At 36.1% G+C, this 243,890-nt stretch overlaps 2 protein-coding genes and 1 long non-coding RNA gene across 4 annotated transcripts; 1 reads left to right on the plus strand and 2 right to left on the minus strand.

Moving 5' to 3' along the window:
* Positions 1 to 49,471: 49,471 nt before the first annotated feature.
* Positions 49,472 to 53,741, minus strand: LOC121734318. 2 transcript variants are annotated; one of them, XM_042124849.1, is made up of 4 exons: positions 53,565 to 53,741; positions 52,315 to 52,395; positions 51,928 to 52,118; positions 49,472 to 49,657 (listed from the first exon to the last, which is right to left on the minus strand). In XM_042124849.1, exons 1-4 carry the CDS (start codon positions 53,662 to 53,664, stop codon positions 49,481 to 49,483), a joined length of 549 nt encoding a protein of 182 aa, XP_041980783.1. In that variant the 5' UTR covers positions 53,665 to 53,741; the 3' UTR covers positions 49,472 to 49,480. The 2 variants fall into 2 exon arrangements, with proteins under 2 accessions (XP_041980783.1, XP_041980784.1); XM_042124850.1 differs by having other exon boundaries at positions 51,928 to 52,070; positions 53,565 to 53,664.
* A 34-nt stretch (positions 53,742 to 53,775) lies between these two features.
* On the plus strand, positions 53,776 to 56,143 carry LOC121734319. Its single transcript, XR_006036700.1, has 3 exons — positions 53,776 to 53,835; positions 54,547 to 54,622; positions 55,823 to 56,143. It is a non-coding gene; the product is annotated as an uncharacterized LOC121734319 (long non-coding RNA).
* A 39,668-nt stretch (positions 56,144 to 95,811) lies between these two features.
* On the minus strand, positions 95,812 to 205,133 carry LOC121734279 (opioid-binding protein/cell adhesion molecule homolog). Its single transcript, XM_042124775.1, has 10 exons — positions 204,825 to 205,133; positions 174,330 to 174,499; positions 145,546 to 145,753; positions 128,277 to 128,447; positions 115,603 to 115,731; positions 112,408 to 112,546; positions 102,784 to 102,935; positions 99,175 to 99,285; positions 97,207 to 97,269; positions 95,812 to 96,152 (listed from the first exon to the last, which is right to left on the minus strand). The coding sequence occupies exons 1-10, from the start codon at positions 204,928 to 204,930 to the stop codon at positions 95,968 to 95,970; spliced, it is 1,434 nt and encodes a 477-aa protein (XP_041980709.1). The 5' UTR covers positions 204,931 to 205,133; the 3' UTR covers positions 95,812 to 95,967.
* Positions 205,134 to 243,890: the final 38,757 nt, after the last annotated feature.

The raw sequence follows: 243,890 nt of genomic DNA on the forward strand, positions 1-243,890 counted from the left end.
AAGGTCGTGAAACACCTTCGCTCGTAAACCGCGAGATTTGTAATGACAGCCCGTAAACCGCAATCCTTAAACGTCGGCCATATTTCAAATATTAAACAAACGTAAAAGCCAAATAGAATCACTGTTGTGAATTTTTATTTATGATCTAAATAAGATACATAAAACTTTTATTCCAATGATAATAATTATCAATATCATAATGTTGCTTTGCATTGTATTATAATATTATAATACTTTGACAAGCAACATTAAAAAATCAGTTTACAAGTTTGTATGGTTTACTATCTTTTCCCCGCATATTTGATGACAATATCCCACAAGACTCAAGTCAAACTTAATGTAAATAAGATACATAAAACTTTTATTCCAATGATAATAATTATCAATACCATAATGTTGCTTTGCATTGTATTATATTATAATACTTTGACAAGCAACATTAAAAAATCAGTTTACAAGTTTGTATGGTTTACTATCCTTTCCCCGCATATTTGATGACAATATCCCACAAGACTCAAGTCAAACTTAATGTATCGCTTTAAACTGCAGTAGTAAAATATAGCGGATTAAATTTACTTGCGTAAACTAATACCCTTACAAGATATTTAAGCCTAAAATACTACAGCGACTTAACCAATAAACAAAAAGTGAAAAAAAGCTGTAAAAAATGCTGGCAACTGCAATATTTTATGTCCGTAGACATAGATGTACAATCATAGATCCACAGATTTAACTGCAAATCTAATTAATATTCAATATTCATATTATAATGTAGATGTATATAAATAGCGAAAACAGAACGAAATAGAAACGTAATCTCATAAATTATTGGTAATAAATTTTCCTTACCTATTTCATAAAACAACTAAAAGCCCAGCTTAGTGAGGGCTCGCATCGTCACACCTTGACAGACTGATGATAATACATCCACATTAAATAAAAATTACTAAGTATGTTAAAGAACAAATCAAAAGGCGTGATAGTTTTTCCGTAAAATGTAAAAGTTGTGGGATACTAGGGCTCACCAAATTTTGTTAATTACAGAACCCTAAAACGGAACCCTAACGAGCTAATTTTTTGTAAATGTTTTATAATTTAACCCATCGATCGTGGGAAAATGAGACACAATAGCTATTCTATTGTGTCTCGTTCACCGGTGAGCGTATGGGGCTTAATGAATTAAGAGTGACATGATTGTCCTACAAATAGAACAATCCATATTTTTATTTTAGGACCATCAAATCAAAATATTAAATCCTTTCTATCTCTGTTAGCTACCACTTTCAAGATTTTTCGCAAATAAAATTGTTGTTCGTAATATTAAAATGAAGCTATTCACAAAAATTAGCTTGATAGTAATTTAAAAAAAAAATGTTCTACAGAACCCGGACTATACCTCATTTTACTTTCTTTCTAGCTTTCCACATCAATGTGAGCCTTTTAAATCGTAAACACAGGCGTGCTTGTAGGAAAAACCAACTTGCGGTTAGCGTAAGTAATGAAGTTTTAAGATTTATGTTTTTACAAAGTGCCTCGTCGAATTTTCCAGAAACTCCACACCTTACAATGACTTTAAGTTGCTGACGTAAGGACAGGCTCGTTTACCGGTAAAATGTGTTTAACGTGAGTGCCCCGCAAACTCGTCACCAACGCTTAGCGACAAGAAATAGGTCAGGCGAGTGGCGACATTGACAAGACAAAGTAAGCTGAGTAGAACGAAAATTAATTTTGTGTAATATGTTTGAACAGCCTCATCTTTACTTCTAAAACAATATAACTTACGTAATTTATCCATATCCCTTCTCAATAATTTTGAAGCTTCTGACGCGATTAATCTTTTCAAAATTATAAGTAATGGTGTATTTTACAGGATTACCCGAAGTGTGGGACCAGTTTCATCTTGGAGTGGTTTTTCTTAGAATTATTATGATCGCATTAATGTTTTAGAATATTGGATATTTGGTATTTCTTATAATGGGAATTCCGAGTATTCCATCATGAAATTGTTACGGATAATGATCTGCAGAATGTTATTACAATATTTTTGCTTCGATCGGCGAGAGCATTCTTATAATGGAACACGACGAGCTCTTGTAATGGTTTTACCACCAATTATTATTGAATGATGAGTTAAAATAATATGTATTGTTAGGAAATTATTAAAATATTTAAGTATGGTATAATCAACTACAGTTATATATTGCACATGGTCAACTGTTAACGTTATAAAGTTTAAGAAGACAATGTTTGTGGTAAAATTTTTTTCTTTATAAAAGTTAGTCAGAGAAAAGAGACACTCGTTTTTATATAATTTTTTACTAATTGAGTATGATCTTTTTTTAACAATTGCACTTTAAATGCAGCAGATCTATTAAATGTATTGCAAATACATAATGATACAAATATAACTTTGCAATTTATTTCACTAGATGTCCCGCGCGGCTTCGCCCGCGTAAATTAGGAATTTACGGAAACCGTACATTTTCCCATAAAAAATAGCTCTTATGTCCATACTCCCTACACTTGGTTTACTCTATATCTGTGCCAAATATTGCCATAAAAATTGCTCCAGTAGTTCGTAATTTCTAATATTTCCCCCGTTTTTCCCACATTTTCCTGAGCTAAAAAAAAGCTGCGTTGCCGGCCTTTTAAAGGGAATAGGGTAAAAGGGGAGGGTAGGTAAGTGAATAGGGTAGGGGATTGGGCCTCCGGTAAACTCACTCACTCGGCGAAACACAGCGCAAGCGCTGTTTCACGCCGGTTATCTGTGAGAACGTGGTATTTCTCCGGTCGAGCCGGCCCATTCGTGCCAAAGCATGGCTCTCCCACGTATAACATAATTGAAGAAATGAGTGGAAAAAGCAGGTAAGGAACGGTGAAATATTTGTTTTAGGTAATTGTCTATATGTCATTAAATGTTAGTTATCTGGTTCTTCCACTTACGTCTTTAATTACTTATGTTTAATTGCGGACGTCCTAATAGCACCTTAACTTCGCCACATCTTTGTGGAATTCAAATTATGTTTACCCTTGTTTTAAATACACCTAAAATAATTTTGTAAATGAGGCTTTTTGGGTTGAGCAATAACCTGCAGGCGGCTGCTCTACATCACAGGGTTGTCGAAAAATTTTACTGCCACCCCTTTTATGTCCGGGGGGGGGGGGGGGGGGGGGGGTCGTTTTTATCAGCGTGTTAGGCTCGATTTAAGTGCATCCGTCCAAGTGCGCGGTTTGGTGGGTATATCGTGAGGTATATGTTTACAAAACCCGCTAATATAAATAAGAGATACTTTGAGTCCCGAAGACGAACATAGGATACATTTTGTCCCGGAAAAATGTACGGTTACTGCACAATATACTTTTATGATTTACGCGTAAACTATTCAATTGATTTTGATGAATTTTGGTATGGAGATACTTTGAGTCTCGGGAAAGGACAAGGGATATTTTTTGTCCCGGAATTTGTGATGAAATGGGCGAAATAATTTATATAACAAAACCACGTTTGCCGGGACAGCTAGTACTAAATAAAAGGTAATGTGTGTAACGCAGCGATTGTTTATCATATCATCTATACTAATGTTGTGAATGTGAATTGTGCCTACAAATTTTAAACATCTCTGAGCCGATTTTCATGAAAGGCAAGTAGATCCTTTGAGATCCGGAAAAAGATGTTTTTTAGCCCGGGAAGAGTTTAGGCTCCAGCGCTTAACAAAAGTTAAGCACCTTAACAGAATGGGTGTTTTATTTATTTATTTATTTTAAATGGTTTGTCAACAATTGCTAACACTTATAATAAAATACAGGATACACTTAATTCATTACCATTCAGTGTTACAAATTCTTACAGACAAACACTACATGCACCAATAAAAATTAACAACAAAATTCTATAATAAAGTAATATGACTATAAAAATAACATAACATAGGAAGAATCAAACAATACAATACAACAAAATAGAATAGTTAAAATTTCAAGGTAAATAGACATAGCAGGAAAATAATTTAGATTTTAAATTTTAAATACACTATTTAATAGCATTACGACTTGCAGATTCTGCAAGGAGAAGAACGAGACATTTATTCACCTAGGCCTGCCTTCGGAGGGAAAAATCTAATAAAATATCTATGGCTCAGTCTGACTAGGTTCTAAGGTGTATTTGATGTCAAAACAGTATTTAAGGGTAAATTTTTTTAGCAGCCCTACTGACGAATGCGGTCAAACAATGGGTTGGTTTACAACGTAATAAAATGATACGCCACGCTCAGTGTAATCGCACAACTAGTTGGTGAAAATTTTATTTAACCCGCACGCCTGTGAGTTACGTTTGTTTTTCAATGACAATGTAACGCGAAATTAAAGTTTGCAGGGTTAAATTTTACTTTGTACGTAAGTGTTCGGTTATGAAATGTAAAAGTGATTTGGTTTATGAAACACATTATGGGGTACATTAGTAGCTGGTTGTTATATGAGAGAATACAATAACGTTACTTATTCTTAAATGAACTAAAAAGTATTAAATAATTCTTACTCTTTAGTAGTGCCTCGTGGTAGTGATGATAATAATGAATATGTAATTTGCATAGTAGCATATAATATGATTTCAGTTCTTAAAACAGCCCCCAAAATTGTGTCTAAAAGGATTCCGGAGTTCTTTTAGTATCTTCGGAACCATATCATAATTATGTTGGTGCTTTTTTGGTAGCATGTGCTTAGGATACTTCTCACAAAACGAAAATCACCACATTATGTTTCAATATAAATTTTGAGAAGTTCGGTTACTCATGGATCTCTTAATCAGGTCACCACTTTTGTGAACATGGTACCAAATTGGAGTGGAACCTAATACAACAAAACGAAAAAAAGGTAAATTAGTTCGCAAACGGCCGAGTGATAATTGAACATACAAAAAATATATTATATACAGCCGAACATACAGCCTCCCCCTTTTTGGAAGTCGGTTAGTTTAAAAGTCGTTTCAAGTGTTTGTCAAAAAGTCTAATTCAACTTACAAAAAATATAGCAAAGCCATGAGGCCTGGCACCTCGATTTGCGTTTAGGCAATGTTACAACTACAAATTATGTTCATTCCACTCTATTCACGACCTTTGACGACCTCTGTGGCTCAGTGGATGAGCACGTTTGTAGCTCAAGCCGGGGGTTGCGGGCTCGAATCCCGCCGACGGAGCATAAAAAGTTTTCAAAGTATAGATGTGTATTAAATATAATAAACATTTTAAATATACGTATGGTATAAAAGTATAAAATATATTTCCGTTATCTGGTACCCGTAACAAAAGTCCTGCAGGTACTTAGCACGGGGCTAGACTGACGTGGTGTGAAGGTTCCATAGATTTAAAAATATATATTCACGAGATAAAACCTAGCGTCCTGACAGAAAGAATATCCGATCCCATTTATGGGTACGAAACTGAAAAAGATAAAGAGATTTTCCAGCTCGTATTTGAAAGACAGATGATTACGGTTCATCCAACTTACACCGATCATTAGTCGCCGCGACCCATTGCCTCAGAATCTGGGGAAATAGTTTCACTTCATTCACTGTACAAGATAAATACAAGGCATTATTTACGGAAAGCCATTATCAGCATTTGAGGTAGATCTTTGACTATATCCGTCAAATGTAGTCGCGGATCTGACTATATCTATTAAAGGAGTCGGAGCTTTGACGATAGAAAAACGACAGAATTCTGATTATATCTTGATATTTTCTTGATAAAGTTATAGTATTTGTAATTTGCTTTTTTTTATGATATAAGGGGGCAAACGAGCAAACGGGTCCGGATGCCTACGTTATAATATCTATCTGCATGCCAAATTTCAGCCCGATCCGTCCAGTGGTTTGGGCTGTGAGTCGTAAACGGATGCAACTAAAAGTACGCCTCGCTGTAGACAGCATTACACCAACAAAACTACGCCTAATTTGAACTCTTAAGTTGGAACAGTGTAGTTTCCTTCTAACCTTCTCCCCCCCCTTTCACGTGAACTGCCTGTATTTTTGTATCTGCCTCTTTTCACGCGAAATCAAACGTCACATCTAATGGAATCTCAAGAGTGATGTATCAATACAAAAGAAACGTAAAGCGTCGTAAAGTTCGTCACCACGTAGCTCCGGCGTTTATGACGGGGGCCAAATGCATTTTCCGTGTCTGAAAAAAGATCCCGCCCTGAAACTTTTGAGACGTACGAAAAGTGTTTTACTGCGATTGCTATATTTTATGGAGCTTTGTGATGCTGATGTTAAGGTGATAAGAAATTTTGTAGTACTGACTTTTTTGTATGATAAATGAACGGGATGATTGTCTTATGAGAAGGAAACATACAATATAAATACTATGTAGAAATAACCGGATCGCACAATTTCCGATAACTTTATATGTGTAAGTAGATCACACCAGCAGCTCCATTGCACCAAAAATTTGCTTATTGCGCGGAAACCGATCATTTTTTCGGAATAGAAAGTATCCTATGTCCTTTCCCGGGACTCAAATTTTTTTTTTATGAAATAAGGGGCAAACGAGCAAACGGGTCACCTGATGGAAAGCAACTTCCGTCGCCCATGGACACTCGCAGCATCAAAAGAGCTGCAGGTGCGTTACCGGCCTTTTGAGAGCTAATAGGGTAATAGGGGAGGGTAGGGATGGGAAGGGAAGGGAAGGGAAGGGAAGGGAAGGGAAGGGAAGGGAAGGGAAGGGAAGGGAAGGGAAGGGAAGGGAAGGGAAGGGAAGGGAAGGGAAGGGAAGGGAAGGGAAGGGAAGGGAAGGGAAGGGAAGGGAAGGGAAGGGAAGGGAAGGGAAGGGAAGGGAAGGGAAGGGAAGGGAAGGGAAGGGAAGGGAAGGGAAGGGAAGGGAAGGGAAGGGAAGGGAAGGGAAGGGAAGGGAATAGGGGAGGGTAGGGAAGGGAATAGGGTAGGGGATTGGGCCTCCGGTAAACTCACTCACTCGGCGAAACACAGCGTAAGCGCTGTTTCACGCCGGTTTTCTGTGAGAACATGGTATTTCTCCGGTCGAGCCGGCTCATTCATGCCGAAGCATAGCTCTCCCACGTATAACGTTATGCCAAATTTCAGCAAAATCGGTTCAGTAGTTTGGGCAGGACAGACAGACAGACAGACAGACACACTTTCACATTTATAATATTAGTATGGATAACTGGATCGGACAAGAATTTCCGATAACTTATAATAATATTATGTAGCAAAATAATGTAGTATTGCAAGCTTATAAGATTTTCTTTTTTAGGGAGTTTAATTTCAAGGACACCTGAGCTGACTTATTTTACCGTACATTTTATGAAAACTGGCATGAACTTTATATTTACCTATGTGTTATGATGTTCTATAATAAGTATCATGTATTTAAAAACTAATTTGTGCGTATACAATAAACAAAACATTTACAACAAAATTTCTAGCCGTCTATGGGCTATTTCATTCGCCCATATCTTTTTGTTGCCAACCGGGACCGGGTCCTTCCTAATGTTTCAATATTATGTAAAATGCTTGGGAAGGGCGAGGGTCTGTCGATCACGCTGACCAGTCCAGGGTTGAACATCTTCGATTTGACCACAAGTCTCACAATTCGGTGAGTCAACCGTAATCATCAGAAATACAGAATATCTTGCGTTGTATGTTTACCACAAAAAGTATGTTTGTTTATTGCATAAATGTTTACCTACTGTTTAATGTAGAACGCAGTATTGTTTCATCCCCTCCCTGCACAAGACGTATGAACAATGCGTACGTTCTGAGCGCGGTTCCATTTTCATCTATGCCGAATGTTCTCATTAAAACTTGCTATATCGTGTGCTAAACATCGCTGGCATAATTAAAACTTCACGATTATTTATACTAAGTTCACAAAAGCAAAAACTTGAATATACATATTTGATTAGTCCGGTTCGACATGATATTATGTTTAGAGTTTTGAAGTAATCATGTTTATGCATCGTGGTCCAACAAGGAAAGGATTCTAATTGGGTAGAAAAATACTCTCATAAATCAATTTAGTGGTATCACGATTATACATATAATAGAGAAAATATCATTTTCCTAGAAAATGTATTATACTAATATTATATTTTCTGAAGTCACCGCTTCAATTTAATTTAAAAAATACCCGATATAGTTTAAGCCCGTATTGTAGTCGGTAATGCTCTATTATACCATTATACACAGAACTGCTGGCACAAAGGATCTATTTAGCTGGAATAGCTCAAAGAAATCCCGGCTTTATCTACACTGATAAACTCCTACATAATTGTAATATATGTTACGTCTTGGCAGCATACTACGAACTACGACTATAATATTATAAAGAATATAATGATCAAAATCGTCAAACTTTTATATTATGCATACGTGGGAGAGCCATGCTTCGGCACGAATGGGCAGGCTCGACCGGAAAAATACCACGTTCTCACAGAAAACCGGCGTGAAACAGCGCTTGCGCCGTGTGAGTGAGTTTAACGGAGGCTCAATCCCCTACCCTATTCCTATCCTCCGCTATTACCCTATTCCCTCTTAAAAGGCCGGCAACGCACCTGCAGCTCTTCTGATGCTGCGAGTGTCCATGGGCGACGGAAGTTGCTTTCCATCAAGTGACCCGTTTGCTCTTTTGCCCCTTTATTTCATAAAAAAAGAATATGCTTCGAAAGAAAGAACTTTTAGGGCTACTTAAAGGTACTCCTCATTTCCTTCTAAATTTAAACAAAATAAGTGGTTTCCTAGAAGCTATCTTCTATCCTTGCCCAAGTAAGTATTAAAGTATCATACAAACAAGAGCTAAGATTACTAGCCAACGTCCACTTCCCCAACAGTATCCATCTCGAAAATCACGAAGCCTTCTCTCATACGATTATTAAAACGAGACCATCAGTTGACGATTGGAGAAGAGCTTCCGTGATCTTTAAGCCTGACCGAATCACTTGGGCAATTGACAGTTTCAAGCCTTACAAGACCGGCGGTCTAAAAAGGTGGCTCTCAGGGCCAGGACTGCGGGTAGGACTAATTGGGTCTCCACCCCATTTCGACAGCTGGAACAGTCTCTCAGTGAATCACCTATCATGGCCATGCCATCAGATGCCATGATCAAGGTGTATAGCTTCTTGAGGCAGTACCAGGTTTTTATACCTTCCAGGGAGGACTGGGAAAGAAAAATCCCAATCGATGTCCGCCCTAGCGACATAGTTTGGTTTACGGATGGATCAAGGAAAGACAACCGTGCGGGAGCCGGATTCTATTGAGGCAGGCCACCAAAAGGCAAATACGCCTGTTTGGGGGAGTTTGCGACCATGTTTCAGGCTGAAGTCTTCGCTATCCTCGGTTGTTCACTAGAAAGCCTGAAGATGGCCCTAGTTAATAAAAACGTTTTTATCTTCTCCGATAGTCAAGCTGCACTTAAAGCACTGACTGCCGCAGAAGTCTCGTCCAAATTAGTTCTGGAATGCGTTGAGACGTTAAACATGCTAGGAAGGAACAACAACATCCGCCTAGTATGGGTCCCAGGCCACAGCAACGTTCCCGGCAATGAAACCGCTGACGAACTGGCTAGGCTTGGGGCCGAGAGTCTCATATATGGTCCAGAATCAGTCTGTGGTATAACTCCCAGTACCACAAAGCAAGTGCTCAAGGAATGGGGTCACAGACTATGCAGGTAGCAATGGGCTGAGACCCCTGGCCTTGAACACTCCAAGTTAGTGCCTTGGAGTGTTCAAGGCCAGGGGCCTCACTTCAACAAGAAACAATCAGAATTAGTGCTCACCTTGGGTAGGAACCAATTAAGAATCCTTACCAGAAGCCTAACTGGGCACTGCAAGCTCAAGAAACACCTAAACAGAATGGGTATATGTAGCATAACGACTTGCAGATTCTGTGAGGAGGAGGATGACACACCTATTCACCTCGACTGCCCTGCTCTACTACAGAGCAGAAACAGGCACCTTGGTCGCCACGAATACTCGTCCACAGAGGAAATTCGTGGCACCAACCCCAACCATAATCGTTCAATTTATGAGCAGTATTGGGTTGGGGATGATACTCTAGTGCGAAGGAGTAACAATAGATCCTCATGGGTCGCAGTGACGTCAGGGCTACAGCGACCTGCCTTTTTTTTTTTAAATCATACAAACATAGAAAATTTTATCAAGATCATTAATTCAGCGATTTAAGCCTGAATAGGTTACAGCTGATGCACAGACCGATAAACGTACACAATATATTCTCATTTGTTATGTTAGTATTATATAGATAGATACTTTGATATTATGCCATTTTTTTAACAAAACACCTACACCTAAAGTTTTTTGATCGCTTTTCACATAAAAGCAAATCTACGTTAAACGAGTGATTGACGTATCTCCAGTAATCGGGCTAAACGAGTAATCGGCTTATTAAGCCCAATTCAGTACACATATTCTGCTATTCTAATCCGACATCCAGGTTATAACAAAGACAGAAAATGTCGTCCCTAATTTCACTACTTTCGAAGAATTATTGTATTTTAAGTTGAGACTAATGTTGTCTGTGCAAAATATATTTTTGTTATGTTTTTAGTTTTATAAAGATCCGGTTATTATTTTTTATGTATGCACGATCCCTCTCATATTATTGTAATTATTACTATGTAAGCTTTTTATTTTGACATAGGTTTTGCTCAGCTATTTCTCTCTGTGAAAATTTAATGCTGGGACCGCGTCTTTAGGAGAGAACTAGGTCGAACAAGAAACGAAGCTGCAACGATGTTGCATTGAAATTTGAAGTAACGTAATTGGGGCTATAGATATCGGTCTATTTAGCTCCATTCTGGTGTAATTACAATCAACTTCGAATGACAACTTCAGTGATACTTGTATTTCCCGATTAGATATGATTGGCTCTCCTTTGACGTTCCTAATTCAAATGTGGTTCTCTATTGGCGGCCATTTTGATTTTGTTTCATTGAGATAAAGATATTTTATTTGTTTAACTTATTATAATAGGCAAACTCCTGTTATAATAAGTAAAACAAACAAAATATCTTATAAAATGATTTAACTTAATTTAATTTGATTTTAAAAATTTAATTCAATTTTATTTTTAGTTATCACTTTTCATATTGTTTCCAAATTGTAATATCAATCAGTAGGAAATCACATTGTACTTGTTTTTTATAAAAGTTGTTATATCCTATTGCTAGTACATCAGGCAGCTGTGACACAGTTATTACTAGTACGGCTGCCAATGTTCCTGTAAAATGTACCTAATGTGATGTTTTTGTTGCTAAATTGTAGTTACTTTAAATTGATTGTAAAGGTGAATAAAAAAAAAGGTAAGTAAACAACGCTCTCGAAAAGAGGTCCTATCGAAAACAATAATTCAAAACACATCCAGTCCACAAAAAAGTTTAATCTGAATAGAACCTCGATCTAATATTAATTAGATTATTGCCATTTTTTTACTGCGCGGTTCGAGAAATTGGAATAAGTGGTATTACATTATATAATAATAGAAATTACATGAAATTTTATACATCACAATATATTTCCGACGGTAAACCAAACAAAAATATACTTACACTGGCTGTTCCGGCAAATGTTGTTTTGCCAAAAAATGATTTTCCCTGTTTTCCTGCTTTTTTCTTGAATTTTTTTCTGAATTTTTTTCTATAGGCCTCACGGAGCCCGAGACCTTTCCAACGAATGCAAAACCGTGGAAATCGGTTCGTGCGTTCTGGAGTTATAGCGTCAGGAAGGAAAACCCGACTTATTTTTATATTATTATATTAGATAAATGTAAAATTATAAGTCAAATTTACCAAAAAAGCGCTATCAAAATCCTATTTGTACATTTCGTATCAGAGGGCTATGTTTAATGAGGAGCCATGTTGTGAGAATAAAGGGTGTTGGTTTTTTACAAGTTTTTTTTAATAATTCGTCGGAATTTCATTCGAAGTAACAAAAGTGAGTGCTCGTGAGCAGCGACCCCATCATTCATTACAGCTGCTAAAATATTTTGCTGTTTCATTTTTAGGATTCCGTACCCAAAGGGTAAAAACCGGACCCTGTTACGAACATAGAATTATAACCTTTAGAAAAGGCATTTCATACAATCGTCAGCGCGAAAATGTGTCATCCTCGAAATGAGTGAGCTCACTCATTTGAGAGCAGTGTGCCATAGGACGCGATGACAGTCGGACGTGTTTAATGCATTGATTACGTAAAATATGCATTGAAAGCGTAAAATGAGTGAAAGAGAAAGTAGTATATGCTATTACTGTAAGATAAAAAGGACGACAATATTTTCTCGATACACATTTTGCATGCAAAAACATTGCTACAGTTTTGATGGCGTATGCCATATTATCCAGTATTGACATCGTTGGTTACTAAGATTTTGTTGTCTATCTGTCTGTCTCCAGGCTGTATCTCAAGATCGTGGTGTAGGCTCTCGCAATCCTGCGGCCCACCCAAGGCGCATAGTGGAGTACTGATGAGTTTTTTGTGGGTAGGCGCCGAGTCCACCATCATCTTAGGTCGCAGCATATTAAAACCTACATACTTGCGGATGGTGCCCCCATCAAAAGATACTTAAAAGAATTTTGAAGCATCTTGCTGCTTTAACGGTACGGAATCCTTCGTGCTCGAGTCCAACTCGCACTTGACCGATTTTATTTTTATCTTTGTGTCGGATGCTGTAAAGAATTTAACTTTGATTAATTCTGTACAAGGGAATTATTTGACCTACATTATGAGTTTTATGGCCCCACTCAGAAATTTTATGATTAAATCATACAAGTGTACCTATGCGTGAATATATTTTTTAAATAAGTATTTATGTATATTATTATTTATTATGTTTGTGTTAACGATATATTATTTTCAAAAATGACATTTAATTTATAATAAGTTATTTTATATAATTATTATATAATAATTATTATGTTAGTTTTTCAATTAACTATAAAATTCATATTAAGTTACTAAAAAGTAACTTTTGCCACAATTATCTGCAATTGATTTTGCCAAATATTAAATCGTCAAGTCTATGAAATAATATTTCTCTGGGTCACTAGTTTTAGCAACCAGTGACCTAGAGAAATATTATTTTATAGAGTTGACGATATTATAATATTTGGCAAAATCAATTGTAGAATATAATATAATTGTGGCAAAAGCTAGTATTCAACATACTCATTATTATAAATGTGAAAGTCTGTATGTCTAGTAATAGTAAAAAATATTTGTATACAAAAATATAACCACACAAAGCCACAGGTAACAGCTTGATAAGTAATTCAGTTTTTACAAAATGGTGACATATTGCAAAAATACCTGTGAGAGAAATATTTTTGTATCGTGTTTTTTTAGAAATGGACTCCATTTTCAAACGAACGTCGAAAACTAAACGTTCAAGTTTGAATGCGCAGTTAGCTGGCCACTTTAGTCTATTTAGGCTGGCATACAAATTTAAACTGAAACGTTTAGGTTTTAGTGTTCCGTACAGAATGGTTTGGATTTAATTTGTTTAAACTTTTTACTATTAGGGTCAATTCAGACCGCAACGCGACGAGGCGAGGCGCGGCGCGGCAAAGTATGGATTTGACAGATTTGAATTGCGTGAGACGTCTAATTGCGGACCTGTCAAATCTGTATAAATTAAGAAATGCATCTACGCGGTTCTTTATACTAAGATCCCATCAAGATGAATTGAAGTAGGTACTAGATACCTATTACAGTTAGTCTGACTGTCCAAAGCAATTATATGAACTTTGTCAAATAGAACTCTATGATAGTTCACTTCAGGAAGGCGCTATTACTTGACTTGGAACATGAAGTCTCACACTTGGCTAATTGCTTTAAATTACTTTGAATAGTATGCATTTGCATTTTGTCGGGACAAAAACAGGTACAGTGAAATTGCTTCATAATTATATGAAGCTGAGATGGCAGACCTACTTTGGCCAGGCTATGTCAAGCTCAACGGACAATTCACTATACATTAACATAGCCCGACTATATAAGTAGGCCTAATTTTTTTTTATAAAATTAGAGGGCAAACGACCAAACGGGTCACCTGATGAAAAGCAAGTACCGTCACCCATGGACACTCGCAACATCAGAAGAGTTGCAGGTGCGTTGCCGGCCTTTACTGATTATGAATTAATTTATCTAATGTACTTGAAAACATGGAAAAGGCTTATAGAATATAGGGTGTAGTCTTTTTATTTTACTTTCACTGAACCTATATTTGCATGTTCATCTATATCTATCTGAAGTCTAACCAACATACAAAAAAATATATAAGACATATTCGAAATCACCGAAAGCGAAAAAGTACGCGTCATCATTTTATATGGACGCTGTTTTTGTATCATTCCAAATAAAATTCGGATTCAATAAGAATACAGTCATGTTCTTTAGATAATTTAGAACAGGATTACATTCACAACTTAACACCAAATTTTTTGTAAGTTAATAGTAATACACAAATGCTCAAGAGGGCGACTAACCCCAAAAATCAAACATCGTCCTTCTCTCCTCACACTCACGCCCGTCTTTCATATGCCAGGTGAAAAAGAACGACGCGGATTCATCGCCAAATTAGTTTTTTCTCAATAACTCGATAAATATACAACATTTTAAAACTCCGCTAGATCGATCTCTCAATGATAGAATTTTATACAATGTGTTAAAATATTAACTTATTTCAATGCACGGTTACGGCAATCAATGAAAAGTTCGTGAAAATTAGATGCATCTTTGTGATTTTTTTCTATCAAGAAAATTTTAAGATATCGTGTTTTTGCTCAGATCGAATTCTCGGAAATATAATGTAGTGTCTTATTTTAGAAAATGAAACAATTAGGGGCTTATTTTCAAGTAAAAAAAATGAATTATAAAACCGACACTTAAGGGTTAGTCGCTCCCTTAACGGCAACTATAATAATAATATAAAAAACGTAACGAAAGTAAGTACGAAAGGGTTTCTTCTATTACTATTTAATCTAATTTGTTTATGTATTGTAACAATGTTATAATTAATTTTAAGTTTTAATTTTAAGTCAAGATTGTAGTTAATTATTGTAATTGGGGTAACCCGTTGTATTTAACTTTAATAAATAAATAAATAAATATAATATTATGCTCATTAAACAGCTTATAAAACGCCACGCTGATACTCATGCCGTACAAAACGCAACACGGAGCGAGATCCAACATCCTCACACACATATTTCAAAGCTGAAAAGCATTTTGAATACACAATGACTTCTTTCAAAAGCCTTCTGTGAAATGCACTATTTGTAAGTCGAAAACACTTAAACCGCTAAATCGTTTTACCCGTTTTCATTACTTATGCCGTTCGGTTTTCTATCTGCATTAGAGCCGGGCCGACTTAGCCGGTATTAGCGCGAGCCCGCTATCTTCACAGAACACTGGTGCATCCTAGATTAGGCGCAGTTCGATGAAACGTCAGTATGGTGAGTAGGGAGGGGAAAATCTGTCGATAAATCCGAAACGAACGGAATATTTCGTTGAGCGGGGTCAAGGTTTTCTGGAAGACATTCCAGTTTTGGAATAAGATATATCTTTGTACAATTGTACAAAACACGTTTTTAGTTTTAAACTGGTTTCTTAACTTCATTTTGTGTGTACATAAATTGTAAAATAAAAATAAGGTTTCTGAATGTTATACTCGTAAGCCTACATGCCGAGAAAATGTTGTTTTGTTGTATACGTTATGGGAAAATGCTTAAGACCACTTATTATTTCAGACGTTATCACAATTTTATGTCACTACGATCTCAAAAAGAACAACGAAGACAGAAACTTTGATAGGTGCGTTCTAAAATAGTTGTTTGGTAATAATATATCGTTATATTGTCACACAAAATTTCAACAAAATCAGTTCGGCCGTTTCGGAAGTGTTAACAACACAATACAAGATTTTTGAAGTGAAAACTTCTTTAGCGGTGTTGAGCACTTTTGTGGGATGGGTAAAAACTGTGACACTCGCGTCAGATTCTCGTGCTGATCGAAAAACCGTAAGATGGTTGGAGAGTAGTGTTGTAACATCGAAATTGATTAATCGAACAATCGATTGTTTTTTTCGACTGTCGATATTTTGTAATCGATTGTAAGGGTTTCGATTAATTAAAAAAAACGATATTTTTAAATCAATTTTCTTAAAAAATGGGTTAACAAAATTGTAAATGTTTCGATTAATTAAAAAAATCGATTTTTTAAAAATAGATTTTCATAAAAATTGTGTTAAGAAAATAATGCACAAAGTTTTCACTTCTGCCGGCACTCCCGGAGTGTAACCCGTATTTTTTATATTTGAGATAAGAAGATAAGTTAATATTTGGAAATAAACTCAGGTAAGTACTAAAATTAATGATGTTTGTGTTCGCTATTAAACAAAATGTTAAACGACATCAAATTGCTGAATAAACAATATCATAACTTTTTATTAAAATGACAATATTGTAATTTACATTATTCAATATCGAGGGAAAATGTTATGAAAGCTTTGAGCTAATAAGTTCTGAATTATTCAAAGGAAAATATTGAAGTTTTTCTCATTTGTAGTTTACATAGTAATTGTCTTTATGAAATTGCTTACACATTTTTACATGACTACCTGAATTTCGTTGATAATTTTTCGAGCAAAATGAATAAAAATCAGGTCGAAAATTGTTTTCCTTTTTATTAAAAATTTTTTTTTGTTTGTCGTCTTTACTTATTTAGTTTTATTATGGACATAATTTATGTTTTTTCAATAATAAACAATATAAAAAAATAAAGATAAATGAGACTGAAACTAATTATCAGACTTTACTTTCGTAAGGCTTTTGAAACACGTTTTTCAACATCGACGAAATCCTTTCGCCTGCACTACTCACAACAGTAACTTTTAATTGAATAAAAGTTGTTACTTTTGGTTCGACTCCTTTTGTCTTGAAAATTCTATGCAATTTTTCAGTTTTGCGCCATCATTCGCCATTAATAATGACCTGAGACAGATGCCCTCTTCTATATTCTGTAAGTTAAGCGCACCTTCTATATTATTCTTTAAGTTGAAAAGAAAATACGAATGCCGTAATAATGCCAGTACAAAAGGGAAAATAACAGCTTCCTGAATATGTCTCTCTAATATCACTTGAAGTCTTATAAAATTGTACAGATGCTATATTGAAATGCGCACCAATCCATTATCTCAGGTGCATTGAAACTGAGCCATTTAATTGCCAAACCAATTCCATCGATAACGACTGAAGAAGTCATCAGTATAATATAATATCTTTCTCCTTAAAAATAATATTTAATGAGCAGATAAGAAATACAAACTACACTTAATTTATCTATTTAAGTCGCTTTAAATGGCATCTGCTTCAGATTCGAATTGTGTATGTATTTTCATTCCAAACATTCGGACACCGACCGCGGTATGAAAACAATATGTCCTGGTTTTCGTTCACGATTGAGCAAATATTTTCACAATCAGAGGGTGATAGCAGTGTTACTACATCGAAGGATTTGTTTCGCAAAAAAAAAGTTTAAAATGTCCGGCTGGTTTTTAAAATTAGAATTTGGTCAGGATATGTGTTGAGTCAATGTTAGTCCTACACTTCTTTTCTGTGTCCTTTACCGACTCGATTAATTATCTCCATGGCAAGTTTTATAAGGATGGACAGAAAAAAGCAAATAGTTTCGGGTGTCTGATAATAAAAAACCTATTACTTTAGCAGTTAGCAAAAGCACTCAGTTGGGGTAAATTAATTTTTCGTGGTTGAGAGTCTAGACAAAGTTAAAAAGGTCTTGTGTAAACAACAAGGACTAAAATAAAATTATAAGCATTTTGACAAGTTATTAATTGCGCTTTTAATTAGCCTAAGCCTGCAATATTGCAACTTATATACCCTTGGTAATTTTCCATAGTACTATTTCCTTGCCAATATGAGTTATAAAACCCAATGGCATTTCTAGGCCTTTCTCTACGTAATGTGTACTTACGCATTCCCTTCCCGAAGGGCGGGAAAGTTCCATATTATTTTATCGCTTATAACATACTATAGTGACTTACTTAATGATCATGGCCTTGAGTCCGTAATGAAATGATTTTGCTACCTTTTAGCAGGTAAATTGCTTTTAAATAAATTCCTTAAAATATGTATCTTATTGTATTTGAAATCTGGAAAACAATGCAGTTTGTTTACAGTTCTTTCTGCCAAGCATAGTAAAACTCTTAAAAGACCGGCAACGCGAGAATGCGTTGCCGGTCTTTTAAGAGTTGCGAGTGTCCATGTGCAACGGTAGTTTTATCAGCGTTTGCCCCCTAATTAAAAAAAAAAAACTTGAAAGGTGTCAAGGGACAAACGAATGGAACGAAGTTATTTCTTATGTTCAAAAAACCTGTATACATATTATACACTAAAATATATTAAAAAAACGCCATCTATTGACGCTCAGGAATACTATCAACGCCCTTTGCCTCTACCATATAGGTATTAATAAAAAAGTGTCGAGGTCAAATATCGTTCTGTCTAGCCTTTACGCTGAACGCGCGATAAGGAACTTCGTTCCAAAAATTACAGCCTTTCCGTTTTGGTAAATGATGAACCAAACAAGCGATGACGAACGTGGGAGACGTTTGTCAGTGATTGCCCGTTGTTGGTGTCGATTGTGCATGCTATAAACAGACATGGCTAATGGCTATCCATAGTGGCTCAACGTCAATTACAAGTAACCTAAAGGACTCTCCTGATGATGCTATATTGTTACTTAAAGAAAATGTAAATGAATGTGATATCGACTTTAGATTTAAAGAAGTAGGTCCTGAAGACATTTTAAAAACTTTCAATTTACTAAATATTAAGAACACTACTGATTTGTGGGGCCTATCAATGAAAGCTATTAAATCTATAATCGATGTTATCGCGCCCCACTTAGCGACTATATTTAATGATTGTATAAAAAGTGGCGTATTTCCTGATCTAATGAAACACAGTAAAGTTTTACCTCTTTTTAAATCTGGTAGTAAGTTGGACCCGTCTAATTTCCGACCTATATCTATTTTACCGACATTGAGTAAAATTTATGAAAAGATAATACTGAATCAATTACTAACGCACTTTAATATAAATAATATTTTACATAATAAACAATTTGGATTTACAAAGGGACGGTCTACTACAGACGCAGGCGTTGAATTGATCAGTAGTATTTTTAATGCCTGGGAGACGTCGCAGGATGCTCTAGGAGTTTTTTGCGATCTCTCAAAGGCCTTTGATTGCGTGCAACACAAAACATTGGTCAGGAAACTCTGTCACTATGGCATAAAAGGCACAGCACTCGCCCTCCTAAAATCGTACTTGTCAAATAGAACTCAGAGGGTTGAGATAAATGGTAAAAAATCTGCTGGTGCAAAAATTGAAATGGGGGTCCCACAGGGGTCTATATTAGGACCTTTCCTGTTTCTTATTTATATAAATGACCTGCCATTCTTAATTAAAGATAAACATGGGATAGTATTATTTGCTGATGATACATCTCTTACATTCAATGTCAAACGGCTTAATGCGTGTTATGACGAAGTAAATAATGCTCTCTCAAAGATTGTACATTGGTTTAGTGTTAATAATCTTTTACTTAATAGTAAAAAAACAAAATGTATTAAATTCAAATTGCCCAATGTAAGGCAAACGGAAACCAATGTGCTTTTAAATGGTGATGTTATGGAGCTAGTGGATACAGCTGTATTTTTAGGTATTACACTAGACTCCAAGCTTCAGTGGGGCCCTCATATTGCTGGGTTGGCCGACAGACTCAGTTCAGCAGCATATGCAGTAAGTAAGATTAGACAATTTTCAGATGAAACAACAGCACGTCTAGTGTATTTTAGTTACTTTCATAGTATTATGTCCTACGGCATTTTGCTGTGGGGCAATGCTGCAGATATAAATACAATTTTTGTGCTGCAGAAGCGAGCTGTGCGGGCAATCTACAAGTTGGCCCGTAATACTTCACTTAGAGAAAAATTTAAGGAAACTGGAATCTTAACTGTTGCTTCTCAATATGTCCTATCAAATGTATTATATGTTAAAAAGAATATATATCAATTCACGAAAAAATGTGATACCCATGGGAGAAATACTCGTAATAAACATAAGCTTGAAATTCCGGTGACTAGACTTACTAAAGTCAAAAATTCTTTTAAAGGTCAATGTATACGCCTTTATAATAGGATCCCAGAAAGCGTTCAAAATCTCTCAATTAATAGATTTAAAAAAGTTGTTAAAGAACGTTTGTGTACCAAAGCGTACTATAAAGTTACTGATTTCATGAATGATAGTACGCCATGGGAATAAGGTCGCCCCCTGCAGAGCTGTTTCATTATAATATGTATAATAATTGTACATTCGTTGTATTTTATTTAGTCATAATGACACTGTTATTTTATAATATATTTTTTGTAATTTTCCATCTTTTTAGAAAAAGATGGCCCCGTGCGAGTTTCTTACGCCGGTTCTTCTCGCCGGGTTAGTTCCCGAACCGGTGGTAGGCATCTGTGTAGCCCCGACGTTCAGAGAATATTTGAAAAAATTTTTTTCTGAATAAAAAATTTTGAGTTTGAGTGAGTTTGAGTTTAAAGAGGAGTTTTTAGCGAACTACTTAAGAGGGCGACTAACCCCAAAAATCAAACATCGTCCTTCTCTCTTCACACTAAAGAACGACGCGGATTCATCACCAAATTAGTTTTTCTCCATAACTCGATAAATATACAACATTTCAAAAATCCGCTAAGTCGATCTCTCAATGATAGAATTTTATACAATGTGTTCAAATATTAACTTAGTTCAATGAACGGTTATGGTAATAAATGAAAAATTCGTGAAAATCAGATGCATTTTTGTGATTTTTTTCTATCGAGAAAATTTTAAAATATCGTGTTTTTGCTCAGATCGAATTCTCGGAAATATAATGTAATATTTAATTTTAGAAAATGAAACAATTCGGGGGTTATATTCAAGTATAAAAATGAATTATAAAATCGACACTTTAGGGTTAGTCACCCCCTTAAGTAGTTTAGGTCACAAATCAGGACAGTATTATCTTTACTACTTTATTTTTGTGTTTTAATACTTTATTTTGATGCATTACTTTGTAATATTTTATTATTTCATATCGCAACATCGCTAAAAATAAACGACAAATTAGGTCGGACAGGTGAAAGAACACATATTTCATTCATAAAACAGGAAAAGCCATTCTGATACCAAAATTGCTTCAAACTTCCATTAAACATACCAAATCAGCTATTGTTTTTAGCTCTGATCGTTTATTTAGATAGACGATTGTTTTGTTACATCAATTTATTAGTAGCAATCAGATAAAATGGGGAATGAACATAAATAATATGGCTTAAATGGATTCGGTTTGACTGAATCGAGACTAAAAGGGGGTAATATATTGACTGCCTATCGTAAGGACAGGCTTGATGTAGTACTAAAGTGTCTTTAGCGTCTGTGCCCCAATGCGACCAAATGGGACTTGATGATTCGAGATCCAAGAATGCAGTACAATATTATTTGACAAAGTATTTAAAGTATTGTTATTAGCTCTTCCTATATTTATTTGACGACCTCGGTGGCTGTATTGGTGAGCGGGTCGGGGTTGAATCACGCTGAAGAGGCAAAACTTTAAGTAATATTCTTGGGTAGCAGATTTTTATTTTAGTTTATAATAATATATTAATATTATTAAAATAAATTATTTAAATAATATTTCCGTTGTCTGGTACTCTAAGTCGTGACACAAGTTAACCTTAAAAGTTTTATTACATTACTAGCTGTTGTCCGCGACTTCGCCCGCGTCAGCAAAATGTAATAACAAAGAGAATAAAAAAGAGAGAAAAAAATCCCTTTTTAAGATTCCTTCATAAAAAAAGTGAAATAATATATCCTCCTCCTTTTCGGAAGTCGTTTAAAAAGTAGCCTAAGTTATTCCTTACTACATCAGCTACGTGCCTAAAAAAGTCCCGTCAAAATCGCTCCAGCCATTTCGGAGATTAACCAGAACAAACAGACAGACATACAGACAAAAATTGTAAAAAATGTTGTTTTGCGGTCTGTACCTATATACATTCTGCATTTAGTAAAAAATGGTTCTTTCAATATTACAAACAGACACTCCAATTTTATTTATATGTATAGATGTATAGATGTATAGATGTATAGATTTTCATCTGATTAATTTCGTTGCGGGTTCCAAGACAGCTTTAGCATGTCCCTCGGGCTCCCTGATATCATAATTTCAAAGGGTTGTCGTGGTTGGATACCGCTGCGATCCTGGCAACACAGGAGTAAAGTGATGGAAATGTGTGGTGTGCCAAAGCCCATTAAAAAACGTTAACCTAACGTAAGGCAAGGCTGACGTGTTGTAAAGCGTCCATAGATAAATCCTTACTTTCCAAATGATTGCGATAATAAGTAATAGAGAATAAACATTTGAATATAATATGGTGAAGGAACTGGCTGGAACTCAGCTCAGTAATACGATTCAAAAAAGCGACCCTCTTAGCCTAAGCTCCTGAAAGTTGTTTACGCAACTTTTGATTGCCTTCTTTATTTAGTTTGTTTACTTTTTTAGGCAAATGGAATTATAATGAAACTTTTTCTGTTAAAAATTCTAAGGTAAAGTGTCGTCAAGCTTATTTCGCCTTCGAGTTTAGTTCGTGAATTACTTTTTAAGTTGGTATTACTTTTTTAAAGGTTTGTTAAACGCTAACACGTTTGTAGTTAACAGTTTATTACCCGTTTCTACAATACTAAGGGTCAATTTATACTAGCGCAGAGTGAAAGCGCGTCGAAGCGAATTATTAAAACTGAACATAACAAATTCAACCTTAACTCCTAAGCGTTAACGCACTTTACTACTTCTGAGAATTTAAAAAGGCGCGCGCATCCGCGTGAATTCGCGTGGATGCGCCCGCCCAACGCTGATTGGCCCCACAGAAGTAATGTGTGCGTTACGCTCTGGAGTTAAGGTTGAATTTTCTGTGTTCAGTTATTGGAAATTCGTTTCGACTCTGCGCTAGTATAAATTGATCCTTAGGGGCTGTTTTACCACTTCTTGATAAGTGCCGGCTATCCACCACTTAACTTGACAGATAGAGTATGAAGAATCTGTAAAATAAGTTGTGGATAGCCTATCCAGCACTTTATCAGGAAGTGGTGAAACAGGCCCTAAATAAAAAAAAATCCAATACTGTTTTGAATTCGTTTTTTTTTTTTTATGAAATAAGGGGGCAAACGAGCAAACGGGTCACCTGATGGAAAGCAACTTCCGTTGCCCATGGACACTCGCAGCATCAGAAGAGCTGCATGTGCGTTGCCGGCCTTTTAAGAGGGTAGGGAAGGGAAGTGAATAGGGGAGGGTAGGAAGGGGAATAAGGTAGAGGATTGGGCCTCCGGTAAACTCACTCACTCAGCGAAACACAACGCAAGCGCTGTTTCACACCGGTTTTCTGTGAGAACGTGGTATTTATCCGGTCGAGCCTGCCCATTCGTGCCGAAGCATGGCTCTCCCACGTATATTATAATTTAATCGCGTAACCGTAAATAACTATCTATTTTTGGTTCCACTTCAGGTACCTACTTTTTATTTAACGCGCACAGCAATGCCCAAATTCAATTGTATTTCTCTTACAAAGTTAATCTTACAGAACTGTAAGTAGATTGAAAATGGATGCGCAGAATTGGATTAAGATTGGTTATTAATCTCAGGCGTAAACGTACACGGATATCATACTGCCGCAATATGCAGTATTTTTCAACCTTTTTTATGATGCGACCCCTCCTGGTATGAAAAAATATTTCGTGACCCCCCATCCGTTTCATTTTTATCACGTATGTATGCGTATGAATATAATATAATATCCTTTTGTTAAAAATCTCGTATCTAATATAATCTATTTTTTTTAATCTTGTTTTTTTGCTAAAATAGTTCTCTAGACCTTTTGCGACCCCTAGGGGGTCGCGATCCACAGATTGAACAACACTGATATAATATAATATTGTGTCATAACGTCCCCCTAATTCGTGCTACAGGCTATGCACAGGGCTGCCACCCGCCACGTTTTCCTTAAACAAACTTCCTCGTTAAACTTTCACCTAGCTCGTAGAAGTCCCAACCCTGCAGCAATCTGGTAAAATGTACGATTCAATTTAGGGCTGATAGCTAATTTATTTCCCCTCGTAATACCGCGGTAATAACGCCACCGTTAAATACATAAGGAGTGTTTTCTTGTACTAGGGTTGACTAGCGACTTTGTCAAACTTTCGTATTGATTTTTTTATGTATTTTTTAAAATAAGATAGGACTTAAAGTTAGGGTTAATTCAGACAGCAACGAGACGCGTAGATGCATTTCTTTTGTACTGAATATACAGATTTTGAATTGCGTGAGACGTCGACTTGCAAATCAATCAAATCCATAGATATTGAAATGCATCTACGCGACACGTTGACGTCTGAATCGACCCTTAGATGTATAATCATTTTATAATAGTATAAAAATGTGTGCCTTGATTCGCCGTTTGTAATTTAGATCGAAAATAACAATTTATTTCTGTTATAACATAAATATTATATTAATTTACAAATTTTGACCTGTGACTAATGTCACAATTTTAATAATAATAATATGCTGTGGCCTGTGGCATATAATTTGCTTGAAGGCCGCAAAGGAAGACTACTGAGCGATATGTTCTACTAGATCAGGCCTTAGATCTGTACATAGTAGCAGACGTTTGTATATTTTTCCGTTAATAGCTAAAAGACGAACTTTGTGCGGGCTCGGGCCGCTTTTCTGAGTGGTATTAATCTTTAAGGCAGTTTTTTATATTTTAATAGTAACCAAACATTGACTGACTGATTATAACACATCAACATATTAACAAAAATATCGATGTTAAAGTACAAATCGATAGTCATGATAGTTTTTCCGTAAAGTGTACCACAAAATTGCTCAGGTTGTGGGATATACTAGGGCTCGCTTCGCCCGCCCTGATCATTCATTTGTGTACTTAATCCCGTGTATACCGTGAATGTTCATTTAATGTTTTCTATATCAATTTATTCTATGATTAAACCCATGTCTTCCACCCCTGCTGTTCCCTTACAAAATATTAACCCCCGGCTAATAATCAGCCGAATATAAGGGAGAATTTAGAAATACTAGATGACGCCCGCAACTCTGCTGCATCAAAATTCATTTATCGTCCAGGAACCGTACATTTTTCAGAGATAAAAAGTATCCTATGTACTTTCCCGGGACTCAAAGTATCTCCATACCTTTTGGCGAAATTAGTTCAGTGGTTTGGTAATTGATTGTACTGTTGGTTCTTGATGGAAATTCATGTTGAACACTAATAATACACAATTTTTCGTGCACTTTTTCCATTATATCAAGAAATTATCACTTATAAATTTTAACAAATTACACGACCAGTTTCGAAATAAACTGATCATACCTGAAGATGATTTATTTTGAAACCGGTCGCGTAATTTGTTAAAATTCATAATAATTTCTTAATATAGTGGAAAAAGTGCACGAAAAATTAATTAATTAATTGTGTTTTATTAGTGTTCAGTGGTTTGGGCATGAAGCGGTAACAGACAGACAGACACACTTTCACGTTTATTTGTAATAAGCATTCATAATATACACATAAATCACATAAAATGAGATTGGCTATAAATAAAATGAAATATTAAAAGAGGCGACTTGATGACTAATCTCTGTTTGGCGCGACTTGGGCTGAAATCGCGAAATGCCTACAAAGTTCGTTTCTGGACTTAGTTTGATATTTTAACTAATCTTATAATATAAATTGAGTCTTGTTAGTGTTCAGATTAAGTAGATTGTTTGTATCATTAAGGCCAACACTTGTATAACAATTTAATATATATTTTTTTTAATTTTGCTACAAAACTAGTTCGTAGTACAAAACTCAATAATTTGTTTTGCTTTTGACAATTTCATTATGGTGTAACTATAGGTCTACCAGAATCTGATGGCAATTGCAGATTTTCAAAAAATATCCTTCATCATTGGATAAATTTTTATATTATATTTTGCATGTTCCACACACATAAATAATAAGCCCCTATAAGGAACAAAAGCATTAAAATGTTTTATTCCAATTACCCCGGTATTGCAGCTGGAGTCAATTTATTTTCTCACTTTTGCCATCAGATTTTGGTAGACCTAGAATATGAATCAGGATCATAATATTCAAAGTATCTGTAATAACGATATTTCTAACCTTGAAAAGCGATTAAATTATTTTTAGTATTAAACGTCATGTTAACAATACTTGCCACTGTCAATTACCAGCAAATATTCCATTAAATAAACCGGTAATCTCTGTTATTTTCCTTTAGATTATGCAAAGGAACATCAAGCAACGAATAAGATAAAAACTTTTCTTGGTAACCGCAGAAATCCATTTCCAACTTAAACAGATATTACCCGCGTTTTTTGCTCATTGAATCCGTAAAAAGTTTTGTGTCATACCTATTTTCTCCGAGATCATCGCTGTTTTTTAAGGGAAGTGTAATTATTAAAGCTATTAGGAGCATTATACTAGTGTTATAAAGGCGAAAGTGTGTTCTGCGGGGCTAAAGTGGTCACATTTAGCAATTCCTCTCAATCAATTCACACAATGAATTGTCAAAACTGTCAAACTCACGAATGTCAAACTACTCGTAGTACGAATTTAAGATGACACTATCTTGTGTTTTTTTTTAATGAATTATATTATTATTATGATTCATAATATGATTCTCCAAAGCAACCATTTTAGCCCCGTTGTTCATCTGTTATCTTCATATTGTTTAAACCGATGGAACGATTTGGATGAAATTTTGTATGAAGATACTTTGAGTATTGGGAAAGGACACTGAAAAGCTTTTAGGAAAACTTCTAGTTCCTGTGCTATGTGAGATTTACATGTCACGTAGAAAATTTTATATTTAAACTTTATCTGTGGAATCAATGATGGCAGCAGTGGGACTGAGATACCCTGAAAATGGAACCAATAGGACACAAGAATGAGATTTAGGATCATATTCACCGAGACGAGGCAATGCCATACATATTTTTTAAATAAGCCATTTAATATACAGCCTAACACCGCAGGCGGCGAGACTGTCAATTCTATGCGTACTTTTTATAAAATTAGGGAAGCAAACGGTTCACCTGATGGAAAGCAACCGTCGCCCATGGACACTCGCAACATCAGAAGAGTTGCAGGTGTGTGCCAGCCTTTAAAGTCTTTTCTGGTGTTGTTGGCAAAATTCCAATTTAAATGACCATTTAAAATTTAATGGCATGCTTCCTCAATGCCACTAGCCATTATAAATTGAGGTAGCATGCGATGTTATTATATTTAACTGATCTTAAAATAAGAGAATTGGTTTCCATCGGAGCATACAAGTTTTACTATTGCTACGTATTAAATGCGAGCTATGTCGAACAAAGCATACTGAGGATCCTCTATTCAAACTTTGACATGCCAATCATTGATAGTTTGACTTGTTCATTGGGAGCGATGAGTTTCGTGTGTGCATATTAACTGCACTGGTATGTCCGGAGTTTGGCTAATCAAATTTCGTTACGGTTCGTATAAACTTGCCTTACTTGAGAGAACCTAATGATTTCGCAAGTAAAGATAGGTTGTTACGAACTAATCTTATAATTGTAGAAAATGTGTCTGCCGGCTGTGTGTTTCTTACCTTGATTTAATTGCTATACTGATTTGGGTTAGACGTATAAGTTAATACTCATACTAGTATATTACATAGTTTTAGAATAATTAAGTTTCACGAAAAAAAATGTGGCTCCCACGCGGTAACACGAATTTTGGCCTCATGAAACTGCTGACAACATTAGCTTTACACAAACCTAGTAAGCAGCTGTAGAATATAGTGTTAGACCCTAACCACTTCTTAGGGCAGTCTTCCCCAAGGGAATAACGCCTTCTTTCTCAAAGTAGGCGATAACGCTCCCTTGTGGGCGCTGGTGGTCTAATGGGGGGCGGTGTGGGAACTAGAAAAAAATGGGGGCGTTGTGTAGAGGCTTGGGGGGTGATTTATTTAATCTGGATGCATTTTAAATTGAAACAATGGGGGCACTAAAACATATTTTTTTCGTAAAGTGGGCAGTAGACAAAATAAGTTGGGAACCCCTGTCTTAGGGTCTTACATTATTCTAAAAGTCAGTTGACATTGAAACGTGATGAGGCGATACGATGCGATGCATTTCGAATGAAATGAATTTTAATTATTACACAATAATATGCTACGGGATACAAATTATTTTCCTTGCCTACGTCTAAAAATGCATCGCCTCGTTACGTGCAATGTGAACTTACCCTTAAGGGAAGTCGGCCATAGAGTTACATCCTTACAAAACAAGTTACGATTACATCAAAAAGTGCAGGTTTAGTAGCCGAGGGCCTCTGTTGGCTATATCGTAACTTTATAGAGTTACGGACAAGTTTTAAAGGCAATTTCTATACTTTAGTGTTATGTCACAATAAAAGGGTTTAGCAGTCAGCGAAGTTTATAGTTTTATATGACCGTTCGTCCTTTTCTTGAGCTTTTATTGCTTTCCTTAATAAAAAAATAACCAACGTTTATCGTCGAATAGTTAAGAGACTGCGTGGGTTGTAATATCAATAACTATTTAAAACAATGACATAGCCGCTTCGATGTACCAGAGTAGACAGAATGATAGAGTATGCCGACTTAGAACTGATGTTGAAATGTTTAAATTTGACGTATTATGACGAAAATCGTCGCTAGGGTTGTTAAATTGTTACCTACGAATTTAAAAATATGACATATTCGATGGACGTGTTCCTCTTTGGTCGTATTGTTGTTTGTGTTTTGGCACATGTGATTAAAATTGTCAGAATCCAATTTTGAAATCTTTATTTTAAATATTTAAAAATAAATTATATCAGCCAGCGCGAGGCACAATCCGTTCATAATCCTAGTGAAACCCGACGAATTTGACAGATATTGAAACCTGTCCGTTTCTTTGCAGTCGAACTACTGGTAGTTATGTCTATTGTGGATGTACCATGGAGGAAATTGATTCCTAGGCAGTTGACGGATCTCGTATATGTGGTCGGCTTATGTCAATTCAATGTTAGCTGTGATCGATCGGATGGTATTGATGTCGCAGCCGACTGGTTTAAATAGCCGTTCAATCAAACAGCTAACCCTATGACTGAACAACGCCATTCAATCACACGTCTAGCTTTTCTATTGAATATTTTAGTCGCTCAAAACGTTCAACACTACAGCTAATTCAAAAGCCGCCGTTTAGTTGAAGTAGTTCAGCGCGCACCGCTGCGGCGCTAGGTGCGTTTTATTTACAATATGGCGTCAACTAGCAGGTGTTTGTTGGTGTTTGTGGTTGTTTTTCGAAAAGAAAGTAGTTAATAAAAGTTACAAGTGTTATTAAAGAGAAAAAAATTGTCGAGGCACATACGAGTGAATTAAAATTTCAACAAATATTCGAGGAGAAATTACGGGATTATGAAATGGATGGACGCAGCCTCCCCCGAAAGGTGGTAACAAAACAAAAACAAACACAATCCAGAAAGTCCAAAAGTTGGTTAGGTTAGGTTAAAACTTAGACCACAACACAGAGGGAGCCGAGCGAGCGCAGCGAGCGTGCTGCGGCAGCAGCCGGCGACCGCCTTTAAATAAAAGGGGGGCTCGGGGGACATAGCCCCCCGCCAAAACAAAAACAGACCAATTGGCTAAGCGTCGTCTAGCTGTAGTGTTGAACGTTGTAGTCAACAAGTCGGCTAAACGACGTATAGCCGTGTGATTGAATGGCGTAGTTCAGTCAAAAGGCTAGCTGTTTGATTGAACGGCTATTTAAACCAGTCGGCTGCGACATTGACATAACGCGACCAAATTACTTAGGTCCGCCATCTGCCTAGGAGTCAACTTCTCTGATAGTACCTGTAGTAATTTGAATTATGAATCTAACGATACAACTAAACTATAAACAGACAATTAAACTATAAACAGACGACAAAACTATAAACAGACAACTAAGCTATAAACAGACAACTAAACTATAAACAGACAACTAAACTATAAACAGACAACTAAACTATAAACAGACAACTAAACTATAAACAGACAACTAAACTATAAACAGACAATTAAACTATAAACAGAAAACTAAGCTATAAACATCTAGATAATGCCCGCAACTCCGTTGGGCCAAAATTCATTTTTCATGCGAGAACCGTACATCTTTTCGGGATAAAATGTATCGTACTCGTATGTCCCTTTCCAGGACTTAAATTATTTACCACGTTTTATACTATACATAAATGCTTAAGATTTTTATTATATTATACACATATTTAATACACATCCAGAACCGGAAACATTGAAAACTTCTTGTTCCGTCGGCAGAATTCGAACCCGAGACCTCCGGCTTGCCACATACTCAACCAATTGAGCCACAGAGGTCGTCTATTGAAAGATTTTTTTAATCAGTGCAGATCCAGATGGAGTAAACGTCATAGGGTTACAAAGACTTCTATATAACATAAATAAAGATTATATAGCTTTGTATTAGAACATTTAAAAAGAAAATAAACTTTCTGGCAGTCGGTTAAAATCAATGATATACACGTGCCTTTATCGATCTATTAAGACACTTTTAACTCTGTTAATTCGGCGTCAATCATAACCAACGCCAACTTTATAAACTGTAGACAAAATGTCATAAATCTTCGAACTGAAATGAGAGGCACAATATAAATAATATATAGTAGACCATCATCAGAAACACTTTGTTGATGGGCGATCCTTTCGCTACGTTGTTATTTAAAATTTTGATTATACAATATATTATTATGTCATTGACAATCATTCCCACAGTATAATATACAATATACTACGGCATTAAACACCATATAACAATTATACGCACATCTTCATCCTAGACACGTATTAATAAAATGGTCGCACACATTGCCGTCACTTTAAATAATGTTTAAAGCTTAAATTCATAACAAATCAAACTTCAATAAAAACCTCAATATGGTTTTTCAAGACCTATCCATAGATACCCCAAACGCATAGCTTAGATGAAAAAAAAATTTTTGGTTTCAGTTGTACCTATGGGGACCGCTAAAATTTTTAATAATTTTTCTATTTTTGTATCAAAATCTTAATACGGTTTACAGATTACATCTACTTACCAAGTTTCAATAGTATAGCTCTTATAGTTTCGGAGAAAAGTGGCTGTGACATTTACGGACGGACAGACAGACATGACGAATCTGTAAGGGTTCCGTTTTTTGCCATTTAGCTATAGAACCCTAAAAAGGAGGTGTAAGGACACGACTGAGTTATCTTACTAGATGATATTTATACTGTGTGACATCTGACAGCCCTTTCGGAGCTAAAAGGAAATTATCCTGTCCTAAAATAATCTTAAACAGAAGTTGAACGACAGACGAAAATTGATGTAATCAGTCTGTTAGCGTAAAGGAACTTCAACGTTATTATGTTCTCAGTCTGGTTTCAGACTTGTTAACAATTTCTTGGTTACATAAGTAAACATCAGACCAATAAGGTAACCAAATTTTAATCCCTACGCGTAACTGTGAATATACCACCGAAGAAATCGATTTATAGGCAGTTGAGAAACCTACGTCGTTTGCTCGTATTATGTCAATTCAATGTTAGCTGATGGTTAGCTGTGATCTGTCGGACGGATTTGACATTACGTAACAAAATTACGTAGGTCCCCCATCTGCTATTAATATAATTTTCTCTGATAGTAAATTGGTTAGGGTATTGCTACAAATTAACATCAGTTAACGTAATGAATAATAGTTAAAAAGAAAAAACTAAAAACATGCTTTTTTAATTTTAACATAATATTATTACATTGTCATTGGCTCTTCATACTGTATATTACATGCAAACTTTCGAATTAATTGGACTACTGGAGATAGGTAAAAATTGTGTTCTAGTTACCGTCACATACATACAGTCCAAGCTAATAAAAGCGTGTTAAAAAAACTTCAGCCATTCGCCACGTTCAAACCTACAAAATATTTAAGCGTTAAGGCCCTTCCCCTACGGAGATTCCGTAATTTACCGAATTTAAAGCCTTATAAACTCATAATTTGAAAGCTACAAAGTTATAATAAAAATAGAGCAATAATCTCCAGAATATCAACATTCCTTTCCCCGTTTTAAATTTTAAATTTTTGTTTATTATCCTATATATATTATATAATTGGTATATATTATAATACCAATTTATTAAAATTGAAGCACACTTTCAGCATTTCCCTAGTATATACAAATTACGTTTATTTGAAACACACGTCAATAGATTAATAATTTCATTAACTACATATTCCCCGTTTTAATTTTTTTAGATCAATTTTCAACTAAGATAAGTAAGAAAAATAGGATTTTTGTGCGATCTCGGCAACGCGTCAAATGTACTATGGTCAAGGTCGTTTGCTCGGGGGATGGCCTTAAAGGTGTGCTTGGACACTAATAAGTCGGCTCGACCTCGGTATCCTAATTTTACATCTTAATGTAAAATTAGGATACCGGGGCTTACCCCGATCTTTTATCCTCACAACATTGTTCCCTAATTAAACCACAAAAATATTCAACCACAACAACGGTATTAATTGTGAGATAAATTATTCAATAATTCGATTTAGTCCACAAGCGATTCATTAAACGGGTACTCCGTTAATAAAATAGTATTTGTTCTATCACAATGGATATCATTAATAATTTTCACGCAAACATCATTAAAACATTGCTAGGAAAAGGGAATATTTTTTTCCCATCAAACGCATTTGATTAATAATCCTCGAGACAGCCGCCTTTTCTCACCATAAGTTGCGAATCATTCGTCTATCTTAACGTGGATATTTTTTGGGGATAATGATTTTTTAGGGATAGTATTCTTTTTTGTTAATTGCCTTTTTTATATTGCTACTGTTTTTGTTAAAAAAACCGTTAACTGAAATACGACATTTATTTTTTTCTATAAACTGTAACTTAAGTTTTTACATAAGTATACGATAATAATTGACATAATTGATAAGAGTTATAACAAGGCGTCATGCTTCCCTGTTCAAATTTTAGAAAATTTCCTTTTTTAGAAAACCTACTTTAGCTTGTTCTTTCTTAAGCCTTTCTTAAGTATATGATCACTTTTTAACGAAAGAAAATAATCAGAAGCACACAGTAGAAAGAGATTTACTCTTCCTCCGTCTTATAAACTTTCGACTAGGTCTCGTTTAGTATTTACTTTTCTGAAAAACTGCAAAACATCACTACATAAATTTTCACTTAAAAAATGTTTCCTTTGTTGTAGATAATACGCGCCCTCCTTTTTTTTAACGTTAGTTAAAATATATTGATGTCTATGTCATGTCAAACATCTAACGAGCAGATAATTTGACTTACGATCGCGAGCCTTTGTTTCGGTAAACAATGCAAAGTGAAATAGAAGTTACATTACCATGACAAACGAGTATGAGATTGGTGACGAGTGCTATTTACATAATTCATGGTAATGTATGAGCGTCCTAATTGACAGTTATAGCGTCGCTTTTCATTAGTTTCATGTCGATCCTCGTATCGTGTATTGGAGCCTAATAAGCTTGTGGTAGCTTAGCTCTTTGTGAGTAGGTGAGGTTTCATTGGTCTAGCGACCCCTGCCGCCGCTGCTTTGTAGTGGTTTAGATCAAAATTAAATTATGGCCTAGGACCTAGGTCATAAAGTGGCATTTTACTTGAATCTAGCCGCGAGGATCATGATTATGATTCTTTTTTTTAATTGCAAAATGGTCACTCTGCCTGCAATTTATGTCTAGTAATTCGTACTAATTTGACATTCGTCAGTTTGAGATTTTTGACAATTCATTTGCTGAATTGACCATTTTAGCCCCGCTGAAAGTCACGTTAAGGCAATTACATAAAAATGCATAATTTTCTTATGTAGTTTGCTCTAGATGTTTAGGAACATGCAAAATGCGTTCCCGCAAAAACTATAACTTTTTCCATACTAACATTTTATTATCTATATTCTAATCTATATCAGTGTTCATCAAAATAGATTGAGTATTTTTCGACCTTTTTCGATAGATAGGCGATGACTCCTGTGTTGCAAGTGTTACTGAACAGAATATAGGATCTGGGAGCTCTTCGTTTGGTCTCAAAATACGGTACGTTTAAGTCTCTAAACTATAATATTTTGAAAACTCCAAGATAGGTACATATTCTCCAGTTTTACTAAAGGAGATGAGAGAAGGAGCAGCGTAAATGCTCTGACTTACACAAGTAGACCTACGAATATGCATGACGACAATTTTTTTTCTGGTTGGTAAGTAAAGGACCATTCAAAAATAGAAACATTGGTGAAACAATGACTCTGATAGCTTAAAAACTCTCCGAAATATCACAATTAAAAGCTCACATGAAATGTTAGCTAATTATGATGTCACGCATAGTTAGATTGTATGCATCGCGGGAAGATTTTGTTCGATAGCTATGTTAAATATTATGTATTGCGTTAATGAAAGTGATAACATAAGAAAAATTGTTAATAATTGCATAACTTATTGAATGGTATACAAACATTAAGAAATGTTATTAAAAAAATAAAATTGACTATCCAACTTTGTAGGCTCATAACAAAAAAAATACATAAGTTATGAAGCTAAAATTTTGGGAATACTTATTTTAATCGTTGTTTTGGGAATACTTATATTTATTTTATATAAAAAACTTGTTAATCTTTTACCTCGTCGTTACCTATTCGATGATATTATGTAACATTTTTTTTAACGGAACGATGACAGATGAAGTGGGAGGTTGCATGAAGCGTTGCACTGTTGCGTCTTATGTTGTGTTGTCATGCAACGTTGCAACGCAAATGTGTTATACATCACCGTAACGTAACGGGGCAGTGTGGTTTCACTTTAAATGCACAATATAAGCTATTTCTAAGCCATTCCTCTTATAACCGGGGGCGCTGGCTGTCATGTTATGCAAATAGCGACACAAATAGATGCACTATAATGTACTGGTTGGTTAACTATGCTTGTAGATCTATGTTCTGTGACGTGCAATATCTAGCTTTAATGTTAAATTATATGTTAAAATGTATACTTTTTATATTAAAAGTGTAAAATTATTGAGGGCCGGATCTCAATGCTAAACGGATTAAAATAAAATTTGACGCATTACTACAGATATTTTATAGCTCGGAATATTTAAAATGTAAAGATTAAAAGCTGTACAGTACACAGTGTTACAGTACACTGAAGCATTTTGGAACGAAGTTCCTTATCGCGCGTTCGGCGTAAATCTGAAGGCTAGACAGAACGATATTTGACCTTGATTTGACCTCGACACTTTTTTATAAGTACCTGCATTTTAGGGGCAGAGGGCGTTGATAGTAAGTATTCCTGTACGTCAACTAGATGGCGTTTTTTTAAATATTTTTTGAGTGTATGCAGGTTTTTTGAACATGAGAAGTAACTTCGTTCCATTCGGTTGTCCCTTGACATCTCTCAAGTTTTTTATTAATATCATTGGCCGTATTTATTTATATTTATTTTTAATATTATAGTTATAGAATGGAACATGAGACCGTCGATAAGAACAAAATATTTTCCGCACTCTCGTGTCTCATATTCGTAACTATTTTAATCTCACGTCGTATCATGCTATCCAATCAAATGTGGCTTATAAACCGTTCGTTTCGCTTCATTTAAAAGGCAAATACTTTTACATGTCGGGCGGTTGTTATTCAAACATAATCGTATTTCCTTTGCAGTGGAAATATATTTCGCCTCCATTGAAATACGCGGACGAGCGTGCTCAAATAAATATTTGGTAAATTTATGGCCGCAGGCGCAAATATTATTTGCAGACCTAACTCTATTCTAGTTTTTATTGTTATTATGTTTTTGTGCCACTGACAGTCGAAACTATTATGTGCAGTGTACAATATGTTTTATTTCGATGGCGCAACGTTAGTACGGCAGTAAACTGGATTTTTGTTTGGTTTGGTGTTTCGAGTTAGATAGTGTTTCTTGTTTCTGTGATTTTTATCAGAGAAATACTATCTCTGATAGAAATCACAGAACGAAATACTATATCAGGTTCATAGGCAGATCGTGGTAAGTATTTGGTCGGGTTGTGCCAAGTGCTTGATCTATCGGCTGAACTTGAAATCATTCTCATCAAGAAACATAGTTTATTATTATTTTTTTTTTGCAAATAAGACATATTACAATTAATAAACTTAATTTAAACAGCATTTAAAACCAATGAGGTTTTTGCAATGCTGCGATACAGTCCTATTCACAGATGTGGTTATAAATTAAACAAACTACTAAATATATTAGCTAGTTGGTACTATAAAGTTATTTTATACGTTAATAATTACGAACAAGATAGATATAATATGGTCGCTGTTAAGTTATACTATATATGATTATACTACATTGAAGATATAGAGACATAGAAAAATTGATTCATAAGCAGATAAATTATTTGTTTCCATGATGTCATATGAATGATACTTGTGATATTTAGGTATCAATATCAGACCAAATACCACAGGAATCGAACCCCCGAGTCAGGAGATTTAAACTATTGGACCACGGAGGCGTTATTGCCATGTATAGACTAGCTGTAACTGTTACTATCGGTAGACCTAATCATTGCTCCTAATATTTATTTTTTTATCGCACACGAGTATAAAATTAAAGCATAATATAGAGGAAGAAAAAGATATGTTCATATTGGACTTACGAAAATAGCTGGCTGACCCTTTAAATCAATAATCATTTCAATTTTGTCATGTACATATTTTCATTTCAAGTAGAACACGTGAAATAAATATTATATACATAATGTAGTTATGCTTTTATACTTTCATTGTTTTTAGATAAAAAATAATGCTGTCATAGAACTCTGTCTATGGTATCTGCTCTGTCTATGACGTGGCGTAGACTAGGGTAACGACACGCCGTAGACATGGGCTACGAGGTGTTATAGACATAGGCTACGACGTGCCATTGACAAGGACTACGAGCTACGACATGCCGTAGACATTGGCTACGACGTGCTGTAGACATGGGCTACGACATGCCGTAGACAAGGGCTACGAGCTACGACATGCCGCAGACAAGGGCTACGAGCTACGACATTCCGTAGACAAGGGCTACGAGCTACGACATGCCGTAGACATGAGCTACGACGTGCTGTAGACATGGGCTACGACATGCCGTAGACAAGGGCTACGAGCTAGGACGTGCCGTAGACATGAGCTACGACGTGCCGTAGACATGGGCTACGACGTGCCGCAGACGTCATGGGCTACGACGTACCGCAGACGTCATGGGCTACGACGTACCGCAGACGTCATGGGCTACGACGTGCCGTAGACATGGGCTACGACGTGCCGTAGACATGGGCTACGACGTGCCGCAGACGTTATGGGCTACGACGTGCCGCAGACATCATGGGTTACGACGTGCCGTAGACATGGGCTACGACGTGCCGCAGACGTCATGGGCTACGACGTGCCGCAGACATCATGGGCTACGACGTGCCGTAGACATGGGATACGACGTGCCGCAGACGTCATGGGCTACGGCGTGCCGTATACATGGTCTACGACGTGCCGTTGACATTGTCTACGACGTGCCGTTGATAGGTGACGAGTCGTAGATTATTTGTAGATTTATTGAGCTTCTGTGGACTAAATATTATAATTTGAGTACAGAGCAAATGTGTTTTTCTCTTCTGTATTGTACTGATTTTGAAAATCATTATTTTAAAATATTTTTAATGACTTTTATAGTTTTTCATAAAATTTCAAATATATCCGAACCATGTAACGGTGCGGCGTTAACATTTAATGCATACCATACCGTTTAGATCCTTTTAATCTTGGCAGTAAAATGTCATTTTGTTTTTATTAATCGAGACAACGTCGTATGAACGTCGAATAATAATAAACTAAAACGATTCCGGAGCTCATATAGGGACTCGTTGCATTTTATGTTAGCAAGCTCTACTGTAATTATGTATGTGTAAGTATGTTATAATATTATGTATTATTGTCAATTTTGTACATAATATTATATATGAAATTCTCGTGTCACAATGTCAGGCCGCGTACTCCTCCGAAACGGCTTTACTGATTTTAACCAATTTTATATGCATATTCAGTGGGTCTGAGAATTGGCTACTGGGTACTTATTATATTGATAAGTGCATTTGTTGAATAAATAATAGTAAATTATTACAACTCGAGACTTACGGCGACCATTGTTTGTGCGACGGGATAGCGATGGACGTTGTCATGGTGGCATACTTATTTAGTCACTTCAATAAAATATTACGGTTGAAATACTTTATATATTATGGCAAAGAAACGTTTGCCGGGCTAGCTAGTTTTTATGTCAAATGTTAGATTTCTATAATGAATAACTGAATGTGTAACATTAATATACATAACATATTTTTCCTCATAACATATTTTTCCTCAGACTTTATAAGCCGTTGCTGGTAAAAGAACTATTCTATGTCCTTTCGTAAAAGTATTTCCATGCTAAGTTATCTTAAAGCTTGATTCGGTGTTTTTGTGTGAAGAAGTGACAGACATACACACTGACATTTATACACACTTTCCCATTTATAATATTAGTATTAATTCATACTAATATTATTATTGATGTGAAAGTGTGTCTGTCTGTTACCTCATCACACCCAAACCGCTAAACCGATTTTGCTGGGCGTGGAAACACTTTCAGTACCGGAAAAAGACATACTATGATACTTCTTTGACGACTTCTGTGGCTTAGTTGGTGGGCTGTTGGTAGCTCAAGCTGGGGGTCGCGGGTTCGAATCCCGCCGACGGAACAAAACGTTTTCCAAATTCCTGGGTCATGGATGTGTATTAATATGTGTATCATATAATAAAAATCTTAAATATATGTATAGTACAAAAGTATTAATTATATTTCCGTTGTCTGGTACCCGTAACACAAGTCCTTCAGGTACTTACCACGGGGCCAGACTGACGTGGTGTGAAGCGTCCATAAATATTATTTTATTAATATTATCCTTATCCCGAAAAAATGTACGGTTCCTTCACAATCAACAAATTTTGACAACAAAGTCATCTAGTAGGATAATATATCTGTCATAAGTAGGTCAAAAGGTTCAATCAAACTTATAATTAATCCGGATATTCTAACGGCCGTTCCCAATATTTGATCTATCTCTGGTTTTGCCCTACTAGAGATAGGAATAGCTCACAATTGACATAAAATATATGTTTCTAATGTCTAATGTGAGCTATTCCTATCTCTAGTAGGGCCAAACCAGAGATAGATCAAATATTGGGAACCGCCGTAAATAGTTATCACGCGCTAATCCTCGTGTTAGTTAATTGACTAGTGACCTTGAAGAAAACAATCTTGACTTCCGTGCCCTGAAATAGTGCGCCAAAATATTTTTCATATTCACACTAATATTATAAATGCGAAAGTGTGTCTGTCTGTCTGTTACCTCTCCACGGCCAAACCGCTTAACCGATTTTCCTGTTTGGTATGTAGATACTTTGAGTCCCGGGAAAGGACATAGGATACTTTTTATCCCGAAAAATGTACGGTTCCCGCGCGATAAACGAATTTTGGCGCAACGGAGTTACGGGCGTCAATTAGTGTTGAATATTACGATACTGAACAATCAAGAAGTTATTTTTGTATGATATTATAGATAAATAATACAATTATAGTTAGGGCCTGTTTCACCACATTCTGATAAAGTGCCGAATAGGCTATTCACAACTTTTTTGACAGATTCTCCATACTTGATCTGTCTAGTTAATTGGTGAATAACCTATTCGTCACTTAGATAAGTGACGAATAGGCTATTCCAGATGGAAGTGGTGAAAAGGCGCTTAGTATCTTTCATATTTAACAATTTTAGTTAATGCCGCTGGCTAGTTTGTAGTACGCATCGTGGGAAGCCTTTTTTCGATAGCCATGTTAAATGGCTATCGAAAAAAGTTTATGAAAGTGGTTTCATAAGAAAAAATTGTTATTACTTGCTTGACTTGTCGAATGGTATACAAATATTAAGAAATTAATAAAAAACTATCCAAAAATGAACGCTTAAAAAGTACACGTAAAAAAAAAAAACATAAGTTATGAAGTATAGGATAGTAAACTGTATGCTCCTTTTTTACCGTAATATCTTTATTTTATTAAAATATTCTAACCTCTGACCTTGAAAATATTCTTATTGCACACACAAAAACATTAGTTTAGATTAAAACGTTGATTATATTCTCTTTGGTTTAGATGAAAATATTATGTTTTTACCTTTTTATCCATTCTCAGAACCCAATAGTTGATTTGATAGAGAAGTTGAAAGCCATCAGACAAAATTTTTAAACTCATGACATAATATCGCACTCGGATTTGTATTCCAAGTACAAATCTGTATTCAGAATTTCCGAGAACATAAGCGCTGTGAATGAAAACTACAAAGATGGTGTGGCCGCAGGTTATGAAGATCTGTCTAAATTGTTCTGGCGAAAGTCCAAAACTGTCTTTCACTTGCCAGGCTTCATGCCGTACTTGTATCACAATATAAATAATGTACAGATTACTGTATATAATTTATATTGTACGGTATATCTCAAGGCCCTTTCACACGACGTTTTTTATGCTTATACGTGAAGAAAACCGACACGTTTTAAACGGAAGGAAGCCGACACGTTTTAAACTTTATATCTGCCAAAACGCCATGAAAACGCGCAGAAGACGACCGTATCAGAAACCACGTCATCAGGGCGCAAAAAAATGTCGTGTGGTAGGGCCCTTACGTCTGGTAAGACTTGACTTTTGTTACATTTTATGAAACTGTTTTAGGGCGCTGTTCTTGTTATGCGTGTCATCGCCCGCGCACGGATCTGGTCCGCATGAAAATTGTCCGCATCCTTTAATTTCATAGATGTTTTTCCTGACATGCGGGCAATACACGCGCGGACAGGTGCATGTTGTCACCCGCATGCGGACCAGATCCACACACGGGTAACAGCATGCATAACAGTAAAAGCGCCCTTGGCAACGGAGCGCTTTTTACGTTGTACTCTCAGACAAGTTAATCCATAGGCAGAGAAAACGGACCTAAGTTATTCGGTTGCGTTATGTCAAACCCAGCTGACAGACCGCGACTAAAAACAAACGCATACAGTATAGGGCGACGGAATTTTGGCTCGGTGTGTCATCGTTAATTTAAAATACATTGCAGACCATGCCGAACTTCCGCTGCGGAACTTCGGTTAATTTCTTTGATGGTACTTGATAATCAATTTGCTACATTTTTACTTTCTAAGCCTGCCCAGTAGACACAGTTTATTTATGGACAAAATCAGTGAATTTTGAAGGATCATACTAAATAATGATTCCCATTATAATTTACATCCAAAAACGTCGCTAGAGAATTAAACAGTTATTGTGGCGTAATTTAGTTTCCTATTATTGTATTCCCCCGATAGATTTCTCATTAAAGTTTGTGTTAGGTTCATGTAATCGGCTTGCTCTTGGTAAATTGTTGCTGAATTATTGTTGATTTAAATCTTTAATCGTCAAAATAAGCGAAATCAACATTAGGAATACAACTAGGATTTTACATCTGTTGTGGATGATTTATACAGTATTTTATACAGTATATTTTATACAGTATATTTTATACAGTATATTTTATACAGTAAGTATATTTTATACAGTATTTTATACAGTATTTGAGGAGTGGTTACTTCGCTCTGAAAAACAGAGCGAAGTAACCACTCCTCAAGTACTGTAGTGCCTGAGACAAGATTTTTAAATGTCTGTATGTTTGTCCAAGTGCATACGGCATTCTCGCAACATAGTCGGCCTAGTCCAGAGGAAAGAACTAGTCAATACGTCTGGGACCAACTATGTACGGGTTTCCTCACGATGTTTTCCTTCATCGTACGAGCGTCCGTATTATGTACTTGAGATCAGAAAATGTCTCATAGGTACACGCCTCCACCCGGGTATGAAACTGCACCCTCTAGGATATAATTATTACTAGTAGGATAATGTCTTTTTAAGGTTCCTTGACAGCAGTTTATGTCAACTGATTCTGCTTTTGGATAGATATTATCCAGATAATCGCAATCAGAATTTAATTAACATCGTCATTGAAAATAACATAAATCTACTAGCTGTCCCGGTGAACTTCGTGTCACTCCTTACTCTAGTACTACTACTCCTTATTATATCCGCTATCTATCAAAAAAAGTCCCGTTAAAATTTCAGAGATTAGCCGGAACAAACAAACAGACAAAAATTGTAAAAAGTGCTATTTTGGTATTTGTACCGTATGTACGTTCATATGCATGTAGTAAAAAACGGTTCTTTCAATATTACAAACAGACACTCCAATTTTATTTATGTGTATAGAATTATAGATGTATAGATAAAATAGTTTTTAAGACCTACACCATGGTCATAAAAATTAAGACTATATAAATACTTGTACGTCACATTTTAAAACAAAAACCAAAATGAAATAAAAACAGCAATTTGTAAATTACAAGGACAACAACATTAATAAATCTTAAAAAACATTACAAGTGGGGAAGTTTTGTAAGCGGTAAAAGTTATACGGACTTGTAAAACGCGACGGTATAAACAGATTGTAATTTGAGACACGTATTGCACTTGCAGCGAGTTCGTTAGCATTAGGGAATAAGTCGCAAACTTTCGCTAGGTTAATTATGTAGACTCGACAGACTCAACAGAATTAGCGTAAACAGCTTTCGCCTTCGACAAGTCAACGAAAATTTTCGTACCGTTTTGTACCATCGCGGAAGTTGATTCCTAGGCAGATGGCGGACCTACGTAATTTGGTCGCGTTATGGGGGCAACGAATCTTAAAAAAGAATATATACTTGAAAATAAGAGCCGAATTGTTTCATTTTCTAAACATAGATACAACATTATATTTTCGAGGATCCGACCTAGCGAAAACAGGATGTCTTAAAATTTTCTCGATAGAATAAAATCACAAAGATGCATCTAATTTCCACGAATATTACATAATATAATATTGCAATAACTTAATATTTAAACATATTGTATAAATTTCTATCATTGAGAGTCTGACTTAGCGGATTTTTAAAATGTTGTATGTTTTTCCGGCAAAAAAAAATCATGTGTCTTTTCTCAGAACTCAAAGTATCTCTTCATAATCATGGAAATCAGTTGAGTGGTGAAACTGTAAAAATATAACAGATGAGAACCTAGAGAGTAAGACACATTTTTGTATTCAAAATCGTGTTCTATTCCTTTTTTTTTTTTTTTTTTCGCCATGTTGTGTTCTATTCCTAGAGACTATTCACATGCGCCTATTGCCCTCGCCAGTTTACATCCCAACTAGCAAATTACTCTCAACACACGTACGTTATAAGAATACTGCACTTATAAAATACTTATAATAGTTTAGACATGTGCTGTTTGCACTATTAACTGTATTGAAAAATGTATTTTATACTCAAGTAAAGTTATTCTTATAAATACACTTACAAGCCTTTATAAGTAAAAAATTCTAACCTTTATTAGAAAACATACTGAAGTAAAGTTACTCCGATATAGCTCTTGTAGTAGCTTATAAGATAACAGCTGTTATGAGACTAATTAGTCTTAAGAGTGTGTACTCTGGTTATCTGTGCTTGTAAGCTCTTATAAGGCAAAATGATTTGGCCTTTATAAGTTCAATCAGCTGTATTGGTAAGAGCATTATACGATTGTGAGCATTATGGATTCCGTACATTTACAGAGAAAACTAGTTAAAATTCTGTTTATTTGTATCGGAGCCCCCCTTAATTATTTAGTTAATTTTAATTTTATTATTCGTTATAATAATATAATTATAAACAGAATTGAGTATTTTGTGAACAATTTTAATGGCTGCTCACAATTTTAAGATTTAATATTAAATCTTAAAATTGTGAGCAGCTCTTTTTAACGAAAGCGAAGATAAAATTAATCGTAACATCTAAATAGGATGTTGAGGTAATGAAATTTGGGATTATGTCTGCAGTTGTTTATTAGCTGTTATCGTGAACTTACAGGCGTGACTTTAAATGCTGATAGCGTCTTATTTATTTCACCAGTCGGCGAGAAACGCCCTGATCATGGTAGATATCATTTTATGGTAATTTTTGGCTGGTGGTTTCTTTGTACTTTGGCTTGACTTAGATAAGCTCAAGCTAATCACTATAAACATCCATTTTATGTAATTTATTTACATCTTTTAGCCTATTAAAAGATCCACTCTGTGAAGACTGTAGACGTTCTACTTATAACTTTTACTTGTTATAAAACTAAGTGATAATACTTTAGGGTGTGTATGTGTCCCTTGTATAGAGTTGACTGTGAAAGTAGCAGAGCTGAAATAACTTTTTTTTTGTGATTTGTATGGGCAAGCTCCTGAGCGTCATGAATTTTCCCATACAAAATTCAAAAGTAGAAACAAAAGTTACTCTTTCGGCGCTGCTACTTTCACAGCGAACTCTGTATAGGGGCCCATACACACCCTAAAGTATTATCACTTAGTGACACACCCTGTATAATTTGGCCTTCAATCTTGCGTTATAAGCTTAACAAACAAGTACAATACATTAGTGTTGAATTTTATATTGAAAACAAGATGACATCTCATCGCTCATCTCAACTCATCTAGTTTTGAAAAGAATCCTATGTCTTTTTCCGGGACTTAGGGCCGGGACATAAAAACACGATACGACGTCGCGTCGTAGATACTCACGATGCGTCTTCTTTGAATTTTGAATAACAACTGTCGTGAGTTTCTACGACGCGACGTCGTGCCGTATATTGTGGCACGTCACGACGTTGCGTCGTAGTTTTTTAAGACGCTCGTCATAGATTCCCACGACACGACGTCGCATCGTGAAACGACGCCGCGTCGTGGTACGACATGACGTCGTATCGTGTTTTTATGTCCCGGCCCTTATAGTATCACCATACCAAATTTCAGAAAAATCAGTTTGGGCGTAAACGTATAAATTTTCGTATTTATAATACTAGTATAGATGAAGCATATACTTTCCTGAACTGGTATCATCTTAACAGAATCTTCTCGCAGTTATGAAGGTATTCTTTGAAAAGTTTCGATCAATATTAGCGATATCGAAGTGTCGTTTCAACAGTTGTTATCGAACTAATATGATGAGACAATAAGAAAGCCACTTCAATGCTCTATATAGAGCATAGTTCTTATAAGTCACACTTTAGTTATTGCATTGTTATCAAATCACTCTTATAAAAACTAAAGTTTTGATCATTATTGTATATTTGTAACCACTTCACGGAAAACATGATAAAGTAATTTTGATGAAATTTGATATGTTAGAGCCAGTCCACACGGCGCGTTGCGTCAGCGTTGCGTCGACGCAGTGGTGTCGTTGCGTTGTTTTACAAACAAATAACCAAGGTGTTGCGCTGGGTCGTCGCAACGCATACATGACGGACAGCAGCCCCGAGACGAAGCAGGAGGGGGTGTTGACATCAAGACTGCTTCGTAATAACGCTGCGATAACGCAGCGCTTGTGTGGCCAGCTATGCGTCAAACGGCAGCGCTGCGTCGACGCAACGCGCCGTGTGGACTGGCTCTAAGATGTTTTCGATTAACACATGGGCTTTTTTGTCCCGTGAAGTTACAATATTCCGGATACGATATTTAAACACAATATAATATATAGAAAGCAGATAAGGAAATACTTTGGACACACTAAAACGTATCCAAACTATTTCTACTTCTCTCTCTTCGCGATAAATCCCGGGAAAGTGTACCGTACGCTTTCCCGTTTATTTTTTACACGCGGAGCTTCTAAAAACATCTGAATTCTAGTAGTGGTTATAATAATACTACATATCTTCAGCAACTCTATTGCGCCAAAATTTAATTATCAGGCGGCAGTCGTACATTTTTCTGGGATAAAAAAATATATTATGTCCTTTCTCGGAAACTAATTAAGTTTCTTTATACCAACTTTGAATAAAACTGATTTGGTCAGCGGCTTGAGTGTTGTAAGTAACAGATGGATAGGCAGACAGACCGACACACTTTCGCATTTATAATATTATCGTATGGATATACAGAATATCCGTGTTGTTCACGGACGTCTTTCTTTTGTGTACATGGAAATGAACAAAAATCTCAAAACCCATTCTGGTAGCCCTTGAGACCAGGAGTCCCATGGCTGTTTATTACATTGTTAAGTGCTCCGTCTGACAGCCATCTTCAGATATATTCTTAGATTTTTTCCACCCAAGAGATTCCATATCGTTGTCATGTAACCGAGAGGAAAACAATTATGTGGATTTCCCGAGAAAAATGGAGCTCGGAAAAGGTTTTCGCGCAATTGATTTGATTTGATGGTCTATACTCGTAGTCTATACCGATAGTATTATGAAGTTGTTAAGTATATAAGTTTGTACGGTTTTAAGGAAGTAATATCTAATGTAAACAGCTGATATTGTTATTATACGGTTAGATAATGAATTACAAGCAGATGGAAGACTTACGTTATTAAATTTGACTAGATTCTTCAACCATACTGTACTCGGCGAAACATGGCGGTAGCGGTCATTGGCTCCCTGTCAAAAACTTGTAATCTATATATATATAAAACTCAAAGGTGACTGACTGATTGACATAGTGATCTATCAACGCACAGCCCAAACCACTGAACCGATCGGGCTGAACTTTGGCATGCAGGTAGATGTTATGACGTAGGCATCCGCTAAGAAAGGATTTTGATAAATTCCAACTCCAAGGGATTCAAATAGGGGATGAAAGTTTGTATATAATAATTCTTCTTAACGCGAGCGAAGCCGCGGGCAAAAGCTCGTTTTCTATATAAACCGCTATTGAGAATAAAGTGTCAGATATTGTCAATCGTGGCTTTGTATAGAAAAAGGGAGTCAATGACCGCTACCGTCATGTTTCGCCGAGTATGGTATAGATCACTTAACTCCATTGCACCAAAACTCGTTATCGCATGGTTAGCGTATATTCACGCTTTGCATATTAACATTGCGAGTTTCTTACGCCGGTTCTTCTCGCCGGGTTAGTTCTCGAACTGGTGGTAGATATTTTCAAATTTATTCAGAAATAAAACAATTTTTGAAACGAAGTTCCTTATCGCGCGTTGCGAAAGGGAGCTAGACGGAAAAAGTTGTAACGACGCGACACATTTTGACCGAAAGTTTTTGCCACAGACATAGATGAAGATAGATACCACTTGTACTTCGCGGGACACGCGTTATGTAACTTGATCTATGTCTGTGCTTTTTACTATAGTTGTAAGCCGTGCGGCGTGCGCGTCTTTCTCTGTCTCTCTCTTTCTCTCTCATAGAAAGCAAGCCAGTTATGATTTTTTTGTTATTTAACTTCGTTCGAGGTGTTAAGACCTCTCAAGTGTCAATTCTACTTTTATTTCACGCCAAGTTACACAGATACCATATACCTGCGTGTCTACGAACATACTTAACTGGCACTTACTATACAGAATGTAACAAAACATAGTGATAACTTTAGGGTGTGTGTCCCTTATAAAGAGTTCGCTTTAAAAGAAGCAGCAGCAGCAGCGTTGAAAGAGCAATTTTTTTATGATTTGTATGGGCCAGCGTTTCAGCGTCATGAATTTTTCAATACAAAAGTTTAAAAAAAGTTACTCTTTCAGCGCTTTTATTTTCGTAGTAAAATCTGTGTACACCTTCTAAAGTATTATCACTTAGTTTTGTTACACCCTGTATATAGGTTTAGGTTTTAAGACATTTATTCTCATAAGAATTTACATAAATTCACTTACATGAGAAAGACAATGAAGTAAAGAGATACAAACAATGTAAGAGTTCTTTCAGTATGTATGTATATTGTATGTATACAGGGTGTAACAAAAACAAGTGATAATAATTTAGGGTGTGTACGTGTTCCTTGTAGAGAGTTCACTGTGAAAGTAGCAGCGCTGAAAGACCAAAAATTTTTTTCACTCTTGTATGGGGAATACAAAAGTGAAATTTTTTTTTCGTCTTTCAGAGCTGCTACTTTTACAGTGAACTCTCTACAAGGAACACCTACACACCCTAAAGTATTATCACTTATTTTTGTTACACACTGTATATGTATATATTATGAATGTATGTATGTATGTATGCATGTATGCATGTATGCATGTATGTATGTATGTATGTATGTATGTATGTATGTATGTATGTATGTATGTATGTATGTATGTATGTATGTATGTATGTATGTATGTATGTATGTATGTATGTATGTATGTATGTATGTATGTATGTATGTATGTATATATGTATGTATGTATGTATATGGATGTATGTATGTATGTATGTATGTTTTTATGTTTGTATTCGCTAATCTCCAAAACTACTTATCTAATTTACGTAATTTTTATTTTATTTTATTTTTGTTACAATGGCAATAGGGAAATATGAAGATTGTTCAGTTTTTTAAATATTATAATATTGTGTTTTTTGTTCTTGTAGGTGATGTTTTAATAATTTTTTAACCCATTGATCGTGGAATAATGAGACACAATAGCTTTTCTATTGATATCGCGACCGGATGCGGCCGCTTAGGTCTTCATGAATTAATTCACGCGATTATACTTTTAGTTTCCTTGATCGACTTTGGTAGGTTATTGTATAGCTGTGCACTCTCGTACGTGACATTTCTCTACCCGTAGTTTGTTCTTGGTATCGGCAAGATTAAGTTATTAGCACTTCTTAACACTTTTGTTTATATATTTTTCTTTTTTGTAAATGTAATATTAGTGTGTATATCTTTGTTTAAAGTATGTATTTTATACGTGGGAGAGCCATGCTTCGGCACGAATGGGCCGGCTCGACCGGAGCAATACCACGTTCTCACAGAAAACCGGCGTGAAACAGCGCTTGCGCTGTGTTTCGCCGAGTGACTGAGTTTACCGGAGGCCCAATCCCCTACCCTGTTCCCTTCCCTTCCCATCCTTACCCTCCCCTATTACCCGTTCCCTCTTTAAAAAGGCCGGCAACGCACTTGCAGCTCTTCTGATGCTGCGAGTGTCCATGGGCGACGGAAGTTGCTTTCCATCAGGTGACCCGTTTGCTCGTTTGCCCCCTTATTTCATAAAAAAAAATAAAAAAAAATATAGTATGTGAGTCCTAGGTTGCTATTTATGATTGCACCAGGAAAAGCTATGCTAAAAATTTAAACGAAAACAAAAACCGTAACTATATTCACAACATAACTTTATAGTTTTGCAAAGTATTCTTCTTGCATTTGTTGAGAAAGAGGAATTTTTGTGCGGTTTGTTTGTCGAAAGGTTCGTTCCTTTTGTGATGCAAACCCAGCCCGTGTAGAGTTGCATGAGCGATCTCTACTGACATGCTGCAGAGCGGAGTTATCAGAACATTCTGAAATTATAAATAAAATTAGCCAAGTGCGAGTCGAACTCGCGCACGAAGGGTTCTGTACCATTATAGAGCAAAATAAGGTAAAAATTGTGTTTTTGTGTGGGAGCCCCCTTAACTTTTTTTTAATTTAAATATTATTATTAAATATTAAAATACACATACAACTTAGGTCTTTGTGAAAAAAGTACCTGTTGACATTATTGATATAGAGCTAAAGAGGGCAAAAAAATCAAGTTTTTTGTATTTATGGGAGCCCCATTAAAATATTAATTTTATTTTGTTTTTATATAGTTAAAGCGGCAACAGATATACATAATCTATGAAAAACTTATTAACTTAACTCTCTTGCTATTACCGTTCTTGAGTTACAGCCTGGTACCCTTTGGGTACGGATCCCTAAAACGATATATCATAAGTGTGGCACTCGGGAACTACCGCGGTAAAGCTATTACATAGCATTTTTTATTAATTGCAATAATTATAATTCACCTACGTTTAGTCACATAAACACAGTGCCGAAGTCTACCAAACCGAAAGACGATGCATGGCAAGGCCGCACCCACCGACACAGCGGAGTGGGGATGTGTTAGGTTTTTTCGTTACGGAATTTCTTGATTCGGTCGCAGTGCTCAAAGCCCGCGATAAAAGCTATGTAATAGCGTATCGAGCTTATTAAATATAATAAGCTGTCCCGGCAAACGTTTCTTTGCCATATAAAGTATTTCGGCCGTATTATTTTATTGAAGTGACTAAATAAGTATGTCACCATAGCGACGTCCATCGCTAACCCGTCGCACAAACAATGGTCGCCGTCGTCTCGAGTTGTAATAATTTACTATTATTTATTCAACAAATGCACTTATAATAAGTACCCAGTAGCCGATTCTCAGATCCATTGAATATGCATTTAAAATTTGGTTAAAATCCGTAAAGCCGTTTCGGAGGAGTACGCGGCCTAACATTGTGACACGAGAATTTCATATACTAATTTCTCGACAGTTTTTAATCGGTATCATAATCGGTTCACCCGTTTGGAAGTAACGGATAGCTACATAGAGAGTTGCGTCCAACTGAAATACACTTCTCTTTTTGTCCAGGGCTCTAGCAGATCAATTAGGCAGAAAAAGGTAGTGTAATACGCGGTGCAGTTAGTGCAGAACCATGTCGCAGACAAAAATGCAAAAGTTCTCATGAACTAAGTGAAATAGGCTATTTCAAATAGCATTTTCAATCTCGTCACAAATAATTTGATGTTAAGGGGGCGTAGTCGCCTCCTAAAGTGTCGATTTTATAATTCATTTTTATACTTGAAAATAAGCCCTGAATTGTTTAAAATTAGATACTGCATTATATTTCCGAGAATTCGATCTGAGCAAAAACACGATATCTTAAAATTTTCTCGATAGAAAAAAATCACAAAGATGCATCTAACTTTCACGAATTTTTCATTTATTGCCATAACCGTGCATTGAACTAAGTTAATATTTTAACACATTGTATGAAATTCTATCATTGAGAGATCGACCTAGCGGATTTTTAAAATGTTGTATATTTATCGAGTTACTGAGAAAAAAACTAATTTGGCGATGAATCCGCGTCGTCCTTTTTCACCTGGCATATGAAAGACGGGCGAGAGTGTGAAGAGAGAAGGACGATGTTTGATTTTTTGGGTTAGTCGCCCTCTTAATCCAGCTAGCTAAAGTGCTATGGTGCCTCAGCGCTTTTATATGACACAGCTGATTTTTAAGTAGTTAAATTTTCATAGTAAAAGTTGCTTATATATTTTCGAGTATAATCTGCAGTCTCGTACGGTGAAGGAAAACAATGTGATGAAATCTTCACATGGTTGGTCTCAGACGTATCATACCTCTGGATTAGGCCGACTATGTTACGAGAATGCCGTATGTGCTTGGGCAACCATACGGATATTTTAATATCTTGTCCCAGGCACTACAGTATTTGAAGAGTGGTTACTTCGCTCTGAAAATACTGTACGATTCATTCACAATCATAAGTGCTCCCACACCGCCGTTAGAAAATGTTTGTAAACATTATAATTTTAACAAAGGTAACACAGTATGTTTTATTTTGTTATAATTTGTTATCTTACGTTCACTAAACATTTTCTAACATTTTTAACATTTGTGATTAAATGTTTGCTAACAAAATATGTTAACTAACGATACTAAACATTTTCTAATTGCGGTGTGGGAGCACCATTAAGTCGCAAGAAATCTTTTACAGAATAAAAAAAAATTCTACCAACTTACCCGTCTTCCAAGTGGCTTATAAAATAATCGGTGACAACAGTATTCCAGAACCTCCGAGTAGGTGTAGACTAAATAAGTGGCATTATGTCTGTTCGCAAGTTCCACTGGGTTCCGTTCTTCAAATTTCAAACACGATTGTTGTTCTAATACACTCAAACCTCTTTTGACTAGTGTTATTAGACGTCTTTTGTCTTAAAAACAGCGGATTATAATATTATTATTATAAAAAATTGACTTCCCAGATTTACATAAATCTTTCGCCTGCGTACGAATAAAGCTATATCGTACCTTCTATTACATGATTGTGGAACAAAAATAATATCATACTCTACGCGAAAGAACTAAACATGTAAACATAAAACATAATTTTAAAGATTATAAACATACTTAGTGAATACAGATTGAAAGTATAAGGTATCCTCCCATCACTCCAATCACAGGGCCAATGCGTGCCCGGTGGTAAGGACGCTGAAAAAATAGAATAAATACCATGTATCCAATCAGCGCTTACAGACGAACGGCACGTGTCAGCGGCACACGTCGTCGGCAGTCGACGGCAGACGACGACACGTGTCGGCGGCAGTCGACGGCAGTCGGCGGCATGTGTCGGCGGCAGTCGGCGGCAGTCGACGGCAGCCGTCAACAGTTTATCACGCTTGCAGTTGTGACGTAGCGTGTAAAGGTAAAGGACCACAGGTCGGTATCGTACGCAACGGACGTCTCGCATCAAACGGATATTTTTTTTACAGTACGTCCACTGTATCGGCAGCGTACGGATTACGGACTAGACAGTATCTTTATCTTTAAATTAGTCCAAACAAAGTTTCTAAGTCAAAATTTCTGCTTTTGACTATTCTATCCACACCCACCCCCCTTTTGAGCATTCATTTACTAGACTATTCGATAATCCATACGCTGCCGATTCAGCGGAAGTACTGTGAAAAAAATTATCCGTTTGATGCGAGACGTCCGTTGCGTATGATATTGACCTGTGGCCGCTTACCTTTAGGCGGTACGTCACAACTGGGGGCCTACCACCACCTCTACTAAGCGACACCGTTTGACAGATAAGCAATAATTACTTTAACGTCAAGCTATCGATCTTAAATAAGTTGATATTTCACAGCGGATTGTACAATATTTTGCATTTTTTACTGTTTTTTAGTAAAATTATATTTGAAAAGTGAGTACGGTAATGTTATTGTAATCTTAAAACAAAGCTTTCAGGAAACATGATCGTTTTAGGAAAGGTCCCCTGCAAGCGTCATAAATTGTCAACGGCTGCCGTCGGCTGCCATCGACTGCCGTCAACTGCCGCCGATACATGCCGTCAACTGCCGTCGACTGCCGCCGACACGTGCCGCAGACTGCCGTCGACTGCCGCCGACACATGCCGCCGACACGTGCCGTTCGTCTGTAAGAGCGCTAAAAGTGCTTACAGACGACGTCAGGCGACGGCGGCCGTCAACTGTCGATGCGTGTCGAAATGCCGTTCGTCTGTAAGAAGCCTGGCTGTTTATTGGTATATTTCACCTTAGTTTTGTTATAATATTTTTTTTATTACTAACGTTATAAAACTTATAAAAATACTTAATATGAGATTTATATAGATTATTATATCAGATATTATAATATACCATTTCTCCAACAGAACCGCGGATGATCTACACGAAGATCACTCGCTGCATTGAGATGAATCATTACCGCAATAACAAGTACATACATATTCCACCACATACTCCCATATCACATAAAACTATTTCATACATGCCATAAATACGTTATGACTTTGATAACGCACATTTTTGTGTGTGTTTTTCATTTCTTTTTCGCCAAGTGAACTGGAAGTAACGCTGTATTTAAAAAAAACTTACTTGAGAAACATCTGATTTACGAAATATGCATACAGTGTGTAAAATAATATTATCTTTAAATTATGCGTAAAATAATATTTATGAAATATGCAATATGCGTGTGTGTAAAATAATATCACAAGCAAAACTTTTTAGATTTAAAAATCGAAAGAGTTACAAAAGAATTATTCACAACCGCGGCTCAAAATGCCTGACTCTCAACGAATATAATATCAAAAGGAAATCCAACAAGGGAATAAAAGTTTTCACTACAGAGATGCCGATCAAATGAATGTAACTTCTGTATTACCATAGCATAATATGTGGCTGAAATATATTTGATCAGCACCTATCTAATAATAAAGATTCATAATTCATAATTCGTTTATTGGCTCAGTAATTTGGATGTCAATATCTAAATTTCTGAGCAAATAAACGAATTACGAATTATGAATCTTAATCAATTATAATATCGTAATCAATTATAGATGTTGATCAAAAAAATAGAATAGAAAGCATAATAATATTATGTAGGTAGCCGAAATATTTTTGATCAACACTATACGTCTTATCTACTAGTGAGATTATAGATGTTGATCGAAACTCTTTCGATCTTTATACTGTTGAGAAGTTCTTTGCACGTAGACATATTATAATGTAAATTACTGGCATTTTAAGGTGAAAATCATGGTCAAATTGATCACCCACATAGTTATTTGTTGCTATTTCAACATTCGAGTAACCCTTTTAGCGCTGTTACTTTCAGGCTTCAATGCTTCAGTCTCGAAATCAGCGGACAGCGGGGCGCGAGCGGCGGCGCTGCGTTCCAATCTTATATGAAGGTATAATATAACATTTTCGTGTCACAATGTTAGCTACCGTACTCCTCTGAAATGGCTTTACTGATTTTTACCAAATTTTATATGCATATTCAGTAGGTCTGAGAATCGGCTACTGGCTACTTTATATTGATATTTAGTACATTTGTTGAATAAATAATAGTAGATTATTACAACTCGAGACTGACGACGACCATTGTTTGTGCGACGGGATGGTGATGGACGTTGCCATGGTGCAATACTTATTTAGTCACTTCAATAAAATAATATGGGCAAAAATCGAAATACTTTATATGGCAAAACAATGTTTGCCGGGAGAGGCCTCGAAAGCCATTCGCCGCGCGGCGTAGTAAACTGTTTTGCAACAACCCGTGTATTAAATTTGAATGTGGCCTATTTACGTTAGCCCAAGATGGACCAATGCAAGCGATTCGCTTATGATTGCCCATAATATGTAATCATGGTTATCCATCATGGGCAAGCATGGAGAGAGGCCTTAACTCAAACACGGAAGTGGAATCCACCGGCCAATTGTGAAGGAATTTAATAACATCTGTCTGAAATAAACTAAATATCATACAAAGCATCAATCAGAGCGCCGTACCCTCCTACAAAGGCTTAGTAATTACTTGGCCCAAAGAGTTTGCTGCTGGCTCTTTGACTACAAAGCGCTCGAATATCGAGGTGAAAATGTTTGTTGCGAATCACTAATTAGATTTTAATAAAAATCAAATTGCGAGCCTCGACTTATGAATGAGCAAAGAGCCTTGTGGTTGCATTTAGAATTGTTATGATAAAGTATAAAGATAATAACAATATTAAATATTAATTGAAGTTTTCCTAAAACGTGTGATATAAACGATACTAGCTGTCCCGGCAAGCGTTTCCCTGCCATATAAAGTATTTCGCCCGTATTATTTTATTGAAGTGACTAAATAAGTATGTCACCATGGCAAGTCCATCGCTATCCCGTCGCACAAACAATGGTCGCCGTCAGTCTCGAGTTGTAATAATTTACTATTATTTATTCAACAAATGCACTTATCAATATAATAAGTACCCAGTAGCCGATTCTCAGACCCATTGAATATGCATATAAAATTTGATTAAAATCAGTAAAGCCGTTTCGAAGGAGTACGCGGCCTAACATTGTGACACGAGAATTTTATATATAAAATTTTCACGCGCTGATTCCTGTTACAGACGCCAATAACAAAACTACACAGTATTAAATGGTATACGAGTAAGGAAGGATAAAAGATATACCAAATTCTGTGATTTTCTGAAAACGCGCACTTCTGAACGCGCCGTTATGGCCGATTTACACGGGCGACTAAAGCCGCAAAATCGACCGTGTAAATGACAATTCGACTACGCTGCATGCGGCTAAAGTCGCAAGCCCCAAAGTCGGGCGGCCACTGGCCGCATGCGGCTGGTGACCGTGCAAACGCTCACCCGCAAGCGATCGCTAGCTGCGAATACTACTATTGACTTGCCGGGTGACTTAAATAGACCCGTTAGTCACCCGTGTAAAGGGGGTGGCGATTCGGCTTGGACAGGCGATTCGACTGGTGACTAAAATCGACCATTACGGCATACGATTATTGAACGTAACCACAGATTATAAAAGTAAAACGTAACGAATACGTAGCTGTCAATTATTTCCACTTACGCCACAACAGTAAATAAACTTAAACAAATTGATCCTCAGTCATTAGCCACGTGCACCGTACCACAACTTTTCGAAACTCCGCCGAAATTCGATTAAAACCCTCCGAGGCTCTCAGCTAAGTTTCAGGAAGTATAATGCAGCTGACCTCAAGATGTACATTCGTGGACAGATCCTGTAAGCCACATTTAGATCTTATCACTTAAGATATAAAGTCCAAAATAGCACAACCTGTCAGAAACTGTAACAACACTGATTCAATAAAATACTCTCCTAAGTTGGGTGAGACTAATGCCAGCTACACTTCGATAAAGGATTCTCAGAATCGAACTGTATTGGAAATGTTAAGCTCCATTATAAATAATAAATAATATCTATGGACGCTTCAGTCTGGCCCCGTGGTAAGTACCTGAAGGACTTGTGTTACAGGTACTAGACAACGGAAATATATTTAATTTACTTTTATACTATACATAATAAATATTTAAGATTTTTATTATATGATACACATATTTAATGCACATCCATGACCCAGGAATTTTAAAAACTTTTTGTTCCGTCGGCGGGATTCGAACCCGTGACTCCCGGCTTGAGCTACCAACGCTCTCAACACTGAGCCACAGAGGTCATAAAAAAAGATATTTACTTAATATTATTACTTGTTAATTGTTATTAAAATTTACTTAAACTCTGCTTACCTTTAAGTCTTGACGTTATTATGTTAGGAAGTTTTAAAATGCCGAAAGAGTAGCAATACTTACATTTTATTCATTTCTACATAAAATTATTCCATATCCGGGACTCATATTCTCCATACAAAATACCATTAAAACCGTTCAGCGGTTTAAGAGGTAACGGATAGACAGACGCACGGTTGCATTTATGATATTTATGTGGATACAGTGTCGGAACCTCTGACGATTCGTTAAAATAATTTAATAAAATATACGAACTCCAAAATATCACACATGTACCGAGCCCGCTGCATTGCCGTTTAATCGTAACGATACGACATCGTAAGCTAAACCGCTTTTTGCCCCAACAACAACGACAAACAGTGACGTATCTGTATGTCTGTATATGTGAGTCAGTGTAGAAGGCATCGTACTACGATGCCACTGCCATCTACGCTACAATAATTATCGTAGACCCAAACGGGTGGGCCGATTTTGATCTATTTCTTCTGCATGTAAACGTCTAATAACATGATTGAGAGTGATTTTAGCCATTAATCATCAAATTTATAGTTTCAATTAAATTAGTTATTAATATAATTTTATTCTTCTCAGGGCGAGCAAAGCGAGCCCTAGTATATCCCACAACCTTTACATTTTGTGGTACAGTTTACGGAAAAACTATCACGCCTATTGATTTGTGCTCTACCATAGTAATTTTTATTTATATGTAGATGTGTTATCATCATTCAGTCAAGGTGTGACGACGCGAGCCCTCACAGAGCTCGGCTTTTAGCTGGTATTATTATTATTTTAAATGGTTTAAAAGTTATGTCGGTTTAAATGTAACGTCACTTGGAAATCGCTTTATCGTTACGATTCGTCGTCGTAAGCTAAACTGTCATTTTATGCGTAAAAAATTGAACTGAATAATCGTAGCGATAGGTAATTAAAATATAGTTACGATAAATCGTTAGGTGTAACCGGCGTTACAGAGTTCTTTTGAAACAATTTATACAATTACGCTGGCCGCTTGTGTATTTTATTCCACAATCATTTTCATTTTGTTACATTATAATAAATTCTGAATATAATCAGATTATAATGAAGTTAAAATGAAATATTCGACTTTAATTTTTACAATTAAGTTTAATAGTTTTACTGCAGGTTTCATTGAACTATGTATAATCCTCGGTTGTTGCTTTTGTACTTTTAGTATACTTTGCAAATATGACATACCTTTACCTAGTAAGTAATGAAAATTATTTTTACGCCAATATTCGGTTTGCAAAAGTTTGTGGTTTTTTTCATAACCTTCATTTATTTGACGGAAAAATACAGAAAGATTACTGTGCCGAATTTAATGTTTTTGTTTAATTGTTAATTCAGAGGGATTAGCACAGACTGCTATTTATACAAAGGTATTAATTTTCTATTATAATACCTGAATATGATGTGTAAATAATTTAATTATTTATTACCGTTAATTGCCAGAATATTTGTATGCATCGATGATAATAATTGATATTATGGCAATATTGTTTCGGTATTGTTTACTTTATTGGTATAATTGGAAAATACTGTTTGGTAGCAGTAAAATAAACCGCAAAAATAACTGTGTCATCGGAGTATTATTTTTAGTCCAAACAGCGAATCGAGGTACATTCTGAGGAACCAGTTCTGTTTTAAACTACAAGCACATATTTTTTTAAAGTTATTCTATGTAATTGCACTAAGACACCTTAGTAACACTTGTGTAGACTCAAAATTACTGACATATTAGTATATAAGAAAATTGCAACAACAACAAAATATAATTTTTGATAAAGTATAACGTCTTAGGCCCTTTTCACATGCATACGGTTGCGGCACGGTCGCCGTGCCGTACAAAGTAGAATGAGCTACGTAAACAGCTTTCACATGGCACGGCGACCGTGCCGTGACCCGTGTCATACATTTCAACTTTGTACGGCACGGCGACCGTGCCGCAACCGTATGCATGTGAGGCCTAAGGCCCTTATCAATTTTTAATTATCTAATTATAAATAAACTCACAATGTAACAGACGACCACATTCTTATAATTATAAATATCTATTATTAGTTTAGTAGGAGGCACTTGAAAATAATGAGAAGAGATTTCAGTCTTACAAGGGGCGCTTTCGACCGTGAAAATTTAGTTCAGTTAGGACAAGAGCCCTCAGTAGGACGCAAGTGGCTGTTACGAGAAAACACGACTTCATTATGTTGTAAACTCGGTTCATTATTTAATCTAGATTAAGGTAATTAACCTAATTAGTGGCTGTTGATTTATTCATAAGGTTAAATTGAAAAAACCCCCGATTAAAAACTGAAGTGTCAGAAATTAGAATGCAATATACAGCACCGATCAAATGCCTGGAACTTGCTTATAACTTTTCATAAGTATAGTAACACAAGTAGATAAACCCAAATTTTCCCGTACAAATTGGGCTCAGGAATCTGAACTATAGCTAAGGGACATATCAGACAGAGAGCGGTCACGCGGTCAAGCGTTCAAGCGGTCAGTTTTGCGTTCTTTGTGTTGTATTACGTTACCGAGATATACTCACACAGGGAGCGTTCTGACCGCGTCAGAATTCTACATCTCTGTGTGACTGACGCTTGAACGCATAATACTCTAGAATCTAGAGTCTAAATCAGTCTTTCCCAAAGTGGGCGATAACGCCCCCTTGTGGGCACTAAAGGTCTAAAAGGGGGCGGTGTGGTCCCAGATAAAAAAATGGAGGCGTTGTGTAGAGGCTTGGGGGGGGTGATTTATTTCATCTGGATGCATTTTAAATTAAAACAAGGGGGGCGCTAAACCATAATTTGTTCTGAAAGTGGGCGGTAGACAAAATAAGTTTGGGAACCCCTGGTCTAGATCATGCTTTCGAGCAAAACAAAACTAAATCGAAATCAGACCACCTTTTTAGATGATACGATACCACAGATAGTCACACTTATAACGACAAAGTATTTAAGCTTCTTTTAGTAACTGTAGAATATACAAATCAAACAAGACTATCGTTTTTAGTACTCAAATAATTGCGGGAATCTAGTTTAGTACGGTATTCGTAATTGCGCAAGCACTTGTAAACCAAGATTAACTTTCGGTTAGTCAAACTATCGACCAGTGTTGAACACTTGTTAAATAGTTGTACCACTCGAAAGTTATTTAACGTTCAACTAACCTGTTCAAACCAAAATACACTGCCTAAAATGATTTTAGTACCTCAATAAGTGTATTTGTTGAAAAGCCCAGAAAGATTCATAATTTCAAAAAATATCACTATCGAGTCGAAATAAGTGAATCGTGATTTGGGTTAGGCAAATATTAGATAAATATACAATGATTAAATAAACCTCACAGAAAACCGGCGTGAAACAGCGCTTGCGCTGTGTTTCGCCGAGTGAGTGAGTTTACCGGAGGCCCAATCCCCTACCCTATTCCCTTCTATACCCACCCCTATTCCCTTCCCTTCCCTACCCTCTCATATTTCCCTATTCCCTATTAAAAGGCCGGCAACGCACCTGCAGCTCTTCTGATGCTGTGAGTGTCTATGGGCGACGGAAGTTGCTTTCCATCAGGTGACCCGTTTGCTCGTTTGCCCCCTTATATCATAAAAAAAAAAACATTAAATCTATCGTCTTTCGGGAATCGGGATCGTAATGCTTATTAGAAAACACAGCAAAATTTGGCAGCCCCCTCTTAAGTTTATATAAGGTCTACTAGGCGTCAAACATACCTTATAATAAGCTAAGACTAACTGCTACCCGCCTCCTTAGTCTAGTGGTTTAGAGCGTGCAGCCCTCGTAGGTCGTGGGTTCGATTCCCACATGGAAACGTGTTATATCCAAGTTAAATTACTGGTGTACTGCGCACCCATGACCCATTTGGACACTGAAAAAATCCTTATACATATAAGTGGCCTGGTTCCAATGGAACCGACCGCCGTTACCAAAACCGGTGCGGACTTCGTCCGCATCAACGCAATAATAATACAGGTGTAAAAAAAATAAGTTATAATACTTTAGGGTGTGTACGTGTTGTAAAGAGTTCACTGTGAAAGCAGCAGCGCTGAAAGACCAAAAAACTGTTTCACTTTTGTATGGGGAAACTCGTGACACTCGGGCCCTTGCCCATACAAAAGTGAAAAAAAAATCGTCTTTCAGAGCTGCTACTTTCACAGTTAGCTCTCTACAAGGAACACGTACATACCCTAAAGTATTATCACTTATTTTTGTTACACACTGTATAATAACAAAGATAAAAAAGTTTCCCCACGTTTTTTATTGATTTTTTGCTTCTATTGGTTATGACGTTGTTTCAAATAGCCTTCCTCGATGAATAAACTATCAAAAACAAAAAAATTATATTTAATTCATATATCCTGAGATTAGCGCGTTCAAATAAACAAACTCGTCAGCTTTATAATATAGATTCAAATATTATGTGCGCTCCATAATATTATGTAGATGAGATAATATACAAAATAGGTTATGTATATTTTGGACCGCAATTAATCCTTGACTAAAGCTTAATTATGTGTCCAATATCTGGATTCCTAGTCACCGCAGAACGCAGCCGCACGCACGGGACGGTCAACCTTATTTTACCTCGGAATTTAGCGATTTTGACCCTTAAAATATTCACAATAAGGTCCTGCTAGACTTAAGTTAGGACAATAGCTGATGCCATGGACGCCTTTGTAATTGGCAGTTAATTAAATATTGACATTAAATAATGTTACATTGATTAGATTGATAGGAAAACATGATTTAGAACCCGATTAAAGACGTATAAAAACGCATAATATTATGAAGTACCAAGGCGGACCATATTTTTACAACCGTACGTTCATCTAAGTATATAAATAAAGAACGGCTAACTGATTTGGCTGATAGCCTTGAAATATTCGTGAAAGTCCAGGCAATGTTAATATCAGGAGGAAAGTGGTATCTAGTAAGTAGGTACCAAAATTTATGGAAAATGCGAACCCGTCACAGTGTGCAGGTACCTTTATGACGAAACGAGCAAACTAACAAAGGAAATCTGTATGTTATTAGAAATGTCATTGTCTACATACAATGTTATAGTTTAGAAACATAAATATGCGCAATTAAACCTTCCGGCCAAATTTTGATATATTGATCCTTGTTAAAAATAAAAATACACGTATTTTTTCTTTTATAGTCACTCAGTAATAAAATGTTGAAAAATAGCTTCTAAAAGTTTTCCTAAAAAACACCATAATTAATGGACACTACGCATCGCCGCTCTACCCACCGCAGCGAAGTGACCGTTCTGCAAAGATTTTATTGTAAAAAAATCATCCTATTTTTTTTGGTTAAATGGACTCTCCTAATGATGCCTAAAAAAAGTTGACCGATTAGGTAGGTATACCGGTAGGGATATAATTGCAACCTTTATATGTCTTAAAAACGTTTGAATCTTATACCTAGGAGTAAATTATTGTGTAAAGAATATTTCAAGAAGATACACCTAGGGTACAGTTGGAAACTTGGGTATTTAAAGGCTTAAGCTAAGGCGCTTTCCGACTGCGAAGGAAACTCAGGAAATGGAAGGTCGAATAAGCACCTATCTCTAGCGAATTATTTAGTGCAGATACTGAAATATATTTCCAAGTTACTAACATATTCAATTATAAAAGATCATTGTCGCTTTTTGGTGTGAATTTCACTGACTTAATATAATTTGATTAAAATAATTAAATTGATTTTATAAATTAAAATAATTTTACACAAATTATGAGATTTGGTAATGAAGTTTTGTGCCTCATTCGCTATTAGAACTTTAGATAGGACTGTGAACATTAAGACTGTAAAGTAGAATTTTCTAAAAATATATAATTACCTAAGCTGGAGGGGCCAGCTACCCCCCCTGGATCATGTTGACGTCCCTACTAAGTACTTTATCTATAACAATTTAGAAACGAATTTTTGCCATTTATTTGCAATACAATATTTTAGAACTAAAAATTATAATTTTTTTATTCTTTTTAAACACCTAGCTTATGAAAAATCTGATTTGCCAGAACCAGAATCTTTTAATATCATATTTACAAAAATTAGTTGCCGTCGGTACGTCTGTGGTTTTATTTAATATTACCTAGACCTACTTTATGCATTTATGTTCCTTGTTGCATTGAGTCCTACGAGTCAATTCAGATCGCACCGCGACGCGTAGTTGCATTTTTAAATTTGTACTGAATTGACAGTTTGTAAAAGAAATACATCTGCGCATCGCGTTGCAGTCTGAATTAACCCTAAGACTTCATAGTTAGGGAGGAGAAGAGGGGATTTCGCGACTAATTTAATAATACAATAATATAATACACTTGCCTTACCCTGGTCTGTGCGCGATGTGTATGATCATAGAATACGTGATTTTAATCTGTCTTTTGATAAACTATATTTTGACAGCTTTAAAAACATAATCCTGACAACACTTACCCTATCATTATACCGTTTAACCGTATGTATTTCACACCCATTACCATAAATTAAAACATCACCTATAACTATTGTTAGGCGTTAAATGAAATCAACGGCAATAATTTCCAACGCTTCGAGCGGTGCTTTTAAACGGCTGAAACACCGCAATAAGAACATAAATTAATGTGCCGTTGGTGAACACATAATGGACGTTAAGGTGGGTGCATATGAGACTCGTAAAATATCCACGAATTTCTTTAGGAGAAAACTGTCCGTGAGACTTGATTTATATGCGTCGGAACGCACCGCTTGGCGACTACACCGCAGGAGCACAAGCAATTGCATGTAAATAGCCGTGCGACCGTACGTACGGCTATTAAGAGCGCACCTGAACTTAACTTGACTACATACTTGAACCTAGATCTCAAAATCTGTAAGGTCTAGAAAACTGATTTTTTGACACAAGTAACTTCAGTTCATGAAGATTAAATGCTCAAGATGAAAACACGATTACTGAAAAAATTCTCGATAGTTTCTTTTTTTCGATATATATTTGATCGATATTGTATGCGTAGCGCATTGCTGGCGTAATCATGCCGAACTCCGGCTGCGTACTTTCGGCCTAGTGAGCTTAGACACATTCAGAGACACTTCATAAAGCTTGACAGAAACTTTGTGGACCTTATGTCAGAATTTTCATTAAATTAAGAGTTATAGAATATCTCGTCGAAACACAGCCAAGCCGGACAATACTATTACCTCAAATATCGCTTCGATGACAGTCTTCCTTCAATCATCCTTTGTCCCTTTTCTCAAAGTACATAATTGCCAAGCGGCACCCACGTATCGCATAACAATTGAATATCTATTGTGTCTGCGATTCCCACGATCGAGGTAATATTAAGTTACATAAAAATGGCTACAGTGGTTTAACGCGAAGAGGCCACAAACATACACACTTTAACATGTACCCTTTAATCCTGTATAATACTAATGTTTAAAAAAGACCGTGTGGCCGCACCCTAGTATTAATGTGTAGTATATTTCAGGTGGAGTACGACAAACATTTGCATCTATCACAAACATGCGTGTTAGATTGATTGCAGTTCCAAATCGCGGCACTGCTGCAGCAAAAACTGGACCGCAATGCGCTTTTGTAATTGCATTACTGTCTACTCGATACTGTGGTTAAGTTACACCTCTGTATAGGATTGCCAGGTGTCCGGATAAAGTCGGACACAGTCAGGCTTTTTGATTGCTTGTCCGGCCAAAATTAAGAGGAGTCAGGCTTCTGTAGAGCTCTGAATGGATAATTTTATATAAAAATCTACTATTTTAGAAGGTTTTACGCCTAATAAAATGTAAAATTGTATGTAAAATTGTTTTAATAAAACAGAAAATTACGAACGTATTCCTACACTAAGAGTTCAGATTCTAAGTACTCGATAGCTGGACTTTTTTGTACAAATGTCCGGCCAAGTTGGCTGCTTTGTCCGGCTTTTTGGTTAAGCGACCTGGCAACCCTACCTCTGTGGCTTTATTTAATACGCGATCCTACTTTATGCATAGACGCGCGGTAGCGTGTCAAGCTAAGTCATTTTTACAGTAACATTGATAGCCGAAAAACAGATAATTAAAGCTTACGCAAAACTCCCGGGGGATTTGATCCAATCACTGCAGCTTCTATAGGACCCCATTACAGCGGACCCCAGTTCGGGGTCATCATACACCCCAGGGTGTTAAGTATTAATTCAATCTTTGAATTGTTAGTATCTTGTAATAAGCTGGGAATCGAAATTGCAGAAAAAGTAAAAGAGTAAGGGCTGACCCACACGTACCACAACCACACGACGACCACTTGTGTGATGTCGACCACATCGGAACCACAAGCGAACTAGTGGCCAACCACATCGCAAACACAACGTTGCGTCGATGTAATGACAGTTTCATTGACTTTCGCACGTAACTACATCGCAACTACTGGCGACAACGTAACCACGTCGACATTTTGTCGGTACCACAACGCAACTACAAAAAGCTGCAGCCACACAATTCACACGTAACCACTCCATTTTGTCGTTGCGACGTGGTGTGGTTGTGGTACGTGTGGGTTGGCCCTAAGGTCCACTCTTACCTATAGTGCGGAATGCTGGACATATAAAACAGCTCACGAACAAGTTTTTAATCAAATAAGGGCAAACGAGCAACGGCTCACCTGATGGTACTCACTCGTAACATTAGAAGAGTTGCAGGTGCTTTGCTGGTATTTAAGTACACGTTAAGTACGTCGTAAACAGACGGCTGGTGTAACCCGCATAGATAAAGTCTGCAATGAGTATATAAGGGGCTCGTTCAGGGTAGCTCCTGTAGTGGAAAAAGTCAAAGAGTCTCGACTGGTACTGTCATATTATGCAAAGAAGAAATGATGCCTACGCCGAAAAGAGAGTTTTCAATATACCAAACGTACACAAGAGACGAAGAAGACCACCTGCAACTTGGTGGAATATCGGGAGAGAGATCGACCAGGAAAGCCTCCACATCAGGGCCTTGATTCACAATGCCCAATTTGACTCTAATTAGGATACTTCTTCCCAATAAACGTTCGCCGCGCTAAACATTGACCAATGACCGCACGGTAACGTTTCCGAACCCGTGTCGAAGGGGAATCGTGAATCGCCCTACAGGAGAACCGACTCCAGATAAACTTAGAAAATGAAGTAGACAGGGAAGAGGCTGGGAATTTAATAATGTCGATTTCATTGAAAGTTGTGCAAGTGTTGTTTTATAATTCGACATGTGTGCGCAGTGCACAAGAGTACGGTCTCTTATTTAATTAGTGTTGCCAACTTGGTAGTCAAGCTTAGAGCTAGTGTTGTGCCAAAAAAGAGCTGAAGAAGAGCTAACTTTATCATTTAAAGAGAGCTAAATAAAACCATTCGAACTCATTATATTTTAATCAATAAAAAACATTGTTCTTAATAATATCACTAGGTATCATTAATCTTCTTCTGACCATAAGTAACATATTGTTGTCGTCATCGTGAAAATCAATCACCAAGGAACTTCCACTTGGGCCTGCTGCAGCCTTGTTGTATGAAGCCATGATCCCTATTTTTTTTAGTACCTCAGTTGGCAGTATGTAGTTGTGACAGCATTTTTTTTGACGCTGTAATCCTGCCATGATGGTAATAATGGCATTCGTGGTGGTGTTGTGTGCGCTATTGCGAGCCTTGTTTTTAACTATATTCAGTTGGCTAAAGACTAGTTCAACTTCCCCATTAGACCACGGCAAAGAAATCATCGACAAGGCAAATGAACACAATTCTATAAAAGGATTATTGCCTGCTTCATCTTGATATTTCAATAATAATTAACCTGCACTTCGGTAGTGGATTCGAAGCCAAAAAGCCACCGTCGTATGGCTAACTGAAAAATAGCTAGAATAGTCGTAAAAAGAAGCTAAGGAGCTAAACAGTAACAAACTGAATTGGCAACACTGCTTATTTTACTCCCATAACCCAGCACAAACAGATATTTTTCTCTTTCGTTGGTTTCTTCTTATCTTTTTATATATAAAATTCTCGTGTCACAATGTTAGTAACCGTACTCCTCCGAAACGGTTTTACTGATTTTTACCAAATTTTATATGCTCAGTAGGTCTGAGAATCGGATGTTGGCTACTTTTTATATTGATAAGTGCATTTGTTGAAAAAATAATAGTAAATTATTACAACTCGAGACTCGACGGCTACCATTGTTTGTGCGACGGGATAGCAATGGATGTTGCCATGGTGCCATACTCATTTCGTCACTTCAATAAAATAATATGGGTGAAATACTTTATATGGCAAAACTACGTTTGCCGGGACAGCTATAAGTATTATTATAAAAAAGTTCTAATATCTCTACAATACAGCCATGTATATGTATATTATGTCACTGCAAACTCCTAAATGACTAGACAGATTTAAATGCGTTTGTGGATGCATGGTATCCCATATTTACGTGGTAGCGCCATGCTTCGGCACGAATGGGCCGGCTCGACCGGAGAAATACCACGGGCTCACAGAAAACCGGCGTGAAACACTATTCCTATTCCCTTCCCTACCTCCCGGCTCCCCTACCCTGTAATCCTATTCCTTCTTATAAGGCCGGCAACGCACCTGCAGCTCTTCTGATGTTGCGTGTGTCCATGGGCGACGGAAGTTGCTTTCCATCAGGTGACCCGTTTGCCCGTTTGCCCCCTTATTGCATAAAAAAAAAAGATTTTTAAATTCACAAATCAGCCAGGTTCAGAATAATTATCATGCAGGATAACGTACATGCGGTATAACCGGTCCGCTTGTATAATAATTAATTATAATTGTATGATTCATATCTGGCAGATTTCTTGTAATATTAGCACAAAAGTATGTAAATAATAAAGAAATATAAATATTAAAAATATGGCATTGTTAACAGAAATACGATTATAACATAATTCAGGGTTTATGCAAGTAGATTCTATAGATAAAATCTTTTGAATAACTTTTATTATAGTTTTTGAACGAAAAATTTAAATGAGTTCGTTCCAAATACTGAATTTATTGGGAAACGCATTTTTTATTGTTTTAAGCAATTCAACCGTTTAAAATAAATGCGCTGTTAGTACTTTAAATAAAATAATAATTTCAGTTTTAGTATTGTATGAATTTTAAAAATGTATCGTTTGTTTGCTTTTTTTTATTAAATAAGGGGGCAAACGAGTAAACGGGTCACCTGATGGTAAGCAACTGCCGTCGCCCATGGACACTCGCAACATCAGTAGAGCTGCAGGTGCGTTGCCGGCCTTTAAGAGGAAATACGCTCTTTCTTGAAGGTTTGCAGGTCGTATAGGTCCGGAAATACTGCTGGTGACAGTTCGTTCCAGAGTTTTAAAGTTACGCGAAATACGCACTGTGGAAGACGGCCACTCATCAAGGTGATGAGGATGGTATGATATTTACGATTAACGATAAACCATACGATATGACAAACCATATTTTATAAGGCTATCGCATAGTTTTGAGCGCGACGATCGAATCAAGAAATTCCGTAACAAAAAAATCCTTACAGCTGGCCGTGCCTTGACCAGCAGCGCAGCGTTGCCAGACTTGTTGACACGGTGTTTGTGAGCGTGCAACTAGACGTATGATAATTTAAATTGCAATAGCTTTACCACGGCAGTCCCCGAGTGCTACACTTATTTTTATTTTTTATTTTTAGTTCTTTAACTGTATAATATTGTATTTACTCTATATTAAAAAAAGCTCAGTTTTGAAGAAAAATAACACAGAAGATAAAAGTTACTAGTACTTCGCTATCCTAAAGAAAGTCCTCTTTAAATATTAGCGAAGGAGATACACAAGAAAAAGGCTCCTAAGTTTTGCCTTTTGCTTAATTACCTGAAACAAACAGAAAAAAATGTCTCCAAGTCACATTCATTTATTCGTACAATATTTTTTGGAGTTTTTAATTTATTTTCTCATTAATTCAATTCTGTACTGTAGACTGCATTTATTTTACATAATATTTGTGTAATGTGTTAGTAGTGGTTAAGTTACTTGATTAATTGTTCATAAGAGTACAACATGTTTATTTTAACTTTCCCAAGTACTTACTTGTACTTTGTTTCAGTACAATTACTTAAATTTTACTCTACCATGCTCCCTAAGAACTATCTCAATTATTTTGAGGATGTTCACACTCTCAATACTTTTAAAACTTCTTTTATAGCGTAAGAGATCTTAGATAACATTTTAACACAATACATCTTAGCTCTAAAACAAATAAGCTCATAATAATTTCTGTAAGGTTGCGTTCCGACTAGCGTTCTTATTGTTGCAGATACAAATTCATTGGAATTTCGAATAATATCGAAAACTTATTTAGGTCATGTTGTACAACAACATAATATTGCCCTCAATTTTGTTATGTCAAAATTCGTTTATCGTAATTTTAATTTTAGTAACGGTTTCGTAGAACTAAAAATGCCCCTTCCTGGGCACCAAGTGGGTATCTTAAAATTTCATCAAAATCGGTTTAGCGGTGATGAGATGACATAACATAGATAAATAGACATACTTTGTCATTTACTTTAGCACAGAGTGTGAATGACTGATAAAAAACTTGAGAGGTGTCAAGGGATATCCGTATTGAACGAAGTTATTTCTTATGTTGAAAAAACCTGTATACATATTATACACTCAAAAAAATATTTAAAAATGCCATCTATGGACGCCCAGGAATACAAACAACGAGTCGCTGTTTATTCTCAAAAAACGTCATCTAGTTGACGCACAGAAACACTATCAACGCCCTCTACAGGTACTAATAAAAAGTGTCGAGGTCATATAGAAGATAAATATCGTTCTGTCTAGCCCCCTTTACGCCTAACGCGCGATAAGAAACTTCGTTCCAAAATTTGTGGAAAACGCAACCCAAAATTCTAAGTAGAGCTTTTACTTCGAAATTCTGCGAAACGCCACTCTGTTCTTAACCTAAGTCGTCGCCTGTGCCTTGTAGGATAATTAAGAGGTCAGCATATAATTTGTCTTGTGTATACGTTGAGTATACTGTATAACGTAATGTTAGGTAAATTGTGCTTAATTTGCGTACGTTATTCTTGTTTCATTCTCATATTTAGAACAATGGTTAAGATTAATCCCTACATTTCCCAACTATTGTTGCGAGTCTTTTAGGATTTATTAACGCTTGCTGAAAATATAAAAAAGAGTTATTCACATTTAACTACACCGCCGTCAAAATGCTTAATTTTTTTAACTACGAGTTATTTTTTTCAAAACCAATATTGCAAAGACAATCCTTTTTACTGTTACACGATTATTTGGTTTCAACGAAACCTCATCATAAAAAATAGCATACTATCAAAAATCCAAATGATATTTAAAACATGTAAAATTAAAAGAGCAGCATTTTTTAAACTTCACATCTATAATTGATTAGCCTTCATATTCTTTTAAACAAACAAAAATGTGCACCTGCATTCCAGAACGTGCAGTCATAATGATCTTCCCAAACATTTAACAAACAAGATAAAACTCTTTACTATGCTAATAACTAATAACTTTGTTCCTAATTAGTCTGTTTTAAAACTCTTCAACTTTAGTGCAAGCGCTTAAGTAATACAACCATCATTAGAGCCAGAGTAATAAATACAAGCTTGTACGCGCGCTAACGTAAAATTAACCCCAAACTGTTTCAAAACTACCCGTTCTCGGGATGGATCAGGTGAAACTTCAAGCTTATTAGCATTTTGATATTTTAGATCGTTACGTGAGATGATGTTGGATGCAGGAGTATTGTATTAACGTAACTTTCAGTTATGCTAATACAATACAGTATGTGAGAAGATACTGAGCGATTTGCGAAGAGATAAAACTAAAGATCTCCATGAAACGGTCTTCTTCTTAGGGTTCCGTACCCAGAAGGTAAAAACGGGACCCTATTATTGAGATTTCGATGTCTGTCCGTCCGTCTGTCTCCAGGCTGTATCTTTAGAACCGCGATAGCTAGACATTTTCATAGATTGTGTATTTCTATTGCCGCTATAACAACAAATACTAAAAAATAATATTTAAACAAAGTTAATATATTTTTACATACACCAATTTTTTGGCCTTTTTGCTCGTAATCAACAATGGTAACAGTTAGGCACTTGACATTTTCACAAAATCCTTAATTATATTCGTACTTTAATAATTAATAATAAAATTAAAATAAAGTAAATATTTAAGTGGGCTCCCATACAAAAAACACCATTTTTGTCTACTTTCACTCTACACCGGTACGGAACCCTTCGTGCGCGAGCCCGACTTGCACTTGGCCGATTTATTTATTTATTTATTATTATTATCAAACAGTATTCTACAGGAGCCTGGCTAGGAACCTAGCATATTTTCTACATTAATATGTAAAGTATTTTCTACATTAATATGTAAAGTAAAGTAAAATACTATTTGTGCAATCAGGATTTTTGACTTCATCAGAAGCGGACTCAGGAAAATCTTGAATCGGACAAAATTTAATATTCATCCTGTATAATGTATACGATATACATTTAATCCCGGAAAATGTACGGTTCCCGTGCGATAACAAATTTTGGAGCAACAGAGTTATGGAGATTCAACGACCTCTGTGGCTCAGTTGGTGGGCTGTTGGTAGCTCAAGTCGGGGGTCGAATCGTCGACTCTCGTAGCATACTCGTAGCATACATTTAGTATGCTACGAGTACGCTACGAGGGTCGACTTTACAGCGGTCAAGCTATAATATTGTATGTCTGTGGTTAATATAATATTATGTTTGACGTTATGAAACTAAACCCAAATATAATCTTATATATTATTATAAAAATTAAAATTCTCGTGTCACAATGTTAGGCCGCGTATTCCTCCGAAACGGCTTTAATGATTTAAATCAAATTTTATATTATGCATATTCAGTGGGTCTGAGAATCGGCTACTGGGTACTTTTTATATTGATAAGTTCATTTGTGGAATAAAAAATAGTAAATGATTACAACTCCAGACTGACGGCGGCCATTGTTTGTGCGACGGGATAGCGATGGACGTTGCCATGGTGACATACTTATTTAGTCACTTCAATAAAATAGGACGAAATAGGTACTTTATATTATGGCAAAGCAACGTTTGCCGGGACAGCTAGTATAATATTATAAACTTGAGTGAAAAACCTCCGAAATCGGGTAGTAATAATGTTGCACACTAGTGTGGCAATATATGCACCGATATATCCTGCAAATGTTTGATATGGTGAAGTTTTAGTAGCGTTACCGCAAAGTTCGGGTAAATTATTCAAAGGTAACATTGTTTTAATGTATGGAACGTGGTCGCTCCGGCCGCTGGGAATACTGACTTGGACGTCAATGTAGCTTTAATTGGGTCTTATGCTTTATAGGATGTGTCAGCGGTGGATTTAGGTGTTTGGAAATGGGCAAATAGAATCTCATTTGGATAGTTATGAAGAATGTAAACGGTTGTTTATATATGAGACTAAAATGTGTAAATATTTCTTTTATGCTTTGCCAATAAGTGAGCTTAAAAATTCCCCTTTTGATTGCTACGAAACGGTCTTAGGGCCATCCCCTGAGCAAACGACCTTGACCATACATTTGCCGCGTTGCCAAGATTGCGCCAAAACCCTTTTTTTACTTATCTTAGTTCAAAATTGACCTTAAAAAAATTCAAACGGGGAGTATGTAATTATTGAAATTGTCGATCTATTGGCGTGTGTATCAAACAACCGTAATTTGTAAATACTAGGGAGATACTAAATGTATGTTTGAATTTAAATTAATTGGTATTACTTTGGAAGCTGATATCATGAGCATAAAAAACAAAAATAGGAAATTAATAACTATGAAAGGAACATTTCTATACTGATGACTATTGGTGTATTTTATTATAATTTTGTAGCTTTCAAATTATGAGATAATAAGGCTCTAAAAACGGTAAATTACGGCATCTCCGTAGGGGGAGCGTCTTAAATAATTAAACGTATAAATTACGAGAACACTAAAATAATTATAAAACATAGGTTTGTCAGGATTTAGGAGTGTATTTTAATATTAAATTTGCCACTGGCCAATATGAGTTAAATAGCAAAACTTTTTCTCTTGTCCTTATCGAGACTAGCAAGCGCAACTTATAGTCGTTGCAGTATTCTTCACTCTAGTGGCGACTATCCTAATCTGTTTCGGGTTCCAGGCTAATCTTGACTCTGCATTTGCACAGCAGATATTTTGCACTGAAAAATATTTTCCAATTCGAATTTTACCACTGAAAAACTAACAATTTATGCGATTTATCGCAGTCGTAAATATACTTGTAAAACTGCAAATGAACTGCGAATTAAAATTGCATTAAATTAATAACCAGATTAAAGGCTTTCGGAGAAATCATTGCGTCCGTCGCCGTAATATTCCTGACGTATTGAACCGCTCGCCGAATTAAAATGTGAATCTAGGACGCTCTTACACCCCGGGTACACGAGAGGGCCCGAACGTGCGGTGCTTCGGTATTCTCAAATTGTGTATGATATGACAAGCTGCGCTCAAAGCGCTTTTTGATATGCGCGTTTACAACTACGAAATGAGCTATCAGCTATGAACCTACCAATAGTCTACTACTCATCAAATTACACGTTCCTAGCCTAAAAGCCGCAAGAAATACCCTATTACCCTATTCCCTCTGAAAAGGCCGGCAACGCACTTGCAGCTCTTCTGATGCTGCGAGTGTCCATGGGCGACGGAAGTTGCTTTCCATCAGGTGACCCGTTTGCTCGTTTGCCCCCTTATTTTATTAAAAAAAAAAAAAAAGAAAAGTGAGAGAGATCTACGACAAATTACCCCAACCTAGTCATTAATAGGCAAGACATTTCTTGCGTAAAAAAGCATTCGTCTTCATGGATGTAAAGCGTTCCATATTTTTTTTTATGTTGCTACAAAATTGTAAGTGCGCCTTTTATGAGACAAAATCGTAGCATATTCGAGACGAAATCGCAGCATACTCGCCATGGAATCCGAATGTAACGCTTCAAAACCGTATTGTTAAACGCAATGTTCCTACCACAGAATCGCAGCGGCGTGGGCCCGTTCTCATGTACAGGGCTTTATGTAAAGTGAGGAAGATAAATGAATGCCCGGGCGCATTGGCTTTACGTGTCGCGGATATAAATTCACCAGCTACAACCCGCTTCGATGAGATTTGTATTAATTAATAACCCCAATGTAACTTTAAATTGGATTTAAATAAATAAACTTCGACTCAAATAAATCTCAGGAAGACACTTAATTATAAAATTGGTTTAATTTAAGCTTATAAATAATATTATTCAATATTCTAACGACAGTTTTAAACGACCGTTTCTATGGCTGTTTGCATTACCTTTTACCACAATCTGTCTACTCTGCTTTTACTACAACACAGGATACGGATACCTTCAAAACTATTCGAAAAATAAAACTTCAGCCGCTTCGAAGGAGGTTAAAAAGCTAAAAGGAAATGTTTTCTTATGAAGTCGAACAACAGTTTGAATATTTAATTCATCTCGGTAAAAAGTTGATCACGGTATTTTCAGTCTATAATTTTTTCGTTAAAATACCAAATATTTTATGAATGCAGCGCTTGAAAATTCCCCGGGGGATAAGAAACAAAAAGCTTCTGTTAATATTATATAAGAAAATCCTTGCAAAAAAACCCGGTTCGTTAAATATTTAGCTGCATCTTGTTTATCTAAGTCCAGTCACGTTTTCCGAATGCCATTAAGGAGTTGTATACCGAAGTGATTCAAATGCAACTGTGTATTATGTATTGATGAAGTTATCTTATTAGTATTTTTAGTTTTAAATCTTTATTATTTTTTCCTTATAATTTTGTTTGAGTAATTGTCTTTATGTTATGAAATGTTAGTTATCTGGTTCTTCCACTCACGTTTTCAATCATTATCATGAATATTGAATAATAATAACGCTGTACACATTGGTTTCGGCATGTTTCGGTGTTGGCGGTCGGATAGATTCAAACCAGGTGGCCTGGAGGACGCAGGAGTATAATACGAGCTCTCGAGTAAATCCCTAAATCATTGTTGTATTATACTAGCTAAAAGCCAAGCTTTGTGAGGGCTTGCGTCGTCACACCTTGACTGACTGATGATAACACGTCTACATATAAATAAAAATTACTATGTCAAAGCACCAATCAATAGGCGTGATACGAGTAGTTTTTCCGTAAAGTGTACCACAAAATGTTCAGGTTGTGGGATATACTAGGGCTCGCTTCGCCCGCCCTGAGAAAAAACGGTACCGTCATTATTCTTCTTCTTTAAAGATACATTAATTTTCGACATTTTGGTCAATGCCGACATTGGCAAAACAACGATAGTTTGACACTATTGTGAATACCATTTGAAGGTATGAAACGAAAGGATTAAACAAGAAAAAAAATACTAAAGCATTAAAATAATCGAATTGGGCACAAACATACCCAGGCTTCTGTCGTATTTACAGTGAAATAATGTCTCGGATCTTGAAGGATCTCGAATAAAAATATTACAGTTAATAATATAGAGAATCAAATATACATTTCTCATGCTGTAGCCGTTTATCAAATGCATCTGTGCCGAGAAAAACTCCTGGCGACTTTATGATATTGCGATATCACTACATGTGATCTGCCTTATGTTATTGAATATCTATAACGACTTGGAGTTGAATATAAGAGGTATCGAATGTTTTGTGTCGTATATTTTCAGTTTATTTTTATTTGTTTGAAACAATATTACTTGTTTTTTTAATATTACATTTTAAGGTTTATAATCGGTCATTAACACCAAGCTTTGATAACGAAAACTGTATGGTGTATAATGTAAATGACAAACTGAGTATATAATAATCGGCCAAGTGCGAGTCGGACTCACACACGAAGGGTTCCCTACCATTATAGAGCAAAATTAAGCCAAAATTTGTGTGTTTTGTATGGGAGCCCCCTTAAATATTAATTTTATTTTGTTGTTAGTATATTATGTTGTTATAGCGGCAAGTGGCAACAGATATACATAATCTGTGAAAATTTCAACTCTCTAGCTATTACCGATCTTGAGTTACAGCCTGGAGACAGACAGATAGACAGACAGACATCAAAGTCTCAGTAATAGGGTCCCGTTTTTAACCTTTGGGTAAAAATCAACTAAAAGTACGCCTTGGTGTTTAAAATCATATTTTCAACGCTTTTCTTCAATAGCTTTTCGATGACTTCGGTTTTATTGTTTTTAATAAAAGCACTTTTAATCTATCTACCTCTTGAACGCACAGTCGCGTGTGAAACTGATCTTATAACTTTATTTTTCTTACAATTTTAAAGTTTGTAGAGCCTTACATTCAATATGTCATGCAATTTATTTTGTGTAGCGTCTGTAGACACGATTACTCACTGCCACCAGTCGGGACCATTAGTGCAGCTAGAGACGTCCTAAGCCCTAACTTATGGACTGTATTGCTAGCCTTTAAAAACGAGGCGCAAGCGTGAGCTACATGGAACAAGCTAAATAATAATAACAATAATAAAGCGCAGTGGAAAGTGAACACTGTCAAAACCATACCAATCATCATCTCAACCACAGGCATAATTCCTAAAACACTACACACATCACTCAAAACACTTAACATACATCCACTCACATTCATAACTACAGAAATCAGTCACTCTAAATACATGCCGAATAGTCCGGAAATTTTTATCAATCACCTAATTTCACAATTACATGCAGTTGTTTGGCCACAAGCCCGCAACTGCAGTAGTCACCCTACAAGGGAGAAAATAAACTTTAAAAATAAAAAAAATACTAATAATAGCTCCCACACCGGTTTCGGTGACGGTGGCCGATTTCATTGAAACCAGGCCAGCTACGCTGGAGTAATTTTATAGCGCCCAAGTGTGTGCGCAGTACACAAGAGCACTCTCTGTTCCTTTACTCTCATAACCCAGTGGGACGGAAAACCGACACGACCGGCGAGAGATCAGGACCAGGACCGACTTTTTACATGCCCATCCGACGCATGGATCATCTTATTTGTCAGACAATCAGGTGATCAGTTCCCAACAGTTGGAAACAGATCAGTTTCCAACGCGGGAATCGAACCCACGACCTCCGAGTCAAGAGCCGCGCTCTATACCACTAGACCACGGAGGCGTTACATAATCTTATATCTTTAAACGAGCAATTCTTGTATATATAATATAATATGTAATTGGAATCTCGGATTCGGCTCCAACGATTTTCATGAAATTTAGTATATAGGGGTTTCGGGGGCGATACATCGATCTAGCTAGGAATCATTTTTAGAAAATGTCATTATATTCGTATTTTATCGAATGCCGAGCTTTGCTCGGTCAAATAGCTATTATTACACAAGTTAAATAATTATTATTATAAGTCACTAATAATTATTATACTCTTAACACGATGTAAAGAGTAGAAAATTTGATCACGCTGTTTTAGTTTTTATAAAAATCTGGCTCGCAATAATTCCTTTCGGTATATTTTTCTTTTATTTAGATTTCGGATCTCACTCCGACCCACTCGAAAAATTCACCGATTTAAAATTCGATCTATGGACTCCTCGTTCAAGATTTTTTCGCGAGCTGTGTACACAGGTAGTAAAATTACGTATCAAAATATCTTTCTCCTTTATTTGCCGTCAAATATTGAGTCAGCCAACAATGAACTCAATAAAGCACTCGGCACACTTTTCAATGGCTTTCCTGGCGAAATATAAATAAAGTAATTATAAAGGTAAATCATTGCGAGGTAGATTGTATTCATTCCGAACGAGGTTTTTATAATTGATCGAGAATTCCCGCTTCATATTCCGTGATTTTGTTGAAAAAATTTAATCGAAGGAGTGTTTAGTGTTGAGTCGAATGTTGAGTCTAACTTTAAGGAAAAAGGTCTTACTTTATTTCAAAAGTATCCAATTATTTTTATGAGTACGTGAGATGCTTTACAACGGATTTAAAAATAAAGTCTTCTAGACTAATGAAAGTGGATTAAAAAATCAGTCATACCAGGGTCGAGGTCACAAAAAAAAATCAAAATAAATCAAGTATTCAGAAGTGTGACCTCGTGAAGTGAGCGACGTGTGGGGCTATTCCATAGACACAGGGGTAAAATCAATTGCTACGACGTCGTGTGTGAATAGTATCATATAACTATCTAGTTATATACCGCGCGGGACACTCTAGTGCGAAGGAGTCACAATAGATCCTCATGGGTCGCAGTGGCTACAGTGACCTGCCTTCTTTAAAAAAAAAAAAAAAAAAATGTCTTCGCCAGCGTTAATTAGGAATTTTACAGAAACCGTACATTTTGCAATAAAAAATAGCTTATGCCCCTACTCCCTTCACTTGGTCTACTCTATATCTGTGCTTAATATTGCCATAAAAATTGCTCCAGTAGTTGGTAATTTCTTATATTTCCTCCGTTTTTCCCACATTTTCCTAAGTCTCGATCTAAAAGACTATGAAAAGTACCAATAACAGGGTCATTATAGGCTCCTAAGTCATAACCATGGGACGATGCATGGTATAATATGGTAGTGATGATGATGATGATGATTAATGTAATTTGCATAGTAGCATATGCTTTCTGTTCTTAAAACAACGCCGAAACTCCCAAACTTGTATCTATAAAGAATCAGGAGTTCTCTCAGCACCTTCCGAACCACGGTATACCAGGTATATCTCGGTGCAAAATCTTACTTGTTGGTAGCATATGCTTAGAATACTTTTCCCGAAACCGAAGTCACCACATGTTTCCCTATAAATTTTGAGGAGTTCCCTCGATTACTTATGGATCCCTCATCAGATCACCACTTTTGTGAATATAATACCAAATTGGGATGATACCCTATATACCAAAAGAAAAATTTTGAAAATCGGTTTACAAACGGCGAAGTAATCGTTGAACATAAGAAAACGAACATACTCGTAACACCTCCCCCATTTTGAAAGTTGGTTAAAATTGTAGCCTATGTGTTATTCTGATGTATAATGCCGGCTCTTGATATAGGCGAACGCGTTGGCCAACGCGTCTGCAGACGCGTTGGCCCAATGTGTAGAACGGGCGTTCGCGCGTTGGCCGTAGGTATTTAGACGTTGGCCGACGCATCTGCGAGCTTGCCGCGCGGGTCGGAAATGTCGGCAAAAGATCAAAGGACATTTGTCGCAAGCTTCGCGCTCCATCCACACATAGGCCGCGCGATCAGTTTGCCCGGAGTTATAATTATGATAATTATTATAATATGTAATAATTTTTGTATGTAATAATTTAATAAATAATAAGTAGGTAATAAAATAATTACTTATATTATTTTAATATTATAAAATATTATGTAAAAGTGAGTTTATTTCTTTGTTTGTTACGTTTTCTCGCCTTTTATTTATTTATTTCCAGAATACTCTTTAAAAACTTTTTCTTGTCCACATTTACAAAGTAATTATAAGCTGTGAATAAATAAACAGCTGCAGCTGTTAGCGACTAAACATCCATTTTGAATCCGTCCGCACATTGGCGCGATCCAAAGCATACTGAACGACCTTCCTATGTGTGGATTACTCACAAACGCCGTTGCAAGCGCACTGCCAACGCGTCTGCAGACGCGTTGGCCAACGCGTTCGCCTATATCAAGAGCCGCCATAAGCTATATTATTGTAAAGTTTAATTACAATCCGTTCAGTAGTTATTGCGTGAAAATGTAACAAACATCCATACATCCACACATCCACACATCCATACATCTATACATCCAAACAAACTTTCGCCTTTATAATATTAGTAGGATAGTAGGATAGTAGGATAGTAGGATTCAAGACGTGAGTGGACGAATAGGGTAAGTAACATGAAAAAACGTCTCGTTTTTTGTTTTAATGGAGGCCTTAGGGCCGGAAAAAATATTTGAAATAGAAAAAGTATGGATAATATGTGTGATAATATATTAGCTTGGTTATGAAGTAAATAAGTCATAAGTTTTATTAAAATAATTAGGAAAAAAATGAGTTATTGTCCGTATGTTGCGAAATGTTACTTGTTCGATTCTTCCACTCACGTCTTCAATTTATTACTTCAAAACTAAAAAAAAGTGCTATAAAACTGTTGTTATAACTTACAACAGCAACAACTAAGGAACTTTTAAAAATTATAATTATTACAATGCCTTACCGTTATTAATTTTTGCATGTTACTTTTATTCCTATAGACTAGAGCTTAAAAGTTGCCTTAATTTTACCACCACCACTGGTGGCACGCGCTAGAAAATGTAGAGCACGCCACTGGTCGAAATTATTTTAACCAATTTAGGTTATAGATGCTGCTCTGCATGATGGGGACCAAATTTGGCTTTCTAAATACGCATGGGATCACAAAAAAATGTACTGCGTGAAATTTTAACATAAAAAAAATCGGCCGGAGCATAGCCGCTCGCGCCTATCGGCATAAAGTTGCCATAGTACGACATACAAAATATTTTTTATTACTATAGGTAAATCGTTCTGCTGCGGGAAAATAACCACTAAAATTTCACGTTGTATTGAATGGCACTGAAGAAATCTTCACGAAAAGGGGCACATTACTATGAAAAGGTTCGCCATCACTGCCCTACAATATTCACTTTAAGCCCAATCTCTGTACGTAATAACCCTCCATGAGTGACAGTTTGGTTTTAAATACGGCACTCTGAGCTGACCAATACGCTCACCTTTTCGCGTCAATAATAAATACGTGTCCGGCCACCGCAAGGGTGATCGCTCTATTCGTGTGTAATTCGGGTTGAGTAGGGTCGATCGCGATTCCACTGACTGACTAATTTATGTCAAATTGGAATTTAAAATTCTGACACGCAAGCGTAATGGATTATAGGGCTTAATTAAGGTTTCCTAAATCTAGATATAAAACGATAAAATAAAATTTTCAGCCTTTGATTTTGTAAATTATTGGTCTTACTAATAATTTGAGCTTAATCAGGACGAGCAAAGCGAGCCCTAGTATATCCCACAATGCTTACATTTTTAATATACTTTATACAAAAACTATCAAGCCTATTGATTTGAGCTACATAGTAATTTTTATTTATATGTCTTATCATTAGTCAGTCAAGGTTTTTTATATGTAGATGTGTTACCTCCAGTCAGTTAAGGTGTGACGACGCGAGCCCTCACAAAGCTCGACTTTTAGTTAGTTATACTAGATTTGCTACTCTGCCATGATATAATTTTAAATACGGTAGATATAATTTTAAGACAAATGTGCTGATCCAGAGCCTAAAATACTACCAATTGTTATACTAGTTAGTTTTTGTTTTTGCGTGAGCCGTGAAGTAAATAAGTATACACATGTTTTCCATAGCCTAAGTTCTATCTCTTATTATACAGCGAACGCGCTTTGTAAGTGCAAACTTTTGCTTTTAAAATAACAGTATGTTGTGATTGTTAGACTAGGTACACACGGCATGGTCCTGCACGTTTTTTTGCAGTATACGTCTCAACATTCATACGCCTATTGTACTGCAACAAATCGTGCAGTACAATCGACGTTTGTATGGTTCTATATACATTGTACATGCGCCACTATTTATTTGTTAAGACGTATACTGCAAAAAACGTGCAGGATTGTTCCGTGTGAACTTAACCTTGCAGGTAAGAAAAGTCGAGAACCAACAGCAGCCTTTTCTGTGGTAACCTTCATGATGTAAGCATGTAGTCTATTATATTTTATGTTTGGCTGCTCTTAGAACACCTACCAAAGGGAAATCCGCGTGACGAGATTATAATTACTTTAAAGTTCCATGCATGGACATTGGACGTAGAAAAAAAGGTGGACGGAGTCTTATTATACACAATACACTGTATCTTTAGAGTCGGCCAGGCTGACTGCATGTACTTACACGGTGAGCACGCACACATTCTTACGCTAGTACGGCCATTTGACAGTTGAATGTGTGCGTGGCCGACTCTGAAGCATAAAGTTAATATACGAGTACCTATGCCCTGAAGACACAGTGCTGTGTATAATAAGACTCCGTCCGTCTTTTCTTTTATGTCCATGGTTCCATGATAGGTCCAACGGTTTCGGCTCTTGTTACACGTTGTCTTTACACTCTACAAACTTTCTACCAACTTAACTCTACGTAAGACAAATCAAGAGAAGTGCCAAAGTCGAAATAAACACGTTATTTACAATCCCTAATTGTGAGAGGGAATACGAGTAGGTAAATGATATAAAGTCGAATCACGATCTTCTCAGATTTGTCCGTGTCCCGAATAATGTGTAGCATCAACAAAGCTAAGATATTTCATCTTCATGTACGTGTTTCTTACGAAATAGTAGACTTAATTATTTCAGGTTATGAAAGGACATAAAAGCACCATTGACCTATAGAAGAAATGTTTCTGGACGTAACTCCTGAGTGACCGTGTCAATGATTTCAGTTGTGAGAAAATTAATTATTAGTATAATATTATGTCTAGCCCATAAAGTTAATATACCAAGCGGAATAGAGAAACAAAGGCCTGAGCAAGAGAGATGTCACTATCAGTAACACTGCGTGGTAAATAGAGACGTGTGATACATGTCAGCAGCACTCTTTTTTGACGTCCAGTCGGCACGTGCCGCACGTTGACAATTTAATATTATAGAAATCATGTTCAATCATGCTTGGGTAAGTGTATACGTACACATATTTTTACACACACATGAAGCCAATTTCGGTTTCGTTTGACAGGTCGAGATTGCTGTTCTATTTCGCTAGGTTATTAACTTTATGGTCTAGCCCTAAGACATAAAGTAAGTTTTATATAATTGATGTATTACACAGACCATGTACTTTTACCCATTTAAAATGATTTATTGTTCAAATTAGCGGGCCTACGTTATTTGGTCGGTATGCCTAGTCAATGTTAGCACGACCAAAATATGAAGATCTACCTTCTGCCTGCAAATCAATGTTTCAAAGAGTACATTGTCTAAGAATTATGTGAAGAATAAATAATAATGTTGTATATATTTTCGAGTTCAACTAATTTTCGGAGAGAATATCTTTATTAAATCAATAAATTGTAGGCTAAGCATATCCGTAATTATTTTTTCTTAAGTAGAATTACAAATGATCTTCATAACTACAAACCATCTCTTTTAAGCTGATCTCGCTACGTGCTTTTTACCAAACGTTACCAAACTACTTCTAGTTATATTTTAACATCCCTTGCAGGTATAGTTTACGATAATTGATAAGACAGACGTTTGCTTATAATGATGCCAGTTTTTTAATATAAACTACATGCTACCTTCATTCAAACATTTATTTATAGAATACTCACTATTCACTCCGCTAACCTTTAATCGAAGTTCAATCTTATATCTCTTGAACTTTTACATGGATTGAAATAATAAAAGTATTTCATGTCTTAAAAACATTTTTATTTTTATCTTCGGGAGGTTGGCATTTATTTATAAAGTTAATAAAATTGTTTCTATTTTAGACACGAATCTTATACGTGGGAGACAGTGTTGCCAGAATGTTACTTTTGTAACATTTTACGTTACTTTTGACCCTTGCATGTTACATTCATGTGACATGACTAAAGATGTTACTTTTACGTTCCTTTTGGTACTTAATTGAAAAAAAAAGATGTTTGAAACCAATAATGCGAAAACGAAACGCAGTAAGTTTTATTGAGTTTTGTCGTTACAGCTGACAAGGCTTTAAATGAACGTGGCAAAAAAGGAACTAACGCTGCCATCATACAAAAACGCAATTTTTGACAGTTCTCCTTTATCAGCAGCGCCCCCCCTCCACGTTTATTTAATTAAAGCCTTGTCGCACCTTAGTTTTAAGTTTTGTTTAATGATCTTGTTTCAGTTCATCTCTATATTATTTATAGTATGTTTTCGTGCATTCTGGATCTCCCCCCCCCCCCCCCCCCCCGGCATTTTATTATATATAAGTAATACGAAATGTTACTTTTCCCCTCAATATGTTACTTTTCGCATGACAATATGTAACTTTCGAACATACAGCTCTGGCAACACTGGTGGGAGAGCCATGCTTCGGCACGAATGGGCCGGCTCGACCGGAGAAATACCACGTTCTCACAGAAAACCGGCGTGAAACAGCGCTTGCGCTGTGTTTCGCCGAGTGAGTGAGTTTACCGGAGGCCCAATTCCCTTCCCCATCCTCCCCTATTCTCTTCCCATCCCATCCCTACCCTCCCCTATTACCCTATTCTCTCTTAAAAGGCCGGCAACGCACCTGTAGCTCTTCTGGTGCTGCAAGTGTCCATGGGCGACGGAAGTTGCTTTCCATCAGGTGACCCGTTTGCTCGTTTGCCCTCTTATTAAAAAAAAAATTGGAAATCTATTGTGTCTGCGATTGTTAAGGCGTCACTAAAAAAAAACAATTAACTATTGATACCAAAACGAAATCGGTCAAAAATACTTGACGTTCAATAGGTACAATAATTAATTTTCAATCAATCGAATAAAAACGCTTCGATAAAGGGCATCGAAATTGACATTAATTGCCTGTCAATATAAAATGGCGACAAAAAATCAAAGACAACAATTGACGAATTCTCATTTCCTTGTAAAACAAAAGTGCGTTTCCTAATGAAGAGATTCCGAGAACCGGCTCACAATTAGAAAATTTATTTATTTTATGATTACTAGCTATTTGACCGAGCTCTGCTCGGTATTCGATAACACACGAATAAAATGACATTTTCTAAGAATGATTCCTAGCTAGATCGATTTATCGCCCCCGAAACCCCCTTTATACTAAATTTAATGATAATCATTGGAGCCGATTCCGAGATTCTAATTATATATATAGATATATACAAGAATCGCTCGTTTAAAGTTATTAGATTATCACAATATCTATTATTTAATCCGGCAACTTTTCAGTTGTTTGTTTTCTTTCTATAAGTGGTTATTGTATTAATTGTATAGAAAAGTATATCCACTTAAATTGAGGTAAATTATTTGGCATTTACCAAGCATAATAATATAACTTCCTCCTTTTTGGTTGTCGGTTAATATTAATATTATTATTACAATGATCGGATTAGGCAATAAGGTCCATTTTCAATCCTCGAATGTTGCTTCGAACGCCTGACTCACGTGCGACTGAAAAGTTAAGAAAAATATTCAAGGAATATTGATCCCTGTTACCTAATTATTAAAAAGCCGTAACATTCGTATTAATATGTAATCGCCGAAAATTGCCTTCGAAACGTAATCATCCTAATGAACGAGAATCGGAGTGGGGCCGTATCGGCCATAAACAAAAAGCAATTTAATGCTGTGATTAATAAATTAACATTTAAATTGTTTTACTTGGGCATTACCATCACAAAGGTCGGTAGGCGCGGACAATGGGCAGGGTCTTGGAGTTCTCTTACATTTGAATGGCCTATTTGTATAATGCGACGGGCTTTAATACGATTAATGTTGAAGGACTCTTTTGACACTACGCTTGGAGGATAAAGTTTAGGATAAAGAACTCCAGGATTCTACTTATTGGATAGCTCATGGCTTGATTACACCTACCGAAAGAGTAGCGAGAGTGCACTCGGCCTGTACTCGGTATGTCTATTATGGATGTAGTACTCGGCCGAGGGCACCGTCTCGCCACTCTACTCGGTAGGTGTAATCTGTCCCTAAGATCCGTTACCAATGATGTCCCATACGTCAAAAAAATCGGCCAAGTACGAGTCGGACTCGCGCACGAAGGGTTCCGTACCGGTATAGAGTGAAAGTAGGCAAAAAATTGTATTTTTTGTATGGGGGCACCTCTTAAATATTTACCTAATTAAATTTTATTATTAATTATTATTGTACAAATATAAATAAGGATTTTGTGAAAATTTCAAATACCTAGCTGTTACCATTATTGATTATGAGCGAAAAATTTTTGTTATAGCGGCAACAGAAATACACAATTTGTGAAAATTTCAAAAGTCTAGCTATAGCGGTTCTTGAGTTACAGCAGGAGACAGACGGACAGATGGATAGACGGACAGACAGAAGGACAGACATCGAAGTCTCAGTAATAGGGTCCCGTTTTTACCCTTTGGGTACGGAAACAACGAAAATTCTACAGAAGTGCGAACGAAACAGCAGGGAAAACGTCGCAATGTAAAGTAACCCTAACTAATTGTTTTAACGTCAATAGACTATATCGATCGAGCTCATAAAGGAAGGCTGCATTATTGTGTAAAGGGAGTCTTAAACTACAGTATTTTAAGTTTAGATGGATGCACTTTGCCGGAGTACTGATTTTATAAAGTTTCCGAAGACTTACATAAAAAGGCTATAATACTAGATTTATTAGTACCAGTTTTTTAACGCTGTTTCACCTAGGTTCTGCTGCTGAACTTTTGAATTCTTTCAGATAACCTAAAAGTATCATTATTTTTAAGACTGGTCATGACATGGAAATGAGCATTAGGTAGGTACTCGATTTAATCGAAACGATTATTATTATTATCGTCGATCATGGGAAAACGAGACACAATAGATATTCTATTGTGTCTCGTTCATCGGTGAGCGTATGGGGCTTGATGAATTAATACACAATAAATAATATTATTCAACGTAAACACTTTTTCATAGACTTTTAAAGTTAAAATAAGTTTTTAATAATAGACTTTTGGCATGGTAGTACCATCCCAAAACTTAACACTTACAAACTTTTTAATTTGTTTATTTAATAAAAAATATGTAAATATTAATCCATAAATCATAATTTTTATTTCAAAGAATGTAGTAACAAATTGATATGTTAATATAATCAATGAGATAATCTGAAGCATTCAGCTTAGAATTAAGATCGCAATTACTCCTTATACAACAATTGGATGCCATAATTAATTATATTAATTATAAACACGTGGATTAGTAATAATTACAATATGCACCGCCTAAAATCATTACTAATATCTGCTTATCACGCGCCATACAATTGATTTGTGTATAATTGCTGCCATCTGGTTCAGCATTACTGGGAATCATAATAATCTAATGGCTTCTCGTTTGAGAACTTTTGTAAATAAATAATAAGTAGTTCACCCTGTACTTAAAATCAAACTCGATCAACAAAGATACAAGTTTTACGTGCTTGCTTTTTCATACTATATTGTTTTGTTACTTCAAGTTCAGAAATCACGCTATGTAGACGTCTAATTATGTTTCAAAATATACAGATATTTACAAACTTAAAATAGAAAACTACAAAAAGAAAAACTTCCCCAGGACGTCTCCATCTGGCAGAGTGCCTAGCAAGCTGACAGCATTGCCAGGTTGGATGGCAATTGCTATCCGCTGTGCCAGCTCTGGGGTCTCGGGTGGCTTCAATAAACTTCTTAGATATTTCTCTAAAAAGTTTGTGGCGGTACCCACAATTCGCCTAACATTCCTGCATCGCGCTATCGAAGTTTCGGAGAACGGCAAGATATATACAACGTCTGAAATGACGTCAGTGGGGCTTCGGCCTGACCGAGCATGCTATCTCGCTCGGTCGGAAGATCTTCCTTTTCGGCCGCCACTAACAACGTTAAATTGGTGACCACCGACAAGAACACGCATCCTTCTGGACATCAATCATCATCAACACTCCCCGCCCCTCCGCACCACGTCAGCAGACATCAAGCATAACCGGGTCGCCTCGACCATAAGCCGCGTTGGAGGTCCGCGCCGGTCGAACCCGCGTCTGGCTTGAACGGGGCAGCCATAGGCTACAACGACCGGTCAGCAAGCAGAGCACGGGGTCCCTCTCCTGGTCATTGCACGCGTAGCTTCGGCCCACACCTGACAACACAAGCGCATCGAAGAATACCACAGGTCTTCGGGGGGGAGTGATGTGGCGGTACCCACAATTCGCCTAACATTCCTGCATCGCGCTATCGAAGTTTCGGAGAACGGCAAGATATTTACAACGTCTGAAATGACGTCAGTGGGCTTCGGCCTGACCGAGCATGCTATCTCGCTCGGTCGGAAGATCTTCCTTTTCGGCCGCCACTAACAACGTTAAAAGTTCATGTGCTCCCGGACCCCACGTGCCTACTGCCTAGGGTTTCTACCCCTAATGGTTCAAATATGAGCTGATATCCGCTGAGGTTCTCATATTTGCGCCGCTTTGGGTTCTCTGCTTGGTTGGCGGTTGCGCCCGCACAGCTCGAGGTGTCCTGCACATGGGATAAGGCGAGTATGTCGACACAAGCTGTAGCGTCCCATACACAAGGGCCCGTCCCACATTCCAGGGGACCAGGGTCATACCATCGGGTCTCTTGCCATCGTCGCGCGCCAAACCGGAGGGCTGCAGTATCGCTGGCACACCGGCAGTGACAAGAGCCCGACGAATGAGGTCATTCAGGCTGTGATGCCGTGAAAAGCGTCCAGCGCTTCGTGAGCAACACAATCCGTGGTCACAGTCAACTATATAAGGCCCGCAAGGGCGTACCCAGGATTTCAGCTAGGGGGGGGGGGGGGGGGGGGGCAGCATACCTGTTTCGAGAAGATGGTCGGTCTGGTATATTTAAAATAAAATAAAATAAAAATTGTTTTATTTCTGAATAGATTTTAAGAAAATACTTTCAGGACGTTGATGTACTACGGTGCCTACCACCGGTTCGGGAACTAACCCTGCGAGAAAAACCGGCGTAAGAAACTCGCATGGGGCCCACTTTTTTACCAAAAAAAAAGCAAGATAAAAAATTAATCTTTTAAAATAAAATATACAATGCTGTAACTTAAAATTAACCAATGCCAATTACATACATACATATTGTAAGTCATACAATAAAGTAGAAGTAGCCTTGTAAGCAGCCATCCTACTCCCAAGATGTACCATCGTTTATGAAATCATTGACCTTATAATAGGCTTTGGCACACAAACGCTCTTTGACTACTTTCTTAAAATTATTATTTAAAAAAATCATGATAATTGAATTTTATTAATCTGCCTGAAAAGATATTTTGTGTCCGACACTTCATTTTGCGCAGAGTAGGTAACACGTTTTCGATTCCCACTTGCCAGAAAAATTGACGTTTATTTTATCTTCTGGGGCAGCTGCCCTTACCTGCGTACGTCCATGCAAGCACACATTAAGAGCCCATATGACTCTAACTTGACTACATACTTTAACCTAGATCTCAAAATCTGTAAGGTCTAGAAAACAGATTTTTTGACACAAGTAACTTCAGTTCATAAAGATTAAATGCTCAAGACGAAAACACGATTACTCAAAAAATGCTCGATAGTTTCTTTTTTACAAAAAACCTTGTTTTAGACACATTTTTGCTTGGATCTTCGAAGTTTGCTGTCTTTTCTTTAATATTTTTTAATATCTAAAAAGTATTGATAAAACCTAAATTTGCTCAAAACACTTTTTTCATAATCATTATAGTTCGTCTTTTATTCAAGTAAAACTAACTCGGCGATGATTCCGCGCCGTCCTTTTTTCACCTGGCATATGAAAGACGGGCGTGAGTGTGAAGAGAGAAGAACGATGTTTGATTTTTAGAGTCAGGTGAGCTCTTAAAGTATTATCTCTTTGTTTTGTTACATGGATGCATTTAAACATATTTTATTAAGTATATTGATGTCTATCAATCCACTTTTCGGTCGTACAACAAAATAATAAATAGCATCATCTCTACGATCTCTACGAAACTTTTAAAATAATAATAGTAATAATGATATAAATGTAGTTAAAACCATATCAATAGTTATATCAAGTGCTGGAATTATCCCAAAAACATTACACAGTAGTCTCAAAACACTCAACAATCAACATTCATCCACTCACTTATATCCTTCAAAAGGCTGTAATTCTTAATACATGCCGAATCATCAGAAAATTCCTGTTGATTACTTGATTATCAACTTAAGCTGAAACTGCTTGCTCACAAGCCCGCACCTTTAGTGAAACACCCCTAGTGGAGAAGTAAAAAACTTAAAAATATAAATAATAATACGTACACTCCGTCCATTGATACGAACAATTTAAATATTTAAGTACTTACCTGGTATGTACTTGGCTTCGGCCCGTACATAGTAATTTGCCGGTGAAAACCAAGAAATTCAGAATAAAAACATAATAATAATATCTATGGACGCTTCACACCACGTCAGTCTGGCCCCGTGGTAAGTACCTGAAGGACTTGTGTTACGGGTACCGAACAACGGAAATAATATTAAATACTTTTATACTATACATACATTTAAGATTTTTATTATATTATACATAATATTATAATTATTTAATACACATCCAAGACCCAGGAACATTGAAAACTTTTTGTTCCGTCGGCGGGATTCGAACCCGCGACCCCCGGCTTGAGCTACCAACTCTCTCACCAACTGAGCCACAGAGGTCGTCAAAATGCATAATATCATTTTAATACCTCTGATAGCTTAAATAAATTTTATAACTCCCTAAAGGGCTTCTATTTAGTTTATCATACAACTTTATTTGCTTAAAACCCCCGAGTCCGCTTAATATGTTCATTTGTTTATTGTGGTTATATTTATTTAACTCACCAAATGTATTCCAAACAATTATTAGATTAAATTCATGAGTTTCAGAGAAAACTTTATCTTTGAAACCAGACAGTTCTGTTTTTACAACGTATAACATGAATGAAACATAAATCATAATATTTTAGGTTGTGTTCTACGAATGATAAAAACTAAGGAAAAGTAACAAAAAACATGTTCTACAATATTTGCCAAAAAAGTGTAACTAGGTACACATTTTCAATACATTTGCAATGATTATGTGGCCTTGAGAGGTATCAGGCTGACGTTACATGATAGTTCGAAAGAAACTAAATTTAAAACGGTAATTAATGGGAGTTACGTTTCCTTTATAGTTTTTTCACAGTAAACTCTATACATGAGACATAACATACAAATCTAAAGTATTATCACTTATAACCACAGATATAGATCATGATAGATACCGCATGTGTATGTACTTCGCGTGCCATATCGCGCGCCCAAACAACGAGCATGTTTTTTTAGTCTGCTATCGGAATCAGATGTCAATCGAAATTTTAAAAATGCCTTAATGCCTAAAAGTGCCGTATTGTGCTGTAGAAATTGAAATAGAAACGTTTGCCTACATAATGGGCACTTTTCTTATCATCGGTACGTCACAGTAGCTTTAAAAAAGTGGCACGTTCGTTTTCATAAAAATGGAGCTACATGCGGTATCTATCTTGATATATATCTGTGCTTTAACTCATTTGTATTACATGTATAAATATATTACCATTCTAGTCATTAGTAGCCACATTCTGTTTATTTATTTGGAAATACCCACAGGCTTTTAAAGAGTTAAAAATGTAATAAGCGATTGAAGCCGTAGAAACTCCTTTGCCAAAAACTTATCTAGCTCGGAGGCGTTTCACCTAGGAGTGTTTAGTATTACGTAAGAGCTGTCTACTGAGTGGAATAAAGATAAAAACTAGCTCATAAAACTAGGGCACCGAGAAAATAAAACTTTAAGTGCCGTGTATAATAATTGAAGAAGTAAAAACTTGAGATTCCTTTTGTATCAAGCAGTTGGTATAAAAACTTAATGTAATTGGTATTGTTATTATCTTTGAGTTGCTGGTGTTTGTATATTTTAATTTGTTAATAGAGCTACGATTTTCAAACTTTTTGGTGGCGGATATTTGACAGACCACAAAAAAAAAAAGATTTTTTTTTGTTCTAGGATGATTTTTTTCATGCTGGTGTCTAATGATATTTCACAGAACGATTCATTTATGGCTCGCGGAGCGAATCGACTTTAATATTATGATGAGTATAATATAGTATTGTCCCATATCTAATGTATAAAATTCTGGTGTCCCAATGTTTTCCTCCAAAACGGCTCAATCGATTTTAATGAAATTTTGTATGTACCATCGAGGAAATTGATTCTTAGGCAGTTGACGGACCTACGTCATGTGGTCGGATTATGTCAATTCAATGTTAGCTGTGATCGGTCGGAAAGGTTTAACTTAAGGCGACCAGATTACTTAGGTCTGCCATCCGCCTAGAAATAAACTTCTCTGATTCGTTAGACCTGAGAATAGGATTTTATCTACTTTTTATTTTGATACTAGAAATAATTAATATGACAAAACAACATTTGCCGGGTCAGCTAGTTATTGTATAATAGACAATAGGACTATGCAACTTGATGACAACACGTAGTAGTTCTACGTTTTGTAATTTGTTTCAGTTATACCATAATATCGGTCTATCAACAGGACTATAATGTTAATATTTTTAATCAGATACAGGCGGGAATAAAACTTATGTTTATACTCGTATTTTGTTAATAATACCACTGAGGACGCCATAAAAATAGTCTCTTCAAATAAAACAACATCATTATTAAACATTTTATTGTTATTTAATAGATACATAATATTTACATTGATAATATTATTATATAGTCTACAGAGAACAGGTTATTCGTATTATTAAGTTATATGTACACAACATCCTAGAACTAAATAACGCTTACATTAAAGGAATAGGCAAAAATGAAACCAAGCATTGTAAAGATGTGTTCACAATAGTGAGATTTGTAGTAAATACAGTAATATTAATAATTTATTTATTTCTGAAAGAAAAAATAATACGTCAAAAATAATTTTTATAATATTATAAACGTTGTCATAATTATTATTAACGATTATAATAACTAACCGTTGATAACGAAAACTTTACTAATAGAATAATAATATTATTTTATTATAAGTTTAGTTTTCACAACAATACACAATATTATGTGTATGTACTGTGTTCTCCTAAAATATAAAATGTGCAATCAAACTTTTATTACGATATATCTTTCACTGTATAAAGTTGTGCTAAAAATTTGATGTCTCGACATAAAATATTGTATCAAGCGCAAAAAACGGTATTGACTACGTTGTCTGCGTACGTTGAAACAACGAAAACGGAAGAATTTTACATAAAAGGTATTTTACATAAAATATCATCGAGTTTTTTTTTATAAATAGTCAGTTCGCTGCTTTAAATAGTAACTTCATTTTATTCCTGATTTGAAATAAATTTTATTCACATAAATATAAAAAAATACTGTCGTTTTGAAACACTTACGTCAACACACCTTTATAATAACTGAGGATTATTTTGATACGGTTAAAGTTAAATCGAAACTATTATAGCGAAAATACTCGCTTAAAACTAACCCTAACTATGTTACTTTAACCAAAATATGTCTATTGTCTAATATTTACAATAACTAATAAGTAACGTTTATACAAATTATTGATATGCTTGGTTAATACATTTTTTTATTTTGTACATTATTCGATTTTTATAAGTATCTGGAGGCACAGTAGTGCCCCCGCCAAGACGAGCCTGTAAATAACTGCTTACTCAAATAAAAGTAATGATTAGATATTCATAAAAAAGGCAATCAAAGTTAGAAAATACACAATAACATAAATAATACGATCTTTCACTATATCGAATTAATATAGATAATATTCATTAAGTATTTTTACATCTATTCAATTTTCGACTTTATAGTACAAAGGGCAGGGTTCTATTTTCAATTCCTTTGATTTTCTCTGACTAAAGTGATACGGCATAACTTAATCAAAACTTTCATCTTCTATTCAATGAACAAAATTAGCAAAAATTAATCAGTCACTCTGAAAACATAAAACTTTTATATTGATTTGCTAAATATTTAAATACTTTACTAGATGACATAACTACTTTGCGCCAAAATTCGATTATCGTGCGAGAACCGTACATTTTTCCGGGATAAAAAGGATCATAATATTATAATATGTCTTGTCCCGGGACTCGAAGTATCTTCCTAACAAATTTCGAAAAAATCGGTTCAGCGCTTTGGTCGTGAAGATGTAACAGACGTACACACTCTTACATTTATAATATTAGTATGGAAGTATGGATATATGGATATGATATATGAAAAAAAGGATCCGAAAGGCTCAAAAAGTTACAAAATAGATACAGTCAATTCGGAGGAGGCAAAAAACACGACAGAACTTCCCATAATATTAAATAGATCAGGCCAATGCTTTATTTTAATCTATTTCATGTTAATTTCGGTATTTACTGAAACAACAGTAAGTTAAACAGAGCTAATCCGAATTCGGAGTAAATTGCTAATAGTTAGGCCACACGCACCAACGAGCGAACTATAATCCAATTGTTTAGTTCGAACGAAAATTGTTTAAACAAAACAATGAGATAAATACAATTACACAAAATTATTATGGCTTTGATGTTCTGAGGCCTTCTGGATTAGGCATTAACGACTGATGCCCTGTTGCTAAGATTTTCTGACAGGCTAATCTATTCAATTGCGTTTATGATAAGATAAAAATGTTTTCATTTTGGCCAATTTCCAAAACAATGAACAATGAAGAACAATTTTTCTCTCACTTTTTTGGGAAAAAGGGGGACACGTGCGAGTTTCTTACGCCGGTTCTTCTCGCCGGGGTAGTTCCCGAACCAGTGGTAGGCATCAGGTAGACATTCTGAAAAAATTTGATTCAAATTTACTCAGAAATAAAACATTTTTTTTTATTAATGTTGAATACTGAATAGATCTTGTGAAAAAACTCTAAAACTGGTAATTAGTGGGTTCTTCAATAATATCCCTGTCGCCCCAGCTTGCATATTTTTGAGTAAAGACTCGAGAACACAAGAAAGAAAATATACTTTTCCATAACAATTAACCATAAAAATCACGTTTCGTGGAAAATGGGCCCTAAATTACGAAAATGTTTGGAAAGAAAAGTCAGTATATTTTTGCGTAGCAGTCTCGTCGAGCGTGCTACGAAAAGCGTAGCAGTATAATATTTATGTCAGCAGAATAAACGACAATTCATTAGTTAAAATATTCTATTTAATTGCTCGATATCTTTTATATCCATACTTAGGGCCTGTTTCATGACTAGTCTGTAGTTCTGATAAAGTGCCGAATAGGTTATTCACAACTTTTTTGACAGATTCTCCATACTTGACCTGTCAAGTTAATTGGTGGATAGCCTATTCGGCACTTTATCAGAAAGTGGTGAAACAGGCCCTTAATATTTTAATGCGAAAGTGTGTCTGTCTGTCTGATACCTCTTCACGCCAAAACCGTTGAACCGATTTGGCTTAAATTTGGTATGGAGATACTTAGAGTCCCGGGAAAGGACATAGGATACTTTTTATATCGGAAAAATGTACGGTTCCCGCTCGATAAACAAAATTTAGCGCAACTGAGTTGCGGGCGTCATCTAGTTATAAATAAATAAAAAACTTAATTCTAAAAAAATAACAATTTACTTACAGACTTATTGCTGGAAGCAGTTTCTTTCAGGCAACTAAAATTATGTGACATAATGGCAAACATTGTTGAATTGTTTAATTGAGCTGATGTAAATTTTCTTTGCAAAGGTGTTTTAAACATAAACTTTGTTAGACTAGCCCACAGACATAGATCAAGATAGATACCGCATGTGTATGTACTTCGCGTTCCCAAACGACGAGCAATGCTCGTCTTTCGAAAGTCTTTTCTTTAGTCTGCTGTCGGAATTGAAAATGCCTAAATGCCTAAAAGTGCAGTATTGAGCTGTAGAAATTCAAATAGAAACGTTGGCCTACATAATGGACACGTTTCTTATCATCGGTACGTCACAGTAGGTCGGAAAAAAGTGACACGCTCGTTTTCATACAAATGGAGCGACATGCGGTATCTATCTTGATCTATGTCTGTGGACTAACCATAATTTATAGAAAAGTTTGTAAGGGAAAACCAATATATCCTGAGTTCTAAATAAATAACTTACTACTAAAGCGATACATTACAAAATCATAATGATCTATAGTCTAAAATTAAATTGACAGTCAATTCTGAACCTTGAGCTTATCATCTTGCGGTGTATTTTACATTGGTTTCGTATGTGGCATAACTAAAGTTGAGGATGATCTGTGGTGCGAGAGAGAGCAGTGTTAGAGTGAGAAGGGAGATAGAGATTGTACTTGCAGTTGACTCCGCGGTTGGCAGCCAGTTGTTATCCAACACTGATTGTTCTATGACGTTCTGCATTGTATCTGTTGACAAAATATTAGGTTTAGTTTGCACGACGCGAAGAGACGATGCTTGAAATCGTTGTTTTACTTATAGAGTTTGACTGTAGAGTTAGGCTTCAGTCTCGAAATCAGCAGCCGCGGGGCGGAAGCGGCGGCGGCGTGGGAGTGGCGCGTTCCAATGTATAGATTTATATGGAACAGCCGGGCTAAAATGGTCGCTTTGGAGAAACATATTATTATGAATGATGTGGGAGAGCCATGCTTCGGCATGAATGGGCCGGCTCGACCGGACAAATACCACGTCCTCACAGAAAACCGGCGTGAAACAGCGCTTGCGCTGTGTTTCGCCGAGTGAGTGAGTTAACCGGAGGCCCAATCCCCTACCCTATTCCCTTCCCTACCCTCCCTTATTCCGTTCCCTTTCCATCCCTACCTTCCCCTATTACCCTATTCCCTCTTAAAAGGCCGGCAACGCACCTGCAGCTCTTCTGATGCTGCGAGTGTCCATGGGCGACGGAAGTTGCTTTCCATTAGATGACCCGTTTGCTCGTTTTCCCCCTTATTTCATAAAAAAAAAAAAAAAACATAATATGATGCATTTTTTTTAAATCGCAAAATGCAAGTCTGCTTGCAATTCATGTCTAGTAATTCGTACTAATTTGACATTTATCAGTTTGACAGTTTTGACAATTCATTTGCTGAATTGATTGAGAGGAATTGCTAAATGTGACCATTTTAGCCCCGCTAGCCTTGAAAGCAGCGGCGTGCGGCGTCGTAGACGGCTTCCCGCGCCACCACTACCGCTCCCGCCCCGTGGACTTCGAGACTGAAGCCTTAGAGCTAGTTTCAGATTGCAACATGACGAGGAAAACTGGATTTTATTTACTACCAAAAAAAGTATACATTGAATTGACCGATGCTGTCCACGGTGTTGAGCAGCTTATGACAATTTTGGCTAAATGACTAATTTAAAAGGCATCGCATTTCCTCATCAAGTTTAAAATCATATTGAAAAAAAAATGCTATTACAAATTAAGATGAGCGAGAAAAACGAAACTGTACTTACCATACTTACCGTACGTGGTAACATCTGGGGTGTAAAACTTCTGCTCGGCTGGCTGCAGAGCGACCACGTAATCTAAAAACCAAAGAAAACGTCACTTTTGCTAGTTCAAACTGTTTAAGCTGCTGAGTGAAGTTAGTAACTGGTTCTATTTAATTGGTAAGATGTAGTAAGATGAGGCAATGCACGATGCGACGTTGCAAAATGGCGATACCAAAATGTTGAGAGGCATCACGCTATTGACTTGTTAACTTATATTTCGTTTTTTTATACTGCGGCGAAACCATACATTTTTCCGGGATAAAAAGTATCCTATCTCCTTTCTCGGGTTTCAAAGTATCCCCATATCAAATTTCATCAAAATCGGTTCAGCGGTTTGGGCGTGAAGAGGTAAGATACAGACAGACTGACACACTTTCGCATTTATAATATTAGTATGGATGTAATAATTAATATCAAATATCAAAGACATTTTTTAGCGAAGTTAATTAAAATGCAAAATTGCAAAAAGTTAATAAAGAATTTAATTGGAAAGAGATTTCCGTATCGAACGCGCCGCCTCTGTCGTTAGTGTGTACCAGAAATTGTTTTATTATGCGATTAAATTTTCATAGACGCGTTATAATAATTGTTTTGAGGAAAGCATTGAAATGATTATGAAATTATTTGAACTATAGGTATGTAGGTGTGTAGAGGCCTTAAAGGAAGATCTTCCGATAAAACGCGGCGGTACGGCCTTTATATCGATTTCAGCTGACGTATATTCTGCGACTTAAAATTCGATAGCGTCATGCAATATCGTAATGCAAGTTGGTCGACCGTAGAACAAGACAAGTAGTTTATATTAGAAGCTAACCTGTAAATGGACGCGGCTTTCGTAGCTTGCTTATAAGCGTTTAAAAAAAAACTAGGCCTTTACATCCGTTGTGGATGATTTATACAGTATTTTTCAGAGCGAAGTAACCACTCCTCAAATACTGTAGTGCCTGGGACAAGATTTTTAAATGTCCGTATGGTTGCCCAAGCGCATACGGCATTCTCGCATCATAGTCGGCCTAGTCCAGAGGAAGGAACTAGTCAAGACGTCTGGGACCAACTATATGCGGGTTTCCTTACGATGTTTTCCTTCACCGTACGAGCGTCCGTATTATGTACTTGAGATCAGAAAATGTCTCATAGGTACACGCCTCCACCCGGGTTCGAACCTGCACCCTCTAGGAGTGCAAACCGAAGGTCTGCCCATTAGTCCACGGACGCTCTAAGCGTTTCAAAATTGTTACTAATTCTCCTCCTAAAACCTTTATACATACTGAATTGATGGAGTTGCATTCAGCCATCAAAATTCCAAACCTCTCCTTATAACAGTTTAAAAAAAAACTAAAAAAACATGCTTTTTCTAAAATTTTTTTCAAAAATTTTAACAACTAAGTAAAGTTTCGAATTAATTAGACTACTTTAGATAGGTAAAAATCATGCTCAAAGATTCCGTTACATACATACAACCCAAGATAATAAAAGCGTGTTAAAATACAAGTTGATCTTGTGAGTTAGGCATCCATTACACGATCATACAAGCGACAGTCTATTCCGTCAATCATGAATTATGTTTGACTGATGGTGACTGATGGACTGACGAATGTGGGGAGGCTTACGCCAAAAGAAGAAGAAGAAGACTGACGAATGGCATTAGACGGTCACTCAATTCTCTTCAGTTTTATGTCCGTCAAAGCCAAAATTTTCAAAGGTAAACGTTTCTAATTTTTTTCCCATTTTCTCAGATGTGACAACACTCACTCAAAATTCGTGATTGATGGTTGCATGAAGCAAAAATCAAGATATCCAGATTTTCGTCAATAAACTTCATGCAACCGTCTGTCATGCTTTTTCTCGGTAGGTTATCCATCAGTTACAGCCATGACTGTGGTAAAACTGCCAGCAAAACCTACCGTGTAGTAATGGATGCCTTACACTTATACTTACGTGGCATGGTTGTCAGCTCTGTGGTCGTCGGCGCGGGGGTGGTTGTTGTCGTGGTCGTCGTCGTTGTTGTTGTTGTCGTCGTCGTTGTTGTGGTTGTTGTGATTTTTATTTCTAGAAGAATATTTTAAATTAAATAGGGCTGAGACTAAGTAAAGTTTATTCAAATCTAATGTATACAGATAAAAGAAGATATTTTGACCAAAAGTGGGGCCTTGCATGTTATTGCGTAAAATTTTGACCATGATTGACCTCTTGATTGCGCAGTTATATACACTGTAGATAGTATTCATATTCGAAAAAGATCATCTGCAAATATGTTCCTCTAGACTTATTCATATTCACGTTTGTATTTTTCTACCAAAAAAGCCAACAAGGTGACCGTACTATAATTAGTAATATTTAAATTAGTAACATTAGAGAATGCTATCATAATAAACATTAATTCGATCATAATTGAATGCAGAAGGGTTATGTTAAGAGAGCTTTTTCCATTAAAGACATTAAAAACCTCCGTTGTTTCCGATAGAAGTCAAAGCTACTATTTCCCCCACTTACCAGAGCACAACTTGAAAATAAATTAATTGAATACGATCTAAATGAAGAGTCTTAAAACCTAGATGAGTTCTAGTACTGAACTAAATTGAACGTTATTACAAAAAATAAAGTTTAACAACTAAAACCCGACTACTAAAACACACTCTAAAAAGTACGAAACAAGAAAACAGTTTATAGGGATATGGAAAAGTTTAAAGGATAGCCGTGGTCGTATGTATGCCCTTTATTATATTAATCCTACTAATATTATAAAGGCGAAAGTTTGTTTGGATGTATGGATGTGTCGATGTATGGATGTTTGTTACTCTTTCACGCAAAAACTACTGAACGGATTTTAATGAAACTTTACAATAATAATATAGCTTATACATCAGAATAACACATAGGCTACAATTTTAACCGACTTTCAAAATGGGGGAGGTGTTATGTTCGTTTTCTTATGTTCAACGATTACTCCGCCGTTTGTTAACCGATTTTCAAAATTTTTCTTTTGGTATATAGGGTATCATTCCAATTTGGTATTATATTTACAAAAGTGGTGATCTGATGAAGGATCCATAAGTAATCGAGGAAACTCCTCAAAACTTATAGGGAAACATGTGGTGACTTCGGTTTCGTGAGAAGTATTCTAAGCATATGCTACCAACAAGTAAGATTTTGCACCGAGATATACCATAAAGTGGCATTTTAATTGAATTTTTCGGAACGAAAAAAGATCAGAACGGCACCTTAGGTTTATTTCCACAGTTTGTCCATACTTTCGCATTTCCGCTGGTCGCCGTGCTAGCACTACTGGTATACCGTGGTTCGGAAGGTGCTGAGAGAACTTCTGATTCTTTATAGATACAAGTTTGGGAGTTTCGGCGTTGTTTTAAGAACAGAAACATATGCTACTATGTAAATTACATTCATCATCATCATCACCACTACCATATTATACCATTTCATAGTCTTTTAGACCGAGACTCGAGTTTGTCAAGCGATAATTAAAAAAGATCTATATCTACCTAATATTATAAACCTGAAGAGTATGTTTGCTTGAACGCGTCAATCTCAGGAACTACAGGTCCGATTTAAAAACTTATCTCAGTGTTAGATAGATCATTTATCGAGTAAGACTATAGGCTAGATATTATTATATTATCACGCTAAGACTAATACGACCGAAGAAACTCAGTAAAATGTGGGAATAACGGGGGAAATATTTTTTATGGGAAAATGTACGGTTTCTGTAAAATTCCTAATTTACGCGGGCGAAGCCGCGCGGGACATCTTGTATAATATAATATAATGAATCTGTTTTGCTCTAGTAGGTGGCATACGACCACTGCACGGCTATCCTTTAAACTTTTCCATATTCCTATAAACTGTTTTCTTGTTTCGTACTTTTTAGAGCGTGTTTTAGTAGTCGGGTTTTAGTTTTTTAAACTTTATTTTTTTTTCGATTATTTTGGGGCTAAGATTCACTCGATCTTAAACTATCCAACACCTCAAATGATCGAATCATGAGGATGTTTTACAATTTATTTGGTTCTGATTCACTACCTGTAGCCCGCGACTTAGTCCGCGTTAGCATAGTATAATAATTTTAAAGGAGATGGATAATTATTTTCCAAAAAAAGTGTATGTTTAGTTGAGGGTACAGTTATTTCACTTTTAATAATTTATAACTTTGTTCCTAAAAAAAGGGAATTAAAACTCAACAATAACGACGCGATAACACTTCCAGGAGGGGGGGGGGGGGGGGGGTGATTGCTCGTAAACCCGTGAGAAATTGCTAACAATGTTTACATATTTGAAATGTGCTAATAAAGCTCTTTATTTTGATACCCCACACGACATTGTCAGGAAAAATATTCTTTTTTGTTCTTTACTCTCAGTCCCCTAGATGGTGCTACAGTCAATTTAACGTGATGTCATGTAGCCTATAACCAGCGGACAGTCAAGAGGCTTCTAACGACACCTCATTTGTCCAAATGCGTTTAGTAGTTTTAAAGTTACGAGGGAACAGATGAACATCCATACCCACATACATACATACATACATACATACAGGCCAAAATCATAACCCTCCTTTTGCTTCGCCGTAGTCGGGTAAAAATGAATTCTGCGTAATACCAGCTTTTTGTTTTTCAACCAAAATAAGTTTATAAGTCTTAAGTAGTCGTAAACAAAGAAACCCTTTGGTGTAGAAGTTTCTAGCTGTTTATGAAATGGAAAACTTAATCTTTGTTAATTGTTCATTCGAATAATTCCGAGTTAGAAATAGGTTAAAAGTAACTATAATGCTAAGTACTCACATACAGTTTTGCTCGATCGAGCAATATAACGTCGAGCAAAACCCGCGGCTCGGGAATTTCGTCCACACATTCAGCATTTCTCGATAATTTTAATTCCATCGACCCGGCTCGATGCGAGCCTTCGAGCTGTGAGTTTTGCGGTCCATACAGTATTTATTACTCGATTTGGAGTAAAACTATCGAGCAAAACCGCATGTGAGTACTTAGCATAACACAAAAAGTTAGAATAATGTCTTCTCTTTGTTCTGGCGCTCCATTATATATTTTACGTTATTTACACTTTATACTTTTTTTTTTTAAATTAGTCTGAATGTAATTTAACTAACCATATTTTTTGCCACAAATACAAAGTGTTGTTGATATGACTTTCATCTAGTTCTCTTGGTTTAAACGAGTGATAGAAATTGTTCTTAGCTAAAATTCATTACTTCGAAAAAATAATAAAAAACCTGGAAACCGAAGTCATTACTGTAGCTGGAGTGCCAGGTTAAAGCCTATAAGGCCCTTTTCACATGCATACGGTTGCGGCACGGTCGCCGTACCATACAAAGTAGAAATGTAGATTTGCGCTACTAAGCCGTGCCATGTGAAAGCGGCGACCGTGCCGCAACCGTATGCATGTGAAAAGGGCCTAAGACTCGATGCTAAACACTCACACGTTCAATGTTCATTTGTTTAAAAACAAACGTCTGTAGCCAGTCTAATAGGCATATCCTTATCTATGATAAGGACAGCAACATAAGTTTTAGCTTACCATATAGCCTAATGATTCCTTCAGTTTTCCCCATAGTATTTGTAGACACGCAGGTATAGGCGCCCATGTCTTCGGTTTCGAAGTCGGTTATAGATAGAATCGTCTTCACTTGATAGGCCGACATTCTGACTTCACTGATTTCATGTTTGCCCCTGAAAAAATAACAAGTTTAGTTGATTTTGCCTTATGATCTACTTTTAGTAAAGTACCATCGAGGAAATTGATTCCTAGGCAGATGACAGACCAACGTCGTTTGGTCGGATCATGTCAATTCAATATTGTGATCAGTCGGCTGGGTTTGACGTACCTAACGCGACCAAACAACGTAGGTCCCCCAGTTGACTAGGAATCAACTTCTCTGATAGTACATTTAAGAGGGTATCACAAAATGAGTACAGTTTTTCATTGGTATTGTCATAGGTATAATATTATCGTGAAATTAAATTTCAATAATATGAGGATATTAATCGACATTTTTTATCGCGACTGTGCGCGCAAATACATCAGTTTGTGTTGTGATAAAAAGCTTTATACAATGTGATTATTATAATAATTTGTGGTATAAATTATTATTACAACAATTTTATCCAAATCGGAGCTATTAAGAGTCTGTTAAATGCAAAGAAACACACCGACTTATGCGTAGTTACTGTTGATGCCTCCGTGGTCTAGTGGTTAGAGCGTCGCTCTCGACTCCGGAGGTCGTGGGTTCGAATCCCGCGTTGGAAACATGTTATTTCCAAGTTTGGTTAGGACAATGCAGGCTGATCACCTGATTGTCTGACAAGTAAGATGATCCATGCGTCGGATGGGCATGTAAAAAGTCGGTCCTGCGCCTGATCTCTCGCCAGTCGTGTCGGTCTTCCGTCCCACTGGGTTATGAGAGTAAAAGGAATAGAGAGTGCTCTTGTGTACTGCGCACACACTTGGGCACTATAAAAATTACTCCTGCGTACCTGGCCTGGTTTCAATGAAACCGGCCACCGTCACCGAAACCGGTGTGGGGAGTATTATTACTGTTGATATACTATTAGTAAGGGCCTGTTTAATCACTTCCTGATAAGTGCTGTAAGAGTATGGAGGAGCTGTCAAAAAAGTTGTGGTAGCCTATCCGGAACTTTACCAGGAAGTGGTGAAACAGGCCCTAAGTCATACAAAATAGTAACGGTGGTATGAATAAAAAAATCTTAGTGAACGTTTTAACAGCTTTCTAACTAAAATGTTCACTAAAGTTAAAAACCGTCTTATAACACTCTATATGAATAAACGCTTGCTAAGCCTTCGCTAGGTAAAATACCTTTAGATGACGTTTTATAAGAATTTTTTTTGGTAATGTTGGCAGTGTGTCAATTTATTGTATTCCACAGATTAAAAATTGTATTCAATGTGTCAAAAATAAAGAGTAAAGAAAAAATAAATGTACTTTATGGATTTTATAAATCATAGAGCAAAGTAGACTTTGACATTGGCAACTCACTAAGGCCGCCATAATAAAAGAAGAAGAAGAATAATGAAAAGAAGGAGAAGATAACTAAAAATACTATTTTATTCTGTTTTACTTTTGAGGCCTACAATTAGTGCATTTGACACAATGCATCTAAGGGTCTATACAGACGGACCGCATTTCTGAAAACGGACCGCAGAACTGCAAACCAAACGCGCAGTTGGATTGCAGTTCATTTGCAGTTGGCGTGCAGTCGTGTGAACTGCATACCGACTGCATCCAAACTGCACTGCTGGAGAGCGGACCGTGCGGGCGGGTAGGATGGTGCAGTTTAGATGCAGTCAGTATGCAGTTCACACGACTGCACGTCAACTGCAAGTCTGCAACTGAACTGCAATCCGACTGCGCATTTGGTTTGCAGTTCTATTGTAAGGTCTACACAGATGGACCGCATTTCAACTGCAATCCAACCGCAAATTGCAGTTCAAGTGCAGTTTGAATGCAGTTGACACGACTGCAATACGACTGCAATAGAACTGCAAACTAAACGCGCAGTCGGATTGCAGTTCAGTTGCAGTTGGCGTGCAGTCGTGTAAACTGTATGGTTTGCAGTTCTATTGCAGTCGAATTGCAATCGTGTCAACTGCATTCAAACTGCACTTGAACTGCAATTTGCGGTTGGATTGCAGTTGAAACGCGATCCGTCTGTGTAGATCCGTAATCGTGTCAACTGGATTTAAACTGCACTTGAACTGCAATTTGCGGTTGGATTGCAGTTGAAATGCGGTCCGTCTGTAGAGACCCTTACTGATTCTTGAAATTGCAATAATGTCAGAAATCGCGATAATACTCGATATTGCGTCCATTTTCAGTCTCTTAAAATGGTCTTAAAGTAGGGTCGAGGCTTCACTAAAGTTTGCGAACTCCTATTTGACGTTTCGCGCCTAAACAACTGTTAGCAAACGTTTATTCATATCGATTATGCTTAAAATGTTCTTAAAATAGGTTTAAAACAGGCGCGCTATTTTTTGACAGCTGTCACCTTAAAAAGGTGTTAGAGCACTGTTAGAGAACCTTTATTCATATTAAATTTTACAACAGGCTTATAAAGCTGTTGTAAACCTTCGCTAAGTTTTTATTCATACGACCGTAAGATTATAAGACTATTATAGTAAAACATACAATATATTAAGATTAATCAATAATTAATCAACTTGAGAATCCAATATCAGTATTTCGTATTCCACTCAGCGGGCCCTCAATATAATTGACAGGTCTCATTTCGACGGTGATATGATTTTACTGATTTTTCGTATATGTGGCCCAAATTGACAATGTAAACAGATCGAGAGGGGTTAAACCCCTTATATGAAATCTTTAATATGAATCTTTAATGTGATCATCGAAGAAGGATAAGGCATGGAAGTTAAAATTAAAAAAAAAAAAAACCGTATGCAGAGTATCTGTTTTACCAATCATCAAGATTGCATTTAAAGCACTGACTGCCGCAGAAGTCTCGTCCAAATTAGTTCTGGAATGCGTTGAGATGTTAAACATGCTAGGAAGGAACAACAACATCCGCCTAGTATGGGTCCCGGGCCACAGCAACGTTCCCGTCAATGAAACCGCTGACGAACTGGCTAGGCTTGGGGCCGAGAGTCTCATATATGGTCCATAATCAGTCTGTGGTATAACTCCCAGTACCACAAAGCAAGTGCTCAAGGAATGGGGTCACAGACTATGCAGGAAGCAATGGGCTGAGATCCCTGGCCTTGAACACTCCAAGGCACTAATTCCTGAATTCAACAAGAAACAATCAGAATTAGTGCTCACCTTGGGTAGAAAGTTAGAAACCAATTAAGAATCCTTACCAGAAGCCTAACTGGGCACTGCAAGCTCAACAAACACTTAAACAGAATGGGTATTTGTAGCATAACGACTTGCAGATTCTGTGAGGAGGAGGATGAAACACCTATTCACCTTCTCCTCGACTGCCCTGCTCTACTACAGAGCAGGAACAGGCACCTTGGTCGCCACGAATACTCGTCCACAGAGGAAATTTGTGGCACCAACCCCAACAATATCGTTCAATTTATGAGCAGTATTGGGTTGGGGATGATACTCTAGTGCGAAGGAGTCACAATAGATCCTCATGGGTCGCAGTGACGTCAGGGCTACAGCGACCTGCCTTCCTTAAAAAAAATCATCAAGATTCACCAGAAAATCTTTGCCTCTTCGCATTTTTCTAAGATTCTCCTAGGATTCTTTAATTACTATTCCTACTGATCACAGCCATGTCACGCTAATCATAATATGTGGTTATAACATAAAAGTAATAGTCGCCATGATGACAAATATGTTCATAGTTTGCATTGATCTCTACATACAATCATAGACGAATGTGACGAACTTACATTATACGTGTTCGTTATAACTCGTATTGGTTCATCGTGATTGGTGGGCTAATATGGAGATATCCTATTAATACACGTATGTCGAATAATTATATTCTATTCTAATTAGCCGTTTGTGTCCCACTGCTGGGCAAAGGCCTCCCCTCTTTCCTTCCACACGTCTCTATCCTTTGCTGTGTTTGGCCACTCTTCATCAACAGTCGTATTTTTATGTCGTATAATCCTCACGAAAAATTAACGACCTTATTTTCGACATGTTTGCGATACAAATATCTTGTCATCTCTCTCGATTTTAAACTCCTAATATGAATCGGTTAAGCCTTATTGCATGGCTGACCTACATAGCTCAAATATACTCATATCTGCATACCAGGTCGGTCAGCTTTTATCATCATAATCATCATAAAAGCTGACCGACTTCTTATTTTATTCTTAAAGTAGAAAAATAAGCCGTGTAAAAATTGAAAATATTATTCCTGCCTGCAATTGTGTTTACACAGGAATAGGTTGACCGCAGTTCATACACTTTTCCATAACAAATACTAAGCAGATGTCTTCATAAAATATATCTATAGATAAAAGTAAAGGAACAGAGAGTGCTCTTGTGTACTGCGCGCACATTCGGGCACTATAAAAATCACTTTAGCGTTACTGGCCTGGTCTAAATAAAACCTGCTACTTTCACCGAAAACGTATACGTTAGATTTATTATTATACTAGATGTCCCGCGCGGCTTCGCCGGCGTAAATTAGGAATTTTACAGAAACCGTACATTTTCCAAAAAAAATAAATAGCTTGTGTCCCTACTCCCTTCACTTGGTCTACTCTATATCTGTGCTTAATATTGCCATAATAATTGCTCAAGTAGTTGGCAATTTCTTATATTTCCACCGTTTTTCCCACATTTTCCTGAGTTTCTTCGGTCGTATTAGTCTTAGCGTGATAATATTTAGCCTATAGTCTTACTCGATAAATGGGCTATCTAACACTGAAATAAGTTTTTAAATTGGACCTGTAGTTCCTGAGATTAACGCGTTCAAGCAAACACCCTCTTCAGGTTTATAATATACGTAGGTATAGTTTTTTTTCAATTATCGCTTGACAAACTCGAGTCTCGATCTAAAAGCCTATGAAAAGTACGAATAACAGTGTCATCATAGGCTCATAAGTCATAACCATGGGACGATGCATGGTATAATATGGTAGTGATGATGATGATGAGTGTAATTTGCATAGTAGCATATGCTTTCCGTTCTTAAAACAATGCCGAAACTCCCAAACTTGTATCTATAAAGAATCAGGAGTTCTCTCAGCACCTTCCGAACCATGGTATACCAGGTATACCTCGGTGCAAAATCTTACTTGTTGGTAGCATATGCTTAGAATACTTTTCACGAAACCAAAGTCACCACATGTTTCCCTATAAATTTTGAGGACTTCCCTCGATTACCTATGGATCCTTCATCAGATCACCACTTTTGTGAATATAATACCAAATTGGGATGATACCCTATATACCAAAAGAAAAATTTTGAAAATCGGTTAACAAACGGCGGAGTAATCGTTGAACATAAGAAAACGAACATAACACCTCCCCCATTTTGAAAGTCGGTTAAAATTGTAACCTATGTGTTATTCTGATATATAAGCAATATTATTGTAAAGCTTCATTAAAATCCGTTCACTAGTTTTTGCGTGAAAGAGTAACAAACATCCATACATCCATACATCTATACATCCAAACTAAATTTCGCCTTTATAATATTAGTAAGAAGTAGGATAGTAGGATATACTAGAAATACCTATTATTATATAATAATAGCTCATACTTGCACTTCCCTTCTACTATGGACCATACCCTTGGACTACCACAAATATTTCAAAACTACAGTAAGCCAAATAGGTTCCGTCATTTTAGTGTTTTAGCGAGACTAGCAAAATTGAGGATTCATTTTTGTTTATACAGATTAGTAAGGTACACTAATAAAACACACTTTTCTTGCACTTTTTCCACTATATTTAGATATTATTATAACTTTTAACAAATAACACGACCGGTTTCGAAATTATTCATCATCAGGTGTAAGTTTAACGTCGGTACTTTTAAAAAATTAAATATTATCAAAACAAACATTAGGGTTGTCAGCATCGTGGTACTTTTTACAATTTGGTAGAATTTTTATTCCAAATAAGACTATTTTCTACTAATGTTTCTACAAATGTGTAACCAGGATAAAAGAACATATCACAGCTTGGAAAAGGAAAACAGAAAGATCTACATTTGCTGAGCATTTAAATAATAATGACCATAATTTTGAACCTGACAGGAATATTAAATACCTACATGTTTTACCCAAAAGCAAGAAAATGGACGCACTGGAAGCACTCGAAGTCAACAGACACAAAAAATATGGGAACTTGTTAAACGACCAAACATGCCTTTCAAATTCAATTTTATTACAGGATATTTAAACTATTATTACTTATACATTAATTTCAATTTACATTTCACCGCTAATTTAATTTATTGACATGATATTTATTTTTATATAATTTTATGGACATTATATTTTATTTATTGACATGATTTAATTTAGTTTAATTTATTTGACATTCATATAGATATTAATTTTTATAATTTTAATATTATGGACAATTCAATTAAATTATTGGTGATGTAATTAGACAATTGTATCGTCTTATTAAGTTTTATTATTGTTAGTTTGACATTGTTTATATTAATTTATTTGACATTTAATAATTTTTAGAGAAATTTTGTGACATAATTATTTTAATTTTAATAATTTTAGAAATGTAACAATTATTACTTAATTTTAGGCTCTGAAATCTGTATATGTGACATTACCAGCACAACGTTATTAATTTATCAATATAAAAAATGGGTAAATCCAACTAAATATTAATTTAACATTAGTAGAAAATAGTCTTATTTGGAATAAAAATTCTACCAAATTGTAAAAAGTACCACGATGCTGACAACCCTAATGTTTGTTTTGATAATATTTAATTTTTTAAAAGTACCGACGTTAAACTTACACCTGATGATGAATAATTTCGAAACCGGTCGTGTTATTTGTTAAAAGTTATAATAATATCTAAATATAGTGGAAAAAGTGCAAGAAAAGTGTGTTTTATTAGTGTACAACATGAATTTCCACCAAGAACCGACAGTACAATCAATTACATAGATTAGTAAGGGGTTTAATATAATGTATTTTAGAAGCCAGGAGGCTTTTTTTTTCTTACGGGCAAACCCACCCACCACACATTCCCACCACTGCAACTCCTGTGTCGCCAGGATCAACAGTGGTAACTAACCACGAAAACCCTTTGATATGATCTCAGGGATGCCCGAGGGACAAGCTAAATCTGTCTTGGGACCCGCAACGAAATTAATCAGAAGAAATTTAGGAGTAGGAGATATCCAATTTCCCTCCCCAAGCAAAGCCAGGAGGCTTCAAATATAATATTATGCTATAGGACAGAAGCCTTCAAACTAGTCCACCGCGCTATCCTAATACGGGTTGGCACAAAATACAGTATCGCACATGTTAATCACGGGAATCGATATGTAAATAGGGACCGGCATACATCGACATCGTAACACGGCCAATTTCGATAAATAAATTCCACCACAGAATAAATTAGTAAATCAATATGTCGTGCCCATCGTTGCAGTCTGCAGATAGTTTTACTACGACATAAATAAGGAATGATAGTAACAAATACAGGTTGTAACAAAAGTAGTAATATAGACTGTCTTGATTTAGGTTTGTTTTCAAATTCGTTAGTGTATTTCTAAAATACGACGCTGAAACCACAGTGTAAAATATATATGCAGTAGATGAAAAGTGTATACAGAGTGTAACAAAACTAAGTGATAATACTTTTGGGTGTGTATGAATCCCGTGTATAGAGTTTACTGTAAAAGTCGCAGCGCTGAAAAAGCTATTTTTTCACTTTTGTACTCGTATTAGAACACCCGTGACGCTAGGCCGCTTGCCCATACGAATCACAAAAAAATTGGTATTTCAGCGCTGCTACTTTCACAGTAAAGTCTCTACAAGGAACACATACACACCCTAAAGTATTATCACTTAGTTTTGTTACACCCTGTATACACTTTTCATCTACTGCATACATATTTTATACTGTGGTTTCAGCGTTGTATTTTAGAAATGCACTAACGAATTTCAAAACAAACCTAAATCAAGATAGTCTATATTGGCTAACCCAGTCTAACAGTGTAAACAGTTTGTGAAGCCGCAGATTGAAAAATGTCGATATCGATGGGAAAGTCGATGAAAAGTCGATAAAAAGTCGATTAAAATTTTGATAGACGATACTCGATGTAGATATCGCTTTACCAGCTTTGGAATAGAATTCCTGAATATGCTGGAGTCCTTCGAATAATATTTTACTAAATCTGTTTTTGGATTTGAAGGAAGGTAGCATATTATAAGCGTTTAGTTTCTACTGAGTATAGCTCAGATGAATTGGAAAGAAAAAGAACTGATTTTAGTATCTAATATTTAGTATTGATAAGTATGTCTCTAGTCGTCTCCATAAGGGATATAATCATATAATTATAGTTTCTATTCATGCAGGCCTAGCATAACAACAGTAGAAATTGGAAAGAATCGACATACTGACAGACTTTATCGACAAAATTGTGGATTTCCATTGTCTAACTGTCACTTTGTCTATTCTTCCGTAGAAAGAAACCGTTTCTATGGTGGCCATGATACGCCTGCTGTATACTTAACACGAATGTTGGCGCAGAAAAGTTGCAAGTAATAATATTAAAGAACACTAGATAACGCCCGCAACTCCATTGCACAAAAATTAATTTGTCGCTCGTGAACCTTACATTTTTTCGGTATAAAATTATCCTGCTAAGACTCAAATTATCTCCATACCAAACAGCAAAATCAGTTCAGCCATTTGGGCGTGAAGAGGTAACAGACAGACATGCAAACAGACCGACAGACACACTTTCACACACAATATGGTGAGACATGTTCAATACTTAAATAGTCTGTACTCGATTCTCATTATAATTATGTTATCAAATTAGGTACTGCATTTTTGACCGAATTTCCCTTTAAATAAATGAAACATGGACACTAATAATAGCTCCCACGCCGGTTTCAATGACGGTGGCCGATTTCATTGAGACCAGGCCAGTTACGCAGGAGTAATATTATAGTGCCCGAGTACACAAGAGCACTCTCTATTCCTTAACCCTCATAACCCAGTGGGACGGAAGACCGACCGGACTGGCGAGAGATCAGGCGCAGGACCGACATTTTACATGCCCATCCGACGCATGGATCATCTTACTTGTCAGACAATCAGGTGATCAGCCTGCATTGTTCTAACCAAATATGGAAATAACATGTTTTCAACGCGGGAATCGAATCCGCGCTCTATACCACTAGACCACGGAGGTCCATGGACACTAAGTAAATTACGCGGCTAGGCTAGGCAAGTAGTCATACTATGCGGCCGGTGCGGCGGCGTGCGCCATCAAAGAAACACTGCGCCGCTACCCTTCCCGCGCGCGATGTCCAATGTCCATGCGTTGGGTAAATAATTATTTAACTTTAAGCTACATTTACTCCGTGATCAATTGATATTATTATTATATATTTTCATCTAATATAATAGCCAATTATCATGTCCTCGAGTATTGAACATGTGTCACCAGTCATGCAGTATATAATATATCATAATATAACTTACCCGGACAATATCATCTTCTCTCCGCTCTTCAGCCAGTAGTTGACGGCAAGCGGGTAAGCCTCGACCAGACACTCGAGCCGTGTCGCCGCACCCGTTGGCACTCCCATTACCTTTGTCGATATCACAATAGACGGACCGACTGAAAAATAATAGGGCTATTGAATTGAGTAAATAAGGTCTGCGGGGAATCTTGATTCTTGTTTCTATGATGAGTTCGTGCTATTGAATTGCAGGAATAAGGATTAAGGAATCTTGATAATTTGATGCGTTTGTTGTATCTGAAAATGGTAGATAAGGATGCAATAATTATTACTTTGATAGAGCCGTAACAATTAGGGTGAGTTTACAGTGCAACGTGACGAGACGGAACAATGCATTCTCAAATGATTCATTTTAAATCCATACTTCCATACTAATATTTTACATGCGAAAGTGTATAACAATTTTTTTTTCCCGTGGTGCTTCCCCCTTTGTTCGGACATCAATGTCATTACAATTTGGCTTTGCTTGGGGAGGGAAATTGGATATCTCCTACTCCTCCTACATTTCTTCTGATTAATTTCGTTGCGGATCCCAAGACAGATTTAGCTTGTCCCTCGGGCATCCCTGAGATCATATCAAAGGGTTTTCGTGGTTGGTTACCACTGTTGATCCTGGCGACACAGGAGTTGCAGTGGTGGGAATGTGTGGTGGGCCTTTTGCCCGTTTGATATGCGAAAGTGTGTCTGTCTGTCTGTCTGTCTGTTACCTGTTCACGCTCAAACCGCTGAACCGATTTTGCTGAAATTTGACATGGAGATACTTTGAGTCCCGGGAAAGGTAGGATACTTTTTATCCCGGATAAATGTACGGTTCCCACGCGATAAACTAATTTTGACGCAACGGAGTTGCGGACATCATCTAGTACATAATATAACCGAATATTAATTAATAACTTTGAATTCAGAAACTTTCCTCCTTAATTTTTCGGCTGATTGTTCATTTATTTAAATTTTGAATGGCTTCTTTGAAATGCATAGCATCGCCACGTCACATATCAATATTAACTGACCCTTTGTAGTCCAGTAGTGTTCAGAACAGTAATATTAATATTATGTCATAAGAAACAGTTCATCCATCAGAGGCTAATATCCCTTGTCTGGCCAGTCACGTGTAATCTGGACCCACATTCAGGTGCCGTCAAACTGTAAATCTATATTTAGAAGCAAGCATGAATATCCAGTAACTTGCAAATTCAATTCAGTAAATTAAGTCAATAAGAGCAAAGAAGGCACTAAACAAAGTACATAGGCAAAAGTGTTAAAATTTTTCTTTACAATAATTTTCTTGTAAAGAGAATCCTTTTACTAACCTAACCGAACCCCCATGACGGGTTAAAGTAAAGGTACCATCTGGATTTCTAGTACATCAACATTTTATTTCCCGTATGCACAATTCGCAAGAAGTAGTTTCTGTCCATACATTGTTTACTGATATGAGCGTTCCAATATTAGATTCGTAGCGCAGCGAAATTTTCTTTGTAAACTGTAAACTTCGATGCGGAATGCGCTTTGGAATAAAGTTTGTTTACTTTTTGTGCGACACAATCGGGAAACTTAGGTATTGCCAACGCTGGGTAAGCGTATTTTATCCAAAAATTCGTAGAAATGTTTTGAAGGAATAGATATTTATTTTGCTAAATTCTTATTAGATTTTGCAAAATGATTCTGCATAAGGTTTAAAATTATTTTGAGTCTTTACGCCCAAACCGCTGGACCTGTTTTGCTCTAATTTGGTATAGCGATAATTTGAGTCCCAAGAAAGAACTTAGAATACTTCTTATTCGAGAAAAGTGTGCGGTTCCTGCACAATAAACGACGGCACAGTGGAGATGCGGCCGGCATCTAATCATAATATAATTCAACAAAGATATAAACGAAGTGAAGCTAGCTCTAATTAATTTATCAATAGGCCTACCCGAGTGAATTGTCTTTATGATCAGTTAATTGTTACTAATGAACGAATGATTGAAACTGATCGATTAGTCAGGCGACTGGACACGACTGCTCGACCATGTCGCTCAAAGGCGCATATTCTGCTAATCCTGGAGACGTCTGTATCGCAAACGGACCGACAAATTAATTGTTATGGACATCATTTAACTGGCAGTCTTATTTGCGTGCGTAGGAACGCGTGGGAAGCTTTCGATTTTTCGTATTTCATATTAAATGTGCTACAAATAGATATGATATTTGGAAATAGGGCTTGTTAACTAGATGGTGATAGATGATATTTACATAGCACTACCCTCTTTGCATTTATTTTATTTTAACACTGCTTGGTGCTTGGTCTGAACGCTTTTACAGTTTTTTTTAATGAAATAAGGGGGCAAACGACCAAACGGGAAAGCAACTTCCGTCGCCCATGGACACTCGCAGCATCAGAAGAGCTGCATGTGCGTTGCCGGCCTTTTAAGAGGGAATAGGGTAATAGCTCTAGGGAGGGGGGGGGGGGGGGGGGGGGTTAGGGAAGGGAATAGGGTAGGGGATTGGAACTCTACGTTGACTTTCATTTCTACCATGTAACATAATTGTAGCATGTAGCAGCATCAGAAGAGCTGCAGGTGCGTTGCCGGCCTTTTAAGAGGGAATAGGGTAATAGGGGAGGGTAGAGAAGGGAATAGGGGAGGGTAAGGAAGGAAATAGGAGAGGGTAGGGAAGGGAATAGGGTAGGGGATTGGGCCTCCGGTAAACTTACTCACTCGGCGAAACACAGCGCAAGCGCTGTCTCACTCCGGTTTTCTGTGAGAACATGGTATTTCTCCGGTTAAGCCGGCCCATTCGTGCCAAAAAATGGCTCTCCCACGTTCTGATGCTGCTGTCTTCTAATTTGTATTCTAATTTGTAGCTGCTTATAGTGACTGCTTTAAACGCTATTACTTTACACGCTTTCCCTCTAATCTAACGAAAGACTAAATATCCTAAAGGCCCCTATATACGACGAGGCCGACCGTTGTGATCGGACTGATCGCAAATCGACTTGACCGGACACATCCCGTGTACTGTGTATATGCAACAGAAACAGGAACGCACAGGCAGACCTGAAATCAGTACTACCGAATTTGTTCGGCGTCCCAGGCATTGCGCCGTTTATCCGTAGAGAAATATTGTTATCTCTCTCGTTCTCCGTATTTATGAAAGAGAAGTCAATACTTACAATTAACACTAAGCATGATCCGCTTGCTGACTGAAGGTGGGACGTCGTTGGACGCGATGCACAGGTACGCGCCCATCTGACGCCGACTCACCCTCGTCAGGTTCAGAGAGGGACCCGTGGTTATGTCCACTGAAACAAAAGTAGTAGAGGTTAGGCTTGACGATAAAACGATTAAAAAAATTACGCTTTTTTTTAAATTTTAACAAATTTTATTGCATATGGTAAAAAATCTAGATTAACACACGTATAAATATTCTTTTAAAAGTTAAAATGAAAAAGAAGCAATTAAATTTTTGTAATTGTTTTAATGTTTAAATATAATACGTTTACGTCTGATAAAATTATGTATTATGCATATTATTATTGCTGCTAATTTATTGTACAAAATTTGTGTTTACAATAAAATATTTTGTATCTCATGTGATCAGCTGTAGCCCTAGCACGGCCACCAGTAGAAATGCGAAAGTATGGACAAACTGAGATAGACTTAAGGTAGCGTTTCGATCTTTTTTCGTTCCCAAAAATTCAATTAACAGGAGTCCACACCGCTCTTTTTTCCATACAAACGTTGTTGTTTCCTACCTAGATAATGCTAGTAGAGTTATAATTTTTTCCTGAATATCTAAGGCTACTAATACGATGTCCCTATGTTTTCTTTTTTTTTTCATAATTTAATTATTAAATAAGATATGAACGTTCGCAATACCCAAAAAAATGGCCAGATTTTCCGCTGTGTTCAAGTTGTTCAAGAAAACAGATTTGGCTAGATTATACAAAAAAAAACATAGGAACACAGCTCAGGCCTTTCTTTAATCTTTAATGAAAAAAGTACTTAAATCGGTTAAGTTTAGAGAAGTAATCAGGGGACAACGAATCGTTGATTTTCGGCAGTTGTCTCTGTCGCGTTCTGCTGTATAGGCTTGAGGTGAAGGAGACAGCTATAGACATTACACGTACTTTTTTTTCATTTATCTAGCCCCTTGTGTATCCTCTTAAAATGACACTTTATGACAAAAAATATCCTACTCTATGACATATACTATAGTCTGGCAAATTTAATTGAATTTTTGTCGGTCGCGATTGGCCGCGGTAAAGATCGGCACGGTACCTTTAGTTTATGTCCACAGTTTCTCTATACTTTCGCATTCTTACTTGTGGCCGTGCTAGGGCTACTGGAGTTTAACAAACAGATATCGTATCAAAAACTATTAAAGATTGATTTGATATTCTCATGACACGTCGGTAGTAAAGGGCTGTTTACATAAGGATTACCATACCTAAATTAATATTCCGATATTATATGTAAATGTAAACATAGGGATATATAATTGTGTTATATCCCGGCTGTATTGAGTGAGCATGTTAATATCTGTGGGAAAGGACGCACTCACGCGACAAACTTGGGATTTGCATCGACCTAGGTCTCAGATTTGACAAAGGTGTCCTAGCTAGATGGATATGTGGTGTGCCGGCTTAATTATGTATGCAAAAGTTGTGGGTTGATTCTTAATTGATTAGTAAGCGAAGACAAAATTGGCATCATCATAATATTATACAGCGATTTAAAAAAAATACGGTCGTGTGAACTCTGAACTCATAAGATTGAGAGCAAGATATTTTTCTCGTTATAATATAATGTAGATTGTAAATCGCTCCATGTACAAGATAATGAAAGTTTCATAATATTATAAACCTACCAAACAAACTTAATATTTGAACGCAAGCCACATATTTACATATTGAGATACAACGTTGTTAATTATTAATTTCAGTTATATCGGATTAAACAAAGAACTTGTAATTACGGAAGTGTAGAGTCTCACGAATTTTCGATCTTAATCTTTGGTAATAAGGCATAATATAATAAAGTTGTATCAAACCGAGTCTGTCTTGAACAGTAAGCTTCGACGTTATAACTCCAGTCATTGGAAGTAATTTAAAACTTGTATAACGTTGCCAAACGAGGTTTAACAAGAAGCTACCAATTTTATTTCAAAGCTGTTGTTCGTTAGCTTAACCGGTAATAATATGCATCCGAGTTTCCGTATTCGTTCTTAGAAGGTAACTAGGTATAATATTAATGTAGTATGTTATAGTATAGGGTACCTTTCTAAACTTTTTACGCAAAAACTACTGATCAGAATTTGATAAAAATACTTATGATGATAGCTTAGGTCTTGCATTAATAAGCTTAATAATTTTTACATCATACAATTTTCTTTGGTGGTAAAATAAATGTTGCCAAAAATGACAATTCTAAATCAGTTTTGTAAATTCGCAATCGAATCGCTCTACCGATGTTTTCTACGTTCGTAGACTATATTTATATACCTCAGCTGACATCTAAGATTAGGGCTTCTGCCTGACCGAGCATACCACAACTTGAAATCTCCCTTTGAGTCTCCTACTAATAGTTCCACAAATTCTTGAGTCAGGTAGTGCAGATTTCGTAGACATTATTCGTGAATTCAGTATGAGTATTTTGCAAATTTTTAACGCCTCCGTAGTCTAGTGGTAAAGAGCGCGGCTCTTGACTCGGAGGTCGTGGGTTCGAGTCCCGCGTTGGAAAAATGTTATTTCCAAGTTTGGTTAGGACAATGCGGGCTGATCACCTGATTGTCTGACAAGTAAGATGATCCATGCGTCGGATGGGCATGTACAAAGTCGGTCCTGCGCCTGATCTCTCGCCAGTCGTGTCGGTCTTCCGTCCCACTGGGTTATATTATACACTGTACTGCGCACATACTTGGGCACTATAAAATTACTCCTGCGTAGCTTGGCCTGGTTTCAATGAAACCAGCCACCGTCACCGAAACCGGTGTGGGAGTTATTATATGAGTATTTTAATAACTTCCGGTGACTGTGGTTGGTTTTCATTGAAACCAGGCCAGTTACGCAGGAGTTTTTTTTAATGAAAAAAGGGGCAAACGAGCAAACGGGTCACCTGATGGAAAGCAACTTCCGTCGTCCATGGCCACTCGCAGCATCAGAAGAGCTGTAGGTGCGTTAAGGGGATTGGGTAATAGGGGAGGGTAGGGAAGGGAAGGGAAGGAAATAGGGGAGGGAAGGGAATAGAGGAGGGTAGGGAAGGGAATAGAGGAGGGTAGGGAAGGGAATAGAGGAGGGTAGGGAAGGGAATAGGGTAGGGGATCGGGACTCCGGTAAACTCACTCATTTGGCGAAACACAGCGCAAGCGCTGTTTCTCACCGGTTTTCTGTGAGCCCGTGGTATTTCTCCGGTCGAGCCGGCCCATTCTTGCCCAAGCATGACTCTCCCACGTTATAAATATGAGTAATTTTAAAGTGCCCAAGTATGTGCGCAGTAAACAAGAGAGAGATTGGAAGCTTTCTTCTTTTATTCTCATAACCCAATGGAACGACCGATACCATTGACGAGAGATTAGGCGCAGGATCGATTTTTTACATACTCGTCAGACATTCAGTGATCAGCCTGCATTGTCCTAACCAAACTCGGAAAGAACTCGGGGATCGCACCCACGACCTCCGAGTCAAGAGCTACGCTTTAAAGCACTGCATTACAGTGCTCGTCGTAAGTCGTACCATTGCATATTGATTCTGTGCAGTACATCTTGGAATTGACCCAAATTCTGTGCGGGATTCCGATGCCAATATGACATTCTTATCGTAGGCTTCAGCACGTATAGGCGAGCTTCTATCATCTGCAGGAGGCATTAACTAACTTAAACGAAGACTTAGCAAAAATATCCAAGTGGTCCGAAGACAATGCCTTGTTAGTCAATGAGAATGAGAAATAGAAAAATGTTAGTCCTTTTTCATACATACTATAGAATATATTATTATATTACGTCTATATTACCGGCATACTTAAAAATACACAACACATGCAATATTATGGTATATCTATAAAAATGTAACAAGTAACAATATTATATTCTATCTAGTATCTGTATATGTATTCTTTCATTGGTCTAATGTTGTATTAGATTGTATCATTATATTTTTCAACACTCTATTATGTCTACGTCTTTTATATAATATTATATTATAATTTTAAAATATAGCTTCCGTCTGCTTGTCCTCTGCCCGAAAATAAGGGGTCCACGGAAGATCAGGGACGACTGTTCGGTTAACCTGAGTGGTCTCCGTTTCTGCACACTTGGGTGTTACACTGGCGTGCTATAATTGTGCTATCAATACATTAATTGTTTTTTCTTTTCTTTTTTGTTTACCTGTGATAGTTTTTTATGTATGAATTAGCTGTAGCTGTAGATTATAGGTAAAATAGGTTAATTTTTAATTTTGTTCTTGTTTATATCAGTTCTGTATATAATACCTATATTATGTCATATGTGTAACATTTAATGGTGGCAGAATAAACGTTTATTTATTTATTTATTTAAAGAAGATACCTGTCGGCCTAATGTTGGGAGTTTGAGTACTTTTTGAGCTTTTGCTATGGTTGCTTATATTATCTAAAAGCTATGTCCACACTGTGCCTTTTTTGTTCATCAAGGGGATGCGTTATAGCGCAGTCAACAGCGCACGGGAGGCATGCCCGCGACGCTTACGGTCTGACAGTATCCAAAAATTTCGTTTTGTTCTTTTTTCTGGACATTCTTATGACCAAAAAAGCCGCACATATTCCACCCAGTAAAATGTTCTGGTCGCACCTGTTACAATAATCTGACAGACACTATAACTGAGCAAAAAAGACAATGTTAGCTTTGCGTTCGTTGACGCATTATTAAATGCGCCAAAACGCTTAAAGGTGAATGACAGAAGATGACGAAAATTGAAGATGCAAAGTGTGGACATAACTAAAAGCTGACAAATGACAATGTACGCTATTCGATTGTTCATTTGAAAGTTATCTTACTCTCCACTCTTATGGTTACCCTATAAGACTAGATAGCTATCAAATTTGTTTTTTACCGAATTGATTCCAAAACTACCAAGATATATATTTAAAAAGGCACAGTAACATAGAACCGCACACAGCGTTTTACTGCAGAGAAATGATTTAAATAAGCTACGATCAGAATGAACTGACCCTTAGTGCAATTCAATCAACGACAATTAACTTATTTATACATCTCAGCCATCATTGTCTATTATTACGAGGAGTAATAACTTAGAGGTAAAATAAAACATAAAAACTGCGCTTTACGGTTTCATTTTTATTTTACGTTAAATGTTAATTACTTAAGGGTTGGGCTTAATTCAACTAAGTATTCATGGTTATTTAAGTAACATTAAATAAGCCAAATTAAAATGTGCGGAGAATTCAAGTAAGATTGTCTTAAACTTTGTAATCCATCAGATTATTTGCTTCTTGAGTGGGCTCTACTGTCATTGAAAAGAGAAAACTATACGAAAAGTATTTGTAATATGAATTGAATATTACTTTTATTAACTGCAAAATATATATTTTTTAATTTATAACAATAGTTGTTTTTACTAACTAGGAAGACGAAAGGAAACTTTGTGCAGATGGTAAGTTAAATATCATTTGACATTCGATTTAAATATTTATCTATACTAATATTATAATTCTGCAGTTTGTTTGTTTGTTTGTTTGTTTGAACGCGCTAATCTCTGGATACACTGGTCCGATTTGAAAAATTCTTTCAGTGTTAGATAGCCCGTTAATCGAGGAAGGCTACAGGTTATATTTTATCACGCTAAGACTAATAGGAGCTAAGAAATAGTGGAAAATGTGGAAAAACGGGGGAAATTATATGAAAGGGCTTATTTGAACGCGCTAATCTCAGGAACTACTGGTTCGATTAAAAAAAAATATTTCAGTGTTAGATAGCCCATTTGTTGAGGAAGGTTAAAGGCTATATTTTATTACGCTAAGACTAATAAGAGCGAAGAAATAGAGGAATGTATGGAAAAAACGAGGGGAAATTGAAAGGCCTTATTTGAACGCGCTAATCTCTGAAATTACTGGTCCGATTCGAAAAATTCTTTCAGTGTTAGATAGCCTATTTATCGAGAAAGACCATAAACTATATTTTATTATTCTACGACTAATAGGAGCGAAGAAATAGAGGAAAATGTGCAAAAAAACAGAGGAAATTATATGAAATTGCTTATTATCTTAAGATTCTTAAGAACTACTGGAGCAATTTTTATGTTATTTGGCAAACATGAAGAATAGACCACGTGAAGGGACATAGGCTATTTCTTTGTGGAAAAATGTACGGTTGCGTAAAATTCCTAAATTACGCAAACGAAGCCGCGCGTAACATCTATATATAATAAAATCGTAGGAAAGTCAATGGCTGTACATTGAATATTTTTGTACAATAAATAATACTTGGGACGTGATCTACTTTACTAACGCGGACGAAGTCGCGGGTAACAGCTAGTATTAAATATTACTCAACGTGCAGAACGAATGACCTAGTCAGTTTGACAATAGTTTTGCTTTAAATTACCTTAATTATTTTGCAATGTATGATGACAAAACATCCTTTAATGTTTTTAAGCCAAACTTTTAAAGTGCAACCTCCTCATTTTTGGAAGTCGGTTGAAAATAAAAATACATCTTGGTTAAGACCCTGTTCTTTTAAAATCAATTTCCTATCCTACGTTGCTTCAGCTAAGGTATAATTACACGTTCTTTCTACAACGATTAAATAAAGTAGCGAAAACCTGATACAAGTTGGATTTTAAATTCGATTGAGAAGTAAGCATCTCTAATGAATGGGTTCTTTTTTTGCTTCCATTTCGTATTGAATTCCCTCGGATAAAAAATATTCCTTCGCCGCCGCAGCGAGCGACCCACTTTCAAATTATTGGACTTATATAATTTGATGCACCTTAAATTCAGTTTAGTCATTTGAATATTTTTCACGCCCGTAATTCTACACCATTTCATGTGTTGCTAAAATTATAACGGCCAAGCTCAGAGACATTTTATAATTACTCAAATTTCATATAATGAAGAGTTTGTTATTAATCACGTACTTAAAACGCAGTTTTATTAATTATTATACTCCATACATTTGCTGTGAAACTCTTCATTAAAATAAAATTAAGTAATTCTCAAAAGCGTTTGAGTGCAGACGCATGAATTATTATAACCCAAAAAAATGTGTTTGTTTGCAATCTACACATTTATAGAAATCTAAAACATTTAAAATACTTAAACTTAATATAGCTGTAATGTCTCTTATTTTACAAAATGTTTCTTCAATTTTTATTTTTATAATGCTTTTAAGACGATCAAATATTTTAAAAGAACATAATGATAATATGTTCATTCTTTGATCATTGATAAACTCATATTATTACGTACGTAGTCAGTCAACTGAAATGAAAACAGTGTACTGTGTTGTATTGTTACCGTTTGTTCTTGGCTAATTTCAGGAGTATGTCAACGTACAAAGCATTTCCTCACCTGTACTAACTTCAGTCTACACATTAGGATACAGCTAAGGTACGAACACAATATACAAATACATTCAGTAGCGCAACTCTGCTGTGTCCTAAAATTAGATGCACACACAGATAAGTTTGACGCTATGCATGGTTCTTAAATCTTAGTGCTGAGTGTAAGTTATTTTAAATTTTACCGTAAAAACGTTAATTCGATTTTAAATTACATCGAAAATGCTTTTTGTAACAAAATAGGTAAATTATTTGAAGCCCTAAAAATTTTAATTCACATGTTCGTAGCGAGAAGTGGTATAAATAATTAAACAGTATTCATATTGGTTAACTTGACTTCCAAAAAAATTTTTTTCCTACGGCAGCAAGTGACAGATTGACAAAGGAATTCTGCCATTCTTTACTTTAAATTTTAGCATTTCTGATCTCCTGTTGCCTCAGCCTTAAATCACTTTAACTTGTACGCGTGCTCGATTCGGGTGGTTAGTATGAATGTGGTCTACTGTTTAGTATTTATGCTGTGCCAGGAGTACCGAGTACCGTCCAATACTATTATCTCGGATTAGTCGCCTTTGTTGCCTAATTACTGTCTGATTAAAAGCTTACAACTCTTTGAAGGCTCCAGACTCGAAGAGAATGGAAATAATTACATCCCCTGTGGTGTAATATCCTTCCTTAACTATTACTTTCGCAAAAATTGTAAGCGGATTTTTTCTGGATTGAATAGACTGGAACTGAAGAGGAAAGAGATGGAAGTCTGATAAGTGACATAATATTATAATTCACTTAACAGACTTTAATCTCGTTATTATATAGTCGATATTTAATTATACAAATTCTATAATTTACCTTATTGATGTAAAGCGTATGCACAAACATTAAACAGCTTAGCAGAAAAAATGTAAATTCTACTGAATTCAGTTATCATAATACACTTTCGATTATGGTTTCGATGCAATCTTGATATAATAATCCCACCAAAACATTAAATGTAAAAAGGAGCCAAGCAAAATATTGCATAGCCATGGAATATATCAATCGTAAAAAGTTTTCAGATCACATTTAAGCCAAGCCTTCAACTTATTTTGTAATTTAAATCAACATTCAGTGAATTTTTCAATAGTTTTCTTTATTTTATAATTATTATAGTGGCTCGGCAATGAGCACAAGAAAAACAAATAAGTATAAAACTTCATATTTGGGGTAGTTCATACTCACACAAACTGCAAGCGTAAAATGTTTTTTAGTATGTAACGACGTATGTGGACGATGGTACCCAATAAATCCTATCAGTCGCTGATTATTTCTCTAGTGCTCATTGCCAAGCCACTATAATAATTATAAAATAAAAAAAACTATTAATAAATTCACTGAATGTTGATTTAAATTACAAAATAAGTTGAAGGCTTGGCTTGAATGTGATCTGAAAACTTTTTACGATAGATATATTCCATGGCTATGCAATATTTTGCTTGGCTCCTTTTTACATTTAATGATTTGGTGGGATTCCATTTCTTTTTTTAAGGTTTCTTTTCTTTTCTGGTCACGTTAAAACTTTTCTGTACTTAGCTTAGCACCCATTCTCTATCTTTAGGTATATATTCTAGGTCGTAAAATTAATTGATAATAACATGTAGATACTTCTACAAAGTACAAATTCTATGACGATAGCCCAACAACTGAACTTTCAGGAGGTTATTCGTTCACCGATGTTACTTTCGATTGAGTATTACGACCTATCCCGGATTTTTTTAAACCATACTAATTATACTCCGCAAACAAGCGATACCGCGATTTAAAGGGAGTGCTACACCATCCATAAACATATAATGCTAAAGACCAACAAAGAGTGCGAGAGAGAAGAAAATCCTTTATGGAATTAGAACAAGATGAAAAGAGAGAGGCAGTCTAATGAAAATTGTAACAACTTTTATTTGACAGGTCGACAAAATTCGTCAATTGTTTTTATGCCCTTTCGGTATTTGCAATGTATTATTAATATCGTATGTTATTTTCAACAAATACTATTATATATAACAATAATAACTTGTGCTGTGAGTGATTGCAGTGTAAATCATAGGAATAATCCTGAAAAATATACATTTCACCCGTAATTAATCTTCATGTTCTAATTGCTACGATGTGTTTATTTTCGCTCTATTCTGTCTTTAGTTCTCTATTTCAAATAAAATATTGTGAATCCTCCCTTTTACTTTCATATTTTGCGTAACTAAAGGTACTATTGTTCTTATATTACACAAATTTTGAAAAATAATTTTTCATCAAATTTTTTTACATATACGCTAGTGCTTGAATCAAATTTATCGATATGCTTATCGATATTTTACAATAACATAAAACTAAAATAAAAATCATTTACCTTTATATTTATCACCTTAATTAAGCCCGGTCGCACATTATCCGAAATTTCTGATCAGAAAAATTCGGACGACCGGCGGAACGCACTCTGTTCATACATTTTGTTGTAGACCCATAATACTAAAAGAATTTGTATGAGCGGGGCGGGGCGTCCGAATTTTTGTGATCAGAAATTCGGATAATGTGCGGCCGGACTAAAAAGGACATATTATCTTATTTTAACTAATAGTATATTATATTATAGCTAATATAATATAACTACTATAATATAGAGTGACTTTAAAACTAGAGGAAGGTTTATTTTTATATATCATAATCATTTGTTTTACAGATTCCCTCAAGATCCTCTAATAAGAGGAAAATGGCTGAAATTAATTGGGCGTGCTGGTTGGAATCCCAAGAAAAATTCAACAATATGTAGCAAACATTTGATTGAATTTTTTTAAAGAAAAAGTAGAATAAATACTATTTTGGTTAAAAAAGCTATCCCAACTTTATTTGTGCCAGTAAGTTTGACATACTGTTGCACTTGTTACTGAAGCAATTATTAAAAATAAGCAATTATAAGCAATTATTGCTTTATAACATTATAATATTCTATTATAGCCCAATACAAATATATTTTTTATTTCAAGATTTTACTTCACTACAGTTTAACTGGAGGTTCAGTGCGGCTCCGCCCATGTAATTAAAAAAATCTACAGAAACCGTAACTTTTTCCGCAAAATGGAACCCTTGTCTTAAACCTGTCTACTCTATACTTGAGCCAAATTACACAAAAATCGGTCGTGAAAGTTTGTAAAATTGGTCCGTTTAAACACAAAACCCTAATACTTAGCTCTATAACATCAGAATAGTATAGATTTTTACGCCAAAAGAGCAAAAATAGAAATTTAACGTTATATTCAATGCATTTATATTGGATGGATGGACCATTTTACGCCGTCCCGGAAAAATTAAATAAGCCTATATACGTGCAAGTATTTTTATTGCTGGCAATAAAAGAAAGATTTTAGAAGCGAAAATAAATCAGGTCGTCTATAAATCTCCGACCACTCTCATACCTGACGGGGCCACTTAAGTTTTTCTGAGGGTTTCTTAATTTCAGTAATTATTGCTAAGGACACGCAATGCTCCTTTACTCCCTTGTTCGCTATAATAGGGCCTTTTTATGACTTTATTACGATTTTATTATGACCTTCTATTACGGGACTTTTATTTTTAAGTGTAACGGTATAAAGGAAGTCTGTAGTCGCCTGCAATTACAATGACTTCATTATGATGCCTCAATGAGCAGTTTTTACTGTTATTAGTTTAATAAATATTGCTGGAACATTAGTTGGGACTTGGAGCTTTTATTAAGGTTGCCTATTATACTTAGATTTCAATAGCAGTTTTATGTTTCTCAGATCGATTGTGTATTATTATAATATAATGTTATATTATTTTAATATTCGTATTAAGATGCCCGAAAGCATTTTTAATTAATGAATTAATAATTGCATTGTTTCATATTAGCTAGTGAAATGCTCATCATTAGGGTCACTTTATACCAAAACGATATGAAACAAGCACCTTATTTCATCTCTTTTAGTGACGCATAAAAGCAACACAAAATTAAAACGTCAAAGAATCATCAACATTTCATTTTTGTTTAGATATAATGCATCATCGCGTTGCATCTAATAAACAAAAATATATTACATTCATTATAAATAAGCGTATAACATAAGTTATTTACTAACAAACATTCAAATAATCAAATATATTATGGGGACCGAGGCAGACATTTCATTCACTATATTGGACGTTATTTTGTTCTTTGATGTTTGATTTAGTAGGGTCGGCGTATCTAATATTTATTTGAGTACAGTTAGTATTGCATTTCATTTTATGAATCATAATATTCTTAGAATTATTAATAGATTAGTTGAGACTTCTTGTATAACATTTTTAAAATGTAATAGAAACGCATTTTGGAATAGTTTTTTACTTTCAGAACTAAATCTAAATTTTTAATCTAGGTACTAAAATGACAAAATTCATAATCTTATTTTTTGTATAGATAGGTATTCAATATCTGAAGTAAACAAAACATAATTTAATATTAAAAATGTTTTTTTACAAAAGAACTTTTAGGAACAAAAATTTAATATTCAAAAGCAGAATCGAAAGCCGTACTTTTGAAGTAAATGTTTTAGTGAAATTCTATTTCGATGGCCAAATCCGAAGGGATCAGCCAAATGGTACATTAATAGGGAACAGAATTTGCTTAACGTATTTTGGAAAACCATTTTGATGGTTTCACAGAAGGAAAATGGTTTTCCCACCTTGCAGTCGAAAATTGCGTGTATTTGATACAACTGAAACACTACAATATAATATAAAATGGAATTTTTGCAGTATCATCATTATAAATATCTAAATTGATTTAATTGTTTGAGTTGGATAAGTATTGGCCAATTAAAAAAAAATATAGTAAGCATAAGGGCGACCGCACATTGGAGACACGAGAGTTTTAAGACAGACTATCGCAATATAATAAAAAGTACTAGACGCGCACATTTGAAACAAAACGTCTCATAGACAAAGTTGTCTAATGCGTACAAGAAATGCACGGCGACCCCCTATTCCCTTCCCTTCCCAACCCCCACCCTATTCCCTCTTAAAAGGCCGGCAACGCACCCACTGCTCTTCTGATGCTGCGAGTGTTCATGGGCGACGGAAGTTGCTTTCCATCAGGTGACCAGTTTGCTCGTTTTCCCCCCTTATTTCATTAAAAAACCTTCAAGAAGAGAGCGTAAAAGGCAACGCACCTACAGCTCTTATGTTGCGAGTGTCTATGGGCGACGGAAGTTGCTTTCCATCAGGTGACCGTTTGCTCGTTTGCCCCCTTATTTTATAAAAAAAATAACCTTTATGTAGTTCCCCGGCCTCGTTCCTCAGCTGTATGTTGGTACCGTCCTCCCTCCTCCACAGTATTCTGGGGTGTGGTCTGCCGTCGGCCTTGCAGGAGATTGTGACGTCACTCCCCTCTTTGGCCGTCAAATCCCCGCTGGTGCCTTCGTCCACGATGTTCGGAGGGACTGTTGACAAGATATTAGTAAAATTAACTTTGTTGTAAACATTAAAGACACGAGTGGAAAAGCCGGTAACTAAAATTTTACAATATAAGAACAACTCATTTTTTGCTTACAATTTGAACAAGCCTTGTAACTTTCCTACTTCATAGGTATTATAGCTAGCCAGCACTGAATCCACATTTTTTTGATTGCAAATCATTTTCTCAGCCCTAAAGCCTTCATTTATGTAAAAAAACGGCAGTCCTCAAATTGATAGTTATGTGGTTCATCCACTTATGTCTTCAATTAATACTAATTATTATGCGAAATTATGTGTTTATGTTTGGTTTATTTCTGTACTTTTCTTAAACTGTTGACAATAGGATTATGACAAAATAACTTTTTACTGATTATTTTTATTTGGACTTATTTTTATTTGGACCACTTCAGTTCATTCTCCTTTGGTATGGAGATGCTTTGAGTCCCGGGAAAGGACATAGAATACTTTTCAGTTTTCATCCCGGAAAAATACCCGTACATTTTCAGCCAGCCAGCTTTGTCCAGCGCGATGAACCAAACGCGCAAAGGAGCCGCGGGCATCACCTAGTTACAATATATTTGACGTGGGAGAGCCATGCTTCGGCACGAATGGGCCGGCTCGACCGGAGAAATACCACGTCCTCACAGAAAACCGGCGTGAAACAGCGCTTGCGCTGTGTTTCGCCGAGTGAGTGAGTTTACCGGAGGCCCAATCCCCTACCCTATTCCCTTCCCTACCCTCCCTTATTCCGTTTCCTTTCCATCCCTACCTTCCCCTATTACCCTATTCCCTCTTAAAAGGCCGGCAACGCACCTGCAGTTCTTCTGATGCTGCGAGTGTCCATGGGCGACGGAAGTTGCTTTCCATCAGGTGACCCGTTTGCTCGTTTGCCCCCTTATTTCATAAAAAAAAAAAAAAAAAACAATACTAGCTGTCCCGGTAAACGTTGCTTTGCCACAATATAAATCAAGTATTTCGCCCATATTATTTTATTGAAGTAATTAAATAAGTATGTTACCATGACAACTTCCATCGCTATCCCGTCACACAAACAATGGCCGCCGTCAGTCTCGAGTTGTAATAATTTACTATTATTTATTTAATCAATATAATATGTAGCCAGTAGCCGATTCTCAGACCCACTGAATATGGATATAAAATCAGTAAAGCCGTTTCGGAGGAGTACGCGGCCTAACATTGTGACACGAGAATTTTATATATAACAAGAAGATACATTATACAATAAAATTTATAATATTTTATTTCTCGCAGTAAAATACATTGTAACCATGAATACATGATGTTTTAATATAACAGTATTTCGGCCACAAAGCGAATACATTCTTTTCCCACTCGAAGTGTTTTTCCTGGAATAATTTACTTTTGTCCGCGTTTCTGGTAAATGGCTGAATTTTCACATAAATCAAGAGATTATAATCTTTGTAATACTATTTTCGGGAAAATTTAATTCAACGGCGGACAATATTTAAATTTTGCTTTCATTTGAACAGGATGTTTTTCTGTCATATTTCTGCAGCGATAAGAGTTTTTTGTGTGTATGATAGATGGTTTCGAAAAAAGTTTTTGAATATTTCTGAGCCACTGTTATTTTATTTCAACTCGCCTCACGTTGGGCCATGATAGCTAACATGATTGCCATTGTGATTGCGTTGTTGTCTTCACAATCGATGTCGATCATGGGCAAACATAAACGAATGTGTTACTCAATACATCTGAAATAGCTTGTATACTCGTATCATCATAGGCCAACTTGGAGAACGAGTACAAGTTATAACACTATTATACTTTCAATACCTAACGTTAATAATAACCATAATTAATAAGGTCTGTGAAAATTATTCATAAAAATTCGCTCTAAATAACTAAGTGGATTCATTTTAATTAATATAAATCATATTAATTCGTACTTTCGTTTGGCATAAAATTATTAAGAATAATATTCATCATTTTATCAGAGATCAGCCTAATTAACTAATCCTTTTGATGATTACTTTGAAATGATATTTTAAAGGGCATTTATTATTGCACTGCTTTACTTGACTTTTGTTAAAAACAGATATATTTTATAAGATTTTATCTTCTCATCATGTTGTAACATGATTGTAAATTAGAATCTTACCTAAATATTTAAAAAAAAAATGTTCCTTGGAGTGAGGACCTGGTGATCTGTAATACAGGCATGACCTATAATGGACACCAGCTCCTTACAATTTCACGTGACTGTCAAAAATTCTGTTAATATTATTATCTGAACTTGTATTGTGAGGAGAAATAAAGATTATTATTTATTATTATTATTTTGTTTTTTACTTCTCCACTAGGGGTGTTTTACTAAAGCTGCGGGCTTGTGACCAAGCAACTTCAGATTAACTTATTATTATTATTATAATTTTTCGATCAATTTTACTTTATCAAGATATTGAAATATACGTCTTATTATATAAACTTTTTTATTTACATGAAAACTAGATAAAGCCTGCAACTTCATTGCACGCACTGATAATATTATGCTTATCCCGAAAAACCATGCAATTTTCAGTGATGAAAACTATTATTTAATAATCAATATGATTTTTAGTAAGTATCCCTTTCCTAAGCCCTAAAGTATCTTTATATCAAACAGGAAAATCGGTTCAGCGGTTTGGGCGTGAAGAGTTAACAGACAGAGAGAGTGAAGTACGGTTGTAGTATAAAATGTTAATGTATTTGAAGTAGAAAAATGTGAGACTGTCTACTGAACTATTACGGATATGTATTTTTCATAATTAGAATAGTTTATCCCACCAAAAACATTTTCATGTAAAAATGTTGCCAAGATGAGAACATAATATTATAGTTCGTCGTGTCAAAAAGTAGTGAGATCTCATGTAGAGCCAAGTTTCTAACCTTACATACTCAACCCTAAATCTAAAAACCTAAAGCACGGCAAAATATTTGATAATAATATTATAATGTGTCAGCCGCACAAGGAGAATCTATAAACTCTACACATTAGTCAAAATCGGTGGCCTGGCCATTTATCATTACTGTATATTTTAGTTTAGTTTAGTATTAAGTTCAAAGCCCTGGCGAAAGTTGAGTTTGATAATTTTTATGTTGTTTCAGTACTAATATTATGTTACATACCAAATTTAAGACTTCAGGAAGTACCCTAACAGTTTTGATGATCGGTGAGTCAGTGACCAAATTGTGGATTTTTGGACACCTATAAAATCTAAAGTATAATAGCTACGATATTCAAAATTTGCGCATTTAATAACTATACCCATGTCATTATATCTTAAAAATTTCAACTATCTGGTATTATTCAAACCAAAGTTACGAGGGTTCAAAAATACGACAAAACGTTTCGAGAAAAGGTAGGTGTGTGCGCAAGTGCCCTTGCGCGATTCGCTTGGCTCATCTTGGCAGGGGCACTCACTTGCCCCAGATATACCGAAAAATATATGGTTCCCATACGATAAGCGAAGTTGTAATCAACATAATATAATGTGCGCTTTTATAATTCTGGGCATCACGTTATCGTGGTAGCCGACTTCCACGATAAAACTTGGGTACGTTAAATGCCCTTTTGATTTAAGCACCGCGGACGTTTTGTGCGGTTCAGAAGAGTATAGACGTTGTGATGTCCTCTGTGTACGTTAAAAAGTTATCGTCGACGAAAATTTACAAGCGTCTTCATAATATATTCCCATACATTTTACTTCCCTATGTTATCGTTTTACCACGGACGTCCACGATATTACCACCACGTCCAAAATTATAAAAGCGCACTTTCTTTCTCGTATTATTTTGTTGAAGTATTTTTAGACCCATACAATGTTTAAACGCAAGAAGAATCAACAATATATAAAAATAGCATAAACAAAGGCATAAAGTCAAAAGCTTCCCGATTCATTAAATCCATCAAAAGAAATTCAAAATTCAATTTGCTGATATAAAAGTAGTAAAATGTCCGATCCCGTCAGCCCAATCGAGGGATTTGTCTGTTCCATTCCATTCTCAATCAAATCAATTACTTTATTTGCCTCAGAGCAAAAATGTGAAGCCGAAGAGTGAGAGAAATATTTGATTATGAAACTAGTTTATCGTAACTACGCTCTCTGAGATATCGATTTATTGGAATTTGGAATACTAGATGACGCCCGTAACTCCGTTGTCACTTGTCATGTTACCTTCATGCTCAAACCGATTTTGCTAAAATTTGGTATGGAGATACTTTGAGTGACGGGAAAGGACGTAGGATACTTTTTTTCCGGAAAAATATATAATAATATTCCACACCGGTTTCGGTGACGGTGGCCGGTTTCATTGAAACCAGGCCACCTACGCATGAGTAATTTTATAGTGCCCAAGTGTGTGCGCAGTACACAAGAGCACTCTCTATTCCTTTACTCTCATAACCCAGTGGGACGGAAGACCGACACGACCAGCAAGAGATCAGGCGCAGGACCGACTTTTTACATGCCCATCCGACGCATGGATCATCTTACTTGTCGGACAATCAGGTGATCAGCCTGCATTGTCCTAACCAAACTTGGAAATAACATGTTTTCAACGCGGGAATCGAACCCACGACCTCCGAGTCAAGAGTCGCGCTCTATACCACTAGACCACGGAGGCGTTAGGCGGAAAAATATATGGTTCCCGAGCGACAAACCAATTTTGGCGCAACTGATTTACGGGCTTCATCTAGTTTCAAATAAATTTGCTAAATAATAAGTGCTTATTATGTGTAAGTAAGTCTTGTTAGCAATAAATTGCAACGATACACGCAATTGATTTAGCACATTTGTTATCAAATAAATATAACAAAAATTTCCATGTAAATCAAGCTATAAGAGCAAGCTGAGACGGCAAAGTGTTTCAAGTAAATTTTCTTCAAATATTATTTTTCCTGTAACTTTTGCCAACTGTACTTTGTGGCATAAAAGGCATTTTAATTCTAAGTATCGGTTTCCCCTTCAACCGCTAGCGAACCACGGCATATCCATTAGTTCTAGAACAAAAAAGCGACTACAGAACCAATCGCTTTGTTCAGAGTAACTACTTTATCGAATGCACTTTCCCTTTGAGAAAAATGTACCAACTAGAAATGTTTCTACTAATTTAATTATGTTAAATACTGTTGAAAATACTACTTGACTTAATAAGTAGAGTAAGAAAAACTTCTCATTAGAAGTTATTGTTAAATGCAGTTTATACGTGGGAGAGCCATGCTTCGACACGAATGGGCCGGCTCCACCGGAGAAATACCATTTTCTCACAGAAAACCGGCGTGAAACAGCGCTTACGCTGTATTTCGCCGAGTGAGTGAGTTTACCGGAGGCCCAATCCCCTACCCTATTCTCTTCCCTACCCTCCCCTATTCCCTTCCTATCCCTACCCGCCCCTATTACCCTATTCCCTCTTAAAAGGCGGGCAACGCACCTGCAGCTCTTCTGACGCTGCGAGTGTCCATGGGCGACGGAAGTTGCTTTCCATCAGGTGACCCGTTTGCTCGTTTGCCCCCTTATTTCATAAAAAAAAAAATTACACAAGCAAAAAGAAAAAAAAAACAATAAGTATATAGAAATAACACAGAAACAAAAATAACATAAAAATAAAATAAAATTAATAAACAGACGGACATAGTATATATTAGTGTCTATTTGGGTAATTAATACAATGCAGTGTAATGCGAATTCCACCAAAAAGGACCCCACTCAGGTGATGATCACGGTATAATACCCATACCGCGATCCCTGGTGTTCTGTGAGCCATTTTTGTGTTTATACAAAGTGCTTCAGTTAAAAGATACTTATGTATCTTTTAAATGAAGCTGAACTGAAGCACCGTTAAATTACACACAAACGCGACAACAAAACCGATCACATCATTGTTAATTTCGCTAATGGTTTTCTTCAACTTTATATTTTACCCTTATCACTCATGTAAATAGAGGAATATTATTATATACTAGATGTTCCGCGCGGCTTCGCCCGCGTAATTTAGGAATTTCAAGGTACATATTTCCGCAAAAATAGCCTACCTTTCACGTGGTCTATTCTTCAAGTGTGCCAAATAACATAAAAATTGCTTCAGTAGTTCTTAAGATAATAAGCAATTTCATATAATTTTCCTCTATTTCTTCGCTCCTAGTAGTTTTAGCGTAATAAAATATAGCCTTCCTCGATAAATGGGCTATCTAACACTGAAAGAATTTTTTAAATGGGTCCAGTAGTTCCTGAGATTAGCGCGTTCAAACACAAACAAACTCTTCCGCTTTATAATCTTCTTATATATAAAAATGGATTTTCAAATGTGTTAGTCGCGCTAAAACTCGAAAACGGCTGAACGGATTGGGCTGATTTTAGTCTTAAAATATTCGTAGAAGTCCAGGGAAGGTTTTAAAGTGACACGAAGTTCACCGGGACAGCTAGTATTAATATATATATTTTGACGTATCTGTCTGTCTATGTGTAGGTCTATGTGTATTATTTTAATCTAGCTTTTTTGTTTTGAAACTGATAAAATCGAGACTCTATAGTGTTCTTAGCCATAATTCAACATTTGCAGCTTGCTGACTGCCAGAAGACTTCCATGATAAAATCCTTAATTTACACTTATTTAATTCGAATTCCGCCAATCGAGAAACTCGCTATGAATATCTAACGGGATAAGTTTTAACGTTATATTTTTATAGCATTTTCCCGTTAATTTAACTATCACTGAATCCACCACTAAACTAAGTTTCAGTCTGGTTTAAACACTGCAGCAGCTGTAAATATATAATTCAGCCAGTCAATCTGCAGTTAAAACCCAATCAATACTCCATCAATATCTACTGAAAATTTTATTAGCTCACATATTTGACGAGTCGCGATTCACTCTTTACATTTAGTGAGTACACATTATTCGAGTTAATACATAATTAATGGCGAATTTAATTGATTTCAATTGTAACTGAAATTAACCTTGGTGTTAGCGATGGTTAGAGGTTCTACTGCTGTGGATGTGAAAGGCTGTGCTTGTAAATAAATTAATTAGGTGTAACGCTTAGAAGATATTATTTAAGTCGTTTAATAGCTACGTTAAATAAGGAATCCGAATAAAAGTATAATATGTTGCTCCTCTTAACCTCGTTTAAGGCACAGAAAACTTATATTTTTCTGGAAAAATCATTCTAATGTAATGTCCTCTCATACCGCCTTTCTATTTAAACGGCGCAACCGACAGGCAGACTTTAGCTTAAATAATAAAACATAGATAAACAAATAATTATATTAAGTTTAATTTTATAATATTTAACTGCAAGCATACTTTATACGTGGGAGAGCCATGCTTCGGCACGAATGGGCCGGCTCGACCGGAGAAATACCACGTTCTCACAGAAAACCGGCGTGAAACAGCGCTTACGCTGTGTTTCGCCGAGTGAGTGAGTTTACCGGAGGCCCAATCCCCTACCCTATTCCCTTCCCTACCCTCCCCTATTTCCTTCCCTTCCCTTCCCATCTCTACCCTCCCCTATTACCCTATTCCCTCTTAAAAGGCCGGCAACGCACCTGCAGCTCTTCTGATGCTGCGAGTGTCCATGGGCGACGGAAGTTGCTTTCCATCGGGTGACCCGTTTGCTCGCTTGCCCCCTTATTTCATAAAAAAAAAACTGACGTTACAATAACATAAAGATTTAAAAAGATAATATTACATCTTTATTACAAGACCGATTTTTGTTATAACAAAGTGATGAAAACGGTGAAATGTAAAGATGGATTCAGACCGCAACGCGACGCCTAGATGCATTTCTATATTATGGATTTGACAGATTCGCAAGACGTCTCGCGCATTTGAAATCTGTCAAATCCATACAAATTTATGCCGCGCCGCGCCTCACCTCGCCTCGTCGCGTTGCGGTCTGAATTGATCCTAAATGTATAAGCGGAAACTACTGATCTCTTAACGTTTTTGAAATAATTACGACTATCTGTTGTTCAATATGTAGCGGAAATTAATGTACCTTAATAAAGGTACTGCTTCCTACATCAGGTACCAATAATATGCAACATTGCAATACTAACGTCAATACAAGTACCTAATCGTGTACAAAAGTCTCCGGAGATGGTTTAACACCGCCAACATCAGCAATATTACACGCTCGAATTATCGCACACCCCCGAGACGCGGGCTAACTTCATGTGATTTATGTATAAGGCTAGCCGCATACGTGCAACTCATGTCGCTGCGATTTTCTTTTCTTGATTTAAAATAGCGCAAGGCCACCATGTTAAGTAAGGAGAGACATCATGTGTAGTAAGTAAGTCTAAGAGGCAGTGACAGCCAGTACAGTTGTACAAAGTAAATAAATTCTCATTTAGAGGTAAGAACGATTAGCAACTATAGAGTTCGAGTCGCAGTTACAGGTGGTATCAAGTGCTAAGGTTATTACTTTCATTAAATTATATTAATTTATAAGATAACTTATTTCCTTCGGGATAACTCTAATATTACGAGTATCTCGTCTTTCACTGCCAGACAAGTCTAACTTTAGGAGTGTGTGACCAATTTCATAGTGACAAAATTGCGTATACGTTAACTTTTTTGTTTATGAAACGTCTAAGTAACAGTACTTACACAATTTAAAACGGTGATGGTTTAATAATTATTATTAATCAACGTTGTTTTATAGCGACCTTTTGAAAAAAAATCGCAGCGACAACATAAAGTCCGTGGACGCCTGGCCTATAATAAAGTGTGTGTTCAAGGTGTTAATTGCTGTTACGCGCAATATATTGTCAATAATTCGTTAATCTGAGCCAACATTATTACTTACTACTAGGTGGCTATTTACTTATAACTTGTAAGACATAATAAATCTTTAAAATTAATTAAAAAGTTAAAAACGATTGAAAAAGTATCAAGGTTTTAAACGTCTTTATCTTATTTAAGTTAATATGTATTATGAAAAATGATATTATAATTGGAAAATCAAACATATTTTGAGTATTGAATTTTAGATTGAGACATAAAATTTAGCTCTTCGATGTTCAACTCTAATGATTTAAACTCAAAGTTCTATTTTCAATGCTCTGAACTTATCCCGGTATTGTGTAAATATACCGTAATATTGACTAGCCTGTGTTTGGAGTACGTACACCGGATTACAAAACCGCAGCCTGAAATGTCACGTGTGGTCACCAGGGATGGGTTACGTACGATCTTAGCACCTACTGCAGTACCAAGCCAGTATCGAATTGTACCGAATAAGAGTGAAGCCAAATTAGCGTAATCTTGTGAGTCGTGAGTCGCAGAATTTCGGTTGGCAGAAATTCTGCTGCATTCAGTTTCATACAAAATTCCTACTTGATTCACACGAGCGTTTTGTGATGCGATTTAGTATAAAAAATAATTTACGCGACCAAAATTCTGCGACTCGCGACTTACAAAATTACGCACCCTAACCTTATCAAATATCCAGAAATAGTATAAAAGTAGAGTAAGCTTTATCTTACTTTTGTATTTGTAGATTTTCGTACTTTAGTGATTAATTCACTTTTAAGGGGCTACCTGGCAATTTCGTCTAAGTTCAACCTCTATAAAGTCTGGTGCAACCATAAAGTTAATATACCTAGCGGAATAGAGAAACAAAGGCCTGAGCAATAGAGATGTCACTATCAGTAATACTGCGTGGTAAAAAGAGACGTGTGATACTTGACAGCAGCACTCTTTTTTTGACGTCCAGTCGGCACGTGCCGCACGTTGACAATTTAATCTCATAGAATTCATGTTCAATCATGCTTGTGTCAGTGTATACGTACACTTATTATTTTTCACACAGATGAAAACCAATTTCGGTTTCGTTTGACAGCTTTGAGATTGTTGCTCTATTCCGCTAGGTATATTAACTTTATGGGTACAACTTAAAAGCACAATACCGAAAAAAAAAATGTTGTAGACTGGTCTTTAATCTTCAATTGCTTACGAGTATTTTTTTCCAAACTCAATAGGTTTTCATAAAAAAAATGTACCGTGGTCATCGATTTTTCTGCAAATATTCTATAAACTTTCTAAGCTGTTGGCTTAGAGCATCGAAAAATTTTATATTTAATAATTATCAGTTACACTACAGTTCCTCACGAGGAATTTTTAATCTAACAATCACGTTAATGTGAAAAGTATAACTTTCTCCTATTTTATACTTTTCACATGAACGTGACGGTGGTAGGCCCCAGTAGCATCAACGTTCGGAAAGTGTTTTAAAAAAGACCTATTCTGAATAATTTTTTTTGACTTTGACTTTGACTTTTGCCCTATCAAGGACGCAGCGAGCGTCGTAACCGCTACTGTACAAGGCGCGCTGATATGAATGTTATTTTAATGTCCTTTACGTCGATATTCGTACTGACAGACATCGACCTGCTAATTTCAGGACGGTATCAGCCTCAAATATTAATATTAGTTTACAAAATAGACCTATCATTCACAAGTACAGCAGGCATGAAAAATATGGCGTCCGTCAGTGTTGTTTGTAATTATCTTAATTAAAACATGTTATTTCTCATTATTAGATTTGATACTGTAGATAATAAGAAATAACACATTTATTTTGTTTCACTTTTAATAATTCTAACCCTTTTTTCGGCTGTTCCTATCCTGATCTCAGTTCAAGCTACAATAATAATTAGACACCTGATCAGAGTAAAACAGTAAAAAAATTACAAAGATATGTATTGCTTTGAGTTCTCACTGTTTGGATCACAGTATTATATAGTTTAGGAAACATTGACTCGGAACATGTAGTTCTAATTGTATTCCTACACTGCGCACAAGTCGACGAGTCAGTGTGTTCGACTATTTACCATTAGAATAGAATGCATTTGTAAGGCGAGTCGTGACGAGAGAGCACAACTAGGAAAAGTACGCGTGAGGAAACTGCAATGCACTCAATGTCCACTTGTTCCATTGTTTCAGAGCGATGATGAAGTGACAATTCTACTGACGCTAAATTAAAATTAATCGTGCTGCCATACCCGATAAAGTTTTAAATTGATTCATGCTCCGTTTTAAAGTGAATGTTTATCATACTGATGAAGGGGGATTTACCCTGAAGCCACGACTCGTCGAGATGTGCATTCTGCCCGTCCTAACCTACGGTGCGCAAACATGGTCATTGACCGATTCGCAAAGGTCTCAACTCGGGGTATGCCAAAGAGCAATGGAGCGCAGCATGTTAGGAGTAACGCTTCTCGTTAAAATAAGAAACACCATACTGCGCTCCCAAACGGGCATCAAGGACGTAGGTGTCAAGGCGGCCAAGCTGAAGTGGGAATAGGCGGGTCACGTTAGCCGCATGCATCCTGACCGCTGAACAAGGGTCTCAACAGAGTGGAAACCCGAAGATGGACGCCGCCGCCGAGGCCGGCCTAGAAGAAGGTGGCGTGACGAGCTGGAGGCATACCAGCCAGGCTGGCTATCGGTGGCGCAGGAGCGAGAACAGTGGAAGATCCTGGGGGAGGCCTTTGCCCAGCAGTGGGACACTATAGGCTAATAAAAAAATTATCATACTGCCCTATGAAGTTAATCGTGCTGACTAAAAAAGATGATCGTGCTGCTAGATAAAGTAAGTCGTGCTAACTGATATAAGAGTTAATAGTTCTACCTGTCAAAGTGAATGGGGCTGCCTAATAAAGTTAATCGTGCTGATTATATATAAATCCTAAGTATGTATACTTATTACTTAGTCATGATTTATTTTGTAATGATTTCATTTTTGTACATCTTAGCTCAAAGTGACAAAATACAAACACTTTATTCAAACAGCTTATCCCGAGATAAAGATCAGCATAAACCTAATCTGTATTAAGAAATCCACAAACAAAAAACACCACTTTGCTCCGTCATCAGATAGGGGAACCCCCGTCACTTGAAACGAGTGTTACGATCGAGTGACAGATTCAACCGACTGATACACACCGATTGAAAACTGTAAAACGTATTTCCGTTTTGAAATAGAAATTGAATTTTTTACAATAAAAAAAGTGGTTTCGTTTAAAAATATGTAACTTTTTTAACATCATAACGTTTTGCTGGATATTTTTATTCAGTTTTTTTAATAATAATATCAATGTTATGGTAATTTGTTTTAATAAAAATATATTTTACTACACGTTTACACTTAAGGCGAGGTATTATCTCAATCCAAAACGATAACCTTGGACACAACCAAAGAGCAAGCGTGTATGCATCGCAATAAGATTTATTTTAGCTTAGCATAAAATTGTAGTTCCTAAGGGCGGATCTTCTCTATTTTTCATGATTTTTAAATATCTTTTATAGCAAATCATGTTAATACAAATAACCGCGTCTTGCCCAAGAGGGCCTCCCGACGACGCATGCCAGCTAGATATGCTGCGAGTGTGAGTGTGGTGCCAGTGTAATGCGCTGTAAACGCGGCACCTCCCCTTTCGCCTGCCGCGCCCCTTTTTGAAAACAGACGGCACCCGCCGCCCGCCATTTTGTTTTCAGTGGATTTCAAGCCGTGAGACTGCGCGTACGTACCTTTCAGTCTCCCGCGCAATACACACGACGTTCGCACCGCAAGCAACATCGTCTTTCCGTTGTGTTAATCTTTATCGTAGTAACTATATACTGTAAAGTGTAAATACTGTAACAAACTGGACCACTGATCCACAACTTTGCTTAGTTAGTAAAGTCCTGAAACCACACCCTGAGTTCTCATTTTCTGCCTACCGGCAGTGGCGCATCCCTTTTGGTAGTTCCTAAATAAATATTAAGTACTTTCTAAATTACTTTCTAAATAAATATTAAGAAAAAAGATTGTTCGGTTCAGACCTTTTTAAAATAGATTAATTAACAATTTATTAAAATAAAATGTAAGTTATTCTTGTTACTACTTAATACTTATATTTCGATGACAAAGAATTTTGTCGGAGGTTAGTTTGTAAATTTATTACAGTGAAAGTATAATTTTTTATTAAAATGTTTATGGCTTAAATTCTTTTAAATATTGTGCTATATATCTCATATTTTTTTCATTTCGTTATTACTTATATTGGGACTAGGTAAAATCGGGTGTCAAGAAATAACAAAATGGGCTTTCACCTCGCCTTAAGTCCTCATAACGTGCTGCCTCTGTCTGATATGTTGCAAAGACCACTGGACATACATATCAGCCATAATGTTTCTTGCATACCTAAGCAATGTACAAAGTTGAAAAAGTAAATGCAAAATTTTGACTGTAAAAAATAACTCCCTTTGGGTACTTATTAATTATAGATTATGAGATAATAGTAATGTTTTGAATTATTTGTTCACTTAGTAAAGTAATTAAAATATATAGTAATAAAATAATGCGCAATGTTTGATAAAAATCTCACGAGACGCATAAAGTCGTCGTAATAAAATTTATTATTTGTGAACCTTTCGAAAACAATTCTACATTAAAAATATATTTTAACCTGTAACTTATTTAGCTTCATTAATTAACTTGTTAATATCCCACGGCCTCACTTTGGCCTCAGCAAACAACCCGGGGGCCAAATTCTTACTTTAATTAGGAGTTCATTTTGCGAATGTTCAAAGAGTTTGATGATAATAGCTTATATCCTCAAATTAGTCTGTCGAATTCTGACGAGCATCACAAAGTTTGGAGAAGAATATAAAAAAACCGACTTCATAATTTTACAAAATTGAAAAATTAAAAATTCCCTATCTCAAAAACTGAACCTATTTTGAGGAAACTTGTTGTATTCCCTAAGTTGATCACCTAGTACAAAGTCTATTGAAACATAATAAATAATAATTATAATATTTACCTAGTCACAGTAGAACAAGCTTTGCTTTCCAATCATATTTCGTGTTTTAGTGGTCTTTGGAAAACTCGTAGGAAAGGACTGGACCGATTTTAATAAAACTTTGCATGCTCATCTGGCCTGGTAGGTAGGTCTGAGGACTCTATACATCTCTAAATACTAAATGCTAATAAATTTGTCTCGAAAATTGGAATATTTCACTTCTCAAAATTGCTTTAAATACGCGAATATGCAAGATATGATTTTGCGTTTTCCAACATTCAACTGTCAAGTTGCTAGCGTTGATATTCGAATTTCGAAACAGTTTACCAAAGAAGTGCTTCATTTTGGCAAGTAGCTTATGTTTGTTTATTCCGCTCTGCCGTCCGTTCTCAAAGTTCGTCAAAGCTTTGATCGGAATTGCAGTCAAGAATCGCTTGTGGGAGAAAAACCATCTAAATTTGGTTTTCATCATCAAAAATTATGATCAGACAATGCAAATATAGCTAACTAGATAACTCGCTTGCGCCAAAATTCGTATATCGCGCAGGAATCGTACATTTTTCCGGGATAAAAAGTGTCGTATATCCTTTCCCGGGACCCAAGGTATTTCCATACCAAATTTTATCAAAATCGGTTCAGCATTTTGGGCGTAAAGAGGTAACAGACAGACAGATAGACCGATATTAGTATAGTATAGATTTTACCCGTAGTATTATCAAAGCTTATTGACAACTAGCGGGCCCGACGGGCATTGTCTCGACATATCTGGTTTATTATACGGCGGTAGCGGTACGGTACGGCGTTCAGTATTCATGAATATTCCAAGTAATTAATTTATTTTCAACGTAATTCGATTTATTTTTAATTCATAAGAATCTTCCTACGATATTAACAAACACAACTAAAAATAAGTAGCGAAATCGGTTGACCTTTTTCGCTTAGCCACAGGTTCAGTTGTCTAATATATAAAATTCTCGTGTCACAGTTTTCGTTGCCATACTCCTCCGAAACGGCTTGACCGATTCTCATGAAATTTTGTGAGCATATTGAGTAGGTCTGAGAATCGGCCAACATCTATTTTTCATACCAAAAATTATTTATATGGCAAAACAACGTTTGCCGGGACAGCTAGTTTTTATATAAAAGACAAATTGGTTTAAGAAATTAGGCAATACTATGGATTGAAACATACACATGGACTATTAAAATAGTATAAAACCAACAATTAACAAGACGCCATATTAAAAGTTCCACTCTAAACTGGTAAATTATTCAAATATAATATTCTAATTATAAATCTAGTTGAGGGAAACAAAAGGGTCGGGTTAATCACGGGCTGATCAAAGGCGGATTATTATCATTATCTTGGTAGTAATAAATAATATTGCGCTGTCATAATAGGGTTAAGATTTGGGATTTAAACAGTATCGTTATAATATTTACTGTTCGGCCCGCTTAGCATGGCCTTGATTTGTTTCTAGTATTCGTAGAGAAGAAATATCTCACTCAATATCTATCGTTTACGCGTGAAGATAATATTATTACTTTCGCATTTTTGTAATATTAGCATGGTTAGCAAAAATATATTAATGAATATAAATAATCGGCTCAGTGCGAGTTGGACTCGAGCACGAAGGGTTCCGTACCGTTACAGAGCTAAAAATAGTGTTTTTTGTATGGGAGCTCCTCTTATTAATAATAATTAAAAATAAAGATTTTGTGAATATTTTAGGTGCCTACCTACTGCCATTATGAATTAGGAGCAAAAAAAGCCAAAAAAATCTCGTTTGTTGTATGCAGGGAGCCCCTCTTAAATTTTAATTTGGTTTTTAGTATATTTTGTTGTCATAGCGGCAACGGCTGTACATAATCTGTGAAAATTTCAAAAGTATAGCTATAGCGGTTCTTGAGATACAGCCTGGAGACAGACAGACAGACCGACAGACAGACGAACATACATCGAAGTCTCAGTAATAGGGTACAGTTTTTAACCTTTGGGTACGGAACCCTAATAAAATAAAATATTAATTACTTTTGGTAGAAAAATACATTGAAGCACAAAAAATGATAATATTACGAGTATATCGCTAAATATACGATTGTGACGCTATAAATGAATTACAATATCTAAACGGGCAGCACCTAGTTTCATTATAAAGTAAATTAAGATAATAATACCCCCCACACCGGTTTCGGTGACGGTGGCCAGTTTCATTGAAGCCAGGCTAGGTACGTAGGAGTAATATTATAGTGCTCAAGTATGTGCGCAGTACAGAAGAGCGAGAGATCAGCTCTTTTGTACTGGTTCCAATGAAACTGGCCACCGTCACCGAAATCGGTGTGGGGAGTATCAAATTAAGATAACGTTTAAACAAAACAAATGACAATCAAAAGTAAAAACTCAAATGCCATTTAAGTTGGCAGATGCATGAAACTTTCGAACATTTTCATATTTTTTCCCATTCCCCGCGCTGTCTTTATTGTTTCGTTTGCGATAAAAGACACCTGCTTCATGCTTGAAGAGATCAGAAGTTAAACTGAATAGGATATTTGCCAATTCGTGCCGGGGCACGTAGACACTAAGTTTTCCCCTCTCATATGCGGACGGGACGTGTTTATAAGAATATTTTATGACATCTCAATATTAATATTTTGAAAGCATTTCTGCGATTCCTTGATACGCAAACTGTAAAAAACTGTAAGTTTACGTATTTCTACGATTTCTCGATACGTATCGTGCATTATGCGCAAGTAAAGTTACGTCTACAGTGTGCGTAATATTTTTGTGTCTAGTGTGTTTGTGACATCTTAATGTTATGAAGAATGTAATGTCAAACTTTTGTATATATTTCCCCTCCTTGTTTTTACTAAGTTATCGTTGACTTTTTTGCGTAAGAAAGTAAGAAGAAAAAAATACTTTGAACTCGCCTGTAGTGCACAAGGAAAGATTTTGGCAGCCTCCATTAACGTATGTAAGTTTTTTGTTCCTGTTTCCATTGTTTTTCTTTAACTCCAAATATTATTAATTAAATCGATATTATAATATTGCAAGTAAAATTTCGATTACATAGATGTAAAAATAACTACCTAATCAACAAAATCAGGACACTGGTTTGGAGATATTAAATTGTAAGGGCCTGTTTCACCACTTCTTGATAAGTGCCGGATAGGCTATCCACCACTTAACTTGACAGATGAAGCATAGAGAATCTGTCAAAAAAGTAAGATCCTATCTAATAGACCCTAAGGGTAATCAGTAAAATACACTTACCTAGCACATCCACACAGCCGATCTGCTTCTTCATGGTGCTGGTGTTGATCTGGCACATATAGCAGCCCCGGTCCTCCACCTTGAGCGGTCGGATATGAAGCTGCCAGGAGCCAGGGGAGTCATTGGTGACGGCATACCGCGAGCTGTGCGTCACGAGCCGCGTGTGGAGAGTCAGGATGGTCTGGTCGTCCGCTCTGATCCACGCCACCTGGGGGGTTAAGTTTTGTTAAGCATCCACACTAATATTATAAATGCCAAAGTACTAATATTAGTTCTCGCAGAGTTAGTTCCTGAACCGGTGGTGGGCCTCATAATTATAATACGTTACGTACGTTCTAAAAGTGTTAATTTTGTTAACCTATTTAGAAATACATATTTTGATTTTGATTTGAAAATTACCCTGTAGCTTTTACAATGTTGCGAGTGTCCATGGGCGACGGTAGATGCTTGACATCAGGTAACCCGTTTGCTCGTTTATATATAATATAAAAGTCTCTTTTTACAAAAAAAATACATTTGGTTGCAAACTCAATGGATTGTAACATTATATTGTTGTTCAATAATACTTCATAAAAATTCACAAAACACGATATTTTTTGCATTTATTTTTCCTTTGATTCAAATTACATATTTTACATGCCTGTCATATAAAAAGACTGAAATATCACTTATATTTGTTAAAAAATAAAAACGATACAGAATATAAACTCCAACGATTTTGTTAAATCGTTCATCGGAAGTTTCATTGTACGAATCAACCACAGAAATCAACATCCTGATTCACGGCAGTTACCGGCAAAGCGCATATAAACCGACCCAATCAATGCTGTGGCATGAACTAAAATGGGACGATTTTATACCAAAACGAAACCCATTATTGTCGATTTAAATGACTGCCGGTCATGTTTTTCAGGTTCAATGCATAATTCGTAGCATTTTTCGTAGACCATATTGTACTATTTTCGTAAACACTCGACGGTTTTTGTAGTTACTCTACAATTTTCAAAACCTAAGAATTTATATGCGTCCGCCCGAATGTGCGGTTTGGCGGCTACACCGCGAGCAGACAAGTAATTTAAGCAAATCTAAACGCCGCTAATTTAAAAAATCGGCCAAGTGCGAGTCGGACTCGCGCACGATGGTTTCAGAGCAAAAATAGGCTAAAAATTATGTTTTTTTATTATTATTATTAAATATTAAAGTAGGCATATAATTAAGGCCTTCGTAAAAATATCAAGTTTCTACCTATTACTATTATTGACATCGAGCAAAAAAGGCCAAAAAAAATCACGTTTGTTGTATGGACGCCCCCTTTAAATATTAATGTTATTTTGTTTTTAGTATTGTGAAAATTTCAGAACTCTAGCTATAGCGGTTCTTGAGATACAGCCTGGAGACAGACAAACGGACAGACAACGAAGTCTCATCAATAGGGTCCCGTTTTCACCCTTTGGGTACGGAACCTTAATAAATCGTTACATTACGTCGCGTTGTAGCGACCAAGCCGCCACATATTACAAATTCAGCCTAAAATTTTTGTTGCGGCTACGCTATGGTTTTTGAAGCATCTACGCTTTTCGGAGCTGATCTACGGTTTTCGTAGGCGCTCTACGGTATTCGTAACCACTTTAGGATTTTCGTAGTTCTCTACAATTTTCGTAGCGCTCTACAATTTTTGCTATGATTTTCGTAGCATTCTCTACAAAATATATTCTATTCAATCCTTACTATTTTTGTTCTTCATAAACATTTTTCCGAATAAGCCATAGGTCCCGTTTCACCACTCTCTGATAATGTGCCGAATAGGCTATTCACAACTTTTTTGACAGATTCTCCATACTTGATCTGTCAAGTTAATCGGTGGATAGCTTGTTCGTCACTTATCAGGAAGTGGTGAAACAGGCCCTAAGTATCGAAAATTATCTATTAAAATTAATAACATTGTATAAGAAAATATCTAAGAGAATTTACTATCTAAACTCCATTAAAGGACTAAATAAAACAACCTGAAAGGAACATAATAATATCACTCTCACAAGCCACGCCGGACACGGCTTCCTCATTTCATAAAAGACTGTTACGTAATTTAAAAAATGCATTTATAAAACGGTATAGCTCATAATATAATAGTCCATTTTAATATTCAACGCTTAAACTATGTCAAGACCGTTGACAGCACACTAGTAGAAAATTGCAAGAGCAAGGAGCTTTGTAAAATAAAACTCAAATGAAGTGCACTGATCCGCGTCGTTCCCTGAATATTATCTACGTTAAATAAAGAGGAGTTTTATTCCCGGGGGAGTGATACACTGCGTCCCCCGTGACGGTGGTTCCTGAATATGATCTGAATAGAAATAGGGTAGAGATTATGTTTTTGTATGGATTTTTGGATGTGGGCAGTGAAAAAAGGTATTTAGATATTGATAGATCTATCAAAATAAGTAAGGGTGTGTGTCCCTTATATAAAGTTTACTGTGAAAGAAGCAGTGTTGAAGGAGTTATTTTTGACTTCTATGGTTCTATGACAAAATATGCCCCAATACTACGAATAATAAAAACTAAGGAAAAGTAACTCCGTCAATAACATGCTCCACAATACTTGTCAAAAAAATGTGGATAAACATTTCAGTACATTTGCAATATATTATTTAGGTGGCCTTGATCTGCTTGAGCGGTACTAGGCTGACGTTACATGACAGTTCGAAAGGAACGAAATTTAAAACAGTAATAGTATGGGAGTTATGTGTCCTAAGTTTTTATTATTCGTAGCCCCAACACCATGAATTTCTCTTCAAATTGTCCTGAGACCGAAAAGATAATCTACAGAATATTTTTAATTATCAATCTCCCTAAATCATATTACGTTACATAGTAAAAATATATTCTTTGGTGATGATAGTAAAAATATTCGTTTAATATTAAAATATTCATAATAATATGTTACTAAGGCAGGGTTGGAAAGCATATTTTCTTAATGAAAACGTCTTGCCTCAACATAAAATACCTAAATTTAGGAGTACTTGTAAAAAGGTTGAAGATACATTATTTCCGCTTCGTAAAGTTTTCGAAATACCTATATAGGAGTTTGTTTGGACGTGTTAACTTCGTAAGCATAAGTTTCTGAGGTAAGGGTCTTCTCAAAGGGCCCGTTCCCCGATGATTCGACACCCTAATAGGTTCAAGTTTATTGTGTATTTTGTTTGAATAGGGCCATATCGCCTTGGGCTGACGATATCCTTATATCAACACAACTTGAGTTCTTCGAGGAAAAATAATGTTTAACTTACAGAAACGGTTTATCTGACAGCTTCAAGTGGGCTAATGTTCAACATTTTTTAACCGACTATCGAAAAAAAGGAGGGTATATGTTCGGCTGTGGATATTTTTTCTTTTGTGATTCAAGAAGTACAAGACAACATACTAGTAATGTTTTAAATAAAAGGTTTCTTGCAAGTCCGTTTGTGCAGAAACACGTTTATATTATTCGCTATTTAGGAATTTTCTTCCTCTCGCGGAATTTGACGTACCATCGAGAAAATTAATTCCTAAGCAGTTGACGAACCTACGTCATGTGGTCGGCTTATGTCAATTCAATGTTAGCTGTGATCGGTCGGATGCATATAGCATAGATATCAGAAACAAACGGATGGGTTTGACTTAAGATTAAGTTCACACGGAACAATCCTGCACGTTTTTTGCAGTATTCGTCATAGTGGTGCATACAATATATTATAATGGCATTAATGGCAACACAACGAATCGTGCAGTACAAACGACGTCACGTCGATTCCACTGCACGTCGACTACGTGTGAATGGTTTTATATACATTGTATGCGCCACTGTTTATTCGTTAAGACTTATACTGCAAAAAACGTGCAAGAAACGTGCAGGACAATGCCGTGTGAACCTAACCTAACGCGACCAAATTAATCACCATCTGCCTAGGAATTAACTTCTCTGATACATTGAACTGTTCTATGCGCAAAGAGGAAATAAACAGACCACTACACCTTTATATCTGTAATATTAATACGGTTGAAAGATTTTCTGGGATCAATAGATGAACGTTTGCAACTTTTTTAGAAACTATTAAATACAATGAATTGATTGTATAGAATTGGTATAGAAACACAAACACACAAAATTAGGCAAGCCTGTTTTTGCGATTGTCGGTATGAAACAAAATAAAAGCGAGCAACGCCACAGGCAAAAGCTTGTAGCAAATAACAAAAGAGAAAATGTTCAATTCTTTATGAAAATGAACAGCTTGTAGCGAATTCGTGTTTCAGTCAGATTTTTAATCCCAAATTTTGTTCTTTATATTTTCATCGAATCGAGCCGGCATAGATTCCCTCATTTTATCGTTAAAAGGATGTATATTTTATTAAATGAATTCTAAAACCTCCGTATTACTCAATTTATTATTAATCACGCCGCGAAAAAAGTATTACAGGAAACTTCGATGATGGGAGTATGAAATAAGTAATATTATATTTCCACTGGCGCTGAAATACGCTGATAAGTCTATACTTATTTTTAGCCAGCGTTTGGAGCTAAAATAGTGCTTGTATTAAAATATTTACTAAGTTTAGGCGACAGACTTTCGTGTTATTGAATTAATTTGATTGACATAATATTTTATGAAACTAATTTTTCTTATTAAGAGGATACACCAGGGGCTAGAGAAATGAAAAAAAGCACGTACCATTTACCTCAAGCCTATCCGCAGAACGCGGTAGAGACAACTGCAGAAAATCCAGAAAATCAACGATTCGTAGTCCCCTGATTCCTTCTCCAAAACTTAACCGATTTAAGTACTTTTTTCATTAAAGATTAAAAAAAGGTTTGATCTGTGTTCCTATGTTTTGCTTTTTTTGTATTATCTAGCCAAATCTGTTTTCTGGACGTTTGAACACAGCGGAAAATCTGGCCATTTTTTTGGGTTTTTGAACGTTCATATCTTATTTAATAATTAAATTATGAAAAAAAAAGAAAACATAGGGACATCGTATTAGTGGCCGTAGATATTCAGGAAAAAAATTATAACTCTACTAGCATTATCCAGGGAGGAAACAGGGGACAACGTTTGTATGGAAAAAAGGGCGGTGTGGACTCCTCTTAACTCCGAATTGTAAATATATATTATTTACTTTTCTTGGTTTTTTGTATACTTTTAATTTATAAAGCCAAAACATTCGTAGATTTTCCAGCACTCGCGCTTGTCGTATTTGTTGTAATGGCGACGTTGATATAGTGTTCACAAATTGCAGAATAATTTAATATTAGGTCACTGTTTCACATAAACACCTCCAGTGGTGGTTGTAGTGGTTTTGCTAAATAAATTAGTTTACTTGCGTCGCCGCAACGGTGACGACCTCTGTGGCTCAGTTGGTGGCGCGTTGGTAACGCAAGGTTCGAATCCCGCCGACGGAACAAAAAAAAAAAGTTTTCAATGTTCTTGGGTCTTGGATGTGTATTAAATATAAGTATAATATATAATAAAAATCTTAAATATATGTATAATAATATAAAAGTATTAATATATTTCCGTTGTCCGGTACCCGTAACACAAGTCCTTCAAGTACTTAGCACGGGGTCAGACTGACGTGGTGTGAAGCGTCTATAGATATAAAAAAACGGTGATCCTGTCATTTTAAATATTGATAATATACCGGGTTATGATGCGTGGTTGGATGTTTTGATGGAACCACGGACCAGAGATGTGAGGTAGAAGGGTAAAGGCGTAGTATTGGAGCCATTGTCTTGTATTTAATAATAATACGAGCTTTTGCCCGCGGCTTCGCTCGAGTTAAGAAGTATTATTATATACAAATTTTCATCCCCTATTTGAACCCTTTGGGGTTGGAATTTATCAAAATTCATTCTTAGCGGATGCCTACATCATAACATCTACCTGCATGCCAAATTTCAGCCCGATCCGTCCAGTGGTTTGAGCTGTGCGTTGATAGATCACTATGTCAATCAGTCAGTCAGTCACCTTTAAGTTTTATAATGTATATAGAAATACTATATAATAATATTTATTCGTAGAATGCACACATAGGCGTACAGATGCATCCATACTTTGGTAATTATATTTTGAAAGTCAATTTTCGGTGCCCTAGCTACTCAGAAACTGGAGCCACATTTGAATGGTCTAATTCGATAGATTTTCTTCTATATTGCATTGTATTCCGATGCTTAAATACAGCAGACATAATAAGTAAGCGCGACGAAATGCGAAGTTTGCCGCCTGATCGGTCACGAGCTCGCGCCGGCCGACGCTCGGAATAAATTATTCGACTTCGAACACCCGATAAATTGCCGACTCGCGACCTGTCTTGCCGATCAATTGAAAAACGAATTCTAAATTTAAATACGCTGACTTGACTACTTTTAACAATCTTGGAATTTTTAAGCTACTTTAGAATTTATTACTGTTTACTAAATGATGTCCGCATCTTCCTTTTCAATTTATTAATTACATGGTAAACATTGTACTTTCCTAGGATTCAAATTATTTCTACACTCTAGCTGTTTAAGCTTAAGGTGGTAACAGACAGAACGCACTTATGCATGATAACATAAATCTTATATCTTTAAACGAGCAATTCTTGTATATATATATATAATTGAAATCTCGGAATCGGCTCCAACGATTTTCATGAAATTTAGTATATAGGGGGTTTCGGGGGCGATAAATCGATCTAGGTAGGAATCATTTTTAGAAAATGTCATTTTCATCGAATACCGAGCAAAGCTCGGTCAAATAGCTAGTGATATTAATAGGTGGTAAGTGGTAACAGGCAGAACGCACTCGTGCATGAATTATATTAATATGGATTTTTGTATCAATTGTATGTTAAAAATACAATAATAATATAAATAAATATTTTTGTATGTTAAAAATTTGTAACGCATCCATACAATTTCAACTGCCAAAAGAATTCATGACGCTAAATGAGAGTGATAACGCATCATCTCCACTCTACAAGATGGTAATGAATAATGATGAATCATATTAATAGGCTATCAATAGTGTGATAATGATGATTTGCATCAATTCAATATACCAGCGATGGGCGGCTTTCATCTATCACTAATCAAGGATTTAACGAGGGTCCGCTCAGCGCTCAATCAGCGATGATCCATTGCTGTTTATCACTCGGTATGATTTAATCGTGCCTATCCATAACTGTCAGTGGATAAGCGTTACAAAACGGTTCACAATAGTCGCTAATCCTATCGATTTTTGTAGTGGTAGTTGATTTATAACTAGAATTGTAACCTCTTGAAATATAGAGGTTACATAAAAATATTATGTATTTTAAGTAGCGACTAGAGAATTAATTTAATCTTAATCGACTTGTTCACGTTATTAAGGCATTCCCCTGAGTTTGACCACACTTACATTTGCCGCGTTGCAGAGATCGCACCAAAATCCATGTTTTTACTTATCTTAGTTCAAAATTGACTTAAAAAAGTACAAACTGCGAATATGTAGCTATTGAAATTGTCGATCTATTGGCGTGTGTTTCAAATAGGCGTAATTTGTAAATACTGATTGTATGACTGTATTACTTTGGAAGCTAATATAATAAACAAAAATAGGAAATTATTAATAACGGAGAAAGGAATGTTCATATGCTGAAAATTATTTCTGTGTTTTTATTATAATTTGCTTATAATTTAGCTTTCAAATTATGAGCTGTTTAGAGTTAATAATACTCTTAAAAGGTAAATTACGGCATCTCCGTAAGGGGAGCTCCTTAAGAAGACTTCGTAGCATTCGTATCATAGCTTATGCAGCAGCTATCCCAGAAATTTAAGTTAGCGAGCTGTCTTATTGGTTAAATTTAAAATAATAAACGTACAGAGCATTGAATGTTATCATGCAGCTACCTCTCAAATTTAAAACGACAGCAAGAACTTTAAAACGTGGCATCGTTAGTTACTTCGGTCTATAATAATCCTGGTATTTTCAATGAGTTTCTAAAATACTAGAGTAGCAATGTCTTACAAAAGATTCTCAGAAATGCGTAACCACTTTTTTGTTCAAAAGACAATGTCAAGTCATATATTCGTTATGTCATTATGTATGTGAGATATGCCTGCAGGCATCTTCGAAGTGGCAACGCGTTGCTACCGTAAACTTCCAATCTAGTTACGTTAGTAACATAGAATATCATTGGGTATTTTCATCTATTTTAGTATGACATCAAAATCATTTTTTTCGAGAAGACTCAAATATTCAAATAACGACATTAAATTTTAAGTATGGTCATGAATATATAAATTACGACTCATGTTTATAATATTAAAAACCCTTAAGTAGTTTTAGCATAACACATTTTAGTTTCAATAAACTTGTTTACGTCTGCATTAAGGCTATAAATCTTTTCTAGGGCACTTAAACACAGTTTAAAATTAATTTGGTAAATTGAATACATCAATCTATATGCATACTTTATAAAAATCTCGTGTCACAGTGTTTGTGCTCGAACTCCTCCAAAATGGCTCAACCGACTTTAAAGTGTAAGTACATTCGTTAGGCCTGAGAATAGTTTTTTTACTTTTTACATTGAAACTAGAAATATTTTTTCATGGCAAAACAACGTTTACCGGTTCAACTTGTAATATTCTAAATGCAAAATCGTCTGTCTGTTTGGCTAAGCCGCTGAACCGATTTTGCTGAAAGTTGGTACGGAGATATTCTGAGTCCCAAGAAAGGATATAGGGGACTTTTATCCCTAAAAATGTACGGTTCTAGCGCGATAAACGATTTTTACCACAACGGAGTTGCTAGCGTCAAGTCATAATATTATATCAAATTATCCTTCAGTCTATTGAATATTATATACCAGATTGCTACCCACAGTTTTGTTGTCAATATTATCATACGTTTTGTAGCATTAAAATTAGCCTTCGTCTTCTCTCGGGATTCAAATGTACCATCGAGGAAGTTGATTCCTATGCAATTGACAGACCAACGTTATTTGGTCGAATATGTCAATTCAATGTTAATTGTGATATGTCAGCTGGGTTTGACGTAACGCAACCAAGCTACTTAGGTCCCCGATTTGCATAGGAATCAACTTCTCTGATAGTACACGTCATCATCAATATCGGTTCCGTGCTTGAAGCGTGATGAGGTAAAAGATAATCATCGGACAGATCGATAAACAAATGAACTTACTGTGATAGTTAAAATAAATTTTAAATTTTGTTAGTCTCCTATCTCGGGAACAGCTGAACCGATTTGGCTAATTTTAGCCTTGAAACATTCGTAGAAGTCCAGAGAAGGTTTACATTAGAAGGAAAGTGATACGAAATTATACGTGGGCGAGCCATGCTTCGGCACGAATGGGCCGGCTCGACCGGATAAATACCACGTTTTCACAGAAAACCGGCGTGAAACAGCGCTTGTGCTGTGTTTCGCCGAGTGAGTGAGTTTACCGGATGCCCTATTCCCTTTCCTACCCTCCCCTATCCCTTCCCTTCCCTACCCTCCCCTATTACCCTATTCCCTCTTAAAAGGCCGGTAACGCACATGCAGCTCTTCTGATGCTGCGAGTGTCCATGGGCGATGGAAGTTGCTTTCCATCAGGTGACCCGTTTGCTCATTATTTCATTAAAAAAATAAAAAAAAGAAAATCACGGGGTGATCTAGTACTTAATATAAATTATCGAAAACCATAATTAATATTACTAATTCTGCAACAATAACAAATCATCACACTTTTATATTTCGTGAAAATGGTCTTAATTAATTTTTTAAGGTTTTCATTTACGAATCACTTTTAGACGGTGAAATTTATACTTCCCTCGCAAGCACGTTCCGTTTACATTTATTTTTCCAGATCCAGGACAAGTTTGTTCCTCGCTATTTTTTCTAACTCACTGTCTTTTTTAAAGTTTGAGTGTTTTTTTCTATAATTTTAAAATAAACTAAAAATTTTTTTTGCTCAATTAGCTGGCTATTTTTACAGAATTTTACAATTAATTATACATGAGTACCTACTTATATAGTTGCTTAAAAATAACTACATATTTATAATATGTATTAAAGCGTAATTGTAAAGTGTCGTAAAACAGCGTAGGCTACAGTTTCTTGTAACTAAATGCACTCTTTCTCCGATTCCAGACGTGCACGGAGTCGCTAGCAACGCCAGCACTCAGCTCCCGTGGCATGGCTACAGTGGAAATATACGAAAGTATAGACAAACAGCGGAGATAAACTGAAGGTGCCACCCCGATCTTTACCGCGGCTAGCCGCGATCGACAAAAATTCAAATAAAATGCCACTTTATCTCATAGACTATAGTCTACGTCATAAAGTAGGATTTTATTTGAATTTTTAGGTCTATATCATAAAGTGGCATTATATTTGATTTATTGTCGATCGCGGCTAGCTGCGGTAAATATCGGAACGGCACCTTCAGTTTATCTCCGCTGTTTGTGTATACTTCCGTATTTCTACTGTAGCCATGCTACGGGTGCTGGTTGGCTTATATTTATGTCTTAAATAAAAATACATTTCATTAAATCCTTAAGAGAAAAAAGTAACTTGTTCTTTTTAGTAAAGACAAACACTTCTCAAGTAAGAGACAAGTCTTCTTGTACAAGTAGGTGCTACTTTTCGCCTTTGGAAAGTTTTAAGTGTGTTTCTGGATTTGTCAAGACAATACGAGCAAAAACCTCAGCTATTTTAACGCGATTTAAAGTAACCTACATCTTTCTACGGTGTAGGTTATTAGCCTATTAGTAAAATAGTTCAGACTTTATTCTTAGCAAATAAAAGAACAAATATTTCTTAGGTGCAATTTGTGTGTAAATCTACGATGCTTTAGGCCCAATTTCACCAACGTCCTACGGTGTTAATAGCTTATTAAAATGTCATGTCTTCTCTTTCATTCATATGAAAAACGAAAAAAGTAACGTGATTCTAATTCGAACATTAATTTTAAGAGTTAAAGTTGTTGCTTTTTATACTTATTATCAGCTTATACAATATAGATTCCATATTATAAGAAAATATGATTGTCATAACCTTTCTTAATGATCATATTTTGACGCTCTTTTCGTTTTATATTAGTTAAAGTTGTTTATACTAAAATAATTCTATCTGGATTTGAGCAACCTGATAGTAAGCGTTTGCCAACTATAGTTAATTGCAACACCAGAGTTGAGAGTTATACGATTTTCTGTGAGTTGTTACTTCATGATTTTAATCCAGTCAAGCCGACCCATTCATGTCAAAGCATTACACATTTTCCCCCACACTAATAACACTTTTACACGTGAAACAAAAATGTTTTTTGTTAAATTGCTTCACCGAAAAACAATATGCGCTGTGGTTTTCAGCGTACCTATCTTTTAGCTTAAACCAGTGTTTTTCAACCTTTTTTGTAATGCGACCGATATGAAGATAAATTTCGCGACCATTATGCTTTTTTTAACATACAGTATATAAATAAAAAAATAAATAAAAAAGCCTTTATTTCGTAGACGATTAATACACTAAGAATTAAAAAAAAACTAAATATGTAGGAATTAAACTAATTATTAATCATCCAGAACCCCTCCGCGGGTGAAGGCCTCCTCCAGAGATGCCCACTTTTCTCTATCTTGGGCTATGTTTGTCCATCGTGGCCCGGCTATAGATTTAATATCGTCTGCCCATCTTTTAAGCGGTCTGCCTCTGTTACGCTTACCGAGCGGGCCATTCCATCGTGTCACTCTTATGGTCCAACGTTCATCCGACAATCTGGCTACATGGCCGGCCCACTTCCATTTTAATTTATGAGCGTAGCACAAAGCATCCGTTGCTTTTGTTTCCTCTCTTATTTTTGTATGTCTAATTTTTTCAATTCTTCTTATCTTTAACATGCTTCTTTCCATGCCTCGTTGGCATGTAATAATTTTTCTCTTTACTTTAGCTGTGTATTTCCATGTCTGGCATGGTTTTTGTTTTTATGCTAACTGGTAAGTTACTTTTGAAAATCTCTTTGAGACTCCAGTATTTATTCCAGGTCAGTTGAATACGTCGCTCTACTTCTGAATAGTTGCTGTCTTTTCCGAAACTGATCTGTTTTCCTAAGGAAACATATTTATTTGTGTACTTGAGTGCTTCGTTGTCTATTTTTATTATTTTCTCCAAGCTATTAGTCATGATCATTGTTTTGGATAAATTCATCTCTAAGCCCACCTCTCTACCCACTACATTAAGAGATTCTATCATGCCTTGTAGTTCAGATACTGACTCAGATAGAAGAGCCAAGTCGTCGGCAAAGCGAAGGTGGCTTAGGTATTTTCCGTCTATATAGAGTCCTGTAGTTTTCCAATCCAATTTTCTTATGATCGATTCTAGGATGGATATGAACAATTTGGGAGAGATCGGATCGCCTTGTCTTACGCCGCGCTTTATGGGGAAGTTCTGACCGACTCTGTCCAGTTTTACTCTGCCAATGTTGTTGTCATATAAACTTTTTATAACATTTATGTAGCCTACCTCTACTCCTTGCTCTATCAGCGCTTTCCAGATACTTCTATGTGAAACTGTGTCAAAAGCTTTTTTGTAGTCAATAAAAGCTACATATAGAGTTCTCTGTCTCTCTTGGTATTTTTCAATTATTTGCTCCAGGGTGTGTATGTGGTCGATAGTAGAAAAACTCTTTCTAAAACCTGCCTGTTCCACCGGTTGTTCACTTTCAAGGGTAGCGCTTATTCTTTGGTTGAGTAGAGAAGAGAACAGCTTGTATAAGCAAGGGAGTAGGCTTATAGGTCGATAGTTTGCTATGTCGTATGGGTCTCCTTTTTTATAGATAAGAATTATATTTGATACCGACCATTGTGATGGGATTTGAGAACTCTCCAAAATTCTGTTGAAAAGGTTAGTGAGGGGTAGAGCAAGTACCGATTTGGCCGTTTTTATTGCTATGTTGGTTATATTATCCGAGCCTGGGCATTTGTCCGATTTTAATTTCTCTAACGCTTGAACAGTCTCTGTTATATGAAATGGTGTGATTTCTTTAGAATACGCGCTAGACCAGTCAATGTCGTCCGCATCGTAGATAACGCGTTCTTGGGCGCTGTAGAGTTCTTTGTAGAAGTCTGTTGCAATTTTAATAACATCTCTGCGACTGTTTAGCACTCTACCCCCGCTTTTCAGTCCATCTATCCAATTTTTACTAGTTTTCAGCTCTTTAAAGGCTTTCCTAGAGCTTCCTGTCTGGGAGAGGTGTTTCTTGATATTTTCCAATCTGTACTTTGTGTAGTCGTATATTATAGTTTGTATAGTGCTGTAAGCTCATTTTTCATTGATCTTGTCTTATGTTTAGTATTTTGAAGTATGTGCCTTCTTTCCATGAGCGCTAGAGTATTATCTGATAGTATTTTGTGTCTTTTATGTTTATTTTCTTCCGGTGGCCGAGCGGACCGGAGGCTTTGAGTGATAGCATTTTGTATGAGGTCATAACACGTTTGAATAGGGATATTTTCTTGTCGATCTAGTGAGTTTTTTAAGTAGGTTTTAATACACTCTTTGTATTCTGTTATCCCCTGCAAGGTATTTAATGTAGAGTTCTGAGTGTTATTAAAACTAGAGCGGCTCTTTTTTTGTTGAGATAGAATTATTGTTGCTCTAACAGGCCTGTGATCCGATGAATAATTTAGGTTTAGTACTTCAGAGTTTTGAACGATGCTAGGTTTGTTTGTCAGAATATAATCGATTTCGTTTTTATATTTTCCGTCTGGTGAGCGCCATGTCCACCTCTGTTTTGGTTTTTTTATAAAATATGTATTGATAATTGCCATTTTGTTCTCGAGAGCAAAGTTTACCAGTCTTTGGCCTCTTGGATTTCTTTCTCCGTAACCATTTGGCTTCATTATTAAATATTCGTCGACTCTAGGTTTACCTATTTTTGCGTTAAAGTCGCCCATGATTATTAAAGTGTTATATGAGATTTCCATAGCTCTGTACAAGTTCTCATAAAATAGTTCAATGTCGCTATCACTTGCTGTTTCAGTTGGAGTATACACCTGGATAAGTGTCATTTTTTTACCATTTACGGCTATGTTTAGTAATGCAACTCTATCTGAGATCCCTGTGAAGCTCTCTATTATATTTTTGTGACATTTTCTTATAAGAAAACCAACTCCATACTGTCCTTGAGTGAGTCCTGTGTGGCATAGTATATAGTTCTCGTACTCTAATATTTTTGTGCCCAAGCGACGTATTTCTGATAAACCTATTATATCATAATTTATATTTTTTAGCGATTCCGCTAGTTCTATAAGACGTGCTTCGGACGAAAGCGATCTAACATTGTATGTAAGTATAAAGAATTTATTTTTTGTGCTACTGTTCTCTGGAGGGTTGTGGTCGTAATCTTCCAGGGTGACCAGCCGTCTTGGAAGATGTTGTTTATTTTCTATACTTAAATTTATAATATTATTTGTTGCAGAGGGGGGCGATAGTTGCTAGAACGTTTTGGCTGACTTGTTGTTGTCTGAAGAGCTGGGAGAGTTGTTCAGATCTTTGTTGACTAAGAAGTTGAGCATGCTTGGCTTTCCAATTCCTTCACACTGGCTTAATTTTTTATGCGTTTGGGTCTGTTGTTTATTTTTCTTATTGGCCTGTGTATGTATTGCAGAGTCTGAAGGTGATTCGGGAGATTGGGTAAGTAGTCTCTTGTTGCTGCCAATGGGTTTCCTCGTACCTTGTATAATAAGCTTATCGTACTTGATAAATGCTCGATTACCCTTGTTTTTTTCAGCAACAACCTGCTCTTGCAGCTCTTTTCTTTTTTCTAGTATTTGTTTTGGGTAGTCTTCCGTTATATAGAATGGGGTTCCTTTGAGGGCTTCTCTTTTTTGTTTCAGTATTTTTATTTTTGTACCGAGTGTGGAGAATGAAGTCATAATTGGGCGAGGCTTTTCCCCTTTTTTTCCAATCCTACTAACTTCACGAATGTCTCGTTGGTCCAATTCTAGAGAAAAATATTTCATTACAAAATTAATAATGGTATTTTCGAGCATTTGGTATGATTTTTCGGTTTCTTCGAGGCCGAAGATAATAACATTATTTTTTCAAGCCTGTTTTTCTAAAAAATAAATTCGTTTTTCCTGATTTTCCACTTTTTCTTTGAGGTCCTCGTATTTTTCATTTAAAACATGAAGTTTTTCTTCCAGAATAATGTTTACATTTTGTGTTACTGTTTCTGTTACATTTTTAGCGCTTTCTATAATTGTATTTTTCTGCGTGTCTAATTCGTTTAATTTGTTAAGTGCTTTCATGACTTCTTCCATCTTAATTTTGGTATTGTAGTGCCCTCTCGCGTAATTTTTTACGAACTTGATCGGTACAATAATTGATCACTAGTTTGCTAGTTGATATTTTAGTTTCGACAATTTCTACTAGATGGCGCTGCTGTTGCAGTCAATTTTGCAATTTCATCGTTATATTTTTGGTGACTTTCTTTATTTGTTGCAGTTGTTTGTAAGTAGTTGCACTATATCACTGACACTTTTATATTAAATTCTTCCACAGTTCACTTTTTGAAGAAAATTGCTATTAGTTCAGTTTTAACCGTTGTTTACTTGAATAGTTTTTACACTTGTTATTAGAGTTAATCGCTTTATTTAGGCAAAGTCCACAATATATGTTGGTTAGCACTTCACTATAATCCCAATATAACGTTTTTCACAATTAAATAAACACTTTTTATATTTTTAAGACCGAAGAAAACTGAGAGACGTAAATCAGCTGTTGCACACTAGCGCCCTCCAACATACAGTATATATGTTTATGAAAATATACTTTTTGTAAAACTTGTTCTACTTAATATTATATTAATGTTCTAAAACTTTATTTTTATTGATATAAGTATAGTAATATGTAAATTTCTCAACCACTGGAGACACCCTTGCAAAAACTTCGCGACCCCCAGGGGGTCACAACCCACAGGTTGAAAAGCACTGGCCTAAACCCATTTCAAGCACTGGAGCTTATCGTGAATGTTTTTGTTGAATTAATTGCTACATACAAACTACATACAACAACATACAACTTTATACCAACTCGTACAAACAGCATTATAACGGGAGCAAAAAGTTTTAATTGTGTACTAAGCTAAATGTCTGTAGCATTGAGAATTTAATATTTATTTATTTTTTGCTTGTTATATAAATAAATTACTAGCTGTCCCGGCAAATGTTTCTTTGCCATAATATAAAGTATTTCGCCCGTATTATTTTATTGAAGTGACTAAATAAGTATGTCACCATGGCAACGTCCATCGCTATCCCGTCGCACAAACAATGGTCGCCGTCAGTCTCGAGTTATCTCTCACTGTCACTTATCAATATAAAAAGTACCCAGTAGCCGATTCTCAGACCCACTGAATATGCATATAAAATTTGTTTAAAATCAGTAAAGCCGTTTCGGAGGAGTACGCTATCTAACATTGTGACACGAGAATTTTAATATATTTAATTAATGTCACCGTGATCTAGTGGTCTGGGCTCTTGACTCGGAGTCCATGGATTCGACTATAACATTGGACAAAAAATATTTAAAATTTGGTTGTCTGTCAAGATGTTTTATGTATCCGATGGACATGTTAAAATGCCGATCTCACTCCGGTCGTGTCGGTTAATTCAATCCCACTGTGCTATAAAAGTACCTAATATATTTAACTAGCCGTCCCGGCAAATATTGTTTTGCCATAAAATTATTTTCCCTGTTTTCCTGCTTTTCTCTTGAAGTTTTTTCAAAAAAATTTTTTCTATAGACCTCACGGAGCCCGAGACCTTTCCAACGAATGCAAAACCGTGAAAATCGGTTCGTGCGTTCTGGAGTTATAGCGTCAGGAAGGAAAACCTGACTTATTTTTATAAATTAGATGTATATATTTAATGAAACCAGCCGCGGACTAAGAAATCAGCGTGGAATCCGTTTTGTAACTGAATCATTTAGCAGTAGCTATAGAATAGTATGATTAAAATCGATTTAGGAATATCAAAATACTATGTTTAGATAAACAAAACCCATACGGCATTCAAAGCCACCCCTTTTTTTTTAACATTGAAAATTTTCCTCGAAAATTTAATGCATTTTTGATGGTTTGTAAATATTATGGAGCGACGGATAATAATTAAGGCTAATGCTCTTCAAAGAGGTTTTTATCTTTTATAACCGAGTTAAGTCTCAAAGAGCAACAAAAAATATTACAGCCGAGCTAATTTCGAGGAATAAAAGAACTGAAATTGTGCTTTTTCGACTCGCGCAAGTTACCAACTATCCCTATAAACTTGGCTTTATATCTTTTCATTTTATGTTTCAGTACTGCCAGAGTTTTTATTGTTTTTTCAACTGACTTTTGTGTTAGTGCTCAAATTTGAGAGCGTGTAGGTTCTGAGTGTAATAGGGTTGGTTGTAATACGGTTAGAATATTTATTTATTTAACAATTTATTGTGCACAAGAAACAATTACAATAAGACAATATACACAGTAAAACGACACAAAGGATCTGCTTATTTCTAATAGAAATCTCTTCCAGCAGCCCTACGGAGAGAGATAGGATTAAGACAGCAGATAGAACGTGCACTATTAATATTTAAGTTTACTTATGACGTATAAGGTCTTGATTAGGTAGTTCTTATCGGTAATAAAAAAATATTATAAATAAATAATTTAAATTAATTTTTTGCCGATTCGATATAAGTGTTCAGTCATATTTTATAGTCAGAATTTTTTCTGAAAAATGGAAGAAGTCTTCGGATGTTGTTTTAAAACAATTACAGCAGCAAGCAAAAACAAGATCAAAACTACCAAAAGCCAAAAAATAGGCTTTTGGTAGTTTTGATCTTGTGACGGTGAACTAACAAGTTCACCGTCAATATATCAGTAACATTTAATAATTTATCATTTTCTATGTCCCCGATAATATTTTATCAGTCGCCGACAAAATATAGTTTTTGTATACAGGTATCAGACGTATGAAAGGAGAAATAAAATTCCTTTACAGCGACCATACATCATGCGTCTTGATCCTTAAAGTTGTTTACTCAGACTGGGTATGAACATAATATATTTGAGATGTGAATTATTTATATGAACAGTCTAGAAACACATATTATACGTATGAAATAATATCGTTTAGATGTTATTAATCGTCTTTATAAGTGAGTGACTCGCAACGTGTTTGTTTTTAGTCTCCCTTTGTTTACTGTTAAATGTGTTTCCCGCTTGATTAACACGTTCAAAATAAGTAATCGTTATATTTACTTCGAATCTACGTTTATTTAAATCTAAAATATCTTAGATGTATATAATATGTTATCAGTTATCAGTTTATCACGTATACCGAGTCATAGGCTCATTCAACTGCATAATTCAAATTGTTATTTAAAGAGTAACCCTGAAATACAAGCCAACCAAATACATACTACTAAAATGGGAGCTCTGAAAGACGAATTTTTTTTTTCACTTTTGTATGGGACAGGGCCCGAGAGTCACCAGTTTCCCCATACAAATGTGAAAAAAAATTTTGGTCTTTCAGAGCTGCCACTTTCACAGTTAACTCTCTACAAGGAACACGTACACACCCTAAAGTATTATCACTTATTTTTGTTACACCTGGTATATTATATTAGAGCTTTAGAGATATTTCACGCAAAAACTGAGTTTGAATATGGAACATGTTTTCTCTATTATAACATTGACTTTATCTTATGTAGATAAAGCACGGTGTTTCTTTGGAATAATATAAACTAGTCGTCCACAGCACTATTGCTTCAAAGTTCGTTGATCGCGTGTGAACCGTCCATTTTTCCGGGATAACAAGTACCACCAATCTCCATTATACCAATATCCACCTTACTAATCTCCATACCAAGTTTCAGAAAAATCGGTTTAGTAGTTTGGGCGTAACTCTTTACGCTTAACTCTTAACAGACAGACTGTGTATACTTTCGAATTTAATATTAAGAAGTTTAGATAAAATGCGGAATTGCCTATTAGCTATGTTGGACTCTAGAAGCTATTCGGTTATAATAGAGGAAGTTAGTTGAAGTATCGCAACTCACTATGCCCTCGACCATGTCACATAATATAATGGATCACCGACTTGTCATAATATTACGTAAGAGCTATTAAACTCTTTTAGGCCACCACTACTTTGCGATCGTTGCGATGCATCGCGAACAAACATATTTCGTTCTAAAAATATGAAACTGTCATAAAAATCATGTATTTTTGAGATGGATCGAAATGGTTGATCGCTAATTAAGTGACTATGGCATCAAGATAACTGCTTAAGTAAGCATTTTATTATAATATATTATGCATAAGTATGCATCGAAGCAATATACTCGTAAATCTTATATATAAAATTCTCGTGTCACAATGTTAGGCCGCGTACTCCTCCGAAACGGCTTTACTGATTTTAACCAAATTTTATATGCATATTCAGTAGGTCTGAGAATCGGCTAATGGATACTTTGGATAATGGATTGATTGATTTGAAGTGCATTTGTTGAATAAATAATAGTAAATTATTACAACTCGAGACTGACGGCGACCATTGTTTGTGCGACGGGATAGCGATGGACGTTGCCATGGTGACATACTCATTTAGTCACTTCAATAAAATAATACGGGCGAAATACTTTATATGGCAGAGAAACGTTTGCCGGGACAGCTAGTAAAATAATAAAGTAAAAATTTGCTTGACACTTTGGTGACACTGCATAATAAAATAGATAATATCAAAAGAACTGTCTTGCATCTCATTTTGTTTGCTGTGTGACCTGACCCTTACGGTGTAATTTAAAGTCAAAATAGGAGGCAGTCTATTTAAGTCGGACGGAATAAAATATTTTCGTAAACTTAAGCATTGGTGGATCATTAATTTTGTTGCTCAGCTCCGGTGGCTCATTGCGGATGTTTTTGTAAATAAATGTCCCTCGCTATTTACTGCCGATGTAATAGTGGAAATTGGAAAGAATAGTATCGGAAGTGATTCCGTACTTTATTAGTTGTTATTTGGTATCTATAATAATAGTGATTTCCCAAAACATAATAATAATATTATATGGTTAGGTATTAGACTCAGAAATGTCTACAATAAATTGAATTATTTGTCTTTAGCTATGACTAAATGATTCTTGTACTACAAATTTCGGCTCAAAGTCATTCTCACTTACTTACGCATTTTACGCCTTTATTCTAGCTTTCAAGAAGAACCACAAGAAAAATGTGGTAAGTCAACTCGAGCACAATATAATATTTTCTAAATCGTGATATAGAACTTGGATCTTCAATGCATCATCAGCAGAATATGGCAGGCCTACGTAATTTGGTTGGGTGATATCAAGGCCGACAGATCAATCAATCAAATCGTTTATTCACAGAATGCAGTACTTTTACAACGGTGTTATCTTATCACGATAACATTGAACACTAAACCGATAACTTTGAATTGACATAACCCGACTAAATTACATAGATCCGCCTATGAAGCAAAATCTTTGATGGTACAACCATTGAAACTACAGTCTAATTTTGCTTGACCGAGTTCGTTTGTTGAGGCGAAATCATCCTTTGGGCCTAAAGCAAGAACAAAAATAACAAGTTATTAGTGAAACTTCTTGCTAATGAAATTCTCAAAGTTATACTACATTTTCATTTGCAAATTAAGCCCCTAGAAACTATTCGGTTACTCAAACTTAAATTAACATAAACCCCAGAAATAATTATTCATAATGAAACTTTGCTACGTGCCTAATGAGTATTATATTTTTGGATTTTGTGAATATTACTAATCGTCTTATTATAAGATAGACAAAACCGGTTTTGATGGTTAATGATTTCCACCGAAAAGTCTAAGCTGCTGATCAGTTCCAATTTATAAATATTATTGTAAAGTCGATTGTTTCAACTTTCAATATAATAATCGTTAGTTAGATAATCCAAAAACTGAGCCATCTTATATTAATATAGTGTCACTATAAAAGTTATTTTACATCCACGCATCATATTTTATTCCGAGTGATAGGTCCTTCTTAAGGTGTGAGTGAGACGGGCCGTGCCGGGACTCAGCGTGCCGGGGCTCATCGCAAAAATCCGCCTCCATGCAATTTGTATGGAAGCGGAAATCCGCTGCGCCCTGACACAGTGCGCGATACGCGCATCCGCTTCCATACAACTTGTATGGAGGCGGATTTTTGCGATGAGCCCCGGCACGCTGAGCGCCGGCACGGCTCGTCTCAGTGTGCTCACTCCTTTATACCCCTATATTAGCTGTATACGCATGAACATTAGCATGGATCTCTCGAGTATAAGTATTTTTAGTACTCTTAGGGCCTGTTTCACCACTTCCTGATAAGGCTATCCACCAATTAACTTGACAGATCAAGTATAGAGAATCTGTCAAAAAAGTTGTGAGTATAGGCTACTTTATCACTTTATTTAGGCAATTAGGCACTTTATCAGAAAGTGGTGAAACATGCCAATAAATAATTAACAAATACAAGACTTAGGGCCTGTTTTACCACTAGGCTATCCACCACCACTATATAACTTGACAGATCAAGTATGGAGAATAGCATACTTGATCTGTCAAGTTAATTGGTGGATAGCCTATTCGTCACTTATCAGGAAGTGGTGAAACAGGCCGTAAATTTTTATGATTGTAATAGATGACGCCCGCAACCCGTTGCATTAAAATTCGATTATCGCGCGGGAACCGTACATTTTCCCGGGTTCAAAAGTATCCTATGTCCCTTCCCGGGACTCAAAGTATCTCCATGCCAAATTTCAGCAAAATCAGTTCAGCGGTTTGGGCGTGAAGATGTAACAGACAGACAGACACACTTTCGCATTCATAATTTTAGTATGGATTGAATTTTTTTGTTTCCATTTTGATGAATATGAATTGAAACGGAATATAAGTTTCTTTTTAGATATAAGAAATCCAGGGTATTTTTTGAATGTTATTTTAATTTTATACAAATAACTACTGATTTTAATTTTATAAACAATGAATTATTATTTATTAATTTAATTTAATCTATTTATTAATTTGGTTTAATTTATTCAGTTGAATTTTATTTATGACCTTTAATCAATTTAATTTCATTTAAGTTCATTTTATCATAATTATAATGCATGAACTAGATTATTGCTAATTTTAATTGTGGATTTTTGAATTTTTATCTGATGCTAAATTAATAAAATTTTTACATGTTATGAGTTTTTGATACCTGAAATAAAGACATTTTATTTTATTTATTTTTATTTTATAAGACTAATGTAATAGAATTGTGAACATCCATTACCCATCCTGTAAATGTCTCAAACCTCTGGGCAGCTCTGGGCGTACAATAAAAGGGCGGGTGACGTAACCCTCAAGCTTCGGTCACTTTTATGGGGTAATAAATACCAAGTAAAAAACGAAGGTGGATTCGTCACGAATTCACTTACAGGTTAGATGTTTTATTTTCTAGGCTGGTAAATTACGGTTAGTAAAGTAATTTTATATTGCTAAGAATAATTATAATCAAAGTAATAAATTTTAAATAATAACTAGCTGTCCCGGCAAACGTTGCTTTGCCATAATATAAATCAAGTATTTCGCCCATATTATTTTATTGAAGTGACTAAATAAGTATGTCACCATGGCAACGTCCATCGCTATCCCGTCACACAAACCATAGTCGCCGTCAGACTCGTGTTGTAATAATTTACTATTATTTATTCAACAACTAAGTACCCAGTAGCCGATTCTCAGACCCACTGAATATGCATATAAAATTTGGTTAAAATCAGTAAAGCCGTTTCGGAGGAGTACGCGGCCTAAAATTGTGACACGAGAATGTTATATATAAGATAAGTCAAAGAGTATAAAAATAAATTTAATACCTAAGATTTCCAAAATATTTAAAACAAAAATCTTAAATGCCTGACTTTTAATAATTTCTTTTAATAAGACACATCACGCAGAACTGTATCTTGATTCTATTCCTTGTTCGATCCGATCCTTTTCTTTTAAGACGACGCCTTGATAATTTGGCTGTAGCGATGTCGATTTTTTTAGCAATGACTAAAGCTAAGAAATTAAAGTTAATTGTCAGTATTCATCATGTCTTTGTCTTTGAATTACCCATTATAGCATAACACGATTGGTCAACACAGAATAATCAATCAAAAAGACATCTGTGAAAAAGGGATTCCTATTTTGCCAACAGAGGAGAGTGATTTAAGCTTCCAATATTTGTACATAGATTGATTCAAGTATACACTTTAATTTGCCCATATCTTATATGAAATGTATTTATGGTTTTTAAATTACGCGACAAAAACCATTTTTTCGCTCACACCCTTTCTATTTTTTGCTGTTCCATTGCTTATTTTGGCCGGGCCAGGCCGGGTCGGCTTCTCATAGAAAACAAGCAATCTAAAACATATCCAACACGGTTTTTTACTTTAACGCGGCGTCACCTTAAGTACTAAATGTCTACTTAGTACTAAAGGGTGTGTCGTAAATCGGGGTATACAACTAGCATAATTTAGATTTTATCACAGCATTATTGCTTAAACAAATGACAAATTCTATTGTAGAAATTATCGGGCAACGAAAACATGTTGTATGAGGTAATAACTATAATCATAGTATAATTTTATGCGTATCACATTGTACGGACGTGATCATTACATTGTTATTCGTCAGTGGCATACTAACACCGTTAAATTTAACAAGACGTGCCAACAAAACATCATCATCATCGACGACCTCTGTGGCCAGTTGGTGGGCTGTTGGTAGCTCAAGCCGGGAGTCGCGGGTTCGAATGCCGCCGAAGCGTCAAAGAAAAATCCTTGGCTTGGGTCCAGCGTAATAAGCTTGAAGAGGAAACAAACCAAAATTCTACCAATATAAGCCTAGGAAAGAGTGTTATATCCATATACACAGTATAATAAAGCTTGGCCTTTTTGCCGGTTTTTCCATACAAAATGAACCTCAAGGAGAATTATGCAGATTGGATGAAGGTATAAGGGATTAGGGAACAGTCTGTCAACTCTGATTATTGCGGCCCTCCAACGCTAAGCCAGTTCGCAGTCATTATAATAATGGAGCAAAGGACCCGAGTCGACGCTCGGCCGTCAATGTATTATAATGTTACCTTATTATCGCATTAAATTTGAATAAAGAATCTGCTGATCTTATGAGATTTTGGCTTAGATGAAAAACGCTTGTGGCTGGAGATTTGTTTGAAAAAGGATTATGTATACTAATATTATAAAACTGAAGAGTTTCTTTGAACGCGCTCATCTCAGAAAATAGTGGCTCGAATTGAAAAATTATGTTTGTGTTAGATAAACCATTTATCGAGGAAGGCTCTAGGCTATATAAAATCACGCTGTGATCAATAGGAGCGTAGAAACATTGGAAAATGTGGGAAAAAAGCGGGGAAAATTATTCATCTTTGAGGCCAAACTATTAAACGTGAACGACGTAATAATACGTGGGAGAGCCATGCTTCGGCACGAATGGGCCGGCTCGAACGGAAAAATACTACGTCCTCACAGAAAACCGGGGTGAAACAGTGCTTGCGCTGTGTTTCGCCGAGTGAGTGAGTTTACCGTAGGCCCAATTCCCTTCCGTATTCTCCCCTATTCCCTTCCCTTCCCATCCCTACCCTCCCCTATTACCCTATTCCCTCTTAGAAGGCCGGCAACGCAACTGCAGCTCTTCTGATGCTGTGAGTGTCCATGGGCGACGGAAGTTGCTTTCCATCAGGTGACCCGTTTGCTCGTTTGCCCCCTTCTTTCATAAAAAAAAAAAAACGAATACACGGGCACAGCTAGATAAAAATAAATAGCTTGCTCTAACTAAACGAATAACATGCTGGCTTTCCCTACTGTTATGATCGGCATCAATTATTGTGCGTACAGTAGGCAGCTGCCTTACCATGGTGGCAATCTATGTGATCCATCACAATTCACATGCCCACAACATAAAATTAAGTTCTCTATGATATTATTTTGTATCAAATATACATTTTAGTTTAATTATTTAGTTTACAGTTAACGATTAACGAAATATTAGAATGTTAAAGAGAATTTGACAAATTGGAACTGGTTTTGGTCAAGGGTGAAAATATACGGCATCCAAATAACAGCCAAATTAAATTAAACCCCTTCTAACAGAGTGGAAAATGTTTGAGAAGTTCAGAAACTTTATATTTTAATTGGTAATTAATCTCTTCGTTGAGTGAAAAAATCCTTTAATTTCATTTTGTCGTTTGAATTTATTTGTAAAAGTTTAATAAAAAATATTACAGGCCATAAAAAAGTATACGGACTAATTTTTTAAAAAGGAAGGCGAAATCTGAAACTATAGGACGTGAAGCCAAATGAGCGTAATTTTGAGAGTCGTGAATCGCGAATCGCAGAATTTCCTTATTAAAAATTACTCTTTTAGCTTAAAAACTCTCCAACATATCACAATTCAAAACTCACATTAAATATGCCTTCCCAAAACGCTCCATACAAAATGTCAACTAAGTCTGCGGCGCACATACAGTTTGCATGGCCGCGCCATGCCGACTGTATGTGCGCCGCAGACTCGATCACACAAAAAGTGTGCCGTCTGCGATCTCCCTAACTGTGACGTCACACATAGCTAGTTTGTACGCATCGCGGAAAGATTTTGGTCGATAGCTATGTTAATTGCGTTTATGAAAGTGGTCTCATAAGAAAAAAAAAAATTGCATAACTTATCGTATGCCTATACAAAAATTAAGGAATTTTATAAAAAAAATCGACTTGACTTTGAAGGCAAGGACCCGAGCGTCACAAGTTTCCCCATACAAAAGTGAAAAAAAAAAATTCGTCTGTTAGCGCTACTTTTACAGCGAAGTCTCTACAAGGAACACGTACACACCCTAAAGTATTATTACATAATTTTGTTACAAACTGTATAGCCAATATTATTTTTATTTTCTATAGCGCTGTAAATATTAACAAAGTCTGTTAGTGGAAAATTGCTAATAACAAAGTTTATATCTCTTGACGGTTAATAAATATTGTTGCCATAGATAAAATAACCCCGAGTGCTGAAAAAAACCCAACATCAATCACAACCAAACAAAAGGGGAGGGAAATACGGCCCTGTATTGTTATGGACTTATGGTACTTCTATTTACCTATTTCTGATCAACTTCGGTAAATTACGTTATGATAATATTGAATTTTTGTTTTGTTTACTTTTGTACAACAACGTTACTATAATTAAATACTAGATGACGCACGCAACTCCGTTGCGCCAAAATTCGTTTATTGCGTAGAACCGTACATTTTTCTGAAAAAAAAAATATTATCCTATAGCCTTTCCCGGGACTCAGAGTATCTCCATACCAAATTTCATCACAATCGGTTCAGTGCTTTGGGCGTGAAGAGATAACAGATAGTCAGACAGACTTTCACATTTATAATATTAGTATGGAAGTACGAATGCTGCAGAAATGTTGCTATAATTAGATGCCTAGACCAGGGGTTCCCAAAATGTGCGCCGCAGCGCCCTGGTATGCCGTGGAAAGGCAAGAGGGACGCCGTGAGTCGATCCTTCATCATTATCCGAAACCACAAATATTATAAAATCAAATTTTAATAATTATTATGTAAAGCAGGTAGATGATTTATTATTTGTTTTTTATTATTTACCTGCTTAACCTCACTATTATCATTAAAGGTACCTATTAGGTAATTTATCAGGGCGAGCGAAGCGCGGCCTTTGACTATATCCAACAACCTGTACATTTTGTGGTACACCTTACGAAAAAACTATAACGCCTATTGATTTGTGCTTTAACATAGTAATAATTTTATTTATATGTAGATGTGTTATCATCAGCCAGCCAAGGTTTTTTATACAGTGTGTAACAAAAATAAGTGATAATACTTTAGGGTGTGTACGTGTTCCTTGTAGAGAGTTCACTGTGAAAGTAGCAGCGCTGAAAGACGATTTTTTTTTTCACTTTTGTATGGGCAAGGGCCCGAGCGTCACGAGTTTCCCCATACAAAAGTGAAAAAAAAATTGGTCTTTCAGTGCTGCTACTTTCATAGTGAACTCTCTACAAGGAACACGTACACACCCTAAAGTATTATCACTTATTTTTATTACACCCTGTATATTATGTAGACTTATATTATGTACTTAGATCATCAGTCAGTCAAGGTATCACAACGCGAGCCCTCACAAAGCTCGGCTTTTATCTAGTTTATGTATCTTTTTCTAATTGCTACGTAGAGTAGGGCGCTGCCGTGACAAAATATTTGACGTGTAATTGCGCCGCAGGCTGAAAAAGATTGGGAACCTCTGGCCTAGAATATTTAATTTTAACAAGTCTAAATTTATATTTAATGTAGATTGTAGACTACATAGAATTAATGAAGATATTTTAAGCAACCTACGCTTTCCAATAACGATCAACAAATACCCAGACAGCGTTTAATTTCTAAGTAAATATAATTTTAAAGTGTTTGATAAACGGCTTTAATCTTGGCTAGCTAATTAAAATATATTAAAGGTACAGGCAGTTACCAAACACCTCTGTGGCTATTGAGCCACAGAGGTCGTCAAAACTTCGAACTCAACTCAACCATTGGGTTGAGTTGAGTTCGAATACCGCCGACGAAACAAAAAGTTTTAATTGTTGCCGGGTCTGTATGTGTATTAAATATGTGTATGATATAATAAAAATCTTAAATAATATGCATAGTACTTATAAAAGTTTTAAATATATTTCCGTTGTCTGGTACCTGTAACACACGTCCTTCAGGCACTTAGCAGGGGGCCAGACACGTGGTATGAAGCGTCCATAGATATTATAGATATTATAGCTGATATAATTGTATAGTGATAATCTTTTGGAGCATTTATCTGTTCCCTATACAAGACGAACTCAATATATTATTATACGGAACACATACACACCCTAAAGTATGTAACAACTAACTCTTTGTTTTGTTACACCCTGTATATAGTTCACGGTGAAAGTAGTAGCGCCGGAAGAGCAATTTTTTGTGATTTGTATGGGCAAGCACCCGAGTGTCATTAATTTGGCCTTACAAAAGTTATCTATATCTATCCGCCGTACTCAGAGACATTTAATTACGATTAACCTTGAATTTAATGAAGAGTTTGACAGATAATGTATGGACTATGGGGCTTATGTCAAAATTTTGAATTAATTACAATTAAGCAAATAATGTTCCACTCTGAGTGCGGCAGTTAATTATATAAAATTCTCGTGTCACAATGTTAGGCCGCGTACTCCTCCGAAACGGCTTTACTGATTTTAACCAAATTTTATATGCATATGCAGTGGGTCTGAGAATCGGCTACTGGGTACTTTTTATATTGTTATCAATATAAAAAGTACCCAGTAGCCGATTCTCAGTTACTTATGTGCATTAATTGTTAAATAAATGGTAGTAAATTATTCCAAATCGAGACTGACGGCGACCATTGTTTGTGCGACGGGATAGCGATGGACTTGCCATGGTGACATACTTATTTAGTCACTTCAATAAAATAATACGGGCGAAATACTTTATATGGCAAATAAACGTTTCGAAAACGGCTGAATGGATTGGGCTAATTTTAGTCTTAAAATATTCGTAGAAGTCCAGGGAAGGTTTTAAAGTGACACGAAGATCACCGGGACAGCTAGTATTATAATATTATTTACCACAGAACATTAAAAATAGTTATTTACCTTATAATCTCCTATGTCTGACACCGAGCAGGTGAGTACCGCCTCTCGGCCAAGTGCGACCGTGACGTTCTCGATGGGGCCCACAAAAGTGGGCTCCCCGTCGCGCATTGAGGCCGTAGGTCCGACCCTGACGAGCGACGTCGTGGTGTACCGCATGCTGCTCTTTACCACTGGAAAGCAATAAAAAGTTGGTCAAAGTCAATTAAGTTAAGACATTAGTTGATAGCGTAATGACAATTTGAGCCAGATCTGGGTTAAGCTGGCAACAGATTATCTGACGCGTCCGTAAGTCGCGGCTGATGGATGCGGCTTGTTTCTATCTGATTAATACAAAATAGTAAATACACTAAACTGTGCACATTGTCTGACGTAAGTCGCGGACGCGACCTTGAGCACCTGAAGTCCGAACAGAATCTGGCTAGCCGGATGTTTTGCATCCGCGGACGTCCGCGGATGAATCGTGCACATTATTAAGCCGCATCCGTCAGCCGCGACCCAATAATTTGTTTCTAGCTTGAGCAGTTAACAAGAGCCTTTAGCCAAGACTTTTCAGTATCGATTTTTATAGAATCGCCGTTCAAAATGTATGGAATTGACATAAAACGAGTCGTAATATTGAACGCTTATATAATAAGTCAATTCTATACATTTTACTCTATAAAGAAACGACCGAGTCTTGGCTTTGGTTTTAGCTCGTTGGCCAGTTCTCTTATTAAATAAAAAGAATGAGACATATAATATCAAAATTTTTAATTCAGGTTTTTTAATCCAGATCTACTGCTTTATTAACCATGAAATCTTGTAAATGAAGAGCGAGAGAATTACATAATATGTACCTAAGAATTACTCGTAACTGAAACTTAGAGCCATCTTAAATATCGAAGGTAGATTTGTGAGGTAACAGAAATATCGATTATTATCGAACATTTTACGTCGGTATACTGATTAGAATTACAACGGAACCCATCATATCTATATAATAAAAAACTTGAGAGGTGTCAAGGGACACCTGAATGAAACGAAGTTATTTCTTATGTTCAAAAAACCTGTATACATGTACACTCAAAAAAATATTTATAAAAAACGCCATCTAGTTGACGCACATGAATACTTACTATCAACGCTCTCTGCCTCTAACATGCACTATATAAAAAAGTTTCGAGGTCAAATCAAGGTCAAATATCGTTCTGTCTAGCCTTCAGGTTTACGCCGAACGCGCGAAAAGGAACTTCGTTCCAATATGTTAAAGTATAACATTTATGTAGAAAAAAATATGATACCTGTTTTAATATGGAACCAAAATCGCAAAAATAATATCTAACCTGCTCATATGTATATTTTTTCACTTGATTCACTTCGACTATAAATTCAAGTGGTTATTGGAACAAAAGTACGGTGTTTATGCAAAATTTATAAAGAATACTCTACATAAGCACTTTATTTATGTATCCTCGGTCGAATCACGGCGCTCAAAATTTTAAGACCGCACATAAAGCTATTCAAAATGGAGGACTTTTATCTTCCCCAGTCTAAATCCTGGATGTCATAACCTATTTAATGTGGGGGAAAGAATCGTCAATCGTTCTGATAAATTGTTGACCCTTTTTATCGGGAAATTTCTGGAAGCCGTGAGATTGTCGGCTCGATGTCGGCTTCTAATCTCACCTCGGAACGTTTTTCAAGGTTTTACGACGCCATTACGGTTTGGCGATGTCTGCAATCGAAGAAAACATAGGAGGAACATATTTTATACCGACAGTAGAGCTATATTTTAGTCACAGAGAAAAAACTAAAGTAGGTATAGAGAGAAAGCTACAAAGTGCAATTTATATCACTGCTACAAGGATACATTACCATCTCATATCACGTTGGCGCTATGAGTATGATTATGCTGGCAGTAGTAAAAAAAGTGTAATATGACTTAAGTTTTGATCTATGTAGGTAGGTACATAAACATACGCGATAAAAAAATGTACTGGACACGAAAGGCACTTGTAACGTTTTAAAATATATAATAATCGATTTTTTTTGCACACGTTTTAAACAAAAAACTTCTATAGTCACGTTGTCCACTTTTTGGGTTTCGTAAAAGAAATATAAAAATTTAAGTTACGACACGTGACCGGATCGAATATAAGTAAGTACACAAAAAGAGTTTAGCCGGTCCCTAGACCTTATTTTTTTTTTTTTAAAGAAGGCACTGTAGCCCTGACGTCACTGCGACCCATGAGGATCTATTGTGACTCCTTCGCACTAAAGTATCATCCCCAACCCTATACTGCTCATAAATTGAACGATATGGTTGGGGCTGGTGCCACGAATTTCCTCTGTGGACGAGTATTCGTGGCGACCAAGGTGCCTGTTCCTGCTCTGTAGTAGAGCAGGGCAGTCGAGGAGAAGGTGAATAGGTGTTTCATCCTCCTCCTCACAGAATCTGCAAGTCATTATGCTACAAATACCCATTCTGTTTAGGTGTTTGTTGAGCTTGCAGTGCCCAGTTAGGCTTCTGGTAAGGATTTTTAATTGGTTCCTACCCAAGGTGAGCACTAATTCTGATTGTTTCTTGTTGAAGTCAGGAATTAGTGCCTTGGAGTGTTCAAGGCCAGGGGTCTCAGCCCATTGCTTCCTGCATAGTCTGTGACCCCATTCCTTGAGCACTTGCTTTGTGGTACTGGGAGTTATACCACAGACTGGTTCTGGACCATATATGAGACTCTCGGCCCCAAGCCTAGCCAGCTCGTCAGCGGTTTCATTGCCGGGGACGTTGCTGTGGCCCGGGACCCATACTAGGCAGATGTTGTTGTTCCTTCCCAGCATGTTTAACGTCTCAATGCATTCCAGAACTAATTTGGACGAGACTTCTGCGGCAGTCAGTGCTTTAAGTGCAGCTTGACTATCGGAGAAGATAAAAACGTTTTTATTAACTAGGGCCATCTCCAGGCTTTCTAGTGAACAACCGAGGATAGCGAAGACTTCAGCCTGAAACACGGTCGCAAACTCCCCCAAACAGGCGTATTTGCCTTTTGGTGGCCTGCCTCCGTAGATTCCGACTCCCGCACGGTTGTCTTTCCTTGATCCATCCGTGAACCAAACTATGTCGCTAGGGCGGACATCGATTGGATTTTTCCTTTCCCAGTCCTCCCTGAAAGGTATAAAAACCTGGTACTGCTTCGAAAAGCTATACACCTTGATCATGGCATCTGATGGCATGGCCATGATAGGTGATTCACTGAGAGACTGTTCCAGCTGTCGAAATGGGGTGGAGACCCAATTCGTCCTACCCGTCGTCCTGGCCCTGAGAGCCACCTTTTTGGCCTCCATCTGAACAAGCAGAGGAAGCGGAGTTAAGTTGATCAGGGCCTCGAGGGAAGCGGTGGGTGTTGACGAGAGTGCACCCGTGATTATTAGACATGCCAGTCTCTGTACGCTGTTTAGTCTTTTGTGACAGTTTACTTGTTCAGCCTTTTTATGCCACACTGCGCAGCCATATGTGGTAATCGGTCACACTACGGCTGTATATAGCCATAGCATTGCCTTCGGCCGAATACCCCATTTAGAGCTGACAAGCTTCCAACAGGAACCCAGAGCAAGTCCTTAGACCTACAATAATAATATTGAAAAATATTTTATTGAACAACTTGAGAATAGCTATGTCCACACTGTGCCTTTTTTTTGTTCGTCAAAGGCATGCGTCATAGCGCAGTCAACAGCGCACGTGAGGCATGTCTGCGACGCATGCGCCCTGACCATATCCAAAACTTTCGCTTTATTCTTTTTTTTTTCTCAAAAATGACAATGTTGGCATTGCGTTCGTTAAAGTATTCAATTATTGAAAGCGCCAAACAAGAGTTGAATACAAAGAAGATGACGAAAATTGATAACGAAAGCGCATAGTGTGAACCTAGCTCATAAGATTGTAGGGTGGGCGCGTTCAATATTATTAATCCTAGAGTCTAGACGGTCTATAATATTTTTTTTTTTATTTATTTATTTAGGAAAACTTACAGCTAGATTAACAAATGGTTTTAAAATAACACAGGAAGGCCAATTACAAGTTTTCACAGACATAAAATACACTAGAAAAGTTAAACAGCAAACAAAGAATTCAGATTTACAAGTGCATAATATTATTGATTAATTTATTTAAAAAAGGGGTCGCTTAGGTTCTTCTTTAGTTTACCAATACTGGTACAGAATAAGTCTAGTTCTGTGCTCCGAGTAATCTCATTGTACGCTCTACGGGATCTAAAACATAGGAGTTTCGACGATAGTTTTTTGATACAATACGTGACATCTATATTTATATATATTATATAAAACTCAAAGGTGACTGGCTGACTGATTGACATAGTGATCTATCAACGCACAGCCCAAACCACTGGACGGATCGGGCTGAAATTTGGCATGCAGGTAGATGTTATGACGTAAGCAGCCGCTAAGAAAAGATTTTGATCAATTCTACCTCCAAGGGGTTAAAATAGGGGATGAAAGTTTGTATTTAATAATACTTCTTTAACGCGGGCGAACCCGCGGGCAAAAGCTCGTTAGCTAATAAGATTGTAAGGCGGGCGCGTTCAATATTATTAACCCTAAAGTCTAGACGGTCAATAATATTGCACAATACGTGATATTGCAAAATTGATCGTCTAAGGGCCCGCCTAAATTGCCGGCATAGCGTAGGAGAGGCAGTAATATTCCCCTCTCTTACTACTGCCGCTACTGCTTCATTCTTAAGCTATTGCATAGCTTTTGTCGCTGGCTTTAAGCGCGGCTACCGAATCAAGAAATTCCGTAACGAAAAAACCTAACAACCCCACTCCGACTGGCACAGCGGCGCGGCGTTGCCGTGCATCGTCTAACATCGTTTCAGTTCGCACTTCGCAGACTTCGACACGGCGTTTGTGTGTGTACCTACGAATAATTATAATTGCATAAGTTGATAAAATATTCTACGCAACAACTTTACCGGGGCAGTCCCCGAGTGCTACACGTATTTATTTCTGATGGCACTTCCTGAGTGCAACCTAATGCTAAGTACTCACATACGGTTTTGCTCGATCGAGCAATCACGTAGAGTAAAAATTACGGCTCGGGTTTCCGTCCACACATCCAGCTTTGCTCGATAATATGTTTTGCTCCAAATCGAAGGATGTATTAGATATATATTTATTTATATCGAGCCGGCTCGATGAGTGCCTTCGAGCTGTCAGTTTTGAGGTCCACACGGTGGTTTTGCTCGATTTGGAGTAAAACTATAGAGTAAAACCGTATGTGAGGACTTAACATAAAGTGTATTTCAAGTTACCAATACACACATAAGGTGATATAATATGTGTTTAGTGATATTGTACGTAAAACGCCTGGCCCCGCGCCAATACGGCCGCTGCCAAACAAGTGTATATCGTAATTACTACTCGTATAACACTCATTAAATTAAACTTTATTCAGCTCAATAAAATTAAAATTACCGTTACATATGCGATTGACAGTATAGATTAATATTCGTGAGTTAGTGCTTGTTATTAGGCTGAACTTACATGTGTATTATGTAAACACCAACGCACGGTTTGGCTGCTACGTCGCGAGGTCACAAGCAAATGTATGACGATTTATCGCTGTCTAGCCGCCAAACTGCGCGTTATGGCGTCCGCCATAACGCGCAGTCATATAAGACTCAGTGTTGACATAATATAGGTGAAGTCTGCAAATATTGATACGATAAACTTACAAATTAGAACTTATGATTGGTCGAAACTAAAAAAAAATCAACCCAAATAGTCTACTGCATCTACTCCAATTTCTCACCACAGAAAAAAATGTAGAAGGTAATTGAAGAAGTCCCAATCAAAATCAGTTTATGGTACCATAAAAATAACCAGTCTTTGTCTAGCTCATTGAAAAAGTCACATGACAGATAAAGACAGGAAACATGAAGCGCTGTATAAAAAACGCTATGTATTATTGATGATGCGCTTTAAACCATCGAAGAAATTGACTCATAAATCATAGGCAGTTGATGGACCTACGTCATTTGGTCGGGTTAAGTCAATCATTCCGACATCTACTTTTCTGATAGTACATACAATACAGAAAATATTTTGATTACGAAATCAATATTATTGAGTCTCCATCGCTTCGAACTATTATAAATCATTTTCGATAAATGAGGGGGAGCGTCTAAATTTATCTTATGGAATATTGTGGGAGACATCGCGAAATATCTGTTTCAGGGTGGAACCATCAATCAGAGTACTTTTAACACTTTTATTCAATAAACCCGCCTCCCCCTCTCCTTTGTTGGTAATGAACGTAGATTAATCATAACGGAGAATACTTTTTGAGTGTCACTGAAATAAACTTAATCAAAAACGGACTTCTCTAATTTTTGGGGGAGGGGTTGGAGGAAAATTTACTTATCATTCCTTCTCTTTCGTTTATAATAAAAAAGAAAGAGGTAACAATAATTAACTTTACCGTACGTCCAGCTTAGCACTTAATTTAACTATCATACAGTTTACATTGTCGCCATACTTGCTTGCGAATATTATAATGCGAAAGTAATATTATTATGTCTGTCTGACTTTCTGTTATATTTTCAAAATACTGAATGGGTTTGGAAGAATTTTGTTGATACATTGTATGATTTTGATTAGGCCCCGAAAAAATTACTAAAACATACTTACCGAAAAAGTTCTACAAAGGTCGAAGGATAGTTTTGGTCACGTAAAAATATATAGTTGCCGAACCATAAACAAAATGCGTCAAACGAAGTCCATACATACTAATATTATAAATGCGAAAGTGTGTCTGTCTGTCTGTTACCTCTTCACGCCTAAACCGCTGAACCGATTTTGCTGAAACTTGGTATGGAGTCCCGGGAAAGGATATACAATACTTTTTATTGCGAAAAAATGTATGGTTTCCGCACCATTAACAAAATGCGTCGAAACTTAGTTACGGTTATCTAGTATCCTATAAATAGGGTGTTATGAAACTAGAATGACTTCAGAGTTTATTTATATCACAGGTGAACTCAGCTCATGAACTCGCTTGATATAGTTATGGCCTTACTAATAATGCTAGTATTATAAAAATACTACTGAGTAAAATGTCGCCCGCAACTCCGTTGCGTCAAAATTCGTTTATCGCGCGGGAACCGTGCATTCTTTTGGGTTCAAAAGTATCCTATGTCCATAGCAAATTTCAGAAAAAATGGTTTAGTGATTTGTTTTTTTTTTTTTTTTTTTTTTAAATTAGGGGGCAAACGAGCAAACGGGTCACCTGATGGAAAGCAACTTCCGTCGCCCATGGACACTCGCAGCATCAGAAGAGCTGCAAGTGCGTTGCCGGCCTTTTAAGAGGGAATAGGGTAATAGAGGAAGGTAGGGAAGGGAAGGGAATAGTTGAGGGTAGGGAAGGGAATAGGGTAGGGGTTAGGGGATCGGGCCTCCGGTAAACTCACTCACTCGGCGAAACACAGCGCAAGCGCTGTTTCACGCCGGTTTTCTGTGAGAACGTGGTATTTATCCGGTCGAGCCTGCCCATTCGTGCCGAAGCATGGCTCTCCCACGTATGTTTGAAGAGACACATTAGTATGGACTATGGATGTAGATTGTTCCTAAAGCAGCCGATTCCTGTACCTACAATTTTGGTGAGAAAATTAAGATTCTAGCTTTCTGCTGATCAAAAAATGAATTCAATATTCATAGAGTTTTAGGAGATCAAAACCATAATATTATAATTTTATTGAGAAGTTTTAAGTGATCAATATGGCAGAAATATTAAATTTCTAATATAAATATACGAATAAATATACTTCAATCATTTTGTCTTGGTAAACAACTGATTTTATTGATGGTAGATCACATAAATGGAGATCTAGTAGATGATAGATGATATTATGGTGGATGGTAGATGGTAGATGATATTATGATGAGTAGTTCAACGTTCTGAAAATATTTGATTCAAATTTATTCAGAAATAAAACATTTATTTATTTATTTATTTACGTTTGCAGTAAAATACGAATAGACACTTCAACTATACCTAATCTTTTAATTTGTTACACAGTACATACAATAATACCTAAGTAATATTTACGTATCCCTTTCGGGCGTACGTTCGCTGAAAGCCCGTGATAGATAGCCCTCGCACCAAGAATAATGACGCGTTTAACTTAGTATATTATTTACTAAGCATTACTTCCCTCATTTGTTGGTGTAATATATGTGAGAACATGAACACTAGATGGATTTATTGGAAGCGTTTTGGGGCTCATTTTGTTAGTGATTAGTTCTAGAAGGGTGGACATCAAAAGTAGCGCTTAGTAAAGAGTTATTTGAAGTTTAACATGCAGGCCCTCCTGAATCCTGATAATGAATGTATCATTTGCAAATTACCGAGAACAAACTAAGAATTGCGCTACGGGTGTATCCGCAGATTTGAAAACGAAATAGCAGACATTTCGCCTCGAGTTGGAAGCGAGTAGGATTTAAGTCTGTCCGTCTGTCTCCAGGGTATACCTCAAGAACGGCTATAGCTGTACGGTACGCAACTCTTCGTGCGCGGGTTCGACTCGCATTTGGCCGATTTTTTTAAATACTCTATCTTTATTTTGTATTAATCTAACTCAGGATTTATCTTTACCCGCAAAACGTTTATAGTTTTCTCTATTGTTCTATTAAAAGTAATATTTTTTAAATAAAACATAGTATCTACCTAGCTAAAATCAACTTCTTACATGGTAAATATTCTTAAGACAAACTTTATATTAGGTCGCAGGGTTACAATATTCTTACCCTAATCCCCTGTGTTGTATTTTAATATTTTATTCATCGAAGGTAAAATTCTTGTCTAAACATGCCAAGCAAAATTTTTGTACTAGGTTAAATAGGTATTCCATATCTTTTGTGATACAAACGGGGTATTAAAAGACTAAAAATACTCTCGGAAGTTTTAGTTAACAAAGGATTCGAATATGCGACCTTTGTCCCATGATAATAATAATAATAATAGCTCCCACACCGGTTTCGGTGACGGTGGCCGGTTTCATTGAAACCAGGCTAGCTACGCAGGAGTAATTTTATAGTGCCCAAGTGTGTGCGCAGTACACAAGAGCACTCTCTATTCCTTAACTCTCATAACCCAGTGGGACGGAAGACCGACACGACTGGCGACAGGTCAGGCGCAGGACCGACTTTTTACATGCCCATCCGACGCATGGATCATCTTACTTGTCAGACAATCAGGTGATCAGCCTGCATTGTCCTAACCAGACTTGGAAATAACATATTTCCAACGCGGGAATCGAACCCACGACCTCCGAGTCAAGGAGTCAAGAGCCGCACTCTATATTACTAGACCACGGAGGCGTTCAAACTCTGTCCGATAATTTAAGTAGGAAATGGGTTTGCAAAAGCGAGTTTTATTTACTCTAAAGGAGATTGTCTTGTTTATTTATTTTATTATTTTATTTTCTTAAGAAAACTTACAGCTACATTTAGTAATGTATGATGTGTCCTTTTTCTGTATTATTTCTGTTAAATTTCTCATTTAGGTTTTGAGGAAGAAAAACCATTTAAGCAAAATCTAACCTAACCTAGCAAACTAAGTATTTTCGTGTAAATTATATAGTAGTGAAACTCACTCGTGTTATTGAAAAAGCTTAAAATTGAAAATGCGGAAGAAAATATAAGGCTTTTAGTACACGTTTGTAACACACAAGCATATCGCAAACAAGCGCAGGCATTGTATCAGTAAGCGCTGTAAGCATCACACAGTATAAACACCATACAGTATTGTAATTCAGATGGGTCGATCAAAATCCAAAATTACGCGCGTGCATGCACTCTATAAATGTTTGTGTCTATTACTTCTTCACGTTTACCCATTCACGCTCACACCGCACATCTGATTTTGATGGGTATGGCCGTAGACATCGGATTATATTATGCATTTGCATACTTGCATATGCAAAATATGCATATTATGGCACTTTTTAGGCGATAATGCATATTTTGGAATTTTTTCGGTGATAGTGCATATTTCGGTAGCTTTATGCCCTCGTAGTCTCCAAACTAGCTATCATGACATACAGTAAGGCCACAAAACAGAGGTACGATTGATCAAAACACTTAAAATATGTGGCTCATACAACAACATTTTTCTTTGTAGTTTAATTATTACGTATACATTAGTAAAAAATTTTAATAAAATAGTTACCGATTTATTAAACTTCCATGGGCTAGTAATAGGATTGCAATTGGAAATTGTTGGTAGAAAATTATTATTGGTGCTGTATAATAAACGAAAAATCCTGGATTTGATGAAATTATAAAAAAATTGACGCTTTTATTAACGGCACCGCCGGAAAGCTCTTCAAAAAAATAATAAATTTTAATAATAAGAGACTTTTGATTGTTCATATTTTGTGCATATTTCGGCCATTTTATCGTGCATACTTGCATGCATATTTCAGCACTTTGAATGTGCATATAATCCGATGTCTAGGTATGGGTATGAAAAAAGGACACACAATAGTTGGTAACACTAAGAAATGTCAGGTTCTCGATAAATTTATTTTAGATAAAAAAAGTTATTCAAAAAGGTTTATATAATGAATAAATAGACGATGCCCGCAACTCTCTTGCGCCAAAATTAGTTTACTGCTGGAATAAAAAGTACCTAACATGTGTCCTTTACCGGGGCTCAAAGCATTCCCATACCAAATTTCAACAAAATCGCCCAAACGGACAGGCAGACAAAAAGGCAAACAGACAGACACACTTTCTCATTTATAATATTAGTATGGATAGATATGGTATAATATTTTTAGTAAAACATCGTTTGCCAAATCAGCTAGTTCTGCATTATACTGTGGCGTAAGATAGCGGCGCGGGGTCCGGACGTAGGGTCACTAAAGCGGGCTGTTAGCCGGAATGGACTGTTGTTAGTTCGCGACAATGAGAGCGATATATCAGCCTGCGGGAGTCCTAGGGCTGTCACTGACGAATTTTTTTTTAATGTTGGATTGTTAAGTTGAGTGGTCTAACGGCCGAAAGAAGAGGGACGTTTAGAGGTTACTAAACTTAAATATAATGTTAATTAATGTTGAGCTTGACAGAAAATATTATATAGAGCTTATATCATAATCTTTAATAAAGTTAGGTTATCTTTAAAATATGTCTCCGAGCGGTAGAAGCTGTAACGATAAGAAATATTTTAACATAATATCATGCATCAACAAAATCTTGGAATTCTGTTTACTGTACTCGTACAACAGTAAAATTTTGATAGAATTTTATATATTTTTGTTGATGAGTTTCTTACATTAAATTAAAATATAGAGCCATATTTTAATTTTAAGGTAGGTAGGTAGGTAACAAGTTTTCTAAATTCAATGAGTTAATGAATTCAATTTAGAACACAATATATTATTATTATAATCAAGCAACATTAGTTAATTAAGTACTTGTTTAAATTGTCAATTAGCCTAAACACAATATTGAAACTAAACATCCGTATTAACTAATATTATGTTTTAGTGTTTTTGGCAATTAATCCGCTTAATTAAGTGACAAATTGTGTCACGGCATGACACCGAGCGTCTCACTGTCATAACTAAGTGACACAAGGAACTCGTGTCATAATAAAATTATCAAACAACGGAACTGACACTAATATAATACTTTGTTTTACCCTATTGATAATAAACATAATATTTGGGGCCTCTTTCACCACTTTTTGATAAGTGCCGGATAGGCTATCCACCGTTTAACTTGACAGATATGGTGTGGAGAATCTGTCAAATAAGGTAACCTATCCAGCACTTTATCAGAAAGTGGTGAAACAAGCCCTTACTCAGCATATTTTTCAAAGTTTCTCATGTGACTAATTTTCTTATACGCCAGACACCGACTGATTCTTGCGTTGTAATTTATAAACGTAAAAAATCAAAATATTTATTTCTAAATAGGTTAACAAAGTTAACACTTTTAGAACGTCTACATGAGGCCTACCACCGGTTCGGGAACTAACCCGGCGAGAAGAACCGACGTAAGAAACTCGCACGGGGTTTACTAAAAACACTCGCATTTACTAAAAAGGTGGAAAATATTATGCTCTGAATCGTTAAAACGCCTCTTAACAATAATAGTTAATGCCTAAATATTAATTTTTAATATTGCGTTGTCAAAAAGGCTTAATATAAAAATATTATTATTATTTAAAAACATGATTGAAGATTTCTTCTAAAAATATGTTTAAAGAACGAAATTTATTATTTTATTCGTGATCTTTATGATTGTACAAACGTTCTTACAGAATTACTAATGCAGAAATGGATTAATAAAGTTTGTACTTTATTAAAATTATATTTTTTTCATATTTTTTTTTATAAAAATAAGGGGGCAAACGAGCAAACGAGCAAACCTGATGGAAAGCAACTTCCGTCGCCCATGGACACTCGCAGCATCAGAAGAGCTGCAGGTGTGTTGCCGGCCTTTTGAGAGGGAATATGGTAATAGGGGAGGGTAGGGAAGGGAAGGGAAGGGAATAGGGGAGGGTAGGGAAGGGAATTGGGTAGGGGATTGGGCCTCCGGTAAACTCACTCAATCGGCGAAACACAGCGCAAGCGCTGTTTCACGCCGGTTTTCTGTGAGAACGTGGTATTTCTCCGGTCGTGCCGGCCCATTCCCAGCCCACATATATTTATCGTTTTCTAAGTAATAAAACATAATCTGACAACAAAATAAAAGCTTAAGTTAAATCGAAAATAGTATTGTGTCAACCCTGTGCACCTAAGCAACACATTAGAACTTATTTCTTGGCTATAATAATTTTAACAATGCTTTATGATTCATCTGGAATATAATATATTCACAAATTATTATGATAGTCATAAATTATATAATATGCACCATTTTAATACTTAATCACAATCTGTTTTATAACATAGAACGCAAAGACGTAGGAAAACCTACTTTGAAGATGCAAACCATTTCAAGATTTTTCTTCATAAATAATCTGCTGTCGTAATATTTATATCGTAAATGCAGTGCGACTGCAAGTCTTAATAATATCATATAATAGTCTCAATAATTTCAAGATTGTATGTTTAATTTGCCGTCATACTATATTGCAAAACTGCAAGCATCTTTCGTATGGAGATGTCCCATAAAAGCCGGAAATTATGGCCACTACAGCGCTCCTGCGACAAAAGGAATGTTGTAGGACAGTGGCGGCCTTAGAGGGTGGCGAACAGGGCAAACGCTCAGGGCCTCGCTCTTGTAAGAGCCTCGCGTCAAGCAAAATGTCATAATAATAGTATTTTAATTAAAAAGATAAAACCAACTTCAAACCGATTTTGATGAAACTTAATGTGGTGTTCCGTAAGTTGAACAATACCACAAAAGAATTACTTACTTAAATCGGACTTGTAGTTCCGGAGATATGCGAACACAAATATAAAAACATACATACATACTTACATACACTTTTGAAATTTGGAACATTTTTTTAGATACTAAAATAGACTAACATATACAAAAACTGGGCAATTCATGAAAATATTACATAATATATATACGCGTCGAATTGATAACCTCCTTTTTATAAAGTCGGTTAATAAAGTAGCATTTTAATTGAATTTTTGGCGGTGAGGTCCCGGTGTTGGCGGCGGCGGTGGATAGACGGCCAAAGGGCCTGGTAAAGACCTGCTGACCGGGGCTCGTAAAAACCTGCCGCCCGGGGCCTCGCAATGGGTAAAGCCGCCACTGTGTACGATAATGGCGTCATCAACATAATAGTAACGGGGTTCGATGAAATATCATCAGCGTATCTTTTATGTCTTTTATGCGTTGTTTCGCTCGATTGTTCGCGATATACCGATTGTTTTCCGACGCCAGATGGCTGAATTTCATTTTCATACTTGAAAGCATAAACTCTGTATTCTGTTACTGATTATTGTTCTTTATAAGTTGGTTATCTGGTCGTTTAATGAACCGAACATTGGTTCTTCATCGATCGATTCGATAATTTTGACAGCAAAGTTTATACAAAATACAGTTGTACTAAAAAACGGATTACTTTACAGTGGGAAAAGCACTTTTTTATTATTTATGAAATAAGGGGGCAAACGAGCAAACGGTTCACCTGATGGAAAGCAACTTCCGTCGCCCATGGACACTCGCAGCATCAGAAGAGCTGCAAGTGCGTTGCCGGCCTTTTAAGATGGCTGAGGGAATATGGTAATAAGGGAGGGTAGGAAATGGAAGGGAATAGGAGAGGGTAGGGAAGGGAATAGGGTAGGGGATTGGGCCTCCGGTAAACTCACTCACTCGGCCAAACACAGCGCAAGCGCTGTTTCACGCCGGTTTTCTGTGAGAACGTGGTATTACTCCGGTCAAGCCGGCCCATTCGTGCCGAAACATGGCTCTCCCACGTATAGAAATATACGCGGGAGAGCTATAAATACTTGCGATGAAGGCAACGAAAGCGCCAATCTTAAGTGTCAAATTAAGTATTTTTTTTAATTTAGCTCCGCTTTTAAAACTATAATTGAATGCAATTTTACTCTGTAGTGTAGTACTTACTACGCTTCCACAATACCTAAAAAAATTGTGGAAGGGTAGAAAGTTAATAGATTTGGATATTTTTTTGTATTTCTTAATTCTCGTATATTATTTAATGTAATATTTTAATTTCTTTTACAAATGGTAATAAACTTTTAATTTTTCGCATTACGATTCATCAAGATAGAAAAAACTATGATAAAAACCAAAATATTTATTATCTTTAGGTAACAAATCCGTATTTTCGTAACAATTATGGTAACCCTACAATTATCAACCAATTCTACTATATCCAATTTCGGCAAAACATGACCGAGATTACCAAAACGTCAGTCATTCTTACGAGATCCCAACCACTTCGTTACTGTATCGTTTCCTTGTTTCGGCTACGATATACGAATAATATGGTTTTCCTTAACTAAAGATTAAGGAAATAAAAGGAAACAAATACAACCAAGTATTTAATTAATAAACAACATCAAATACATTTATTATTCCTATAAAACTGGAAATTTATAGAGCCTAATATACCATCCCAAACTTTATGAAACACAATCGTTTGTTTTTTTTTTATGAAATAAGGGGGCAAACGAGCAAACGGGTCACCTGATGGAAAGCAACTTCCGTCGCCCATGGACACTCTCAGCATTTGAAGAGCTGCAGGTGCGTTGCCGGCCTTTTAAGAGGGAATAGGGTAATAGGGGAGGGTAGGGATGGGAAGGGAATTGGGGAGGGTAGGGAAGGGAATAGGGTAGGGGATTGGGCCTCCGGTAAACTCACTCACACGGCGAAACACAGCGCTAGCGCTGTTTCACGCCGGTTTTCTGTGAGAACGTGGTATTTCTCCGGTCAAGCCGGCCCATTCGTGCTGAAGCATGGCTCTCCCACGTATAAATTTGTGTGTCCCACGTATATAAAATTGTTTGAGGCAAAATCCGTTCAGTAGTTGACAGTTGCGTGAACATTTTTTTTAGACACACAAATACAAATTTATGCCGTTTTAATAATAACTGTGACGTGTTTATGCCGTTTTAATAATAAATGGTATTAATATTCAATAATGATAATATCATTATTGAATATTAATACCATTTATGCAAAACTACTAAGGGACGGAGCATTAAAATTGCATATTAAAATATTGTTACGACGTGTTATTATGACAAAGCACAAACGGCCAACAATGGCAGGCCCGAGGCCAGGGTAATGACATAATCAAATTGTCTATCGCGCATCTGCGTTGCCAGGGGGAGAGACAATACGCACGGATACCCCTGATAATAGGTCCGATACAGGGAGGTGATTTATTACACGGTAAATGGATTGCTTGTACAGGAATATAGTGTGCCTCCCTGTATCATGCAATCGCATGCGAGCGTTCTTAGAGCCACGTTACGCCGCGGCGTTGCAAAGTGTGGCATACAGTTACTTGCGATGTACGAGTAACGCGGGTGAATCGTATGCCATGTAAGCGTATGACGCGTGTCATTACGGTATGAAACACAAACTATTCCGTTCTATGTAACGGATGCCCCTGATAATAAGTCCGATATAGGAAGGTGATTTATACGGTACATGGATTGCTTGTACTAGATAGTGACGTGCCTCCCTGTTCCATACAATCAAGAGTAGTTCTTAGAGCCGTTGCGCTGCGGCGTTGTGTGGCGTTGCGATGTGTGGCATACAGTTAAGATGCGACGTAACAGAGTGCAATCACGTGCGAGAGTAGTTCTTAGAGTGAAGCCACGATGCACCACAGCATTGCAACTTGCAATATGGCATATTATTTTACCACTACCACGAATAATAAATTCTATAGAAGAGTAACTGAGTAAATTCTATACAAGAAGGTAATTTATTATGCGGTAAATAGATTGCATAATACTACATTGTACGCGGGAGGCGTGTTTCATGCAATCGCATGCGAGCGTTTTTAGAGACACGTTGCGCTGCAGCGTTGTGTGGCGTCGTGATATACGGCATAGGTAGAGTTACGGTGCGATGTAACGGGAAAATTATATTTAAATTATTATACAACATCTGCGTACAGCCACGTTACGCCACTGCGTTGCAGTGTTACAAAACGCCTCCGTGGTATAGAGCGTGGCTCTTGACTCGTCGTGAGTCGTGGCCCGTGGGTTCGATTCCCGCGTTGGTTCATGTTATTTCCAAGTTTGGTTAGGACAAAGCCAGGCTGATCACCTGATAGTCTGACAAGTAAGATGATCCATGCGTCGGATGGGCATGTAAAAAGTCGGTCCTGCGCCTGATCTCTCACCGTCGTCAGCCCCACTGGGTTATGAGAGTAAAGAAATAGAGAGTGCTCTTGTGTACTGCGCACAGTCTTGGGCACTAAATGATTACTCTTGCGTAGCTGGCCTGGTTTCAATGAAATTGGCCACCGTCATTGAAACCGGTGTGGGAGCTATTATTATTATTATTATTTGTTACAGTTAGGGTGCCAGGTAACGAACACAATTATAGTAATATAAGTTTAATATAGTGTTGTCGAGCTATTTGGCATACAATTTACAACGTGGTTTTGTGTCCTATTATATATGGATGTAGCATAATATTATAAAATACGTCAGAATCTCGACGTCGCGTCGTGACGCATAGCAATGTGGCCTAGCGCTAAAATATGAATAAAGATAATCTTTTAAGCATAAAATCCTTGCATATAAAATGTGTGGTTAACACAAAGCGCTTAGTATAAAAATGATAATATTTATTAAGACATAGGTACAGTACAGAAGACACAAAATATTACATTTTTCTTTTTAAATGAAGAACGAGAAACGGAAGTCAAGCAAGTATTGGTTTTAATTAGTATTTAGTGCAACTAAAGTTAGTTCTTTTGGTAAGTTAAGGCGATGCCTTAATAATTTGGCTACAGCGATATCGATTTTTCTCAGCAATGACTAAAGCTAAGAAATTAAAGTATAACACAGAATAATCGCTCAAAAAGACCTCTGTAAAAAAGGGATTCTAATTTTGCCAACAGAAGAGAGTGATTTAAGCCTCCAAAATTTTTACATAGATTGGTTCAAGCATACACTTTAATTTACCCATAGCTTATATGAAATGTATTTATGGTTTTTAAATTACGCGACAAAAACCATTTTGTCGCTTACGCATTTTCCATTTCTCGCTGTTCCATTTCTTGTTTTCTATGGCATCTCATAAAAAACAAGCAATCTAAAACATATCCAACACGGTTTTTTACTTTAACGCGGCGTCACTTTAATGAAAGTATTGTTATAAGTACTTCTTACTCATCAAAACTCATGATCTATTAGAAACGAAATTGAATTAGAAACAATAATTATTATTATCTGTAAAAGTACGATAAAATTCAAAGCGTAGTAAATCTCTGCAAACATTTTAGTTATAAAACTTGGCCACTAAATTATATTTTAAATATTCCAGAATATCGCCGTCTAGTCGCCACTTTACCAGCTTTACGAGACTCGAACGAAAATGTACGGAAAGATTTAAAGAAATCGCATCTGCGCTCGCCTGTCCTCATAAATCGTTTACTTCGCTCCTGGCCACCTGACTTAATCCTCGCTTTACATAGTTGCATATCTTTGACTTCGCGTCAAAGTCGTGTTAAGATTTTCGAAGTTAGATTCTCTTGACTAAGTACGAAAATCTCTCCGGAAAAAAATACTTCAACGTCGGGCTTAACATTCCTTTGAACGAATCCAATGTTAAATTCAGTGTAATCCTCTTTTTTTGAAATATTAAAGACATTATTAGATATGATCATAATAATCGTCTCAAGATAGGAAGCATTAAACAAAAAATATGAAAGACTATACTCACTAGCGACAAGTTAGCCCGAGTGGAGTTTAGTAACTCCGTTGCGCATGTTTAACGCACTGCAACCGTACATTTTTGGGATGAAAAGTATCCTATGTCCTTTCCCGTAACTTAAAGTATCTCCATACCAAATTTTAGCAAAATTGGTTCAGCGGTTTGGGCGTGAAGAGCTAACAGACAAACATACTTTCGCAAAATAGTATGGATGTTATTAAAATTATAACATACTATAGACGTTCCGCGCGGCTTCGCCCGCATAAATTAGATACTTCACAGACAAATAATTATTAGTCACCAAAAAAATAGCCTATGATCCTTCACGTCAAAAATTGTTCCAGTAGTTCGTGAGATAAGCCCTTTCAAATAATTTCCCCCGTTATTTCCATACTTTCCTCTATTTATTCTCTCCTATTAGTCTTAGCGTAATAAAATATAGCCTATAGCCTTCCACGATAAATGGGCTTTCTAACACTGAAATCATTTTTCAAATCGGATCAGTAGTTCCTGAGATTAGGGCGTTCAAACAAACAAACACTTCCGCTTTATAATATTAGTATAGATAGTATAAATGGACATGATAATATCATAACTAAATCTCATACGGAGTGTCTCCATATATGAAAGCTCAGTCTTTTAATTTTAAAACGTTTTCTTACGTTTCTAGAAAAGTATTTCTTTTCTTTTCCCTTTCTCATTTGTCTTAAAAGAATGCTTCCTTAGAAATGTGGCTAGAATCGTGCGGTTGCGTGTTTTCGTCTCCTTATATTACAGAAAGTAAGATTCTTTCGCGTTTTCTATATTAAATTCTAAGAGTATTTGAAGCTACTTTATGCAGGTAATTTTTATATTCAGAGGACAGTTTTGCTTGAATTTTTTTTTGTAACTTTTTTGAAAACATAGTATGTGGTGAGACATGTTCAATACTCGAGGACGTGATATTTGGCTATTATTTTGGTTAAAAAAAAAATCAATTGATCACTGAGTAAATGTAGCTTAAAGTTAAATAATTATTTATACCAACGCATGGACACCGCGCGCGGGAGGGGTAGCGCGCGGCGGGGGGCGCACGCCGCCGCGCCAGCCGCATAGTAATTTACTAAGTGTCCATGAGTCATTTATTTAAAGGGAAATTTGGTCAAAAATTAAGTACCTAATTTTATTACATAATTATAATGAGAATGGAGTACCGAGTACTCTCTCTAAGTCAATACGTCTTAAGGAGAGTACTCGGTACTCGATTCTCTCGATTCATGATCAATATCATGTCTATTATATTATATAGTATTCATGTTGTATTATGATGAGTATAAAAGTGTTAATTGAAATAACGAGTAATTAAACTTTTTATAATCTTTATTTGATCTTAGATTATTTATTTATATGTTTGCAAACCCATTACAGAAAGTCAGCGTGACCTTTTAACTAAATACATTGATTTTGAAAAAAGTATGTTTGGAATATGATACCGTGTGAGTTCCGACAACTGTTCGGAAACCTGATAACCAAGACCTTTTACATCAACAGTCACATTAGTGATTAGGAGGCATTTTTTGTTAATCACATTAGTGATTGACAAAAAATTACGAAAAAAAAAACAGGCTCACAAGGGTTTAATGGGCATCATTATAATACTAAATTATGTTATGCTTTTGATTTAAAGCTCTTAATATAGACATAATATTTTGATGTAAAAGAACAAGTATAAAATTGTTCTTGTTGCTTGAAGTAACAATTTTAATAATTAATTATTATGACAGGCAAAGAATTTAGTATTCTCACGGGTAAATTATAGAGCTTATGTTTTTATAGTTTACTTTTTACAACCAAAAACAAAATGTACCGAGACGGCATCCATTATACGATCCAAGCGACAGTCAATTCCGTCAATCATGAACTATGTTTGACTGATGGTGACTGATAGACTGATGAATGGTATAATTAGACGGTCACTTAATTCTCTTCAGTTTTATGTCAGTCAAAGCCAAAATTTTCAAAGGTATTAATTAAGTATACGTTTCTAATTTTTTTCCAATTTTGTCAGATGTGAAAACACTCACTCAAAATACGTGACTGATGGTTGCATGAAGCAAAAATCAACATATCCAGATTTTCGTCAATCAACTTCATATGCAACCATCAGTCACTGCATTACACGATAGGTTATGCATCAGTCACAGTCATGACTGTGGTAAAACTGACAGCAAAACCTACCGTGTAATGTTTGCCGTTACACAATACATTTGAAAAATATATTTGAGTTAAAGTTATAAAATATAAAGAATAATGAATTACACAACTAATTAGCAAACACATAGATCCGAATTTCAGCTTCGTTATTACTTCCCGAAGTTTGTTCGAAGTTTGAAAAAATCTGGGAGTCGCTAACGACGCGGGGGTGAATAAGAAGTAAATCCGAAAAAAAAAAACGTAAACTTCAAACCTTTCCGGGAATAGTCATTTATAATTTAAGGAGGGGGAGACCCTTTTTCTAGGGGGAGAGCTATTTCGCACAACTTATTCTTTGGGGAGATGAAGGGTTTTGATAAAAAATGAGCGCCAGCAATAGCAACAATGGGGCGTTGATACAATGACAAACAAACAGACGTGTCAACGCAGACATTGATTTATGGGGGACGATGATTACTTTTTTATAAACAAGCTTAACCCACGTGACACGTAACCCTTCCCCTTCGTCACGATGAGCTGTCACTTTGCGGACACCTGTGACAATAATTATTGTTTCTATGTTTCTAATAATCGTTGTCATCATTTTCGTGCTCATCGTCATTGTCATCATCGTTAACATTAATTAGATTTTCATTGAGAATAACTTTAAATCGCAACGATTGTTAATAATAATTGAAACGTAATTCCTCGTGCGTTGCGCCTCGGGTTAGTCTGAAAAAGTTGTAACGACACTTTTTTATTAGTATCTGCATGGTAGGGGCAGAGGGCATTGATAGTATTCCTGTGCGTCAACTAGATGGCGTTTTTTGAGAATAAACAGCGACGCGTTGTTAGTATTGTATGGCTTTTTTTAGTGTAGATGTATACAGGTTTTTTGAACATAAAAAAAACTTTGTTCCATTCGGGTGCCCCTTGACACCTCTCAAGCTTTTTATTTATTTATTTGAAACATTTTTTCAATGAATTTTATTTTTTACCAACCACTCGCACGGTTTGGAATATATGCAGTTTTAATTTAATGTCGCACTTTAAAACTTTTTTGTTATAATTTTAATGATCATAAAATGGTAAAAGTAAATTAAAGTATTACTATTTTAAATAAAAACATTCGAAAAACACGTAACAATGTAAATATTTGACATTCAAATACACTAATAGGTATCGCGGCACAAAAAATGGCGCGCATTTTCCATCTCCGATATCAAAGGGGAACGAGAGTAGGGACGCAAAATGTGCAAACAATTAGTATGAGGTTTTTGTGCTCATAGGGCACCCACAATGGCACTTTACGGTGACGACAGTTCGCTCCCATTTTAAAAATGCACCGGCCTATTATGCGCCGCACTCTACATCTGCTACATTCGCACCGTGTCAATTTTAGTTTCCAAACAAGTTTTTCGATTTCGTTCGACCTAATGTTCGCCACAAACGACCGATATGAGATATCAATGGACTCGTTTGGGACGTCAATGACATTTTTTTACGCAAATTGTTGTTTCAGAGTTCATCTACTCTATTTCAAAATCAAATTGGAGTACTTTACATGCATACATGCGTACATGCTTACTAATATTATAAATGCGAAAGAGTGTCTGTCTGTCTGCTAACCTCGTCACGCTAAAACAGTTGAACTGGTTTTCATGAAATTGTATACACTATAGATACTTTAAGTTTGCCAAAACATATTTACTTATTGCAGAAACAAATGTCAGTTTCAGTCACATTGGAAATATTTTTAAGGATTCTAAAATCTTGTAAAAACAAACAATCATCTTTATTAACACCTTCGCTGCGGGACTAAAAGAGACGGTTTTTTATATGGTGCGTTATCAGGCCGATTCGCCTTATACTTAAACTCTCCGCCACTGCGGTATAGGGCTTATTGATCCAGTAAGGTATCAACCGATATAAATGACTGTAACTATGCGAAAACTTAAAAATTTGGAAATCCACCAATCAATATCGATCGTAGAAGAGTTAGTGGTTATGGTGCTGGCTTCGCCCTGGATTTCTACTATTTACTTGAGAGATACATGCAAAAATATATATAAGGTCTTGTAACCCGATACCGCACTGAATTGTAGGTTTATTTAAGGGAGTTTTAGTGATGGGAAATGAGTTATCGACATATTATTTTTAATATAATTTATTGAAGAAACAAAAATATCTGGCCTGTTATTTTGAAAAAATAACAGGTCAGTAAGGATTTTGCTGTGACTTATTTTTTTTTTGTCAATTTTCAAATAATCTATATCAGAACGTTCACTTTCACGATTTCTTCCTTGCTGAAACAATTATTCAAGCATTTTTCTACATTGTTTATTTGGCCGAGGTATTATTATTAATGATTTAAGACCAATAAAATATCTCAAAATGTAAACAAATGACTGCGTAAATGCACTACCGTACCACTCCCGATAATTACGTCACAACACTAATATGAAGTAAACAATTCAATTGGGTTTTTGAATTTTTTTTTTTGTGATAAATGGAAAGATCATATATAAGTTTTATAACAAAACTATTTTTTTTTTTTTGCAATAATTAAAAAGTTATTTCAAAATAAAAATTAAATTTTAAATTCAGTACCGAAGATCCGCCGACAGCTCCCGAATAAACCCGAGCGCGTGTGACGTCACAATGTTAGTTTTTGCTCATTGTAGCATACAGAGATATAATAATTAGTACAGTGTTTTGAGTTTTTATCTAGTAAATTCTGTTGGCATTGTTAAATAATCAAAAATGTCAAAACTCAAAAGTTATCGCTCTTGTTTTGTACCATTATGTACAAATACTACAAAAACAACTCCTGAAAAAATGTTTTTAAATGTTCCACAAGACGAAAAACGTCGAAAGAAATGGTTTCAAGCAGTGCACCGAGATTATTCAAAAACAAAATCAAATTTTTTTTGTTGTGAAGATCATTTCGATGTAAGTATTCATAATAATATTACTTAATAATATTATTACATAATATTATAACTTTTCTTAATTTTTCATTGATAGTTAGAGTAACTGAGTAAGCTTTACTCCGAACTCGGTGTTCTGGACACACACGTCCTTTTAAAACACAAATACCATTCTTACGATTAAGTTGAACATAACCTATAGCTTTATCACCGTAACTCTCACGTGATGCTCTACAATTAATGAAATAATTATTAATTATATTTAATAGAGAATAAATACTTATTTTCATTTAGAATAGTATTTTTTAACAGACTTACCTTGATGCCTTAGCACCTCGAACTTCAGCAGAATTAAACCGAACGTCATTTTTAAAAAAATTAGTGATCATAAATATATCAACATCAGGAATATTATCCGATTTTGCTTTTATAAATCCTTTATCACACATAGTTAGTCGAAATAAACTTTTCAAATCGTTTTTCACTAATAAATTTGAGATATTTTTATCAAGTCAAAGATAATAGCCATAAACACTGTACTATCATGAAATTGCTTTAACATTATGACGTCACAAGTATGGCGACCAATCATGGCGCGTTTACAGTCACGTGATTTTTATTTGAATTTTATCAATTTTTAATTGTTTATAATTAATTAAAAAAATTATTTTTTCAAGTTTTTTGCATTAAAAATCAATATAATTAATAATAAAGTTTTAAAATACATAAAAAAATCAATACTTTTTTTTTTTTCAAAATCCCAATTACCTATACCAGTGCGGAAAGGGGTGGATCGACCCTGTGATCTATAACGGGTCTTTCGACCCGTTACCCGCAAGGAATGGAAAAAAATATCAATCAGGTCGAAAGACCTTAGCATGATTTTAATGCTTTATCAAGTAGCCCTTAAAGTCCTAAACTCAAACCTATACTTGTCTTCTTTTAACATACAAAAATACTCATTATACAGCCCCCGCACCAGGGGAAGTTCGCCGTTTCTCGCCTCCGCACAGAGCTCGCGTACATGCATCGGGCGTTTAAGCCTTATAACGCAGCGAACGAGTTAAGCTTCAAATGCTTTAGGATCCTGGCCTAGTGGTAATTTAAAATACTTTCCCTCGACTTATTGTTTAATATTGTTCTAAATAATATTTGAAAACAATATTTTTCAATCGGATTAATGTTCACATCAAACAATAGAGTTTCGGGGAAAACACAACGGGTTTTTCTAATTGGATTATACGAAGTACTAAAGAATTCTTCCTTCAAACTTTGTTGTTGTAATTTACTAAGATTTTAACAAGGCTATTAAAATTCGTTACAGTATTAGGCATTAGCATAAAATTTTTCTACAGCTGATAGGATAATAATATAATTATTAGACGTGGGAGAGCCATGCTTCGGCACGAATGGGCCGGCTCGACCGGAGTAATACCACGTTCTCACAGAAAACCGGCGTGAAACAGCGCTTGCGCTGTGTTTCGCCGAGTGAGTGAGTTTACCGGAGGCCCAATCTCCTACCCTATTCCCTTTCCTTCCCATCCCTACCCTCCGCTATTACCCTATTCCCTCTTAAAAGGCCGGCAACGCACCTGCAGCTCTTCTGATGCTGCGAGTGTCCATGGGCGACGGATGTTGCTTTCCATCAGGTGACTCGTTTGCTCGTTTGCTTTGCCCCCTTATTTCATAAAAAAAAATTACAATGTTTTCACGCTAGTGGAAACACCGAAGCACCAGCCTAGAGTGTAGACAAACAGTTTTGTTAAACGTTTGAAAACGTTTCTGTCAATATTCTGATATGACGTGTGCAGCATGGTCAGACTTTGGACGGTTAATATTTTACTGTATGCACCAGTCGCGCATCTGCGCCCATTGCGTAATAATGTATATTTTATTTATTTATTTATTTATTTGGGATAACAACGGCCATCAATTTTACAGTATTCAATATTATAGAAGAATACAATGAGTACATAAGGCCAATAACAGCTATCCACAACTTATTACGTTACTTTTTACAATTTTACCAGAAGTAAGTAATCAGCAAATTTATTTATTTATAAAATAAACAAGCATTGTAAATTTTAACAAATATTTGATATCATCGAAACTAACTAAATATATATTTTTAGCGAAAGCACTTGCTTGTTTTGTTTTTGTTTGTTCAACTTCAAAAAAATGTATGTATGTATTTTTTTATGTTTGTGTTCGCATATCTTCGAAACTGCAAATCTGATTTAAGTAATTCTTATTTTGTTGTACTAGGTAATATTTACCTTAAGGAATACTGCAAGTTTCATTAAAATCGGTCCAGTAGTTTTTGAGATATCGTAATTTTTTTATTTTTTAATTACGTACGATTTTGAAGTTGGTTTTTTAAATGCTATTATTAATAATTTTAAATTTATGTTTATTAAAAAATGTAGAACTTTACTTACTAAAATTATATTTTCTGATACATCGAAATCTAAAATGCGTATTAAATGAATATTATCTATTAGGGGAAAACCAAAGTATTATTATATATAAGGAACTTCTCAAATATTACACGAACGTTATAATGTAGCAACATTATTAAAAATGTTGAGAGACGAGTATTCCAGTTAACTTTTTTCCTTCTTAATAAAAATCTGTAACTGATTCAACAGAAATGCGTAACGTCTTATAACGAATTCAAGTTTTATTTTTCATTTAAACATAAGCGCTAGGAAGAAGCTACGTATTCGATCTCATGCATTTAAATTTAGAATTAGTGAAAAGCTTGGCCGCAACCGATTTTTTCTAAGGTACGGGGAGCTCTTTTAAATTCTCCTTAATACCTCTTCCATTGAAAACGTGATTGATTAAATAGCCTTCGTTAGGTCATCAGTTCTGTCGAAAAAAAAATACTATAAAGATGATTGGATTTTAATCCCTTTTAAAGGGGTACAGGTGATTGCTTTTTAAATATAGCTGGATTAGACGTAAATTATTTTATATTTTGAAATTTCATTTAAATAATCGGCCAAGTGCGAGTCGAACTCGCGCACGAAGGGTTCCGTACCGTTATATAGCAAAAATAGACCTAAAATTGTGTTTCTTCTATGGGAGCCCCCTTTAATTTTTAATTTTATTTTATTATTATTATTAATTATTGAAGTGAACATGTAATTAAAGCCTTTGTGGAAATATCAAGTGCCTACATGTAGCCATTATTGATACCAAGCAAAAAAGGCCAAAAAAACACGTTTGTTGTATGGGAGCCCCCTTTAATTAATATTAGTTTTATTTTGTTTTTAGTATTTTTTGTTATACCGGCAGCAGATATACATAGGTAATCTGTGAAAATTTCAAAAGTCTTGCCATAGCGGTTTTTGAGATACAGCCTGGAGACAGACAGACAGACGGACGGACGGACATCGAAGTCTCAGTAATAGGGTTCCGTTTTTACCCTTCGGGTACGGAACCCTAAATACAATGATTGAAGTTTCCTGCAATTTGCCATGCAAAAAAGTTGTTTTTCAGCATACCTTTGTTTTCGCCCTAGTTTCCAGTAATTATTTTCAGAACTTTATTTGAATAAATAACTTTATTGGACCTATTGGTACTATAGGGTTTTTATCAAAGGATATCTTTTAATATTCTGAATATTATGTTTTCACAAATTTCTAAAAAAGAAATAATTCCAAAAACACAAAATAGCTCTACACGGGCGTATATATATATGGCTTTGATAAGAGGAGGGGATACAAAAACATTTGAATGCATAAAGAACTACCACTTAGATTCAAATTCAAATTCAAATTCAAAATTTTTATTTGCAAACAAGTACATATATAAATCAACATACATTGACGAAATGTACAACTTATGCCTTGTTCGGGCGTTTGCAAAACAATTACAAAATTATCATTTTAATAATTATTATTCAAGTAAGTATATTCTTATTTTTATGGTATTCTAAATTATTAAACTAAATTATCTTGTACATTAGTATTATCACAGCGGTATTATATTATCATAAAATATTAATAATACCTACCTACTTAATATATTTTATGAACAATCAATACTAAAATATTCTTCTAATGAGTAGAAGCAGTGTTTTATTAGATATGTGTTAAGTTTTCTTTTAAACGAGGGTAATTTATTTTCTTTTTTAGGAAATCTGGTAATTTATTGTAAATTTTGACGGACATAATATAATAGGGACTTTCGTTAAGCATTTTTATTCTAGAGTAAGGTAGGTGTAATTTGTTTTTGTGTCTAGTATTGATGTTGTGAGTCTCTTCTATTTTTGTGAAATAGTCTTTATTTTTAAAAACAATTAAACAAATATCCTGGATGTATATGGAAGGGAGTGTTAGAAGGTTATATTTTATAAAATATGGTCTGCAGCTGTCTCGATTTTTTATTTGGGCTATTATTCGGATGCATTGTTTTTTGTAATATAAATAGTTCGTTGCTATTGACTCTATTGCCCCACAAAATAACTCCGTATCTCAACCAAGAATATGCATATTATCATGCATAATATGCTGAAAGAGCTGTTTTTGTGTCCGTACTGTGTTTTAAATGATAGAGTGCGTAGGTAAATTTTGATAGTTTTATTTTAGTTTTTTCTATGTGAAATTTCCAGTTTATGTGTGTATCAATGTTTATTCCGAGTAAAGTAAAAGTTTCTACTGTTTCTAGGTTTGTATTTTGGAAGGTGGTATTTATATTGAGAGGGGGTTTTTTGTATGATCTAAATTCAATAGTTTTAGTTTTGCTATAGTTTATTTCTAAGTTGTGGTCCTGAAGCCAATCATTAATTTTTTTTAGCGTATCTTGAAGTATAGTTCTCAATTTACTGTTATTTTCGTATGTCATAAGTATGGATATGTCGTCTGCAAATAAAATTGGTAAAGCTATTATTCTGTTCAAAATTTTAGGTAGGTCATTTATATATAGTAGAAATAATATGCATCCTAGCACACTGCCCTGTGGGATGGAACAGTTTATTTTCTGTTTTCGCGATCTTATTATTGTGATTTCGTTAGTTTTGTCGTTGTAATGCTCTATTTGTACTATTTGAACTCTATTTTCGAGGTATGACTTAAACCAGGAATATGCCGGTCCCCTTATCCCAGAGCCTTGTAATTTTTTAAGGAGAATATCATATTGGACTTTATCGTAAGCTTTTGTCATGTCCAATAGGACACCTCTGACATGATTTTGGTCATTAATATGTTGGAGTGCCATTTGTACATATTTATATACAGCTAAAGTCGTGGACCTAGCTTGGCAGTGACACAATAGACATAACTACCAGTAGTTCGACTGCAAAGAGACGGACAGGTTTCAATATCTGTCAAATACGTCGGGTTTCACTAGGATTATGAACGGAATGTGCCTCGTGCTGGCTGATATAATTTATTTTTAAATATTTAAAATAAAGATTTCAAAATTGGATTCTGACAATTTTAATCGAATGTACCAAAACACAAACAACAATACGACCAAAGAGGACCACGTCCAGCGAATATGTCATAGTTTTAAATTCGTAGGTAACAATTTAACAACCCTAGCGACGATTTTCGTCATAATACGTCAAAATTAAAAATCATCAGTTCTAAGTCGGCATAGGTACTCTATAATTCTGTCTACTCTGGCAGTGATATACAGAAACTTTGATAATATTGAGTCATTGAAAGCATCGATTTAAAACAGTTTTAAGCCCTTCATATTTCAAGTAGGCTTTAAAGCGTGCACTTTGACACTGTTCGAAACTTTGCAATTTTAAAGCCAAGTAAGAATTTTTTGTTCAGATTAATCCTTGGCAATTTTGAAGCGTGAATTTTTTAATACAATGTAGAGATTTTATTTTTTAACATTTTTCTCGCTCGAAATCTTAAAGGATACAAAAGCCACCTGTAATCACAGCGAAAAGGGAAGTTCAAAATATTAATTCCGGACGCGAAAAGTAATCCATAATAGGAGTCCCCGAATTCATTGTGATTCCAATTTTTTATCGGCTGACAAGGGTCGCCAATAGCAATCAGCATATCTTACCTTAGCCGTGACACATAAATAATCTGCCCCCAAGACAAGCCGCCATTTTGTCGTCGCAAAAAATGTAACGCGGAATGGCGCTCCGAGGTTCGTTACGTTTTGTGGGTCTCGGGGGAACACCTCGTAGGATGCTACTAAACATGAATGTTTTAGCGACTGTACTGATTTGTTAGTACTCAGCGTTTTGTTCTGGTTGAATTCGTATCTATTTTTGTAAATATTGTACGATAGGAATTTATTCTAAAAGGTAGCACGTGGGACATGATTCGAATAGTCTGTGTTTTTAGTATTATTCCTTTAAGATTTACTGTTTGTAATGATTAAAATAATGTTACTATTAAATATCAGGTTAAAAAGGAACAACCGGCAAGGATACGGCATAAAAATGTAGAGAGAAAAATAAAAGGATAACTGCAGTTAAATGTTGATGTTACTTCGATAAACTCACAAAAATATTTCAGTGAAATAAACACGGGGGATGTTGAAAATAACGAGTGTAAGAACGAACGTATTTGCTTAACATATATTTGAAAAATCAAAATGTATTTCAACGAATGCAAAAAGTATATTTCAGATTGTATGGAAATTTTAAAACTACAGAACAACCGTGAGATTTTTTACATTTATTTTTCTGAATTTTCGCGTTGTATTGTTTGAAAGAGAAACCTTGTTTATACGATTTGTTCTTTACCATCATATACTTCTCTTAAGCTAAGTACTCACATACGATTTTGCTCGATAGTTTTTCTCCAATTCGAGCACAAACCACCGTGTGGACCGCAAAACTAACAGCTCGAAGGCTCGCTTTGAGCCGGCTCGACGAAATTAAATCGAAGGAAATATGTCATTTCCTTCGATTTGGAGTAAAACTATCGAACAAAACCGTATGTGAGTATATACTTCGAATTAGCAAGAAGATTATATGTATTCAAATCTTTTTTTTTTATAAAAAAATACATAAAAGTTCTTACCTTTTGTGCTCTCCACAGCATAGTCCATCCGCCAGAGTAGAAAAGATACGTACACAGTTAGAAGCATTTTGTTTTTATAGGGGAAACACTTATGGTAACACAACATAACTACCGATTTTGGCACTAATGCCCTTGGCAAATGAGTTTCGGAACATTAGAGCGATTTACACAACAAAAACTTGATGTTTCATCAGTTTCATTGAGTTTGATAGTATGTTTCTTATCTAATTTATATCAAGAATTTATGTTTACGTATCATTTTAAAGTGTAATGTATCATTATTATATTTTATGTTTATATTTTTAAAAATAAAATTAAAAATGTTCACTCCCCGACTCGACACCACCTGAAACAAAATATATTTTTTAATTAGGGGAAACTACATGGGATTTTAAGGGTGGCAAACGAGACTGTGCGCATGACTGCAGGCTTTAATTAATTTTGCACTTGCTACCTTGAAATATGCAAAATTTAACATTAACAATCAAGTCGCAATAAAAAATGTAGGCACATACGCACAGTAAAGTCGGTCTTAATACCGAGAAAAAAAATTAGCACTGCGAACTTGTTATCAATTAAATATTCTATTTATATTTGATAACAAGTTTCCAGTCCTTGGCGGAAAGGAAACTTATTATCATTTTCCGGGGTCTTATATTATCATAAAAAACATATTAGGTATACGAACTATAAACATCATAATATGAATGGTTAGAACCGTGTTAGTTAGTTTGGAATGAAGTTCCTTATCGCGCGGTCGGCGTAAAGGAGGCTAGACAGAACGATATTCGACCTCGACACTTTTTTATTACTGCATGGTAGGAGCAGAGGGCGTTGATAGTATTCCTGTGCGTCAACTAGATGGCGTTTTTTGAGAATAAACAGCGACGCGTTGTTAGTATTCCTAGTTTTTTTGTATAGTTTTTTAAATATTTTTTTGAGTGTATAATATGTATACAGGTTTGAAATAACTTAGTTCCGTTTGGGTGTCCCTTGATACCTCTCAAGTTTTTTTTTTTATAAACGTACTGCCCTATACAGCAGCTATTAACGTACTGCCGGAGAAATTGATTCGTAGGACCATAGAGTAATAAAATATATAGTATGTCTGGTCTCTGGTCTAGGACGAAGACGGACTTGCACAAGTCTTTCGAGCTACGCTGTGCTCAAACCTTGCTAACACAATGTTGTCTTGATATAGCACGAGCGAATAATAATATAATAGCTCCCACACCGGTCTCGGTGACGGTGGCCGGTTTCATTGAAACCAGGCCAGCTACGCAGGAGTAATTTCATAGTGTCCAAGTGTGTGCGCAGTGCACAAGAGCACTCTCTATTTCTTTACTCTCATAACCCAGTGGGACGCAAGACTGACACGACCTGTGTACAAAAAAAATAAAACATAGGAACTCAGCTCAAGCCTTGCTTTAATTTTTAATGAAAAAAGTACTTAAATCGGTTAAGTTTTGGATAAGGAATCAGCGGACAACGAATCGAAGATTTTCTGTTCTTTTTTTTATTAGAACTTTTGTCGTATTGTCTCTATCGCACTCTGCGGTAGGAGACTTGAGATTGGTGAGACAGCAATATATTTTCAAACACCTATTTTCAATTTCTCTCGCCCTTGGGTGCACAAATAGTTTCAGTTTAACGTAAACACGGAATGGAATTTCAATTTTCAGGCACATTCAGAAGCATAAACTTGTAAGGGCTTATGAGCTCTCACTGTATCCATAGAATTAGGTCTGGACTAAACTGTTTGCTATTATTAGTAGTCGTAGTCTTAAGCTGTAAATAATTGTTATTTTATGACCCGGCTGCAATGATGTTTTACTAAAATAATATATTTTATTTTATTTATTTATTTAAATCAGGCATCTTGGCCCATATTATATATACCTTATAAACTAACATACATAACATATAAACTAAATCTAACAATAAGCACTAAACACGTATTGTCTGCGACGTGGGGCGCGACGTGCTTGGAAGTCGTCCTCGGAACCTCCTGTAGACGACTCCAATCGGCCAGAACTCCTCCTTCTCGAAGGTCGGTAGATGATGCGTCGGGACCCTCACCACAAAGGAGCTAAAATTGACTTTGTGGCGGGACTCCAAACGCTCGACCCTCAAGACGAAGTGGGTCTTGCTCCTGATGTAGTCCACGACCTGCTCGACCGTCGTGGACCAGTGCAGCCTGGACACGTACAGCGGGGTCGCGGGAGTCAATATCATTGCCCGGCTGGGACAAATGGAAAGGTATATTTTTTTTAATTGTGTATGTTTTATGTATTCGGGTTATAGGTTTTAAACTTATCACTTGTGTTAGACTGATTTGATACTTCTTTTGGGGGTAATTTGTGACAATTTGGGTTAAACGTACCATAATTTTCAGTCACTTACTTATAATTATCAAAATTTTACTGCATTCAGGATTCAGATCCTGTTGAAAATATTCCAATTGCAATAAGTTATTATTTACCCGACTATGTCGAAGCAAAAAGTAGGGTTATGATTTTGTCGTGTATGTATGTACTGTACTTTAAATATAATTATATTGTATCTTTTAAGTTTTTCTCTGTAATTTTATCCTACTAATATTATAAAGTCGAAAGTAAATGAGTTTGTGAGTTAGTATGTTTATTACTTCTTCACGGCACTTAAACGGCTGGACCGATTTTGACAAAATTTTACAAGGGGGTAGCTGACATCCTGGATTAACACATAGGCTACATTTTTAACCGATTTTCAAAATGGAGGAGATGTTATGTTCAATTTAATTTGATTTTTTTTGTTCAACGATTCCTCCGCTGTTTGTGAGCCGATTTCGACAAAAATTTACAATCCGTTAGCTGACATACTGGATTAACACATGGTGTACATTTTTAACCGACTTCCGGAATGGAGGAGGTGTTATGCTAATTTTTTTAAATTTATTAATGGGCTTTCGCTGCGTCTCCTGCTTGGGGGGGCTGCGCCCCCAAAACCCCCCCCCCCTCCTGGAGCTATTGCTTTTAACGGAATAGTATCGCGTCGTTAGTGCTGAGTTTTGATTATTTTCTTTACAAACAAATGAAGTAATTTATTATAAAAGTTAATTTATCTAAACTAACACACGGATTTCGAGTGTCATTTGATTAATAGGCTTTCCTCAACCCCCCCCCCCCTCTCTCCCCTCCTGGAGCTATTTCTTTTAACGGAATAGTATCGCGTCATTAGTGCTGAGTATTAGTTATCCTTTTTAAAAATAAATGAAGTAATCCTACTAATAATATTATAAAGCCGAAAGTATGTGAGTTTGTGAGTTTGTATGTTTGTTACTTCTTCACGCTTAAACGGCTGGACCGATTTCGACAAAATTTTACAAGGAGGTAGCTGACATCCTGGATTAACACATAAGCTACATTTTTAACTGACCAAAAATTGATGTTTCCGATGATCAAACACAATTTATTTTGTCTCTAAGTACCAATAACTATTTACCTATAAAAACACAATTTAGTTTACCTTATAAATCGCGGGTAACACCGCGGGGCACAGCTAGTGTTTACTTAAACTAAATATATTTATACAGCTTCATTACATATATAGACAGCTTCGCAATCATGGTTGCAGGTTGTCCATCAAGGCCCAACCATAAAGTTAATATACCTAGCGGAATAGAGAAACAAAGGCCTGAGCAAGAGAGATGTCACTATCAGTAACACTGCGTGGTAAAAAGAGACGTGTGATACATGACAGCAGCACTCTTTTTTGACGTCCAGTCGGCACGTGCCGCACGTTGACAATTTAATCTCATAGATTTCATGTTCAATCATGCTTGTGTAAGTGTATACGTACACATATTTTTCACACAGATGAAAACCAATTTTGGTTACGTTTGACAGCTCGAGATTGTTGCTCTATTCCGCTACGTATATTAACTTTATGGGCCCAAGTACGTAAGCCTTTACGAAACATCCATCAAACATATCATGGATATCATGGATAAACATTACAACTTTGGAACTATAAGCTCGCATCAACTACGACCCGGGTTGATCGTCTTATATAAACAAGAACGAATTGCTTTTAAAATAAATACATACCCATTTATGATTCTGTGTGAGATCACTGTCAATTTCGCAGCCATGTTTACTGGGTGAGTTCCGATATATAACCCAGTGTACTGGCCTGTCCTAATGACGTATTAAGTCCCACGTCTAATTGTTCAGGTAGTGAGAGAAATATGATATACTTAATCCCAACGATCACATAATATATACCTACTTCAATGCACTATATTTCAAAATAATAATCGGTATGGCGTCGATTCTACAGGGTGTAAGAAAACTAACTGATAAAACTTTAGGGTGTGTACATGTTCCTCGTAGAGAATTCACTGTGAAAGTTGCAGCGCTGAAAGACTTATTAAATGTCTTGTCTGAAAATATATTTTGTCACTTTTGCATGGGGAAAACTCGTTGCGCTGGGGCTTTTATCTGCAAAAGAAATTGGTCTTTCAGCGCTGCTACTTTCACAGTTTCTACAAGGAACACATACACGCCCAAAAGTATCATCACTTAGATTTGTTAGACCCTGTAGACGTCATGAGCACTGACCATTAAACTGGCTTACATTTCCGAACTTACCCAGTGTGAAATCGTTTAGCAGTTGATTTTATATCGGTCGCAAGTAATTGGGCCAATGTATTTTTGTAAACCTGTTATTGATAATCGGATTTACACATGCAATATTCACAAAATATTAATGGAATGATAAAATTGCTATGTAACATTTTCGGATATTTAACCAAGCTGTTTGATTATTGAATTTAATAAGTATATATTTTTTTCCAAATAATCTTTATCTTCTTACCGCATCGTATCAGTCCGAACTCCAAACCGATACAAGGGAAAAGGACTTCGTCCATACACAAGCAAGGGCGCCGGCAGAAATAATTTCCAAGGTGTGTTATTGATTGACTGTATATTTACGTCAGTCGTCAACATAAAACATTTAGTGCCGAAACATTACGAACTATCCTTGTACGGCATGATAATAGGGTTACAAAATGCTTTTTATTTCAAATATTCCTGTTGATCCCGGAACCTCCAAGGGGCACCGGCGAAAATACTCCAAAGTCTAAACAATTCTCACAAATTATATATATACTTGCTGTTTGACCGAGCTTCGCTCGGTATCCGATGAAAATGACATTTTCTAGAAATCATTCCTAGCTAGATCGATTTGTCGCCCCCGTAACCCCCTATAAACTTAATTTCATGAAAATCGTTGGAGCCGATTCCCAGATTGTTTAAAAGAGTATATATAATAAATATATACAAGAATTGCTCGTTTAAATATATAAAATAACTGTGTGTAAGTTTACCGGAGGCCCAATCCCCTACCCTATTCCCTTCCTTACCCTCCCCTTTTCCCTTCCCATCCTTACCCTTCCCTATTCCCTCCTGCGAGTGTCCATGGGCGACGGAAGTTGCTTTCCATCAGGTGACCCGTTTGCACGTTTGCCCCCTTATTTCATAAAAAAAATTATGTGCGTAGAACTTAGTTTAGGTTGTGAATTAAAACTGCTATTTTATATCGAAAAATTATAGTGTTCCCTTGGCCGTGTGATTGTTTTTTTGTTAGCCTGTGCCAGTGAGAAACTCTAAAAAATCACACATAACACGCTAAGGCAAAATTAAAATCACTTTTATCACAAACGAAAAATTCTAACACACAATTTTCAATTTGTAGCCAACAAAATATTACGACACAATTTGGCATTGTTTAAAAGAGAATAAACATGAGATTGCGGAATGCCTCGAATAAAAGGGTTAAGGCTGTAAGGAGTTGTTGATACGACGAAAACACTTATATAAGGCTGGGACTACACGAGCCGAAATTCCATAATTTTGGGAAACTTTAGCACTAAGAACCATTTACAAAAGGTCAAATTTAACCCTGAGGCTTATTATGATTTTTTTCACGCTCTTCTCATCTCATATTTCTGAAAAAAGCGTAATAATCTCCCAGCCTAGCTAGCTTTAGCTTTATGTATTTATTTATCTCGGGCATCATAGGCCAATATTAGCTCCGATTTGTACAAGGGCCTAAAATTTGAACTCCCGAAACTAAAATAGGAGCAGAAATACGAACATTAAAAATATGTCGAATTGTTTTTAATATTTAAATTTGAGTCTACATTCAATTTGGGAAATATTGAGTGTAATATTGTTTCCCACAACTTCCGAATTCTGGTGCGTATAGACCCACCCTTATATGCGGATAGTGATATGCGGAGACAATGTTTTGATGTGAAATGTTAGACAATAAGATTATTGCATTCTCTATCTATGAGTACATCTTTCAATTTCACGAGTTCATCGGAGTAATACAGACTACAGCGCAGGGTCATCGTTTAATAAATAGCAGGAATTTTTCGTTGTTTTTCAACATACTGTACAGCATAATGTATATACACCTAAAGTCTAAACGAACATTCGTTCGATTGTTGTAAAGAGTTTAACTATAGATTACGACCAACTGAATATACTCTCATTCATGTCAAAACTGAACTGTGAAGGTTGAGTTGAGAAAACGTTGAATTATTATAGAAGAGTTTTGAAAAAGCTACTATTTAAATAATAACAATAATTATTAAACACTTTTTTGTGATTTGGAGGTTGGTTTACAATTTTTTGTTGAATTTTGTATCCGTAACAAATTTTTAAGTTTAAAAGGCTGGAGTCTGGACTGTTAAGAATGAACAGCAGATTTCTTTTATTCAGTTGAAAAGTTGCTTATTCTTAGGATTCTATTCATTCTGCCGAAAGGGAATAAATATCAAATATGCACCCTATATTAAGGCTTCGGGATGTGGTAATCGGCTGAATCGCTTAGATCTCTGCCATCGGACAATTCGCTCGCTTTCTTATCTTTTCAATTTAACGCAAGCCACGTGAACCAGCTAGTAAACCGTTGTACGTTCACAGGTCTTATTTACTAGCTTAATCTAGATCAGAGATTCCCAACCTGTGTAGCAGGGCCACCAAGGAGATAATGAAATTTCAAGGATCGTAATTATTGTTGTCAGTCAATAAAATATGTAGTTATCAATTAATTAAATTTGTAGTAATAGATTTTATATAGCACCTTCTTAATTAGGTACCATGGTATGTAGGTGAGCGAAAAATGTTAAGTAAGTACCTATATTATTTTTCTTCATCAAAAAAAATCTTGAGGTCGCACTTACTTTATCAAGCACAGTAATAATTGCATCGACTAGCTGGTACGTAGCATGCAAGTATTAAGATTAGTATTATTATTTATTTATGCGTAATAGTCATAGATCGTTAGCGTTACGCATGCCCGGGCATTAGAGGGAAAAGGGGGTGTGAATTGCAAGTGGCCGCAATGAAATATAGGTTGGGAAACCCTGATCTACAACGTAAAGCGTATCTTACCTTGCTGTAATCTATGGCTCCTTTGTGTTCGGGAAAGTACAAATGTTTCTTCTAGATATTTATGCTATCTACTAAAAGTTGAGGCAGTATTTTAATACTGAATAAAGTACTCTGTGCAATTGCATTATGCAATATGCATACCGCCGAGTTTAGAATAAAATAGGTACATAAAAGTAGTATGTATGCCATACTACTTTTATATAGGTACCTAATACCCTTTTATTTATTTATTTTTTTGTAACATGGGGAAATGCTTTACGCATCCCCGGCAAATTGAGGATATCGGCCGGGGTATGTGGGACTCCTGTCTGCCCACTAAAACCCCATGGTGCTCTACTCATCGCTTAAGACAGAGTTGCGGGTACGATATAACCTACCGCGGGTACGATAAAGCCTACCCTAATGTAATAATTTCTTATCATTGATGATACTTTTTTAATTTTATCACTTTCACATAATATTATAATATTACTAGCTGTCCCGGCAAACGTTTCTTTGCCATAAATAGTATTTCGCACGTATTATTTTATTGAAGTGACTAAATAAGTATGTCACCAATGTCACCATGGCAACGTCCGTCGCTATCCCGTCGCACAAACAATGGTCGCCGTCAGTCTCGAGTTGTAATAATTTACTATTATTTATTCAACAAATGCACTTATCAACATAAAAAGTACCCAGTAGCCGATTCTCAGACCCACTGAATATGCATATAAAATTTGGTTAAAATCAGTGAAGCCGTTTCGGAGGAGTACGCAGCCTAACATTGTGACACGATAATTTTATATAAGATTTTGTATGAAAATGTAAAATTGATAACTTTTCTATTTCTTCGTCTCATTATATCGACGCTTGTTAGAAAAGAACAAGTATAACTTAATAGTTAAGAGAAAATAATTGTCATGAAAGTAGAAATTAAGATAATAGTAAAGTTTTTATGCGGCGTCTTTCGGCGCGCCTTGCGCTCGCTATAAAACTTGGAAATAATTGTCTACACCGCGCATTGAATCGTCAACAACGGCCATTAACTTTGTTCCTCTCTTAATGATCTTATATAATTGCTTTTTAAAATAAATTTGTATAGTTTACTAGGAGTCCAAAGTCTTACTACAAAAAATTTAAACACCAGTTAAACAGTTGATTAGAAAAAAAATCAGTACATAATCGTGTCAAAACAACTGTTCAATAGATGTTTAGATCTTTTGTGGTAAGACCGTTAGTCGCTTGTTTATAGAATTGCTGATGAAAATGTATGGAATTGACATTACACGAGACAAACGTCAACTTTACATTATATTGAACGCTTATGTCAATTCTATAAATTTTGATTGGCGATTCTATAAACAAGCAATCATAGAAAACTAGAGATCGCCCAATGGTCGAAATTCAACCTTAAATTTAATTTTCTTCTTCTTTTGGCTCCCCGTTTAAAGTATTGACTATTTCAGATAAAAAAAAAACAATCCATTTTAATTGGACAAGAGACTTCAAACCAAAGAGTATAATTCGTATGTATAGGCTTGTCAATTGTCATTCAAAAATATGGTAGTGTGCAGTGTGCACATTGTAGTGTGTGTAATGCTTTATTTGTTGAAAAATTTATGATAAAAGCATAATTTCAATATAATATTAGCTCGATGCACTCCTTCTCCATATAAACTACAACAGCTGTGTGAAATTTCATACTCCTACGTTTCCACATTTTTCGTAAAAAGGGTTTCGAAGTTTTTCGCTCGTATATAGATGTCTTCGCTAAAGGCTCTCGCTTATTATAAAGATAGAAAGACATACCTGAGTAACTTGCTAGTGCCTACTGGTATTTGAAAATCTACGTTTTCGGTTTTATTAGTTATAGAAATTTCAAAACTCAGGTACATGCTTTAGCGGCCTTCTTAGGACAAAACGCTGTAACCTGTAACACGTCAACTTGAAAAAAGAGTTTTAAACTTTTTAGCTCAAAGCACGTCTTAGGGGATAGCGAAATGTGACGAAAACTTGTCCTGAATTTTGTAGGTTCAGTATATACATCTGTGGTTCAATCAATACAAAGCAAGCATCAAGTAGATATTATTACAAAACGATGTAACCCGGGTTGCATTGTTTTGTCGCAACGGGGCCGTTAAGTGGTCATGCACTATAATGTATGTGCATTTAAAAACTAACCTACTTTTATGGTGTAAGTCATCTGAAATATTGTTTGTTAATTATTTCTATTTTCGTTATCCACCTTTTCAAATGTTTTAAAATTTGTTACGGATAAGAATAGATCTTTATTGTCACTTCCAAGATTAGGAAATAATCCGCTGTTTACAAAATATTTCCACTTCAAAGAGTACCTAAAAGTAATATTAAAATGAATTACATTTTATTTCTGGCGGGCTAATAATAATAATAATTATTCTTACTTCCAAGATTCTAATTTTGAGTCGAAACGCCCACAAAAATAGATTCAATAATAGTCTTAACCCACAATAGATTCAAATTATATAAAAAATTAATTTTGTACATTTTTATGATCTAGACAAGCGGTTGCGTGTCAAGCCAAGTTTCAGCATAAACAGAACTGGCGAGGAGCACCGTGTGTAATATTACATTTAGGTTTTACTTGACATTTTTTTAATACTTAAACGAATAATCATTTAGCCGCATAACGGCGCTATAAAGGCTCTACGGACGTAATTTTAAGCACCTACGGATTTTGCCTTGGACCACTTTACTTATTCGCGACGTTTCAATGATGAAATAGAAAAATTACATGCCTTAAAATATATCAACATAAATTGTCACCTACTGAAAAACTTATGAACAATAAATGCAATTAAATATTACATCAATCGTTGCTGCAATCATATTTATAGTGGAGTTCCAAACAAAAATAAAGGGCGATTCCCAGGGGAGCTATTCCCGTCGCACGTTCTCAGAAAGGTAATTAACTCTTTATGTTAGAGACATCTGTTTACATTGTAGCCCCGAGTTCACCCGAACCGTTGACGAATTTATCTTAAATGAATGAACAGACGGAATTCAATGTTCGTAATTACCTACTTATTATAAAAGTAGAGTAGATACATAATATATTGCTAAGTCACCAATAAAATACTTTATTAAGGGCCTGTTTCATCATTTCCTGATAAGTGCCGAATATGGTATCCACCACTTAACTTGACAGATGTATGGAGAATCTGTCAGGAAAACTGTGAATAGCCTATTAGCCACTTTAACAGAAACAGAGGTTGAACTAAAATTGAACTATAAATAAAAGTACGTGCTTCGTTAACTTTACTTATATTTTATCTAGTACCCCTGATTCTGCTATTTTAATCTAACAGTAATACAGCTTCGAAGAGAGTTCGTGCAGAGAAAAAAAATGATGTAAGCATCAAACTTTAAATTTAGAAAAAAATCCAAATTTAAATTGTGATATTATTTAAATAAGCAAAAAATCGGCCAAGTTCGAGTCTAACTCGCGCACGAAGGGTTCCGTACCGTTATAGGAGCGAAAGTAGGGAAAAAATGTGGTTTTTGTATGGGAGCCCCTCTTCACGTTTGTTGTATGAGAGCCCCCCTTAAATATGAACTTTAAGTATTTTGTTTTTAGTATTTATTGTTCTAGCGACACAAGAAACACAGAATTTGTGAAAATTTCAGAAGTCTAGCTATAGCGGTTCTTGAGACACAGCTCCAGACAGACGGACAGACATGAAAGTCTCTGTAATAGGGTTCCGTTTTTACCCTTTGGGTACGGAACTCTAAAAAGATAAGAGGATTTTTTAAAAACAACCAAAAAATTTAGAACGTCGCTGCAAGCTGACTCAAATGTAAAATCTCATTTATTAGCAAATTAAAGTGATAACGTACAATTCACACGTAAATAAACGTAAACGAAATTGTATACGGTCTGCAGACGGTTTTACGTTTTCAAAAGACTAAGCGGGCTTTGAAGTTACGGTAAGCTGCAGCTTAAAATAGCGCTTAAGAATATAATTAAATGGAAGCAATACAATATTAATGAATTGAATTTAAAATGCCATTTTGACATTAGCACTTGGTATTTTCTTTAATTTTGAAATGAAATCTTTCTTATATATAAAATTCTCGTGTCACAATGTTAGTACCCCTCCGAAACGGCTTTACCGATTTTTACCAAATTTTATATGCATATTCAGTAGGTCTAAGAATCGGCTACTGGCTACTTTTTATATTGATAAGTGCATTTGTTGAATAAATAATAGTAAATTATTACAACTCGAGACTGTTTGCGCGACCATTGTTTGTGCGACGGGATAGCGATGGACGTTGCCATGGTGCCATACTTATTTAGTCACTTCAATAAAATAAAACGGGCGAAATACTTTATATTATATGGCAAAACAATTTTTGCCGGGACAGTTAGTTATTATACAGGGTGTAACAAAAATAAGTGATAATACTTTAGGATGTGTACGTGTTCTTACATTATTTTTGTTACACACTGCATAATATTTTGAATTCCATCATAATAATTATAATTGACTTCCTTGATAAATTACAAAACAAAATATCATTTTCTTAAAAGTTCTTATAAATAACTCAGGAAAGTATGACTTGTAAAAGATTTGACAGCTTCCATATTATATACGGTACTGCCTTCAGATGACGCCTGCAACCCCGTTCATTTTTCCAGACTATAAAGTACCCAATACTCATCTTTAATCGATTCCCGGGCTCAAAGTATCTTGCCAAAGTTTAGCAAAAATCGATTCAGTGGTTTGGGCGTAAAGATGTAACAGACGGACAGACACACTTTCACATTTATTATAAATGTGAAAGTGTGTCTGTCCGTCTGTTAAGTATTAAATTATATTAGTAAGAATTTAATTACGTCATGATATTAACGCGTACACTCTAAACAAAAATAGTAAGCGATTGCAATCGAAAATTCTCGACCTTAAAACGTTGTCAGGTCAAAGTAGCAGAAAACAGTACAACCAGACAACCATCCAAAATCACTTTGGCTAGAATTCAGGGCTGTCACGTCAATGAGAAATGTAGGTTCACTTCGTAACAATTTACTGGCGAAACAAAAACGTAACGAACACAGTAAACCCTGAGACCTAACATATTTCACCGACCGCACTCAATTCGTTGTCTTGTCTTATCTACGCTGAGAGCCGACTGGAAAAGGGTTCCGTTCCGTTTTAGAGTTCCGTACCTCAATTTTTAAGAGAACAAGATTTTTGCTAAAACGTTCGAGTTTCTTAGGCTGGATTTATATATTCATCCGCGTGAATGAGTGTTTTGGCCGCTTCCGTGGGAGAGCCATGCTTTGGCACGAATGGGCCGGCTCGACCGGAAAAGTACCACGGGCTCACAGAAAACCGTCGTGAAACAGCGCTTGCGCTGTATTTCGCCGAGTGAGTGAGTTTACCGGAGACCCAATCCGCTACCCTTATCCCTTCCCTACCCTCTCCTATTCCTTCCCTACCCTCCCTTATTACCTTCTCGAATCTCCCCGATTACCCTATTCCCTCTTAAAAGGCCGGCAACGAACCTGCAGCTCTTCTAATGCTCTGAGTGTCCATGGGCGACGGAAGTTGTTTCCATCAGGTGACCCGTTTGCTCGTTTGCCCTCTTATTTCATTAAAAAAACTATATTTTATCCCTAAAAATGTAAGGTTTCCGCGCAATAAACGATTTTTTACGCAACAGCGTTGCGGACGTCATCTAGTTCTACTATATTTAATTAACAGATTAACTCAACTGCGACTGATGTAGCAATGCAAAGTAACTTCAAAAGAAAGAGCAAATATAATCATCTGTCTATTCCCAGTATCACTACAAAGACCCATCTCAGATTTCAACGTCACTGAGCAGTCAGTAGTTCTCGTCTTGAGAGACATTCGAGTAATAAGATACTTTCTATTTGTGGGCGCAGGAGTTACCTGTCTTCGGCTATTCGCTTGTTATAAGTGTCAACGTTTTTTTAAGGCTTCAGTCTTGAAATCAGCGGGCAGCGGGACGGGAGCGGTGGCGGCGCATTCTTATTGATAGACTTATATGGACAAGGCTCGAAAACATCGACGGCGCGGCTAGCGGCGCGCGACATACTAGACAGCTTATCCATATGATTTCGAGACAAAACCCTAAGGGCCGCGACAAACCGAAATGGCAGCGGCGAGGTGAGCACTTTCAGTGTTATATGACACTGAAAGTGCTTGCCTCGCCGCTGCCATTACGGTGTGGCGCGGCCCTAATAGAGGATCATATAATTATATTTTATGGTGCTGAAAACTAGCCTTGCCATTCCGAAACTCGTAGCTACCCGATCTATGACATAAAGTTACTTATTACGGTTTCTGCAAATCTGCTCTTGAATTCCATGCTATTACGTTTTCTGCAAGTTCGCAGAGAGATTTGACATAAAACATTTTTATGTATAACAAAAACGCCATTTACATCAATGAATACATAAAATGTTAAAATTGCCCTCACAGTAGTGCCATTTGTTTGACCGCGCTTTTCCCTCAACGTGTTTTCACTCTTAAGTCTAAGGTCAGGTTCACACTGCACAATACTGCACGTTTTCTTTGCAGTAGGTACAATATACGTCTTAACAAATAAATAGTGGCGCATACAATGTGTATAAAACCATTCACACGTCGATTGTACTGCACGATTTGTTGCAGTACAATCGAAGTGTGAATGTTAAGACGTATACTGCAAAAGAACGTGCAGGATTGTGCCGTGTGAACCAAGACTAAGTCAAAGAAAATGTGTATGGGCACTCTGATACACTAAACTACTTAATATTTTTTGAGTGCGGCAGATAGTGTTATAATGGAGGAGTTAGCTAGGATTATTTAACTATTTAGTTAACATTGCACCTCCATACATCAATAACATAAGACACTACATATTTTATAAAGCCTTATCCCCAGCTCGTGATTATGAAGTTTTAAATTGAATCTTCTTCAAGGATGCTCCGAATTCCAGGAAAGCCAATAAATCCTGTAAAACCAATAGCCTTCAGTCCGTCCGTAATCATTCAAACAACGCTACGTTTTCTCCTATTACCATTATTTTTTACGGTAATTTAGCACTGTCAAAACAACATGGCTGGTTTTCGGAAGAAATTAAATACTTCGGGTTATACTTTATATTTTTTAAATTGTTAAAATCTTATAATCAGCGGATTTCCTGAAAGTAAACAAGATGAGAGATGTTTGAACAAATGTAACAAGATGAGAAATGTTTTTTTGAATTTGTTATTGGACTACTGAAGTAGGGCTGAAGAAGATCATTATATAAACGAGGATACGAGGATCCCTAATTAATTAAATTTTTGTTTCGTAACGACCTCTGCGGTATATTGGCTGAGCTTGACATACTCCGATCAAATTACGTAGGTGCTCCTGGTGTATTTCTCTTGAATTCCTTGCTGTATTAAGTATCCAAAATAATATAATTAGTCTATATTACTAAGTATAATTTAATTAATCCCCTACTAAGTATAAGCAGCGCAAATTAAGACCCCTAGCCCTAGCAGGGCCACCAGTAGAAATGCGAAAGTATAGACAAACTGTGGACATAAACTAAAGGTGCCGTTCCGATCTTTACCGCGGCCAATCGCGACCGACAAAAATTCGATTAAAATGCCACTTTATGACAGACTATAGTATATGTCATAGAGTAGGATATTATTTGAATGTTTAGGACTAGAGTCTGTTATAAAGTGGCATTTTAATTGAATTTTTCGGAACGCCACCTTATGTTTATCTCCACAGTTTGTCTATACTTCCGCATTTCTACTGGTGGCCGTGCTAGGGCTTTGACAGAAATTAATAAGTATAAAGTTAACATAACAGCTGATGAACTATTTATCGAAACTGGACGTGTAAATAATTAAAATTGTAATAAAATAAATTGATAAAGTAGAATAACCGCATGAAATGCTATGAGATGTGAATAATTATTACTGTGAATTATAAAGTTAGCAAACCGCATATTTATATTTTACTAGCTGTCCCGGCAACATTGTTTTGCCATAAAATTATTTTCCCTGTTTTCCTGCTTTTCTCTTGAAGTTTTTTCTGTCTTTTTTTCTCTAGACCTCACGGAGCCCGAGACCTTTCCAACGAATGCAAAACCGTGGAAATCGGTTAGTGCTTTCTGGTGTTATAGAGTCAGAAAGGAAAACCCAACTTATTTTTATATATTAGAATAATTTTCACCTATCAGATCACCGGAAAAGCCCACTTAGCGACACATTCATCAATATCTAACAAACCTTTTAGTACAATACATTCCACTATCCCCGCATAATAAATTTTATCATGTTCTTCCGTATCTATTTTTCGCGTCATTAGACTAACGCAACATCAAAGAAGAATGGTTTATGTTCCAGTTTTTGTGGTGATTTAGGCATATCAAACGAATCTGTCGCTTAGAATTTCTTTTCGAATTTCGAAAATCTTTTAAAATTATAATTCGGTAGATCAAAGTTTTTTTTAATCCGTAGATATAGATGCTCAGAATTGAGAGATTGGAAATTATTTTCTAATATTGATTGTTATATTTTTGTTATTTTGTGGAGCTGGGCAGGGCACGTTTCCCGTATGCACCCGGACAGGTGGGCGCGTCTAGTTTCGGAGTGGCTACCGAATGGTCGGCGTAACAGAGGCCGACCCAAGAAAAGGTGGCGCGACGAACTAGATGCGTTTGATAAAGAGTGGCCAACAACTTCACAGGATCGTGAACTTTGGAAAGAGAGAGGGGAGGCCTTTGCCCAGCAGTAGGACACTGTAGGTTGATAATAATAATAATAATAATAATAATAATATTTTTGAAAACTTTACAATAAAAGTTTGACCGACTCTTTTATAACAATGAACGTGGAAGCGGTATTATTACGTATTATCAATTTATTATTTTAAATTTGATAAAATAAACATTTTATAATACGTATTAGTTTCGATATATTTTCAAAGTTTAGGATTGGAATTCTGCTTTTTGCACTTTAAAAAAAGTCAAAAGTACCTAACTCAACCCACCAACCCACCCCACGTTATCAGTTTCAACTGTCTTCTAAATACCGACGCACTTAAAAAACTTCGATAACGCGATGCACAACTTTTTTTTTATAAAAAAAGGGGGCAAACGAGCAAACGGGTCACATGATGGAAAGCAACTTCCATCGCCCATGAACACTCGCAACATCAGACGAGCTACAGGTGCGTTGCCGGCCTTTTAAGAGGGAATAGGTTAATAGAAGGATTGGGCTTCCGGTAAACTCACTTACTCGGCGCAAGCGCTGTTTCACGCTCGATTTCTGTGAGCCCGTGGTATTTCTCCGATCGAGCAGGCCCATTTGTACCGCCACACTTGCAAAGAAGTTCAAATCGCCAACAGCATAGCAATCTCTGGCACGTAATAGTCCCATCACCTTGCACACGATCAATCACAGACTTCAATAGACCTCGCCTTGCCGTTGTCCCATTGTTGGCCAAATAAGAAAAGCCAGGCACCCGAGTTATGAATATGTTTTCAAGTTTTGTATGGCTTTTCAAAATGGAGACTTTTAGAAGATCTACGGTTGAAGATATTTGGCCATTTGGGTGATGTATAGAAAGATGAACAGCTGTTGTTGTTGCATTATAGTAGTTTAAGAAGGCACATGTATGGGTAAATTATGCACAGTAATTTTTATCGTGCAGTCAGATATTAAAAAGGTATGGATAGAATTAATATTAGGCATCGTCTTATAGGTAAGTTTTATACGTGGGAGAGCCATGCTTCGGCACGAATGGTCCGGCTCGACCGGATAAATACCACGTTCTCACAGAAAACCGGCGTGAAACAGCGCTTGCGCTGTGTTTCGCCGAGTGAGTGAGTTTACCGGAGGCCCAATCCCCTAACCTATTCCCTTTCCTACCCTCCCCTATTCCCTTCCCTTCCCTACCCTCCCCTATTACCCTATTCCCTCTTAAAAGGCCGGCAACGCACATGCAACTCTTCTGATGCTGCGAGTGTCCATGGGCGACGGAAGTTGCTTTCCATCAGGTGACCCGTTTGCTCGTTTGCCCCCTTATTTCATAAAAAAAAAAAGTCATTATCCAACTTTACTATTGGAAACTATCGGATTGAATATGATTTAATACCCAGAAGTACAAAATCTAATTAGCGTAAGTCCAACTATATAATTATGACCAGTCTTATTACCTAAAAGAAATATCCTTCGTGCATATAAGAACACATAAATATTTTTTCGAATATAAAATTAAACGTAACGACATTTTTAAGACTATATCTCTCGGAGTTTATGTGTGAAGTTGGCTTAATAGCACATAAAGCTCGTACATTACGCCAGGGAATTGCATTAGAGCACTAAGCTCAGTCTAGAGTGCCTAAAGTCCTAATTAACGTAGAAATTTCATCGACGCACGTTAAAAATGCACTAAAACTTACCACTAACGTTTGCTCAAACAGGTGGATGGAAAACTCCGCTATAATTACGTTTTTAATCGTTAAATTAAAAAAAAGGAATAAGATACAGTGTTGCCAACATTCAAAATTTTTAGGCAAAGATATTGAAGAAGAGATAATTTTATATATACGTGGGAGAGCCATGCTTCGGCACGAATGGGCCGGCTCGACCGGATAAATACCACGTTCTCACAGAAAACCGGCGTGAAACAGCGCTTGCGCTGTGTTTCGCCGAGTGAGTGAGTTTACCGGAGGCCCAATCCCCTAACCCCTACCCTATTCCCTTCCCTACCCTCAACTATTCCCTTCCCTTCCCTTCCCTACCCTCCCCTATTACCCTATTCCCTCTTAAAAGGCCGGCAACGCACTTGCAGCTCTTCTGATGCTGCGAGTGTCCATGGGCGACGGAAGTTGCTTTCCATCAAGTGACCCGTTTGCTCGTTTGCCCCCTTATTTCATTAAAAAAAAAAATGTTGCAAATACACAGTGCACGCAGCAGAACATATTCTATGTTAAACTTGTATGTAGCTAAAGATGAACAAACTATACAAGGTGTAATACAACAAAGTGATAATAATAATTTAGGTCGTATATGCTTGCATAGAGTTCAGTGTGTAAGTACTTTAGCAGCGCTGAAAAGTAAGTAAGACCCTGCATTCACACGCTAAAGTATTATTACTTAGTTTTGTTACACCTTGTACCTATACAGTGTGTAACAAAAATAAGTGATAATACTTTAGGGTGTGTACACGTACACACCCTAAAGTATTATCACTTATTTTTGTTACACCCTGTATATGGGACACATACGCACCCTTAAATAATATCACTTAGCTTTGATAAGCCCTGAATAAACACTATTATTCAATAAGGGTATAACAAAATGAATCTACACGACCCCATTCAGGATTCAGGACCCACTATCCAAGTTTATTATATCTTAATTATCCACATAGAAATAAATCTGAAGATAATTCGCACCCTGCAAGTCAAGATCTTTTGGGTTCCATTATCTGCAAAACCCTGCAGAACCCATTACTATCAGATCGTGCGATGTCATTTAGTTAATGGTCTCTAAGAGGTTAATTGTATAGTTAGAGACAACCTTTTGTATATATTTTGTACTACAGTATTTTACTAAACGTAGAAGTTTCTCAATTTATAAGACAAGCTTTATTTCAGCAATTTTGTGTTGTTTATAGTATAAACAGCAAGTAAAAAAATTATATTTTTTATCTCAGAATAAAATATTAATATTTTGCGAATATTGTAAGTATGTAAAATTTTCTCGCTGAAAAAAAACCACAAACATGATCAAAAAAATCACTAAAACTTTCACGAATTCATTTCTTTTCAAAATATTATATTAGATAGTATTAATCTCAGCCAATATTTTAAAATATAATATAAAATGATATAACCGGGGGACTGTACTAGCGGATTATTAAAATGTTGTATATTAATCGAGCTATTAAGAAAAAAACTAACTTGGTCGAGCTGATTCTGCGTCATTCTTTTTTACCTGCAGGCGTAGCATGGTCACCACAGAAACGGATTCTTTCTGCGGATAATAGACAAAGTGACAGTTAGACAATAGAAATCCGCCATTTTGTCGATAAAATCTGTCAGCATGTCGATTCTTCCGTAGGAAGAAACCGTTTCTTGGTGACCATGCTATGCCTGCAGGTATATGAAAGACGTGTGCAAGTGTAAATAGAGAAGAACGGCGTCTTTTTTGCTTTATTCGCCGTCTTAAAATGCTACGCAATGTAAATATATATTTTATTATCTACATGAAATATTTAAACATTAAATAGCAATGAGTTTCTAAAATACTAGAGTAGCAATGTCTTACAAAAGATTCTCAGAAATGCGTAACCACTTTTTTGTTCAAAAGACAATGTCAAGTCATATATTCGTTATGTCATTATGTATGTGAGATATGCCTGCAGGCATCTTCGAAGTGGCAACGCGTTGCTACCGTAAACTTCCAATCTAGTTACGTTAGTAATATCATTGTTAAATATCATTAAAACAAAACAAAGAAATTTCCTACTCGTGTTTAGCAATAAATTCCTAATGAATTCAAATTAAAGTAAATTTCGGAATTAATTCAAATTATTCTAATTGAACATTTCTGTAATATCGTAATCAAGGCGAATTTGATACGCTTGCTTAATTGCTGTAAGGGATATTTGGAATATTTGACCGGTACAAATGATTTTCAATTAAATTAGCTTTATTCCATTTCAAACTTTATCAAAATAAATATAGACATGGGCGTAGACAGGGGGGACAGTACGTACTCTGTACTCACTCATTTACTTACAGGTTGAGGTTTATTTCGCGGAATATTGCTAAAAATAATATTAGTGAAATAATAACATACAAAATTTTAAGCTATGGATTTCCGTAAAGTAACGCCTGGTTCTACTAACTATTTGTGTATGAATATCACCAATGCAATATTCTAGGAAACATGCACTGGAACAACACGGTTCCAGTGCATGTTTCCTATATTAAAACAGCTAACCAATGTATTTTTCCCAGCGACTAAAGTTATTTTCATGGCAAATTTTATCGAAATCAGTTCAGCGGTTTAAGTATGAAAATATATTAGCTAACAGGGCCTGTAGACAAGTGGCAAAGCGCTTACGCTGACGCTAACGCTAGCGCTACAAAATGTATGCGATTTGACATAAGTCATCGCTTCGCTAGCGAATACTAATGTCAAATCCATACATTTTGTAGCGCTAGCGCTAGCGTTAGCGTTAGCGTTTTGCCACTTGTCTACAGGGGCTGAAAGACAGGCACATTTGCAGATATTCATTATAATATTTTATTTTGAAATACTCTCTCTTCTAAATCTTATCTTCCATTTCTTAACACCACTGGAATATAGGAATGAAGATGCAGTATAAAGAGTGTAACAGAACTAAGTGAAAATACTTTAGGAAATGTACGTGTTCCTTGTAGAGAGTTCACTGTGAATGTAGCAGCGCTGAAAGGATTTTTTTTTCATTTTTGTATGGGCAAGCGCTCAAACGTCACGAGTCTAACCATACCTAGTTCCCGAACCGGTGGTAGGCCTCATGTAGACGTTCTAAAAGTGTTAACTTTGTAAACCTATTTTATATGTATGAAATAAATATATTTTTGATTTTTCATACAAAAGTAAAAAAATTGGTCTTTCAACGCTGCTACTTTCACTGTGAACTCTTAACAAGAAACACGTACCCACCCTAAAGTATTGTCACTTAGTTTTGTTACATCCTGTATGAAGCTCGTAGAACTCACAAAATAAACTGAACATCCATCTTGCATACAAAATACTGACGTTATATTTTTTTAATTTGAAACAGCAATGGAGCGAAATAAACGGACACTGGAATCGCAATTTCCTGCGTCTAGATGCCCGTTGTGAGATCTAATCATATTACTTTATTTCCTCCGAGCCTGATAAAAATTATATCACTAGAACAGATGGCGCTTCCGTATGAAAACTCCATTTAAATATTTACATCAGGATAATGTAAATAGGAAATGAGAATTCAGAATTAAATATAACGTTTTACTGGGTTCAACAGCTGTTGACAGAGATCTCGTGATTTTATTTTGTTGGATTATCTATGTTAATAAAAATGATTTTTAATTTTGTTTGTCTCGTTAAAACTCGAGATCGGCTGAAATGATTTGTGAAATTTTCATCTTTAAATATTCCTGGAAGTTTAGAGAAGGTTTATGAGGTGAGAAAATTTAAGAGTTAGGTGATACGAAGTTTATATGTCATCTAGTTTAAAATAATATTAAGGGCCTGTTTCACCACTTTCTGATAAGCTACCACTTAACTTGACAGATAGAGTATGGAGAATCTGTCAAAAAAGTTGTGGATAGCCTATTCGGCACTTTATCAGGAAGAGGTGAAACAGACCTTTAGTCTGTAAAGGAAGACTAGACACTGAATAAAATTTTCTAAATGGCATTAGTTTCGAATGGCGCCTTTTCGCATTCAGTTGGGTTATGCCAATTCAGGTGATCAACATATCGAGGACCACGGAATCACAATTACTTAATATACAACAATAATATGTCTACAAAATACTAGTAAGGTGTAATATTAGCTTGTATTCCCTATGATTCAAACCATGAAAGTCAAACATTTATATTTTATATTATACTTAGGGCTTGTTTCACCTCTACCTGATAAGTGACGAATAGGCTATCAAACAATTAACTTGACAGATAAAGTATGGAAAATCTGTAAAAAAAGTTGTGAATAGCCTATTCGGCACTTTACCAGAAAGTGGTGAAAAAGGCCCTTATTATACAAAATCTTTGACGAAAGTAATGTCAAAAATGTAAACTTTTGACATGAATCACATCTATGACTATATTGACTTGCTGGTTCTATGGCGAGCCTAGTCATTGAAACAACCACAAAGTTGGTACCATAATAATCTTGCAGTTTCCATCACTCATCTATAAAATTCAACGGATCACTTTTAATGTTTTTAATGCGGAAAATTTTTGCATCGAAAGCGTTAATTTTCCGTCGGTTCTCTTGAAGTTTGCGGGCACTCTGTTCGAATTTCAAATCAGTTTCACGACCGAACTGGGGGCAGGGGAGTACTGTACATGACCGACACCCCCCTCAATGTAGGTACTAGGTAATGCTTACAGAAGTTATAAATGAAAAAGTGTGTCTGTATGACGTCTGTTATCTCTTCACTCCTAAGGGTCAATTCAAACCGCAACGCGACGAGGCGAGGCGAGGCGCGGCATAAAGGGCTATAAAGATTTTTGTATGGAGCCTGGCCGTACTACTGCCCGTTTAATGTGTTTTTTCGCGTTCACGAATATTTTTTTCAAAAATGGATAGATAACATCAATACAAACAAAAAAAATCTTGGCCAAAACCGCGAAGGTGTCACAATTCGAAGATTTGAGCTGCCGAAGTTGCAATATCACAAATTGGTGAAACTTTAGCAGATCATATCTTCGGAATGTGACTCTTTACGTGGTTTTGTCTAAGATTATTTTTTGTTCGTATTGATGTTAGCAATCCATTTTTGAAAAAAATATTCGTGAACGCAAAAAAAACACATTTAGCGAAAGTAGGTCGGCCTAAATCTTCATACCCCTTTGTACTGAATTGACAGATTTCAATTGCTTGAGACGTCTTGCGAATCTGTCAAATCCATATTTTAGAAAGGCATCTACGCGTCGCGTTGCGGTCTGAATCAACCCTAAGCCGTTGGGCCCGGGAAAGGACACCTGATAGTTTTTATTGTGGCAAAATGTACCTACGGTTTCTCCGGGATAAGCAAATTTCTGAGCAACGGTCCAGTGCCTAAAATCTCGTAAACCCATTTTAATCTGCGACCGCGCCTAGTGAGAACTGCCCCTCAGCAACCAATCTCTATAATTAATAGTTCCATAATTTCTGAGGCCTTAACAAGACTAGATTGATAAAGGTCTCATACTTGTTAATAACAATAATTTACCGGAGTATGTGGCCGCTATTTAACCCTTGTCAGAAGTTTTTCAATTAGGCGAGGCACATATCTATATCTTGAAGTTCGCAAGTTTCATTTATCTTAGCTTCAGCTGATTTAGTGAGGGGTGAACTTTATAATAAGCACGTAACAAGTTTATGTTGTGTACCAAATATTTTCGTGTAAATCAAGCAGAACTTCAGTATTATTACAGTAGTCAAAAGTACCTAACTCAACCCACCAACCCACCCCACGTTATCAGTTTCAACTGTCTTCTAAATACCGACGCACTTAAAAAACTTCGATAACGCGATGCACAACTTTTTTTTTATAAAAAAAGGGGGCAAACGAGCAAATGGGTCACATGATGGAAAGCAACTTCCATCGCCCATGGACACTCGCAACATCAGACGAGCTGCAGGTGCGTTGCCGGCCTTTTAAGAGGGAATAGTTTAATAGGAGGATTGGGCTTCCGGTAAACTCACTTACTCGGCGCAAGCGCTGTTTCACGCTCGATTTCTGTGAGCCCGTGGTATTTCTCCGATCGAGCAGGCCCATTTGTACCGCCACACTTGCCACAGAAGTTCAAATCGCCAACAGCATAGCAATCTCTGGCACGTAATAGTCCCATCACCTTGCACACGATCAATCAAAGACTTCAATAGACCTCGCCTTGCCGTTGTCCCATTGTTGGCCAAATAAGAAAAGCCAGGCACCCGAGTTATGAATATGTTTTCAAGTTTTGTATGGCTTTTCAAAATGGAGACTTTTAGAAGATCTACGGTTGAAGATATTTGGCCATTTGGGAGATCAAGCAGAACTTCAGTATTATTAACGCTAAATTGAGAAGTAGATCTAACTCATATTTTTCAGCACTGTGAGAGCTGAAGATGATGAACTTTAGGTAAGAACACGCTCGATCATGTCAGCTTCCAAACAAAAAAAAACTAGATCATAATCTGCGTACCTCTTATAAAGCTACGGTGTCACGGATAGACACACAGACAAACAGATAAAGTCAAACTTACCAAACTAAAAATAGCCTTTTTTTATCGGAGTTGATTAAGTAGCAAGTAATTAAGTGTTAATTTGAAATTTATATTATTTTTTATTTATTTAACTCTTGTACACACATGAAACTATAATGTTTTAGTTTTATTAAAAAGTAACATTGATCCATCTCCTTGATCTATCCTATGTCTGTACCAAATTATAAAATCGTGCCATAGATTTGTAGCTTGGACAATGGCAAAGCAACAGAAACAATGAAGATGTTGGCACTATTTTTGCTGCGCAAAATCAATCCTGCCATCTTGCTTTCAATAAAACTGGTCACTGTCACTGAAACCGGTGAGGCTTCACTGGTAATTAGACTGCAACTTAATTGTAATGAACAGTTCTAGGCATGGGCGTACCCAGGTTCTGGGCCAGGGGGGGGGGGGGGGGCAAATTACCCAGGTTCTGGTGCCAGGGGGGGGCAAATCAGATTTTTCATAACCTAGGTGTTTATAAAGAATAAAAAATTAATAATTTTTAGTTGTAAAAATATTGTATTGCAAACAAATGGCAAAAATTCGTTCTTAATTTTTATAGATAAAAGTACTGGATATTAAACTTAGTAGGGACGTCAACATGATCCAGGGGGGGGGGGCAGCTGCTCCCCCTGCCCCCCCCTCGGTACGCCCATGGTTCTAGGAAACTACACAAATCACAACTCGATATGAAACCTATACGTCAGAGAAGCAGCCATTTGTCAAAATTTACTAAGATTACAATCACAAAACAACTCCGCAGGGACTTCCAAACTTTGAAGTGAACGTTTTCGAGAACTACAAACTAAATAAACATTTCGTCCCCACGAAAAGGATAAATCAAAGGGTCAGAGTGGTACTAAAATTACATTAAAGTACTTAAAATTAGGGACACGACTTTTGTAAATCTATCTTATAAAATCTTTATTAATGAGTCTTATAAAATATCTGTCTTAAATATTAGATTTCATCGTAAATGCGTCTTACAGCGTCTTTAAATACAGTGTGTTAGTGTAAACACCTTTATCCTTGAAACCATTAAATGAGCACGTCAAAATGAACAAATTTTTTCTACGAGAACAATGCTGGGAACTCAAAAAAAAAAGCCGTCTTCATACCCATACTGATGCCTGGATCGGCAATTTGTATGGGTATGAAGACGGATTTTTTGAGTTGTATTTTGATTTTGAGAGCATTGTTCTCGTAGAAAAAGTTGTTAATTTTGACGGGCTCATTTGATGGTTTCAAGGATAACGGTGTTTACACTAAAATCTATATATATATATATATATATATATATATATATATATATATATATATATATATATATATATATATATATATATATATATATATATATATATATATAAAACTCAAAGGTGACTGACTGATTGACATAGTGATCTATCAACGCACAGCCCAAACCACTGGACGGATCGGGCTGAAATTTGGCATACAGGTAGATGTTATGACGTAGGCATCCGCTAAGAAAGGATTTTGATAAATTCCAACCCCAAGGGGTTCAAATAGGGGATGAAAGTTTGTATATAATAATACTTCTTAACGCGAGCGAAGCCGCGGGCAAAAGCTCGTCTTATATAAAGGGTGTCACAACACAAAGTAATAGTACATACTGTGATAATACTAAGGGTATGCATGTGTAGTGTGTACCTTATTATAACGAACAAAATTATACAAAACACAAGAGCATCTGCGGTTGCAGTTTCAAACTTATCACGATAATCATAAGGTACATTGTGCACAGAGCTTCACCGAATTTCCCCGAATTCGAGGAAAACCGAATGGTACTTAAGAAGCACCAATAATAATGGTACGAAGCACTCGTATTTTGTAATGTTGAGTCCCCTTTGATATTGAAGATTTCTGTATCGAGTTGTATCGAGTTTGTGATTCGACGAAATTTCCGAAGTTACGATCTGTAACGTTACAAATGATAGATGGACCGATTTGATTTGCAAATTGGTACATTTGTCGCTTATTACAGCCAAAATGAGGTTGAGTTTAGACTTTAGATCCATACTAATATTATAAATGCGAAAGTATGTCTGTCTGTCGTTACCTCTTCACACCTAACGCCTCCGTGGTCCAGTGGTTAAGAGCGTGGCTCTTGACTCAGAGTTCGTGGGTACGATTCCCGCGTTGTAAGCATGTTAGGAAAAAGGAAAGTTTGGTTAGGAAAAAGGAATAGAGAGCGCTCTTGTGTACTGCGCGCACACTTGGTCACTATATTACTCCTGCGTAACTATCCTGGTTTCAATGAAACCGGCCACCGTCACCGAAACCGGTAAGGGTGGTATTATACACCTAAACCGCTAAATCGATTTTGCTGAAATTATGGAATTACTGAGTCCCGGGAAAGAATATAGGAGGCTTTTCATCCCAAAACAAGGTACGGTTCTGGCACGACAAACGAATTTTTAAGGAACAGAGTTGCGGGCGTCATCTAGTATTTTAATAATTTATTAAATATTTTATTATAAACTTTATGAGTAAGTTAAAAACAAAATATCAAAATATTATTGAAAGTAATGTATCAAGTTACAAAATTACATAGTAAGTGTTCAAAATTTACGAGCGCCACATTCTATCACGGGCTTCCTTATATTATTTCCAATAAACTTTTAACACTTCGAATCAATTTGTGATCGAAATTTCGAGTCATACTTTAACGACGAGCGAAGGATTAATTTTATAATTTATTACCGGCAAGTAAATTATTCGTTCAGTGAATTTTCGCCCTACTTCCGAAAAAACCGGAAAAATCCACCCAAACTCTTTAATATGGAAACTTGCTTCGAGCACTCGCAATTCTCTTAATTTCGCCACTTACAATGCTTAATTAATTCCAACGAATATAAATTGAAAAAGGAAATAATTAATTGAAAAGAATAATTAATTTTCAACGTAATATTATCTTACTGTTTACAAAATAAAACGCTTTAAAAATGTTTTACTTTATAATTAGTTGTAACACACGTTTTTTATACATAATAAACTATTATTTTCAAGAGTTTACTAAAGTTTAATAAGCTAGTCGGCACTAAATTGCATAGAACTGCAATTTGTGAAACTATTTCTTAAAATAGTGTTTTCCTTAAAAACTCTAGTAAGTTAATAGTTGGATAAAGTACATGGAATGTTGATTGTACTAGGGTCGATCAAAAAGTAATGATAAGCGGGTATTTCTAAAGAAGATAAAAATCAAAAAAAAATGTTTTTCACCTCTTAGTCCCTCACGACTTCCCAGCAAAAAAAAATTGTACAAATTGGACGTCATTTGTAGGAGCTACATTCATTTGAACTACCAACAATCGGAGCGACAACCCGAAAATGGAGAAACACGAAGGGAGATGCGTCATCGTCACAAGCACCTCTGTTTGAAAAAAATGTCTACCAAAGAGATACACGCTGATTTGGTGGAGACACTAGGGGACTCTGCTCCTCCATATTCTACGGTGGTACGGTGGTGCAAAGAGTTTAAGCTGGGTAGAACATCCACAGAAGATGAACATAGCGAGGGACGCCCAACCTCGTCCCTCACTGAGGAAAACATAAAAAAGTTGAAGAAATCGTACCAGCAGATCGAAAAGTAACTGTCAGACATTTAGCTGAGGACACAGGGATCTCATATGGCAGCATCCAAAGCATTTTGATCACCAAAATGAATATGAAAAAGGTCTTTTTTAAATTTTCATCTTATCGATTTTCATTTCCGTCTGTTGCATCATTACCATCCATCTATTTATATCGTAAATATAAATAGCAGACTAAGGCAATGCAGGGATCAGAGTAAGTATACATACACAAGCCTAAATACAAAATTTTGTCGTAATATCTTAAAAAAAATGATTCTACAAAAATAGCCAAATGGGACCGAAAAAATAGATCCACCCTTGAGAGCTTAATTAGCTGTAGCGCTAAAATTAGCAACTTTTTAAATTTTGTATGGGAAAATTAATCGCGCTCGGACGTTAGCCCATATAAATCACAAAAAAATATTTATTCAGTCTATCAGCGCTACTACTATCACAGCGAACTCAATACACATCCTAAAGTGTTATCACTTAGTTTTGTTACACCCTATATATTATATTGTATTTAACTTAAGTTTAATACAATAATATGCTTAAAACATGAGTAGAATGAAAAAAATCAACCAACAAAGCAATGGCAACATTAACTAAACCCATTTTTAACACGCCAACAACAGTGGTTTAACTTACAATAAAACCTTATAAAGAACATTTTTAAATCGTCCAACTCGGCAGTAAGTACTCAGTAAATTCTCAGTCTGGATAAGGCTAAGCTGTATCCGCAAGTCTCCCCGGAGCTGGCTTTAAGTCTTGCATTTGGTTGATAATAAGATTCCTCATCAGCAACTGCACTGGCTTGTTCTGCTTAAACGTTCCATCTAATTTTAGTATTTTTTTCGTCTTATTATTCATATGAACAAAATTTAGTTTCAGCCTTAAAAAGGTAAACGAAACACGACAAAATAAAGGTTTGATGTGGCGACGCCTTGTTAATTTGGCTGTAGCGATATCGATTTTTCTCAGCAATGACTAAAGCTAAGAAATTAAAGTTCATTGTCAGTATTCATCATGTCTTTTTCTTTGAATCACCCATAGCATAACACGATTGGTCAACTTTTATAACACAAAATAGTCAATCAAAAAGACTTCTGTAAAAAAGGGATTCCTATTTTGCCGACAGTGGAGAGTAATTTAAACTACCAAAATTTGTACATAGATTGTTTCAAACATACACTTTAATTTGCCCATAGTTTATATGAAATGTATTAATGGTTTTTAAATTACTCGACAAAAACCATTTTGTCGCTTACGCCCTTTCCATTTTTTGCTCTTCCATTGCTTCCATTGCTTGTTTGCTATGAGTGGCCGGGCTAAAACATATCCAACATGGTTTTTACTTTCACGCGGCGTCACCTTATCTAACCCAGCAATGAGAACTAATTTACCTGACGCAATTCCGATTTGTGCCACCAAAATTGGTTATGACGAATTGTTTGTCGAAAACACAAATGAAGCCCCTCACTCGTATAATTAGGACTGAATCGATTCCGACTACCTATTATGTCAGTTTGTATGAATTTACCTTAATAATGTTACACGCAGCGTCGCTCACGAACTAATATTGAATACTAATTCCGATAACTCAAAATACTAATAGAAATTTTACACCACAATACCTATTAACGTTGATAGCTGTTTAAAATATCATGAAAACAAAAAAATAATGCCGACATGAATCTCTCTAGCACTATTAAAACGTTGTTGTCATCTAGTTTTTTTTTTTATAAAATAAGGGGCCAAACGAGCAAGCGGGTGGCCTGATGAAAAGCAACTACCGTCGCCCATGGACACTCGCAACATCAGAAGAGCTGCAGATGCGTTGCCGGCCTTTTAAGAGGGAATACGCTATTTTCTTGAAGGTAGTTGAATAGTGATTCAGATAACTCTAAATCTCTATCAGTATAGTTGAATAGTGATTCAGATAACTCTAAATCTCTATCAGTGTAGTTGAATAGTGATTCAGATAACTCTAAATCTCTATCAGTATAGTTGAATATTGATTCAGATAACTCTAAATCTCTATCAGTATAGTTGAATAGTGATTCAGATAACTCTAAATCTCTATCAGTATTTAGAGTATAAGTAGGTATAACGCGTCGGATGGGCATGTAAAAAGTCGATTCTGCACCTGGGGGGGTGAGCCAAAATCTTTTTGTTTTCGCTTCGTTATAGAGTCGCTGATGAAAATATATGGAATTGACATTAGTTGGTTCGTTAATATGACGTTGACGTTCGACTCGTTCTAAACTATAACGAAGCGAAAACGAAAAGATTTTGGCTCACCCCCAGATCTCTCACCAGTCTTGTCGGTTGTCCGTCCCACTGGGTTATGAGAGTAAAGAAATAGAAAAGTACTTTTATGTATTGCGCACACACTTGGGCATTATAAAATAACTTCTGAGTCACCGAAACAAGTGATGGAGTTATTAAAAAGTAATAAGAGTCTTCGCTTATGATTTAAAAGTATCAAGTGTCGACGCTTATTTTACGAGTATTATTGTGCTGTAAAATCTGAACCTTTTACATCAACATGTTAACATGTTAAAAATTGGACGTGGGCGAGCCATGCTTCGGCACGAATGGGCCGGCTCGGCCGGAGAAATACCACGGGCTCACAGAAAACCGGCATAAAACAGCGCTTGCGCTGTGTTTCGCCGAGTGAGTGAGTCTGCCGGAGCCCCAATCCCCTTCCCTACCCTCTTCTATTTCCTTCCCTACCCTCCCCTATTCCTTTCCCTACCCAAGGGGCCCACTGGGACTTTATATTCTGTGGCCCACATGGAAATTCACGCCCACCATTAAAATTTTAAAGTCGCTTGTCGTCGTTAAAGTCGTGATTTTTTTTTCACTTTTAAATCGTTAATTTTGAAGAACATTAGTTTTTAACCCAAAAAAAATTTTTGTTGCGGCCCGCGACACCAAGATCAAAACATGTTTGTAGCCCGTGGGAAAAAAGGTTGGGGACCACTGGTTTAGACCCTAAAATTTGTGACGGGTTTTTAAAACATTTTCCAATTTTAAAATCTGTTGGTTGATTTTTCATGCAATATGCGTCCGACATGTTTTATGCTGTGCAGCAAGTAAATATTTTACGCGCTGTAAACTCATATATTTTATAGTGAACGTTTTCTTGTGAAAACTAATAAAGTTTAACGTTATGAGCTAAGCTTTTGATGAGCTTTTCTCCTCTTTTTTGTCCAATAATAGTCTCGAGCTTTTAAGTGCTATGGTCCAAATACGAAATGAGTCACAAAACTTCACACTTAATTATTTTTATGAAATGTCAAAACTGTCTTGTAGTTTGGATCATAGTTTAACACCTCCATCGTGGATATCGCAGACAGAAATCTATTGTGATTTTCAATTGATATGCGGCAGCCGGCTAATTGGATTGATGGGTTGAAATAACGATGGGTTGCTCTGGAAACCCTGGTAAAAGTGAAATTCTGAACTTATGTTGCATAAAATTATTACTACTCATGTTTTAACTATGACTATTTTTTTTTGTTAATGGTGCCCGTGCCGGTTTTTCTCTGCGGGCTATTTTCCGAACCGGTGATGGGGTTCATGAAGACAGTGTTAATTTTATTAACCGATTTGGAAATCAATTTCATTTCATTCCATATAATAATAATAATATTATTATTATTTCATATTATATCCATCCGTCCCACGAATATTTCATCATCACGTCATGTCCTGCTGCGGGCTTCAAATTTTTACCCCTAAAAATTGTACAGCGCCGCCAAAGTTTTTTGACGACCTCTGTGGCTCAGTGGTGAGCGCGTTGGTAGCTCAAGCCGGGGGTCGCGGGTTCGAATCCCGCCGACGGAACAAAAAGTTTTCAATGTTCCCCCTGGTCTGGATGTGTATTAAATATGTGTATGATATAATAAAAATCTTAAATATATGTATAGTATAAAAGTATTAAATATATTTCCGTTGTCTGGTACCCGTAACACAAGTCCTTTAGGTACTTAGCACGGGGCCAGACTGACGTGGTGTGAAGCGTCCATAGATATTATATTATTATATAATAAAGTAATTTTCACTTCATATTTAAATAATACTATAGTACCTAGTACGAGTACTCTATTTTATGTACGGCCCTTAAATTGAAAAAATTGGTGTACACTGTACAGTGTACTTACCAGGAAACACTATACTAAATACTAACTAAACTTTGAGAACTTTTTTCTTATTTTCTTATAGTAATATGTGATTAATAATAATATTATATTATCATTCTTAAGTTAACTTTTAAACAATGAATAGTTTTCGAATTTTACTTACCTAATGATACTTATTAAAATAACAGTTAAACACAACATAAAAGTTGTACTACGTCATAATATTTTTATTACATAAGTAGTAAATAAAAAAAAAAAACTTCAAAAAAATACTGCATGAAACTTTCAAAACTTACTTTCGAATTTCGAAATTCCTATTTTCAAAAACAATTCACCAACCACAGAACAAAACACTCGCGCCAACTAATAGTCACGATTTCGAACAGTTTCTGCGTTCGCGTAATATAATCTGTGTTCTGTGCACGTCTAACGGCGACGCGATCCGGAGTCATCTAAAAAATCTGAATCCTGGAAGCTTATTGCCATGCCGTTTCGTATTAAGCTGAGAAACACGACAATGGATTTTAAATCCTATTGTTGGAATCCTAGAGTTCGAATTCCCGTTGTACATTCCGTCCTTCTACTTCGGGAGTAGAACGGGGAGCACAGATGCTGCGCGCATGCGATTCGCGCGACGCACACAAGTTTGTTTGTTGGTGTGTATTGTTTGAGTTGGTGGACACTATTGTTGGGAATAAGTGTCCCCATCTTCCCCTGAGGCGAATAGTTACGGTCGCAGTGTTAGGTAGTGTTATGTTTACAAGATAAACTTTCTAACTGTTCGTTGTTTAACCCTAATTAGATATGTCAACTCTCATGACATTATTTTCAGTTTGTGTTGTGATTTAAAAGTTTTGTTTGTATTTTTCGTTATCCTTGTTTGAACAAATTAAGCGTCGTATTAGTAAATAAACCCTCCCAGTATATTTAATTACCATCTTTACTATGTACGTAATATTTTTTTTAATCCGAAGCACAGAATATATATTAGTTGTACCAATCCGAAGTTACAAATCATAATAATATTTTTAAGGCGCTGTGGTATTTGCAACTACGTAAAATGGGTTTTTTAAACTACGTTTTTAGTAAAGGAAATATCATAACTTAAGTATAAAATAAGTACCGTTTTAAAATTGAGAAAATTTCCTATACGCAAAGGTATATCATTTGAAAAATTCTGCTCGATAGGAAAAAATCTCAAAGATGACTGTTATAACGCTGTTTTTAATAATTAAATCATTTTATGGCTAAATTACACACTTCCTAGAAAAAAACAAAAAATGTAGTAAGTATATGGTGTCGTAACCTAACGTAAATGATTTAATATATTTGATTTGTGTAATACTAAAAACAAAAGGTTTTTCTACTATTTCCTATTATCAAAGCACGCGGCGAGCGCGTAACCGCCACTGTACAAGGCGCGCTGATATGAATGTTATTTGAATGTCCTTAACGTCGATATTCGTACTGACAGACATCGACCAGTTAATTTTAGGGACTACTGGGCCTTAAATGCGAGGTAAAAATCAGAAGGTAAGCAATAACGGACGACGGTGTCTGTCCGTAGTCCGTACGTCATTGTTTATTTTCAGATTTTTGTGAGACATTTGTTTCTTCTAAGAAGGAACCCTAAAAGCCCTAAAAATAAACTCATAACTGCACAAAAATCACCACCCAATTAATTTAAATACTAGAAATTAATAAGAGTCCGATTTCTTAATTTATTTTAAACTTGCTTCAGACCAGGTGCTATGGCAATATGTCAAAGATCAGGTCCATAACATACTGAGCTCGTTAAGGAGGAATTTGACTTTTTTTTCTAATTAAAGTATTTTTATACTATCGAATGTGGTAACTTTAGAGGTAGAGGTAATTGATAGCTCTTCTCAGTAATATTTAACCCGTTGATAAAGCGGATAGCATTATCTATGTTCATTCCATTGCACAATGCACAAAGTATGATGGTAAGCCTTTTATAAGGGCAGTAAAACTAAAACAAAGTATTTAGCCAGCAGTATTTCTGAACTAATACGACTGGCAACCCTTCAAGAAGAGAACGGATTCCATCTGCAAGATTATAAGCACAACATCAGGAGTGTTGCGGCAACACACCTGCAACTCTCCTGGTGTTGTGAGTGTTTATGAGCCACGGTAGTTGCTTTCCTAAACTAGTTTGCTTGTTTGCCCCATAATTTCATAAAAAACTTTCCAGTGTTATAAATCTTGTCTTGTAATTTTATAGCATCTAGAAGTCCGCAACAATTTCAACTGAACGGCCTAAGCCTAATTCGGGCATACATCCCGTGTATCGGTGTAAGGTTTCATCCTTGGATTGTGTAAAAATTTTCTTTTATTCAACGTCGGTATCGTTGCTATGTGACCCGATGTTGTCGACTCTCATATTTCAACCTCATATTATATTTTGAGAAAAATACGGTAAGAAGACGGACAATCTTATTAAGGTTTGGTTTCCCTTGGATACGGGGTAAAAGAACTTAAGGCGACACTCTTCAAAATAAACCTCTTTAGGCATAAACAGATTGCGAACTTTGGAGGATCTTTATTTTGAAATTTGTGAGAAATTTGGCAAATCTATCATCATCGCCGCTCGTTCCACCTTGAACACGAAGCCCGCCAAACGCTGGTTTTCGATGACGGTATCTGATTTCAAGGCGGTCAGGTTTATATAATCAGCCAATTCGCCGTGTACTTCTGAAGCGTCTTCAGAACGTAAGTCTTCCCCAACGAGCGCCAACCATCCCGATCTTTTGCAGCCCTCATCTGCTGCCCGCCACCATCTTCAAATCGTCAGTCCATCGATCTGCAGCCTGCAGGGCGCCCTACATTGCGTTTGCCTAACCGCGGTTTATAGTTTTAACGGAGCAATTTTATAGTGCTCAAGTGAATGTATAGAACACAAGAACAGTCTTTAATTTTACTGTCGTTACCTGCTGGGATCATTATTAATGAGTGAGGGATGACGTGGCAAAGGACCTATTATTACATAAATTGGATGCATGGATCAACTTGCTTATTAGACAGTCAGCCTGCTTTGTCCTAATCAAACTTGGAACACAGTTAGTATACAGTATTGGAATACAGAAACTTAAGGACACACTAAAAGGACACAATTTAAGGACTCACAACCTCCCAAAAAAAGAGAGAACAGAGAGTCAGAAGAAATGGACTTGTGAGAAATTCTTCTTTTCCACGATGCAGCAAAATGTTCGTATCTTACCTAACTGTATTAATCTTACAAACTCTAGAACTAACTTTACAAGCCAGTACAAGAATAAATCAGCTTATTATTTTCCTAATTACCTCAGCTAACACGCGCTACGGTTCATATCTAATTAAAAGTTCCAAACTAATTCATTAATTCCTTATACTATGTTCTAGGTTCTAACTTTTCTTTGAAGGAAGTGAGGTTAATGTTTAAGTACACAACTGCTTGTAAAGATTTAGCAATTTCTGCGCTTAGTATACGAATAGTCTAAGAGTAGGTTCACATGGCATTGTCCTGCACGTTTCCTGTAAGTTTTTTGCAGTATACGTCTTGTGCACTATACGTCTATTGTACTGCAACAAATCGTGCAGTATAATCGAAGTGTGAATGGTTCTATATACATTATATTATGCACCACTATTTATTCGCTAAAACGTATACTGCAAAAAAACGTGCAGAATTGTGCACAAATAGTTGAAGGAAGATTAATTCTAGTAATAAATCTTAGAATTAACTAGTTTCATTGCAGTATTGGTATACTACGACATTATCGGTATTCTCATTTTTTAAACCAATGTCAAGACAAACTCTGTCCTAGTAGACAAGTGGCAAGCGATTATCGTAAACGCTAACAAAACGTATGGGATTTGACATTAGTAGTCGCTACCGAAGCGATGACTTATGTCAAATCCCATACATTTCGCTTGCCGCTTGTCTAGGCCCTCTGGGGGGTGAGCCAAAATCTTTTCGTTTTCGCTTCGTTATAGAATCACCGATAAAAATGTATGGAATTGACATAAGCGTTCTTTAATATGACGTTGACGTCCGACTCGTCTTATGTCAATTCCATACATTTTGATCAGCGATTCTATAACGAAGCGAAAACCTAAAATTTCGGCTAAATGACCTGGTATGTGTTCGATTTGTGCGATGCGGACCTTTGGACGCTTAGCTTTTGATGTCCTACATTGAAAAACTTTTTTCCGGCGAGTAGGCAGTAAAAAGTCTTGCTGCAAGTCAAGCGCTGGTACCGTCGCACACGAGTGTAAAATTCCAAATATTTCCCCAGAGTACTTTAAAGCCATCCAACCATGCATCCAAACACTCATCTAATGTACACGCGCATAAAAAAAAAGCAACAAAAGATCGCAATCACTCGTTGTATTGATTTGTATGATGTATGAAGCGTGCACGAAATGGGGTTCGTTATCTGGAACCACGGATACAAATGTTTACTCATTTTTTTCGATCAAATACAGATAAGGTCAATGTTTTTATTGATCACAACACGAGAGGGTTCAGGGGTACGGTTATCGTCTCTTTCTTTCCCTATAACAATATTATGTTTATTTGGGTAAACTACACTATTCATGAGAATTTTTAAGCTCGTTGATTTATTATTACAGATATAGTACTCCAAAGTTCTTAATATTAGTATTTATGAAGATCAGTCTAAATTAAAAAAAAATAAGAAAAATCTAATAAAAATAATTGAAATTATTCGACAGGAATATGAATATCTTTCGATATGTTTTTGTTTATTTCATCTATTATTATATTTATTTACTTTTATTATATTATATTATTAGGTACTGTACTATATCACATTTTTTTCAAAACACTTGTTACAAAACACTTTATCAGCATAAACAAGTTAGAAGCAAGTTAAAATTAAATTGCAATAAGTGGAAATAATCAAAACTGGAGTATTTCTCTTTTTGAACTTGTCTTGTCTGGAGTTCTCAGCGCTGCTGGTTCTCAGAACTTTTTTCATATAAGTTCAGTTCTCGCAATATTTATCAGAGCAAAATAAAATTCGATTACCTATGCGGATCAGGAGTTCTAAACTGTTCGAATTTCACAACTTCCCAGCACTCCGTCATAAAAATTCTATTGAAGTCTCGAGATTTTCGGAGTTTCTGAAAACGTCAGTATCAGCCTCACGGTTCAGGCACTGTCAAAATCCCGTGAATTTCGGGTAGATGTCAATGTGAATTTCAGGTAAATCCCTCGATTTCGATTACCCGTTTACAAAAGTCCTGTCAATGCTCGCAAACTTGTTTAATTAAAGTTCTCACACTTTTTTCCTTTAGGCGGGGAAATAATCTCTTGTTTGGAACAGAAGAAGCCATGGAGAGTATATTTATACTAATATTATAAATTAAGAAGTGTGTCCGTTTGTATGTATATTTCTTACCTCTTCAAGCCAAATCGCTTAATCGATTTTGCTGAAATTTGCAATGGAGATACTTTAATGAGTCCCAGGAAAGGATATAAGATACTTCTCATCCCGGAAAAGTGTACAGTCCTTGCATGATTAACGAATTTTACATTATTATAGTTCCAATATTATAAAATGTAGGGATTCGACGTGACATCATGCATTATGTACAATATATATAATAGTCTCGTAAGTCGTTTTCACATGCACGCAATTATTGAAATCGATTTTTAATACTTGGAGCAAAAATTTTTACAGCTTTTCAATTCTTCATATCATTAACTATTAAATTTTTCTTTATAATTATTGTAACACACACATTAATGTATTGTAATGATACTTTACTGTATATTGTTATTACGGTCTAATATTTGAATGCGATAAATAATTGAATGTTCGCAAAATTCACACTAAGCATTTCCATGTATAAAGCTATGTTACTAATATAGTGCTATAGTTAATTTAGTTTTTACGTGAAGATTACACTGAAGTAAAGTACCGTTAATAATACTATGTATTTCGAGAGTCGTTATTTTCCATTCACAGCACGACCATGCGTCAAAGCTAATTTTGATTTTTCCATGTCCTGTCATTTATAGCCAAGATTCCCAGAAACTATTAACAGAAATTCTTTCAACGCCTCAATGGTCCCAGTGGTTTAGAGCGTAGCTCGTAGGTTCGTGGATTCCCGCGTTAAAAAATTGTATTTTCAAGTTTGGTTAGAATCAGAAGATGTGCAACACGTTTTGATGGAATGTGTCCGATAACTCATAAAAGAAATCAGTTATTTAATTTGATTAAAGTGCCTCTAATGAATGTGGGTATCTTTAATGTTCCTTTATTAAAAAAAGTTAGTTTTAAGTTAATTTCTAGCAAGATGGGATTCACATAGCCACTGTGTGTGATAAAATCCCTAAATAAAATGAGATTAAAAATAAGTTTGGTTAGGACATCCATCGGACTGCGCGCAAAAATCTTGTAAAAAGTCAGTCTTGCGTCTGATCTCTCGCCGGTCGTGTCGGATTATGTCTGATCTCTCGCCGGTCGTGTCGGATTATATCTGATCTCTCGCCGGTCGTGTCGGATTATGTCTGATCTCTCGCCGGTCTTGTCGGATTATCTGATATCTAAATATCTATCCCACTGGATTACGAAAGTACTCTGGTGTTCTACGCACATACTTGGGCATTATAAAATCCTGCGTAGCTGGCCTGGTTGAAACTGGCTACCGTCACCGAAACCGGCATGAGAGCCATTATTATTTATTACCCTTATTAAACGCGGCTCCACATGAGCTATGTCCACAGAACGATCCAAGTTTTTGTACTGAGTATTTACTTTCGGGATTTCAAGTTTGAGTTTCAATATGGCGGAAAAATTCTTGCAAATTCCGTCTGAGTTATGGCCCTCTCTAGAAAATCCGCATGTGTGTGTGCACAA

Source organism: Aricia agestis, chromosome 15 (genome assembly GCF_905147365.1).
Source record: "Aricia agestis chromosome 15, ilAriAges1.1, whole genome shotgun sequence".
NCBI classification, from domain to species: domain Eukaryota; kingdom Metazoa; phylum Arthropoda; class Insecta; order Lepidoptera; family Lycaenidae; genus Aricia; species Aricia agestis.

What these genes read in the sequence shown, in the direction of transcription:
- LOC121734318 (XM_042124849.1), bottom strand. Translation starts at nt 53,664, where the DNA reads ATGTGGTGGAATATGTATGTACTTGTTATTGCGGTAATGATTCATCTC. An exon ending in GCGGTTCTGTTGGAGAAATG is followed by an intron (nt 52,396 to 53,564) that starts GTATATTATAAT and finishes CTATTTTTTCAG; the next exon opens with CGTCCTTACCACCGGGCACG. An exon ending in ATAAGCCACTTGGAAGACGG is followed by an intron (nt 49,658 to 51,927) that starts GTAAGTTGGTAG and finishes TTATAATTTCAG; the next exon opens with AATGTTCTGATAACTCCGCT.
- LOC121734279 (XM_042124775.1), bottom strand. Translation starts at nt 204,930, where the DNA reads ATGTTGTGTTACCATAAGTGTTTCCCCTATAAAAACAAAATGCTTCTA. An exon ending in CAGACATAGGAGATTATAAG is followed by an intron (nt 145,754 to 174,329) that starts GTAAATAACTAT and finishes TTAACCCCCCAG; the next exon opens with GTGGCGTGGATCAGAGCGGA. An exon ending in CCCAGATGTTACCACGTACG is followed by an intron (nt 96,153 to 97,206) that starts GTAAGTATGGTA and finishes TTTTGTCAACAG; the next exon opens with ATACAATGCAGAACGTCATA.